The 271927-nt window shown below is 46.7% G+C and overlaps 1 protein-coding gene across 9 annotated transcripts; it reads right to left on the bottom strand.

The window, feature by feature from the left end:
• Nucleotides 1-45930: 45930 nt before the first annotated feature.
• Nucleotides 45931-201732, bottom strand: SCEL (sciellin). Of its 9 annotated transcripts, none has more exons than XM_029048213.2 (34): nucleotides 201555-201732; nucleotides 183270-183339; nucleotides 180673-180790; nucleotides 174919-174978; nucleotides 172799-172867; nucleotides 172154-172222; nucleotides 168057-168095; nucleotides 166772-166987; nucleotides 164637-164702; nucleotides 139356-139436; nucleotides 133998-134063; nucleotides 128688-128747; nucleotides 127317-127376; nucleotides 124298-124357; nucleotides 120615-120674; nucleotides 120262-120321; nucleotides 118860-118919; nucleotides 115459-115518; nucleotides 106298-106357; nucleotides 104638-104694; nucleotides 102765-102821; nucleotides 100097-100156; nucleotides 97980-98036; nucleotides 95340-95396; nucleotides 92768-92827; nucleotides 86237-86296; nucleotides 70810-70869; nucleotides 66691-66750; nucleotides 63163-63243; nucleotides 61510-61581; nucleotides 60412-60486; nucleotides 55481-55589; nucleotides 52683-52785; nucleotides 45931-46789 (listed from the first exon to the last, which is right to left on the bottom strand). In XM_029048213.2, the coding sequence occupies exons 2-34, from the start codon at nucleotides 183310-183312 to the stop codon at nucleotides 46773-46775; spliced, it is 2292 nt and encodes a 763-aa protein (XP_028904046.1). In that variant the 5' UTR covers nucleotides 183313-183339; nucleotides 201555-201732; the 3' UTR covers nucleotides 45931-46772. The 9 variants fall into 9 exon arrangements, with proteins under 9 accessions (XP_028904046.1, XP_028904060.1, XP_028904068.1 ...); XM_029048227.2 differs by having other exon boundaries at nucleotides 127317-127373; XM_029048235.2 differs by lacking the exon at nucleotides 102765-102821.
• Between the last annotated feature and the right edge of the window lie 70195 nt (nucleotides 201733-271927).

The following is a 271927-nucleotide window of genomic DNA, read 5'->3' as shown; positions in this document are numbered from 1 at the left end:
TCACTCACCCACTCAGTCACTCATTCATTCATTCACAGCCATTCACTCATTCATTCACTCAGTCACTCATTCATTCATTCACTCAGTTACTCACTCAGCCACTCAATCATTCATTCACTCAGTTACTCATTCATTCATTCATTCATTCATCTGCTTGGAAAGTACAATTCGGGAACAGATAGAGACAGTACCCTCCCAACAACGGGCTCACAGTCTTAAGAATAATAATAATGATGGTTTGGGTTAAGTGCTTACTATGTGCCAAACACTGCTCATTCAGTCATTTTTATTGAACGCTAACTGTATACAGAGGACTGTACTAAGCGCTTGGAAAGTACAATTCAGCCATAAAGAGAGAAAATCCCTCTGTTCTAAGCACTGGTGTAGATAGGAGGTAATCATGTTGTCCCACGTGGGGCTCACAGTCTTCATCCCCATTTTACAGATGAGGGAGCTGAGGCACAGAGAAGTGAAGTGACTTGTCCAAAGTCACACAGCTGACAAGTGGTGGAGTCGGGATTAAAATTTACGACCTCTGATTCCCAAACTCTTGCTCTTTCCACTAAGCCACGCTGCTTCTCCAAAACAAATCATGGTATTTGTGCATTCATTCAATCATATTTATTGAGCACTTACTGCGTGCAGAGCACCGTACTAAGCGCTTAGAAAGTACAATTCAGCAATAAAGACAGACAATCCCGGCCCACAAAGGGTTTACAGTCCAGCACTTACTACTTGCCAAGCACTGTTCATTCATTCATTCAATCGCATTTATTGAGCGCTTACTGTGTGCAGATCACTGTATAAGCACTTGAAAAGTACAATTCAGCAATAAAGAGAGACAATCCCACTGTTCTAAGTGCTGGGGTAGATACAAGATAATCAGGTTGTCCCACCTGGGCCTCACGGTCTTAATCCCCATTTCACCGAAGAGTTAATAATAATAATAATAATGTTAGTATTTGTTAAGCGCTTACTATGTGCAGAGCACTGTTCTAAGCGCTGGGGTGGATACGGGGTGATGAGGTTGTCCCACGTGGGGCTCACAGTTTTAATCCCCATTTTCCAGATGCGGTAACTGAGGCACAGAGAAGTGAAGTGACTTGCCCACAGTCACACAGCAGCCAAGTGGCAGATCCGGGATTCAAACCCACGACCTCTGACTCCCCAGCCCGGGCTCTTGCCACTGAGCCACGTTGCTTCTCTAGTAACGAGCGGTATTTGTTAACCGCTTACTATGCACAAAGCCCTATTCTAAGCGCTGGGGGAGATACAGGGTCATCAGCTTGTCCCACGTGGGGCTCACAGTCTTCATCCCCATTTTACAGATGAGGTAACTGAGACAAGTTAAGTGACTTGCCCAAGGTCACACGGACAAGTGAGGGAGCCAGGATTAGAATGCGCCTCTTCTGACTCCCAAGCCCGTGGTCTGGCCACGAGGTCATGCTGCTTCTATGCGCTGTATTGGTCACCGCTGACTGCTACTAGACTCTCCCGGGCAGTCCTGCCGCTTTCCACCGTGGGCATCCCGCCCCCACACTCCCCCATAAACGGGGTAGGAGGGAATTGGACTAATTTCATTCATTCATTCAATCGTGTTTATTGAGCGCTGACAGTTGGCACTGTGCTAAACGCTTGGGAGAGTGCGAAACAAAAAGACGCATTCCCTGCCTGCAACCATTAATGATTAAAAAGAAAAAAAACGGTTTGCGTGTTTTGCAGTTTGGGTTTATCTTTCATGTTCTTGTTTTGATGGAAGAAGAAAGGGAAAAGAGATGGAAGAGGGAGAAAAGTGGGTTCGGGAAAGGATGGAGATGGCGGGGAAGAGAGGAAGAGTTGGACAGATGGTCAGATGAAGCAGGTCGCTGGAAAGGACTAAAATCGCGAGGGATGCCAGTTTTTTGGGTATTTTTTTTTCATTGTGTATATTCTGGCCAAACTTTAGGGGCATTATTTACAATGTAGACGTAAGGGGGAGATAATAATAAAGATGTTGGTATCTGTTAGGCGCTTACTCTGTGCAGAGCACTGTTCTAAGCGCTGGGGGTAGATACAGGGTCATCAGGTTGTCCCACGTGTGGCTCACAGTCTTCATCCCCATTTTACAGATGAGGTCACTGAGGCACCGAGACGTTAAGTGTCTTGCTCAGAGGTGACAGAGCCGGGATTAGAACCCATGACTTCTGACTCCTAAGCCCGGGCTCTTTCCACTGAGCCACGCTGCTTCTCTAAACTCTATTTTAGCAAAATTAATGGAACACTGACCTACGCCTAACTACGCTGGCATTGCATTATTTCTTTTTTTCTCTGTATGATTGGCGTACTAAAGTCCCGGTGCCCAGCTCCCTATCTCCTGTGTTCCTCCTCCCAATGGATGGGCTATCTTTACAAGCAGCTCACCACACACCGATGGATCCTTATCTAAAATAGACTTAAAAGACACCCCAGAAAGTCGCAAATAGTTTTCATTTGTGCAACTACCTCAGGGAATTATTTTGCCAACAGGTTTCCAGACACCAAGGGGAGGAGGAATGATACCGTACTTTGGGGGAAAATAACTCATTAGTGCGATAATTATTGATCGCTTGTATTCATTGACTACTTTGTCCAGTCGGTCAATCATATCGGAGACCTTACTGTGTGCAGAACACTGGACTAAGCACTTGGGAGAGTATGATATAACAATATAACAGGCTCATTCCCTGCCCACCAGGAAGTTACAATCTAAAGGAAGAAAATACATGAATCTAAATAGTACAGAGCACTGTTGATACCCAAATCTACATCTCCCCTGTTCTCTCTCCCTCCCTCCAGGCTCTTATCTTCTCCTGCTTTGGGACGTCTCCTCCTGGATGTCCGCCCGCCATCTAAAACGCAACATGTCCCAGACCGAGCTCCTCATCTTCCCTCCCAAACCCCGTCCTCTCCCTGACTTCCTCATCACCGTGGACGGCACGACCGTCCTTCCCGTCTCCCGGGCCCGCAACCTCGGTGTCATCCTTGACTCTGCTCTCTCATTCACCCCACACATCCAGTCCATCACCAAAGCCTGCCGGTCTCACCTTCACAACATCGCCAAGATCCGTCCTTTCCTCTCCATCCAAATGGCTACCTGTTGGTGCAATCACTCGTCCTATCCCAACTGGATTATTGTGTCAGCCTCCTCTCTGATCTCCCTTCCTCCTGTCTCTCCCCACTTCAGTCTATACTTCACTCCGCTGCCCGGATCATCTTTCTACAGAAACTCTCCGGGCACGTCACCCTCCTTCTCAAAGACCTCCAGTGGTTGCCCATCAACCTTCGCATGAAGCAAAGAGTCCTCACTCTCGGCTTCAAAGTTCTCCACCATCTTGCCCCCTCTTACCTCACCTCCCTTCTCTCCTGCTGCAGCCCAGCCCCCACACTCCGCTCCTCTGCCTCCACTAACCTCCTCACCGTGCCTCGTTCTCACCTGTCCCGCCATCACTGATTCATTCAATAGTATTCATGGAGCGCTTGCTATGTGCAGAGCACCGTACTAAGCGCTTGGGATGGACAATTTGGCAACAGATAGAGACAATCCCTGCCCAGTGACGGGATCACAGTCTAAACCGGGGAGACAGAGAGCAGAGCGAAACAGAACAAAACAACATCATCAAGATAAATAGAATCATGGAGATCTACACCTCATTAACAAAATAAATAGGGTAATAAATAATATATACAAATGAGCACAGTGTTGAGGGGAGGGGAAGGGGGAAGAGCAGAGGGTGGGAGGGGGGAAGGAGAGGGGAGGAGGAGCAAAGGGAAAAGGGGCGCTCAGTCTGGGAAGGCTTCTCGGAGGAGGTGAGCTCTCAGTAGGGCTTTGAAAAGGGGAAGAGAATGAGTTTGGCGGAGGTGAGGAGGGAGGGCGTTCCGGGACCGCGGGAGGACGTGGCCCGGGGGTCGACGGCGGGACGGGCGCAAACAGGCAACCGTGAGGAGGTGGGCGGCAGAGGAGCAGAGTGTACGGGGTGGCGGTGGAAAGAGAGGAGGGAGGTGAGGTAGGAGGGGGCAAAGTGATGGAGAGCTCGACCCCTGGCCCACGTCCTACCTCTGGCTTGGAATGCCCTCCCTCCTCACATCCACCAAACTAGCTCTCTTCTCCCCCGCCAAGCCCCACTGAAAGCTCACCTCCTCCAGGAGGCCTTCCCAGACTGAGCCCCCCTTTTCCTCCCCTCTTCCTCCCCTCCCCATCACCCCTACTCCCTCCCTCCGCTCTACCCCCTTCCCCTCCCCATAGCATTTGTGTATTTATGTACACATATTTATTCTTCCATTTATTTTATTAATGATGTACATATATCTTTAATCCTATTTATTTATTTTGATGGTATTGATGCCTGACTACTGCTTTGTTTTGTTGTCTGTCTCCCCCTTCTAGACTGGGAGCCCACTGTCGGGTAGGGATTGTCTCCATCTGTTGCCGAACTCTACTTTTCAAGTGCTTAACTTAGTACAGTGCCCTGCACACAGTAAGGGCTCAATAAATACGATCGAATGAATGAATGATTGAACTGTACAAATAGCTCGGGGGTGTATAATAGAGTAAAACATGAACCCCGCCTACAAGGAGTTAACATTGATAAATTACGGTTGGGGGAAAGCAACAGAGTTGTACCATTCCCATTCTAGACATTGCAGATTTTTTTATGCTTACCGAGAGAAAAGAGCTCCCTGCGTCAGGTAATGCAAATTTTATTAACTGCCTTCATGCACAGAGAGCTGTGTTGGACATAATAATAATAATAATAATAATAATGGCATGTGTTAAGCGCTTACTATGTGCCAGACACTTTTTACTATGCGCAGAGGTTGGATACAAGCAGATCAGGATGGACACCGTCCCTGTCCCACATGGAGCTCCCACTCTCAATCCCCATTTTACAGATGAGGCGACTGAGGCCCGGAGAAATGAAGTGACTTACCCAAAATGACCACTGCGCACAGATGGCCAAGTCAGCATTAGAACTCATGATCTTCTGATTCCCGGGCCCGTACTCTAGCCGCTGCGCCGTGCTGCTTCTCCAATTATGACTAAATTAATTAATCAGACACAATCAATCACCATCAATATAGTAAGCACTTATGGTGTGCGGTGCACTGTACTAAGCGGTTGGGAGAGTACAATGCAACGGAATTGGTCGACACAGCTCCTGCCCACGACGAACTTACAGTCTAGAGGGGGTGAAGGACATTAATCTAAATGATTTACAATTATAGAATTTATAAATATGCGCCTTAGTGCTGTAAACTCATCGTGGGAAGGAAGATGCCTACCGCCCCAGTTGTGTGGTATAATAATAATGATGATGATATTTGTTAAGCACTTACCGTGTGTCAGGCACTGTTCTAAGCGCGGGGTAGATACAAGGGAATCAGATTGTCCCACGTGGGCCTCACAGTCTTAATCCCCGTTTTACAGATGAAGGAACTGAGGCACAGAGAAGTTAAGTGGCTTGCCCAAGATTACACAGCAGGCAAGTGGAGGAGCGCGATTAGAACCCACATCCTCCGATTCTCAATCCCGTGCTCTTTCCACTAAGCCACGCTGCTTCTCCCCTGAATTTAGTATAGTGCTCTGCACACAGCTAGTCCTCAATAAATATAATTGATTGATCGACTGGTACTTATTGAAGGCTTGTGCAGAGGACTGTTCTGAGCAGTACCTGCCTTCAAGGATTTTATCATTAAAAACCCCCCATATTTCTCTTTTCTAGAGACACGATCCCTAGATTACAGAAGGGCAGTATACTGAGGGGCACAGAGTACTCCCCTAAGCACTTAGTACAGTGCTTTGCACACAGTAAGTGCTCAAAAACTACGACTGAATGGCAAAGATGTCTTTATTGGGACTCACACTGTTGAGGGAGTAAGAATAATAATAATTGTGGTATTTGTTAAGTATGTGCTTTGAGTCAGACACTGTACTAAGCGCTGAGGTGGATTAGACTGTAAACCCATCAATGGGCAGGGATTGTCTCTATCTGTTGCCAAATTGTCCATTCCAAGCGCTTAGGACAGTGCTCTGCGCATAGTAAGCACTCTACCGCAGTGGAAAGAGCCCGGGCTTTGGAGTCAGAGGTCATGGGTTCGAATCCCGGCTCTGCCACTTGTCAGCTGTGTGACCGTGGGCAAGTCACTTCACTTCTCTGGGCCTCAGTGACCTCATCTGGAAAATGGGGATTAAGACTGGGAGCCCCACGTGGGACAGCCTGATTCCCCTGTGTCTACCCCGGCGTTTAGAACAGTGCTCTGCACATAGTAAGCGCTTAACAAATACCAACATTATTATTATTATAAATGCTATTGAATGAATGAATGAATAGAAGCAAATCGGGTTGGACACAGTCCCTGTCCAATTTAGGGCTACCAGTCTTAGGCCCCATTTTACAGATGAGGCAACCGAGGCCCAGAGAAGTGAAGTGACTTCACATGTCAGGCAGGTGGCCCAGCCGGGATTAGAACCCATGACCTTCTGACTCCCAGGCCCGTGCTCTGTCCGCTAGACCACGCTGCTTCCTGGACTCCACTTCTCTTGCATTTCAGCTGTCTGACTGAACCCTGCCAAGCCGGTCTAAGGCCGTTTCTGCCTTCCCTACTTCGTTAGCCCAATATTCCCGTTGCGAGTCAGGGTCTGTGTGGATATATATTGAAGCAGCGTGGCTCAGTGGAAAGAGCCCGGGCTTGGGAGTCAGAGGTCATGGGTTCGACTCCCGGCTCTGCCACTTGTCAGCTGTGTGACTGTGGGCAAGGCATTTCACTTCTCTGCGCCTCAGTTACTTCATCTGGAAAATGGGGATTAACTTTGAGCCTCACGTGGGACAACCTGATGACCTGTATCTACCCCAGCGCTTAGAACAGTGCTCCGCACATAGTAAGCGCTTAACAAATACCAACATTATTATTATATATATGTGTGTCTGGGCATGTGGGTCCGCATGGACTCCCGCAACCAAAATTTGCCCCAAGATTTTGATACAATCTGTTAAGTGTTTGGGGGGAATATCTGGTCTCCTGGCTCTGGATGCTGCTGAAACCTGAAGTGGATTCTGTCAACTGAAACGCCTATGTAGAAGCTAAGAATTCTTCGCATGCTCAGTAGCAGTTGCGGTGACTGTTATTTTTTTGCCACACAAAGGAACGGAGAGGACGGGCACGAGAGGAACAAAGAAGCCGCCGGGTTCCCGTCATTAGCAGGAGAAACAGCAGGACGGATCTATAACGGCGCAGGTCGTTAAAAGAGAATGGAGAATAAAACCAATGTCGCCAGAACTGCAGACGTGAGTGATGAAAAAATATAAAATAAGTAAAGAGCAGAGCTCCTCTTCTATTTTTCCCCCTCTATAATAAAATTCGTCCCAGCCACCAATAGTCGAATGGACGTGAGTCTGATGTCTTGCTTGTTGCTGACACACCTGCCTATTCATTCAATAGCATTTATTGAGCGCTTACTGTGTGCAGAGCACTGTTCTAAGCGCTTGGGAGAGTACACTATGACAACAAACAGACACGTTCCCTACCCACAACGAGTTTACCGTCTAGAGGATGAGCGTGCGGTTCAGAGGGTCTTATTTTTCTTTTGTTTTTTGTCTCCCGCTTTTTTTAAGAGGAAACGAATCATCGGTAATTTAGTCAGAGAAGACATTCATTCATTCAATTGCATTTATTGAGCACTTGCTGTGTGCAGAGCACCGTACTAAGCAGTTGGGAGAATACAGCAGTTAAAAAAGGCACATTCCTTTCCCACCAAGTTTTGAGTTATTCCAAGATTTCCTAGTCTCCATTTATTCCAATCTGTAGCTGGCCAATCCTGCCCCATCCTAGAGATCTTTAAAGCGAAGAGCGATTAAGCCCAGGATGATGCTCAGAACCTTCGCTCCGCTTTGGATGGAAGCTTCGTGACTGACCCACCTGTGCAATTCAACCCCCCACGGTAGCACAGACCCACATTCGCACATCCCACTGGCTGAGCCTAAATTTCGAGTGGGGCATTCCCCAGGTTGTCAGTCTCGTTAATGCATATAATTAAAGAGGTTGATGTGTCAAAGCTATAATTAAACAGATGTAACTTGCTTTCCATGCAAATTGGGAAGCTTGGCGTTTTGAAAGAAATGAGCCGAGCAGGTGCCAATTAAAGAAAGGATTTACAAATCAACCAAGAAGGTGATTGGATTTTTTTTTTTACTTATCGAATCATTTTTTACTCATTTTCACTCGTGCGTATCCATGAACAGTCGATTGAAATGTCCATTATTCCTTCAGTTATTTCGCCCTGTCCTATCAGTGCTACGCAAATGGTTGTCCGTGCTGGAAGAAGATGCCTTTGATGCTGAAGTTCGTTTATGAGTGGGTGTGTGAAGGGAAAATCCCTCAGCCCAGCCATACTCTGTGCACACAAAGACCGTCTTTTGTCGTGCAGTCACGCTTGTTGTTTGCAGAGCCTGGTGCTGTTTTCAGGGGCCTTCTGGTGTCACGGTCCTTACAGAGCTCCTGTTTGAAAGGAGCCACACTCCTTTCTTCATTGCAATGCACAGCACCGTGCTGGCCTCTCCGAATCAAATGAAGCTTCATGACCCAAGGGGAAAGAGCACACCTCTGGGGGTCAGAAGACCTGGGTTCTAATCCTGGCCCCGCCACTTGACTGCCGTGTGACTCAGTCACTTCTTCGCAGTTCTCTCGTCTACAATATTCATTTGATAGTATTTATTGAGCGCTTACTATGTGCAGAGACTGTGCATGGGGATTAAGAGTGTGAACCCCGTGTGGGACCGGGACTATGTCCAATCCGATTAATTTGTATCTATGCCTCTGCTTAAGTGCTCAACAAGTACCATTATTATTGTTGTCTTATGCTGTCGAGTCATTCATTCATTCAATAGTATTGATTGAGCGCTTACTATGTGCAGAGCACTGTACTAAGCGCTTGGAATGTACAATTGGGCCATAGATAGAGACAATCCCTGCCCAATGCCGGGCTTTGAGTTGTGTCTGACCCGTAGCCACTTCCATCTGCAATCGCTCTGGTGGTGGATCCGGAGAGTTTTCTTGGTAAAAATACGGAAGCGGTTTACCACCGTAAACGAGTCTCTGCCCTCGACTCTCTCCCATATTGCTGCTGCCCAGCACGGGTGAGTTTTCTCTTATAGCAGATGGCCTTCCACTCGCTAGCCACCGCCCAAGCTAGGAATGGCATGGGTATGCCCATGCTTGTCTTTCCATCCCGTAGTCGGGACTGGTAGAGTGCTGGAAACTCTCCGGTTACAACCCCAAGAGGACCATTCTTCTTCTTCTTCTTCTTCTTCTTCTTCTTCTTCTTCTTCTTCTTCTTCTTCTTCTCTGTAAAATGGGGATTCAACATCTGTAAACTAATTCTCTTCCCCTCTTCAAAACCCTACTTAAAGCTCACCTCCTCCAAGAGGCCTTCCCCGACTGAGCTCCCTTTTTCCCTCTGCTCCCTCTACCCCCCCTTCATCTCTCCGCAGCTAAACCCTCTTCTCTCCCCTCTCCCTCTGCTCCTCCCCCTCTCCCGTCCCACCCCCTCAGCACTGTACTCGTCCGCTCATTTATTTTGTTAATGAGATGTACATCGCCCTGTTTCTATTTATTTGCTATTGTTTTAATGAGATGTTCTTCCCCTCGATTCTATTTATTGTCATTGTTCTCCTCTGTCCGTCTCCCCCGATTAGACCGTGAGCCCGTCAAAGGGCAGGGACTGTCTCTATCTGTTACCGATCTGTACATTTCAAGCGCTTAGTACAGTGCTCTGCACATAGTAAGCGCTCAGTAAATACTACTGAATGAATGAATGAATCTGTTCTTCCTCCTACTTAGACTGTGAGACCTATGTGGGACAGGAACTGTGTCTGGATCTATCCTAGTGCTTAGAACAGTGCTTGACACTTAGTAAATGCTTAACAAATACATAAAAAAGAGACCTATTTTCCAGCTGTGATGCAGCATCTGAGATCTTGTTTTACTCTATCCTTAAAAATGTTTCTTCTTTCCCAATTTCAGCTCACCAGGTAGCATCTCCCCCGATGAGACTGTAAGCCCGTCAATAGGCAGGGACTGTCTCTATCTGCTACCGAATTGTACATTCCAAGCGCTTAGTACAGTGCTTTGCCCATAGTAAGTGCTCAATAAATACTATTGAATGAATCTGCTTGGGTTTCCTGTTGACCTGTTGCCTCAAATCTAGCTGGGTTGTTATGATCAAGCAATTAAAGGTAATTATTGAGCGCTTACTGGGTGCAGAGCACTGTTCTTAGCACTTGGAAGAGTACAATTCAGCAGAGTTAGTAGAAACATTCCCCTCCCACAAGGAGCTTACAGTACAGAGAGGAGCGTATAGACTAGAGTGTAACTACAAAGCAATATGGCATAATGGATAGAGCATGGGCCTGGCAGTGAGAAGGTCATGGGTTCTAATTCTTGCTCCACCACTTATCTGCTGAGTGACCTTGAGCAAGTCACTTTTCTTCTCTGTGCCTCAGTTTCCTCATCAGTAAAATGGAGGTCAAGACTCTGAGCCACTTGATTGGGACTGCGACCAATCTGATCTGCTTGTATCCGTCCCAGAGCTTAGTACAGTCCTTGGCACATAGTAAGCGCTTAAGAAATACCATTATTATTATTATTATTAAAACTAGGAGACTGACTTCATCTTTGTACTTTGTGATCGTGTCTCCATTTAATGCTGAGTCCTGTATACGAAACCTATTCTAGAAGTTGGATGTGGCTTCTGGTTTTGTTTCTCCGCCTCAAATAAAAATTCCTCACCAATGGCTTTAAAGCACTTAATCACCTTGCCCCCTGCTACGTCACCTCATTCCTCTCCTACTCCAACCCAGTCCGCACGCTCCTCCGATGCTCACCTTCTCACTGTGCCTCATTCTCGTCTACCTCACCGCCGACCTCTCACCCACGTCCTATCTCTGTCCTGGAACGCCCTTCTTTCCTCACATCAGACAGATAATTGCTCTGCCCTACTTTAAAGCCTTATTATAGGCACATCTCTTCCAAGAAGCCTTCCCTGACTAAGCCCTCCTCTCCTCTTCTCCCATTCCCTTCTGCGTCACCCTAATTTGCTCCCTTCATTCATCCTCCCTTCCATCCCGCAGCACATATGTGTAGATCTGTTATTTATTTATTTATTGATGTCTTTCTCCCTCTCTGGACTGTGACTTTGTTGTGGGTAGGGAATGCGTCCCTTGTTCTCTTTCACTTCCCCAAGAGCTTAGTACAGTGCTTTGCTCACAGTAAATGCTCAATAAATACGAGTGACTGAATTTTGGAGGTTCAATATTATTGGCACGTGATAGTTACACTATCAGTCAAGGAGTTGTAATTACATTAGGAGTCACAAGCTCTGGATTCCATCCGAAAGATCGCCTGGGATCATCTAGGAAATCCCAGAGCTGAGCGCCTCTGGGTCGCACCTGCAGAGTTTCCAGTCCTCTACCAGTCCCGGCTACGGGAGGGAGAGTCAAGCAGAGGCCTACCCGTTCCATTCCTAGCTTGGCCAGTGGCTAGCGAGGGGAAGGCCGCCTGCTAAAAGTCAAAACTCATCCAAGCTGGGCAGCAGCGGCCCGGGAGAGAGTCGAGGGCGGAGACTCGAGTTTGCTGCGCGGAAGGAGGCAACGGTAAACCACTTCCGGATTTTGACGGAGAAAACTCTCTGGATCCACTATCAGAACGATTACAGAGGGAGAGCGGGACGCTCTGGGAGAGATATGTCCGTGGTGTCGCTATGGGTCGGAAACGACTCGACGGCCTAAGACAAGAAGCCTGCAAGTGCCTAACCTCAGACGTTACTGTGATGAGGGGCACGATACCAGGACATGGGTACATTTGTACTGTGTGCTCTTTTGCTGAAACTTCATTCATTCACTGAATCGTATTTATTGAGTGCTTACTGTATGCAGAACACTGCACTAAACAGTACACTGTACTAAACAGGGAAGCAGCGTGGCTCAGTGGAAAGAGCCCGGGCTTGGGAGTCGGAGGTCATGGTTTCGAATCCCGGCTCTGCCACTTGTCAGCTGTGGGCAAGTCACTTCACTTCTCTGAGCCGCCTCAGTTACCTCATCTGGAAAATGGAGGCTAAGACTGTAAGTCTCATGTGAGACAGCCTGATTACCCTGTATCTACCCCAGTGCTTAGAACAGTGCTCTGCACATAGTAAGCGCTTAACAAATATCAACATTATTATTGAACGCTTGGGAGAGTGCAATACAACAATAAACAGACACATCCCCTGCCCACAGCGAGTTTACAGTCAAACAGAGGGAAGACAGACATCAATACAAATAAATTAAATTACAGCTATGAAACTTTAGGTGAGCAGAGACGGCTGTCCCCATCCCATATCCGAGTTCAGCTCTGGCACTGCTCATATTGACAGTTCCAAAATATATTCACCGGGGGGGGTGGGTGGAGATACGTTGCAACAGTCTTAGGTTGAACAAAGGCCACTTCTAGAAATTGTTCAGAGACTGATTAATAATAATGTTGGTATTTGTTAAGCGCTTACTATGTGCAGAGCACTGTTCTAAGCGCTGGGGTAGATACAGGGGAATCAGGTTATCCCACGTGAGGCACACAGTTAATCCCCATTTTCCAGATGAGGTAACTGAGGCACAGAGAAGTTGTGACTTGCCCACAGTCACCCAGCTGACAAGCGGCAGAGCCGGAATTCGAACCCATGACCTCCGACTCCCTGGCCCGGGCTCTTTCCACTGAGCCACACTGCTTCTCTAACCAGGCATAATCCGGAGACTACCTAATCTAGTTGATTACAAGCAAATGTTCCAATCCTAGGAACTAAAAAAGCTCACCTAGCAATGTCTACTTGTCTTTTGGACCACCCCCGTCCAAGGATGACATGCAAATTTGTGAAGCGTTCCATATTTTTGTATATATATCTATAATTCTATTTATTTACATTGACGCTATTGATGGCTGTGTACTTGTTTTGTTTTGTTGTCTGTCTCCCCTTTTCTAGACTGTAAGCCTGTTGTTGGGTAGGGATTGTTTCTATCTGTTGCCAAATTGTACTTTCCAAGCGCTTAGTACAGTGCTCTGCACACAGTAAGCTCTCAATAAATACGATCGAATGAATGAATAAATGAACCTCCATCCTACAGGCATCATTTATACTGTAGACTGTAGAGAAGCAGAGTGGCTTAGGGGATAGAGCACGGAGTCAGAAGGCCATGGGTTCTAATCCTGGTTCCGCCACATGTCTTCTGTGCGGCCTTGAGCAAGTCACTTTACTTCTCTGGGCCTCAGTTCCCTCATCTGTAAAGTGGGGGTTGAGTGTGAGCCTCATGTGGCACAGGGAATGGGTCCAACCTGATTAACCTGTATCTACTCCACCACTTAGAACAGTGCTTGGCATTTAGTAAGTGCTTAACAAGTACCATAATTATTATTATTATGATTATTTATTGAGCACTTACTATTTGCACAGCACTGTTCATTCATTCAGTCATTCTCTGAGCACTGTTCCAAATGCTTGGATGAGCACAATATATCAGAATTGTTAGACACGTTCCCTGCCTAAAATAATTGATTGATTATGCCTGGTTTCAAATGGCTTTGCCTATTGGCATTGGTTGACTCAGGGAAAAAGCATTTTTTTTTGAGGTACTTTTTAAGTGCTAATTTTGCACCAAGCAGTGTGTTAAGCACTGGGGTTGGTAAGACATTCGGATCAGACACAGTCCCTGAATCACATGGGAAGGAGGGAGGACAGATATTTAATTCCTATTTTACAGGTGAGGAAACTGAGGCACAGAGAAGTTAGGTGACTGGCTCAAGGTCACACTGCAGGCAAGTGATGGACTGTTAGGCTCAATACTATTAATCTAGCGGGGACACAGCAATTCACCAGCAGAGCATAGAAGACAATGGATTTCTAAAATCAACAATATGACTAGGCCTGGTGCTGCCTTACTAAGAGTACAGTCGGCCTTTCATTTCGTTTGCAGTTTTGGCTGAACAACAAGATTAGCATGAATAAGCCCTGTGCACTGCTTTGTATTGCGATTTGTTTTTATTTTTAAATAGTCAACTGATTGTTCCCTGTACCAGCTTCCTCTCAGAAGCAAAATCCTCTTCTGGCGTCCGATCCAAAGAGACACTGGACGCCCCTTTCGGAGAGGCAGCGTGGCCTAGTGCAGAGAGCAAGGTCCTGGAGTCAGAAGGACCTGGGTTCTGATCCTGGCTCTGCCTCTTGTCTGCTGTGTGACCTTGGGCAAGTCACCTCACTTCTCTAGGCCTCATTAGCCTCGTCTGAAAAATGGGGATTAAGATTGTGAGCCCCATGTGGGGCAGGGACTGTGTCCAATCTGATTAACTTGTATCTACCCCAGAGCTTAGAACATTGCTTGGCACATAGTAAATGCTTAATAAACACCGTGATCATCATCACATGACAGAGATGGACTCCCCTTTCAGGACAGAAGTCGTGGCGAAAGTAGAAGAGTAAAACTCTGACTTATTGCCTCTACCGAGATTATTTGATCCACTGAGGCTCTTTCTCCTTCTAGGCACTGTACAGTTACCGTACTCACCAGCGAACGATGCCAGATAGCTTCTCAATTCAGCTCTGGTACAGGATTATGTGGGCGTCTGAAAGAGGCTGAGAAACATTAGTGAAAGCTAAAAGGAAAAAATTCTTTGATATCTCTTCAAGAAAGAAGAGAAAAATAGGTCTGGGTGCCTCGTTCCCTTTCCCAGGTTTCTACTGCGTGCTCATCACCAAATATTTTACTGCTTCCCATTCGATAGCTCTCTTTCACATATACTTTAGCTAACCAGGTAATTATCCTTAAAGGTTCAACTGTATATTTCATATGCCTCAATATCAAAGCGACTCTGAAAATAAAGAAGCAACAAATGCAAAATGTTAGGTAGAAAACGGGTCTTTGTCAGATTTTTAACTGCCATTATATCGCCTACTTAAGGGCTTGGCTGATGATAGCCCTTCCTGAATAAATAATTTTAATTAGTGTGTTGAAAATAGCCTTTGAAAGGATCCAGAAGCCACTAAAAGTTTGGGGGCAGAGACAATAATCAGTAACAAAGAAATATGATTTAAGAGAATTGGGCTGGTTAAGAGATGAGTCTTACAGATGGTAAATGCAGTTCAGAATAGGAAAACGTTCAATAATTCAGATGGCGGCAAGTAATTAATCAAGATGATCTGATAAATGGCAATATCATCCAGGAAAACCACAGCTGGAACTGAGGTGGAATGGGAAGCCGTTGTAGAGAGGAGACTGATTCCTCTTAGCAGATGTCTCTTCTCCCAGCAAAGGGCCTCACCTTTTGGTTAAAAGGGCATGGAAAGAGGAAAAGAGGAGTGCCAGAAAGATGGCCTAGTGGATAGAGCTCGGGCCTGGGAGTCAATAGGACCTGGGTTCTAATCCCGACTCCACCAGTTATCTGCTGAGTGGTCTTGGGCAAGTCACTTAACTCCTGTGCCTCAGTTACTTCAGCTGTAAAATGGAGATTAAGACCAAGAGCCTCACGTGAGGCATGAACTGTATCCAATCTTGCTCTGTTGTCTATCTCCCCCCTTTAGACTGCGAGCTCGTTGCTGGGTAGGGATTGTCTCTATCTGTTGCCGAACTGTACATTCCAAGCGCTTAGTACAGGGCGCTCAATAAATATGAATGAATGAAGGAATGAAAGTCTATTGGATTAGAGGAGGGAGGGCATTCCAGGCCAGAGGCAGGACATGGGCCAGGGGTCGGCGGAGAGACAGGTGAGATGGAGGCACAGTGAGAAGGTTGGCACTTAGAGGAGCGGAGTGTGCAGGCCGGGTTGTAGAAGGAGAGAAGCGATGTGAGGTAGGAGAGGACAAGGTGATGGACAACTTTAAAGCCGATGGTGAGGAGCTTTTGTTGGATGCAGAGGTGGATGGGGGACCACTGGAGGATTTTGAGGAGCGGGGTGACACGTCATGAACGTTTTTGTAGAAAAATGATCCGGGCAGCAGAATGATGTACAGACTGGAGTGGGGAGAGACAGGAGGCTGGGAGGTCAGCAAGGAGTAATCCCTTAATGCAGTAATCCAGGCGGGATAGGGTGAGCGATTGTACTAACGTGGATGCACTTTGGATGAAGAGGAAAGGGCAGATTTTAGTGACGTTGTGAAGGTGGGACCGACAGGATTTAGTGATGGATTGAATATATGGGTTGAGTGAAAGAGAGGAGTCAAGATAACCCCAAGGTTAGGGGCTTGTGAGACACAGGAAGGATGGAGGTGCCACCTACAGTGATGGGAAAGTCAGGGGGAGGGTGGGAAGAGAAGCTGCTCCGTTCTGGACATGTTGAGCTTGAGGTGAGGGGAGGACATCCATGTAGAGATGTCTTGAAGGCAGGAGGAGATGGGAGACGGGAGACAGAGAAGGAGATCAGGGCTGGAGATGTAGATTTGGGTATCGTCGGCAGAGAGGTGGCGGTTGAAACTATGCGAGCGAATGAGTTCTCCAAGGGAGTGGGTGTAGATAATAATTGTGCTTTTTGTTAAGCGCTTACTATGTGCAGGGTAATCAGGTTGTCACACGTGAGCCTCACAATCTTTTCATTCATTCATTCATTCATTCAATAGTATTTATTGAGCATTTACTATGTGCAGAGCACTGTACTAAGCGCTTGGAATGTACAAATCGGTGACAGATAGAGACAGTCCCTGCCCTGGGACGGGCTCACAGTCTAACCGGGGGAGACGGAAAGACAAGAACAATAGCAATAAATAGAATTAATTATTGGCATTCGTTAAGCGCTTACTATGTGCAGAGCACTGTTCTAAGTGCCGGGGTAGATACAGGGTCATCAGGTTGTCCCACGTGCGGCTCACAGTCTTCATCCCCATTTTACAGATGAGGGAAGTGAGGCACAGAGAAGCTAAGTGACTTGCCCACAGTCACCCAGCTGACAAGTGGCAGAGTCGGGATTCGAACCGGTGACCTTCGACTCCCAAGCCCGGGCTCATTCCACTGAGCCGTGAGGTAGAGACACGGGCTGGATAAGTGTTCTTTGGAAAGGACTTCATTCTTGAAAACGGAAGCCGTTGGGGCTGGTTTGGCAATCGGACGATCATCCGATCAGATCTTTCAGATCTCCACACACTGAATGGCAATATTTTTATATTTGTCTTTCGCATTAGACTGTGAGCTCCTTGTGGGCAGGGAACTTGTCACTTTATTATTTTGTACTTAGCAAGTGCCTCCACACAACACCACAATAAGTGTGTTCTCAAATGAATGCTCCCGCTTCTGCAACTAAGACATCAGACTAAAAGATGACACGCGCTCCAATTACTGTGACGGCTACAACTGTGATTACCTCCTACTTCTACCACTGGCCAGACGATCGGATTCGTTCGTTCCATCGTATTTATTGAGCGCTTACTCTGTGCAGAGCACGTACTAAGAGACTGGAATGTACAATTCGGCAACAGATAGGGACAATCCCTGCTCGACAACGGGCTCGCAAATGGGGGAGACAGACAGCAAAACGAAACAAGCAGTCAGGCATCAGTACCATCAAAATAGATAAAGAGAATCATAGATTTATACACATCATTAATAAAATAAATAGGTCTGATGATGCTCTGCTGGTCACTGAAATAAAATCACTTTACCACCACCATCTTCAGTGTATATAGAGAAAGACCCTGGCTTAGAGGAAAGAGCACTGACCTGGATTCTCATCCTGACTCTGCCACTTGTCTGCTGTGTGACCTTGGGGAAGTCACTTAACTTCTTTGCGCCTCTGTTCCCTTATCTGCAAAATGGGGGCTCAATGATAATAATAATGTTGGTATTTGTTAAGCGCTTACTATGTGCAGAGCACTGTTCTAAGCGCTGGGGTAGACACAGGGGAATGAGGTTGTCCCACGTGGGGCTCACAGTCTTAATCCCCATTTTACAGATGAGGGAACTGAGGCCCAGAGAAGTGAAGTGACTTGCCCACGGTCACACAGCTGACAAGTGGCCGAGCCGGGATTCGAACCCATGACCTCTGACTCCAAAGCCCGGGCTCTTTCCACTGAGCCACGCTGCTTCCCAATGACTGTTCTCCCTCCTACTACGACTGTGAGCCTCAAGTGGGACCCGATTATCTTGTATCTAGTGCTTAGCAGAGGACTTGGTCCATACCATTTGGTGCTTAACAAATACCGTAATTATTATTATTATTATGGGGATTCATTCATTCAATCGTATTTACTGAGCACTTACTGTGTGCCGAGCACTGAACTAAGCTCTTGGGAAGTACAGTTCAGCAACAGATAGAGACAATCCCTACCCAAAAACGGGCTCACAGTCTAGAAAGGGGGAGACAGACATCGAAACAAGTCAACAGGCATCAGTAGCATCATTATAAATAAATAGAATTATAGATCTATACACATCATTAATAAAAATAAATAGAATTATAATTGTAAATATATACATTTATATTCAAGTGCCGTAGGGCGGGGAGAGGGGTAGAACAAAGGGAACGAGTCCAGGGCGATGAGGAGGGGAGAGGAGGGAGAGCAGGGGCTTTCAGTAGGGCTTTGAAGGGGCGAAGTGTGCCAGTTTGGTGGATTAGAGAAGGGATGTTTCGGGCCAGAGGTAGGATGTGGGCCAGGGGTCAACGGCGGGACAGGCGAGAACGAGGCACAGTGAGGTTAGTACCAGAGGAGCGGAATATGCAGCCTGGGATGTAGAAGGAGAGAAGGGAGGTGCGGGAAGAAGGGGTAAGGTAATGGAGAGCTTTGAAGCCAACAGTGAGGAGTTTTTGCTTGATAAAGACTTACTATATGCCCAGATATTGTGCCACGTGGGGCTCTCAGCCTCAATCTCCCTTTTACAGAAGAGGTAACCGAGGCATAGAGAAGTGAAGTGACTCGCCCGAGGTCACACAGCGGACAGCTGGCTGAGCCGGGATTAGAACCCACGCCCTCTGACTCCCAAGTCCATGCTCTTTCCACTAAGCCACGCCGCTCCTCTATACTGCCAGTGACAAACTGCGATGAAAGGAGCTGCGGATAATCTCATCACAGGAGAACCAGCAACCAACAGGCTGATTCGGATGGAAGATTTCGATGCTTGAGTCGACACCGATGCTCTCAAGTGGAAAAAAGTAACTGGACCACGAGAGATGGCAAACTAACTAGAAATGGTCTACTTTGGCTCAGTGAACGCAGCAAGCCCTATATCTCCTCGTCGCTAACATCATCTTTCATTTCCAGATAAAAGGAAAATATCCCGGATGCACCCAAAATCAAAGTAGTAACATCTTGTTACTCATCATACAACACATGAGAGGTTTGAGACAGAAGCAGCATGGCCTAGTGGAAAGAGCCTGGGAGTCAGAGGACCTGGGTTCTTAGTCCAGTTTTGCTACTTGTCTGCTGAGTGACTTTGGGCAAGTCATTTTACCTCCCTGTGCCTCAGTTACCTCATCTGTAGCACGGGGATTACGACTGTGATCCCATGTGGGACGTGGACTGTGTCCCACCTGATTAACCTTCATCTACTTCAGAGCTTAGAACAGTGCTCGGAACATAATAAGTGCTCAACAAATACCATAAAAAGGGTGCACAGCGCATGCAAAGCGCACCTGATGCCTTAGCCAGGGCTAGTTCGCTCCAGGAAGAGCTGGGACTAGAACTCAGGGCTCCTGATTCCCAGACCAGTGCTCTTTCCCCTGAACCAGAGAGGATTTATGCAGTGGTATCTATCATCAGGAAAGGCCCAGAAGTTGAACCAGGGAGGTGCCCATTTGGGTGGACCGGAAGGAGCCGATGAAGGAAATGTTCCGAGGGACAAACTGGCAGGATTTGGTGGCAGTCGAATGTGTGAATTGAAAGGCAGCAAGGGGTAGAAGATGACGCCAAGGTCGTTGCCATCTGGGTGAGTGGTAGGATGGTGGTGCTATCATTAGTGAAAGGGAGGAGAAGATTTGGGAGGGACGATGAGGAGTTCTGCTTTAGCCATTAGCCCCTACGTTTCACAGATCAGTCGGTAAAAACAACCTAAAATTGGCCATGTCTATGCCAGGCTTGTGGCAGGAGGAGCCGCGTTCTCTCTGAACCGTGGGCCAGCAGCCTCCCTGCCTGCAATCTTCAGAGGGAGGTTTCTGGGCCCATGGTGGAAACGAATAGTGTCATTTTCCAGAAGGCCGTGGAAGGAAACTTTGTCTTTCCTGCCCAATCAACGGTGGTGGCACCTCTGGCCCTGGAATTTGTGCCACCTTATCGCCTGTCCTCCCTGCTGGGAGCAGGAGTCCTCCTTCTCCTCCTCCTTATCCACCTTCTCTTCTTCCTCTCCTCCTCCTTCTGTTCCTCCGCCCCCTCTTCTTCTCCCCCGTTCTCTTCCTCCTTGTCCTCCTTCTCTGCTTCCTCCTCCTCCTCTTCTCTTCCTCCTATTCCTCTTCCTTCTCTCCTTCCTCCTCTTCCTCTCTCTCTTCCTCTTTCTCCTCCTCCTCCACCTTCTCCTCCTCCTCTTGCTACTTCTCTTCCTCCTCCTCTTCTTTTCTTCTGTTTTTCCCACTTGGGCGGGACTTCCCATTCTCTTCTCCATCTTCTGAGGCCTTGAGTCTACCATTCCACCCCTTTTTCAAAGAACACACCTGGGGCTGTGAACCTGTCTGGCCTCAAGGCAAGGGGAGGGAGGAGAGAGAAAGAGGAGAAGGACAGAGGAGAAAGAGAAAAGGGCAGAGGGGAAAGGAAGAGTCTTCTCTTCCTTCATTTTCTCATCTCTCCCATTGTCCACGCTCCTTTTGTCCATCTCCTTTCCCACCTTCCCCTTTCTCTTTTTTCCTCTTCCTTCTCCTCTGTCATCTTTCCCCCTCCCATCTCTCTCTTCCCACTCCTCTCTCCTTTCTCCTTCCACGTTCCCTACCCAACACTCCTCTTTAGCATCTTTTCCTCTACCCCCAGGTCAGCCAGCTTGGTGGAGAGGGGTCATTCATTCATTTATTCATTCAATAGTATTTATTGAGCGCTTACTATGTGCGGAGCACTGTACTAAGCGCTTGGAATGTACAATTCGGCAACAGATAGAGATAATCCCTGCCCACTGTTGGGCTTAGAGTCTAATCGGGTCGAGGGCTAGCCCCTGAGAACTCCGTAGCAAGAGAAGGCAGACTTGGAAGAAGGTGGTTGGGAGCAGTGGATTCTAGACAAATTCTAGTTGCCTTTTGTCTGACCTTGGGCAAGCCACTTAACTTCTCTGTGCCTCAGTTTCCTTACCCATAAAATAGGGATTCATTCATTCAGTAGTATTTATTGAGCGCTTACTATGTCAGAGCACTGTACTAAGTGCTTGGAATGTATAATTCGGCAACAGATAGAGACAATCCCTGCCCACTGACGGGCTTACAGTCTAATCGGAGGAGACAGACGTACAAAAACAAGACAACTTAATCGCAATAAATAGAAGCAAGGGGATGGACACCTCAAAGCAAAATAAATAGGGTAATAAAATATATACAAATGAGCACAGTGCTGAGGGGAGGGGAAGGGAGGGGGGAGGAGCAGAGGAAAAGGGGGGAAAGGGGGCTTAGCTGAGGGAAGGTGTAGGGGGGGCAGAGAGGGAGCAGAGGGAGCAGAGGGAAAAGGGAGAGCTCAGTCTGGGAAGGCCTCCCGGAGGAGGTGAGCTCTCAGTAGGGCTTTGAAGAGGGGAAGAGAGTCTGGCAGAGGTGAGGAGGGAGGGCGTTGCAGGACAGTGGGAGGACGTGGCCCAGGGGTCGACGGCGGGATAGGCGTGAACGGGGGACGGTGAGGAGGTGAGTGGCAGAGGAGCAGAGCGGGGTGGGCAGTAGAAAGAGAGAAGGGAGGAGAAAAGACAGAGGGGAGGATTCGATATCCATTCTTTCTTCTACTGCATCTGACTTGATTATTCAACTTCTCTGTGCCTCAGTTTCCTTACCCGTAAAAATAGGGATTCGATACCATTCTTTCTCCTACTGCATCTGACTTGATTATTTTGTATCTACCATAGACTTAGTACAGTGTTTGCCACATACTTAAGCATTCAACCGATGCCACGATTATCATTATTAGTATCGTTATTTTTATTATTATTATTCTTTGAAGAGGCCAGCAAATTTTAGCTTTGAACTTAAGGTCTGATGGGAAAATGACACCTGATCCAAGCACTTATCTTATCCCACCATGATTAGTACATTAGCCTACTTGCTGACCACCCTGTCTCCTGTCTCTCCCACTCCAGGTCATACTTCACTCTGCTGCCTGAATTATTTTCCTAAGAAAAATTCAGTTCATGTTTCCCCGCTCCTCGAGAACCTCCAGTGGCTGTCCATCAACCTCCCAAACAGAAACTCCTTTCATTCATTCAGTCACATTTATTAAGCATTTACTGCGTGCAGAGCAGTGTGCCAACTGCTTGAGAAAAGCAGAGAAGCAGCGAGGCTCAGCGGGAAGAGCCTGGGCTTGGGAGTCAGAGGTCATGGGTTCTAATCCCGACTCCGCCGCTAGTCAGCTATGTGACTGTGGGCAAGTCGCTTCACTTCTCTGTGCCTCAGTTACCTCATCTGTAAAATGGGGATGAAGACTGTGAGCCCTACATGGGACAACCTGATTACCTTGTGTCTACCCCAGTGCTTAGAACAGTGCTTGGCACATAGTAAGTGCCTAACAAATACCAACATCAGCATTATTATTATTAGAGTACGATACAGCAGCGTGAGAAGCAGCGTGACTCAGTGGAAAGAGCCCGGGCTTGGGAGTCAGAGGTCATGGGATTTAATCGTGGCTCTGCCACCTGTCAGCTGTGTGACTTTGGGCAAATCACTTCGCTTCTCTGGGCCTCAGTTCCCTAATCTGTAAAATGGGGATGAAGACTGTGAGCCCCATGTGGGACAATCTGATTACCTTGTATCCCCCCCAGTGCGTAGAACGGTGCTTGGCACATAGTAAGCGCTTAACAAATATCATCATCATCATCAATGAACAGACACATTCACAACGAGTTTACAGTCAGGTCACCCCCTCCTGTCTTTCCTCTCTGATTTCCAACTACAACCCAGCCTGCATTCTTCACTCCTCTAATACCAACTTACTCACGGTTTACCTCTCCACTGACTCCTTGCCCATATCCTCCCTCTGGCCTGGAACTCCCTCTCCCTTCAAATATGCCAGACCACTACTCTCTAAACCTTCAGAGCCTTATTAAAATCATATGAATTCCCCAATTAAGTTCCAACTCCCTCTCCTTTCTGAATCACCTATGCACTTGGTTCTGTGTGTGTTTATATATACATATATATATATATGTGTATGTTTTAAATGGTATTTGTTAAGCACTTACTATTACTATGTGCTGGCACTGTACTAAGTGCTACTATAGACATAAGATAGATCAGACACAGTCTTTGTCCCTCAGGGGGCTCACAGTCTTAATCCCCATTTTACAGATGAGGTAACTGAGGCAGAGAGAAGTTAAGTGGCTTGCTGAAGGTCACACGGCAGGCAACTGTTAAAACCAAAATTAAAACCCAAGTCCTTCTGATTTTCAGGCTGGTATTCTTTTTCACTAGTCCTCGCTGCCTCGCTCGCCTGAGGGGAATAGTCTCTATTTCCTTTAAGCACTTTGATATTCAGCCCCAATCTCAGCCCCTCAGTACTTTTGCATCTGTAATTTATGCATTTTTATGAATGTCTGTCTCCCCTTCTAGTCTGTAAGATTCTTGTCAGGAGGGATTTTGTCTACCAACTTTGTTGTATTGTACCCGCTCAAGCGTTGAGTACAGTGCTCTGTAAACAAATACCACTGATTGATTGATTGATTGATTGACGCTGAGGGTTTTGATGGAGAATAAAGAGATGGATGAGAAGCAGGAAAGAGTCCCTTGGCTCGATACAATTTCTTCACACCTTAATGTGAACTCTCCAGTGCATTCCGAACATAAAATCTGGTGCTTCTTTTAGGTTAGATTCGTTTATGGATGTAGCACGACCTCTTGTTGAAAGCTAAAGACATTGTAGGGAAGATAACTCCGCCTTATCTGGTCTACTTTGACAGTGCAAGAACATGAGAAGCAGCATGCCCTAGTGGATAGAGCATGGGCCTGGGAGTCAGAAGGACCTGGGTTCTAATCCCACATGTCTGCTGTGTGACCTTGAGCAAATGACTTCACTTTTCTGTACCTCAGTTACCTCATCTTTAAAATGGGGATTAAAGGTGTGACCCCATGTGGGACGGGGACTGCATAAAACCTGATTAGCTTGGATTTACCCCAGTATTTAAAACAGTGCTTGGCACATAATAAGCGCTTAACTAGTACCATAATAATAATAATTATTATTATTAAGCAGCTCCTCCAGGAAGCTCAGCAGACATGCTTAAGGAATTATTACAGGCCTCTTTGCTCTCCTGTTTTACAGACCATCTTTTCATTCATGATTAGTAGTTCTCAGGTGATTTCATTTTGGGCTTTCACTCTGAGGTCCTCAACCCTCAATCCACCATCCCCTGGAGGTAAAAAAAAAAGTAAATATAGAGGGACTCCTTGAGACATAGTAATAATAATAATTACGGTACTTTGTTAAATGCTTACTATGTGCCACGCACTGTTCTAAGTGCTGGGGTAGATACAAGTTAATCAGGTTGGATGCAGCATGGGCTCACACTGTGGAATGGATAGTACACAGGCCTGGGAGTCAGAAAGTCACGGATTCTAGTCCTGGCTTGGCCACTTGTCTGCTGTGTGACCTTCAGGAAGTCACTTCACTTCTCTGGGCTTTGGTTATTGCATCTGTAAAATGGAGATTGTGACTGTGAGTCCCACATGGGACAAGACTGTAACCAGCTCAATTTGCTTATATCCACCCCACCACTTCTTACAGTGCCAAGCACATAGTAAGCACTTAACAAATACCATCATTATTATTATTATTATTTCCTTATTTAACAGATGAGGTAACTGAGGTCAGACAAAGTGAAGTCATTTTGCTCAGGTCACACAGCAGACATGTGGGATTAGAACCCAGGTCCTTAGGGTTAGGGTTAGGGTTAGTGGCAGAGTCGGGACTAGAGCCCAGGTCCTTCTGACAACCAGTCTTGTTGTGTTTAAGCCAATGATCACCCTAGGAAGTCTTGTAAAAACAAGCCATTAGTTTGCCAGTATCCCTCCTTTTATAGTAAGTTATTCATTCAGTTGTATTTATTGAGCACTTACCGTATGCAGAGCACTGTAATAAGCACTTGGGAGAATACAATACCGCAATAAACAGTCACATTCCTGCCCACAATGGGCTTACAGTCTAGAGTGGGAAAGACAAGCATCAATCTTGTCAGCTGTGTGACTGTGGGCAAGTCACTTGACTTCTCTGGGCCTCAGTTCCCTCATCTGTAAAATGGGGATGAAGACTTTGAGCCTCACGTGGGACAACCTGATTACCCTGTACCTACCCTAGCGCTTAGAACAGTGCTCTGCACATAGTAAGCGCTTAACAAATACCAACATTATATCATCAATACGAATAAGTAAATTACAGATATGTCACCTTGAAATCCCCGATGATACATTTTTGAGAAACACAGTTTCAAATTCATACTTAAATTTTGCTCTTTCTTTAGTGAGTGAGGCGTAGGAGAGTTACATTTGAGCATGTCATTTTTCAAGTTTTAAAAATCTGTTCCTTTAAAAGGACCATCTGTTATGGTATTATTTGTAAACAGCTCCGCTAGCTTCAGAGTGATACCAGCCTCAATCTGTGGAGTGTGCTGAGCTGGTTTTGAATCTCCAGCGTGATTTTCAATGAAACCAGACCAAGTCATTGTGAATCTTGTCACATTACAGATAACTGTGAGCTCCCTTTTTAGTGCACAACGAAGATAATAGTTACTTAGAGGCATCTTCATATGCAATTTGAATTTCAGGGTGGTAATTTTGAGAAGGAAAGTCTACCATTTTTCCTCATCCATACACACTGTATTTCATTACCGAAGTGCTTGAGTATTTCAATATTTTTAATTCCAATTTCAGATTTTAAAAGTAAATATTTGAAGCTGCACGGTTAGACTTTAAGAAAGATGATCGGCGCCGTCGTATTCCGTATTTCAGCCTCCGTGAGTCCCGATTTTACACTTGCTACCAAAATGCCTTGAAGTGCTGATTATAAATGGATTAAAAACATCAATAATTACAGTATGCAGATGAGTGCCCCCTAAAACCTCCTGCCCAGGAAGTTAGTCAATCGACTGTAAAGACATTAAAAAAAAAAAATGAAAGCCAGCAGTTTACCCAAACAGCTGCTGTATGGAGAGATGAAATTGAGAAACTGAAGGCAGGGAGGACAGAGGAAACGTTTTAAGGACACAGTAAAACAAAGATTCGGATAAACGGGGAGTCGACTGCTGAGAACAGACCTTCAAGAAGGGAAGTGACTGTCTTGGAGCGAAGACTCTGTGTGGAAAAGAGACGGGGAGGTAAAAGAGAACACGATTCCAAGTGCCACAAGCATTAAAACCAACAAGACAAAAAGGAACTGCCTTTTTGTGTTGCCCCACTATGGGTCACACATTGGTCTTTTCAGTAACTCATAGGTGGTCTTTACCTTCGGTCTTCTAGACTTTGTTTTACGGTACTTGTGAGGCGCTAACACTGTTCTAAGCGCCGGGTTAGGTACAAGTTAATTAGATCAGACACAGTCCCTGTCCCTCATGGGAGCTCACATTCTTAAGCAGGAGGGAGAACTGGGTTTGAATTTCCCATTTACAGTCGAGGAAACTAAGAGACAGAGAAAGTTAAGCGGACTTACCCAAGGTCACCCAGCAAGTAATTGGTAGAGCAATCGGCAGACTGGGGGTTTAGAACCCAGGTCCTCTGACTCCCAGCTCCGTGCTCTTTCCACTAGGCCACACCGCTCCTCTTTTGTGGGCAGGAAACACGTCTGCTGACTCCGCCGTCTTGTACTTGCGCCCTGCACCTATCGAGCACTCAATTAATACCATTCATTGATTGGATATCGTCTTCGAAAAAGGACAACTATATAGAAGAGCATTTTAAGGATAATCACAGTTGCTGCTTACAGCAAGCCTGTAGAGATTTGCCCGCTTCGCTGCTACCCTTTCCCAGTCTGCTTTTCAACTGGAGGAATATCAGTACAAAGGAATTTCTAGTTTCTGTTTTGAAATTTTTAGATTCATAAATGTAATCTTAGAAAATAAAATTTAGCCACAGCGAGCTTTTATTTCTGAACGTGTAAAATCAGGAACTAGACCCCTGAATTGTCAGAGAAGCTGTTGTGCACCCTGGGAAATGGCATCCTAATTATATAAGGAAAAATAGCTGGATGAACACTATCTTTTCCATGTTTGTCATGCCTGCCTAATGTCTCTGATCTACCTGCTCTCTTCTCCCACCACACATGGCTTATGTTCTTTACTTGTGGTTAATTATATATCTAGTGCTTACTTCGTTTTAAACACTGTGCTAAGCACTGGGGAGACACAGATGATCAGAAACAGTCCCTTCCCAACATGGGGCTCCCAATCTAAGCGCGAGAGAGAACTCCTTCTAAGAAAACCTCTTACCTGCCCCTTGCTCTCAAATTTTCTGTGTTTAAGCCACTGCTTCTGCCTTTCACTCATAAATCATTTATTCATTCAATAGTTTTTATTGAGCGCTTACTATGTGCAGAGCACTGTACTAAGCGCTTGGAATGTACAATTCAGCAACAGATAGAGACAATCCCTGCCCATTGACGGGCTTACAGTCTAATTGGGGGAGAACTTACTATGTGCCGAGCACTGTTCTAAACCCTTGGGAGAGCACACTACAAGAGAAATTAGCGGATATGTTCCCTGCCCAAAGTGAGCTTTCCTCTTTTGTGGACATCCTCCCTCCTTACCTTCCAAATTCTCCCCCCTCCAAGGCCATCTTAAAAATATTCTCCCCTCTAGACTGTAAGCTTGTTGCGTGCAGGGAATGAGTCTGTCATACCGCTGTGTTGTAATAATAATAACTGTGGTATTTGTTAAGCACTTACTATGAGCCAGGCACCGTGCTAAGTGCTGGGGTGGTCACAAGCAAATCGGTTGGACACGGTCCCTGTCCAGTGTGGGGCTCCCAGTCTCAATCCCCATTTTACAGATGAGGTAACTGGGGTCCAGAGAAGTGAAATGACTTGCCCAAGATCACACAGCGCTCAAGTGGTGGAGCTGGGATCGATTAGAATTCGCGATCTTCTGATCGCCAGGTCTGTGCTCTATCCACTGTGCCATGCTACTTCTCTTACTCGCCCGGCAGCGTGGCTCAGTGGAAAGAGCCCGGGCTTCGGAGTCGGAGGTCATGGGTTCGACTCCCGGCTCTGCCGCTTGTCAGCTGTGTGACTGTGGCGAGTCACTTCACTTCTCTGTACCTCAGTTACCTCATCTGGAGAATGGGGATTAACTGTGAGCCTCACGTGGGACAACCTGATTCCCCTGTGCCTACCCCAGCACTTAGAACAGTGCTCTGCACATAGTAAGCACTTAACAAATACCAACATTATTATTATTAAAGCGCTCTAACACAACAGTATGCGCTCAATAATATGATTGATTGATCATGTTTCCCTAGATCTCCTTGTCTTCCAGGTAATGCCATTCTATCAGTTGATTCAGCACATAGTATTTATCTGTATTTTCTTTTTCTTCATTTAACCAGCTTATTTTTTTGTCCTCTTTTAGACTATAGTATTCATCTATTTACGTCAAACTGTCTCCTCAAGGCGCTAAGCACATTCTTTTACTTCCTTTGGATATTTTGTCTCATACGATACTCTGTGTGCAGTAGGCGACTAATACTTGACTGGTTCATCCACCCTAGCTCTTAGTACAGTGTCTGGCACAAAATAAGCACTGAACAAATACCATAAAAAAAGATACTAATAGGTAGCACAATTATGTCCTCATGGAAGATAAAAATGAGATAATTTTTCCTACTTCAGGCTGCTTTTACTCTTAGGAGAAATGTTCTGACTTGGATATCTAAAATCTGGTATAATTCACATGTGCGTGTTTAATGAGGATTATTTGATGATGATAATAATTACAATGATAGTATCTGTTAAGCTCTTACTATGTGCCTGACACTGTTCTAAACACTGGGGTGGATACTAGCAAATAGGGTTGGACACAGTCCCTATCCTTCAGGGGCTCACAGTCTTAATCCCCATTTTACAGATGAGGTAACTGAGACATAGAGAAGTGAAGTAACTTGCCCAAGGCCACACAGCAGACAAGTGGAGGAGCTGGGATTAGAAGAATGTAATAATAATGTTGGTGTCTGTTAAGCGCTTACTATGTGCAGAGCACCGTTCTAATCGCTGGGGGAGATACAGGGTCATCGGGTTGTCCCACGTGAGGCTCACAGTTAATCCCCATTTTACAGATGAGGGAACTGAGGCACAGAGAAGTTATGACCTTCTGACTCCCAGGCCCGCGCCCTATCCATGGCGCCATGCTGCTTCCCTTAATGATGATGATGAAGACGATGACGTCGACGATGATGAATAGCGGTGTCATCGTTGCCATGAGTCCATCTGCTCAGCATGAAGCCGGATGTCGTTAAAAGAGTGGGAGAGAGAATCGCATTTAACATCTAATGGCAAGCCAAATAACCAACCGCAGAGCCCTACGGGACAGTTAGTCCTCAAGGGTGGATGGAGGTCATAGAAAGCAAAATTGCTGACAAGAGAATGCTCAAGGAAGGTCATCTTTTATTAACAAGGATTCAGTTTTGCTTTTCTCTGACAACTGAGAATCATTGGCAGCGGACAGAAGAAATTAGCACGTGGCACCTAGGGACGAGCTCAGCTCTGAGTGAATAAAATCAATGTACTATCCTGGAAGCCAAAGGAAGGGTTGAAAGCAATAACACTTCAATCAATTTTTCAGTCAGTTATATTTATTTAGTGCCCTCTGAATGCAGAGCGCCGCATATGGGAGTGTTAAAGGGAGGTAAGAGATGCGATCGCTGACTTCAAGGAACGTGCAATCTAGCAGACGCAGATTGTTTATAAATAATAATAATGTTGGTATTTGTTAAGCGCTTACTATGTGCAGGGCACTGTTCTAAGCGCTGGGGTAGATACAGGGTGATCAGGTTGTCCCACGTGAGGCTCACAGTTAATCCCCACTTTACAGATGAGATAACTGAGGCACAGAGAAGTGAAGTGACTTGCCCACAGTCACACAGCTGACAAGCAGAGCCGGGAGTCGAACCCATGACCTCTGACTCCGAAGCCCAGGCTCTTTCCACTGAGCCACGCTGCGCGTCTCGTTGTAACAAGAGTAGAGACAGACGGATCACTGAATAAATAAACAAATAGGTTATATAGTAATAATAGAAATATTAGCATTTATTTTGTGCTTGCTGTGGTTGGAGCACTGTACTAGATGCTGGGAAAGAGTATACAAGTGGCAATTTTAGTACCGACCCTGACCCCTGAGGGGCTTTATACGTAAGTATACAGAAGAGCCGTGTAGCCTAGTGGGTAGAGCACGGGCCTAGGCGTCGGGAGGACCTGGATTCTAATCCCAGCTCTTCCACTTGTCTGCTGCGTGATCTTGGGCAAGTCACTTCACTCAGTGACCTCATCTGTGAAATGGGGATTCAGACTGTGAGCCCAATGTGGGACAAGGACTGTGACCAACCTGATTAACTTGTCTCTACCCCAGGGCTTAGTACAGTGTCCGGCACATAGTAAGTGCTCAACGAATACCATTATAAAAAGTGACACAGAGGGCTATTATTACACGAGGGCTGAAGGGGCGATTAGGGTCATGACCTAGTAAGAAGGAAATATTAATTCATTCATTCAATAGTATTTATTGAGCGCTTACTATGTGCAGAGCACTGTACTAAGCGCTTGGAATGGACAAATGGGCAACAGATACAGACAGTCCCTGCCCATTGACGGGCTTGCAGTCTAATCGGGGGAGAGAGACGGACAAAAACAATAGCAATAAATAGAATCAAGGAGATGAACATCTCATTAAAACAATAGCAATAAATAGAATCAAGGTGATGTACATCTCATTAACAAAATAAATAGGGTGATAAAAATATATACAATTGAGTGGACGAACACAGTGCTGAGGGGAGGGGAAGGGAGAGGGGGAGCAGCAGAGGGAAAGTGGTGAAAAGGGGGCTTAGCTGAGGGGAGGTGAAGGGGGGGCAGAGAAGCAGCAGAGGGAAAAGGGGAAGCTCAGTCTGGGAAGGCCTCTTGGAGGAGGTGAACTCTAGGGCTTTGAAGAGGGGAAGAGAATTAGTTTGGCGGAGGTGAGGAGGGAGGGCGTTCCGGGACAGCGGGAGGACGTGGCCCGGGGGTCGACGGCGGGATGGGCGAGAACGGGGGACGGTGAGGAGGTGGGCGGCAGAGGAGCGGAGCGTGTGGGGTGGGCGGTAGAAGGAGAGAAGGGAGGAGAGGCAGGAAGGGGCAAAGTGATGGAGAACCTTGAAGCCCAGAGTGAGAAGTTTTTGTTTCATGTGGAGGTTGATAGGCAACCACTGGAGGATTTTAAAGATGGGAGTGACAGGCCCAGAGCGTTTCTGCGGGAAGATGAGCCGGGCAGCGGAGTGAAGAATAGACTGGAGTGGGGAGAGACGGGAGGAAGGGAGATCGGAGAGAAGGCTGACACAATAATCCAGCCGGGATATCATGAGAGCCCGTACCAGTAAGATAGCCGTTTGGGTGGAGAGGAAAGGGAGGATCTTGGCGATTATATTGGCAGAGACCACCTATCTGAGATGGGAAATAGCTGGAGGCTTATGGGTAGGGAAGATGAGTGCAGAACAATGTTTTTAGTCAATCAGTCAATCAATCAAGCATATTTATTGAGCACTTACTGTGTACACCGCACTGTACGAAGCACTTGGATGACTTCCAAATGACAGAGTTGGTGGACACGTTCCTTGCCCCCCAAAGAGTTATAGTCAAGAGGGGGAGACAGATGTTAATACACATAAATAAATTATGGATGTATACATAAGTGCTGTGGAGCTGAAGGAAGGGTGAATAAAAGGGACAAGTCCAAATGCAAGGGTGACGCAGAAGGGAGTGGGAAAAGAGGAAAGGAGGAGGAGGAGACACATCTTCAATAAGGCTTTGAAGCGTGAGAGAGTCATCGCTTGTTGGATATGAAGAGGGAGGGCATTCCAAACCAGAGGCAGGACGTGGGTGAGAGGCCGGCTGCGAGATAGACGAGATCGAGGTACCTGGAGTATGTTGGCATTAGAGGAGCAAAGTGTGTGGACTGGTCGTAGTAGAAGAGCAGCGAGGTAGGTAGGAAGGGCAAGATCATTGAGAAAGCCGATGGTAAGGCGTTTCTGTTCGTTGCAGAGGTGGATGGGCAACCGCCGGAGGGTCTCGAGGACTGGGGAAACGTGGACTGAACATTTTTGTAGAAAGGCGATCTGGGCAGAAATATGGATTGGAGTAGGGAGAGACAGGAGGCAGGGAGGTCAGGAAGAAGGCTGATGCAATAATCAAGGCGAGTTAGATAGGATAAGGAAGATGATCATCTTTTGGGAAGATGATCTTGTCTGCAGAGGATAGTATTAATAATAATAATTATAGTAATGATAGTATTTGTTAAGCACTTAGCATGTGCCAAGCACTGTCCTAAGTGCTGGGGGAGAGACAAGATAATCAAGTTGTCCAAAATGGGGCTCACAGTCTTAAATCCCATTTTACGGATGAAATGACACCCAAATCTACATCTCCTCCCCTGTTCTCTCTCCTTCCCTCCAGTCTCTAATCTCCTCCTGCCTTCAGGACATCTCCACCTGGATGTCTGCCCGCCATCTAAAACTCAACATGTCCAAGACTGAATTCCTTATCTTCCCTCCCAAACCCTGGCCTCTCCCTGACTTCCCCGTCACTGTGGTCGGCACGACCGTCCTTCCCGTCTCACAGGCCCGCAACCTCGGTGTCATCCTTGACTCCACTCTCTCATTCACCCCACACATCCGATCCGTCATCAAAACCTGCCGGTCTCACCGTCACAACATCGCCGAGGTCTGCCCTTTCCTCTCCATCCAAACTGCTACCCTGCTGGAACAATCTCTCAGAATACCCTGACTGGACTACTGCATCAGGCTTCTTTCTGATCTCTCATCCTCCTGTCTCTCCCCGCTTCAGTCTATATTTCACTCCACTGCCTGAATTATCTTTCTGCAGAAATGCTCTGCGCATGTCACTCTCCTCCTCAAAAATCTCCAGTGGTTGCCTATCAACCTTCAACTGAAGCAAAAACTCCTCACTATTGGCTTCAAAACTCTCCAACACCTTGCCCCCTCCTACCTCACCTCCCTTCTCTCCTTCTGCAACTCAGCCCTCAAACTCGGCTCCTCTGCCGCCGCTAATCTCCTCACGGTGCCTCGCTCTGGCCTGTCCCACCGTCGACCACCGGCCCACGTCCTCCCGCTGTCCTGGAACGCCCTCCCTCCTCACATCCGCCAAACTAACTCTCTTCTCCTCTTCAAAGCCCTACTGAGAGCTCACCTCCTCCAGTAGGCCTTCCCACACTGAGCTTCCCCTTTTCCCTCTGCTCCTCCTCCTCTCCCCATCGCCCCACCTCCTCCCTCTGCTCTACCCCCATCCCCTCCCCACAGCACTTGTGTATATTTCTATATATTCATTCAATAGTATTTTCATTCAGTAGTATTTATTGAGCACTTACTATGTGCAGAGCACTGTACTAAGCGCTTGGAATGTACAGATTGGTAACAGATAGAGACGGTCCCTGCCCTCTGACGGGCTTACGGTCTAATCGGGGGAGACGGACAGACAAGAACAGTGGCAATAAACAGAGTCAAGGGGAAGAACATCTCATTAAAACAATAGCTAATAAATATAATCAAATAAATAGAATATATTTATTGCTCTATTTATTTTGTTAATGATGTGCATTTATCTAGGGTTCTATTTATCTATTTTGATGGTAGTGATACCCGTCTACTTGTTTTGTTGTCTGTCTCCCCTTTCTAGGCTGTGAGCCCATTTTTGGGTAGGGATTATCTCTATCTGTTGCCAAATTGTACTTTCCAAGTGCTTAGTACAGTGCTCTGCACACAGTAAGCACTCAATAAATACGATTGAAGGAATAAGGAGCAGTTATTAGAACCCACCACCCCTGACTCCCAAGCCCATGCTCTTTCCGCTGAGCCAAGCTGCTTCTAAGGAGAGAGTTTGGAGGTTGGAAAACCAGTGAAGGATAGTCTCACAGCTTCAGCCAGGATAGTGGCCATTTGGGTGGAAAGAAAGGGGCAGATCTGATAAATATTGCAGTAAAGTGGAGAGGATATTGGCAAGGTTTAATGACAGACTGAATGTGAGGGTTATTTGATAGGTTGCCAGTTTATAGGTCATTTCTCGGGCAGGCTGGATGGTGGTATTGTCAACCCCACACATCCAATCCGTCACCAACACCTGCCAGTCTCACCTTTACAATATCGCCAAGATCTGCCCTTTCCTCTCCATCCAAACGGCTATCGTGTTGGTACAAGTTCTCATAATATTCCCACTGGATTATTGTGTCAACCTTCTCTCTGATCTCCCTTCCTCCTGTCTCTCCCCACTCCAGTCTCTTCTTCATTCCGCTGCCCAGACCATCTTCCCACAGAAATGCTCTGGGACTGTCACTCCCCTCCTCAAAAACCTCCAGTGGCTGCCTATCGACCTCCGCACGAAACAAAAACTTCTCACTCTGGGCTTCGAGGCTCTCCATCACCTTGCCCCTTCCTACCTCTCCTCCCTTCTCTCTTTCTACCGCCCACCCCGCACACTCCGCTCCTCCGCCGCCCACCTCCTCGCCGTCCCCCGTTCTCGCCTATCCCGCCGTCGACCTCCGGGCCACGTCCTCCCGCTGTCCCGGAAAGCCCTCCCTCCTCACCTACACCAGACTAACTCTCTTCCTGTCTTCAAAGTCCTATTGAGAGCTCACCTCCTCCAGGAGACCTTCCCAGACTGACCTTCCCCTTTTCCCTCTGCTCCACCTCCCATCCCTCCCACCCTCTGCTCTCCCCCCCAGCACTGTGCTCATTTGTATATATTATTTATTACCCTATTTATTTTGTTAATGAGGTGTCCATCCCCTTGATTCTATTTATCGTGATAATGTTGTCTTGTTTTTGATTTGTTCTGTTTTGCTCTGCCATCTGTCTCCCCCGATTAGACTGTGAGCCCGTCATTGGGCAGGGATTGTCTCTATCTGTTGCCAAATTGTGCACTCCAAGCGCTTAGTACAGTGCTCTGCACATAGTAAGCGCTCAATGAATACTACTGAATGAACGAACGAATGAATGAACCGTGATGGGAAAGTGTGGTGGAGGAATGAGTTTAAGAAGGAACTTATGGAGTTCAGTTTGAGTCATTTTGGGTTTAAGCCGCCAGTGGGAAATCTGTGTGGAGGTGTGCTGAAGGTCAGAGGAAATGAAATATTGTAGATCGGAGGAATGGCTGGGGCAGGTGAGGCAGATTTAGGCATCATCGAGGTTTACCATGCATGCCAACCCAAACTACAGAATCTAAAGATGAATACACAGTAATAATAATAATAATAATGTTGGTATTTGTTAAGCGATTACTATGTGCAGAGCACTGTTCTAAGCGCTGGGGGAGATACAGGATAATCAGGTTGTCCCATGTGGGGCTCACAGTCTTCATCCCCATTTTACAGATGAGGTAACTGAGGCATAGAGAAGTTAAGTGACTTGCCCACAGACACACAACTGACAAGTGGCAGAGCGGGGATTCGAACCCATGACCTCTGACTCCCAAGCCCGGGCTCTTTCCACTGAGCCACACTACTTCTCCTAAGTAGTGAATCAGCCCTAACAGAGACCCCCAGCTCCTTATACTAACACGTATAGCAAACAGGACTTCCTTTGAGGTACTGAGTAGAGACAGCCTTTGAGACTGTCAATCAATCAATTGCATTTATTGAGCACTTACTGTGTGCAGAGCACTGTACTGAGCACTTGGAAAGTACAATTCATAATATAGTGAGCACTTGGGAGAATACACAATATTATTATTCTTATGGTATTTGTTAAGCCCTTATTTTGTGCAAGGCACTAAATTAAGAGCTGGGGTGGGTACAAGCGAATCGGTTTGGACCCGATCCCTGTCCCGCAAAGGGCTCGCAGTCTTCATCCCCATTTTATAGATGAGGGAACTGAGGCATAGTGAAGTGAGTTGACTTGCCCAAGGCCACAGAGCAGATATGTGGAAGAGCTGGGATTAGAACCCATGACCTTCTGACGCCCAAGCCCTGGCTCTCTCCACTAGGCCAAGCTGCTTCTCTAATCAGAGAAGCAGCGTGGCTCAGTGGAAAGAGCCCGGGCTTGGGAGTCAGAGGTCATGGGTTTGAATCCCGACTCTGCCCCTTGTCAGTTGTGTGACTGTGGGCAAGTCACTTCATTTCTCTGTGCCTCAGTTCCCTCATCTGTAAAATGGGGATGAAGACTGTGAGCCTCACGTGGGATGATCTCATTCCCCTGAATCTCCCCCAGCGCTTAGAACAGTGCTCTGCACGTAGTAAGCGCTTAACAAATACCAACATTATCATTATTATTAATCAGAATTCGTAGACAAGTTCCCTGACTTCAAAAACTTACAGCCGAGAGGATCCCCTTTTTATTAACATCAAGCCACACCTATTAGCCATAAGACTCAATCGTTCAATCAATTGATGGCATTTTTCACCTTCACATTCAATCGTATTTATTGAGTGCTTACTGTGTGCAGAGCACTGTACTAAGCGTTTGGGAGAATCTAATACAATAGAATTCATAGACACGATCCCTCTTGTCAAGGAGCTTACAGGTTAGTGGGGGAAAATAGTCAATAAAATGAGTGCAGATATGGGAAGCAGGAGCATATAGAAGGATGTGGGTAGGGAATATGTCTGTTTATTGTTATTCTACCGTACTCTCCCAAGTGCTTAGTACAGTGCTCCGCACACAGTAAGCGCTCAATAAATACGAATGAATGAGTGAATGGCTGTGGGGCTGTCCCTGGGGATATAGACCCAAATGTAGAGGCAGTGAGGCAAATTTCTCCTAACTCCACCCACAAGTACTAACTAAACAATCAATCAATCAATTAATATTTATTGAAAACCAACTGTGGACAGAGCACCATACTAAACGCTTGGGGAAAATTCAATACTTTACAGAGAGTAGATGCTATCTCTTCCCACCAGGACCGTACAGTCAACGGGGGATCAAATGTAGGGTTCTTGCTCTTTCTCCCACCTGATGCCCCCCCCCAGATTTGGGGGTGTGACTCGGTGCCTGGTGGCCCTAGGTTGCGCAAAGTTCAAACTCTTTTGCCTGATCAGTGGGCATACAACGGGGACCCCAACGACGGTCACATTCTCTCCCGCTGATCAAATCTCACTGCTTCGACAATCATCCTCCAGCGGAAATTTCTTCCTGGCATGAAATTTCATTTGAGTTTTTTCATCGACGGGGCTTGACTCTACCTAAATGAAATCAGAGCCAATTGTTCAGAATCAAAAGCTCCCTTGGAAGGGGTTTTGCCCACATGTTATTTTAGTAAATTCTGGGCACATTGTTAACGCTTCTTTCATGAGAACATTTTTTTGTGAGAAGCAGCTTGGGCTAGTGGATAGAGCATGGGCCTGGGAGTCAGAAGGACCCGGATTCTAATCCACTCGTCTGCTATGTGTCCTCGGGCAAGTCGTTTAACTTCTCTGTGGCTCAGTACCCTCCTCTGTAAAATGGGGATTAAGACTGTGAGCCCTCTGTGGGACCGCTCCATTCCCATCTGTGATTGTTCTGGAAGTGTATCCATAGAGTTTTCTTGGTAAAAAATATATATATCAACTATATATATCTTCATTACCCTATTTATTTTGTTAATGAGATGTACATCACCCTGATTCTATTTATTTGCTATTGTTTTAATGAGATGTTCTTCCCCTCGACTCTATTGCCATTGTTCTCGTCTGTCCGTCTCCCCCGATTAGACCGTGAGCCCATCAAACGGCAGGGACCGTCTCTATCTGTTACCGATTTGTACATTCCAAGCGCTTAGTACAGTGCTCTGCACATAGTAAGCACTCAATAAATACTGTTGATCTTGTGTCTACCCCAGAGCTTAGAACAGAGCCTGGCACATAATAAATATCACAGTTACTATTCAAATTAAGATTTTACTCTGTACCAATCTGTGAGCATAATTCTGGGGGTCTCAAGGAAATATACCGAACTCTGAGATAGCTTGAAGAGGTCTCACGCTTAGGGATGACAATAATAAACGACCAATCTAACGGTGGTATTTATTGAGCCTTATTTTGGAAGGTAAGCTGGTTGGGGGCACTGAACATGTCTATCAATTCTGTTGTACTCTCCCAGACATTTAGTACACTGTTCCGGTAAGTGCTCAATAAATACCGATTGATTACTTTGTGTGGAGCACTGTACTAAGCACCTGGGAGAGGACCATAAAGTTGGTAAAAATAATAATAATGATGTTGGCATTTGTTAAGTGCTTACTATGTGCAGAGCACTGTTCTAAGCACTACAGAGTAATCAGGTTGTCCCACGTGAGGCTCACAGTCTTAATCCCCATTTTACAGATGAGGTAACTGAGGCACAGAGAAGTGAAGTGACTTGCCCACAGTCACACAGCTGTCAAGTGGCAGAGCCGGGATTCCAACCCATGACCTCTGACTCCCAAGCCCGGGATCTCTCCACTAAGCCCTGCTGCTTCTCCAATATGATCCTTCTCCTCAAGGAACTTAGGGTCTTATTAATAAGTGCATTTGAAGTAAGTGTGAACTCTGAATTTCCTGCCCTTTAATAACAATAATAATAATAATGACGATATCTGTTAAGCACTGACTATGTGCCAAGCACTGTTCTAAGCGTTGGGGTAGACACGAGGTAATCAGGTTGTCCCACGTGGGGCTCACAGTCTCAGTCTCCATTTTACAGATGAGGTAACTGAGGCCCAGAGAAGTGAAGTGACTTGCTCAAGGTCACACAGCAGACTAGTGGAAAGAGCACGGGCTTTGGAGTTAGGGCTCATGAGTTCGAATCCCAGCTCTGCCACTTGTCAGCTGTGTGACTGTGGGCAAGTCACTTAACTTCTCTGTGCCTCAGTTCCCTCATCTGTAAAATGGGGATTAAGACTGTGAGCCCCATGTGGGACAACCTGATTCCCCTGTGTCTATCCCAGCGCTTAGAACAGTGCTCGGCACATAGTAAGCGCTTAACAAATACCAACATTATTTATTATTATCAGTGGCAGAGCAGGAATTAGAACTCACGTCCTCTGACTCCCAAGCCAGTGCTCTTGCCACTAAGCCACGCTGCTTCTCTACTTCTCTGCTTTGCTACTTGAAGGTAGATTTTGTTGTATTCGGAAGCTAATAGTACTCAGTCATATTCAACCGTATTTAGTTAGTGCTCACTGTGTGTAAAGCGCTGTACTAAGTGCTTGGGAGAGTATAATATAACAACAAACAGACACAATCCTGCCCATAAGGTGCTCACAGTCTAGAAGGGGAGCTAGACATCAATATAAATGAATAAATAGATGAATTAAATAAAGAAATAAATGATAAGTAGTTATAGTTAAGGGTAATCCAAACAAATAGATACATTTCCAGGCATTTACAGCAAATGGTAGTTGGGATAGTATCTCATTGGCTTAAATGTGAATTCAAGACTTTAAGAATATCATTGGATCATCTACTGAGGCAATTCGTATGTCCTATTCTATTCTACTTTATTTAAGCAAACTCCATTTCTGCAATAGATTATCTGTAATATTAATTTGCTAGTTATTCTATTACCTAAGAGCTAGAAATAGGTTTTTCATCTTTTTCTGCCCGTTTGTTCCTAATTCGGGACTCACATCAGGATCTACTCATAGAATGTAAGTGTTTTGATGAACATTTACTCCTCATCCTCCACTTACCTATTTACTATATTCTGTCTGCAGATTTTTAAACTAAAATAATGCATTACTGGAGTCACAGTCATTAAACAGCTGCCAAAAAAAAAAGTGTTTCTTTGAATTTTTCATGAAACAGTTGAGGGAACTAAAACAAATGATATGCAAGATGGATACAAAAAAGATTTAGTTTTATTCTTATGTATTGAGATGTTAATATGATTTATATAAAAAGTATACTGTGTTGTGACCAATCCTTCCATGCAGTGAGTCCAAGCATCGCAAAAGTATTTCTTCTGAGTCCACTCTGATGCCGATAATAAAAAACAAACAATAAAACACATGGCTCATTTATCATGTCTTCTCAATAAACAAATAAATGAGCCTAGAATAATTATTTGCTTCTTCTCAGGACAGCCATTTGACATCGCTATACTTTGCTACCACCCTATTTTTAACAAATTCTTAACCACTCTTCTGTTCAAAACAATTGCCTTTGAGCCATTGTGTTAACAGCACCGTCTAGTGACCTCCGAATAAGGAGATGTGGGTTCTAATCCTACTCCCTAGTCTCCAGACTGTAACCTTATTTTGGGCAGGAAATGTTTCTGTTATATTGTATTTTCCCAAGCGCTTAGTACAGTACTCTGTATGCAGTAGACTCTCAACAAATACGATCGACTGACTGACTAACCCTCGCTATGACATTTGACTGCTGTATGACCTAGGTCAAGTCACTTAAATTCGCTTTGCCTCACTTTTCTGATCTGTAAAATGTTGGGTTCTTTTTTTCATGGTATTTGTTAAGTTCTTACTATGCTCCAGGCACGGTACTAGGTGGTCGGGTAGATATGATTGAATCAGGTTGGACACAATCCATGTCCCACAGGGCGCTCACAATCTGAATCCCCACTTTACAGATGAGGTAACTGAGGCACAGAGACGCTACGTGAGTTGCCCAAGATCACACAGCAGACAAGGGGAGGAGCCGGGATCCCCTCAGCACTGTACTCGTCCGCTCAACTGTATATATTTTCTTTACCTTATTTATTTTGTTAATGAGATGTACATCATCTTGATTCTATTTATTTGCTATTGTTTTCATGAGATGTCCATCCCCTCGATTCTATTTATCGCCACTGTTCTTGTCTGTCCGTCTCCCCCGAGTAGACCGGAAGCCCGTCAAAGGGCAGGGACTGTCTCTATCTGTTACCGATTTGTCCATCCCAAGCGCTTAGTACGGTGCTCTGCACGTAGTAAGGCTCAATAAATACTATTGAATGAATGAATGAACCCAGTTTCTTCTGATTCCCGGTCCATGTCCTCTCCACTAGGCCACACGGCTTCTCCCTCCCGCTAAGACAGTGAGACCCAAATGGGACAGGGGCTGTGACCGAAGTGATTATCTTGTCACATAGTAAATGCTTAACAAGCGCCACAGTTATTCTTATTAAACCTATTTAATGGAGCTATTCTTTTTATTGCCCAGGGTTCACTGTCTTATACCGTCAAGCCGTAGTCGACCCATAGCGACTCCATGGACACATCTCTCCCAGGACGTCCCCCCCGCCCCCGGCCCCGGCCCTTCCATCTGCAATCGTTCTGGTAGTGAATCCAGAGAGTTTTCTTGGCAAAAACACGCAAGTAGCTTACCCTTGCCTTCTTCCACGCGGTCAACTCGAATCTCCGCCCTCGACTCTCTCCCGTGCCGCTGCTGCCCAGCACGGGTGAGTTTTGACTCGCAGCGGATGGCCTTCCGCTCGCTAGCCACTGCCCGGGCTAGGAATGGAACGGCCAGGCCTCTGCTTGACTCTCCCTCCCGTAGCCGAGACTGGTAGAGGACTGGAAACTCTCCAGTTGCCGTCCTGGGAGGGAACCGAGGTTTCTAATGCTTTGCACATAGTAAGCGCTTAACAAATGCCGTCATTACTATTATTATTAATGACTATAAATGTCGTTCCCTGTCCACCGGATTCCAGAAAACCCGCATTCCTACGGGAAATCCCATGGTGGGCGAGAAGCAGCCCAGAGTCCACATCTGCTCTGTCACTTGGCTTTCAGTCAATCAATCAGTGGTTTTTATTTGTGTGTGCGGAGTCCTGGGAGAGAGTACAATAGAGTAGGTAGACACATTCCCTGCCCGCAGTGAGCTTACAGACTGGAGGGGGAGATAGACATTAATATAAATGTATAGCTTATGGAAATGTACGTGATAATAATAATGACGACGATGGCGTTTGTTAAACACTCACCATGTGCCAAGCGCTGGGGAGATACAAGTCGATCAGGTTGTCCCACGTGGGGCTCACGGTTTTAATCCCCATTTTACAGATGAGATAACTGAGGCACAGAGAAGTGAAGTGACTTGCCCAAAGTCACACAGCTGACAAGTGGCGGAGCCAGGATCAGAACCCATGACCTCTGACTCCCAAACCTGTGCTCTTGCCACTGAGCCACGCTGCTTAAATGCCGACGGACTGAGAGGGGGGAATAAAGGGTGCAAATCAAGTGCAAGGGTGATGCAGAAGGGAGAGGGAGGGGGCTAATGAGGGCCCAGTCGGGGAACTTGGCCACTTGCTGCCTCTGGCCTGGAAGGCCTTCCCTCCTCATTGAGAAGCAGCTTGGCTTAGTGGAAAGAGCATGGGGTCGGGAGTCAGAGGACGTGGGTTCTAATCCCGGCTTTGCCGCTTTTCAGCTGTGTGACTTTGAGCAAGTCACTTCACTTTTCTGTCCCTCACTTACCTCATCTGTAAAATGGGGATGAAGACTGTGAGCCCCATGTGGGACGACCCGATTACCTTGTATCTACCCCAGAGCTTAGAACAGTGCTTGCCACATAGGAAGCGCTTAACAAATTTCATTATTTTAGAAGCAGCGTGGTTTAGTGGAAAGAGCCTGGACTTGGGAATCAGAGGTCATGGGTTCTAATCCCCGCTCTGCCACTTGTCTGCTGCGTCGCTTTGGGCAAGCCACTTCACTTCTCTGTGCCTCAGTTCCCTCATCTGTAGAATGGGGATTAAGACTGTGAGCCCCATTTGGGACAACCTGATTACCTTGTATCTACCCCAGCTCTTAAAACAGCGCTTGCTTGGCACATAGTAAATGCTTAACAAATGCCATCATCATTGTTATTTATATCCACCAATTACTCTCCATCAGAGCCTTATTGAAGGTCCATCTCCTCCAAGAAGCCATCCTTGACTAAGCCCCCCTTTCCTCTTCTCCCACTCCCTTCTGTGTCACCCTGATTTGTTCCCCTTATTGAACTCCCCTTTCAGCCCCACAGCACTTAGGTACCTATCTGTAATTTACTTATTTGTGTTCATTCATTTTAATCTCCCCTTCCCCCTCTAGTCTGTAAGCTCATCATGGGCAGGGAATGTGTCTGTTTATTATTTCGCACTCACCCAAGCACTTAGCACAGTGTTCTTGCACACAGTAAGTGCTCAATAAATATGAATGAACGTATAACCTCTTGCCCACATCCTGCCTCTGGCCCGGAACGCCCTCCCTCCTCATATCCAACAGACAATTACTCTCCCTCCTTTCAAAGCCTTAATGAAGGCCCATCTCCTCCAAGAGACCTTCCCTGACTAAGCCCTCCTTTCCTCTTCTCCCACTCCCTTCTGGGCCACCCTGCCTTACTCCCTTTATTCATTCCCCCTCTCAGCTCCACAGCACTTATGTACATATCTGTAATTTTATTTATATTAACATCTGTCTCCCCCTCTAGGCTGTAAGCTTGTTGTGGGCAGGGAATCTATCACACTGTACTCTTCCAAGCACTTAGTACAGTGCTCGGCACATAATGAGCACTCAATAAATCCCCTTGACTGTCTGGAAGGCCTCTTGGAGGAGATGTGATTTTAATAAGACTTTGAAGGTGGGGAGAATGATCGTTTGTCGGACACCGAACGGGGATAGAGTTTCAGACCAGGGGCAGGATGTGGACAAAGATGAGGCAAGAGAGATGAGACGCAGGTACGACGAGTAGCTTGGTGTTAGAGGAGTGAAGTGAACTTGCCGGTTTGTAGAAAAAATTGGAGTAGGGAGAGACAAGTCAGCAAGGAGGCTGATACGGTAGTCGATGTGGGATAGCTTAAGTGCTTGGATCGACGGTGTAGCAGTTTGGATGGAGGGGAAAGGGCAGATTGCAGCAGTGCTGTTTTGTTTTTATGGTATTTGTTAAGCACTTGCTATGAGTCAAACACTGTTCTGAGCACTGGAGTAGATACAAGCGAATTAAGTTGGACACAGTCCCTCTCCCTCATGGGATTTACAGTCTAAGTAGGAGGGAGAACAGGAGAGGCACAGTGAAGTTGAGCGACTTGCCCAAGGTCACACAGCAAACATTTGGCAGAGCAAGAAGTAGAACCCAGGCCTTCTAGCACCGAGGCCCATGCTCTTGCCACTAGGCCATACTTCTCGTTTAGGTAATAACAATAATAACGTTGGCATTTGTTAAGCGCTTACAATGTGCAGAGCACTGTTCTAAGTGCTGGGGGAGATATAGGGTCATCAGGTTGTCCCACGTGAGGCTCACAGTTAGTCCCATTTTACAGATGAGGTAACTGAGGCACAGAGAAGTGAAGTGACTCGCCCACAGTCACCCAGCCGACAAGTGGCAGAGCCGGGAGCCGAACCCATGACCTCTGACTCCGAAGCCCGGGCTCTTTCCACTGACAGATTCAGTGACAGATCGAAGATGTGGGCTGAGAGAGAGACATAGGTTGAGGATAATGTCAAGGTTATGGGCTTGTCAGACAGGGAGGATGGTGGTAATAATAATAATAATAATGATGGCATTTATTCAGCACTTACTATGAGCAAATCACTGTTCTAAGCGCTGGGGGGATACAAGATGATTAGGTTGTCCTATGTGGAGCTCACAGTCTTAACCCCTTTTCACAGGTGAGGAACTGAGGCACAGAGAAGTTAAGTGACTTGCCCAAAGTCACACAGCTGACAAGTGGCCGAGCCGAGATTAGAATCCATGATCTCTGTCTCCCAAGCCCGGGCTCTTTCCACTGAGCCACGCTGCTGTCTACGATGATGGGAAAGTCAAGAGGAGGACAGAGGTTGGGTGGGGAGATGAGGAGTTCTTTTTTGGACATATTAAGTTTGAGGTGCTGCAGGGATAACTAAGTAAAGGCAGGAAGAATGTGAGACTGCAAAGAAGGAGAGGGTCAAGATTTGGGATAATAATGTTGGTATTTGTTAAGCGCTTACTATGCGCAGAGCACTGTTCTAAGCGCTGGGGGAGATACAGGGTCATCGGGTTGTCCCACGTGAGGCTCACGGTTAATCCCCATTTTCCAGGGGAGGTAACTGAGGCCCAGAGACGTGAAGCGACTCGCCCACAGTCACACAGCTGACAAGCGGCAGAGCCGGGAGTCGAACCCATGACCCCTGACTCCGAAGCCCGGGCTCTTTCCACTGAGCCACGCCGCTTCCCCCCCGCCCGTGCGGGATCACCTGCACAGAGATGGTAGTTGAAGCTTTGGAAGTGAATGGGTTCTGCGAGGGACTGGGTGTAGATGGAGACTAAAAGGGGACCCAGAACTGAGCCTTGAGGGACCCCCCCACAGTAAGGGAGTGGGGGGCAGAGGAGGAGCCCGCGACGGAGACTGGGAATGAGCGGCCAGAGAGACAGGAGGAGAACCAGGAGAGGACAGTGCCGTGAAGACAAGGTTAAGTAATATTTCTAGGAGAAGGGGGTGGACCACAGTGTCGAAGGCAGCTGAGGGGTCAAGAAGGATTAGAACGGAGTAGAAGCCATTGGATTTAGCAAGAAGATCACTGGTGACATTTGGAGGCGATCGAGGAGAGAATTCGAGGAGAGGAACTGGAGACGTAAGGCTACAAACAAGTACTGAACACTGTCGCAGACAAAGATCGCATAAATGCCACTCTACACGAATGATGTTGATAATTAGTTACCTTATGAATGGAAGGACACATACATTTGCATTTATTTATTTATATAAGCCCTTTGCAAATATAAAATGCTCCATAATCAGACTACATTTTCATATGCCAAGAAAAGTGATCGTGTCGTACATTATTATTACTGCTCAGTGAATGGCTTGACCCGGGTTTTGAAATGCACGCCAAGAAAACTATAACAGAGTTCTTATATGCAAAGAATTACATTTGTCTCTTCATCCTTAACTCCTTAATATTTCCCTTTCTGTTTCTGATTTTCTGTGACGGTGTATCCACGATAAAGCTAGAACACAAAAGGTATTTCTTTGCATATTTCAGTTGATTACATTCAACAGTAAAAGCTCTTCTTCAGATGCTCGGTAGAACGATTCCTTCGTTCATATTTTATATTTTGCATCTTTATTGAAAATCATCTATCAAGATCCTTTGCCAACATCTCACCGAAGACATACTTCCACCATCTGAATAAAATTTCTTTTCATTGTAATCCACCATGCGAATGCAGGAATCTCTAAGGCTAGGGTTGAGAGAAACGCAAACGGTAGGAAATCACCGGAGATAAATACAACTGCCAGGCACCGGTCTACAATTGGCTCCGGATCAATGACTCGATTCCCCGAGCATCTTACCGATAACCTTGCAACGGTGTTGGAATCCAAGGGAAAGCCTGCGAAGTTTGCCTTACGTGAAATATTGCTCATCAAGTGATTCGTTTATCATTACATGCAATTAAGACTATTTGATCCAGAGCACAATAATCGCAAATTTTGCCCAAGATAGTTTCCAGCTTCTGTGAAAAAACCCTTTTAAAGTAAATCTTCAAAATGCTCTTCATCCTGGTTTCTCTCAGGTGGACCTACAGAATCCACTTCGCTGCAAGAGGAAGAAATTTTTAAAAATAGCAGTTAGATACCTTGCCGTTATCCATGGTGAATTATCTGTAATTTATTTATTTGTATTAATGCCCATCTGTCCCATCTAGATCGTAAGCCTGCTGTGAGCAGGGAACGTGTGAATGTGCTTCTTTATTGTTACGTTGTACTCTCCCAATAATAATAATATTTCTGGTATTTGTTAAGTGTTCAGCAGGTGCCAGGCACTGTACTAAGCACTGGGGTGGATACAGGCAAATCGGGTTGGACACAGTCCCTGTCCCACGTGAGGCTCACAGTCTTAATCTTGGAGAAGCAGCGTGGCTCAGTGGAAAGCGCATGGGCTTGGGAGTCAGAGGTCAGGGGTTCGAATCCCGGCTCTGCCTCTTGTCAGCTGTGGGACTGTGGGCGAGTCACTTCACTTCTCTGGGCCTCGGTTACCTCATCTGGAAAATGGGGATTAACTGTGAGCCTCACGTGGGACAACCCGATGACCCTGTATCTACCCCAGCGCTTAGAACAGTGCTCTGCACATAGTAAGCGCTTACCGAATACCAACATTATTATTATTATTGTTGTTAATCCCTATTTTGCTGATGAGCGAACTGAGGCACAGACAAGTGACGTGGCCAAGGTCACACAGCAGACAAGTGGCTGAGCTGGGATTAGAACCCAGGTCCTTCTGACTGCCCGGACCATGCTCGATCCAACAGGCCACGCTGCTTCTAACATGAGCTCTGTCTGTCTGTTGGAACTGAGATTCCACTTTTACTTTAGGTAACAGCCTCGTGGGGATGGCTGATATCTTTTTATGGCTGGTATCTTTTTATGGTATTTTTTAAGTACTTATTATATACCAGGCACTGTACTAAGCACTGGGGTAGATACAAGCTAATTAGGTTGGACACACCTCCTGGCCCAAATTGGGCTCACAAGTCTCAGTCTCCATTTTACAGATGAGGTAACTGAGGCGCAGAGAAGTGAAGCGACTTGCCCAAGGTCACGCAGCAGACAAGTGGCAGAGCCCACTGAGTCCCGGTACTTCCTCTTCACACCTGCTGGTCCCCCCACTCCTTGGCGGCAGGCCGATACGGTGGCCTATTTCATGCAAGAAGCAACTTTTGCACTTCTCTTGCCAACCGCGAGGCCGCCAGATTGTTAGCAGTCCTTCCCCAAATGCTATTTTGGAAGAAAATAACGACGCTGAATATTAAGGGTGCTTAAATGTCTCAGAATTGCATTATGGTAATATTTTACAGGTAGTTGAGAGATCCGAAATCAACATCCCCTCCTCCTCCATACCTTATCTCACCTTGGCTTCACGGACTCTGTCCTCTCCCGGTTCTCCTCTCACCTCTCCGGCCGGTCATTCTCGGTCTCCTTCGCCGGCGCCTCCTCCCCCTCCCAACCTTTAACTGTCGGAGTTCCTCGAGGGTCAGTTCTCGGCCCTCTTCCGTTCTCCATCTACACTCACTCCCTCGGTGAACTCATCCGCTCTCACGGCTTCGACTACCATCTCTACGCAGATGACACGCAGATCTACATCTCCGCCCCCGTCCTCTCCCCCTCCCTTCGGGCTCGCATCTCCTCCCGCCTCCGGGACGTCTCCGCCTGGATGTCGGCCCGCCGCCTAAAACTCAACACGAGCGAGACTGAGCTCCTCATCTTCCCTCCCGAACCCGATCCTCTCCCAGACTTCTCTATCACCGTGGATGGCACGACCATCCTTCCCGTCCCGCAGGCCCGCGATCTCGGTGTCGTCCTCGACTCGTCCCTCTCATTCACCCCACGCATCCTATCCGTTACCGAGACCTGCCGGTTTCACCTCTACGATATCGCCGAGATCCGCCCTCTCCTCTCCACCCGGACGGCTACCTTACTGTTACGGGCTCTCGTTATATCCCGGCTAGACTACCGTGGCGGCCTTCTCTCTGACCTCCCTTCCTCCTCTCTCGCCCCGCTCCGGTCTATTCTTCACTCCGCCGCCCGGCTCATCTTCCCGCAGAAACGATCTGGGCATGTCACTCCCCTTCTTAAACAACTCCAGCGGTCGCCTATCGACCTCCGCTCCGAACAAAAACTCCTCACTCTAGGCTTCGAGGCTCTCCGTCACCTTGCCCCTTCCTACCTCTCCTCCCTTCTCTCTTTCTACCGCCCACCCCGCACGCTCCGCTCCTCTGCCGCCCACCTCCTCGCCGTCCCTCGGTCTCGCCTGTCCCGCCGTCGACCCCCGGGTCGCGTCCTCCCGCGGTCCCGGAACGCCCTCCCTCCTCACCTCCGCCAAACCGATTCTCTTTCCCTCTTCAAAACCTTACTTAAAAATCACCTCCTCCAAGAGGCCTTCCCAGACTGAGCTCCTCTTCCCCCTCTACTCCCTCTGCCATCCCCCCTTTACCTCTCCACAGCTAAAGCCTCATTTTCCCCTTTTCCCTCTGCTCCTCCACCTCTCCCTCCCCATCCCCACAGCACCGTACTCGTCCGCTCGACTGTATATATTTTCGTTACCCTATTTATTTTGTTAATGAATTGTACATCGCCTCGATTCTATTTAGTCGCCATCGGTTTTTACGAGACGTTCTTCCCCTCGACGCTGTTTATCGCCATCGTTCTCGTCCGTCCGTCTCCCCCGATCAGACCGTGAGCCCGTCAAACGGCGGGGACCGTCTCTATCTGTTGCCGACTTGTTCATCCCAAGCGCTTAGTACAGTGCTCTGCACATAATAAGCGCTCAATAAATACTATTGAATGAATGAATGAACTTTAGTCTTCAGGGCTAAACACAGTCCAATTTGCAAGGCCTCAGATTTAGACTCACGTCATCTGAGCCTTACCACACAACAGCCGCCCTTTTATAATATTGCAGTTTCTATTCCTGGGAATGAAATTCTAATATCTAAATCAATCCTGTTCTCCCTTTTACTTAAGACTGTGAGTCCCATGTAGGACAGGGACTGCGTCTGACCTGGTCATCTCGTATCGAACCCAGTACTCGGTGCTCGGCCTGGCGATCAATCGATCGATCATCAGTTACCGCGTGCGGACCCTGCACTAAGCTCTTGGGAAAGTACAATATGGTAGAGTCGGTAGAGAAGCAGCATGGCATAGTGGGTAGAACCCGGGCCTGGGAGTCAGAAGGCCGCGGGTTCTAATCCAAGCTCCACCACTTGTCTGCTGTGTGGCCCTGGGTACGACCTTTACTTCTCTGTGCCTCAGTTACCTGATCTGTAAAATGGGGAGTGAGACTGCGAGCCCCACATGGGACAGGGACTCTGTCCAACCCGATTTTCTTGTAGCCACCCCAGCGCTTAGTACAGTGCCTGGCACATATTAAGTGATAAACTAATACCTCAATTATTATTGTTATTATTACATTCCCTGCCCACAGAGAGTGTGCAGTCTACGGGAGCAAATAGTAAGGGCTTAATAAATGCCATTAAAATAAAGAATGAGAAAGCAAACCTATTTTACCTGTAGTGAAAACAATGCTCTCCTAAAATAATGATAATAATGATGATGCTATTGTCTGTAGCGTGACCTCGGGAAAGTCATTTTACTTCTTAGAGAAGCAGCATGGCTCAGCGGAAAGAGCCCGGGCTTGGGAATCAGAGGTCATGGGTTCGAATCCCGGCTCTGCCACTTGTCAGCTGGGTGACTGTGGGCACTTAACTTCTCGGTGCCTCAGTTACCTCATCTGTTAAAATGGGGATTAACTGTGAGCCTCACGTGGGACAACCTGATTACCCTGTACCTACAGTGCTCTGCACGTAGTAAGCACTTAACAAATACCAACATTATTAACGGTGTATCTGACCGCCAGCAGGACATCATGAAGCCATCACCCACAAGAAATGCTGAAACTCACAGCGGGATTGACTGGGTGTGACAAAAGGGAATCTGGGTTGGGGAAAGAGAGGGACGAGACGAGGCATACGGACAATAATAATAATAATAATTATGGCATTTATGGCAATAATGATAATAATTATTATGGCATTTAAGCACTGTTCTAAGCGCTGGGGTTGATACAAGATAATCAGGTTGGACACAGTCCCTGTCCTACATAGGCTCACCGTCTTAATCTCCATTTTACAGACGAGGTAACAAGCACTGAGAAGTGAAGTGACTTGCCCGAGGTCAAACAGCAGAGGCGCTGGGATCAGAACTCAGGTCCTCTTGACTCCCAGGCCCGTGTTGTATCCACTAGGCCCTGCTGCTTCTACAGAGCCAGGCTGCTTCTTAAAGGCAAGCAGCAGGGCCTAGTGGATAAAAACAGACTTGTGAGTCAGGAGACCCGGGTTCTAATTCCAGCTCCGCCGCCTGTCTGCTGTGTGACCTTGGGCAAGTCCCTTCGCTTCTCTGGGCCTCGGTTTCTTCATCTGTAAAACATGGGGATTAAGACCGTGAGCCCCCCGTGGGATACGGACTGTGTCCAACTTGACTGGCTGGCATCTACCCCAGCGCTTAGAACAGTGCCTGGCACACAGTAAGCATTTAACAGATACCTTAAAAAAAAAAAGGCAAAAAACTCACCGAGGCTCGAGTCACAGCCCCGAAATCCACCTACGTATGCGCAGGGGACGGAGGTGACAGGATCGCTACTTCGATGTATGCTCACAAAACCCACATCCCCGAAAATAGCTTCACAAAAGGGGCATTCAAATGGTATATAAAAGAGCCAGATTACGCGATGGGCCATTAATGATTTGCTCACATAATTACACCAGCAGCTGTGTGCGTTCTCCAGGCTGTGTCTCCCTCCCTCCCCCAGTCTTCGTGCATCGAAGCGGGGTAGAAAGGAAGCTACTTTCCTGGTAGTGTAGGCACCTGAAATCTGCTCTTGGAATCTGATTTCAGTCAATCAATCAATGCTATTTATTGAGCGCTCACTATGTGCAGAGCACTGTACCAAACGCTTGGGAGAGTACAAGGCAACAGAATTAGCAGACACGTTCCTTAGGTGTGCATCACAAGGCAGTGTGTCCTCTTGTGTTCACAATTTTTCACACACAGAAGCAGAGGCAGCATGAACTAGGGGAAAGAGCACGGGCCTGGACGTCAAAGGACCTGGTCATAACCCTGACTGTCCCACTAATCTGCTGTGTGACCCTGGGGAAGTCACTTCACTTCTCTGGGCCTCAGTTACATCACCTGTAAAATGAGGATTAAGCTTGTGAGCCCCTCATGGAACCTTGGTTGCGTCCAAGCTGATTATCTCGTGTCCGCTCCAGTGCTTAGTCGAGTGCCTGGCAAATAGTAAATGCTAACGAATCCACTAAAAACATAAAAAGAAAGAGCAGTCTTTCTGGATTCTAACCCAAGCTCCACCACTTGCCTTCTGCGTGACCTTGGGTAAGTCACTTAACTTCCTTAGTTTCCTCATCTGTAAACATGCTTTTCTTCCACCTTAGACTGATGAGCCTATGTGGAATATGGACTGTGTTATTCAACCTGATTGCCTTGTATCTACTTCAGTGCCTAGAACAGTGCTTAGCACATTATAAGCACTAACCAAATACCACAGTTATTATTCCTATTAGATATATACGCTTCCTTACCTATATAGTTATTTTTGCCCAATAAGGCATTCCCTCAATATACCCTCTATCTGCTGAAATGTAATGGTATAATAATAATAATAGTATTTGTTAAGCCCTGCCTATGTGCTAGGCACTGTTCTAAGCGCCGGGGTAGACACAGGGTTGTTCCATGTGGGACTCAAAGTCTTAACCCCCATTCTGCAGATGAGGTGACTGAGGCAGAGAAGTTGAGTGATTTGCCCAAGGTCACACGGCAGTCAAGCGGCGGAGTCGGAATTAGAACCCAGGTCCCCTGACTCCCAAGCTCTTGCCACTCAGCCACGCTGTGTGCGATGGCACCGTATCTTTGATACCCACCTTTCACCTTTGAGTAGCAAGGGTCGCAATGGACAGTCTGCTTATAGATCCAAATGCTGTCTCCGGCTTTCAAATCTTGGAGCGGGTGCTTGCATATTTCACACTTAAGAGGCATAAAAAACAAATTCAACGCCTTATGTCACATAATCAGATGAAACTCATCACTCACAGGTGGATACACATGAAAGTATACATTGATCAACTGGGTTACGCTACTTTTTTTATGAAATCTGAAAATACGTCAGTCAAAATAGAAACCTTTCCACAAAACTTATGAGCTGGGGGATTTTTTTCATTATAAAATATTTCCTATAAACTATTAATAAAATCTTTTTTGACAGCATTAATAAAATCTTTGTTAAGGCACCATATTAAGCACTGGGGTAGATTTAAGCTAATCAGGTTGGACGTAGTCCACGTCCCACACGGGGTTCGCAGTATTAATCCCCATTTTTACAGATAGTAACCGAGGCCCAGAAAAGTGAAGTGACAAGCCCAGGTTCACACAGCAGACAAGTAGTAGCAGAGCCAGGATTAGAACCCAGGTCCTTCTGACTCCCAGGCCTGTGCTCTATCCTATGCAACACTGCTTCTCAGCAGCAGCAACCTTCTCCTTGTCGTCAGGGATTGCGTCTATCAATTCTGTTATATTGGAATGATAATAATAATTTTATTTATTAAGTGCTTACCATGTGCCGGTAATTGTGGTATCTGTTAAGTGCTTCCCATGTGCCAGACACTGTACTAAGCACTGGGGTGGATACAAGCAAATCAAGTTGGACACAGTCCCTGTCCCACGTGGGGCTCGCAATCTCAATCCCCATTTTACAGATGCGGTAACCGAGGCCCAGAGAAGTAAATTGACTTGGCCAAGGTCACACGGCAGACAGGTTTCCCAACCGTTTAGTAGAGTGCGCTGCACATAGTAAGGACTCAATAAATACCATTGATTGATTATCAAAATCTATGCTTGGTTGATTTACCCTTGGAAAAGAGTATTGTGCTTCCTCCTAGTAATGCCTGTCTACTTGTTGTGTTCTGTTGTCTGTCTCCCCCTTCTAGTCTGTGAGCCCGCTGTTGGGTAGGGATTGTCTCTCTCTGTTGCCAAATTGTACTTTCCAAGCGCTTAGTACAGCGCTCCGCACACACTGAGCGCTCAATAAATAGGACTGACTGAATGAATGCAAGCATCAATACTCGGTCAACAAATAGAGAGGGAGTCTACGCATTGTTCTTAGGCACAGAAGATGACCACCCTGCTGACGGTTTGATTGATGTCACTGACTCCCATGTCCATTTATTACATAATAGTAATAATAATATTTTTTAAGCACTTAATATGTGTCAAGTACACAGTAAATACAATGGAGTGTTTGACAAGATACATGTCCACAGGGAGCTTACAGTCTACAGAGGGAAGACAGTGGAGAGAGCCCGGGCATGGGAGTCGGAAGGTCATGGGTTCTAATCCCAGCTCCGCCATTTGTCTGCTGTGTGACCTTGGACAAGTCCCTTTACTTCTCCGGGCCTCAGTTCCCTCATCTGGAAAATGGGGATAAAGACTGGGAGCCTCATGTGGGACAGGGACCGTATCCAATTCGATTTGCCTGTACCCACCCCAGCTCTTAGTTTCGTGCTCGGCACAGAGTAGGCGCTCGACAAATACCGTCGTTATGAGTATAACCACCGACTCTGTATAGGGAACTCGCACAAAGAATAATAATGAGGATGGCATCTGTTAAGCGCTTACTACGTGCCAAGCGCTGTTCTAAGCACTGGAATGCTTAGCACGCAGTAAGTAAATCCGACTGACGGGTTGACAGGGGAGAAAGTAGAATATAAGGATACGAACATAAGCGCTGTGGGATTGGGGCGAATTAATCGACTCGCCTTTTGTCACGTAGCAAGTGGCTGAGCCAGGATTAGAACCCAGGTCTTCTGACTCCCGGCCCTGTGATCTTTCCACTAAGCCACACTGCTTCCCGCGTATAATGGGGGGGATGAAAGTTACCGCTCAACCAATCACATATGAGGCAGCTGAAGGTCTCCCCCATCAAACCCAAGTCTTTCTGGGGTTCCCATGAACTATTCTGAGGAAGTTGGGGAGAGACTGGCAGGGTCGGAGGGGCGGGGGGAGGGCATATCCCAGGAGGCCAGTTTCGAACCCGTTCGGAGTTCGAAAATAAAACGGTTCCACTTCTCCTGGAGTATCTAACCACCTCGAGGAGACCCAAGGAGTCAATAGTATTTTCCAATCAATCAATCAATCAATCAATCCGGTAATGGTATTTATTGAGTGCTTACTGTGCGCGGAGCACTGTACTAAGCACTTGGGAGAGTATTGTGACTGTGGGCAAGTCACTTAACTTCTCTGTGCCTCAGTTCCCTCATCTGTAAAATGGGGATGAAGACTGTGAGCCCCACGGGGGGACGACCTGATTCCCCTGTGTCTACCCCAGAGCTTAGAACAGTGCTCGGCACACAGTAAGCGCTTAACAAATACCAACATTATTTTTATTATTACACTAGAAGAGCCTGTAGACATGCTCCCTGCCCACCCCAAGCTTACAGTCTCGAGGGGGAGACAGACGATAACGTGAATAAATACATAATGGAAACGTACGTCAGTGCTCTGCGGCCGAGAGAGGGCTGAATAAGGGAGTGCGAAACCTAATGCAAGGACACATTTTCCATCCTATTATCTCTTTCGAGTGTATCCTAGACTATAAAGGGCTCAAGTGACCCTACATGTTCCGATTTCATTTCCTTTTCCTGCAAAGATCTGAAGCCACTTTTACCTTGAAACAGGTCGAATGACAACAAATCTGTAAGTCGCCCAAGATCATTTTTGTCTCTATGCCCAGGGGTTTTCGGCAGTAGGTACACATATCTCTTTCCACGATGGACCTGGGGAAACAAAAAGCCACTTTCATCGGCCAAAGCAGCAGTAAACATTTACTGAGCCACTCGTGTGCTGCGTTAGAACATCATGTTAGCACTGGATTCTCTCCTTTATACCTATCTGTCAAATGTACACACTATGAAGTACATAAATAATTCTAACGTTGTGAGGAAATGTTGTGGTAATAATATTGCCGGAATGCAATTTGAGGAATGCTGTAAGGGAAGGGTTATTCAATCAATACATCAATTAATTGGTATTTATTGGATGCTTGCTGTGTGCCGAGTCCTGTACTACGTTCTTGGAAGCGTACAGAGTCGGTAGACACAATCCCTGCCCACAAAGAGCTCAGATTCTAGAGGAGGCAGGATCGGGGGCAAAATTCTGGCAAATTACCCTGCCTGAATAGTCGCCTTTCTGTTTCTGGCTTTGGCACGGTGACCGTGGGAAGCAGCATAGCACAGTGGATAGGGCACGGGCCCGTGAAACAGAAGGTCGTGGGTTCTAATCCCGTCTCTGCCGCTTGTCTGCTGTGTGACCCCCGGCAAGTCGCTTCACTGTGCCTCAGTTTCCTCATCTGTAAAATGAGGATTAAGACTGTGAGCCCTATGGGGGACAGGGATTGTGTCCAACCTTATTACCTTGTGTCTACCCCAGTGCTTAGAACAGAGCCAGCCGCATAGTAAGCGCTTAACAAATACCATAATTATTATTATTATTGTCTGCTGCGTGACCTGGGGCAAAAGTCGCTTAACTCCTCTGGGTCGCAGGTCCCTCATCTGCAAAATGGGGATGAAGACCGTGAGCCCCATGTGGGACAGGGATTGTATCCAACCTATCTGTTGCCAAAATGTACTTTCCAAGCGCTTACTACAGTGTTCTGCACACAGTAAGCGCTCCATAAATATAACGGAATGAATGAATCATTTACTCGAATCTTCCCTGGTGCTTTCTACCGTGTCTGGAACATAGTATGCACACAAATACCATTAAAAAATACCCCCCAAACCTCATGAATTAAGACATAGTGGGTAACTCCAGCTGATCTTTGATTTGGAGGATAATCAGGAAATGAGTGGCATTTATTACTATGTGCAGAACACTGTACTAAGCATCTGGGAGAGAATAAGGCACTAGAGTTGGTAGACATGATCCCTGCCCACAGGAGGCTTAAAGTAATAGCGAGAGAGTGAGCGCGTCAAATAATGCGAATTTAAGTAGCACCGGTGCTTATTCAGGAGATCTCTGAGTTGGCTAAAATAGGGCCAACAAATTAAAAACATTTTAAAATTCTGCACCCACGCAGATCAGTTAAATAGCATAAACATCCCTACGCTCTCTGAATTTCTGCTCGGTGAGGAGAGCGACGAGGAACCGCTGCAGGTTTCTGAGGCATGGGGGCGATAAACGACGGCTCGATATTTGCGGTAGACGACCGGAGCAGCAGAGTGAAGTATGGGCTGTGGGGAAGTTTGGGGAGAGACGGGGGGGCGGGGAGGTCAGTGGGGAGCTTGGGGGCAGATTGGGTGGAAGGGTGGGGTGGACTGTGGAGAAACCGTGAAGGAGCACGGCCTAGGGGACAGAGCACGGGCCCGGGCGTCAGAAGGTGATGGGTTCCGATCCCGACTCCGCCGCTTGGCTGCTGTGTGACCTGGGCAAGTCACTTCACTTCTCCGTGCCTCGGTTACCTCATCCGTAAAATGGCAATCGAGACCGTGAGCCCCACGGGGGACAGGGACCTTGCCTCACCCGATTTGCTCGTACCCACCCCGCGCTTAGTACGATGCCTGGCACACAGTAAGTGCTTAAGAAATGGCATAATTATCATGATTCTTAGGAAGAGCCACAGCCATCGATGATTTCCCTGGTTAGAAAACAGGGAGGGGGTTGGTGCCGATGCGGGGAGGGGACTTTACCATCCCCGCTCTCTTAGTCTACAGCAATGGGCCGGAGACTCAGCCTCCAAACAGGTACCTGCCGGTACCTCTCCGGAGCAGGGGATCTAGCGGGCCGGAGGTGGAGGGGATGGGGGAGAAGGCTAAAAATAATAACAATGATAATAATAATAATGTTGGTATTTGTTAAGCGCTTACTATGTGCCGAGCACTGTTCTAAGCGCTGGGATAGACACAAGGGAATCAGGTTGTCCCACGTGAGGCTCACGGTCTTCATCCCCATTTTACAGATGAGGGAACTGAGGCCCAGAGAAGTGAAGTGACTTGCCCACAGTCACACGGCTGAAAAGTGGCAGAGCCGGGATTCGAACTCATGACCCCTGACTCCAAAGCCCGTGCTCTTTCCACTGAGCCACGCTGCTTCTCTAATATAATATTAATAATGATAATGTTGGTATTTGTTAAGCGCTTACTATGTGCAGAGCACTCTTCTAAGCGCTGGGGTAGATACGGGGTCATCGGGTTGTCCCACGTGAGGCTCACAGGTAATCCCCATTCTCCAGATGAGGGAACCGAGACCCAGAGAAGTGAAGTGACTCGCCCACAGCCACACGGCTGCCAAGTGGCAGAGCCGGGATTCAAACTCATGACCCCGGACTCCCAAGCCCGGGCTCTTTCCACTGAGCCACGCTGCTTCTGTAGAAGGCGAGGCTGGCCGGGGCCTGGGAGGATTCAGATTTCCACCCTCTCGGGGCAGGTTGTGCCACTGATGTGAAGCCACTCACTCCATTCCTCGGGGACGGCCGAAGGGTTTGGTGGTTAGGCTTCAGGGGTGGCCACGGGAACAACTGTCAGGGAGACATAAGAACAGGGGGCCTGTTTTTTGGGCAAAGCTGACTAAATCAGCCGGGAAGATTTGAGCACTGCTTAAAGTGGGCTCCCGCTCCCCTCACCGCCCCCAGAGAGAAGCCGGGGGGGCTAGGGGCGAGCTGGGAAGTCTCCTGGACCGACGTCAGAAGACGCTCTCAACCTAAGCGTGGCCTAGAGGAAAGAGCAGAGGCCTAAGAGCCGGAGGACCTGGGTTCTAATCCGCTGTGTGACCTTGGGCACGTCACTTTGCTTCTCTGGGCCTCAGTTTCCTCATCTGTTAACTGGGGAATAGGACTGTGAGCCCCATGTGGGACAGGGACTGTGTGGGACTGTGTCCTACCTAATTAGCTTGTAATGATAACAATAGTAGTGTTGGTATTGGTTAAGCGTTTACTACGTGCAGAGCACTGTTCTAAGCGCTGGGGTAGATACAGGGTCATCAGGTTGTCCCACGGGAGGCTCACAGTCTTCATCCCCATTTTACGGATGAGGTCACTGAGGCACAGAGAAGTGAAGTGACCTGCCCACAGTCACAGAGCTGGCAGAGCGGGGATTCGAACCCATGACCTCTGACTCCCAATCCCGTGCTCCTTCCACTGAGCCACGCTGCTTCTTGTAACTACTCCGGCACTCAGTACATTGTATGACACACAGCACGCACTTAATACCACAATTATTATTAAGACAACTCCTCTTCCTCAGAAAGATTCATGTCAATGATGGCAGAGGTCTTCTTCAGGTTAATCAATCGCTCGGATTTATCGAGCGCTTGCCGTGTGCAGAGCACTGTACTAAGCGCTTGGGAGGGTAAGCACAGCAATACGGCGGACACATTCCCTGCCCACAGTGAGTTTACGGCCTAGAGGGAGCTTACAACCCAACAATAGGGACACGGTTGGGGAGAGGTTCAGAGGTGTGCAGTTTCCTCGCTGGAATATCACACTTAGGTTAATCACGATGTTGGTATTTGTTAAGCGCCTACTATGTGCCGAGCACCGTTCTAAGCGCTGGGGTAGACCCAGGGGAATCGGGTTGTCCCACTTGGGGCTCACAGTCTTAATCCCCATTTTACAGAGGAGGTAACTGAGGGCACCGAGAAGTGAAGTGACTTGCCCCAAGTCACACAGTTGACAAGCGGCCGAGCCGGGATTCGAACCCATGACCTCTGACTCCAAAGCCCAGGCTCTTTCCACTGAGCCACGCTGCTTAACCCCGAGGGCACCCACTGGTCTCCTCCAGGCAGCACGGCTCTGAGGAAAGACGTCGTGATCTGAAGCGTGCATTCTGCCACCCACATTTAAGCCTCGTCCCCGGTGCCAAGTCTACTTTCATTCATTTAATCCTATTTATTGAGCGCTTACTGTGGGCAGAGCACTGTACTAAGCACTTGGGAGAGTGTAGTATAACAACAACTAGATACATTCCCACCCACAATGAGCTCACAGTCTAGAGGGGGAGACAGACATTAATAATAATAATAATTTGTTAAGCGCTTACTATTATTAATAATAATAATAATTTGTTAAGCGCTTACTATGTGCCAAGCACTCTTCTAAGCGCCGGGGGAGGTACAAGGTTATCAGGTTGTTCCACATGAGGCTCACGGTCTTAATCCCCACTTTACAGATGAGGTACTGAGAAGTTGTGACTTGCCCAAAGTCACACAGCTGACAGGTGGCGGAGCCAGGATTAAAACCCACGACCTCTGACCTCCAAGCCCGGGCTCTTTCTCCTAAGCCATGCTGCTTCCCCAATAATACAAATAATAATAATAATAATAATGTTGGTATTTGTTAAGAGCTTACTATGTGCCGAGCGCCGTTCTAAGCGTTGGGGTAGATACAGGGTCATCAGGTTGTCCCACGGGAGGCTCGCAGTCTTAATCCCCATTTCACGGATGAGGTCACTGAGGCCCAGAGAAGTGAAGTGACTTGCCCACGGTCACACAGCTGGCAGAGCGGAGATTCGAACCCATGACCTCTGACTCCCAATCCCGTGCTCTTTCCACCGCGCCACGCAGCTTCTCACTACGGTAGTTTAATACAAATAAATACATACTTACCAATCCGAAGTTGAATAGACCGTTTGGATAGCTCTTCCCGAGCCGCCTTCCTCCGCCCCGACTTTTGGTGATTTGCTGCAAACCGACACAAAGTAGGAAGAACATGAAAAACGCTCTTTGTTTTCCCTTCTGCAAGTCTCCTCGGGAACAGTGAAAGTTCACAGATCTCTACTATCGACATCAGAAATGAGAAATCCGATCATTTCTGGTATCTGCACATGCATCGACACACATGCGGGGGAGAGAGATTTAAAGAGGGGACCAAGAATCACTCAGAAGTTAGATAGAAGTCAAGCTGCAAAAATTCAAAATGGTTTCATTTTCTGACTTGAGAAAGTAGAGTTCAGAAAGGTGGCGAAATAAAGGGAAGAATGCATCGTGAGTTGCGGTGTTTTTTCTCTCTTTCTAAGGATTGCAGGATGACTTCATTGCTCCGGTAGGGTTCCGAAATGTTACTCGGAGCTGGAAACGAGTAAAATCAGGATGACGCCCCACTGGCGCCCGCTGAAAATGAACTCTCAAATTCCTCATCCAACCTCAAGGCTTGTTCAGGTGTCGGAAACCAAATGCTTCCATTATTCTTGAGAATTATTCTTGCCGGCAATAACCCGACACTTTTAAATATAGCCATTTCTCAAGAACATTATCAGTTGGTACGCAGCTGTCAGAAATGATTTCAACCTGGGTGAAAAACGAGGAAGAAAGAGAGGCAGCATAGCTTAATGAAAATAGCATGGGACTAGAAAACCCAGTTAGGATCTCTTGGACAAATCAATTAATCTCCCTGAGCCTCAGTTTCCTCAAATGTAAAATGGAGATTAGGTTACCTTAAAACTAGGGATAAAGGATCTAATAATTAAAAAAAAAACTATAGCAAATAGCTTCATGAGTTTTATTTTAAATTCAAGCTTAATTTTTCCTCAAATCATCCAGCCATCCTTTACTCTTAGAAATAGCAAACGGTATCCAGTCCTCGAAATGACAATGAACATTTCTTTATTCTAGGAGTTCCTACCTGAAAGTGGGAGACTACTCTTAAATAGAGATATTTTTAAAATGATTAAATAAATGGAAATATTTGAGGTAACTTTCCAATACCTAGTCTCCACAAATGATCTTGTGTACACAACAGTGTCCTTTGGACTTGAGCACCTGGTTGTAGCATTAGAGCTGAAATATAAACATTCGTAACTGCATTTTTTAAAGCTTATTAACAACAATAATAATAACAAAGGCTATTTTCAAACCAGAGTTATCATTGAATAAACCTTAATGCAGATGATTGAAGTCAAATGTACAGAGAGGCTGTTGTTTCTTTCAAAATACAAAGTTACTGGGTGAATATTAATCGTCAAGTGCTCAGCGATCCACCTTCTCTCCAAATTCATAATTTATGCTTAAAATATCAGCCCCTCTGTATTTAACTTTTGATTTTGGGACCTGAATCTCAAGGGAGAGGTGGGTTTTTTTTTTTTAAATAAGGCATGTTTTTCAAGAATCTACTGTTTACTTAGGAATCCAGTATTGAGGAACTCATTTGGAACTACAGGATAATAAAATAATCCCTCTATACCCATATCCATGAATGATTCGCGGCCTAGTGGAAAGAGCACAGGCCTGGGAGTCAGAGGACCTGGGTTCTAATCCCGGCTCCGCCACTTGTCCGCTGTGTGACTTTGGCAAAGTCACTCAACTTCTCTGCACTTCAGTTTTCTCATCTGTAAAATCGGGGTTGAGACTGTGAGCTTCAGGTGGGACAGGGACTGTGCCTAACATGAATATCTTTTATCTACCCCAGAGCCTGGCGCAGAATGTTTAACAAACATCATTGGAAAAAAAAAATGATTAAGCTAATTCATAATGTGGAAAAACTTTCAGCTATAACCGCTGTAGAATATGACTCTAGCGTTGCACATATAAGATGCAGCACGCTGTTACAACTTGTGTCGTACTGTTGAAAAGAGCACTGGTTGCTTGTGGAAAATGCACGGAGACACTTGGCCAATCCTGCATTTCAATGTTTCTTCTCACTTGCTTTCATGTCCTATTGATAATTTCCAAAAGCGAATGGATAACTGTAATCAAATTATAATGTAAATTTCCCAATAAGTGGCCTAATATGATGTTTTAGGAGATGGTCGTAGAGGATTCATAATGTCCTAATTACACCATACGTGAAATGTTAAATGTAGATCCTTAAATTTAAAAGAGTGATTTTGAAGAGAGGACCGAATGTATATTTGTACGATAATAATAATAATGTTGGTATTTGTTAAGCGCTTACTATGTGCAGAACACTGTTCTAAGCGCTGGGGGAGATACAGGGTCATCAGGTTGTCCCACGTGGGGCTCACGGTCTTCATCCCCCTTTAACACATGAGGTAACTGAGGCCCAGAGAAGTGAGGTGACTTGCCCACAGTCACACAGCTGACAAGCGGCGGAGCCGGGATTCGAACCCATGACCTCTGCCTCCCAAGCCCGGGCTCTTTCCACTGAGCCACGCTTCTGCCCCTAGTGAGAATTTTATAGACAAGAACTACCTAGATTCTAAAGGCAAGGATAGTGGGCAGGGAATGCGTCTGTTATATTGTTGTGTCGTACTCTCCCAAGCGCTTAGTACAGTGCTCTGCACACAGTAAGTGCTCAATAAATACAACTGATTGATTTGAAAACCTCTATTACTATTTTTTCATTTATACGGAAAGAAAAAGTTGTGTGTATCCCTCATTTTAGATCACCGAGCGGAGTACCTGGTTTCTCTTCTGGTCTCAGAAGAGCAAGCCGTGTTTCCACGGGACCGACTGTTCAGTTCTTTATTATATTCCTCGGCCCTGAGGGAGCAAACACAGAGAAATAACACATTCACATAACAGTCCACCTTCGTTCTTTTTCCTTTCTTGGAAATCACTGTTCAGGAACCTGAATAATAATAATAATAATGTTGGTATTTGTTAAGCGCCTACTATGTGCCGAGCACTGTTCTAAGCGCTGGGGTAGACACAGGGGAATCGGGTTGTCCCACTTGGGGCTCACAGTCTTAATCCCCATTTTCCAGATGAGGGAACTGAGGCCCAGAGAAGTGAAGTGACTCGCCCACAGTCACACAGCTGACGAGTGGCAGAGCCGGGAGTCGAACTCATGACCTGTGACTCCCAAACCCGGGCTCTTTCCACTGAGCCACCCTGCTTCCCCAAGAATAACAAGTATAAAGACTTTGCGCTCCAGTTAACCAAAAGGTGGTTAGTTTGAAGGCTACGATCATTTCCTCTGGTCTCTTTCTTAGAGTAACCACCTGTTAGTTGGTCTATTTTGTCGCATTAACCACAAACCTTTTCGAAAGCACAATCCGTATCACGAAATCGGTCTGGGGGTTTATTTCCACCCCGATGGAGTATTTCTGAATGTTCCCTTGGCATAATAAATTCGAATTATATCTGATGGGTGAAAATGATTCAGAGCTCATCTCTAAGAATGCTTATATGCAATTGTGTTTCAAATGAGAAAAGGGACTGGCAGAAGAATTCTGACCCGTTTTTGGGTCATCTAAATGCCGCTAAATTAAACTTATTTGATTTAATAATAATAATGTCGGTATTTAAGTGCTTACTATGTGCAGAGCACTGTTCTAAGCGCTGGGGTAGATACAGGGCCATCAGGTTGTCCCACGTGAGGCTCACAGTCTTAATCCCCATTTTAGAGATGAGGGAACTGAAGCACAGAGAAGTGAAGTGACTCGCCCACGGTCACACAGCTGACAAGCGGCAGAGCGGGGATTTGAACCCATGACCTCTGACTCCCAAGCCCGGGCTCTTTCCACTGAGCCACGCTGCTTCTCACGGGCTCACAAGTGACCAGGCAACACATCCCTGTTGAAGTGGCATAGTGGCTGGGCAGGGCTGGGAAGGGCCGGAATTCAGCCCAGGAGCAGAAGAAGTAAGACCGTAAGGCCGTCAGTGGGCAGGGACTGTCTCTCTCTGTTGCCCATTTGTCCATTCCAAGCGCTTAGTACAGTGCTCTGCACATAGTAAGCGCTCCATAAATACTACCGAATGGATATTGAATGAAAAGAAGTAACCAGGGAAGGCCAACTGGAGGAGATGTGATTTCAGAAGGGCTTTGAAGATGGGGAGAGCTGGGTTCCGTTGGATTTGAAGACGGAGAAAGGTCCAGACGAGGAGTACGGTGTGAGCAGGAGATCAGCGGCAGGAGGGATGAGGAGGAAGTACAGTGAATGGTTAGTTTATGAGGCGTGAAGAACGTGAGCTGAAGTGTGGTGAGGGGAGAAGGGTGAGGGGTGAGTGAGGAGGAGAGGGCCGAGTTACCCAGAGCCACCGGTCAGGAGTTCCTGCTTGATGTGGAGAGGAACGCAGAAGCAGCGTGGCTCAGTGGAAAGAGCGCGGGCTTGGGAGTCAGAGGTCACGGGTTCTAATCCCGGCTGCGCCGCTAGTCAGCTGTGTGACCTTGGGCAAGTCACTTCACTTCTCTGTGCCTCAGTTACCTCATCTGTCAACTGGGATTAAAGAACTGTGAGCCCCACGTGGGACGACCTGATCACCCCGTATCCCCCGGCGCTTTGCACATAGTAAGCGCTTAACAAATGCCACAAAAAAAAAAAAGAATGGACCTCTCAGAAGTTTTTGAGGAATAGGGAGTTGTTACAAGTTACAGAGAAGCAGAGGGAAAGGTTTAGTTCCTTATCGATTAATCATCATAATCCAAGGTAGGATTTTCCTCCAACCACTGAATGAATAAGCGAATCATTTCGGAAATCATTCATTCAGCCAGTCATATTTAACGAGCGCTTAATGTGTGCAGAGCACCGTACTGAGCGCTTGGAAAGTACAATTCAGCAGCAAAGGGAGACAATCCCTGCCCACAGTGGAGTTCGAAAACGTTCTCTAGGGCAAATATTATATAAGCACATACAGTTGCAACAGAATAATCTTTGAATGCAGAGAAAACAGAAAGAACGAATGAATGAATAAAAGGTTGTAAGCTCATTATGGGCTGGGAATGTATCTACCAAATCTGGAATACTGTACTCTCCCAAGGGCTTAGTACAGTGCTCTGCACACAGTAAGTGCTAAATATGATTGAATAAATGAATGAATTAATGAATGGCCTTGGTAAAGGTATATTTGTTCTGAACTGCATCTTATTTTGGTTTAAACTTCAGTCTAATTATGGTACTTGTTAAGTGCATACTATAATAATAATAATAATAGTAATAATGTTGGTATTTGTTAAGCGCTTACTATGTGCAGAGCACTGTTCTAAGCGCTGGGGTAGACAAAGGGGAATCAGGTTGTCCCATGTGAGACTCACAGTTAACCCCCATTTTAGAGATGAGGGAACTGAGGCACGGAGAAGTGAAGTGACTTGCCCACGGTCACACAGCTGACAAGTGGCAGTCAGGATTCAAACCCAGGAACTCTGACTCCCAAGCCCGGGCTCTTGCCACTGAGCCACGCTGCTTCTCTGTGCTTAAGCACTCCTCAAAGCGCTAGGGTAGATGCAAATTAATCAGGATGGACACAGTCCCTCTCCCACACGGGGCTCGCATTCTCAATCCCCATTTTACCGACCAGGTAACTGAAGCAGTGAAATGACTCGCCTAAGGTCATACGGCACACACGTGGCGGAGCCGGGATTAGAACCCACGACCTTCAATGCCACTAACGATTCATTCAGTTGTATTTATTGAGTGCTTACTGTGTGCAGAGCACTGTATTAAGCACCTGGGAGAGTACGATATAACGACGAACTGACACATTCCCTGCCCACCACGAGCTCACAGTCTAGAGGTAAAGGACCTCCGCCTCTGCCATCACCAATGAAAACACAGCAAATTACAAAAGGCAAAGCCAAATTTTAGCCTGAGAGCTTATGGCTCAGTGGAAAGAGCCCGGACTTGGGAGTCAGAGATCATGGGTTCGAATCCTGGCTCTGCCACTTGGCAGCTGTGTGACTGTGGGCGAGTCACTTCACTTCTCTGTGCCTCAGTTCCCTCATCTGGAAAATGAGGATTAACTGTGAGCCTCACGTGGGACAACCTGATTCCCCTGTATCTCCCCCAGCTCTTAGAACAGTGCTCTGCACGTAGTAAGCGCTTAACAAACACCAACATTATTATTATTATTATCATTATTATAATACAGGGTGTCCAAATGATTGATGCTATTTCCCTTAAAATTCAGAGCTAAAGATCACCACCAACCTACCAAGTCTACCCCAAATAATATGCCAAGAAGGTGCAGATATATCACTGTCCATCTTACCGTTTGCCAGTCTGATCCGTAATGGGCTTGACTTCAGTAAGATTATCAAGGCTTTGGCTTCTAGGAAAATGAGAAAGCAAAAAACCAGGATGGTGAATATGCTTGTAAATTGTTCAACAAGTCCAAGGCTGTCATTGATTTCTTCCCAGTGCTCCTCCAATTAATTTTTGAGTTGGAAGCTATTAGAATTCTATTCTCTCTCAGCATCCATTAAGTCTTTTATATCGATTTTCCCTACCTCCCTTAACAAAAAAAGTGTCCCCACAGAAATATAATCTCAATTCAGTCAGTCCCAGATCGGGTCTCATGTTCCTTCCGGATGGCACTGGATATCAAGCCGTCGAGCCTCAGGAAATATTATTTGTACAGTCTGAGGTAAATGTTGCAAAGATTCCGAAGGCGAAAGTCTTCACAAGAGGACCTTGCTGCGTACGAGCTCCAGGGTCCCGGCCTTAATAAGTTGATCAAAATAAAGTCCCTCCACCCACCCTCTGCAGATCACTTATTTTCAACCTGCAAAGGGAGAAACAAATTTCTATTGAGCCTGTTTTGCTCTCTATTTTGCATATCAATCAAGCGCGGTGTGCAGGGATTGTCGCTGTTTATTGCTGCATTGTTCTTTCCCAAGCGCTTAGTACATCACTCGGCACACAGTAAGCACTTCATATGAGTGAATGAATTTACTGAGTGCTTACTGTGTGCAGAACACTGTACTAAGTGTTTGGAAGGGTACAGTATAATGGGGTTGGTAGACCTATGCTCTCCCAAGCGCTCAGTACAGTGCTCTGCACACAGTAAGCGCTCAATACATACGACTGACTCTGACTAAATGAATGACCGCCCACCAGGGACTTTCAATCTAGAGGCGGAGATAGAGTTCACATTCATTCATACATTCAATAGTATTTATTGAGCGCTTACCATGGGCAGAGCACTGTACTAAGCACTTGGAATGTACAACTGATTCTATTTATTGCCATCGTTCTCGTCTGCCCCTCTCCCTCGATCAGACCGTGAGCCCGTCAAAGGGCAGGGACCGTCTCTATCTGTTACCGATTTGTCCATTCCAAGCGCTTAGTACAGTGCTCTGCACATAGTAAGCGCTCAATAAATACTATTGAATGAATGGATGAATACAATTGAGCAACAGACAGAGACAATCCCTGCCCAATGAAGGGCTCACAGTCTAAACGGGGGGAGACGGACAGTAAAGCAAAAGAGAACCAAACAAAAACAAGGCAACATCACCAAGATAAGTAGAATCAAGGAGATATCCACCTCATTAACAAAATAAATAGGGTAATAAGTAAAATATACAAATGAGCACAGTGCCGAAGGGAAGGGGAGCAGAGGGAACGGGGGTGAGCTGTTTGTTTTCCCCAGTTTAATCTTGCTAAATATTTCTCTACATCATATCTTATAAGTCACAGAGCCTACAGGTAATTCAAGATACGTTTTGTGACATAAAGGAAGTCCATTTCAAGAGTTTCGTAGAGAATCACATTGGAAAGAGCTGTTTCTGGGATCTCAAAATACTAGGGAGCTAGCCGAGGCGGAGAAGTAGTTCCGGGATTCTCCCCTTTATGCGGTTCATGGGGGCATCGTCAGTCAGAGACAGGGAAAGGAGTCAATGTACTGCTTAATCGGGGAGAAATAATAATGTTGGTATTTGTTAATAATAAGAGCATTTGTTAAGTGCTTATGGTGTGCCAGTCACAGAAAGACCGTGAGCCTCATGTGGGACAGGGACTGCGTCCAACCCAATTAGCTTGTATCTACCCCAGCGCTTAATACGCTGCGTGGGTGATGATTATTATCGTAGCTCAGTGGAAAGAGCCCGGGCCTGGGAATCAGAGATGATGGGTTCGGATCCCCGCTCTGCCACTTAGCAGCAGTGTGACTGTGGGCGAGTCACTTCACTTCTCTGTGCCTCACTTCCCTCATCTGTAAAATGGGGATGAAGACTGTGAGCCTCAGCGCTTAGAACCCCGGCGCTTAGAACCCCGGCGCTTAGAACGGCGCTCTGCACATAGTAAGCACTTAACAAATACCAACATTATTGTCATTATTATTATTACTAATAGTATCCCCATCCCCTCTCGCCCTGGGTCCAAACACACCTTCTCCAGATATGTTTTTAGCCCACCATCCAGCCAGTTAGAGAAGCAGCGTGGCTCAGTGGAAAGAGCACGGGCTTGGGAGTCAGAGGTCATGAGTTGGAATGTCGGCTCTGCCACTTGTCAGCTGTGTGACTGGGGGCAAGTCACTTCACTTCTCCGTGCCTCACTTACCTCATCTGTAAAATGGGGATTAACTGTGAGCCTCACGTGGGACGACCTGATGACCCTGTATCTACCCCAGCGCTTAGAACAGCGCTCTGCACATAGTAAGCGCTTAACAAATACCAACATCATTATTAAAAGTGAGCCTCAAAAAAGGAGCGTGCTATGTTTATTATTATTATCAGTAATGATAATAATAGCATTTGTTGAGTGCTTATGGTGTGCCAACCACTTTAGCAAATGACGGCGGTGGGGGGGATACAAGCAAACTACTTCTCCACCTCGTCTAGCTCCCTAGTATCTTGGGATCCCAGATACAGCTTTTTCCAATGTGTTTCTCTTCCTTTATCGACTTCCTTCATATCACAGAATGTATATTGAATTACCTTTACGCCTGTGACTTACAAGATCTAAAGTACAGAACTATTAAGCAAGATTAAACCGGTGAAAACCAACAGCTCACTCATGTGCTCTCTTACATCTTACGGATGAGGTTACCGAGGCGCAGAGAAGCGAAGTGACTTTCTCAAGGTCGCCCGGCAGAGCAGAAACTCCTCACTGTTGGCTTCAGAGCTCTCCATCCCCTTGCCCCCTCCTACCTCACCTCCCTCCTCTCCTCCTGCAGCCCAGCCCGCGCGCCCCGCTCCTCTGCCGCCGCTCACCTCCTCGCGGTGCCTCGTTCTCGCCCGTCCCTCCGTCGACCCCCGGCCCACGTCCCCCCGCTGGCCCGGAACGCCCTCCCTCCTCACAACCGCCAAACTAGCACACTTCCCCCCTTTAAAGCCCTCCCCAAAAGCTCACCTCCTCCAGGAGGCCTTCCCGGACTAAGCCCCCTCTTCTTCTGCTCCTCCTCCCCTCCCCATCGCCCTGATGCCCTCCCCCTGCTCTAGCCCCCTCCCCGCCCCACAGCACTTGGGCATATATGTATATATTTATTATTCAATTTATTTTATTAATGACTTGTATATATCTACAATTCTATTTATTTATATTGATGTCATTGGTGCCTGTTTACTTGGTTTGGATGTCTTTCTCCCCCCTTCTAGACTGTGAGCCCAATGTTGGGTAGGGATTGACTGTTTGTCGCTTAATTGTCCATTCCAAGCACTGAGTACAGTGCTTTGCACGCAGTAAGCGCTCAGTAAATACGACTGAATAAATGGATGAACCCAAGACCTTCTGACTTCCCAGCCCGTGCTCTATCCACTGCGCCCTGCCGCTTCTCTCTGCATCAGTGATATTTATTGAGCTCTTACTAAGTGGAAGGCACAGTTCTAAGCACTTGGGAGAGTACGGTGTAGCCTAGCGGACAGAGCACGGGCTTGGCTGTCAGAAGGACCTGGGTTCTAATCCTGGCCCCGTCACGGGTCTGCTGTGTGACCCTTGGCAAGTCACTTCACTTCTCTGTGCCTCAGTTACCTCATCTGGATAATGGGGATTAACACTGGGAGCCCCATGTGGCACTGTGTCCAACCCCACTTGCTTGCATCCACCCCAGCGCTTATAACGGTGCTGGCCACATAGTAAGTGCTTAACAAATCCCACAGTTGTTATTATTATTATTATTATTATTATTATTAGACACATCCCTTGCCCACAAGGCACTCCCGATCGGTGGATCTGAGCACGCGTTCCAACGGATAGCTCCGCTCCCGATTAATGACTGAGTTTCAGCAGATTATTCCCAGCCAGTTTAACATGATGGATCTTATTTGTGAATCACCTAATGCTTAATTTCAAGATTTACAGAACAAGAGTGACCTGCAGAGGTGGTGAATCACAAACCGGTAATAAAACTCTTTTTGGCCAAGCCAAAAGAGAGGTCCGAAGGCCTTACCGCTTTGAATTATTGTACAGGCTAGCGTTCACTTCAATGAGATTGTCAAGTTCTTGGTCTCTGGAAAAAAAAATGAGACGAATCAATTCATTATATGTGAATGACAGGTAAACGACAGTACCCATTTGCAAAGTGTGATTATGCCATTCTCATGGAAGTGGTTAACTTTTTGCTTTTATTTCTTGAACTATTTAAGCATTGGACCGCAAAGGTTTAAAAAGATAAAAAGTAAGAGGGAGGGAAAGCAAAGAAACTTCCCCCTTTTTATTTATTTATGGGTTTTTGTTTTTTGGTGCTTACTATGTGCCAGGCACTGTACTAAACCCTGGGGTAGATACAAGATAATCAGGTAGGACACGGTCCTTGTCCCACACAGGGCTCCCAGTAGAAGCAGCGTGGCTCAGTGGAAAGAGCACGGGCTTTGGAGTCAGAGGTCATGGGTTTGAATCCCGGCTCTGCCACTTGTCAGCTGCGTGACTGTGGGCAAGTCACTTCACTTCTCTGTGCCTCAGTTGCCTCATCTGTAAAATGGGGATTAAGACTGGGAGCCCCACGTGGGACAATCTGATGACCCTGTATCTACCCCAGCGCTTAGAACAGTGCTCGGCACATAGTAAGCGCTTAACAAATACCAACATATATCCCCATTTTACAGAAGAGGTAACTGAGGCACAGAGAAGTGAAGTGACTTGCCCAAAGTCACGCTGCAGACGGGTGTTGGAGTCAGGATTAGAACCCAGCTCCTTCTGACTCCCAGGCCTAGGCTTGTGCCTGTGACCATTTCCCCCAGAATGAACACTTGAAGCAATACTCCTAATTGTGTTTTATAGTTCATTCATTCATTCAATAGTATTTATTGAGCGCTTACTATGTGCAGAGCACTGTACTAAGCGCTTGGAATGGACAAATCGGTAACAGATAGAGACAGTAATCGGGGGAGACGGACAGACAGGAACAATAGCAATAAATAGAATCAAGGGGATGAGCATCTCATTAAAACAATAGCAAATAAATAGAATCAAGACGCAATATAGTGAGACGCACGTGTGACCTAGTGGAAAGAGCACGGGCCTGGGAAAGAGAGGATCTGAATTCTAATCCCACCTCTGCAATGTAGCTGCTGGGTGGCCTTGGGCAAGTCATTTAACTTCTCTGTGCCTCAGGTCCCTTATCTGCAAAATGAGGATCCAATACCTGTTCTCCCCCCGCTTAGACTGTGAGCCCCATGTGGAACGTCACGTTGTACCTATCCCAGCACTTAGTACAGTGCTTGGCACGTAGTAAGCACTTAACAAATACCGGAATGTCAATAATTATTGAGCTCCTCAACTGCTTAAGGGACTTAATTAGCTTTCTCCCCACCATCTATCCTTCTCCACTCCTACTCAGAGGATGTGGGTTCTAATCCCGGCTCCGCTACTTGTCTCTTGGGCAAGTCGCTTATCTTCTCGGTGCCCAGGTTTCCTCATCTGAAAAATGGGATTAAGAGCGTGAGCCCCATGTAGCACAGGGACTGTGCCCAACCCCATTACCTTGTATCTACCCCAGTGCTCAGCACAGTACCCGGCACATAGTAAGCGCTTAACAAATATCCTAATAATAATTATTATTAATACCAACCTACTCACTGGGCCTCACTTATCTCTCTCAAAGCAGACCCCTTTTCCCATCCACCCTCCTGCCTGGAATACTCTTCCCCTTCACAGCCAACAGGCAACCACTCTCCCCATCTTCAAAACCCTACTAAAGCCACATCTGCCCTAGGAAGTCTGCCCTGAATAATCTTTCACCTGCCCACCCAATTTTCCCTTCTAATGCACTTCTCCTAATGCACTTCTCCTCCTCCTCAACCGTCTCCCCGACCCCTCCTTCTATGTAATAATAATAATAATGTTGGTATCTGTTAAGCGCTTACTACGTGCCGAGCACTGTTCTAAGCGCTGGGGGAGACACAGGGGAATCGGGTTGTCCCACGTGGGGCTCGCAGTCTTAATCCCCATTTTCCAGATGAGGGAACTGAGGCACCGAGAAGTTAAGTGACTTGCCCAAAGTCACGCAGCTGACAAGTGGCCGAGCCGGGATTCAAACCCATGACTTCTGACTCCAAAGCCCGTGCTCTTTCCACTGAGCCACGCTGCTCCTATGTCACCTAATATCTACCCACCGGCATTTTGATATTCACCTCCATCCCCACAGGACTCATGTACAAAGTCTTATACTTGGATGCTTCTCCTACCTGTAGTTTATTTTAGTGTCTGTCTCCCCCATTAGATTGTAAACTCTTTAAGGGCGGAGATCATGTTCACTTACTCTACTGTATTCATTCATTCATTCAATAGTATTTATTGAGCGCTTACTATGTGCAGAGCACTGTACTAAGCGCTTGGGATGAACAAGTCGGCAACAGATAGAGACGGTCCCCGCCGTTTGACGGGCTCACGGTCTGATCGGGGGAGACGGACGGACAAGAACGATGGCGATAAACAGAGTCGAGGGGAAGAACGTCTCGTAAAAACCGATGGCGACTAAATAGAATCGAGGCGACGTACATCTCATTAACAAAATAAATAGGGCGATGGAAATATATACAGTCGAGCGGACGAGTACGGTGCTGTGGGGAAGGGAAGGGAGAGGTGGAGGAGCAGAGGGAAAAGGGGAAAAAGAGGGTTTAGCTGCGGAGAGGTAAAGTGGGGGTGGCAGAGGGAGTAGAGGGAGAAGAGGAGCTCAGTCTGGGAAGGTCTCTTGGAGGAGGTGAGTTTTAAGTAGGGTTTTGAAGAGGGGAAGAGAATCAGTCTGGCGGAGGTGAGGAGGGAGGGCGTTCCGGGACCGCGGGAGGACGCGGCCCGGGGGTCGACGGCGGGACGGGCGAGACCGGGGGACGGCGAGGAGGTGGGCGGCGGAGGAGCGGAGCGTGCGGGGTGGGCGGTGGAAAGAGAGAAGGGAGGAGAGGTAGGAAGGGGCGAGGTGACGGAGAGCCTCGAAGCCTAGAGTGAGGAGTTTTTGTTTGGAGCGGAGGTCGACGGGCAACCGCTGGAGTTGTTTAAGAAGGGGAGTGATATGCCCGGATCGTTTCTGCGGGAAGATGAGGTGGGCGGCGGAGTGAAGAATAGACCGGAGCGGGGCGAGAGAGGAGGAAGGGAGGTCAGAGAGAAGGCCGACACGGTAGTCTAGCCGGGATATAACGAGAGCCCGTAGCAGTAAGGTAGCCGTTTGGGTGGAGAGGAGAGGGCGGATCTTGGCGATATCGTAGAGGTGAAACTGGCAGGTCTTGGTAACGGATAGGATGTGTGGGGTAGTGTACTGTACCGTACTGTACTGTACTCTCCCGAGAGCTTAGTTTAGTGCTCTGCACACCTATTAAGTGCTCAATAAATGTCACTGATTCATTCATTCATTTCATCTTCCCTAAGGACAACAATCAACTCCTCTTTCTATCTCTTTTTACATGCAAGCAAACTCCTTGTCCTGGGTCACCCACTCCTCTTACACTTAATTCTTCCAACCCAGGAGATCTTCCTCTGATATTCCTTTTCCAGGGCCATTCAATAATATTTATTAAGAGCTTACTGTGTACAGAATACACCGGACAATGGAATGGCATACGCAGTGTCAATGGAATATCACTAAGATATTCTTCGCCAACCTAGTTCTCCTTCCTTGTAATTCGAATTCCCATCCAGCAGTCACCTCTCCCAACCAGGACCCCACTCTTAAAACCCAGGATGCCGTTTTCCCTTTTGCCACTATTTCCTCTTCCTTCTCCTCCTCCTCTCCCGCCTCCCCGACCCCTCCTCCTTCTCCTTTCGCCGATTCATTAGCCATAGAAACTACCCAGTTAAAAGCAGAATGGTGTCAGTGGACTAGGATAGAAATGCCCAGCTCTAGTTCACCGAAGTATAGCTACGCTCTGGGTTTTAATGGGCGAGTGTTTTCGATTTAATGATGATAAAGTTGAGTCACAGTAAGGATGATGATAGTCATTTTCGCAAATCGAGCGTCCTCGACTGACTGAGGTCAGGTACCTGTCCGCAAAATCCTCCTAAAACCACATTTCCTCCAAGAGGCCTTCCCCGATTAAACCTTTATCGCTCCGTACAGCCTTCTCACACCAAAGACTGTGCACTTTGTCTGTGTCCCCTTGGAGCGCTTTGATGCTCACGCCCAGCATCTCAGCACTTTACATACATATGATGATGAGATGGTATTTGTTAAGTGCTTACTATGTGCCAAGCAGTCCTTTAAGTGCTGGGGTAGATACATATCCTTATATTCTCCTATTTCTTCATCTGTAATTTATTTTAATGCCTGTTGTCCCCTATAGACCGTAGGTGCAGAGATCATGTCTATCAACTCTTGTGTACTTTCCCAAGTGCCGAGTACAGAGCTGATCTCTCCTTTCCCCGTCTTTCCCCTCTCCAGTCCATATTTCACTCTGCTGTCTAGATCACTGCCCTAAAAATACCGTTCAACCGCGGCTCCCCCAGTCCTCAAAAACTTCCAATAGCTGTCCATCCATCTCTGCGTCAAACAAAAGCTCCTACCGTCAGTTTTTACTCAATCAGCACTTCTCCATCCTACCAATCCTAGAAGCAGCACGGATTAGTGGAAAGAACACGGGCCTGGGAGTCAGAGGACGTGGGTTCTAATTCCGTCTCTGCCACTTGTCTGCTGTGTGGCCTTGGGCAGCTCACTTAAGTTCTCTGTGCCTCAGTTACCTCATCTGTAAAATGGGGATTAAAAGTGTGAGCCCCCGGTGGGACAACCCGATTACCCTGTATCTACCCCAGCGCTTAGAACAGTGCTCAGCCCATAGTAAGCGCTTAACAAATACCATAATTATTATTATTGATCTTATATAATCCATCAATCATATTTATTGAGAGCTTACTGTCGGCGGAACACCGTACTAAGTGCCTGGAAGAGTTCCAAATAACAGAGTTGGGGGACAAATTCCCCCCCCACAACGAACTTACAGTCAGGAGGGGAAGATAGAAATAGAAATAAAATTCTGGATAAGTACATAAGTGTTGTGGAGCTGAGGGAGGGGTGAATAAAGGATGACACAGAAGGGAGTGGGAGAAGAGGAAATGAGGGCCTAGTTGGGGAAGGTCTGTTCGAGGAGATGAGCTTTTAATAAGGCTCTGAAGGCGGGAAGGGCGATCGTCCGTCGGATGTGAATTTGGGAGGGCGTTCCAGGCCAGAGGCAGGACTTGGACGAGGGGTCAGTGGCAAGGTGGATGAGATCAAGGTACGGTGAGTAGATAGGTTGGCATCAAGTGCTTAGTACAGTGCTCTGCACACAGTAAGCGCTCAATAAATACGATTGAATGGATCGATCGTATTTCGTGAGCGCTTACTGTGTGCAGAGCACTGTACTAAGCACTTGGAATGGACAATTCGGCAACAGATAGAGACGATCCCTGCCCAGTGATGGGCTCACAGTCTAATCAGGGGAGACGGACAAACAACAAGACAACTTAATCACGATAAATAGACTCAAGGGGATGGACACCTCATGAACAAAATAAATAGGGTAATAAAAATATATACAATTGAGCGGTCGAGCACAGTGCTGAGGGGAGGGGAAGGGAGAGGGGGAGGAGCAGAGGGAAAGGGGGGAAAGGAGGCTTAGCTGAGGGGAGGTGAAGGGGGGGGCAGAGAGGGAGCAGAGGGAAAAGGGGAAGCTCAGTCTGGGAAGGCTGGCTTGTAGTAAGAAATCAGGGAAGTAAGGTGGGAGCGAGAAAAGCGACAGAATGCTTTAAAGTATTTCAAGCCAATCTGCACATTCCACTTCTTTAACACTAACCCACTTCCTGTGCCCCACCTCTAGACTTTAAGTTCCTTGTAATAATTATAATAATAGTACTTCTTCAGCAATTACTAAATGTAAGCACTGTTTGAAGAGCTGAGGTACATACAAGTTAATCGGGTTGGACACGGTCCCTGTCCCACATGGGGCTCACACTCTTATCCCCATTTTCCAGATGAGGTAACTGAGGCCCAGAGAAGTTCTGTGACTTGCCCAAGGCCACACAGCAGACACGTGGTCGAGGAGGAATTAGAACCCAAGTCCTCTGACGCCCAAGCCCGTGCTCTTTCCACTCAGCCATGCCGCTTGTGGGAAGGAATCATGTCTACCAACTTTATTTAGCAACAGCTCCTTTCTCTTAGCAGAGGAAATTCTTAGTGCTCCTAATTAAGCCCACCTTTCTCTAGCACCATTTCCAGATTATTTGCAAACTCAGGATGACGGATCGGAAAGGAACAATCTCTATTCTGCATTAGAGAGCAGAAACAGTTGCTATGACTACGACATATAATTCAGCACGGTAAAACACTATTAACTTTGCATTCAGAGGCAAAGAAAGTTGGAAAAAGTGAGATGCGATTCTTTGAACGTAGCATCCGCCAACGGTCTGTTCAGTTACTCGGCTCGGATGGAATCATCCGCCATAGCAGAAATCCACCGCATTTGATGCTTTTTACCACTGTTCAAATTAACCAGGTATGGACCGTCTCCCCCATCCTAAAAAAACCCGCTCTTGACCCCACTTCCCCCTCCAGTTATCGTCCTATCTCCCTACTACCCTTCCTTTCCAAAATCTTAGAACGAGTCGTCTACAATCGATGCCTAGAATTCCTTAACTCCCATTCTCTCCTGGACCCCCTCCGATCTGGCTTCCGTCCCCTCCACTCTACCGAGACCGCTCTCTCTAAGGTCACCCGTGACCTCCTTCTTGCCAGATCCGATGGCTCCTACTCCATTCTGATCCTCCTTGACCTCTCTGCTGCCTTTGACACTGTCGACCATCCCCTCCTCCTCCATACCTTATCTCACCTTGGCTTCACGGACTCTGTCCTCTCCCGGTTCTCCTCTCACCTCTCTGGCCGATCATTCTCGGTCTCCTACGCTGGAGCCTCCTCCCCCTCCCATCCTTTAACTGTCGGAGTTCCTCAAGGGTCAGTTCTTGGCCCTCTTCTGTTCTCCATTTACACTCACTCCCTCGGTAAACTCATCCGCTCTCACGGCCTTGACTACCATCTCTACGCAGATGACACGCAGATCTACATCTCCGCCCCCGTCCTCTCCCCCTCCCTTCGGGCTCGCATCTCCTCCTGCCTCCGGGACATCTCCGCCTGGATGTCGGCCCGCCACCTAAAACTCAACATGAGCGAGACTGAGCTCCTCATCTTCCCTCCCAAGCCCGGTCCGCTCCCAGACTTCTCCATCACCGTGGATGGCACGACCATCCTTCCCGTCCCGCAGGCCCGCAATCTCGGTGTCATCCTTGACTCGTCCCTCTCGTTCACCCCACACATCCTATCCGTTACCGAGACCTGCCGGTTTCACCTCTACGATATCGCCAAGATCCGCCCTTTCCTCTCCACCCGAACGGCTACCTTACTGTTACGGGCTCTCGTTATATCCCGGCTAGACTACCGTGTCGGCCTTCTCTCTGACCTCCCTTCCTCCTCTCTCGCCCCGCTCCGGTCTATTCTTCACTCCGCCGCCCGGCTCATCTTCCCGCAGAAACGATCTGGGCATGTCACTCCCCTTCTTAAACAACTCCAGCGGTCGCCTATCGACCTCCGCTCCGAACAAAAACTCCTCACTCTAGGCTTCGAGGCTCTCCGTCACCTCGCCCCTTCCTACCTCTCCTCCCTTCTCTCTTTCCACCGCCCACCCCGCACGCTCCGCTCCTCTGCCGCCCACCTCCTCACCGTCCCCCGGTCTCGCCTATCCCGCCGTCGACCCCCGGGTCACGTCCTCCCGCGGTCCCGGAACGCCCTCCCTCCTCACCTCCGCCAAACCGATTCTCTTTCCCTCTTCAAAACCTTACTTAAAAATCACCTCCTCCAAGAGGCCTTCCCAGACTGAGCTCCTCTTCCCCCTCTACTCCGTCTGCCATCCCCCCTTTACCTCTCCGCAGCTAAAGCCTCATTTTCCCCTTTTCCCTCTGCTCCTCCACCTCTCCCTTCCCATCCCCACAGCACTGTACCCGTCCGCTCAACTGTATATATTTTCGTTACCCTATTTATCTTGTTAATGAATTGTACATCGCCTCGATTCTATTTAGTCGCCATCGGTTTTTACGAGATGTTCTTCCCCTCGACTCTATTTATCGCCATCGTTCTCGTCTGTCCGTCTCCCCCGATGAGACCGTGAGCCCGTCAGACGGCGGGGACCGTCTCTATCTGTTGCCGACTTGTTCATCCCAAGCGCTTAGTACAGTGCTCTGCACATAGTAAGCGCTCAATAAATACTATTGAATGAATGAATGAAAGTCAATCCCCGTAGATTAAGTTAACAGCTTCATTTATTCATTCAGTCAGTCGTATTTTTTGAGCACTTATTGGGTGCAGAGCTCTGTACTAAGCGCTTGGAAAGTACAATTCGGTACCAGAGACAATCCCTATCCAACAACGGGCTCACAGTCTGTTCTCCTGATTGTACCTAATCTGTACAGAGTCCTTGACACTCTTCCCTTTCAAAAGAAAAATTAAATTTATTCCATTTTAAAATAATTTTAATTTTTTAAAAATTTAGGCTTTTCCTTTGACTCATCAGCAATTCTTCATGAAAATCATCTTAATTTATGTCTTTAATGAAATTTATTTTTGCTTTTTAATAGTCTTCCTGTCCCCTGAAATTCTATATCTTAAGGCTTGTAGGTACCTTTAAAACTTGGAAATGCACTCAGATTTCCTTAATCCTCATTTTACGGACAATGGAACTGAGGTTCAGAGAAGTGCAGTGATTTGCCCGAGGACATACAGCCGGAAGAAGTGGAGCTGGGATTAGAACCCATGACCGCTGACTCCCAAGCCCGGGCTCTTTCCACTGAGCCATGCTGCTTCTCTACCTAATTTCCCTTGGCCTGCACATCCATCGTAGCCGAGATCAGATAAAGGGCAGCAGATGGGATGAGGGAAAGCAGGCGTAGCAAAGAAAGGTGCAATAAGTAGCCAGAGGAGGTCAGTCAACTGTACTTATTGAGCACTTAATGAGACTAAAGGCTGGAAAGACGCCCTCCAAGCCCCCACCTCCCGCTCTGTTCAGAGCAGCTATTTGTTGAGCTGAATAATAGTTATGGTATTTATTAAGCACCTACTATGTGCCCAGCCCTGTACTAAGCAGCGTGGCTAGAGAAGCAGCGTGGCTCAGTGGAAAGAGCCTGGGCTTGGGAGTCAGAGGTCATGGGTTCGAATCCCGGCTCGGCCACTTGTCAGCTGTGTGACTGTGGGCGAGTCGCTTCACTTCTCTGGGCCTCAGTGACCTCATCTGGAAAAAATGGGGATTAAGAAATGTGAGCCCCACGTGGGACAATCTAATTACCCTGTATCTACCCCAGTGCTCAGAACAGTGCTCTGCACATAGTAAGCGCTTAACAAATACCAACATTATTATTATTATTGTGACTAAGCGCTGGGCCGGACACAAGCAAATCGCTGGGGACACAGTCCCTGTTCCGCTAGTCTCTGCGTGGCTCAATGGAAAGAGCCCGGGCTTGGGAGTCAGGGGTCGTGGGTTCTAATCCCGGCTCCGCCGCTTGTCAGCTGGGTGACTTTGGGCAAGTCACTTAACTTCTCTGTGCCTCAGTTACCTCATCTGGAAAATGGGGATTAAGACGGGGAGCCCCACGTGGGACAACCCGATCACCTTGGATCCCCCTCCAGTGCTTCGAACAGCGCTTTGCACGTAGTAAGCGCTTAACAAATACCATCATTATTCATCTCCCTTTGACAGACGAGGTAGCTGAGGCATAGAGAAGTTAAAGACTGATATTAAACTAAAGATTGATAGAAACCGAATTTATATCTTAGGTCCCTTTTCTATATTTAACTCCATGCGAGAACAGTTTTGTTAACTACCAGTTACGTGGATTTTTTTTAAGGTTAAGCACTTTCTATGTACCAGGTACTGTACTAAGCGCTGGGGTAGATACAAGTTATTCAAATTGCACCTCGTCCCTGTCCCACATAGGACTCACAGTCTTAATCCCCATTTTACAGATGAAGATGACGCGGCGTGGCTCGGTGGAAAGAGCCCGGGCTTGGGAGTCAGAGGTCGTGGGTTCTAATCCCGGCTCTGCCACTTGTCAGCTGTGTGACTGTGGGCGAGTCACTTAACTTCTCTATGCCTCAGTTACCTCATCTGTAAAATGGGGATTAAGACTGTGAGCCCCACGTGGGACAACCTGATTACCTTGTACCCCACTGCTCAGAACAGTGCTTGACACATAGTAAACGCTTAACAATAACAACAAAAGGGTATAAAGCAGAAGAGATCTGACTCATAGTCTGCCAAAAATGATTTTTTACAGAAATACCACGAGGACTACTGGGAGAGCGCAGTGGCTAATTAATTCTGTGGCATTAACAGCAGAAAATAAAAATCCTTCAGGTCTTCCAGGGTTTTATTTTTGGAAAACAAGAATGAATTTAAAGGACATTATCAGCGCCTTGTTTCCTGTAAATGAAAAAAAAAAGTGCAAAGTGTTCTAAACTGTCCAGGCTTTAAAATGGCCAAGAGTGAGATGTTTTAAAAACATAAGAGGGAAACCACTCTGTACTTTCTGGAAACAGTTTCCTGCTAAAAGAATTCCAAATATTAGTCTTAAAATAAGCCTTTTAAATTGCATTTCATCTGCTAGATCTTCGTAGGGATACATTACTCCCTAAGAGTAAGTGGGGAAGCAGCATGGCTTAGTTGAAAGTGCAAGGACTTTCAAGAGGACCTGGGTTCTAACCCCAGCTCTGCCACTTGTCTGCTGGGAGACCTTGAACAAGTCACTTAACTCCTCTGTGCCTCAGTTGCCTCATCTGTAAAATGGGCATTGAGACTACGAGCCCCACGTGCCAGAATGTAGAGCTTGTTGAAGGCAGGCAACTCGTGGCTCAGTGGAGAGAGCCCGGGTTTGGGAGTCAGAGGTCATGGGGTTAAATCCCGGCTCAGCCGCTAGTCAGCTGTGTGACTTTGGGCAAGTCATTTCATTTCTCTGTGCCTCAGTTACCTCATCTGGAAAATGGGGATTAAGACGGTGAGCCCCACGTGGGACAACCTGATCACCTTGTATCCTCTCCAGCGCTTAGAACGGTGCTTTGCATACAGTAAGCGCTTAACAAATGTCATAATTATTATCGGTGTATTGTTATATTGAATTCTCCCAAGCGCTCAGCACAGTGCTCTGTACACAGTAAGAACTCAATAAATACGATTGACTGCCTGACTGAGACCAACAGTGTCCAACCTGATTATCATTACCCTATTTATTTTGTTAGAGATGTACATCACCTTGATTCTATTTATTTGCTATTGTTTTAATGAGATGTTCATCCCCTTGATTCCATTTATTGCTATTGTTTTTGTCCGTCTCCCTCCCCCGATTAGACCGGAAGCCCGCCAAAGGGCAGGGACTGTCTCTATCTGTTATCGATTTGTACATTTCAAGCGCTTAGTACAGTGCTCTGCACAGAGTAAGCGCTCAATAAATACTATTGAATGAATGAATCATGTATCTGTCTCGGCGTTTAGTTCAGTCTGACTGAGACCAACTGCATCCAACCTGATTATTATGTATCTGTCTCAGGGTTTAGTTCGGTGCCTGGCACATAACAAACTCTTACCAAATATTATTTCTTTTTAAAATTCAGGCACCTGGAGAAGGCCAAATTCATTCCTTCAGAACGGTGAGTTATTCCTCACTTTGTACTCGGCACTACTCTGACCACAGCTCCATCATGCCCACTCTTGGATTCCAAACCTAAAGGGGATTGACTCAGTTTCCTGCTAAAAGAATTCCAAATATTAGTCTTATTATATTCCGCCAATGACGCAAGTGTGGAATAATACGACCCAGGAGGGAAGGCTTAGAGGACTGGAGTTTTCAGCCCCAAGTAAACCCTGAAGCGTGAAATAATAATAGTCTTTGAAGGTGTGACGGGCTGTTATATGGAGGTGACAGCGGGCTCTTCTCTTCCACTGTTTTCTCCAGACTATTCATTCATTTATTCCTTCATTCAATAGTATTTATTGAGCACTTACTCTGTGCAGAGCACTGTACTAAGCGCTTGGAATGTACAAATCGGTAACAGGTAGAGACAGTCCCCGCCCTTTGACGGGTTCACGGTCTAATCGGGGGAGACGGACGGACAAGAACAGTGGCAATAAACAGAATCAATTGTACATTCCAAGCGCTTAGTACAGTGTTTACAGTCTAATCGGGGGAGACGGACGGACAAGAACAATAGCAATAAATAGAATCAAGGGGATGAACATCTCTTTGAAACTATAGCAAAGACTAAAAAGAAATGGGATATTCCAACAAATCTCCAATGTTGCAGTTGGAATACAAACTCCTCGGAGAGCCTAGGTTATTTCTACCAACTCTACTGTGTATTCCCAAATGCTTAGTATTGTTAGGTCGTTGTGAGCAGGGAATGTGCCCGTTTATAGAAGCAGCATGGCCTAGTGTCAAGAACACAGAGGGTGTTGAGAGTCAGAGGGTGTGGGTTCCAATCCCAGCTCCGCCGCTTGTCTGCCGTGTGACCTCGGGCAAATCGCTTCATTTCTCTGTTCCTCATCTGTAAAATGGGGATTAAGACTGTGAGCCCCATGTGGGACAGGGGCTGTGTCCAACCTGATTACCTCATAACTACCCCAGCACTTAGAACAGTGCTTGGCACACAATAAGCACTTAACAAATATCACAATTATTATTATTATTGTGCTCTCCCAAGCACTTAGTACAGTGATCCGCACACAGCGAACGCTCGATAAATACAACTGACTGACTAGTTCAGTAAAGGCTCAATAAATACCACTAATTGATTAACTGATGGATCGACTGCAATTTAAGCTTGGCAGAAAGGGTTGATGGATGATGAATATTTTAAAATGAAACTTGTTCAACGCTTACTATGAAGTAGGCACTGCATTAACAGCCGGGGTGGGTACAGAATCATCTGACCTGTGTCGGGTCAGACACAGTCTATGTCCACATGGGATTCACAGTGTTAATCCCCATTTTATAGATGAGGTAACTGAGGCACAGAGAGGTGAAGTGACTGGCCCGAGGTCACCTAGCAGACAAGTGGGGGAGCTGGGATTAGAACCCAGTTCTTCCAAAATCCAAGTCCATGCTCTTTCCACGAGGTCCCGCTATCCATTCCCAGGCTGAGGAAGGCTGATGTTTGACAAATTCTCTGAGACGTTTTAAAGTGGAGAAGCAGCACGACCTAGTGGCAAGAGCCCGGGCTGGGGAGTCAGAGGTCGTGGGTTCTAATCCCGGTTCCGTCACTCTGCTGTGTGGCCTTGGGCAAGTCACTTAACTTCCCGGTGCCTCAGTAACTTCATCTGTAAAATGGGGATCGAGACTGGGAGCCCCACGTGGGACAACCTGATTACCTTGTGTCTACCCGAGCGCTTAGAACAGTGCTTGGCACATAGTAAGTGCTTAACAAATGCCATTATTATTATTAGAAGAAACGTGGCCCGGTGGAAAGATCGCAGGCCTTTCCCTTTGATTCCTCTTGCTCCACAGTTATTTTCCAAACAAGAAATTCAGTGCCGCCAGCATATTAGAGTTTGGTGCCCCTCTCCTCCCAGTATATGTCTTCAGAAGAAATGGCTAAGGGTTTCTTCAGTGATTCTAAAACAATTCACGGGTTACCAAGAATTGATTTTTGTCTTTAAGTGCTTCACCGATAAATCGATCGCTGGAATTTATTGACCTGTTTGTGCAGAACCCTCTATTATGCACGTGGGAGAGTATAATTGAGTCGGTAGCCATGACTCCTGCCCACAAGATAAACCCCTTGCTGTGTAACAGACTTCACAATTTGTCTTAGTTTTATGTTAGTTCCTATAAATTTAGAAGTGCGGCTGCTGAAAGGGAATTCATTTTTCCCCCGTATAAAAGAGGATTCGCCATAAATATGCATTTCCTCAATATTTTCCTAGGAGAGCAGAGATGTTTGCTTAGTCGAATTGATCACTGAAGATTCATTCCACCCCCTTCTGCTGAGGTCAAAATAAGGCCACTGAATAGATGGCCCAAATCAGTTCGAAAGAGGAGCAGTGTGACCTTAGTGGAAAGAGTTTGGGCTCGGGAGCCGACTAATCGGTTCTAATCCCAGCTCTCCCACTTGTCTGCCGGGTGACCTTGGACAAGTCACATAACTTCTCTGGTCCTCAGTCTCCTCATCTCCAAAATAGGGGTCTGCCCTCCCTCCTACTTAGCGTGTGAGCCCCTAATGGGACAGGGTCTGGGTCCACCCTGCTTAAGTTGTATCTGCCCCAGTGCTTAGTACAGAATTTGACCCCGCGCTTAACAAATACCACAATAATAATAGCAATAAAGAAAATCAAATTCACTGCTGTGAACTATTAGCTTCTGTGCCCAAATTAAATAGATGGCCTTCATTCTGGGCACTTTTAACTAGATAGATAAGAATGGTAAACCAATTGTCTAGTTTACCATTTACTGCTCTTTATTACATTAGATTCAGAAATATTGATGCAGAATGAATGCAGAAGAATAACTATTCATATCAGGAACAGGTCTGTATTTAAAAAATCGACCTAGGTAGTGGTGAAATCTCACAACCCTTCATCCCTTTCTAAAGACATGTCTTGGTCATTTCCAAGAAATCAAAGAAAACCTTTTGGAGATAGAAATTGGGACAGACATCTGGTTTTTCAACAAAAGAGGAGCTTATTTTTTCAGGAGAGAGGTGAGCCAAAAACAAGTGGCTGAGGGAAGACTGGATTTTCTTTCTGGACCTGGGAATAATTTGTGAACTAGTGACAGCTAAGGCCTCCACTTGTACCACGTGGCCAAGAGAAGCAGCGTGGCTCAGTGGAAAGAGCATGGGCTTTGGAGGCAGAGGTCATGAGTTCGAATCCCAGCTCCGCCACTTGTCAGCCGTGTGACTGTGGGCGAGTCACTTCACTTCTCTGTGCCTCAGTTACCTCATCTGGAAAATGGGGATGAAGACTGTGAGCCCCACGTGGGACATCCTGATTCCCCTGTGTCTACCCCAGCGCTTAGAACAGTGTTTGGCACATAGTAAGCGCTTAACAAATACCAACAGTATTATTATTATTATTGTTTTTCCCAAATTGCTATAATAAAAAACAAAAACAAAAAAACTTTAGAGTCTTCAAAAGAAAGATCCCCCCATAAAGCCAAGCTGACAGTGAAGAAAGTTGTTGAGATCAAATGGAATAGAGAGCAAGAGACGTGGTATAGTGTGGGAGAAGCATTCTCTGTTATATTCGCACACCATCCTCTAACGTTAGGATTATAGTCCGATTTGAAACTCCAGAAAAATATCACTTCCATTTTATAAAATTTCATTTTTAAATATCTTTACTTGATGACACCGGGGGGGAAAAACTGTATTAGAATTCTGGAAATCTTACCTGCTAAGACTTTGGAGGGCTGCAGGGCTCACTTTAATGAGATTATCCAGGTCTTGGCTTCTATGAAAACGAAAGATAAAGATAGTTCAGGTCAGGAGTAAGACTTTCTGTTGTTAGGTAACTATAGTTGGCCATCTGAGTTAGATAGGAAAAACATACAGCATCTGTCAAGGGCTATGAAAGTCATGAGAATACGGCATAGCTGTGTTCGGTATCTTATACCTCTCATGGCTTTGGTCGGCGGTAAAGGCAACTTCGAGGCAGCCAACAATATTATGGCTTCTTTAAGTAGGAAAAGACTATCAGTCCGGATCACTGCCGGGGAAGACGCTGGTCTCAGAGACGCGTGAAAGATGAGAACGAGTTTGAGCTTTGCTCAACTAAGGGCAGTTACTTAACATAATTAATCGATTCATGCTATTCAATGAGCACTTCATAATAGTAATAATGTTGGTATTTGTTAAGCGCTTAGTATGTGCAGAGCGCTGTTCTAAGCGCTGGGGGAGATACAGGGTCATCGGGTTGTCCCTCGTGAGGCTCACAGTTAATCCCCATTGTACAGATGAGGTAACTGAGGCCCAGAGCAGTGAAGTGACTTGCCCGCAGTCACACAGCTGACAAGCGGCAGAGCCGGGATTTGAACCCATGACTTCTGACTCCCAAGCCCAAGCTCTTTCCACTGAGCCACGCTGCTTCTCTTACTCACTTACTGTGTGCAGAGCACGTAAAAGTATCTTAGAACCGACATGCTTTTATTAATCCTCATTTTACAGATGAGGTAACTGAGGCCCAGAGGACTTAAGTGACTTGGCCAAAGTCACACAGCAGACAAATGGCAGCCTGGCATTAGAAACCAGGTCCCCTGACTATCAGAGAGAAGAAGCATCACGTAATGGATAGAAGTCCGAAAGTCATGGGTTCTAATCCCGGCTCCATCTCTTGTCTGCCGTGTGATCTTTGACAAGTCACTTCACTGCTCCGGGCCTCAGTTACCTCATCTGTGAAATGGGGAATGAGACAGTGAGCCCCATGTGGGACAGGGACCGTGTCCAACTCGATTTGCTTGCATCCACCCCGGCACATGGTAAGCGCTTAACAAATACCATCATCGTTCAATCATTCAATAGTATCTACTGAGCGCTTACTATGTGCAGAGCACTGTACTAAGCGCTTGGAATGTACAATTCTGCAACAGATAGAGACGATCCCTGCCCACCTGACGGGCTCAGAGTCTAATCGGGGGAGACAGATGGCAGGGTAGAACAGAACGAAAGAAAAGCTACCATAATTATTATCACCAGGACCACGCTCTATCCTCCCATCGGTAAGCATTCAGTGTGGCTTAGTGGAAAGAACCTGGGTCTGGGAGTCAGAGGTTGTGGGTTCTAATCCTGCTCCACCACTTAACAGCTGTGTGACCTTGGGTAAACCACTTAACTCCTCTGTGCCCCTGTTACCTCATCTGTAAAACGGGAGTTAAGACTGTGAGCCCCACGTGGGACAAACTGATTACCTTGTGGCTAACCCCAGTGCTTAGAACAGTGCTTGGCACATGGTAAGCACTTAAATACCATCATCGTCATTCAAAACGGGACTTCCGATAGCCAACTAAAACGATGACTCTATATTATGCTCCTCTATAGGGTAGGTATGTAAGTGATTCAACAATAAATTAAAGCACACAGAGTTAAAGAAACGGATACTATTCTAAGCTGAGGGAAAAATCGAAGTAAAAAAGCCCTTCCAATTAAGATGATCTAAGCTCAGGTAGGATTCAAAAAGCACGTAAAAGAAAAGTGACCAGAGCACAGCTCACAAACCAAAGTCGATCCTGGGCCACATTCTCCAGTGCAACTAACTACGTTACTCATGTCCAGGAGCACAAGGCAGGCATTCTCTTATTCAGGGTTAGCCAGATGGAAAAAATTGAAGAACACAAGGAATCCTCCTTTGCACCGTTTTGTTGAGCGCAGGGAGTTTAATTTCATCCATCAGCCCAGAGAAGTCATGAACTGTGTACTGCCTTCCACACGGCCTCCGCAGTTGCCGTTAAAAAGGCAACACGACGCGTCAGTCTGATCGAAAGCCTCCTGAAGAGGTTTAAATATGTGCTAATCAGAAGCATTATACGACTGAGCATCCTGGAACCTGCAAACATTGCAGTTTTAGAATTACCTTCCATCCGGAGAGTGTTCGCCACGCTTGCGGCAGGCTCGGGCAATTGGTGGCTTCCTTATCACTAACTTTGTCGATGAGCGAATCCTCTCTCTGAGTTTTTTCCGCCTTTAGATCTCTAAAGAGCTGGCAGATATTTACAGAGGACTCTGTGACCACTTACCAATTAACGCTTAACACTCCACCAACAGCTGGCAGATGGCGATTTACCGTAAGGACACGGACACATCAGGGACGCAAACCTCTGGGAAGACCGGGGGACTGTTAGCAATCGCGGTGGCTACGGGGGTGTCGTGGACTCTGAACGCCGAGGAGCTCGAAATTCTGCTCCTCTAGCCACGACGCACGGCTGTCTTTATTTTTGTTTTGTGTTTCTCTCCGTGTGTGTTCCAATATTTCATCATTCCCGGTGTGTCTTTCTCCAGTCCCTTCTGCCCACTTATACTCTTAGATTGTGAATCCCGCCGAGGGACAGGGACCATTTGTGTATTTTCTCCCAGTGCTCAGAACAGTGCTGGCACGCGTCAAGTGCTTGTTAAATACTAAATAGATAAATGATGGCATTTGTTAAGGGCTTACTGTGTGCAAAGCACTGTTCGAAGCGCTGGAGAGGATACAAGGCGATCAGGTTGTCCCACGTGGGCCTCACGGTCTTAATCCTCATTTTCCAGATGAGGTCACTGAGGCACAGAGAAGTGAAGTGACTCGCCTAAAGTCACACAGCTGACAAGCGGCTGAGCCGGGATTTGAACCCGTGACCTCCACTGGGCCACGTTGCTTCTCAGAAGTTGTTAGTGGGTCAAATCAGTGATCATCTAGTCCGGTGACGGTGGTGACAAAGAATGCTTGGGAGAAAAGTGTGGAGGTTGTCCCGCTTAATAATAATAATAATAATAATGATGTTGGTATTTGTTAAGCGCTTACTATGTGCCGAACACTGTTCTAAGCGCTGGGGTAGACACAGGGGAATCAGGTTGTCCCACTTGGGGCTCACAGTCTTCATCCCCATTTTCCAGATGAGGTCACTGAGGCACCGAGAAGTGACTCGCCCAAAGTCACCCAGCTGCCAAGTGGCCGAGCCGGGATTCGAACCCATGGCCTCTGACTCCCAAGCCCGGCCTCTTTCCACTGAGCCACGCTGCTTCTCATCTCCCTGGCTAATGGTGTCCCTTCTAACAACCCCAATTCCTCCCCCTAGGAATCCATCTTGACTTCCTCATTCACCGGTGTGCTCGACCCCGGTACGATCTCATAGCACCGGTAGAGAAACAGATCGTAGGCTCCGCTTCCCGCTAGACTGTAAGCTTGTTGTAGACGGGGAATGTTGTCTATTGGTATATTGTATTCTCCCAAGTGCTTCGTACAGTGCTCTGCACACAGTAAGTGCTCAATAAATATGACTGACTGACTGACATGCTTAGTACAGAGTTCGGCAGGCAGTGAGCACTCAACTATATCGGATTGATCGACTGTCATTCGGTAGTATTTATCGAGCGCTTACTCCGTGCAGAGCACTGGACTAAGCGCTTGGAACGGACAAGTCGGCAACGGATAGAGACGGTCCCTGCGCACTGACGGGCTCACGGTCTGATCGGGGGAGACGGACGGACAAAAACGATAGCGGTAAATAGAATCGGGGGATGGACATCTCATTCAAACAATAGCAATAAACAGAATCGAGGCGATGGACATCTCACTAACAAAATAAATAGGGTAATAAAAATATAGACAGTTGAGGGGACTGTCATATCCCCGTTCTCTCTCCCCTAGACTAAGAGCCCCACGTGGGTCAGGGACTGTGTCTGACCTGATTTACTTGTAGAGACCCGAGTGCTTTCTACAGTGTTTGGCGTGTAGTAAACACTTCAATACGGCTAAGTGGGAAGACCCCGGGCTTGGGAGTCAGAGGTCGTAGGTTCTAATCCCGGCTCCGCCGCTCGTCAGCTGTGCGACGGTGGGCAAGTCACTTCACTTCTCCGGGCCTCAGTCACCTCATCTGTAAAATGGGGATGAAGACTGTGGACCCCAAGTGGGACAACCTGATCCCCTTGTTCATTCAATAGTATTTACTGAGCGCTTACTATGTGCAGAGCACTGTACTAAGCGCTTGGAACGAACAAGTCGGCAACAGATAGAGACGGTCCCTGCCGTTTGACTAATCTAGCCTTGTATCTACCCCAGCGCTTAGAACAGTCCTCGGCACATAGTAAGTGCTTAAAAAGTACCGTTATTATTATTCCGGAAGAAGCATGGCCCAGTGGCAAGAGCCCGGGCTTGGGAGTCGGAGGACATGGGTTCTAATCCCGCCTCCGCCACTCATCCGCTGTGTGGCCCATCTGTAAAATGGGGATTAAGACTGTGAGCCCCGCCTGGAACAACCTGATTACTCTGTACCTTCCCCAGTGCTTAGAACAGTGCTTGGCACGTAGTAAGAACTTAAATACTATAATGATAATTATCCATCCTTGATGACCGCATCAGCCTCCTCGCTGACCTCTCCGCCTCCAGCCGTCCCCCTCTCCAGTTCACGCTTCACTCTACCAACCAATCCGTTTTCTAAGAGAATCGTTCCGTTGACGTCGCCCCGCTTCCCACAGGCCGCCAACGGCGGCCCACCTCTCCTCACATCAGATAGAAACGAGAAGCAGCGTGGCTCAGTGGAAAGAGCCCGGGCTGGGGAGTCAGAGGTCATGGCCGCTTGGCAGCTGGGTGACTGGGGGCAAGTCACTTCACTTCTCGGTGCCTCAGTTACCTCATCTGGAAAATGGGGATGAAGACCGTGAGCCCCACGTGGGACAACCTGATGACCCTGAATCTACCCCAGCGCTTAGAACGGTGCTCTGCACATAGTAAGGGCTTAACAAATACCAAACTCCTCACCCTCAGCTTCGATGCACTCAATCGACTCTCTCTCGCCTCCCTACCCTCCCTCATCTCCCTCTACACCCCAGCCTGCACACTTCGGTCCCTACTCACTGCGCCTCCATCCCGTCTCTGTCGAACTCGACCCCCTGCTCTCACCCTCCTCCCTGCCTCCTCCAACTCCCTCCCGCTTCCTATCTGACAGACCACCGCTCTCCCCATCTTCAAAGCCCTATTAAAATTCTATCTCCTCTAGGAAGTCTTCCCTGACTAACCTCCCTGTCTTATCTCATATTTCCCCACCACGTCCTCCCTACTTTCGCATTCATACCCACTAACGCTTTAGCGTGGCTCAGTGGAAAGAGCCCGGGCTTGGGAGACAGAGGTCACAGGTGCTAATCCCGGCTCTGCCACTTGTCAGCTGGGTGACTTGGGCAAGTCACTTAACTTCTCTGTACCTCAGTTACCACATCTATAAAATGGGGATGAAGACAGTGAGCCTTACCCTGTATCTACCCCAGTGCTTAGAACGGTGCTTGGCACATAGTAAGCGCTTAACAAATACCAACGTTATTATTATTATTACTCCATGGCATGTATGCCCATATCCACTGCCCGTATGCCCATTATTACTATTAATTATTATTATCCTTGTCCTGGGTTGGATCCCCTTTGGGTAATTTATTTTATTGCCTCTCCGTCTCCCCCATTAGATTGCAAACTCCTTGTGGATAGGGATCACTGTACATATCTGTTATTCTACTTATCTTATTAAAGATATGTATATATCTATAATTCTGTTGATCTATTTTGATGCTATTGATGTCTATCTACTTATTTTGTTTTGTTGTTGGTCTCCCCCTTCTAGACTATGAGCCCGTTGTTGGGTAGGGATTGTCTCTGTTGCCGAATTGTACTTTCCAAGCGCTCAGTACAGTGCTCTGCACACAGCAGGTGCTCAATAAATACGACTGAATGAATCATGTTTACCAACCATAGCATCTTCTCCCAAGTGGTTAGTACAGTAAACACTCAATCAATGGCACTGATAGATTGAATGATACTCATTATAGGCAAAACATGTAGAGATGAGACCAGACAATTATTAATAATTGTGCCAAGCACAGTGCTAAGCACTGGGGTAGATACAAGATGAGCAGGTTAGACACAATCCCCGTCCCCTATGGGGCTCACATTCTTAATCCCCTTTTACAGATGAGGTAACTGAGGCCCAGAGAAGTGAAGCGACTTGCCAAAGGTCACACGGCAGACATGTGGCCGAACCGGGGTTAGAACCCAGGTCCTTCTGAATCCCAAGCCCGTGCTCCATCCACTAAGTCACACCGCTTTTACGATTAAGTGGCAGTGCCAGGCAAGGCTGGAAATTCACGGTCGAGGTCTTAGGCTCCACTGTCTCAAATTGATCTCAGGTTGCTGTCCCATGGAGTAGTCCTTTGGTAAAAAAGAAAGTCTGGAAAAGCATTGATAGCTTACCGCTTCTCATTTTTAGTTATTGTGTTGGACACTTGAATGAGACTGCCAGGATCCTGGTACCTTAATCATGAAGAAAAATGAAGAAAAATGTCAGCAATAAAACATTCTGTAGCCAATTTGCTAAAACTTTGCTTTAAAAAGTGGCCATTAAACACATTTTCCAGAATTTAATCTAAGCCATCATGAAGTGCGTATTATTTTATCATTGTGGTATCTATGTGTACTATAATCCTCAAGTACTTCAAACCTTGGATTATTGCCAACAATCGATGAGCAATAATATGCCTGCAGGATTCTCTAGTTGTTGTTTTCACCTAGAATCGCCCATAAAAATCATAATACACAACAAATGGTGCCTAGTTGAGCATCATTCCTCCGTAACTTGAGATTGAAAGTAAGAATTCTGAACTCTGCAGTACTACCTATCGCAATTCCACATAAGCTTGAGATAAAATAACTGACAGACATTTTCTAGTCTCCCTAAAAATTTCACTTGCTAATGCAATTATCAATCCATCGATAGTAATTATTCAATAGCATCTGTTGTGTATTCCGGGCTGTCAAGAGGAGGAAGTAGAAAGCGGTGATGAAGGTGAAGGAGCGCTAAAAGTGAATGAAGACAAGATAGAGCCAGTTGGACTATGAGGATATCGCTGATGAGAACCAGTTGAACGATAGGGACCGTCTCGATTTGTTGCCCACTTGTACTTTCCAAGCACTTAGTACAGTGCTCTGCACACATTAAGTGCTCAATAAATACAACTGAATGAATGACTGCCTTGGATGAGTACAGGCTTAGTGGAGCGCTCTCATAGTACCCCGCCTGGATTATTGTGTCAGCCTCGTCTCTGATCTCCCTTCCTCCCGTCTCTCCCCGCTCCAGTCTATTCTTCACTCCGCTTCCCGGCTCATCTTCCTGCAGAAACGCTCTGGGCACGTCACTCCCCTCCTCACAAACCTCCAGTGGTTGCCTATCAACCTCCGCACGAAACAGAAACTCCTCACTCCGGGCTTCATGGCTCTCCATCCCCTCGCCCCCTCCTATCTCTCCTGCCTTCTCTCTTTCTACCGCCCACCCCGCACGCTCCGCTCCTCTGCCGCTCACCACCTCACCATCTCCCGTTCGCTCCCGTTCCGCCGTCGACCCCCGGTCCACATCCTCCCGTTGACCCGGAACGCCCTCCCTCCTCACCTCCGCCAAACTAGCTCTCTTCCCCTCTTCAAAGCCCTACTGAGAGCCCACCTCCTCCTGGAGGCCTTCCCGGACTGAGCACTTCTTTCCCTCTGCTCCCCCTCCACCCTCTGCTCTTCCCCCTTCCCCTCCCCTCAGTACTGTGCTCATTTGAATATATTCTTTATTACCCTATTCATTTTATTAATGAGGGGTACATCTCCTAGATTCTATGTATCTTGACGATATTGTCTTCTTTAGTTCTGTTTTGCTTTCCCGCCTGTCTCCTCGGTTTAGGCTGCGTGCCCGTCACTGGACAGGGATCGTCTCTATCTGTTGCCGAATTGTCCATTCCAAGCGCTTAGTAAGCGCTCAATAGATACTACTGAACGAAGGAGTGAAAGGCAAAAACCAGCTTGACGCGAGTCAATGAGCGGAGAACAAGCAAAGCAGCAGGTGTATACCCCTTTGGTGATTTTAGCAGGAAAGCAAATAGGGAGATAGGACAGGAGCTGGAGGACGCCGTGGCTTCCACCATAATTGCGCGAGTCCATGAGACGAACACTGACTCCTTTCCCATTTTTGTTTTTTTTAATTAAAATGCAGAGCAGGTACGCAATACGCATCTTCTTGCGTGGGGACTATTTTTTTACCTCATGGTCTGTGTCATTTGTGTCTGTGTCATTAGAGAAAGCAGCATGACTTAGTGGAAAGAGCCCCGACTTGGGAGTCAGAGGATGTGGGTTCTAATCCCGGCCCCACCACTCGGCTGCTGGGTGACCTTGGGCAAGCCACTTCACTTCTCTGTGGCCCCGTTCCCTCATCTGTAAAATGGGGGTTAAGACTGTGAGCCCCACGTGGGACCACCCGATTACCTTGTGACTACCCCAGCGCTCAGAACAGTGCCCGGCACACAGTAAGTGCTTAACGATTATCATAATTTTTATTATTATTATTGTCCCCATCTCTAGACTCTAAGATCATTATGGGCAGGGAATGTGTCTGCTGATTCCGCCGTACTGTACTCCCCCAAGGGCTTAGTACATTGCTCTGCACACGGAAAGCGTTCGAAGAACACCACCGAATGATCTGTCAGCATCCCTTAGAGATCAGAGAAGCAGCGTGGCTCAGTGGAAAGAGCCTGGGCTTCGGAGTCATAGGTCATGGGTTCGACTCCCAGCTCTGCCACTGGTCAGCTGTGGGACTGTGGGCAAGTCACTTCACTTCGCTGGCCTCAGTTCCCTCATCTGTAAAATGGGGATTAAGACTGTGAGCCTCACGTGGGACAACCTGATGACCCTGTATGTACCCCAGCGCTTAGAACAGTGCTCTGCACGTAGTAAGCGCTTAACAAATACCAACATTATTACTATCAGAGAAGTGGGTCGGTATAAATCTTACCCGGTTGTCCTCTTCATAGCTTGGGGGTTGACTTTGATGAGTTCCTCAAGACCTGGGCTATTAGAAAATTAAAGGAAATGCAAGGTCAGTGCTCTTCACCACGCTCTGGGGGCCAGCCTTACAAGGGAAATCAAAGAAGAGAGGTGGAAGGGGTACAGTCTAGTGGAGAGAACACAGGCCTGGGAGTCAGAAGGACGTAGATTCTAATCCCAGCTCTGCCATCTGTCTGCTGTGACACCTGGAAAAGTCACTTCCCTCCTCTGAGCCTCAGTTACCTCACCTGTAAAATGGGGATTAGGACTGTGAGCCCCACGGGGGACAACCTGATCACCTTCTATCTACCCCAGTGCTTAGGACAGCGCTCGGCACGTAAGAGCACTTATCAAAGACCACCATTCTTATTATCATTATTATTCTCCGGGCCTCAGTTACCTCATCTGTAAAATGGGGATTGAGACTATGAGAGCCACACGGGTCAGGGACCGTGTCCAACCCGACTGGCTCGTATCCACCCCGGTGCTTAGTACAGTGCCTGGCACATACTAAGCGATAAACAAAAACCACAATTATCATTATCGCGTTTCCCCCTGCCCCCAAGTCACACGATCAAGAACTCATCACTGCTGCGTGGTTTCCAGCCCTCCTTCCTTCCCTCGCAACTTTAGGAGAAGATCAATCAAACATTTATTGAGCATTTACTATGTGCAGAGCATTGTACTGAGCACTTGGCAGAGTACAGTAGAGCAGAATCAGCGGTCACGTTCCCTGCCCACAACGAGCTTCCGCACTAGAGGAAGAACTGCCTTCCTGAAACCCTTCCCTTCCCTCACCGTGCCTGTGAGTCTTTGCTTTCAGGACTGATCTGGCCCTGTATCCGCCGGGGTTCCGGAACTGAGTCCCAAAGTGCCCGAGGGTGTGGGGGTGGGTTCCTCTGGAGCAGGGGGCGAGGGCCACTCACCCCAAACCTCCCTCTCCCCTGACCCGAGGCCTTGAAGGGGGCCGGGTCGCCTTCCTGGCCTTCCCTCGACCAGGAATCCTGACCCTCACTCATAAAGAGAGGAGAAGGAATAGCACGCCCCCACAACTCGACTCAAAAAGTCAAGAAAATATCCAGTTGGGGATACGAGTCTCATAAATCTTAAGTCTAAGGAATTTTTGAATATGTCATCGGTCGGGTTCTTTGGAACTACGGGTTCTTTTCATTTATCAGATTTATAGGGCCGAGGTCATTCGCCAAGGGAGTGGACGATCAGACCGTAAGCCCGTCAATGGGCAGGGATTGTCTCTATCGGTTGCCGAACCGTCCATTCCAAGCGCTTAGTACGGTGATCTTCACATAGTAAGCGCTCAATAAATAGTACGGAGTGAAAGGCACAAACCAGCTTGAAGCGAGTCAATAAACGGAGAACAAGCTAAGCAGCAGGTATATACCCCTTTGGGAAAGCAAACAGGGAGATAGGACAGTAGCTGGAGGACGCTGTGGTTTCCACCATAATTGCACAAGTCCATGAGACGAACACTGACTCCTTCCCCATTTCTGTTTTTCAATTAAAATGCAGAGCAGATATGCAATATGCACCTTCTTGCGTGGGGACTCTTTTTTACCTCAGATGTCCTGTGTCATTTGTGTCTGTGTCATTAGAGAAAGCAGCATGACTTAGTGGAAAGAGCCCAGGCTTGGGGGTCAGAGGATGTGGGTTCTAATCCCGGCCCCACCACTCGGCTGCTGGGTGACCTTGGGCAAGCCACTTCACTTCTCTGTGCCCCGTTACCTCATCTGTAAAATGGGGGTTAAGACTGTGAGTCCCACGTGGGACAACCTGATTATCTTGTGACTACCCCAGCGCTCAGAACAGTGCCTGGCACATAGTAAGTGCTTAACAAATATAATGATTTTAATTATTATTATTGTCCCGATCTCTAGACTCTAAGATCATTATGGGCAGGGAATGTGTCTGCTGATTCCGCCGTATTGTACTCCCCCAAGGGCTTAGTGCAGTGCTCTGCACACGGAAAGCGCTCGAAGAACACCACTGAATGATCTGTCAGCATCCCTATCCCGCCGTCGACCCCCGGGTCACGTCCTCCCGCGGTCCCGGAACGCCCTCCCTCCTCACCTACACCAAACTGATTCTCTTTCCCTCTTCAAAACCTTACTTAAAAATCACCTCCTCCGAGAGGCGTTCCCAGACTGAGCTCCTCTTCCCCCTCTACTCCCTCTGCCATCCCCCCTTTACCTCTCCGCAGCTAAAGCCTCATTTTCCCCTTTTCCCTCTGCTCCTCCACCTCTCCCTCCCCATCCCCACAGCACCGTACTCGTCCGCTCGACTGTATATATTTTCGTTACCCTATTTATTTTGTTAATGAATTGTACATCGCCTCGATTCTATTTAGACGCCATCGGTTTTTACGAGATGTTCTTCCCCTTGACGCTGTTTAGTGCCATCGTTCTTGTCTGTCCGTCTCCCCCGATTAGATTGTAAGCCCGTCAAACGGCAGGGACCGTCTCTATCTGTTGCCGACTTGTTCATCCCAAGCGCTTAGTACAGTGCTCTGCACATAGTAAGCGCTCAATAAATACTATTGAATGAATGAATGAATCCCTTAGAGATCGGAGAAGTGGGTCGGTATAAATCTTACCCGGTTGTCCTCTTCATAGCTTGGGGGTTGACTTTGATGAGTTCCTCAAGACCTGGGCTATTAGAAAATTAAAGGAAATGCAAGGTCAGTGCTCTTCACCACGCTCTGGGGGCCAGCCTTACAAGGGAAATCAAAGAAGAGAGGTGGAAGGGGTACAGTCTAGTGGACAGAACACAGGCCTGGGAGTCAGAAGGACGTAGATTCTAATCCCAGCTCTGCCATCTGTCTGCTGTGACACCTGGAAAAGTCACTTCCCTCCTCTGAGCCTCAGTTACCTCACCTGTAAAATGGGGATTAGGACTGTGAGCCCCACGGGGGACAACCTGATCACCTTCTATCTACCTCAGTGCTTAGGACAGCGCTCGGCATGTAAGAGCACTTATCAAAGACCACCATTCTTATTATCATTATTATTCTCCGGGCCTCAGTTACCTCATCTGTAAAATGGGGATTGAGACTATGAGAGCCACACGGGTCAGGGACCGTGTCCAACCCGACTGGCTCGTATCCACCCCGGTGCCTAGTACAGTGCCTGGCACATATTAAGCGATAAAAAAAAAGTCATTACTATTATCGCGTCCCCCCCGCCCCCCAAGTCACACGATCTTATTGCCATTGTTCTTATCCGCCCGCCTCCCCCGATTAGACCGTAAACCCGTCAAAGGGCAGGGACTGTCTCTATCTGTTACCGATTTGTACATTCCAAGCGCTTAGTACAGTGCTCTGCACATAGTAAGCGCACAATAAATACTAGTGAATGAATGAATGATCAAGAACTCATCACTGCGGCGTGGTTTCCAGCCCTCCTTCCTTCTCTGACAACTTTAGGAGAAGATCAGTCAATCAATCGTATTTATTGAGCCCTTACTATGTGCGGAGCATTGTACTGAGCACTTGGGAGAGACCAGTACAGCAGAATCAGCGGTCACGTTCCCTGCCCACAACGAGTTTCCGGACTAGAGGAAGAACTGCCATCCTGAAACCCTTCCCTTCCCTCACCGTGCCTGTGAGTCTTTGCTTTCAGGACTGATCTGGCCCTGTATCCGCCGGGGTTCCGGAACTGAGTCCCAAACAGCTCGAGTGTGTGGGGGTGGGTTCCTCTGGAGCCGAGGGCGAGGGCCACTCACCCCAAACCTCCCTCTCCCCCGACCCGAGGCCTTGAAGGGGGCCGGGTCGCCTTCCTGGCCTTCCCCCGACCAGGAATCCTGACCCTCACTCATAAAGAGAGGAGAAGGAATAGCACGCCCCCACAACTCGACTCAAAAAGTCAAGAAAATATCCAGTTGGGGATACGAGTCTCATAAATCTTAAGTCTAAGGAATTTTTGAATATGTCATCGGTCGGGTTCTTTGGAACTACGGGTTCTTTTCATTTATCAGATTTATAGGGCCGAGGTCATTCGCCAAGGGAGTGGACGATCAGACCGTAAGCCCTCAGTGGGCAGGGATTGTCTCTATCTGTTGCCGAATTGTCCATTCCAAGCGCTTAGTACGGTGCTCTGCACATAGTAAGCGCTCGATAAATACTATTGAATGAGTGAACGAATGGACGACGATATCTCATCATCGTCAATGATATTTATTGAGCGCTTATTCATTCATTCATTCATTCATTCAATTCATTTGATCGTATTTGAGCGCTTGCTGTGTGCAGAGCACTGTACTAAGCGCTTGGAGAGTACAATTCGGCAACAAATAGAGACAATCCTTGCCCAATAACGGGCTCACAGTCTATAAGGGGGGGATACAGACATCCAAACAAGTAAACAGGCATCGATAGCATCAGTATGAATAAATAGAATTATAGATCTATAATCATTAATAAAATAAATAGTATAATAAATATGTACATAGATACACCAGTGCTGTGGGGTGGGGAAGTGGGTAGAACAGAGGGAGCAAGTCGGGGCGAGGTGGGGAGGAGCAGAAGAAAAGGGGGGGCTTAGTCTGGGATTTACTGTACTAAGCGCCTGGGTGAGTACAATACAACAGAGTTGGTAGACCCATTCCCCGCCCACAAGGAGCTTACAGTTTCGTGCGGTCATTCCACGTTATAATTTCCTTCACTTTGGGGTCTGTCTTAGAAATTGACAAAGCCGGAGTCCATGGTGATCTTACCCTGTAGCATTTTGGTTTGTTGTGCGGTTCACTTTGATAAGATTGTCCAGGTCTTGAGCTCTTCAAATGAAAAACAATAAAAAAGGTCAAGTCAGGGCACGATTCAAAAATCAAGAAATACAACTAAAGAGGGCTAGTGTCTCATATTCTGCAAGGTCCGTTAGAACTGAAAATATTGAACTTGCGTTTTGCCCCACTCCAAGTTTAGTTTTCAATATAATGAGTTCACTCATTCATTCGTTCGTATTTATTGAGTGCTTACTGTGTGCAGAGCACCGTGCTAAGCGCTTGGAAAGTACAATTCAGCAAGAAAGGGCTAAACCCTGCCCACAACGGGCTCACAGTCTAGAAGGAGGTAGACAGACATCGAAACAAGTAAACAGGCATCAAAAGCATCCATATAAATAAATAGAATAATAGATAGATACACATCAAAACAAGTAAACAGGCGTGAATACAGATAAGTAGAAATATAGGTATGTACATATAATAAAAATAATATCATCATCACCAGTGGTATTTATTGAGTGCTTACTGTGTACAGAGCACTGTCTTAAATGGTCGGGAGAGTACAATACTACGGAGTTGGTAGACATATTCCCTTTCTCATAACGATCTTATGGTCTAGAAGGTGAAAAAGATAATCTAAAAAGAACTTATAAGTATATTTTAATACTCCCTTTATCTTGGGAAGTCACTTCTTCTGACCGTGCCTCAGTTCCCTCATCTGTAAAATGGGGGTGAAGAATGGGAGCCCCCTGTGGGCATGGACTATGTTCAACTAATTAGCTTGTACCTATCCCTGTGCTTAGTACAGTGGCAGTCAATGGTGTTTACTGAGGACCCACTGTGTGCGGAGCACTGTATTAAGCGCTTGGGAGAGTACAATATAGCAGAGTCGATAGACACGTTCCCTGCCCACACACAACCAGCTTACAGTTTAGAGGGGGAAATATAGATATTGACGGGGAGCCCCATGTGGGACATGGACCGTGTCCAACCTGCTTAACTTTGTCGGACACAGGGCTTAGTACAGGGCCTGACACACAGTAAATGCTAAACTAATAGCACAAGAATAAAACTATGGATCTCAGGTTTGATTCTAACTCTCCAAGCATCTTTTCTTCCGCTCGCTTTTGCCAAGTTTGCTTTCATAGTGAGAAAGCAGGCATCTGGAATACATCGGGGTCGTGTGGTGACCAAAGGACAGGATTAAAATGAAGATCCATGGGTTACGTGTTGGCTTGAAGATGAGTAATTTTTAATTCCAAATTAAATATCATGCATTTAAATTTAGAAATGCAGAATTCTGGGTTGGATTACTCTTTCTTCCTAGCTCTACTTCAGTGTCTGTCTCCTCTTCCGGTCTGTTAACTCTTTGAAGGCCGGGATTATATCTTTTAATACTGTTCTGCTCTTCCAAAAGAGTCCTATTGCACCTCTAGTCTGTACGTTTGCTTGTGGGCAGGGAACATACGCACCATCTCTGTCATAGTGTAGCCCTCCAACTGCTTAGTACAGTGCTCTGTGCAGAGTAAGTGTTCAATAAATATGCTTGTTCGATTGATTGTCAGGAATTATTGGCTGTGAATAGCTACTCACCCACAGAAAAGGAAACCGAGCCCAGAAATTGCCAGGTCAAATGTTTGAATTCCTTCCAGCAATCTAATCCCCAAATTCATTTATTCATTCAATCGTATTCATTGCGTGCGTACTGTGTGCAAAGCACTGTACTGAGCACTTGGGAGAGGACAATACAACAATACATTCCTTTCCCACAAGGAGTTCTCAGTCTAGAACAATCACCATATTCAAAATAATGGATTTAAAATCCTGCATTCAGCTCCCTTACCACACCATGTCTGATTTAAATATTTTTAGACCTAAAATCTCCACGTATTTCTTTAATAAAACGGAGATGATTCCTACCAGTATTACAAAATGAGGATGTTATGTTCCAGCAAACTAAAAAAATGTCTCTTCGAGACTACTCGAAGAAAAAGGGATTCTCCAAATGTCAAATAGTAACGTAGTTATCCGGTGACTGCAAATCTAGGTCCTTTCATCTTGATCTGATCTGACAACTCAACATCAGGGAGGGTTATATAAAAATCAAACCCTTTATGTCAGGGGAGAAAAAATTTCCTTTTCTGAAAAAAAGAAAAGACTAAAAGAAACAACCCCTGAAGGAAAATTTTGATCAGCTGAAAGCACTCGCCAACCTCTCAGTGAGGCTTTTTTCAAAATACTATTTAAGTGCTTACTTTGTGGCAAGCACTGCACTAAACGTTGGGGTAGATACAACCTTTGCAGATTGGACATAGTCCACGTCCAATAGGCTCCTAATCCTAATTCCCATTTTACAGTTGGAGTAACTGAGACCCAGAGAAGTGAAGTGACTTGCTCAAGGTCACACAGCAGACAAGAGGCAAGACTTAAGAGCAAGGCCCGTGCTCTTTCCACTGCTTCCATAGGCTTTCCACAAACGGTTCCTGACCGTTCCCAAAAGACTAATCCCCATCTTCTTTTTCCAATTCCATATTGTTGCCCAGTCTGTTTTTATTCTATAGAACTCCTGCGAGGATAACAATCAGGATTTGAACAATTCTGTTCCTTCAACAAGCAGACATTAGGGAGAGATTAAATGGGAAATCCTTTTTAATCTTACCCGTTATCATTTTTCTTAGGTGGCACAGTCACCCTGATGACATCTTCAGGACTGTGGCTTCATGAAAAATGTACAAGAAAGAATCAGTCAGTGAAGAATACTTCATGGTCCACGGCATCTAAGTAAAACACTCGGTTCCGCCAGAGTGCACGGGTTCATCACAGGTTTTTATTATGGTATTTGTTAAGAGCTTATTATGTCCCAGGGGCTGGGGTAGATACAAGCTAATTAAGTTGGACACAGTCCACGTCCCACACGGGGCTCACGGTCTTCATTCCCATTTTACAGATGAGGGAACTGGGGCACAGTGAGTTAAACGGCTTGTCCGAGTCACGCTGCGGACAAGCGGTACAGGTTGTGGCCAGAAATTACTAAGGAGTTAAAAAAAAATAAAATTGTCCAATAGTACAAGCCTGTTTGGGTGTACAAGACTGGATGTTGGAGGAAAGTTTGTGTGCTTGTATGCAACGAATACTAAAATGTATGTTTTCCTTCAAGTGGGGATTCTCTACACTATAGGAGAACTCCCATTAGAGGAGCAGCGTGGTTTAGTGGATAGAGCACGGGCCTGGGAGACAAAATGGACCTGGGTTCTAGTCCTGGCTCTGCCACATGTCAGCTGTGTGACCGTTAGTATTATTCATTATTATTATTAACTGGGAATTCTTAAAAATAGTAAACCCATAATAGAAAAAAAAACCCAAGAAAGTGCTAAAAGTAATCGTATACGTATTCAGATCGGTCTGACTTACTTATATGGTGCCTATCACAGTACTGGGCACTGACTAAACACCATAATTATTAAATAAAATTGGTGACCTTCGAGAGAGAGCGGTTTCAATGGAGCGAAGGGGACGGAAGCCAGATTGGAGGGGGGGTCAAGGAGGGAATTGGAGGAGAGGAATTGGAGGCAGCACATAGTAAGTGCTCATTAAATATCAGACTGAATGACTGATTGATCCAGCATGTGTCCAAGTTGGTGAGTGGATGAAGGAGGGTGGAGTAGGTGGTTTGCAGAACGGAGGAGTTGAAAGTGAAAGTGGGAAGTGAGAAACAGGGATATTGAAGTCCCTGAAGATTAGTGAAAGAGACAGGGAGGAGGAGAAGAGGAATGGAGAAAGGTTGCTTGCTGTGACACCCTAGACAAGTCATTTAACCCTAGACAAGTCATTTAACTCGTGTGCCTCAGTCTCCTCACCCATTCTCTTCCCTGTTTTGACTGTGAGCCCCATGAAGGACAGGGACTGTGTCTGAACTATTATCTTGTATCTTCCCCAGTGTTTATTCATTCAATTCATTCAATAGTATTTATTGAGCGCTTACCATGAGCAGAGCACTGTACTACGCGCTCGGAATGTAAAAATCGGTAACAGACAGAGACAGTCCCTGCCCTCTGACGGGCTTACGGTCTAATCGGGGGAGACGGACAGACGAGAACGATAGCAATAAATAGAATCAACAAAGCACTTGACAAAAATCACAATTTTCATTATCGTTATTAGGCGGAGGAAGTTAAAAAAGGCATCAAAACCTCTCGGAAGAACAGAGATGAGGTAAGAGGTTATAGTGGTGATCGATGACGACAATAAGTAATCGAAGTGGTTGGTGGAGATCAGTGACATGGGCTTTAGAGGACGAGACAGCGAGGGATGGAGGGAATGTGATAATACGAAAGAGGCATTTGCTGGGGGGCGGGTAGGGAAAGGGGGACGAGCAGGGGGACTTCTCCTTCTCCCAGGAGTCAGGGGGAAAAATGGGGAAAGTGAGGCTCCGTTCAGGAGAGCCTGGTAAGAGACATAATATCATCCCTCATTTAAACTCAAATTTCACCAATTTTAAAAGAGAGATTCAACAAGAAACCATTAGATCTTACCCGCTGTCATTTTTTCCTATCCGGGGATTCACTTGGATGACGCCGTCAAGGTCTTGCCTTCTCGAAACATAGGAAAGATCAAATCCATTATAAATGGGACCGCCATAAGTAAATCTATGATGCTTTTTAATCTAAGGAATTCATAGACTGTAAACTCGTTGTAGGCAGGGAAGGTGTCCATTTATTGTTTTATTGTACTCTCCTGTGCTACACTGTTTAAATAGGAGGGTGAACGGGTATTGAATCCTCATTTTCCAGATGAGGTAACTGAGGCACAGAGAAAGTAAGTGACTCGCCCAAGGTTACATAGCAGACACTTGGAGGAGCTGGAATTAGAACCCAGCTCCTTTTACACCCAGGCCTGTGGTCTGTCCGCTAGACCACACTGCTCATCTAAGACAGAACTAAGGGACTGAGGGGAAGTAAGAAAACTTTGCTGAAAGGAACTAATAATGATAATGTTGGTATTTGTTAAGCGCTTACTATGTGCAGAGCACTGTTCTAAGCGCTGGGGTAGACACAGGGGAATCAGGCTGTCCCATATGGGGCTCACAGTCTTAATCTCCATTTTACAGATGAGGTAACTGAGGCACAGAGAAGTTAAGTGACTCGCCCACAGTCACACAGCTGACAAGTGGCAGAGCTGGGAGTCGAACCCATGACCTCTGACTCTCAAGCCCAGGCTCTTTCCACTGAGCCACGCTGCTTAACTACATTTTCCCAGGGGACCAAAGGCCAACAAATCCCCCAAATTCTTGGGCCTGGGACTTTTGGAAGGTCAGGAGGCTAAGTTCACGTCCTCCTTACTTCTGGACGTTTGGCCGGGAATTTCCTGTGGGTTATAGCTTTGGGGAAGATCAACCAATCGATCAGTGGCGTTTATTGAATGCTTACTATGTGCAGAACACTGTACTAAGTACTTGGGAAAGTATCCCAGGTCTGCCACTTGTCAGGTGTGTCACTGTGGGCAAGTCACTCCACTTCTCTGGGCCTCAGTTCCCTCATCTGTAAAATGGGGATTAACTGCGAGCCTCACGTGGGACAACCCGATGACCCTGTATCTACCCCAGCACAGTGCTCGGCACATAGTAAGCGCTTAACAAATACCAACATCATTATTATTATTATTATAAGACAACACAACTGTAGACGTGATCCCTGTCACCATCTTGGCTTCTTTAATTACAAAGTAGGAGTCGAGCAGCTATAGTTTAGTTCTAATCCCAGCTCTGCCACTTGTCTGCTGTGTGACCTTGGGCAAGTCATTTCACTTAGACTGTAAGCCCGTCAAAGGGCAGGGACCGTCTCTATCTGTTGCCGACTTGTTCATTCCGAGCGCTTAGTACAGTGCTCTGCACATACTAAGCGCTCAATAAATACTATTGAATGAATGAATGAATTTCACTTCTCTGTGCCTCAGTTACCTCATCTCTAAAATGGGGATTAAGACTGTGAGCCCCATTTGGGACATGCACGGACTGGGTCCAACTTGATTATCTCATTTTCTCGTATCTACACCAGCTCTTAGTCCAGTGCTTGGCACATAGTAAGCGCTTAACAAATACCATTTTAAAAAAAGCAAACATACAAAAAAAACAAAGAATCTCTCTTTGGAAAACACGTCGGGAAAGCTATGAAGGAAAGTTCCAGTAAATCTTACCCAGTGCTGATTTTATTGTCTTTGGGATTCACTTTGATGAGCTCATCCAAATCATGGCCACTTCCAAAAAATCAAACAAAAAACCTTCTGATCAGTTAAAATCTATTCCAATATTGAGATGAAAACCAATGGCATTTTATGTTGTCGAGAATTCCTCCCCCACACACCTTCCGTACGCAAAAGGAAATTTCGCGTATGACATTTGTATAATCATTCCCGAAGTAGCGTTGAAATTTGTTTTTACGTCAAAGATCTGTGATCTCACACTGTCACCATCTTGGCTTCTTTAATTACAAAGTAGGAGTCGGGCAGCTATAGTTTAGTCAACTATGAAATATAAAATAATACCCTATCTGCTTTCGGGTAATTCTGAAATTCTACCAACAGATCACATTAATTGTCCCTATCGGAAATCTTACTCTCTGATTTAATACATTTAAAATAAATTACTCATTAACCACAAGGTGGAAGATAATCTGTACTCTTCACCTGGATTTCATAGCATTGACCTACGTGAAGTCGTGAACGCACAGTTTTGTCCAAAAATCTATAGTCCTTCTCACGAGGATGGCAGCACGGTGTAGGGGAAAAGGCTTGGGGCTGGGAGTCGGGGGACTTGGGTTCTAATCCCGGGTCTGCCAATTGCCTGCTGGGAGACCTTGGGCAATTTCCTTAACTTCTCTGTGCCTCAGTTTCCTCAATTGTAAAATGGGGAATATCTGTTCTCCCTCCTACTTAGACCGTGAGCCCCTTGCAGCACAGGGACTGTTTCCAGCCTCATTAACTTGTTTCTATCCCAGTGTTTAGAATACTGTTGGTCACATAGCAAGTGCTTTACCAATACCCTAAAAAATGATGGCAGCATAATAGTTTGAAATGAAATCAAACATCCCAGAATCAACTATCGGGGCTACTGAGATAATGTAACTTTTTCTGAGTGATAAAATGATCTAAGTAGGAGCTATACAAAATAGAAGCACCGTCCTTATCACTAGAAAATGAATCCATAACTCTGCGATCCACAAAAAGCAGTGCGACCTAGTGGAAAGAGCATGGGCCCGGGAGGCAGAGGACCTGGGTTCTAATCCCGGCTCCTCCATTGGCTAACTTTGGGCGAGTTACTCGCCTTCCCTGTGCCTTCGTTCCCTCATCTACAAAATGGGGATTCAATACCTGTCCTACCTACTTGGGAGAGGCAGTGTGGCCTAGTGGGATAGAGCCTGGGCCTGAGAGTCAGAAGGTCACGGGTTCAAATCCCAGCTCTGCCGCTTGTCTGCTGCGTGACCTTGGACTTTACCTCTCTGTGCCTCAGTTCCCTCATCTGTAAAACGGGGATGGAAACTGTGAGCCCCAGGAGGGACAGGGACCTGTCCAACCCGATCTGCCCCAGTGCTTAGTACAGTGCCTGGCATATAGTAAGCACTTAAATATGATTAGTACTATTATTATGACTTAGACTGTGAGCCCCAAGTGGGTCCTCATTAACTTATATCTACCCCAGCGCCTAGTACAGTGCTTGGTACACAGTTAACAAATACCGCGGTTATCGTCATACCTTCTGTGCAAAATATTCCTCTAAGAGAAGGATCCAAATCCCCCGTATTTAAAAATGGGTTGAATAGTCAACAAATGGTTGAACATCTGCGAAAACTCTAAACTAGGTCAACTTCCCAAATGGGATCGGCAACCCATAAAACCCTAAACTGAGCTTGTCCCTTTCATTTAGCTATTTCCACTGTTGTTATGATGAACCCGACCATCATCGTCATGGACGGGGTTTATGAAGCTCTTCTTTAAAGTGCACTTTGGTTGTTTCAGCCCCGCCATTTAGTCAGCTTATAAAACGAGCATCCCTGACGAGCATAACTCCAAATTCCAACCACCTGGGCAGAACACACACCCACACACCCATCATCTTCCTTCCTCACAGCATCACTGAGGTGCCAGTGGCCAAGCCCTGGGAGCCACCTCTAGTCACAGACATTTCCTGCCCCAGGATGCTGGCTCTGCCCAGGTGAGAAAGCAACAGCAAGAGATGGTTCCTGTTTTTTTTTTTAATAGCATCTGTTAAGCACCTATTCATTCATTCATTCATTCATTCAACAGTATTTAGTGAGCGCTTACTCTGTGCAGAGCACTGTACTAAGCGCTTGGAATGAACAAGTCGGCAACAGATAGAGACGGTCCCTGCCCTTTGACGGGCTCACGGTCTGATCGGGGGAGACGGACGGACGAGAACGACGGCGATAAATAGAGTCGAGGGGAAGAACGTCTCGTAAAAACCGATGGCGACTAAATAGAATCGAGGCGATGTACATTTCATTAACAAAATAAATAGGATAATGTGACAGGCACTCTAAGCACTGGGAGAGATAACAGTAATAATAATGTTGGTATTTGTTAAGTGCTTATTATGGGCAGAGCACTGTTCTAAGTGATGGGGGAGATACAGGGTCATCAGGTTGTCCCACCTGAGGGTCACAGTCTTAATCCCCCTTTGACAGATGAGGTCACTGAGGCACCGAGAAGTGAAGCGACTCGCCCACAGTCACACAGCTGACAAGTGGCAGAGCCGGGACACGAACCCATGACCTCTGACTCCCAAGCCCGGGCTCTTTCCACCGAGCCACGCTGCTTCTCAACATTGCCCGTGTCCAACCCGATTATCTCTTAGCCACTCCAGGGCTCACAGTCTTAATCTTCATTTGACAGATGAGGTAACCGAGGCGCAGTGAAGTGACTTGTCCAAGGTCACACAGCGGACAAGTGGCGGAGTCAGGATTAGAACCCAGGTCCTTCTGGCTCCTAGGCCCGTGCTCTATCCACTAGGCCACGCTGCTTCATGTGGTTTCCTCACATGCACTTCCTCCCCTTTCTCTTCTCTCCCTTCTCATCTGCCTCTTCATCCTTTCTCCTCTTCCTCTCTCTCCATCCCTCGCTTCACTTCCTACCTGCCTTTTTCTAAGCACAACTTCTGAGATCCTGACCTTCTCACCTAATGTGATCAGAAAACTGGACGCTTTCTTCACTCGCTGTTTATGTTTTTGGACATAACTATCAGGGCTAAGACGTCTTACACCAGAAAATAGAACAAGACGAGAATGGATATCACTGTAGGTTTGCTATCTCTAACTATTATTTCTAAAAAATTGCTAATTCTGAAATAAACATTAAGGATCGTGTCCGACTCGACTGGCTTGTATCCACACCAGCGCTTAGTACAGTGCCTGGCGCATCGCTAGGGCTTAACAAATTCCATTATTACTGTTATTATTATTATACACAGCTCTGGCTCACTGCACATGTGACGCGAAGGTCCCGCTGGGAGTGAGCCTGGGTAATAGTGGTGAAACTCGAGTCAGTGAATTCTGTTCCAAGATTGATGGCCAGGTTAAAGGAGGGGAGGAGTTGGCTGAAGAGAGTCAGAAACTGAAAATTTAGTCCAGATGAATCTGTTACATTAACTGAAGATTTACATTCCATCTCTGAGGAGCAGCGTGGCTCAGTGGAAAGAGCCCGGGCTCGGGAGTCGGAGGTCATGGGTTCGACTCCCGGCTCTGCCGCTTGTCAGCTGTGGGACTGTGGGCGAGTCACTTCACTTCCCTGGGCCTCAGTTGCCTCATCTGTAAAATGGGGATGAAGACTGTGAGCCCCACGTGGGGCAAGCTGATGACCCTGTATCTCCCCCAGCGCTTAGAACAGTGCTCTGCACATAGTAAGCGCTTAACAAATACCAACATTATTATTATTATTATCTCTTGGCCTTCATGGTGATGGATTTTTAAGGCCCAACTATATTGTAATCTTTCTATAGAAATTAAAAGTAAAATATTGTTTAGCTTTGTATTATCACCCTAATTTCTAACAACTTAATAATAATTATTGCATTTACTAAGCACTACTTACCATATGCTAAATACTGCAGTATGTGTAAGGTTATCAGAATGGACACAGACCTAGTTCCACATGGGGCTCACGACCTTCCATTTTACAGATGAGGAAACTGAGGCCAAGAGGGGTTAAGTATTATTTTAAAATGGTATTTGTTAAGCACTTACTAAGTGCTGGAGTTAGATACAGGCTCCTCAGGGTGGACACAGTCCATGTCCCACATGGGGCTCACCGTTTTAATCCTCATTTTACAGATGAGGGTACTGAGGCCCAGGTTCTTCCCCTTGATTCTATTTATTGCCACTGTTCTCGTCTGTCTCCCCCGATTAGACCGTGAGCTCGTCAGAGGGCGGGGACTGTCTCTATCTGTTACCGATTTGTACATTCCAAGCGCTTAGTACGGTGCTCTGCACATAGTAAGCGCTCAATAAATACTATTGAATGAATAAACGAATGAAAAATTAAGTGATTTGCTCAAGGGCACACAGCAGACAAGTAATAATGTTGGTATCTGTTAAGCGCTTACTAGGTGCAGAGCACCGTTCTAAGCGCTGGGGTAGACACAGGGTCATCAGGTTGTCCCACGTGAGGCTCACAGTTAATCCCCATTTTACAGATGAGGGAACTGAGGCACGGAGAGGTTAAGTGACTTGCCCACGGTCACCCAGCCGACAAGTGGCAGAGCCGGGAGTCGAACTCATGACCTCTGCCTCCGAAGCCCAGGCTCTTTCCACTGAACCACGAGTAAGAATTAGATGGCAGGTCCTCTGACCTTTAGGTCCCTGCTCTATCTACTAGGCCATTCTGCCTCCTGTAACTAATTTACCCGAGGTCATACATTTAGATGCCGGAGTATTAACGATCACCCCGAGGCCGAACGTACAAAAGAAAAAATGACACCCCCTTGCAACCTCTGCTATTTTCATCTGCCCAGAGGTCTATTTTGGTGAAACTGCCCAGATCTTGGTTTCTTCAAAGAAATGATTTTATCAAACAAAGATGGCAAATGACAAATATCAGCTCAGAAAACATGTCAGCTTCAAGTGGAATCTGATGCTTCCGGAACCAAACTGTCCAATGGCCCGTGACTTATATTGGTCAGGAGACCACACATTTCAATCAGGCCATCAGGGTATCGACTGGAGCACTTACTATACGCAGAGCACTGTATTAAGTGCTTGGGAGAGTAAAATACAACAGAATTAGGAGATACGTTTCCCGCTCATAACAAGCTTACTGTCCAGAGGGATTTTGGAAGAGAATAAGCTGGCTGGGCTGGCTTGCGGGCTAGCCCGTGTGGTCGGGGAACGTGTCCGTTGGTTGTTCTATTTTACTTTCCCAAGCACTTCGTTCAGTGTTTTGCACACAGGAAGTGCTCAGTAAATATGACTGAATGACTGAATGGAAGGTTAGAGTGACTTGAATTCCCGAAGCACCAGGAGCCAGATTTTCTTAACATAAACTGATGTTTGTTTCTATTTACTGATCACTTATCATGTGCGGAGCACTCTACTAAGCGCTTGGGAGAACACAGTGGAACAGAGTTGGCAGACGCGTTCTCTGCCCACGAGGAGCTTAGAGTCTAGAAGGTAAGTCGTTCAGATCAGCTGTTCTCTCCTGTTGCTCTCAAACTGAAGGCCAAAGTGGGAGAAAGTAACAGCCAGGAGGGAGAAAGGAACGAGCCACTCTACGGGCCCGAAAAGCCAACTGATATTTTACTTTTAAGATCTAATCGCTATAGAACGATTATAATACAGTTAGGCCTTAAAAATCCATCACAGTCTCTTTGGCTCCTCTCAGAAGGGCTCTGGCGTGGCTCAGTGGAAAGAGCACGGGCTTTGGAGTCAGACGTCATGGGTTCGAATCCCGGCTCTGCCGCTTGTCAGCCGTGTGACTGTGGGCGAGTCACTTCACCTCTCTGTGCTTCAGTGACCTCATCTGTAAAACGGGGATGAAGACGGTGAGCCCCACGTGGGACAACCCGGTTCCCCTGGGTCTACCCCAGCGCTTAGAACAGTGCTCTGCACCTAGTAAGCACTTAACAAATACCAACATTATTATTATTATTGCTGTGGTGATGGTGGGTGTCTAAGCAGGGTGTGCCAAAGCACACAGAAGCACAGGCTACAAAGAGGCCTAGGAGCAGGGTGGTCTAACGGGCCTGGGAGTCGGAAGACCAGGCTTCCAGTTCTGCTCCGTGCTTGCTTTGTGACCCTGGGCAAGTCACTTCACTTCTCAGTTACCTCATCTATAAAATGGGGATTCAATATCCGTTCTCCCTCGTACTTAGAGGGTGAGCCATGGGGCATAGGGGGAGGCACCTGTCTGACTTCCCCGGCAGTTAGATCAGGGTTTGATGCATAGTAAGCGCTTAACAAATACCCCGTCATTATTATTATTGCTCTTTCTGATAATAAGTTACCTCATTACCTCAGTTACCTCATCTGTCAAATGGTGTTGAAGACTGTGAGCCCCACGTGGGACAACCTGATTCCCGTGTCTACCCCAGCGCTTAGAACAGTGCTCTGCACATAGTAAGCGCTTAACAAATTCCAACATTATTATTATTATTATTATTAGTAAAGTGTTGAGTTGCATTCTAGGTTATTATGGATTTTGACAGCACATCACTGGCCTATTAAGGGACTGGTTTTTAAGGCTCTCCATCACCTCGCCCCTTCCTACCTCTCCTCCCTTCTCTGTTTCCACCGCCCACGCCGCACGCTCCGCTCCTCCGCCGCCCACCTCCTCGGCGTCCCCCGGTCTCGCCCGTCCCGCCGTCGACCCCCGGCCCACGTCCTCCCGCCGTCCCGGAACGCCCTCCCTCCTCACCTCCGCCAAGCTAACTCTCTTCCCCTCTTCAAAACCCTACTTACAGCTCACCTCCTCCAAGAGGCCTTCCCAGACTGAGCTCCCCCCTTTTTCCCTCTGCTCCCTCTACCTCTACCCGCCCCCTTCACCTCTCCGCAGCTAAACCCTCTTCTCCCCCCTTTCCCTCTGCTCCTCCCCCTCTCCCGTCCCACCCCCTCAGAACCGTACTCGTCCACTCGACTGTATATATCTTCATCACCCTATTTATTTTGTTTAATGAGGTGTACATCACCCTGATTCTATTTATTTGCCATTGTTTTTATGAGATGTCCTTCCCCTTGACTCTACTTATGGCCATTGTTCTCGTCTGCCCGTCTCCCCTGATTAGACCGTAAGCCCATCAGAGGGTAGGGACACGTCTCCCCCATCCTAAAAAAAACCCGCTCTCGACCCCACTTCCCCCTCCAGTTATCGCCCCATCTCCCTACTACCCTTCCTTTCCAAAATCCTAGAACGAGTCGTCTACGATCGATGCTTAGAATTCCTTAACTCCCATTCTCTCCCGGACCCCCTCCGATCTGGCTTCCGTCCCCTCCGCTCTACCGAGACCGCTCTCTCTAAGGTCACCCGTGACCTCCTTCTTGCCAGATCCGATGGCTCCTACTCCATTCTGATCCTCCTTGACCTCTCTGCTGCCTCTGACACCGTCGACCATCCCCTCCTCCTCCATACCTTATCTCACCTTGGCTTCACGGACTCCATCCTCTCCCGGTTCTCCTCTCACCTCTCCGGCCGGTCATTCTCGGTCTCCTTCGCCGGAGCCTCCTCCCCCTCCCATCCTCTAACTGTCGGAGTTCCTCAAGGGTCGGTTCTCGGCCCTCTTCCGTTCTCCATCTACACTCACTCCCTCGGTGAACTCATCCGCTCTCACGGCTTCGACTACCATCTCTACGCAGATGACACGCAGATCTACATCTCCGCCCCCGTCCTCTCCCCCTCCCTTCGGGCTCGCATCTCCTCCCGCCTCCGGGATGTCTCCGCCTGGATGTCGGCCCGCCGCCTAAGACTCAACATGAGCGAGACTGAGCTCCTCATCTTCCCTCCCGAACCCGGTCCTCTCCCAGACTTCTCTATCACCGTGGATGGCGTGACCATCCTTCCCGTCTCTCGGGCCCGCGATCTCAGTGTCATCCTCGACTCGTCTCTCTCGTTCACCCCACGCATCCTATCCGTTGCCGAGACCTGCCGGTTTCACCTCTACGATATCGCCGAGATCCGCCCTCTCCTCTCCACCCAGACGGCTACCTTACTGTTACGGGCTCTCGTTATATCCCGGCTAGACTACCGTGTCGGCTTTCTCTCCGCTCTCCCTTCCTCCTCTCTCGCCCCGCTCCGGTCTATTCTTCACTCCGCCGCCCGGCTCATCTTCCCGCAGAAACGATCTGGGCCTGTCACTCCCCTTCTTAAACAACTCCAGCGGTCGCCTATCGACCTCCGCTCCAAACAAAAACTCCTCACTCTAGGCTTCGAGGCTCTCCGTCACCTCGCCCCTTCCTACCTCTCCTCCCTTCTCTCTTTCCACCGCCCACCCCGCACGCTCCGCTCCTCCGCCGCCCACCTCCTCGCCGTCCCCCGGTCTCGCCCGTCCCGCCGTCGACCCCCGGGCCGCGTCCTCCCGCGGTCCCGGAACGCCCTCCCTCCTCACCTCCGCCAGACTGATTCTCTTTCCCTCTTCAAAACCCTACTTAAAACTCACCTCCTCCGAGAGGCCTTCCCAGACTGAGCTCCTCTTCTCCCTCTACTCCCTCTGCCATCCCCCCTTTACCTCTCCGCAGCTAAACCCTCATTTTCCCCTTTTCCCTCTGCTCCTCCACCTCTCCCTTCCCATCCCCGCAGCACCGTACTCGTCCGCTCGACTGTATATATTTCCATTACCCTATTTATTTTGTTAATGAATTGTACATCGCCTCGATTCTATTTAGTCGCCGTCGGTTTTTACGAGACGTTCTTCCCCTCGACTCTGTTTATCGCCGTCGTTCTCGTCCGTCCGTCTCCCCCGATTAGACCGTGAGCCCGTCAGACGGCGGGGACCGTCTCTATCTGTTGCCGACTTGTTCATCCCAAGCGCTTAGTACAGTGCTCTGCACATAGTAAGCGCTCAATAAATACTATTGAATGAATGAATGACTGTCTCTATCTGTTGCCGATTTGTACATTCCAAGCGCTTAGTACAGTGCTCTGCACCTAGTAAGCGCTCAATAGATACTATTGAATGAATGAAAAGAAAGTCTGCACGAAGATGAGAACTTCTCTCTACTACTAGATTTCAATGTTCATTGCGTTCGTATGTTTTCACTGTTCAGCCGCAGAGCACTGAGTCCTATCGTGCTGACAGACTCAACCGGAAACTCACGTCTAATTCAGTCATAAAGAAGAGACGCGCCTCTCACACTTCTTACCCTTTGCCATCTTTGTTCTTTTGAAGATCAACTTTGATGAGAGGGTCGAGTTCTTGTTTCCTTTAAATAAAAGAATAATGATGAGTGAGGTAAAAAAAAAAAAAAGTCAAAGCTCGATAACAGGCTTCATGGACTTTCTCCAAAAAGGACTCCGATATTTTTCACCAGTTGGCAGAACAGAACCTTTCTGTTCTCCATCTCTATTTATCTCTAGCCCGTCTGGGCAAACACATCACGCCAGAAGAAAACACACACACTTATCTGGTTAAAGAATGAAGAAACTAACAATCTGGGAGATAAATCCACCCAATTAAAAATTCCCCCGTGAGCTTCTGCTATTTTTGTCTCTCTTGTTATCCCCACCGATGAGGCTGTCAAAATTGGCTCCTATTTAACACACATTAAAAAAGCAAACCCAAAGTGATAGTAAACTCCATAATTTGTCAGATCAGAAGCAGTTACTTGACCCCTCCCAGGTTTAAGCCAACCACGGCTCCTCGGATATATTTAGTTTGTTGAATTGGACCATTAGGACTCATTCATTCAATGGTATTTATTGAGCGCTTACTCTGTGCAGAGCACTGTACTAAGCGCTTGGAATGTACAAATCGGCAACAGAGAGAGACAGTCCCTGCCCTTTGACGGGCGCACGGTCTAATCGCTAATGCTCAGCCTTTCTCTACCAAATGGAAGGGTCGATTAGCTCCTCTCAGCGATCCAGAGGAGTGCACCGAGCGCTCAGTACAGTGCTCTGCGCATAGTAAGGGCTCAACAAATACTATTGAATGAATTTAGAAGCAACAATTCCATCTTTTCACCTGTTACCCTCTTTTCGGGGACTTGCTCGAATGAGACTGCTTACATCTCTGTTTCTTTAAATAGAAGAAAATTCAAATGAGGGTGGTACACTCTTTCAATAGTATTTATTGAGCGCTTACTACGTGCAGAGCACTGTACCAAGCGCTTGGAATGGACAAATCGGTAACAGATAGAGACGGTCCCTGCCCTTCGACGGGCTCACGGTCTAATCGATCATTCGTTTAATCATAATTATTGAGCACTTACTGCGTGCAAAGCACAGTACGCTTGGGAAAATACAACAACAGACACATTCCTGCCCAGAACGAGCTCACAATCTAAGAGAGACAGACCTTAATATGAATAAATGAATACATTACATGCCAGAATCGATTCAAGTTAATAAATTTAACTCATTGGTAGAGAAAAGTGTCTTTCTACTATCAGACAATAGATGCAGAATATATTTTGGAATGTGGGATCCGGAAAGTTTAGCCATTTTTCATGTAGCATAGGTATATCTTTTCCGGGTCAGAGGGGTGTCTGAGGTGAGCCTGGGGTTTTCTTGAATAACAGACAAACATGGTCAGTTTTTCCTTCCCGTGTGTATGTGTGTGTGAACTGTCTCTCTCCAAAGTATCTTTGGACCACGTTTTGGATATTGTTACATTTCATTCATTCATTCATTCAATAGTATTTATTGAGCGCTTACTATGTGCAGAGCACTGTACTAAGCGCTTGGGATGAACAAGTGGGCAACAGATAGAGACGGTCCCCGCCGTCTGACGGGCTCACGGTCTAATCGGGGGAGACGGACAGACGAGAACGATGGCGATAGATAGAGTCGAGGGGAAGAACGTCTCGTAAAAACCGATGGCGACTCCAATAACTTAAATTAAGCAAGGTTGCCTTAATAGATGTGAAATCACATTCATTTATACATTAAGTATTATCTACCATCTCCAAAAAGGAAAAGTATTACCCAAGAAATACCAAAATATTATCGGGCATCTATTTTCAAGTGTGATGTATAAAAATAAATGTCAAATTAAAACTTTTTTGGAAATGGAAGGCAACTTTTAAATTAAATTAAATAATTACCATCCGATTATAGTTTAGATTCTGAACATCCTAACAGAATATAATAATAAGGATGATGGCATTTGTTAAGCACTTGCTATGTGCCAGCGTGGCTCAGTGGAAAGAGCCCGGGCTTCGGAGTCAGAGGTCATGGGTTCGACTCCCGGCTCTGCCACTTGTCAGCCGTGTGACTGTGGGCAAGTCACTTCACTTCTCTGTGCCTCAGTTACCTCATCTGTAAAATGGGGATTAACCGTGAGCCTCACGTGGGACAACCTGATTACCCTGTATCTACCCCGGCGCTTAGAACAGTGCTCTGCACATAGTAAGCGCTTAACAAATACCGACATTATCATTATGTGCCAAGCACTGTTTTAAGCACTGGGTTAGATACAAGGTAATCTGGTTGGCCCATGTGAGGCTCACAGTCTTAGTCCCTATTTGACAGATGAGATCACGGAGGCACAGAGACGTCAAATGACTTGCCCAAGGTCACACACCTGACAAGCGGCGGGGGCGGGATTTGAACCCACGACCTCTGACTCCCAAGCCCCGTGTTCTTTCCACTAAGCCACGCTGCACAACATGGGGAACACTGAAGAGCCTAAAACAGTGACTGTGCTTCAAGAAATGTTCACAAGCGGCCCTGAAGAATCAAAAACTCTCATTTCCATCGTTACTGAACAGAAAAAACCCTTCTGATATCATCGGTATTTCTGCATAAGGCTCTCTTTCAGATTGTCGATGAATTCCGAGTCTAACAATTGAAGAACAAGAACCACCCGGGATCCTTTCTCTGCTTAGACTGTAAGCTTGTTGTGGACATAATAATAATAATAATAATGTTGGTATTTGTTAAGCGCTTACTATGTGCAGAGCACTGTTCTAAGCGCTGGGGGAGATACAGGGTCATCAGGTTGCCCCATGTGAGGCTCACAGTTAATCCCCATTTTACAGATGAGGGAACTGAGGCCCAGAGAAGTTAGGTGACTTGCCCACAGTCCCACAGCTGACAAGTGGCAGAGCCGGGATTCGAACCCATGACTCTGACTCCCAAGCCCGGGCTCTGATAATGATATAATTGTGGTATTTGTTAAGCGCCCGGGCTCTGATAATGATATAATTGTGGTATTTGTTAAGCGCTTACTATGTGCTAGGCGCTGTACTAAGCACTGGAGTAGATACAGGCAAATCGGGTTGGACACGGTCCCCGTCCCACATGGGGCTAACGGTCTTAATCTCCATTTTACAGATGAGGTCACTGAGGCACAGGAGTTGAGTGACTTGCCCAAGGCCACTCAGCAGACAAGTGGCGGAGCGAGGATTGGAACCCATGACCTTCTGATTCCCTAGCCCATGTTCTCTCCACTATGCCATGCTGCTTCTCGTGGAACATGTCTATCACTTCTGTCATACTGTACTCTCTTAAACACTTAGTACAGTGCCCGGAACATCTTAAGCATTCGATAAGTACCATTGATTGATTGAATCAAGTCCAATCAAAGGTCCCCCATCCATCTTACCCTTTGCCATCTCCATCACTCTTGAGATTCACTTTAATGAGAGGATCAAGATCTTTATGTCTTTAAATGTAAAAAAAAAGAAAGAAAGAAAAATCCAGTAAATTGTATTGTATCCACCTGCCTATTGGAGTTTTCTGGGGGGCTTTACCTCAATTCTCTTAAGTGCCTACTCATCTTTCCGGGGACCGGAGAGGACCAAATCTGTTTCAGACGCTTAAATCCGGGATCCGGGAGCTGACGTGACTTTGGCCAATAAAAACTACAGGATGTAAGGAGGAAGGCTAGGTTTGTAGAGCAGGATGAAAGATTGAAAAGCAGACAAGGCAGGAGAGAGGTATTAGCGGAAGGTCAGACGCAGAGCCAAGACATGATGATTGTGTGTAAAAGGAAAGGCTGGGTTTACAATATAATAATAATAATAATGATGTTGATATTTGTTAAGCGCTTACTACGTGCACAGCACTGTTCTAAGCGCTGGGGGAGATACGGGGGAATCGGGTTGTTCCACGTGAGGCTCACGGTCTTCATCCCCATTTTACAGATGAGGGAACTGAGGCATAGAGAAGTAAAGTGACTTGCCCACAGTCCGCATTCGAACCCATGACCTCTGGCTCCCAAGCCCGGGCTCCTTCCACTGAGCCACGCTGCTTCTCTTTTAGGTGACAGGCCGATGTCGTGAAACGATACGAAACGCCAGAAGACGAGGCTGACTGCCTCTCCACCCCCTGCTTCTTGGGGAAGATTGGAAAACTGCTCTGAAAAACCCATGACCCTCCGCTGGGTCATGGAAGAGGAGGGCTAATGGTTACGAGGGTATAAATAAGCTCCATGTGGGCTGGGAACGAGTCTGCCAACTCTGTTGTGTTGTACTCTCCCAAGTATTTAGTAGCGTCTTTTTGTAAGCGGCTCAGAAATAATAATGGTGGCATCTGTTAAGTGCTTACTATGTGCCAGACACCGTACTAGGCGCTGGCTCCCAGCACATCGGGTTGACACAGTCCCTGTCCCACATGGGGCTCACAGTCTCAGTTCCTATTTTGCAGATGAGGTAACTGAGGCCCCGAGAGGTGAAGGGACTTGCTCAAGGTCACCCAGCGGACAAGTGGCGGAGGCGGGATTAGAACCCATGATCTTCTGACTCCCGGGCCCGTACTCTATCCACTACGCCAAGTTGCCTCTTAGTATCGAAAGTCTGAAGGCTGCCCAGAAGCGCTCATCTGATCTGTCGGACAAGGCCAGAACGGAAACAGTCAAGTTTCCCTTCCATTTCAAGTTTCATTCCAGCAATTCAGTTCATTTAAATGAGCCGTTAGTGATCAGAGGGAAGAGCTGGGATCAAGATCGAGGCCTCCCAGACGATGCGGTTGAATATTTTTAGAAATAAACATCTCTCAAGTCCTACCTTTTGCCATCTTGGTCTTCTTGGGGCTTCACTTTGATGAGATTATCGAGATCTTGACTCCTTTGAACATAAAAAAATTCAAAGGAGTAGAACATTATCGAGAATTGAAGGAACAAACTCAGTCAAAAATCATCTACAGAAAATATTCCGGGACTGTTCAAATGTTGCTTACTAGGTTCTGAAAAATCAGAAATTCTTCTTGTCAAGCATACCTGACAATCATCTTTCTATCCTTAATACCAAGAATACCGAAAACGCGAAACCCATCCACGCCGAACATACGAAGGGATAAAATTATCGATTTGGGAGATGATTCCCCCAAATCTGAGAAAAACGTTTCGAGTTTTACTTACCCACGGTCGTTTCTCTTTGCCTTTGGGTCCACTTTGATGAGACTGTCAAGACCTTGGTTTCTTGAAATAGTATAAATCAAAATCAGTTGTTGAATTCGATCCAAGTATGTACCTATCGTAAATATAAGGAACTAGAAATCCACGACTGCATATGCTGGGGTGGTCGTTTGCCGTCTCGTACCTGGCAGATTCTAGACTCTAAGCTCGACTCTAAACTAGAATCTTATTACGGACGGGGAAGCGTCTGCTAATTCTGTTGTATTGTACTCTCCCAACCGTTAAATATAGGGTTATGCACGTAGTAAGAGCTCATTAAATGAAACCGATCGGCAGCAGAGGCGTCATGAGATTGCGGCTGCTTAATGGTTTTATACTGTGCTAAACCCCCCTCTCGGGGTCGCACCTGGAGAGTTTCCAATACTCTACCAGTCTCGAATACGGGAGGGAGAGTCAAGCCATTCCATTCCTAGCTTGGCCAGGGGCTAGCGAGTGGCAGGCCATCTGCTCCAAGTCAAAACTCCCCTGAGCCGGGCAACAGCGGCACAGGAGAGAGTCAAGGAAGGAGGCAACGGTAAACCCTTTACATATTTTGACCCAGAAAACTCTCTGGATCCGCTACCAGAACGATCGCGGACAGAGGTGGGGCGTTCCGGGAGGGACGTGTCCACGGAGCCGCTATGGGTCGGAGACGACTTGACAGCTTAAGACGAGATCATTAAAAATAATAAAAATTGGGACCGGTCCCACAGTCAGAAGAATCGGGGACGAAAGACGGAGCCCGCCCGGATCCAGCGGCTGTTTCGGCAAAGGCCCTGGTCACCGGGACTGAACCGGACTCCCAAATGATAATAATAATACTAATAATGTTGGTATCTGTTAAGCGCTTACTATGGGCAGAGCACCGTTCTAAGCGCTGGGGCAGACACAGGGGAATCAGGTTGTCCCACGTGGGGCTCCCGGTCTTAATCCCCATTTTACAGATGAGGTCACTGAGGCCCAGAGAAGCGAAGTGACTCGCCCACAGTCACACAGCTGACAAGTGGCAGAGCTGGGATTCGAACTCATGACCTCGGACTCCAAAGCCCGGGCTCTTTCCACTGAGCCACGCCGCTTCTGTATAATGGCATAATAGCCAAAAATTACTGCTTCATAATGAAATTGGGAAGAATATTAACAGACTGATACTCAAGCTGAGGGTTAGCCACTATAGACCCAGGTATTATTTCAGAAATACAGAGAGTTTTCTTTCAGGGGTTTGGAGTTCCATCGCCACAGCATTTGCTCAGTCATATCAATGGTATCGATTGAGCATTTTCTATGGGAAGGACACTGTGCTAAATGTTTGGGAGAATACAGTAGATTTGCTAGGCGGCTTTAGGAGTCGGACGACACGTGTTCTAATCCCGGCTCCGTCACCTGTCAGCTGTGTGACTCTGGGCAAGTCACTTAACTTCTCAGTGCCTCAGTTACCTCATCTGTAAAATGGGGATGAAGACTGTGAGCCTCACATGGGACAACCTGATTCCCCTGTATCGACCCCAGCGCTTAGAACAGTGCTCAGCACAAAGTAAGTGCTTAACAAATGCCAACATTATTATTATTATTATTTAGGCGTACGCCCTCACAAAGAGTGTTTAGTCTAGAGTGGATAAGGCTTTTGCTGGAGGAAGAAGGTGGAAGTCTCAGGCGGAAATAATCCCAGATTGGCTTAGTGGAAAGAGCCCGGGCTTGGGAGTCAGAGGTCATGGGTCCTAATCCCGGCTCCGCTACTTATCAGCTGTGTGACTCTGGGCAAGTCACTTCGCTTCTCTGTGCCTCAGTTGCCTCATCTGTAAAATGGGGATTAAGACTGTGAGCCCCATATATCACTTTATATGCCCAGAAACGATCCGGGCCTGTCACTCCCCTTCTTAAACAACTCCAGCGGTCGCCTGTCGACCTCCGCTCCAAACAAAAACTCCTCACTCTGGGCTTCGAGGCTCTCCGTCACCTCGCCCCTTCCTACCTCTCCTCCCTTCTCTCTTTCCACCGCCCACCCCGCACGCTCCGCTCCTCCGCCGCCCACCTCCTCGCCGTCCCCCGGTCTCGCCCGTCCCGCCGTCGACCCCCGGGCCGCGTCCTCCCGCGGTCCCGGAACGCCCTCCCTCCTCACCTCCGCCAGACTGATTCTCTTCCCCTCTTCAAAACCCTACTTAAAACTCACCTCCTCCGAGAGACCTTCCCAGACTGAGCTCCTCTTCTCCCTCTACTCCCTCTGCCACCCCCGCTTTACCTCTCCGCAGCTAAAGCCTCATTTTCCCCTTTTCCCTCTGCTCCTCCACCTCTCCCTTCCCTTCCCCACAGCACCGTACTCGTCCGCTCGACTGTATATATTTTCATCGCCCTATTTATTTTGTTAATGAGATGTACGTCGCCTCGATTCTATTTAGTCGCCATCGGTTTTTACGAGACGTTCTTCCCCTCGACTCTGTTTATCGCCATCGTTGTCGTCCGTCCGTCTCCCCCGATCAGACCGTGAGCCCGTCGAACGGCGGGGACCGTCTCTATCTGTTGCCGACTTGTTCATTCCAAACGCTTAGTACAGTGCTCTGCACATAGTAAGCGCTCAATAAATACTATCGAATGAATGAAAAGTGCTTAGTAAAGTGCTCTGCACACAGTAAGTGTTCAATAAATACGATTGAATGAATGAACCCCAGCCCTTAGAACAGTGCTTTACATATATTAAGCACTTAACAAATACCATCATTATCATGATTATCACTTCACCATGGGTAGGTACTCCTTCAACAAAAAGAAATACCTCATCACATGGAAAACAACTAGCAGAGTTCCAAGCTGAAACAGATCATAGTGCAGCCTGAAAGGAGAGCAGCTATAATAATAATAATAATAATAATAATAATATGGTATTTGTTAGGTGCTTACCACATGCCAAGCACGGTTCTAAGCGCTGGGGTAGATACAAGGTAATCGGGTCGCCCCACATGGAGCTCCCAGTCTTCATCCCCATTTTACAGATGAGGTAACTGAGGCACAGAGAAGTCAAGTGACTTGCCTAAAGTCACACAGCCGATAAATGGTGGAGCCAGGATTAGAACCCATGACCTCTGACTCCCAAGCCCATACTCCTTCCACTAAGCCATGCTGCTTCTCTTAGATGCTGCTTAGCTATCAGAGGCTGGGAAAACTAAGCTTCTCTCTGGGTTTATTTCACACGATAAACTAAGCTCTACCCAGAGACGGGTGGAACTCTCTACTTAGGGCAGGAGAGGCAAAACCCTTCTAGAATGTTCCACCGGCTTCTGGGAGGTGCAGCCGAAGCAGCTCCTTGGTTGTGCCAAATCGCTAGCCATCTCTTGGAAGAGATTATTCCCGGTCTGTAAATGCAGCACCGTGACCCGGTCTACCCTCTCTTATATTCCTTGGTTTGGGAATAGTGAAAATGGTTTACAATCGCCGGCTGTGACTCTATGACTTCCGTGTCGGTATCGCCATCGACTTTGCCAGTCTCCCCGTTTGGTGCGGTAGCCAACACGGGGACACGTGTCAGGGGGTTAAAAATAAGCATTTTGGATGAAGATGCTAGCGGACGTAACGAGGATAATGATGAAGAGCAAGCCCCCCTTGTTAATTAACGGTCGATCGGGGAAAGGATTCCAAACCACTTCAACAGCTCTTACCCTTTCTCACTTTTGTCTGGGCTGGCATTCACTTTAATGAGCCTGTCAATTCCCTTATCTCTGTAAACATAAAAAAAGGTCACGTCGGTGATAGTACAAGCAATCACGGTCCGTTAGATTGGTACATGGGCAACGGACTTATAATCGGCCGAGGTACGATAAATGTCACTTCTGATGTCTCAAAATTTACATCGTTCGCTACTAATGATAATGATAATGATGGCATTTGTCAAGCGCTTCCTATGTGCAGAGCACTGTTCTAAGCGCTGGGGCAGATACAGGGTAATCGGGTTGTCCCACGTGAGGCTCACGGTTACTCCCCATTTTACAGATGAGGGAACTGAGGCACAGAGAAGTGAAGTGACTTGCCCACGGCCACACGGCTGACAAGCGGCAGAGCCGGGATCCGAACCCATGACCTCTGACTCCCAAACCCGGGCTCTTTCCACCGAGCCACGCATTGTTCTAAGCGATGGGGTAGATACGAGCTGATCAGGTTGGACACGGTCCCTATCCCACATGGGGCTCACAGGCTTAATCCCCATTTTACAAGTGAGGTCACTGAGGCCCAGAGAAGTGAAGTGACTCGCCCGAGGTCACAGAGCAGACAAGTGGCAGAGTCGGGATTAGAACCCAAGCCCTTCTGAATACCAGACCCGAGCTCTATCCACTAGGCCTGCCGGGTGACCTCGGACGAGTCGCTTCGCTTCTCTGGGATTCAGTTACCTCGTCTGAAAAATGGAGATTAAGACCGTGAGCTCCAGATGGGACTGGGACTGTGTCCAACCTGATTAACTTGTATCTACCCCACGGCTTAGAACAGTGCTATGCACGTAGTAAATGCTTAACAAGTACCATAATTATTATTATTAGAACGTAAAAGGACGATGGGATCGGGGCCGTTACAAGGGACCATAAGGGCTACGACCAAGAATAGATCATCCCATCACCACCAAGGAAATCACTGAAATTGGCCGTACTGAAGGGAAAGGGAAACGTTCCCCAGATAATCGGCCCGAGAAAGATGTAATAATAATCATAATAACGTTGGTATTTGTTAAGCGCTTACTATGTGCCGAGCACCGTTCTAAGCGCTGGGGGAGACACGGGGGAATCAGGTTGTCCCACGTGGGGCCCGCGGTCTTCATCCCCATTTTACAGATGAGGTAACGGAGGCACCGAGAAGTGAAGCGACTCGCCCAAAGTCACACAGCTGACAAGTGGCCGAGCCGGCATTCGAACCCATGACCTCTGACCCCAAAGCCCGTGCTCTTTCCACTGAGCCACGCTGCTTCTCTTACCAGCAGACCCGACCGTGACCATTCTGGGAGGCAGCGTGGCCTACTGGAAAGAGGACAGACCTAGGAATCAGAGGACCTGAGTTCTAATTCCGATTGCCACTAGGCTGTGTGACCCTGGGCAAGTCACTTCACTTCTCTGGGCCTCAGTTTCCTCAACTGTAAAATGGGATTTAACATCTGTTCTCCCTCCTCCTTAGACGGCGCGCCCCAACTGGGACAAGGACTGTGTCTAACCTGATTGATCTGTACCTACCTCAGCGCTTAGAACAGTGCTTGACACCAAATAAGTGAATAAGAGATACTATTTAAAACAAAAAAGAACAACAGCAACAAAACTGTACAGATTCCCAACCAGGGGACACCCCCAAATATGCAGACACACCTTAGGAATGTCCAGGATCACCAAGACTAGTCTCAGAGGCTAAGATGGCCAACTAAAGGGTGGACCTGGGGATGGGCAAGGAGGATTAGAGGGTATTAAAATAATAATAATAATAATAATAATGGTATTTACTAAGCACTTACTATGCTCTAGGCATTTTACTAAGAGCTGGGGTAGGTATAGGCAAATCGGATTGGACACAGTCCCTGTCCCACATGGGGCTCACGGTCTCCATCCCCTTTTGACAGACGGGGTACTGAGGCACAGAGGAAATGAAGTGACTTGCCCAAGGTCACACAGCAGACAAGCAGCGCAACCCGGATTAGAACCCATGACCTCCTGCCTCCCAGGCCCGTGCTTTATCCATTACACGACGCTGCTTGGTTCAAGGGACAGCGGTCTTGACTCTGCAGGCCAGAGTCCACTGTCCCTGCCCCAGTGCGAAGACAAGTCAGATAATCATGATGAGATAATTTTGATCAAAATACTGGGATTGCATGAGACAAGACGACTCTTGGTTCAGAAACCGATCTCCTATTTACGACGTTATTTCTACAGGGAAATTTGTTCTGATGGATACCGTTTGCACAGTTTCAGGAACCAGTTGTGTTGAAAGTCTGAGGCCTACCGTGAATCTAATAATAATAATGCTGGTATTTGTTAATAATAATGTTGGTATTTGTTAAGCGCTTACTGTGTTCAGAGCACTGTTCTAAGCGTTAGGGGATACAAGGTGATCAGGCTGTCCCGTGTGGGGCTCACAGTTTTAATCCCCATTTTACAGATGAGGTAACTGAGGCAGCGAGAAGTGAAGTGACTTGCCCGAAGTCACACAGCTGGCAAGCGGCGGAGCCGGCACTAGAACCCATGACCTCTGACTCCCAAGCCCGGGCTCTTTCCACTGAGCCACGCTGCTTACTGTGTGCCAAGTACTGTTCTAAGCACCGCGGTGGATACAAGGTAATTCGGTTGTCCACACGGGGCTCGCAGTCTTCATCCCCGTTTTCCAGATGAGGTCACTGAGGCCCAGAGAAGTGAAGTGACTTGCCCGAAGTCACGCAGCTGACAAACGGCAGAGGCGGGATTAGAACCCATGACCTCTGACTCCCAACCCGTGCTCTTCCCGCTAGGAGCACCTAGCTGACCTGTCCGACGAAGCCAGACTGGAAACAGTCAGCGGTCAATTCAGTTCAATTCACTGAAATTCAATTAATCAGTTCGATTCACTGAAATGAGCCATCCGTAAGCAACTGGGAGAGCTGCCGCTCATCTTACACCTCCCAAACTGGGCAATCCAGTTGAATGTTTTCAGAAATAAAACTCCCTCAGATCTTACCCTTTGCCATCTTTGTCCTTCTGGGGATTCACTTTGTTGAGATCACTGAGGTCTTGACTTCTTTAAACACAAAGAAATACACGTGAGGAATAATAGATTACCAAGATCTTAACTTACAAACTCATTCGAAAGTGAGCCACGGTAAATGGTCATTTGGAATTGTTAACATATTGAGTAAGAGGCTCCGAGGAGTCAGAAACCTCCTTGCCAATCATTCCTAACAATCCCGCACAGTTGGGGAGGGACTGTCTCTATCAGTTGCTGAAATGTACTCTCCAAGGGTTTAGTACAGTGCTCTGCACACAGTAAGTGCTCAATAAATACAACTGAATGAATGAATGAAAGAGACCTTCCCTGACTAAGCCCTCATTTCCTCTTCTCCCACTCCCTTCTGCGTCGCCTTTGCGCTTGAATTTGCACCCTCTACTTAAGTTGGTATTTGTTAAGCGCTTACTATGTGCCGAGCACTGTTCTAAGCGCTGGGGTAGACACAAGGGAATCAGGTTGTCCCACGTGGGGCTCACAGTTTTCATCCCAATTTTACAGATGAGGGAACTGAGGCACAGAGAAGTGAAGTAATAATGTTGGTATTTGTTGAGCACTTACTACGTGCGAAGCACTGTTCTAAGCGCTGGGGGGGGGGATACAAGGTGATCAGGTTGTCCCTCGTGGGGCTCACAGTTTTAATCCCCATTTTACAGATGAGGTAACGGGCCCAGAGAAGTAAAGTGACTTGCCCAAAGTCACACAGCTGGCAAGCGGCGGAGCCGGGATTAGAACCCATGACCTCTGACTCCCAAGCCCGGGCTCTTTCCACTGAGCCACGCTGCTTTACTTACACCTCCCTCAGCCCCACAGCACTTAAACATATCCCATCATTTATCTATAATAATAATGTTGGTATCTGTTAAGCGCTTACTACGTGCAAGCGCTGGGGTAGACACAAGGGAATCAAGTTGTCCCACGTGGGGCTCACAGTCTTCATCCCCATTTTACAGATGAGGGAACTGGGGCCCAGAGAAGCGAAGTGACTTGCCCACAGTCACACAGCTGACAAGTGGCAGAGCTGGGATTCGAACCCATGACCTCTGACTCCAAAGCCCGTGCCCTTTCCACTGAGCCACGCTGATGCTGACTGAAGGGATCAAATAATCCGTCCGGAAACAATTTCACCCAAATTCATTCTTTCAGTCGATTCATTCGATCGCCTTTATTGCGAGCTTACTGTGCGCTGAGCACTGTGCTAAGCGCTTAGAGAGTGCAATTCAGCAACAAACAGAGACAATCCCCACCCCAAATGGGCTCGCAGTCTAGCAGCGGGGAGACGGACAACAAGCCAAAACAAACACAAGACAGATCTTCGGGTCTTACACATTGTCACTCCTCTTTGCCTTTGGATCCACTTGGATGAGACTGTCAAGATCTTGGTTGCTTCAAATAATTAAAACAAAAATTAATCAGTTGAAATTAATTAGCTGTAAGTAGCGGGAAATAGATATCCATCAACGTATCTGTAGAAAGCTAATGAGAACCTTGAGCGGGCAGAGGAAGAAGTCCTTGGATTTAGCAAAAGAGGCTTCATGAGATCGGGGCCCCTTATCTGATATATCCCAAACTAGGATTATATATAATAAAAATAGGGACTGACACATAAGTAATAAAAATATCACTGAATTCTATGGAATCACTGTTCATCAGATCCGAAAGTCAGCTGAAGGGCGAAGGTTCGTACTGAACAAAAGGAAGTACCTCCTATACACTGAAATTGACCAGCAAGTGAAATTTACCGCAGGAAATCCTGCCTGCTGAAAATGTTAGTAGTTCTAAAATGTTTGGATAATATCAATCATGTTGGTATTTGTTAAGCGTTTACTATGTGCCGAGCGCTGTTCTAAGCGCTGGGGGTGATTTAGGGTAATATCAGGTGGTCCCACGTGAGGCTCAAGGTCTTAATTCCCATTTTACAGACGAGGTGCCTGAGGCACTGAGAATAATAGTAATAATAATGTTGGTATTTGTTAAGCGCTTACTACGTGCAGAGCACTGTTCTAAGCGCTGGGGCAGATACAGGGTAATCGGGCTGTCCCACGTCAGGCTCACGGTTAATCCCCACTTTACAGATGAGGGAACTGAGGCACAGAGAAGTGAAGCGACTTGCCTACAGTCACACAGCTGACAAGTGGCAGAGCAGGAATTCGAACCCATGACCTCTGACTCCCAAGCCCAAGCTCCTTCCACTGAGCCACGCTGAAATCAAGTGACTTACCCAAAGTCACACAGCTGACAAGTGGTGGAGCCGGGATTAGGTAAATTTATGGATAAACAATCCCCTCTTAACTGCACGCTCCACTCTAGATTGCAAACTCCTTATGGGAAGGGAATTTAAGAAGCAGCATGACTTAGTGGAAAGAACCCGGGCTTAGGAATCAGAGGCCGTGGGTTCTAATCCCGGCTCTGCTACTTATCAGCTTTATGACTTTGGGCACATCACTTTTCTTCTCTGTGCCTCAGTTACCTCATCTGTAAAATGGGGATTAAGATTGCGAGCCCCACGTGGGACAACCTGATCACGTGGTATCCACCCCAGCACTTAGTGCGTGGCACATAGTAAGCGCTTAACAAACGTCTTCATCGTTATTATTATATGTTTGCTAATTCCGTTATATTGTATTCTCCCAAGAGAATAGTAGGAATGCCCTGCACATAGTAAGCGCTCAGTAAATACCACTGATCGATCGACTGAATCCACCATGGGTTAGTAGAGGGAACGTTAAGGACGTAAGGGGTAAGAGAGGGTTGTTAGATGTCACATCGCTTAACACTATTTATTCCATCATATTTATTGAGCACTTACTGTGTGCAGAACACTGTACTAAGCACTTGGGAGAGTACAACAATAAGCAGACATTCCCTGCTCACAATGAGCTTGTAGTCTAGAGGGGGAGGCAGACAACATCAATAAACTATAGATACGTACATAAGTGCTGTGGGGCTGGGCGGGAGGATGAATAAAGGGAGCAAGTAAAGGAGATAAAATTTAAAAAAATGGTGGCATTTGTTAAGCGCTTACCATGTGCAAAGCACTGTTCTAAGCGCTGGTGGATACGAGGAGATCAGGTTGTCCCACGTGGAGCTCACAGTTTTTAACCCCCACTTTACAGACGAGGTAACTGAGGCACAAAGTCACACAGCTGGCAAGCGGCAGAGCCGGCATTCGAACCCATGAACTCTGACTCCCAAGCCCGGGCTCTTTCCACTGTGCCAAGAGGAAAGGAGGGCTTAGCCGGGGAAGGCCTCGTGGAGGAGAGGGGCCTTCCGAAAGGCTTTAAAGGGGCCGGGGGACAGTCAGTGTCAGCTATGAGGACGTTCCAGGCCAGAGGCAGGACGTGGGTGAGAGGATGGCGGTAAAATAGATGAGATCCAGGTACAGTGAGAAGGTTAGGAATAGGGGAGTGAAGTGGGCGGGCTGCGTTGTAGTAGGAGAGTTGTGAGGTGAGGTAGAAAAATGATCTGGGCAGCGGAGTGAAGTGTGGACTGGAAGGGGGGAAGAGACTGGAGGCTGGGAGGTCGATAAAGAGGCTGATGCAGTGATCAAGGTGGGACAGGATGAGTAATTGGATTTAGATGGAAAGGAAAGAGTGGATTTTAGCGATGTCGTGAAGGTGGAACCGACAGGACTTAGTGATGGACTGAATACAATAATGTTGGTATTTGTTAAGCGCTTACTATGTGCAGAGCACTGTTACTAAGCGCTGGGGTAGACCCAGGGGAATCAGGTCGTCCCACGTGGGGCTCCCGGTCTTAATCCCCATTTTACAGATGAGGGAACTGAAGCCCAGAGAAGTGAAGTGACTTGCCCACAGTCACACAGCTGACAAGGGACAGAGCCGGGTTGCAGGCTCGTTAGACAGGAAGGACGGTAGTGCCATCTACAGTGACGGGGAAGTCAAGGGGGAGAACGGGGGTTCGGGTGGGAAGATGAGTTCTGTTTCAGACGCATTAACGTTCGCGGTGATGGGAGGACATCCGAGTAGAGATCGGCTGAAGGGAGGAGGAAATGTGAGACTGCAGAGGGGGAGAGAGATCTGTCCTGGAGGTGTAGATTTGAATATCATCCACGTAGAGGTGGTACTTGAAGCTATGGGAGGGAATGAGTTCTCCGAGGGAGTGGGGGTAGATGGAGAATAGCAGGGGGCTCAGAACTGAACCTCGAGGGACCCTCACGGTTAGGGGGTGGGAGGCGGAGGAGGAATCTGTGAAGGAGATTGAGAACGAGAGGCCAGAGAGCTGGGAGGAGAACCGGGAGAGGAAAGGGTCAGCGAAGCCGAGTTTGGATAATGTTTCCGGGAGGAGGGGATGGTCCACCGTGCCGAAGGCACCTGAGAGGTCGAGGAGGAGTAGAGGCCATTGGATTTGGCAAGAAGGAGAAGATTAGTGTCCTTTGAGAGGGCAGTTCTGTGGAGGGAAGGGGACGGAAGCCAGATTGGAGGAGGTCAAGGGGAGAACTGGAGGAGAGGAACTCGAGAAGAGAGGTGTAGAACAACTCACTCAAGGAGTTTCGAGAGGAATGGTAGGTGGGAGACGGGGCGATAGCCGGAGGGAGCCGGGGGATCAAGGGAAGCTTTTTTTTTAGGTGAGGTGTCAGGGAGGGTGACACTTTGGGAGGTAGAATAGGTGGGCTGGATGGAAAAGAAATGATCTGAGCAACAGAGTGAGGGACTGGTGAGGGGAGAGACGGGAAAGAGGGAGGTCAGTGAGGAGGCTGATTCAGTAGTTAAGTAATCGGATCAGCAGGGCATTACTACCATCCGTCAATCGGTGGAATTTATGGAGCATTTACTGTGGGCAGAACACTATTCTAAGCACTTGGGAGAGTACAACAGACATGGTAGACACATTCCCAGCCCAAAGGAACTTACAGTCTGGTGGAGGAGACAGACGTTAATATAAATGAATGCATGTTGGATAGGTACATAAATGCTGTGGGGCTGATGGCGGGGGGTGAACATCAACTGGGAATTCATATTGTGAGCCCCGTGCGGGACAGGGACTGTGTCCAACCTAATTAGCTTGCATCTACCCCAGCGCTTAGTACAGTGCCTGGAACACGATAATGAGCAGCTTGGCTCAGTGGAAAGAGCCCGGGCTTGGGAGTCGGAGGTCATGGGTTCGAATCCCGAGTCTGCCACTTGTCAGCTGTGTGACTGTGGGCAAGTCACTTCACTTCTCTGGGCCTCAGTGACCTCATCTGTAAATTGGGGGTGAAGACTGTGAGCCTCACGTGGGACAACCTGATCACCTTGTATCTACTCCAGCGCTTAGAACAGTGCTCGGCACATAGTAAGCGCTTAACAAATACCAACATCGTTATTATTAATAATAGTATTTGTTAAGTACTGACTGTGTGCCAGGTACCGTACTAAGCACTGGGGGGGAATCCAAGCAAATCGGTTGGACACAGTCCCTGTCCCACTTGGGGCTCACAGTCTCAATCCCCATTTTCCAGATGAGGTAACTGAGGCACAGAGAAGTGAAGTGATTTGGCCAGGGTCACACAGCAGACAAATGGCAGAATCAGCATTAGAACCCATGACCCTCTGACTCCCAGGCCCACGCTCTATCCAGTATGCCAGGCGCTTAACAAATACCATAAAAAAAAGTACCCAGAGGGTATAATACAGTACAGTAATAACACCTTCACCGTGATTTCGGAAGACTGTCGGACATAATGCGGTGGCCACGTAGCACAAAGCTTCAAACCGAACCGGAAGGTTAACACAGCTGTAAACCCGTCTGACCTTTTCTATAATTGCATGGCCTCACACCTCCTTCAGATGCAACATAAAACCATTTGAGCCATTCCAACACTGTTGCTTAGGGGCTATAGTGGACCTCAAATCATTAGGCAGGATCGTAATCCAAAAAGTATTAGGTCAAAGTCAGTTTCTTAGCATTAAAGCTATTAAAGAATGAATGACAGCAAGAAACCCAAGCACCTGCTCTACAGTGAACTGGAACAAGGAGGACAGAGGACACAGTTTCCAAGTGATTAATGACACCCTGGGCTATGAGTCTGACCAGTATGACACACAGCAATCAAAAAAGGAATCTTGAAATTTGGGGAGGAACAAGAATAAAATGAAATTATTTTTGGTATTTCCCACTTACGTACCATCTGCGATTTGGGAGCTGAATTTTTTAGATTGTTTGGGTGACAGTGTGACCTGGTGGAAAGAACTCAGGCCTGGGAGTCAAAGAACCTGGGTTCTAATCCCAAGTCCAGCACTTGCCTGCTGTGTAACCTTGAACGAGACTCTTCACTTCTCTGTGCTTCAGCTGTAAAACGGGGATCCAATAGCTGCTTTCCTTTCCTCTTAGATAGCAAGCATTTCTAAATCCATCTCTTCCACTTGCCTGTTGTGTGACCTTGAGCATTTCTCTTTGTTTCTCTGGGCCTCAGTTTCCTCCTCTGTAAAATGGGGGTCCAGTACCCGCTTAGACTTCTCCTTCCATCTTAGACTGCGAGCCCCACGTGTAAACGGAGATTTGGTCTGACCTAATTATCTTGTTTAGTAGCGTATATTAGCGCTTGGCATATAGTTACCATTTCAATTATAATTATCAATATTAACATAATTGTATTGTTTCTGTTAGTGTTGATTATTTACATTTAGGACCTACCTTATGTTTCTCTCAGAGCTTCTGCTTCTTTCACTGTATACGGCTGGTTTAGGAGGGCAGATCTGCCTTTGAAAAACGTTAAAAACGATACTTTAAAATAAATCTTCATTAATAATACCATAATACTTTCTAAAATCAATTCACAAAACAACTTTATCTTCAAAAATAGCCAAAGGAAAATATAATAGTCAAAACTGTCATTGAGTTGGAATGAATTCTTTTCATTTTTTCCATTATCGATCTGTAATCTACATCAACACAAAAGTTCAGTATACTGTCATGAAAGCTGTTAGATCACGCCTAAACCTTTCTTATAATTATGAATATATCTTCTACAAGTCTCTATCGTTTTCCACTGACCAGCCATTAATCTTATCCACTCTCCTTCCTTTTAAAGGGTTAACTCATGCTGCTTTCAGCTAATAGAAATCTGCTTCAGCTATTAAGCTGGCGATGTAATTGTTGCTGGTTTTCTTGGTTTGAATAAATGCCACTAAAGCACTGACAATAAAGATGTCTTTGTGCTAATAAAATGGAAAAACGTTATTGTTTCGAATGCACCCACTCCAACAATTCTATTAAATTAAAATGAACTGACAACATATGAAAAATTCTTCGGAATTCAAGTTTATTATCAATTTATGGCCTCAGACAATTCCCTGTGTCTGACTGACCTACTTACACATGTTTGGTGGTTCACAAGAAATCCTTAACTACAATTTATCCTCCTGAGGACTTCTATTAATTACATAAAAGGAACATTTCCTTTATTTTTTCATTAAAAATCTCTCTGGATAAAGGAGAGCTAAAAATGTGCACTTCTTTTTTTACCTGCAGTGATGGAGGATTTGAAATTTCAAATTCACTGAGATACAACAAGTTCATCGAAAACTAGTTAAATCGACATCTTGAAAATTTCAGATATCAACGGGAATCCCTTGTGAATTTCTCTTGTCAGATCGAGATCAGAATTATCTACCTTTTTCCCCACCATTCTCTTGCCACTCTGCCTTTCAGACTGGGAATTCAGTGAGACGCGGCGTGACCTAGTAGAGCATGGGTCATGGAGGCAGAAGGACCTGGGTTCCGATCCAGTCTCCACCGCTTGTCTGCCGCGTGACCTTGAGCAAATCACTTCACTTCTCTGGGACTCTATTATCTCATCTGTACAGTGGGGATTAAGACTGTGAGCCCCATGTGGGACCTAGACTGTGTCCCACCTGGTTGGCTTGTATCTATCCCAGCACTTAGAACAGTGCCTGGCACATAATAAGGGCTTAATGTCAGAAATCTGTACAATCCAAGCGCTTAGTGCAGTGCTCTGCACATAGTAAGCGCTCAATAAATACTACCGAATGAATGAATGAATAAATGGCACGAAATAGCCCACTGAGGCCTGGGTCACATCCCCTAAATCCATCTACTTAATTAATTTTTCAACTAAGATCATTTTGGCTGCAGGTCTACTCAAGCAAGAGCTATTGCTCTTTCAGAATTCTCAAACTTCCCTCATTTCATTGGAGGATAGCTATAGAATTGTATTTCACATGGCGTGCGTCGATGTAATTCACCATTCGAAACCAAAATGCAAAGGAATCACAACCACACATCCAAATGTGTCTAACATTTTCAATCTTGCAAACACATGTCCCAGAAATGCCCTAAACAGATGCCATGCTTTGAGGTTGGTTGTCATTTTTTTAAAAACGTTCATGAAATGATTTTCGGGTGTGGCTTTAGAGAAGCGGCGAGGCTCAATGGAAAGAGTCTGGGCTTAGGAGTCAGAGGTTATGGGTTCTAATCCCGGCTCCACCACCTGTCAGCTGTGTGACTTTGGGCAAGTCAGTAACCTTCTCAGGGCCTCAGTTACCTCATCTGTAAAATGGGGATTAAGACTGTGAGCCTCCCGGGGGACAACCTGATGATCCTGTATCTACCCCAGCACTTAGAACACTGTTCAGCACATAGTAAGTGCTTAACGAATACCAACATTATTGTTATTATTATTCCCTGTGCCTCAGTGACCTCATCTGTAAAAATGGGGCCTAAAAAATGTGAGCCCCACGTGGGACAATCTTGGGCAATCTTGCACTTAGAACAGTTTTCAGCACATAGCAAGTGCTTAACAAATACCAACATTATTATTATTCGAAGCAGCGTGGCTCAGTAGAAAGAGCCTGGGCTTGGGAGTCAGAGGTCTTGGGTTCGAATCCTGCCCCCGCCACTTGGCAGCTGTGTGACTCCGGGCAAGTCACTTCACTTCTCGGTGCCTCAGTTACCTCACCTGTAAAATGGGGATTAAAAACTGTGAGCCCCACGTGGGACAACCTGATCACCTTGTGTCCCTCCAGCGCTTAGAACAGTGCTTTGCACATAGCATGCGCTTAACAAATGCCATTATTATTATTGATTTTAATCTTAATTTCTCCTTTCACAGATGAGGTAAAGATGCTTCTCTAATCCCAACTCTGCTACCTGTCTGCTTTCTGATCTTAGACAAGTGACTTAACTTCTCTGTGCCTCAGTTACCTCCCTGGAAAAATGGAAATTAAGACCGTGAGCCCCAAGTGGGACACGATCCGTGTTCAACCTGATTATCTTGTAACTACCCTGGCGCTTAGGACAGTGCCCGGCGCACAGGACTCACGGTCTTGATCCCCATTTTTACGGATGAGGCCACGGAGGCACAGAGAAGAGAAGCAGCTTAGCTCAGTAGAAAGAGCACAGGCCTGGGGGTTAGAGGATGTGGGTTCTAATCCCGGCTCTGCCAACTGTCTGCTGTACGGCTTTGGGCAAGTCACTTAACTTTTCTGTGCCTCAGTTATTTCACCTGTAAAATGGGAATGGGATGGTGAGCCCCATGTGGGACATGGACTGTTTCTAACGTGATGATCTTGCATCTACCTCAGAATACTCCTTGGCAGATAGTAAGGGCTTAACAAATACCGCAAATATCGTTATTATCATTACTACAGTGCCTGGCCTAGTGGATAGAGTTTGGGCCTGGGAGTCAGAAGGAGCTGGATTCTAATGCCAGCTCCACCACTTATCTGCTGCGACACCTTGGACAAGTCACTTCCCTTCCTCTGTGCTTCATTTACCTGGTATGTAAAATGGTGATTAGACCACGAGGCCAATGTGAGAAAGGAACTGTGTCCAACCTGACAAAACCTGTATCTACCTGAGCCCTTAGTACAGTGCCTAGCACATAGTAAGCGCTAAGCCAGTGCCATAAAAAAGGGGACTAAGTTCTCTCTAGACTAGAAGATTATAATCATTCTGGTATTTGTTCCTACATGCCAGACACAGTACTAAATGCTGGATGGGGAACGTGCCTGTTCATTCTATTGTACTGTATTCTCCCAAGCACTTGGTACATTGCTCTGCACATGGGAAGTGCTTAATAAACACCACTGATTACTTGATTGGTAGGCACACAGGAACCACTTATCAAATATCATAAAAGAAATCTGGTTTTCAACCGCTTCCAGAAGTGTGTGTGTGTGTTTTGGGAAGGATGAAGTTGGCAAAGGGAGGTACAATTTTGTTGATTTCCACCACCTCCCCATCCACACAGGTAACCATTGCTGCTCCCCGGGTCCTTAGAGGGGTAGAACACTTAGCACAGTGTCTGGCACAAAGCAAGCGCTTAAAAAGTTTCATCATTCATTCATTCAAGAGTACTTATTGAGCGCTTACTATGGGCAGAGCACTGTACTAAGCGCTCGGAATGGACAAATAGGCGACAGATAGCGACAATCCCTACCCGCTGACGGGCTCACGGTCTAACCGGGGGAGACGGACGGACGAGAACGACGGCAATAAAGAGAATCAAGGGGATGAACGTCATCATTATTAGATTGGACACGGCCCCTGTCCCATGTGACGGGCTCACGGTCCTGCCCCCCAACCCCCCGAGGCTGCTTTCTGGGGTGAGAAAGAGCTGACCGTGATTCACTCGTTCCCTCCCTCCCTCCCTCCCTCCTAGCCTCCTTTTACCCTCTCACCACCCCCAAAGTGTTCCAGGGAGGAAGGGGAAGCTCTCCCTTCTATCCTCCTTCCTCTTCCCCTCTCACCACCACCATCGCCCCTGAAGTGTTCCAGGGAGAAAGGGGGAATCCCTCGGGTCCACCCAAACCTGCGGGCCCGCCTCCCATCAGGCAGCTGGGAAAGCTCCTTCAGGTGCAGGAGCGGGAGAGAGGTGGGAACGACAAGCCCATCTGGCAGAGAAGCAGTGAGGCTCAGTGGAAAGAGCCCGGGCTTGGGAGTCAGAGGTCACGGGTTCTAATCCCACCTCCGCCACTTGTCAGCTGGGTGACCTTGGGCAAGTCACTTCACTTCTCTGGGCCTCAGTTCCCTCATCTGTAAAACGGGGACTAAGACTGGGCGCCCCTTCGGGACAACCTGATCACCTCGTATCCTCCCCAGCGCACAGAACAGTGCTTTGCACCTAGTAAGTGCTTTAACAAAGCACTTGAGAAGCAGCATGGCTCAGTGGAAAGAGCTCGGGCTTGGGAGTCGGAGGGCATGGGTTCGAATCCCGGCTCTGCCACTTGTCACCTGTGTGACTGTGGGCAAAGTCACTTAACTTCTCCGGGCCTCAGTTCCCTCATCTGTAAAATGGGGATGAAGACTGTGAGCCTCACGTGGGACAACCTGATGACCCTGTATCTACCCCAGCGCTTAGAACAGTGCTCTGCACATAGTAAGCGCTTAACAAAAAAATACCAACACTAACAAATGCCATCATCATCATCATCATCATTATTATTATTAAAAGGATTTCCCACAGGAAGAGGCCGGAGGACTGAAGAGGAGGGCAGCAGGAATGCCTGGCCTCTAGCCCAGTAATAGTCATTCATTCATTCAATCATATTTATTGAGCGCTTACTGTGTGCAGAGCACTGTACTAAGCACTTGGGAGAATACACTAGAACAGATATATTTCCTGCTCGCGATGGGCTTCCAGCCGAGAGGACCAGCCCGGCCTGCGACATCGTCTCGTTACCGTGGATGCCCGGCACAACACGTACGACGGGGCGGGCGGGCGGATTAGAAATCTCTCGTTTCGCCACTGTGTTCAAGTAGCCGCGGACTCAGTCCTCGGATAATCTGAAGGGAACTGCCTGAGGAAAGGGACTGTCATCACGTACCACTCATTACTGAATCCACGTCCGAGTGAGCCGTAACCACTACGGTGTTTTGGCTTACTTCCGTGTCTCTCGAAATACAGGCGAGCTGAGCGGATACGCTAGGGAGATGTCCCCGGATTGAGCAAGTTAATGTGACTGTATCGGTTCCGGTTCATCTCTAACCTTTTTCCCCAAACTTGCAATTGTGAAACGTCCGGCGTCTTACCGATTATCGCGCCGTGGTAGTGTAGGAGATGAAAATGAAGGGTCGGGCTTTGGCGGCACTTGTGGTACGGCAGCCGGCTCCCTTTGGGAGAGAGAAAAGGGATGTGAATGTTATAGCGTTATCCTGTAACGGTACTTATAATTGTGGTGTTTGTTAAGCGCTTGCTACGTGCCAGGCCCTGTTCTCAGCGCTGGGGTAGAGCACTGAGTACAGTGTCTAGCCCACAGTAAGCGCTTAGCAAATACCACCCTCATTATTAGATTGGACACGGTCCGTGGCCCACGTGACAGGCTCACAGTCTTTATCTCCACATTCCAGATGAGGGAACTGAGGCACCGAGAGGTGAAGTGACTTGCCCGGGGTCACACAGCAGACAAATGGGGGAGCTGGATTTAGAACCCGGGTCCCACGGGTTCCCAGGCCCATGTTCTTGTCGGCTGTGTGACTGTGGGCAAGTCACTTCACTTCTCTGGGCCTCAGTTCCCTCATCTGTAAAATGGGGATTAAGACCGTGAGCCCCACGTGGGACAACCTGATTCCCCTATGTCTATCCCAGCGCTTAGAACAGTGCTCGGCACATAGTAAGCGCTTAACAAATACCAACATTATTATTATTCTTTCCGCTAGGCCATGTTACTTCTCTCCCAAGAGCTTAGTACCGTGCTCTGCACACAGTAAGCGCTCAGTGAATATCACTGACCGAAAACCGTGAACTCAAGAGAAGCAGCGTGTGGCTCAGTGGAAAGGGCACGGGCTTTGGAGTCAGAGGTCATGGGTTCGAATCCCGGCTCGGCCACTTGTCAGCTGGGTGACTATGGGCAAGCCACTTAACTTCTCGGTGCCTCAGTTCCCTCATCTGTAAAATGGGGATGAAGACTGGGAGCCCCACGTGGGACAACCCGATTCCCCTGTGTCTACCCCAGCGCTTAGAACAGTGCTCTGCACGTAGTAAGCGCTTAGCAAATACCAACATTATTATTATTATTAAAACCAGATCTAATTTCATCATGATCATAGAGAAGTCATTTTCAGACACTGCTTGGAGTAAACTGTTTTCATGATTCTCATCGTCTATTATGAGAAGCAGCATGGCTCAGTGGAGAGAGCCCGGGTTTGGGAGTCAGAAGTCACGGGTTCGACTCCCGGCTCTGCCACTCGTCAGCCGTGTGACTGTGGGCGAGTCACTTCACTTCTCGGTGTCTCAGTTACCTCGTCTGTAAAATGGGGATTAACTGTGAGCCTCACGTGGGCCAACCTGATGACCCTGTATCTACCCCGGCGCTTAGAACGGTGCTCTGCACATAGTAAACACTTAAATACCAACATTATTATTATGAGAGAAGCAGCAGGGCCAAGTGGAAAGCGTACTGGCTCCCATACTTGCCTGCTGTGTTGCCTTAGGCAAGTCACTTAACTTCTCTGTGTCTCGATTCCCTCATCTGTATAATGGGGATTCGAGACCCGTTTGTTTCTTCTTTAAAATGGCATTTGTTAAGCATTACTTTGTGTGAGGCACTGTACTAAACACTGGGGTACAAATTAACTAGGTTGGACTTAGTCCATGTCCCACATTGGGCTGACAGTCTTACTCCCCATTTTACAGATGAAGTCACTGAGGCCCAGAGAAGTGAAGTGACTTGACCAAGGTCACGCAGCAGACAACTGGTGGAAACGGGATTAGAACCCAGGTCCTTCTGACTCCCAGGCCTTCACTCTATCCACTAGGTCCTACTATTATCCCTCTTACTTAGGCCGTGACCCCCATGTGGGACCTGATTATCCGGCATCTATACCGGTGCTTATTCTAGTCCTTGGCACATAATAAGAAGTGCTTGACAAATACCACCATCATTATGATGGATCATTATTATCTATTACTAATAAATAATAATTCATCATTTTAACAACATGTTGTAATAATGCTCTTTCACTAGGTTTTCAAGAGGGGGAATCATGAAAATGTGGAGGAATTCAAAATATTTTGGGTGAGAAATTTCTCAAGAAACCAGATGATAAATATTAGGGCTTGGAAATGAATTAGGGTATCCAACGACAAATTTTACTAGTTAATAATGGGTACAATGGACTGTTCTGAGCTCTTGAGAAAAATGAAAACGAGAAAGTTGGCCATAAGGAGCTCACACGTAGTCGGTGTTCTGATTCCCTTCAAAACAGTTAATAGAACCTTCTGATAAATCAATCAGTGCTTCTAAGCACTTGGTACAAATCACCAAAAGAAAAAACACATGTTCTCTACACTTAAACAGCTCCGATCTAACGGCAAAGAGGAGGCAGCATAAGAGCATGACAGGAAGTAGGTGAAACGTACCCCAATGAATAGATAACTGAATAGCTGAACAAATGCTGGACTGTACAAATAGTTATAAATACCTCAAAAAACAGATTGCTAAATCACATCTTTCCTAAACACTTTTGCACTCAACATCTCGTTGCATTTTTGATTATATCAATTTGATAGTCTTCTTCCCATTTATAAATTATTCATTCATTCAGTGGTATTCATTGAGCGCTTACTATGTGCAGAGCACTGTACTAAGCGCTTGGAATGGACAAATCGGCAACAGATAGAGACAGTCCCTCCCCTCTGACGGGCTTACGGTCTAATCAATTACTTATCTTCGGTCTTCCCTATCATCCTGTGAGCTCCCTGTGGGATGGGATCAAGTCTTCATGGCCTAGTGGCTAGAGCACGGGCCTGGGAGTCAAAGGTCTTGGGTTCTAATCCTAGCTCCATCACTTGGGTGACCTCGGGCAAGTCACTTCACTTCTCTGGGCCTCGGTTCCACTATCTGTAAAATGCAGATTGAGACTGTGAGCCCCATGTGGGGCAGGGACTGTGTCCAACTCGATTTCCTTGTATCCACCCCAGCACTTAGTACAGTGACTGGCATATAGTGAGCGCTCAAATACCATCATCATTATTATTATTACTCTACTCTACTGTACTCTTTCAATCACTGGTTATTGTGCTCTGCATTCCAAAGGGCTTAATACTATCGATTGATTAAACAAAGATATTTTACTAGAATTGTGACTTCCAGGCCCAACGGGTCTTGAGGCAAAGTTATAATAATAATAGTATTTGAAAATACTATTGATTTTTAGTACTTGAAAATTATAATTTTATTAATAATAATTCAAATAATAGTATTTGAAAAGCACTTACAATGAGACAAACACTGCCCTGGGGTAGACAATCAGATTGACCACAGTCCCTATCCCACATGGGGCTCACAGTTTAATTAGGAGGGTTTAGGTTTAAATCTCATTTTGCAGATAAGGAAACTGAGGCACAGAGAAGTGAAGTGACTTGCACAAAGTCACACAGCAGTCCAGTGGCAGAGCCCAGATTGAATCTAGGTCTTCTGATTCTCAAGCCCGTGCTCTTCACACAGGGCCACGCTGCTGCTTCCGTAAGCATCGACAAGACAGTTTGAAATTACCGAAGTTCAAAACAGGTATGACTTGCCGGTTAAAGCATTTGAAACAGAAGATTGGAGGAGTTATGGAGATGACACAGTGCAATCCAAGAGGTTTTTCATGAAAATTAGGGATCTTTGGCCCATTTCAATAGAGAGGTCCCATCCAGCTTTAAATAAAGATGACAATAATAATAATAATGGTACTTGTTAAGCACTTACTAAGCACCAAGCACTATTAGACTGTAAGCCTGTCAATAGGCAGGGATCGTCTCTGTTGCCGAATTGTACATTCCAAGCGCTTAGTTCAGTGCTCTGCACATAGTAAGCACTCAGTAAATACTGTTGAATATTCTAAGTGCCGGGGAAGATACAAGTTAATCACGTTGGACACAGTCTCTGTCCCACATGGGGCTCATCCCCATTTTCCAGATGAGGTAACTGAAGCCCAAAGAAGTGAAGCGACTTGCCCAAGGTCACACAGCAGACACGTGGTGGAGCCGGGATGAGAGCCCAGGTCCTTCTGGCTCCCAGGCCTGTGCTCTATCCATTAGGCCAGGCCGCGCTTCTACTATGGGCCAGTCAACGGCTGGTTGATCTTAATCCATCTCGGAGGACTTTTTATTACATTTTACCTGTCCCTTGGGAGGCTTTGATCACGAAACCACAGACTTCCCCTGCCAAATCCGAGAATTCCTCGACGCTAAAGCCAAGAGCACAACATGCCGCTGAGACCAGTGAATTGAAATGCAAAAAAAAGTAAAGGACAAAAACCCTGCTAATCAGAATCCTCTGGAGAGACAAGAAATGGGCGGGGGGGGTGTGAGTAGAAGTGTGTGTTTATGTGGACAGCATGAGCCTAACTTTACAACTACTGTCGTGACATTATTTTGACATCACCCCCAGAAGTTCCACTGAGGACCAACTCTCTCAGATCATTTAGGAAACACTGATTTTCATAAGTTCAAGATTAAAAAATGTAAGTTCTAGAAGCGGTGTCCCATACCGTTCATTCCCTCCAACAGCAAAAAACTCAAAAACCTAACTCTAAATTTGATTTTTTAAGACGAAAGCCACTCATGAGCTCTGGTCTCATGATATGTGTGCTGCAGATAAGTTTTTTTTAAACAAATAGTATTTGTTAAGCACTTACTATGTGTCAGGCACTGTTCTAAGTGTTGGGTGAGACCCCTGCTAACCAGGTTGGACATAGTCCATGTCCCACGTGGGGTCACAGTCTCAATCCCCATTTTACAGAGAAACTGAGGCACAAAGAAGTTAAGTGACTTGGCCAAGGTCAAGCAGCAGACAAGTGGAAGAGTCAGGATTCGAAGTCTGGCCCTTCTGTCTCCTCAGGCCCAAGCTCTAGCCACTAGGTTATGCTGCTTCCCTCAAGCTTCTCTCCTCCTTGAGAGCCAGAGTAGTGACGACATATCAGCCTCTTGTCTCTTCCCCACTCTAGTCCACACTTCACTCTGCTGCCCAGATTATTCTTCTATGAAAACATTCAGGACTTGATTTCCCTCGCCTCCAGCGGTTGCCCATCCACCTCCGCATCGAACAAGAACTCCTCACCATTGGTTTTAAAGCAATCAGTCAATCACCTTGCCCCCCGCTACCTCAACTCACTACTCTCCTACTATCACCCAGCCCACACACTTCGCTCCTCTAATGCTAACCTCACTGTCCCTCCATCTCATCCATCTTGATGCCAACCTCTTGCCCTCACCCTGCCTCTGGCCTGGAACACCCTCCCTCCTCATATCCGACAATTACTCTCTTCCGCTTTCAAAGCCTTATTGAAGGTGCATCTTCTCCAAGAGATCTCCCTTCAGTCCTCCTTCTGACCCCTCAGCAACTTTCCCATCCTTTCCAGCAATATCTCAAGAGATCTCCCACCTTCTCTTAAAATCCACCCTTCCCACCATCCTCTACCTCCAGCCCATCCCTTTGCACCTTCTTACAACACTTACCACCTTCCTTCTTACCTCTTCTACAGCTTACTCCCTCAGTGATAATTATTCAATAGTATTTATTTATTGAGCACTTACTATGTGCAGAGCACTGTACTAAGCACTCGGAATGTACAAATCGGTAACAGATAGAGACAATCCCTGCCCTTTGATGGGTTTACAGTCTAATCGGGGGAGACAGACGGACAGAAACAATAGCAATAAATAGAATCAAGGGGATGAACATCTCATTAACAAAATAAATAGGGTAATGAAAATATATACAGTTGAGCGGACGAGCACGGTGCTGAGGGGAGGGGAAGGGAGAGGGGGAGGAGCGGAGGGAAAGGGGGGAGAAGAGGGCTTATCTGAGGAGAGGTGAAGGGGGGTAGAGGGGGAGCAGAGGGAGCAGAGGGAAAAGGGGAAGCTCAGTCTGGGAAGGCCTCTTGGAGGAGGTGAGCTCTAAGTAGGGTTTTGAAGAGGGGAAGAGAATGAGTTTGGCGGAGGTGAGGAGGGAGGGCGTTCCGGGACCGCGGGAGGACGTGGCCCGGGGGTCGAGGGCGGGATAGGAGAGAACGGGGGACGGCGAGGAGGTGGGCGGCAGAGGAGCGGAGCGTGCGATGTGGGCAGTAGAAAGAGAGGAGGGAGGAGAGGTAGGAGGGGGCAAGATGATGGAGAGCCTTGAAGCCTAGCACTTACTGTGTGCACAACATTCTCCAGTGGCTGTTTTAAAACACGCCTACCTATCCGCTATCCCAATAAAACCCTCCCTTCCACCACTGTCCTCTCCAGTTTTTGCCCCATCTCCCTCTCAGCATCTGTTTCCAAAATCCTGGAGTGTGTTGTTTAAACCCAACACATCTACTTCTTCTCTTCCCAGTCTCTTCTTGCCCCTTGCCTTCTGGCTTCTGCCCTTTCCACACCACAGAAGCTGCCCTAAATAATAATAATAATAATGTTGGTATTTGTTAAGCGCTTACTATGTGCCGAGCACTGTTCTGAGCGCTGGGGTAGACATAGGGGAATCAGGTTGTCCCACGTGGGGCTCACAGTCTTAATCCCCATTTTACAGATGAGGGAACTGAGGCACAGAGAAGTTAAGTGACTTGCCCACAGTCACACAGCCGACAAGTGGCAGAGCTGGGATTCGAACTCATGAGCCCTGACTCCAAAGTCCGTGCTCTTTCCACTGAGCCACGCCTAAAGTCACCAATGACCTCTTTCTTGCTAAATCCAGTGGCTTCTGCTCCATCCTAATGGTCTTCTATCTTCCAGCTGCCTTTGACACCGTGGATCACCCTCCTTTCCCGGAAACACTATCTCAAGTTGGCTTCACTGACACTGTCTTTTCCCGATTCTCTTCCTCAATCATACTCATTTATTGAGCTCTTACTGTGTGCAAGGCACTGTACTAAGAGCTCGGGAGAGTATAATATAGTGACAGACACATTCTTGCCCACAACAAGCTCACAGTCCTATCTTGCTGGCCTCTTTTCCTTTGCTTCCCATTCCCTAACTGTGGGAGTCCCACAAGGATCATTTCTGGATCTCCTAGTCTCCTGTACACCCACTGTCTTGGAGAACTTATTTGCTTCCACAGCTTCGATGACAGTGTCTTCACGAATAACTCTGCAATCTACCTCTCCAGCTCTAACCTCTCTCCTTCTCTATGGACTCATGTTTCCTCCTGCCTTCAGGTCATCTCAACATGGATATTCCACGAACACCTCTACCTAAACAAGTCCAGAACTGCACCCCGTACCTGCCCACGCAAATCTTCTCCTCGCCGTGACTTTCTCATCAGTACCGACAGCATCACCATCCTCCCTGTCTCACAAACGTGTAATTTGGCATTATCCTCCACTCACCTCTCTTTCATTCAGCCTACATATTTAGTCTGTCACCAAATCCTGTCACACAATCTCTAGAATCCAACTCTTCCTCTCCATCCAAACTACTACTTCTCTGATCCGAGTACTTATCGTGATTAAGTTGTCTTGTTTTTGTCCATCTGTGTCCTCCGATTATTCATTCATTCATTCATTTATTCAATAATATTTATTGAGCGCTTACTATGTGCAGAGCACTGTACTAAGCGCTTGGAATGTACAAATCGGTAGCAGATAGAGACAGTCCCTGCCTTTTGATGGGCTTACAGTCTAATCGGGGGAGAAAGACAGACAAGAACAATAACAATAAATAGAATCGAGGGGATGAACATCTCATTAAAACAATAGCAAATCAATAGAATCAAGGTGATGTGCATCTCATTAACAAAATAATGAAGATATATACAGTTGAGCGGACGAATACAGTGCTGAGGGGAGGGGAAGGGAGAGGGGGAGCAGCAGAGGGAAAGAGGGGAAAAGAGGGCTTAGCTGAGGGGAGGTGAAGGGGGGGTAGAGGAGGAGCAGAGGGAGCAGAGGGAAAAGGGGGAACTCAATCTGGGAAGGCCTCTTGGAGGAGGTGAGCTCTAAGTAGGATTTTGAAGAAGGGAAGAGAATTAGTTTGGCGGAGGTGAGGAGGGAGGGCGTTCCGGGACCACGGGAAGACGTGGCCCGGGGGTCGACGGCGGGACGGGCGAGAACGGGGGACGGCGAGGAGGTGGGCGGCGGAGGAGCGGAGCGTGCGGGGTGTGCGGTGGAAAGAGAGAAGGGAGGAGAGGTAGGAGGGGACAAGGTGATGTAGAGCCTTGAAGCCCAGAGTGAGAAGTTTTTGTTTCATGTGGAGGCTGATAGGCAACCACTGCAGGTTTTTAAGAAGGGGAGTGACATGACCAGAGCGTTTCTGCAGAAAGATGATGCGGGCAGACGAGTGAAGAATAGACCGGAGCGGGGAGAGAGAGGAGGAAGGGAGATCAGAGAGAAGGCTGACACAATAATCCAGCCGGGATATTATGAGAGCCCATAATAGTAAAATAGCCGTTTGGGTGGAGAGGAAAGGGCGGATCTTGGCGATATTATAAAGGTGAGACCGGCAGGTTTTGGTGACGGATAGGATGCGTGGGGTGAACGAGAGAGCCTAGTCAAAGATGACACCGAGGTCGCGGGCCCGAGAGACGGGAAGGATGGTCGTGCCATCCACGGTGATAGGGAAGTCAGGGAGAGGACAGGGCTTGGGAGGGAAGACGAGGAGCTAAGTTTTGGACATGTTGAGTTTTAGGTGGTGGGCAGACATCCGGGTAGAGACGTCCCGGTGGCAGGAGGAGATACGAGCCCGGAGGGAGGGGGAGAGGACGGGGCGGAGATGTAGATCTGCGTGTCATCTGCATAGAGATGATAGTTGAAGCCGTGAGAGCGGATGAGTTCACCGAGGGAGTGAATGTAGATGGAGAATGGAAGAGGGCCAAGAATTGACCCTTGAGGAACCCCAACAGTTAGAGGATGGGAGGGGGAGGAGGAGCCCGCGAAGGAGACCGAGATTGAACGGATTAGACTGTAAGCCTGTCAGTGGGCAGGGATTGTCTCTGCTACAGAACTGTACATTCCAAGCGCTTAGTACAGTGCTCTGCACATAGTAAGCGCTCAATAAATACTATTGAATGAATGGATATCCCAACTTGACTATGACATCAGCCTCTTCGATGTCCTCCCTGTCTCTCTCTACTTCAGTCTTCACTTCATTCTGATGTTCTTGATCGTTTTTCTAAATGAAGCATTCAGTTCTTGCCTCCTTACTCCTTAAGAACCTCCAGCGGTTGCCCATCCGTTTGTGTATTGAACAGAAATCATCATAATCGGCTTTAAGGAACCCAATCGGTTTTCCACTCCCAACTTACCTAGCTGATCTCCTACTAGTACACAATCGACACACTTTGCTTCTCTATTGTTAACCTAGTCACCATATCTCACAACTCTATCACCAACCTAGTCATCATAGCCTGACTCTAGACTATAAGTTCCTTGCGTCAGGAATTTTATCTACCAACTCTATTGTACCGTACTCTCCCAAGCAATTAGTATGTTGCTCTGCAAACAGTAAGAGTTCATTCAATAAGTACCATGGATTGTTTGACTGTACCTCGTTCTGGTCTACACCTTGATTGACTGATTGGCTGTTTGCTAAGCCTGACAACCCCCTGGACATTCTGGGAAGTTGGGAAGAGACGCGAGCCACTGGAACCTGCCGGGTGAGAAGGAGACTCTTGCACCTCGACGTCTCCAACCCAAAGCCAAGAAGCAGAAGAGAGGATGGAAGGGTGGGGGAGGAGAATGTGGGATTGGGGGGGCAGGAGACCCCCAAGATCCCCAGAGGTGCAGATCCACCGAGCCGAATCAGGGAAATGTTCTTCTAATCATGTGACTTGGTGTCAAAAAAATCAGTCGTGTACAGGAAGACTCACCCTGGAGTCAGGGTGAGTATCACAATCAAAGTTTTCTTTGACGTGGGATTCCTTGAAGAATTCAGCTACTCTGCTACATGAGAACTGACTGTGTTCTCACCTGGAAATCCTGGAAGAAAGACTTTTGGAGCCAGTCCAAAACTTGAGGCATATCCTGGCTCAGATTTTCTAAGCCTTAACCGGAAGGTTTCTTTCCTTCTTACCTGGTTTCCTAATTTTACTCTCCCTTATGTTAGTCAGCAGAACAGTCCTGTTATTGCTCCCTAATGTAGGAGGCCGGGTTCGAACTGAATACACAGTTGTGATTCGATTTCGGTTTTTGTCTTTCATTAGTAATAAAAGAACTATATTTTCCCACCATCTGCTCCATCTGCTTCAAAAATATTTTCATCAAATGAAAGGTTGTTCCACCATATTCCTTCCGCTCTATAGGTCTGTTCAAATTGGGTCGAAGTATTAAATGTACTAATGCTTTCATTAGCCACAGCCAAAGTTTAATAAAAACCTCAATTTCCAGCCTCTGATGGCAACTGTGACACGATGGAAGAAAGAATCTTCCATCGACAGCGAGGGGGGTTCTTGTGCCCTAAGGCTTCAGGACTGAGACTCTGTGTGGAGAAACTGATTTTGGTGATGGGGGTTTGCCCAGAATCCCTCTCACTCTGTCCTCTTCGCCAGTTGTGTTCCCACTGGGGCTTGGAACACGAGAAAGAACGCAGAGGTGTAGCACACTGCCATGTGCATGTTAAAAATGATAATAGGGGTAGACGTAAAAACTTGCTATGTTCTAAGCACTGTACTAGGCTCTTGGGTAGATAGAAGATAATCAGGTCAGACGCAGTCCTTGTCCCTCATTGATCTAGTCAACCAATGCATCGGAAATGGCTGCCAAACTACCAAGACGGCTAAACATTAGGGTTCTGGAGAAGGAAGAACACTCACAAGGTAAGACACTCTGGAGAAAAATAACCGCCCGACGATGATTAATAATGTCGGTATTTGTTAAGTGCTTACTGTGTGCAGAGCCCGCTGGGGTAGATACAGGGTAATCAGGTTGTCCCATGTGAGGCTCCCAGTTAATCCCCATTTTACAGATGAGGTCACTGAGGCCCAGAGAAGTGAAGTGACTCGCCTGCAGTCACACAGCTGACGAGTGGCAGAGCCGGGATTCGAACTCATGACATCTGCCGGCCGAGCCCGTGCTCTTTCCACTGAGCCACAGTGAAACTGCAAGTGGGCTTTTCTCCGTGATATTCTCCACCAGGCGGTGACGAAAAATGGTGGGAATGGCTAGGCCAAGTCCCCCAAAGGGAATGAAACGAATAACTCAGAGATGAAAAGTCAACTTGAAGCCAATCAGTAATTTCATCACAGCAACTTCCAGCATGTCATGACTTTAGCAAATCAGGCTAAGTAGGGGAAGCAAATCAGGGAAAGATCAAAGGACTAGGAATCAGAGGCCTTTTTTCTTAAATAGTATTTGTTAAGAGCTTACTGTGTGCCAGGCACGGCACTCAGCAATGGGCTAAGTACAAGCTGATCAAGCTGGAGCCCCATTATTCTAGAGAGATATTCTCCACTGGGGATGACAGAGAGCATGGCAATGTTTGACCTTTCCTCTATCTTCAATCAATTATTTGTAATAATAATTGTGGAATTTGTGGAGTGCTTACTAATAATAATAATGTTGGTATTTGTTAAGCGCTAACTATGAGCCGAGCACCGTTCTAAGCGCTGGGGGAGATACAGGGGAATCAGGTTGTCCCACGTGAGGCTCACAGTTAATCCCCATTTTACAGATGAGGGAACTGAGGCACAGAGAAGTGAAGTGACTTGTCCAGTCACACAGCTGACAAGGTGCAGGGCCGGGAGTCAAACTCGTGACCTCTGACTCCGAAGCCCAGGCTCTTTTCCACTGAGCCACGCTGCTTACTATGTGCCAGACACTGTTCTAAGGTAATAATAATTATAATTATAATGTTGGTATTTGTTAAGCGCTTACTACGTGCAGAGCACTGTTCTAAGCGCTGGGGGAGATACAGGGGAATGAGGTTGTCCCATGTGAGGCTCACGGTCTTCATCCCCATTTTACAGATGAGGGAACTGAGGCACAGAGAAGTGAAGTGACTTGCCCACAGTCCCACAGCTGACGAGGGGCAGAGTCGGCATTCGAACCCATGACCTCTGACTCCCAAGCCCGGGCTCTTTCCACCGAGCCACGCCGCTGAGGTCTTTTCTCTCTGCACTTCATAATAATTACGGAACTTGTCAAGCGCTTCCTATGAGAAGCAGCGTGGCTCAGTGGAAAGAGCCCGGGCTTTGGAGTCAGAGGTCTTGAGTTCAAATCCCGGCTCTGCCACTGGTCAGCTGTGTGACTGTGGGCAAGTCGTCACTTCACTTCTCTGGGCCTCAGTTCCCTCATCTGTAAAATGGGGATGAAGACTGTGAGCCCCACGTGGGACAACCTGATTCCCCTGTGTCTACCCAGCGCTTAGAACAGTGCTCTGCACATAGTAAGCGCTTAACAAATACCAGCATTATGTGCCAAGGACTGTTGTACGCGCTGGGGTAGATCCAAGTCGATCAAGTTGGACACAGTCCCTGTCCCACACGGGGGGTCAGGCTCTCAATCCCCATTTTACAGATGAGGCAACTGAGGCTCAGAGAAGTGAAGTGACTTACCCAAGGTCCCACAGCAGACACGTGGCAGAGGCGGGATTAGAACCTAGGTCCTTCTGACTCCCAGGCCCCGCGTTCTACCCACTAAGGCACAGCTGCTCCTCGCACTTCCGCTCTCTCACAAGCCAAGAAGAGAATAAATGCTGGAAGATTCGACGAGAGACCAGATGCAGGTGTAAAACTACACTTTCACACCTCGGGGAAAATCTTCCATCTCGACAGACCTGGAGGATCGGGCAAAGTCCTGAGAAAAGCCACGCAGGCACTACTGTATCCTAAGGGCTGTGTCTCAGGAAGATCCGAATTGTACCTTCCAAGCGCTTAGTACAGTGCTCTGCACATAGAGAAGCAGCGTGGCTCAGTGGAAAGAGCCCGGGCTTGCGAGTCAGAGGTTATGGGTTTGAATCCGGCCTCTGCCACTTGGCAGCTGTGTGACTGTGGGCAAGTCACTTCTCCGTGCTTCAGTTCCCTCATCTGTAAAATGGGGATTGACTGTGAGCCTCGCGTGGGACTACCTGATTCCCCTGTATCTACCCCAGCGCTTAGAACAGTGCTCTGCCCATAGTAAGCGCTTGACAAATACCAACATTATTATCAGTAGTTGTAGTAAGAGCTCAATAAATACTACTGAATGAACGAATATGGACTGTAAGCTCGCTGTGGGCAGGGAACGTGTCTACCAACTCCGTAGTATTGCACTCTCCCGACCGTTTAGTACAGTGCTCTGCACGCAGTAAGCGCTCAGTAAATGCCATCGATCGATATGCTATTGATTCTAAGCCTCTGCGCCGATTTAGGCAGTCGCTACGGGTCGACAGAAAGTCTGAAGAAAATTGAAGTGATCTATCCGCTTGTACCATAGACGTCATACGCGCAACCAGAAATTTGTATTGGCAACGGAGGGCTGAAAGAGAAGCAGTGTGGCCCAGGGGGTGGAGCAGGGGGCCTGGGAGTTGGAAGGACCTGGGTTCTAATCCCGGTCCCTCCACTTGTCTGCTGTGGTACTTGAGGCAAGTCACTTCACTTCTCTGTGCCTCAGTTACCTCATCTGTAAAGTGGGGATTAAGACTCGGAGCACCAAGTGGGACAACCTGATTACCTTGTATATACCCTAGCTTAGAACAGTGCTTGGCACATAGTCAGTGCTTAACAAATACTTAATTTCTTTGGTCCTCAGTTGCTTCGTTTATAAAATGAGGGTTACGACCGGGAGCCCCACGTGGGACATAGATTGCTTCCGCCTCATTAGCTTGCATCTACTCCAGGGCTTAAGTAAGAGCCTCACACAGAGTCAGTGACTAACAAATACCATAAAAAAAGAGCTGTGAAAGAATTATCAATCAGTGGTATTTATTGAGCACTTACTGAGCACCAAGCACTGTATTAAGCTCTTTGGAGAATACAAAAGCATAGGGGTAGGTGATCCCTGCCCACAAGGAACTTACAGAATAGTAGAGGAAGCAGTCAGGTGACAAATCGATCAATGGTATTTGAGCGCTTACTGTGCGCAGAGCACTGTACTAAGCGCTTGGGAGAGTACAACATAGAGTTGGTAGATACGTTCCCTGTCCACGATGATCTTATAGACTAAAGGAGGCCGGGAAGCAGCGTGGCCTAGAGGCAAGAGCACCGGCTTGGGAATCGGAGGACGTCGGTTCTATTCCCAGCTCCACCACTTGTCTGTTGTGTGACCTTGGGCGAGTCATTTAACTTCTCGGTACCTCAGTTACCTCATCTGTAAAATGGGATTTAAGACCGTGAGCCCCATGTAGGACAGGGACTGTATCCAACCTGACTGCCTCGTATGTACTCCAGTGCTTAGCACGTCGTAAGTGTTTAACAAATCCTCTTATTATTATCAGAGGTACACTGACCGGTGATGCAGTGACAGACAGGGAAACAGAAACTCATCGGTCGTTCAGTGGTATTTATTGAGCGCTTACAATGTGCAGAGCACTATATTAAACCTTGGGAGAGTACAAAACAACAGAATTAACGGACACTTTCCCTGTTCATTACGAGTTTACAGTTTAGAGAATCAAGAAGGATGGACAACACATCCTTTGGGAGACCGTGAAGCAGAGTATGGCAGCACCATAACATCAAGTTCCGGATGGCCTAGTGGAGAGAATCAGAAGGTCACGGGTTCTAATCCCGGCTCTGCCACGTCTGCTCTATGCCCTTGGGCAAGTCACTTCACTTCTCTGGGCCTCGGTCGCCTCATCTGGAAAATGAGGATTGAGACCGTGAGCCCCTTGAGGGACGGGGACTGGGTCCAACTCGATTTGCTCGTATCCACCCCGGCACTCGTTACGGTGCCTGGCCCACAGTAATTGCTTAACAAATGTCATCATCAGCGTGGCTCAGTGGAAAGAGCCCGGGCTTGGGAGTCAGAGATCACGGGTTCGAATCCCGACTCTGCCATTTGTCAGCTGTGTGACTGTGGGCAAGTCACTGAACTTCTCTGTGCCTCAGTTACCTCAACTGTAAAATGGGGATTAACTGCGAGCCTCACGTGGGACAACCTCATGACCCCGTATCTACCCCCGCGCTTAGCACAGCGCTCGGCACATAGTAAGCGCTTAACAAATACCAACATTATTATTATTAACATTATAATTAATAAAAGTCTATGGCCCACACTCATATCAAATGGCAAGACAAGATGAAGAGCAGTGAAGTTCTGGAACCTAGTCAGTCTCCCAGCATCGAAGCCACGCTCACCTAAAGACAGCTGTGCTGGTTGGGACACGTGAGGAGAATGAATGACAGCAAGATACCCGAACAGCTGCTTTACGGGTGGCTGATCTGGGAAACCACGAGCAAGGAGGGCAGAAGAGGCATCTGAAGAACACGGCAAAACAAAGCTTCCTCCCAGCTGAAACCTGGGAGTCAATTTCTGAGGAGAAACCCGCCTCATGGAACAAATCCTTCATATGGTAAGCGACACAAAGACACAATAAAGAAATAGCACCAGGTGCTAGAAACATTAAATACAACTTTAGGGGACAACTATCTTGTATACGTCCTGTGGCCCGGACTGGGGAAGCTACAGGTACAAGCTCACTCACCAGCTGATCATCATCAATCATTATGGTATTTGCTAAGCGCTTACTATGCGCCAAGTACTGTTCTAAGCGCTGGGGTAGATCGAGGATAATCAGGTTGTCCCACGTGGGGCTCACAGGCTTAATCTCCATTTTACAGATGAAGTAACTGAGGCACCGAGAAGTTAAGCGGCTTGCACAAGGTCACCCAGCAGACGAGTGGCAGAGTTGGGATTAGAACTCCCAAACCCGTGCTCTTTCTACTAAGCCACGCCGCTCCTCTAGCCGATAGGTAAAGCTCACCATCAGTGGGGTCTTCTTCAAATATAGAGGACAACAGTTCCATCCACAAGACCCTGAATCTGTTTTGCAAAGGCAAAGGTTCTGGCAAAATTATATTTTACTGAAGGCTGAGTTTTAACAAATAGGCCCCACAGGGTAACAGTAAAAGGGATTTAGAATCAGCCAGTGGATGGAAGGGTGTTTTGCGATATCCTTCTCCAAGACACAAAATCTCCCTTAATCCCCACAAGGCTCGTGTGAAACGCATTCTGTCCCAAAATACCAGGCGGTAATATATTCCTCTGATGATTCTGCATCACTTTCACTTACCTCCCCCTTTCCACTGCATTCCAAAAGCTCCTACCCTTGAATATCTTTTTAAGAGTCCTAAAAATACATTTATATAATCAGCCTCATTATTACCCTCTAGTCCTCACTGTAGTTTGGGATTTTACTAAATGTGCTTTTCTCAGAATTTAACCGTGCACAAAAGAGATCTCTAAATGTAAAGGATACTTATTTTGAGCCCCAGCGAAACAGAATCTCGGATCAAAAAAAAAAAATTGTAGATGCCTCTGAAGCTGGAGAGAGTTGATGTTGGAGTGATACGAGAATAGTTGTACCGTTATGGCTTACGTGCAGGCATAAATTACTAAAGAAAGGTTGCCATGGCACCTCACGGATCTGTCAAACACTAGTCCTTCAGCTATTGCCAGAGGGGGGACAGGAAAGTAAGGCCACTGGAGGAGAATGAGTGTAAAATGAATCAGAGTAAGGAATTAGGAAAATATTTAGCAAACATTTTAAATAGGGGATTTTTCTAGTTTACTATGTTACTTGTTTGATTCTGTAAGATCTCAGGTGTGAAGAGGATTCTCTGAAGAAGTTTCTTTCTGTGCCGAGATTTTCCACTAGAGGCTCCGAATTTTTTTTGCAGAAATGGACTAGAACAGGTTTAAAATTAAACAAGCTTAGTTTTGAATCGTGTCCTATATTATATTATATATAGATATAAGTATTGTAATTATTAATATTGCTGAATTATACTTTCCAAGTGCTTAGTGCAGCGCTCTGCACACGGTAGGTGCTCAATATGATTGATTGAATGAATAATCAAATGCGCTAAAACTGATTCTTTGAAATGTATACTTTTAAAATTTTCCAGGTACGTACTCGAGTTCAGTTCTCCGTGAATTTTTCAAACTAATCCTGTCTATCATTTAACCATATCATCCCACCAAGTAACTAAACCAACCAAGTCAGTGACTGCAATAATAGCTATCTCCCCACAGGATTCTCAACACTAGGCAAAGCCGTCTTTCTTCCTTAGGAAAAGAAGGTTTTTGGTTCCTATATTGAGTCCTTATATAAAAACAGCTCCATTTTTCAGTAGCATTAATGGAATAATAGTAATCGCGGTGCTCGTTCCGCGTTTACGCCGGGGCAAGCACTGTGATAAGTGCCTGCTGGGGAAGTTACAGGATAATTAGGTTGGACAGTATCCCTGTCCCACATGGAGTTTCCAGTCTAATAACACAACAGCAGGCGATTTACCCACGGCTCACACCCCTGGCTGTTCTCTATATGGAGGGCAGACTCAATCACAGCGGTTGTCCTCCGGCCAGGTAGCACAAAAAGAACCTTGGCCTGGGCTGTTATTTATTTCTGACTTTTATGACACGCTGACTCTGATGCATGATTTCCGAAGACTCATTTTCAATTTTCCTCCGAGAAAAAAAAAAAATCAAGCGGCAACTCATCGATTTTATTCGTTTCCAGAGATTTCCTTCACTGAAGATTCATTATTCCTTCATGGAGGATTTTCTACTGTCTTTTCAGAACCTGGAGCTTTTAATGATTTAGATTTTATCAGCTTTTTAAATTTTTTTAAAGAATTCAGCATTCTTCTGCCTCGTGGATCTTAGAATTCAATCTCTCATGTTTGGAGTAACTATAGGGAAACTCCCACGAGCCACTGATTAAAACTGAAGTATTTTAAATATCCTGAATTATCCCAGTAGACAGAGAAAGGTGGGAAGAGAAAGAGAGGGAGAAAGAAGGGGTGGGAGGAAATGACTCAACCTTGGGAAAAAAAGGGTGTTTAGTCAATCTTTGCTCTCACCTTGAATGTGATACAGGGGCCTTAAGGAAGTGTTTTATACAGTTTATAGAGAGGAAGGGTAATGAAGTGGGTTAATAGGTCCTAGAGGACCTAAATAAAAATCCACCGATCCAGAGTCCTTTTTCTCCCCACATGGTGCTGGGAGATATTTGGAAGAGAAACCTTGAAGTGCCCTGTTAAAGAGACTAGCCCAGTGCCAAACTTTTGGCAAGTCACTTCACTTCTCCGTGCCTCAGTTACCTCATCTATAAAATGGGGAAGAAGACTGTAAGCCCCATGTGGGACAACCTGATTAACTTGTATCTACCCCAGTGTTTAGAACAGTGCTTGGCACATAGTAAGTGCTTAACAAATGCCATCATCATCATCCTTTTGCCATAACTACCAAAATTGCTCAGATCTTAACTTACTCAAGATGAGTCACGGGCAATGCAAGTCACCTCGTACATGACGAGCAGCAATCTAAACCTGTAGTATGTGCCAGGCACTGTACTAAGCACTGGGGTGGATACAGGCAAATCAGGTTGGACAGAGTCCCTGTCCCACATGGGGTTCACAGGCTCAATCCCCATTTTACAGGTGAGGTAACTGAGGCACAGAGAAGTGACTTGCTCAAGGTCACACAACAGACAAGTGATGGAGCTGGGATTAGAACCCATGACCTTCCGACTCCCAGGCCCATGCTCTGTCCACTATGCCGTGCTGCTTCTCCATACCACAGTACGAGGAACTGGAAAGAGTACTGGTCTAGGAGTAGGTGGGCCCAGGGTTTAATCGCCCCAATTTAGGACCCGTCTGCTGTGTGATGTTGAGAAAATCCAGATACCAGACCAACCTGTCCATCTAGAATTCATCCTCGTCTGCCCAGCAAATTTTTTCTCCGTCCTTATTGACTCCTATGCCTATAGTCCAAGCCAGCTGTTTCAGGCATTCAACTTCCTCCTCAAACCTCCTGTCCCACCATACCTTGATCCTAATGATGACCTGGCCACCTACTTTATTGATAAATGCATAGGGACTGTCCATATCTGTTGCCGAATTGTACTTTCCAATCGCTTAGTACAGAGCTCTGCACACAGTAAGCGCGCAATAAATACGATTAAATGAATGAATAAAATTGAACCATCAGGTGTGATCTCCCTAAAATATCCCCTGCTCTTCTCCAATCCTTCCTATCTTTCTTCTACTCTCTAAACTGTAAACTCCTCGTGGGCGGGGAATCTGTTTATTGTTGTATTGTACTCTCCCAAGTGTTTAGTCCAGTGCTCTGCACACAGTAAGCGCTCAAAGGATTAAATGAATTTTTCCTAATGGTACCTCCAGGTGACCTCTGCCTTCTCTCAAAATCTCATGCTATGTTTAATGAGCTCTACATGCATTTCTGATCAGTCAGTGGTATTTTTTGAGCACTTACTTTGTGTAGAACACTGTAGTTAGTGCTTGCAAAAATACAATGCAGTAGAGTCGGTGGGCGTGACCTCTGCCCACAGGGGTAGATTGAGGTTTGAGGAAATAAGAGAATATATTTCAGCACTATCTTGTTTTCTTACGAGATGTTTGAGACATGCTGAAGAAGCATAGTTTAAGTCCTACTGTTATGAGATATACATCACCTTGATTCTATTTATTGCAATTGTTTTAATGAGATGTTCATCCCCTTGATGCTATTTACCGCTCTTGTTTTTGTCTGTCTCCCCCGATTAGACCGTAAGCCCGTCAGTGGGCAGGGACTGTCTCTATCTGTTGCCGCTTTGTACATTCCAAGCGCTTAGTACAGTGCTCTGCACATAGTAACCGCTCAATAAATACTATAGAATGAATGAATAATAGTTTAGCAATTTGCAGGTCAGGGATAGAGGGCTTAATGCTGGAACTCATTCTGGAGTATTTATTTCTTGAGCACTGTAGTGCAGAGTACTGTGCTAAGCATTTGGGGGAGTACAATACGATAGAGGTGGTAGACGTGATCCCTGCCTTCCAGGAGCTTACAGTCTACTGGAAACGTGGGAATTCTAGTTCGCTTCCAGCCTATAAAGGAAAAGTCGATCGGGATAATAACCGTTGACCACTGTCTTCTGTTTGATAAACACCGACCTTGCTTTCTACAACAAGTTACGTCATTGATCCCTTGTCTGCCACCTCCCATTTCCTAGCTGAAGATGTCCCACAGAGTTCTGTTTTGGATCCCTTTCTCTTTTCTTGGAGTATTTGTTAAGCACTTACTATGTGTCAATCACTGGTTTAAGTGTTCTGGTAGATATAAGTTAATCAGGCCAGATACAGGCCTGTCCCACATGGGGCTCAGAGTCAAGTAAGAGGGAGAACAGGTGTTGAATCCCCATTTTACAGTTGAGGAAAGTGAGGCGCAGAGAAGTTAAGCGACTTTCTCAAGGTCACACAGCAGAGCCAGAACTAGAACCCAAGACCTCTGGTTCCCAGACCCGTGTTTTATCCATTAGGCCATGCTGCTTCTCAAACTCTCACTTCCTGCCGTACCCTCACTCCCTCAAGGACTTTCTCTGCTCACATGATGATGTTGGTATTTGTTAAGCGCTTACTAGGTGCGGGACACTGTTCTAAGCGCTGGGGTAGACACAGGGTCATCAGGTCGTCCCACGTGAGGCTCACAGTTAATCCCCATTTTACAGATGAGGTAACTGAGGCACAGAGAAGTTAAGTGACTCGCCCACAGTCACACAGCTGACAAGCGGCAGAGCCGGGAGTCGAACCCGTGACCTCTGACTCCGAAGCCCAGACTCTTTCCACTCAGCATCTCAGATTTCCTCTTCGTTCCGGGACATCTCCATATGGATGTCCCACCGGCACCTAAAACTCAGCATAAATAAAACTCAACTCCTAAACCCATTCCTCTTTCTAACTTTTCCATTATGGTTGACAATATCACCACCCTCCCTATTCCAGAAGCCTACAGCCTTCATTCCATCTTCTACTCCTAGCTGTCTTTTAATTACCTAGCGTTCAGTCTACTGCTAAATCCACTGTTTTTTCCTCCATGACTCATAAGGTCACCACCCTACTTCAAGCCCACAACATCTCTCAGATCACCTTCCAAAAACGTCACTTGACATTTGTCTCTCCACCCCTCAAAATCCCCTAATGACTATGCCTTTTCTCTCTGTAGCATGCAGTCACTCCTAACCGTTATTATTATAATGATGATGATTAACACTCACTAATAATAATGGTAATGGAGCCAAGCATTCTTCTGTGTACTGCAGCACATACAGGATAATCAGGTCAGACCCGGTTCCTGTTCTATAAGGGGACTCACAGTCTAAACAGGAGGGAGAATAGGCATTGAATCCCCATTTTTCATTTGAGGAAACAGAGGCACGGAGAAGATAAGTGACTTGCTCAGTGCCAAAAAAGCAGGTAAGCAGCAGAGTCAGGATCAGAACCCAGGTCCTCTGACTCCCAGGTCCTTTCCACTAGGCCATGCTGCTTCCCTCTGTGTCCATTCTCTTCACAGCTTTCGAGCTCTCTTTCCCTTCGAGTCTACCACCTCTCAGCTCTCTCCAATCTTCAAATCTCTCCCGAAGACGATTTCTGCAGGAGATTCCTCAAATAATCTCCAACATCTCAGACCATATCAATCCAACAGCTACCTCTAACACATAGATATTTCAATCCCTACATGCTACGTACGTATTCACTGCTTCCTCTATTTGTAATTCATTTTAACGGCCGTGAACCCCACTAGATTGTAAGCTCCTTAAATGGCATCCATCATGGCCATCGAATTTACTCTAGTGATTTTTCCCAAGCACTCAGCACCGAGCTCTGTACAAAGTAAGGGCTCAATTAATTACCATTAATCATTTCATCTAAGTCACTCTGAGTCATTTGTACACTACGTCTATTAGCATCCTTTCTCCCCTTTAGGGGTCCGGAGCCTCGCTCCTTTGGAACCTCAAGTCTCCAGGGTATCCTCAACCTTAAAACACAGAACAGGCTCTCCCTATATCCTCCTCTCCCACCCATGTGGCTTGCAACCTCTCACCTCCAAGAAGGCTGAGGGTCTTCTCTTCCACTTACCTGGCCCCTCTAGATCCTACCCACCCATAGTCCTTCCGTATTCCACTTGTCTCTCTGCTCCTCTTCCTTCTCCTCCCATTATTTGTAAATAATAATAATACTGGTATTTGTTAAAGGCCTACTCTGCGCCAGGCACTGTACTAAGCACTGGGATGGATACAAGCTGGGGTTGGACACAGTCCCTGTCCCACGTGGGGCTCACCGTCTCAATCCCCCTGTTTCAGATGAGGTAACTGAGGCACAGAGAAGAAGTGACTTGGCCAAGGTCACACAGCAGACAAGGGGTGGGGCCGGGATTAGAACCCCCGACCTTCTGACTCCCAGGCACGTGTTCTATCCACTACATCGTGCCACTCCTAATTTAGATCTGCTTGTCGTCCCTATTACATTGTAAACTCCTTGAAGGCAGCAGGAGTATCATTTCACTTCTTTCTCAAGCTCGTAGTTCAGTGCTCCTCCCTCAGTAGGCTTGCACGGTTAACGATTAAGACGTGGATTGATTAATCAGGAAGATTAGCAGGGAATGAAAAGAGGACACTAGCAACAACAAAAATCAGATGAACAACAATGATGATCATGATTGCTGATTCTGCTGCTGCTGTTGTCCTGAAGAGGCTCCCAGACTAAGCCCCCCTTTTCCTCTGCTCTTCCTCCCCTCTCCATCACCCCAACTCCCTCCCTCTGCTCTACCCCCTCCCTGCCCCACAGCACTTGGGTATATATGAACATATTTATTCTTCTATTTATTTTATTAATGAAGTGTATAACTATATTTCTATCCTTTTATACGCCTGTCTACTGGTTTTGTTTTGTCGTCTGTCTCCCCGTCTACACTGTGAGCCCGTTGTTGCATAGGGATTGTCTCTATCTGTTGCCAAACTGTACTTTCCAAGCGCTTAGTACAGTGCTCTACACACAGTAAGTGCTCAATAACTACAAATGAGTGAAGGAAAATCCTCACAATGACTTTTTCTACGTTTTTAAATGCTCCATTATGGGGTTTTTTTTAATGGTCTTTGTTAAGCACTTGCTATGTGGTAGGCATTTTACTAAGCACTGGGGTTGGACACAGACCCCATCCCACCTAGGGGGTCTCACAATCTTAATTCTCATTTTACAGATTAGGTAATTGAGGCAGAGAGGTTAAGTAACTTGCCCAAGGTCACACAGCAGACAAGTGGTGGAGCCAAGATTAGAACCCAGGTCCTCTGAGTCTGAGGTCCATGCTCTTTACAGTGTTCTTCCTGCTTGATGTATTTTAAAAATCCCCTGTCCACCACCAACATATGCTTTAGATGTCATTTCCCTCTTTTGGTAGAGCTCCTATTCCAGTCTTTTTCTCATTTCACTTCCCCTGATAGCCAACTGACCTTTTTCAGATTTATTCTAAGGCAATATTTCTCCCTCTGGTAAAAACTGGTCTTCAAAGATAGGAATAGAGAAGCTTCCACATTGAAGTTTTCAAAGGAAAGGAACACTCTAAGTCTAAAAAAAAAAGTCATCATATCATCACTTGCTCCTGCTCCAAGGCTAGAGAGTACTTCCCATTTCCTAAAGATCTGTCTCCCACTGTGACCACTCAATTATCTATTTCTGTCCCTAGAAGAGACTGGAAATCCCAGCCAAGCATTACTTTAAAGTCTTGTTAAGCACTTGCTATGTAGCATGCACTGTACTAGATGCTGGAGTAGATATGAGATAATCAGGTTAGACACAGTCCCTGTCCCACCTGGGCCTCATAGTTTAAATAGAAGGGAGTAGGATTTAATTCCCATTTTGCAGGTGAGATAACTGAGCTACAGAGAAGTTAATAATAATTACGATGGTATTTGTTAAGCATGCATTGTTCTAAAGTGACTTGTCCAAAGTCACACAGAAGGTCAATGGTGGAGCTGGGATTAGAACCCAGATCTCCTGACTCCTCAGATCTCCTGACTCCTCAATCAGTTGTATTTATTGAGCACTTTACTTGCAGAACACGGTACTAAGCGCTTGGGAGAGTACAGTACTGCCCAGAACGAGCTTCCAGTCTAGAGGGGGAGACGGACATTAATATAAATAAATAAATTACAGGTTTTTGCTCTTAGGCCTGTGCTCTTTCCCACTAGGCCACACTGCTTGCTTCCCAATGATTCATGCTAGGGAATGAACCAATTGTCCTTTTTCAGAAGTTGGGAACAAACTCCAAACCTGTCCCACCTTTCTCATAAAAGGCAGTTGTTAAGAATGACAAAAGCAAAAAAACAGCAACAGGCATAGCGAACATCAACCAAGACAACACAACCAAGAACTGCCCTTTTTTGTGTACCACGTGGTCAGGACTTTGCATTCCACATTGGCCTTTTCATTCATACACGCTCCCCAAGGTGAACCTCACCATTCATTCATTCAGTCTTATTTACTGAGCGCTTACTGTGTGCAGAGCACCATACTAAGCGCTTTACAATACAGCAATAGAGACAATTGGGCTCACAGTCTAGAACAGTGGCATCTTCTTTATAGGCATTTAATGGAAACAGAATAAAATTTCACAAGGGAGACTTGGTCACTGAATCAATAAGGCTTTCGGGCCTGCCAATAATCCCACATCTGGGTTAAGAGACCAATAGGAATAACTAGGAGAACCTAATCTTGGTGGAAAGGGTTAAAGGAGTTAGCTGACGAGTTAGATCTTGGGAGAGATGAGAGCCGTCACCCATGGAGTTGGGATTTTCGGGGGAGACAACCCCAAACTCCCCAGTTTTGAAGTGAGCTGGCTAATTAGTCTCCTCTCAGATTCAGAGAAAATATTATTAAAAAAAACCAGAGTGGCTAGAAGGTAAGTGAAAAGGTGGGAAAAAAAACAATCAGATTTCCTCCTGGAGGGGAAGATGGACATTAAAATGAATTATGAATATGTACATAAGTGCTTTGGGGCTGAGGGAGGGGCAAATATCAAATGCATGCTTTAAAGGTGCAGAGTCAAAGGCACAGGTGATGAAGAAGAGAGGGCAAGTAGGGAAAACGAGTGCTATTTATTGAGCACTTACTGGGTGCAGAGCTCTGCACTTAGCACTTGGGAGGTACAATACAGATTGGTAGACAAGATCTTTACTCTCAGTGATTTTACAGTTTAGAGAGGGGTTTATCAAAGCATCATTTTGCAGCTAGCTCTTCAGCAACTCTAGAAATCTACTGTTGAAGGAGAAAAGTGAAGAAATAAAATCCTACCTCAAGTCCTAGAATAAGGAAGGGATCCAATAATCGGGACTGATTCCAATCATTCCCAAGATTCCAGTTATTCCCAAGACTGCAGATGATAGTCAAGCCCCTATAGCCCTTTCCATACGGACTTGTGGAAAATGGGAAGCTTATTCCTTACCTTTTGCTCTCCACAGTGCTCGAGGGGGCAGTGGAACCCGGGGGTGGTGGTGGAAACCAAGACTGCCTGTTAAAGAATAACAGATTGTAAGCGTAATCATATATTATAAATTACTTATTCATTTATTTTAAGGTCCATCTCCCCCTCTAGACTGTAAATCGTTAGGGGCAGGGAACGGGTCCGCTAGTTCTGCTGCTTTGGACTCTCCCAAGTGCTTAGCGCAATGCCCCGCACGTAGTAAGTGCTCAATAAATACCGTTGATAGATCGATCGATAATTCAGGGAGCGTCAATTCAAGAGCCCCATTTCTGCTCAAGAAGGGTGTGATGGGCAAAAGGCAGATGAATGATTTCGATTTTCAGTTTACAATCTGAAAAATGCCATTCACACTATCCGGGTTACCCAGGTGCTTTTAAACTGCCTCATCCTTTTTCAGTCATTAAATGGTATTTATTGAGGGCTTACTGTGCACAGAGTATGGTAATAAGGGCCTGGGAGAGTGCAGTATTGCAGAGTCTGTAGACACATTCCCTGCCCACAGGGAACTTTCCGCCTGGAGGGGAAGATGGACGTTAAAATGAATTATGAATATGTACATAAGTGCTTCGGGGCTGAGGGACGTGTGCTTTAAATGCACAGAGTCAAAGGCATAGGTGATGAAGAAGGGAAGGGAAGTAAGGAAATTGAGGGTTTAGTTGGGGAAGGCCTCTTGGAGGAGAGGTGATTGTAATAAGGTTTTGAAGGTGAAGAGACTGGTGGTCAGTTAGATAGATGGGGTAAGATATTCCAAGTTGATGAGATGATCTAGATGAGAAGAGAACGGAGACAAATCTGTCAAGCTAAGTGGTGGCCCACTCCATTTTTTTCCTCTTCCTCAGACGTCACGATTCCTGATTTGTGGGATTTGTGGGTGACTGTAAACTCGTTGTGGGCAGGGAAAATGTCTACCGATGCTATTGTGTCGTACTATCCTAAACGTTTAATAATAATAATAATAATAATAATGTTGGTATTTGTTAAGCGCTTACTGTGTGCAGAGCACTGTTCTAAGCGCTGGGGTAGACGCAGGGGAATCAGGTTGTCCCACGTGGGGCTCACAATATTAATCCCCATTTTACAGATGAGGTAACTGAGGCCCAGAGAAGTGAAGTGACCTGCCCACAGTCGCACAGCTGACAAGTGGCAGAGCGGGGATTCGAACCCATGACCTCTGACTCCAAAGCCCGTGCTCTTTCCACTGAGCCATGCTGCTTCAGTAAAGTGCTCTGCACACAGTAAGTGATGGTGGTGAGCATGGTGCTTGCAAAGACAGTAAAGAGTTCACTTCCTCCAGAAAGAGGCACAATCTCTCCATCTAGATTGTAAGCCAGTGTGGGCCGGGAATGTGTCTGTTCATTGTTATGCTCTACTCTCCCAAGCGCTTAGAACAGTGCTCTGCACACAGTAAGCACTCATGTATGATTGACTGACAAGGTGATCACTTTAGAAATATATTCTGCTTATCAATAAGAACAGTATTTGTTAAGCACTTACTATGTGCCAAGCACTGTTCTAAACACTGGGCTAATAATAATAACAATAATGTTGGGATCTGTTAAGCGCTTACTACGTGCAGAGCACCGTTCTAAGCGCTAGGGTAGATACAGGGTAATCAGGTTGTCCCACGTGAGGCTCACGGTCTTAATCCCCATTTTCCAGATGAGGTAACTGAGGCCCAGAGAAGTTAAGTGACTTGCCCACAGTCTCACAGCTGACAGGCGGCAGAGCGGGGATTCGAACCCATGACCTCTGACTCCCAAGCACCTGCTCTTTCCACTGAGCCACAAGGTAATCAGGTTGGACACAGTTCCTGTCCCACATGGGGCTCACCGTCATAATCCCCGTTTCCCGGATGAGGTAACGGGACAGAGAAGCGAAGTGACAGCAGACGAGTGGCGGAGCCGGGATTGGAACCCACGTCCTCTGACTCCCAGGTCCGTGCTATTGCCTCTGCTTCTTCCTCTCATCTATTCATCTTTCCCATCACGGTAGACCCCATAACCTTGGGAAAACCATTCAATTTCCTCCCGTACCTAGGAAAGGCAATTACTTACAACTCATTCATCCCCAAGCAAAGCCTAACTGGGCCTGATTACCTCTTTTTCTTCACTGGGGTTGTAACGGCGGCCGCACTGGGGGCGGTAAGAACGCGGGTGGTGGGAGCACTGGTGGTGCGGGCACTAGCTGTGGGACCAGTGGCGGGGGGCGCGCCGGTCGTGCGAGCACTGGCGGGGGGAGCACCGGTCGTGCGAGCGTTGGCGGCGGGAGCACTTGTGGAGATGGTAGGACTGTTGAACGTCTTCTCAGGCTGCCTGTGAAGGAAAATCATTAGCATGATATGAAAGGTTGGTTTATACCATGGCAACTGGGATTAGAATTTACAGGGGAGCCCCCCGGTACTCTCCCCCGCCCCCCTTCAGAAGCAGCGTGGCTCAGTGGAAAGAGCCCGGGCTTGGGAGTCAGAGGTCATGGGTTCAACTCCCGGCTCTGCCGCTTGTCAGCTGTGTGACTGTGGGCAAGTCACTTCACTTCTCTGGGCCTCAGTGACCTCATCTGGAAAACGGGGATGAAGACTGTGAGCCTCACGTGGGACAACCTGATTACCGAGTATCTACCCCAGTGCTTAGAACGGTGCTTGGCACATAGTAAGCGCTTAAATAGCATTATTATTATTATTCGAAGCCTTATTCAAGGCACATCTCCTCCCAGACTAAGCCCCGCTTTTCTGCATCTCCCACTCCCTTCTGCATCACCCTGACTTGCTCCCTTAGCTCTTTCCCCTTCTCCCCATCCCAAAGCCCTTATGTGTATATCTGTCATTTCATTTATTGATATTGCTGTCCATTTTTACTGATGCCTGTCTCCCTCCCTCTAGACTTTGAGCTCCTTGTGGGCAGGGAGCCTCTCTCTTTATTGCTGTATTGTCCTTTCCCAACCACTTAGTAATAACAATAATAATGTTGGTATTTGTTAAGCGCTTACTATGTGCCAAGCACTGCTCTAAGCGTTGGGGGGATACAAAGTGATCAGGTTGTCCCTCATGGGGCTCACAGTCTTCATCCCCATTTGACAGATGAGGGAACTGAGCCCCAGAGGAAGTGAAGTGACTTACCCAGAGTCACACAGCTGACAAGTGACCGAGCCGGGATTAGAACCTATGACCTCTGACTCCCAAGCCCGGGCTCTTTCCACTGAGCCACACTGCTTCTCCCGTACAACGTTCCCGTACAATGTCCCGTCCATCTCTAGAACAATGTTCTGCACACAGTAAGCACTCAATAAATACAACTGAATGAATGAATGAATACTGTGTTTCCACAAGAAGCATGTGAGTGAGAAAGATTCAGGGAAGAAATTGCAAGGAATCATGAATATACATACGGCTTCCCTCCTTCCAGTGCTTTAAAAGTGGACATGCTCCTGGATGGGAATTAAAAGGAGAGTTTGTTAGCATCAATATATAAACACTAGCACCCACATACCAAATAATCATCCATGCTTTTACTTTAAAGTGAAAAAGCCTGGCCTAGTGGAAAGAACAGTGGCCTGGGAGTCAGAGGAGCTGGGTCCTAATCCCAGCTCTGCCAAGTGTTTGCTGTGTGACCTTGGGCAAGTCATTTAACTTCTCTGGGCCTCAGTTTCCTCAACTGTAAAATGGGGATTCAATCCTGGTCTCCCTCCTACGTAGACTGTGAACCCCCTGAGGGACAGGGACTGTGTCCCACCTAAATAACTTGTATCTACTCCAGTGACGAAAACAGTATTTGACACATAGTAAGTGCTTAAGAAATACCATAAAAAAGTGAAGCAATTGAAGATTGGGACAAAAGAGAATACATCTATTTAATTAAACGCATGGCTACCCAGTGACCACCGCGAGTACTTGGAAAGTGATCTCCAACATTTTACATTCTTCTGTGGAAGACTCCAAAAGCCTGCTTCATTATATTTTCTAAAGTTATTTCTATAAGATTCCATCCTACTGAAAGACCCGCCGCTGGACCTCCTTGCTGTAAAAGTCCTAGAAGCAGCATGGCTTAGTGGCTACGACATGGACCTAGGAGTCAGAAGGACCGGGGTTCTGATCCCGGCTCCACCACGTATCTGCTATGTGATCTGGGATAAGTCACTTCTCTTCTCTGGGCCTCATTTACCTTGTCTGTAAAATGGGAATTTAGACTGTGAGCCCCACGTACAACACTGCTTGTGTCCAACCCGATTATCTCATATCCACCCAAGTGCTCAGTACAATGCCTGGCTCATAGTAAGCGCTTAACAAATTCCACTTTTTCCTTTTTTAAAAAAAAGAGCTTAGAGTCTACAGGGATATTTTGCCATTGTCTCGGCAACACCCTTAAAGAGTAAAGCTTTTTCATCTGGACAAGGCAGGGCAGGGGGAATTTAAAACAAATCTATCAGATGGTTATGCTAATGGATTCATTGGACTCCCCCTAGGTGTTATGTTCTCCATTAAGCACTTAGGAAAGTAGAAGAGAAACATGAGACCGGTTCTTTGCCCTAAAGGAATTAACAATCTGATGGAGGTGGTAGACATGCAAATACTTAGAGTCATCAGAATATAGAATTGGCTGTACAGTTAAATATCCATATGTACACAATTGCTGAGGAAGTGTATAAATTAATACTAAAATGCTTCTCTATTCAGCGCTGCTTTAGTCCATCGAGTCCACAGCTTTCTCCAGAGTCGATTCCACAGGATTAAATCTACTCACCCTCTTGTTTTCTCCCAGGCCCTTTCATGCAGTGATTCCCCAAACCCCGACACTGACCGGGGGGAGGAGGAAGCCAGAGTCACTCCACTGGGCCCCTCTCTGAGGAAAATGCCAAGCCAGAGAGCAGGATTGAGGAGGATGCAGAGGGGTCGAGTAGGTGAAGAGTACATGTCTAACACTGAGCTCCTTATCTTCCCTCCCAAACCCTGTCCTCTCCTTGACCTCCCTGTCACTGTGGACGGCGTGACTATCTTTCCCGTTTCACAGGCCCGCAACCTTGGTTTCGTCCTTGACTCGGCTCTCTCCTTCACCCCCCGCATCCAATCCATCACCAACGCCTGCCGGTCTCACCTTCACGGTATGGACAAGATCCGCCCTTTCCTCTCCATCCAAACAGCTATCGTGCTGGTACAAGCTCTCATAATATCCCGACTGGATTATTGTGTCGGCCTTCTCTCTGACCTCCCTTCCTCCTGTCTCTCCCCACTCCAGTCTATTCTTCATTCCGCTGCCCGGATCATCTTCCTACAGACACGCTCTGGGCACGTCACTCCCCTCCTCAAAAACCTCCAGGGGTTGCCTATCAACCTTCGCACGAAACAAAAACTCCTCACTCTTGGCTTCAGAGGTCTCCATCCCCTTGCCCCCTCCTACCTCACCTCCCTTCTCTCTTTCTACTGCCCACCCCGTACACTCCACTCTGCCGCTCACCTCCTCACTATCCCCCATTCATACCTATCCCGCCGGCAACCCCTGGCCCACGTCCTACCACTGCCCTGGAATACCCTCCCTCCTCACATCTGCCAAACTCTCTTCCCCTCTTCAAAGCCCTACTGAGAGCTCACCTCCTCCAAGTGGCCTTCCCAGACTGAGCCCCCCTTTCCCTCTCCTCCCCCGTCCCTCCCCCCACCCTCTGCTCTTCCTCTTTCCCCTCCCCCCAACACTATGCTCATTTGTACATATTATTTATTACCTTACTTTGTTAATGAGGTATATATCTCCTTGATTTTATTTATCTTGATGATGCTGTCTTGTTTTTGTTTTGTTCTGTTTTGGTTTGCTGTCTCCCCGGTTTAGACTGTGAGCCTGTCATTGGGCAGGGATTGTCTCTATCAGTTGCCGAATTGCACATACCAAGCGCTTAGTACAGTGCTCTGCACATAGTAAGCACTCAATAAATCCTATTGAATCAATGAAGACCCTCCACCATCTTGGAGGTGAGAGGTTGCAAGTCACGCGCCTGGGAGAGCAGGACACAGGGAAAGCCCATGCTGTGACTGGATGGACCCAGAGCCAGTCGGTCAATCGTAATTACTGAGTGCTTACTGTGTGCAGAGCACTGTACTAAGCAGTTGGGAGAGTCCACTACAGCAAAAAACAGACACGTTCTTGGCTTACAGCGACCTGCCAGGCTATAGGGGACTGGAGATGGTTCTAGGTGAGGTTGAGGAGACACGGGGTCCAGGGGGGTGAGACTCCGGCCCGTGTGTGCGTGTGTATGTGAGGACGCTAGAGACTCAGTGTCCGAAGGACTCGGAGTGGGTGAAACTGGAACTGGGGATTGGGGACACGGGGACAGAAGAGGAGGGAGTGGGAGGAAATGATGCCGAGAGCTTGGGAAAGGTGGTTTAAACTGGATTCTTTTTCACTGTTACCACATAAAGAAGCTATTGAACATTGTTGACAGAACAGATGGTGGTGTCTGCCTGCGGTAGGGGTTGGGAGAGAGGTTCTGGGGGTCGGGAGACACAAGGACTGGGGGGGCCGTGGGTGAAGAAGGGAGCCCTTTGTCCATGAACTTTCTGGGAGCAGCACAGAGGACTAAGTATCCCGAGGATCCCCTCGACTTCGAGGGGACACATAGCTGGGCTCCAAAGGCTGGTGGCATTCATTCAGTCATTTTTACGGAGCGCTTACTTTGTGCAGAACACTGTACTAAGTGCTTGGGAGAGTAAAGTCCTAAACTGGCACATTCCCTGCCCACGACGAGCTTATGGTCCAGAGGAAGAAATAGGGGTGCAAGGATTTGAGGAGGACTAAGCAGAATGTTCCCCAATCTGTGTTAGAAGAATGGGAGAGATGGAGGACTTGAGGAGGCTGTCTAGCTGACTAAGGTCTAGGCTCTTAAGTGACTTCGGGAACTATTTTATATGAGCTTACACTTTAATAAGAATGATACTTGTTAAGCACTTTCTGTGTGCCAGGTACTGTACTAAGCTCTGGGTTGGGTACAAACAATTCGGGTTGGACACAGTCCCTGTCATTCATTCATTCATTCAATAGTATTTATTGAGCACTTACTATGTGCAGAGCACTGTACTAAGCGCTTGGAATGTACAAATCGGCAACAGAGAGAGACAGTCCCTGCCCATTGCCGGGCTTACGTTCTAATCGGGGGAGACGGACGGACAAAAACAATTGCAATAAATAGAATCGAGGGCATGAACATCTCCTTAAAACAAGAGCAATAAACTGTCCCATGTAGGGCTCACAGTCTCAATCTCCACTTTACAGATGGGGTAACTGAAGCATAGAAAAGTGAAATGACTTGTCCAGGGTCACACAGCAGACAAGTGGCAGGGCCGGGATTAAAACCCATGACCTTCTGACTCCCAGGCCTGTTCTCTATCCACTGTGCCACGCTGCTTCTAGTCCCTGGTCGGAGAGAACGTAGCTTGCTCTATATTTGAATCAAGATCGCTGAAACCAATAACTGAATGTCCCAAGGTAGAAAAATCCACCTACCTGTTGTTTAGTCGGCTATCCATGGCCTCCACCTTATTGGCTTTACCGGAATCATTTCTGTCTGAAATCCTTTATAAAGAAATACAAAAACACTGATCCACATTTAGGCTATAAGGTTATTTTCAGAGGCTCATTGAAACCCATAACCGGCCTCCAGTGAAAAGGATGAAACATTTTAATCAGTTCCTTTAAAAACTCAGCACGTTAATCACTGCCTGAGAACAATCCCTCTACCTCCCCAAGCCTTTGTCAGGTCAGTTCTCAAGATGTTAACATGTCCCTCCTGAAAACTGCATTTTTTTTAGACTAATCACAACCCTTGGTCTTCATTCCACAAAGATATCTAGGAAGGGAGGGGGTCATGGAAGAGATAGAAGGGCTTGTCTCGATGGATTCAGTGATTGCCTGCACACAGCAAGTGTTCTCTAAATACCACTGATCGATTGATTTAAATTCTCTGTGCCTCAGTTTCCTCCCCTGTGAACTGGGGAGGAAATACACGGGCTCTTTCCCTCCCTCAAACTGTGAGGCCCCTGTTGGACAGGGGCTGTGCCTGATGTGACTACCTCATATCTACCGCAGCCCTTAGCACACAGTAAGCAGTTAATAGACGTCACCATCATTCTTTCTGCAGGAAAACCTTACCTATCTAAGGTGTCATCAGATCTGTACCGACTTATCGCCACTCTCTGTTCATCTCTTTCATTTCCGGTCCTAAATCGAAGAAGCCAGAAGATAAATTAACAAAGAAAACTGGCTGTTGAAGCAGACCAAAATTTGACATTTTAAGCAAGCGAGACAGAAGCTAGACACACCTGTTGGGTTGAATGAGTGGAAGGAAAAAACCCGTAGAAGATGCCCAAACTAACCTAACAGTTGATTGGAATTAAACAGATTATAACCCACTCAGTCATCCTTCCTAATTGAGGAGATCTGGCATGGATCACGTCGAACCATGGTGACATGCAAATTAGGCTATGCAAATAAGGTAACAGAACATGAAAATCTGGCAATATTCATATTTCCTTGAGCTAATTTTGTTAATTATCATGTAAATAGAAGCTTCTCTTCCTCTTATAATCGGATCTCTCCAGCTGGTAGAAATTTTAGCAGTGCACAATTCAATGTCAGGAACATAACAGCTGCTTCAGTTGCTAGATTGTGACAGTTTAAAGCCTAGGTAAGAGAAGCCGCCGGTTTAGGGGGAAAAAAAAAAGCTCCCTTTTCAAAAATGAAATGTGCTTGGGGAAGCCACTTGTGGCCACCGAAACAAGTGGTTTTGGAGAAAGAGTTGCCTTCAAACATCAAAAATGCCTAGAGAGGTTGGAGTTTATAGAACAGACACTTCTAACAAAAGTAAAATGTAAGCTCACTGTGGGCAGGGAATGTGTCTACCAACTCTATTGTATTGTACTCTCCCAAGCGCTTAGTACGGTGCTCTGCACACAGTAAGCACTCAATAAATACCACCGATTGATTGATTTACATACAATAGAAAACAAGGGAATGAATGGTTTACAGAGTTTGGGTTCATTTTTGACATCAAATGGATAATGTGAAAAAGATCGGGTTCCCTTCCACTGCTTCTCTCCCCACTCTTAACCTGAGGCTGAGGGAAGGAGGTGTTATCACTGTTTCAAGTTACACAGCTCGGCGGTTAAGTCTTCCAGGTAGATGGAGAGGGGTAAATAGTCATTTATTTATTTATTTATATTTATATCTGTCTCCCCCTCTGGACTGTGAGTTCCCTGTGGGCGGGGAATGCGCCCACCAACTCTGTTGGTGAAGCAGCGAGAAGCAGCGTGGCTCAGTGGAAAGAGCCCGGGCTTTGGAGTCAGAGGTCATGGGTTCGAATCCCGGCTCGGCCACTTGTCGGCTGTGTGACTGTGGGCAAATCACTTAACTTCTCTGTTGCCTCAGTTCCCTCATCTGTAAAATGGGGATTAAGACTGTGAGCCCCACGTGGGACAACCTGATTCCCCTGTGCCTACCCCAGCGCTTAGAACAGTGTTCTGCGCACAGTAAGCGCTTAACAAATACCAACATTATTATTATTAACTCTGTTCTGTTGTTGTATCGTACTTTCACGAGTGCTTAGAACAGTGCTCTGCACAGGGTAAGAGCTCAGTAAATACAACTGATTGATTAAATAGTCCATTCCTTCTCTTCTTTTGAAGCTCCACAAGCTCCAAATCAATCAGTGGTCTCTACTGAACACTTACTGAGTGCAGAGCACTGTACTAAGTGCTTGGGAGAGTGCAATAGAACAGAGTTGGTAGACACATTCCCCGCCTCTTCACTTGTTCTGATGTCTGTCTCTCCCATTCTAGACTGTGAGCCTGGTGTGGGCAGGGATTGTCTCTCTTTATTCCTGAATTCTCAATCATTTAGTACAGTGCTCTGCACACAGTAAGCACTCAATAAATAAGATTGAATTTATTGCTATTGTTCTTGTCTGTCCGTCTCCCCCGATTAGACTGTAAGCCCATCAAAGGGCAGGGACTGTATCCGTTACCGATTTGTACATTCCAAGCGCTTAGTACAGTGCTCTGCACTTAGTAAGCGCTCAATAAATACTACTGAATGAATGAATGAATAAATGACCTTGCAATCTAGGACTCTCCTACAGTGAAAAGGACACCGTCCTGAACTTCGTCTGTTTTATTTCACACCGACAGTTCTGCTGCCCACCCCGGAATCTTTTGTTTCCAAGAAGGCCAGTACATAGTCCCACAGTCCAGAAGCAATCCCTCAGAGGAACACACCTGTCTAAGGCATCATATGAGCCATGATGGTGAAGCACAACTCTACCGGCGTTTTCATCTCTGCAAGTGAAAAGAAAGTCATATATTAGAGATACTACCTGATAAATGCAGAACCAAGAGAGAAGTCATTCATTCATTCATTCAATAGTATTTATTGAGCGCTTACTGTGTGCAGAGCAGTGTACTAAGCGCTTGGAATGAACAAGTCGGCAACAGATAGAGACGGTCCCTGCCGTTTGACGGGCTTACGGTCTAGCGCATGATCTCGTGGAAAGAACATGGGCCTGGAATTCAGAGGGCCTGGGTTCTAATCCTGACTCTCCCACTTGCCTGTTTTATGACTTTGGGAAGGACACTTAATTTCTTTGTGCCTCAGTGTTCTCATCTATGAAATGGGGATTCAATACCTGTTCTCCCTCTGCCTTAGACTGTGAACCCCATGTGGGATGGGGACTGTGTCTAACCTGATGATCTTGTATCTACCCTGACACTTAGTACGATGCTTAGCATATGCTAAGTGATTAACAAATATTATTATTATTATTATTATCATCATTTGGTAGGAGCAAAGAGCGCATAATTCTACGTCACAGGTTTATAGGCTTCACTCTGAGCAAAAGAAGACAAGCAGTACTTGTTTTAGCCAGTCACAAGTTGAAAGATAAAGATGGTAGGAAAATAACTTCTCGGAACTATTCTGACATACTGTGCTAGTTCTGTTTGTTACAATAACAGAATGAGCCAAATGTTCACCATTGGGTGGGAATATCCATTTGCGATGTCCCTCAAACAGCTACCCTTATCAGAAAGGTGATGCGACAATATCTTCTTCCACTCACTTCTGCTGAATTTTGAATACGGATCAAATCATGATTATTTTTGTCCATTCACCTCTTCCTCCAACAGAAACTCCTTAGCAGCGGCTTTAAAGCACTCAATCAGCTCGTTCCCCCTAAGCACACCTTAGCTTGCTGCTCTCCTACTACAAGGCCAATTCCACACCCTTCTCTCCTCCAACGCCAACCTACGCACTGTATCTCCATCTCAACTATCTTGCCACAGAACTCTTGCCATGTCCTCCCTCTGATCTGGAACTTCTTTCCCTTTCTTTGCTCGACAGAGCACCACTCTCCCTATCGTCAAGGCCTTATTAAAATCGCACTTCCTTCGAGAGACCTTGCCAGACTGAACCCTCATTTCTCCATCTCCCTCTCCCTGCGTGACTGAGTGGAAAGAGCCCGGGCTTGGGAGTCAGAGGTTAGGGATTCTAATCCCGGCTCTGTCACTTATCAGCTGCGTGACTTTGGGGAAGTCACTAAACTTCTCTGTGCTCTGTTACCTCATCTGTAAAATGGAGATTAAGACTGTGAGCCCCACCTTGGACAACCTGATTACCTAGTATCTCCTCCAGACCTTAGAACAGTGCTTGGAACATAGTAAGCGCTTAACAAATACCATCATCATCATTATTATTATTACTATTATCTATGCACTTGGATCTGTACCCTTTAAGCACTTGATACTCACCCCACTCTCAGCCCTTCAGCACATAAGTGCATATCCATCATTTATTATAAAGTCTGTCTCCTCCTTTAGGTAATAAACTCTTGAAAGGCAGAGAACATGTCCACCAAACCTGTTGTATTGTCTTCTCCCAAACACTTAGTACTGAACTCTGCACACAGTAACCATTCAATAAATACCACTGATAGATTGATCGATTGAATATATAGAGAAGGCAGAATGATATAGTGGAAAGAGCATCAGTTTGGGAGTTAGGAGACCTGGTTCTCATCTCAGCTCTGCCAGGGATCTGTTGAGTGAGCTTGGGAAAGTCACTTAATATCTCTGTGCCTTCATTTCCTCATCTGGAAGGAAGACATTATGGAGCAGTTGTGAAGATAAAGTGAGAGCACTGATGTGAAAGTGCTTCAGAATCATAAAAGTGCTATTACAAATAGTGATAACATTCATTTCTAGACTGTGAACCCACTGTTGGATAGGAATTGTCTCTAGGTGTTGCCCAAATTGTACTTTCCAAGCGCTTAGTACAGTGCTCTGCACACAGAAAGCGCTCAAAAAATACGATTGAATGAATGATTGAATGAATTCACTTGATAAAATCCTGGCAGTCTAAACTTGAATTGCTCTTCCCAGAAAAGTGGATTTAGGAAAACAAGCACTACTTGATTATTATTATTCTGATTATTCTCATCATCAGTTATATTTATCGAGCATTTACTCTGTGCCGATCAGTGTACGAAGCGCTCGAGAGAGTACAATACAACAGAATTGGTAGTCGCGTTCCCTGCCCATAATGAGATTTACAGTCTGGAGGAGACTATTTCTGAGGAGAAATACTTGACTTGGGGCATTGGACAATTCATCGTTCATACACACTAAATCTATTTGGTTAGGCATTAGGAAATTTTGTCATCTTCATGTTTCTTATTATTATGATATTAGTTAAGCACTTATTATGTGTCAAGCACTGTTCTAAGCACTGGAGCAGATACAAGTTAGTCAAGTTGGGCTCAATCCCTGTCCCACGTGGGGTTCACAGTCTAAGAAAGAGGGAGAGCAAGTGTTGAGTCCCTGTTTCACAGTTGAGGACACTGAAGCTCAGAGAACAATAATAATAATAATAATGGTATTTGTTAAGCACTTCTTATGTGCCAAGAACTAAGTGCACTAAGGGTAATCAGGTTGTCCCTCTTGAGGCTCACAGACTAAATCCCCATTTTACGGATCAGGTTACTGAGGCACAGAGAAGATAAGCTACTTGCCCAAGGTCACACAGCATGCGAGTGGAGGAGCTAGGACTAGAACCCAGGTCCTCTGACGCCCAGGCCTGAATTCTTTCCACTAGGCCATGCTATTTCCTTGGCCTAATTATCTAACCACAGGTAATTAACCAGAGATCGTGAGGTATTGTACTAAGCAAAGTAGTGATGTTTCAAAAATACAGGTAAGTTGTGTGACCCCCTAGCCTCCCGTTACCAGTGGAGTGTCCCATCCTTCTCCTACCATTAGAGAGAGGAATCTTTGCAGGTACATAGTTGTGTCAACACACGCCCCAAGCCAAACAAGCACAAGCACTATCCTGCTGGAGCAACTATCCCGGACATTCCCTCCTCCAAACCTTAGCTTGGAGGAGGCCGGTCGGACACCATTCTCCTAGGGAGCCACTGGGGACACCGGGACGGAGGTCGTGCTGGGCTATCGTTGGAAGATTCTGTGGCGAGTCCAGCTTTCCAGGGCCTCTCTCTGCTCAGTGCCCCAGATGGAGAGTACTCTCCCAAGCACTTAGTACAGTGCTCTGCTCACAGTAAGCACTCAGTAAATACAAGCGACTGACTGACTCCGTGGCCAGCAGTGACGTCGGCAGCCAAAGGACTTCTGGCATGGAGCAAGTCAAGCAATAGGCTGTTCTAGGTGAACGTCCTCTGTGTGTGTGAGAGAGAGCGAAAAAGAGAGAAAGAAACTATCTCTCTCCGCTGACTGAGTCTCTCCTTTGGGTTGTGGTCTCTGCCTCTCCCACCTTATCGTAGTTGACTGCCCTGCCCCCGCAGAAGCCCTGCCACTATTAATAATAATGTTGGTATTTGTTAAGCGCTTACTATGTGCAGAGCACTGTTCTAAGCGCCGGGGTAGACACAGGGGAATGAGGTTGTCCCACGTGAGCCTCACAATCTTCATCCCCATTTTACAGATGAGGGAACGGAGGCACAGAGAAGTGAAGTGACTTGCCCACAGTCACACAGCTGACATGGGGCAGAGTCGGGATACGAACCCATGACCTCTGACTCCCAAGCCCGGGCTCTTTCCACTGAGCCACGCTGCTTCTCTACTGCCCCTGCAAAACGTGGTGACTAGAAAAGTCCTTCTCATTTCCCTTTGTTGGTAGCAGGAACACAAGCAACGGGAAGCAGCAACGAGCAACGGGAAGTTCTCCCCACCCCACCTCCCTGCAACCCAAAGCTGGCTAAGTGGAGGACTTGGCATCCCCATCCCCAGAGGCTTCGTGGAGCTCTAATAATGTTGGTATTTGTTAAGCGCTTACTATGTGCCGAGCACTGTTCTAAGCGCTGGGGTAGACGCAGGGGAATCAGGTTGTCCCACGTGGGGCTCACAGTCTCAATCCCCATTTTACAGATGAGGTAACTGAGGCACAGAGAAGTGAAGTGACTTGCCCACAGTCACACAGCTGACCAGTGGCCGAGCCGGGATTCGAACCCATGACCGATGACTCCAAAGCCCGGGCTCTTTCCACTGAGCCACGCTGCTTCTCTAATAGGGGCATAGGGGGGTGAGGGAATTCTGTCCTCCCCCGGCACGTCCAAAGGGGGTTACAGAGAGGCTCCGTGGCTCCTGTCCTTGCCCGGGCACTGCCCTCTTGCATTGCTGGGGTGAGGGAAAGTGGGGAGGAGAGGTGGAAGAGTGAGAAAGGACAGAAAGTGGAATGGTAAATGGGTAAACTAACCTTTGCCACAATCTCTTCATTGTTTGCTTTCTTTCCCTTTTCCCCTCTACATCTGTCTCCTTCTATCTTCCACTCTTTTCTCCCACCTCCTTCTCACTTTCCCTTGCCTTTTCCTTTCCCTCTCTTTCTCTTCCTTTCCCTCTTCCTCCTCCTCTCCCTCTTCCTTTCCCTCTTCCACTTCCTTTCTTCTCTCTGTTCACTTTTCCCTCCCCTGCGACTGACAACAGCTCTCGCTCTGAAGAGTTGTTGCTGTAAAGGAGTTGTGCAGTGCAGTAACATCGTATTGCAGTGACATTCACACTGCAGCGGGGCGGGGGGGGGGGAACGCGTAAACCGTGTTGGTTGGTTTTTGCACTCCAGCTGCTCAAGGGTCTCATTTTCTTTGACTCCTCCGCACAAAACCATTGCCCCACTATGAACTAGGCAAACCGGCCCGTGCGTCTAGAGAAGCAGCTTGGCCTAGTGGATAGAGCACGATCCTGGGAGTCAGAGGGGCCTGGGTGACCTGGACAAGTGACTTCACTTCCCGGTGCCTCATTTCTCTCATCTGTAAAATGCAGATTAAAGACTGTGAGTCTCATGTGGAACGGGGACCTTGTCCAACCTGAATACCTTGTATCTTCCTCAGTGCTTGACATACGGTAAGTGCTTAACAAGTATCTTTATTATTATTGTGTTACTTAGGTTACTTAGATCATCACAAAGTTCAAAGTGGAACAGTGCAGTGCTGTCAAATGTTGAAAAGTGAATCTGTTATAAAGTGTATTTTTCATCACACTTTTTTTTTTCCAAAATTCCCTGAATTCAGTCTTCTAAAATAGGTGTTGCTGTCACTAATGCAAAGTAGTCAAGTCTTGCGGTAGTCACCTTTCTAATGAAAAAAACTTGGAAACACAGACAATTTTTCGGCAGGGATAGAGATGGAGTGAGCGGGATGGATTCAGGATAATACCCAAAAGCTATCTGACCTGGGAGACCACATTTTCGCCTACTTTGGCTCCAATGGTGTGACATTATTTTTAAAGGAGATATAGTTGGATGGAAGGAGATATAGTTGGATGGTGGTGAGAAAGAAAGGAGGAGAACATGAAATAACAGTGAATAATAATAGCATGGCAAGGCCCCCTCACACTGTCAACTTTTAAAGTTTACAGAATCAGGAAAAACAACCCAGCAGCTAATTCCCAACAGAATCACTGGCCTGACAAAAGTTCATCAATCCGGACAAAATCAACATCTATTTTAGAAATCAACATCTTCGGTCATCTTACTTTTCCTCCCCTGATCTTTTCTTTATCCAGCTGTTATCCTGCAAGAAAGTTCTTCTCTTGTTAATGTCGTGGAAACCCTGCGGCTTTAGTGTGACTCCATGAGTGGGATTCTTCGTATCTATTGAGAGAAATGAAAATGAGATGAAACAATCCTTAAAAGATGAAATTGTTTTTCCTTAAAAAACCGACCGTTACGTTGGGTTTCAAAATTCCAAAATAAGACACCCTTGCAAGGAAGAACAAATCCCTCTATCCTTGGCCATGGATAGAGAATGACCTGGGAGTAAGAAAACTGGATTCTAATCCCACTTCTAGCACTAGTCTACACGTGACCTTGGGCAAGTCACTTCATTTCTCTGTGCGTCAGATACTTCATCTGTAACATGGGGGCCAATCCATCAATTAATTGTATTTACTGAGCATTTATTATGTGTGTGGAACTCAGACTGTGAGCCCGTTGTTGGGCAGGGATTGTCTCTATCTCTTGCCGAATTGTACATTCCAAGCGCTTAGTACAGTGCTCTGCACACAGTAAGGGCTCGATAAATACGATTGAATGAATGAATAGAAAGTGCTTGGGAGAGTACAGTATAACGGAGATATTTCCTGCCCACAACCAGCTTACAGTCAAGAGGGGGAGACCGACCTTAATTAAAATAAATCAATTATGGGTATGTAAATTAGTGCTGTGGGCTGGAAGTGGGGATGAATAAAGGGAGCAAGTCAGGAGGATACAGAAGGAAGTGGGAGAAGAGGAAAGGAGAGCTTAGTTAGGAAGGCCTCTGGGAGGAGGTGTACCTTTAGTAAGGCTTGAAGGGGGAAGTGTAACTGTCTGTCGGATATGAAGAGGGAGGGCATATTTCATGCCAGAGGCAGGACGTGGGGAAGAGGTCAGCGGCGAGACAGGTGAGATCGAGGCACAGTGACCGAAGCACTGAGCCCCATGTGGGACGGGGACTGTGTCCAACCTGATTAGCTTGTATCTACCTCATTACTCAGTACAGTGCCTGGGGTATAGTTAGTGCTTAATAAATACCATTTAAAAAAAAAAAACCCCCTGTGCCACAAAGATAGCCAGACAAAGATCAAAGGCAAGTCCTGGACGGACCCAAATCCAAGTGGCGGAGAGGCCAACTGAAACTAAATCTTCAGCCCGTTCATTCAATTCACTCAACTGTATTTACTGAGCACTTAGTGTGTGCAGAGCACTGTTCTAGGTGCTTGGGAGAGTACAATATAACAATAAACAGTCACAATTCCCTGCCCATAATGAGCTTAAGGTCTAGAGGGGGAGACAGACATTCATATAAATGAATAAATTATAGATATAGTAGTAGTAATCCACAGGGCTTGGCTTTACCACCGGGCATATCATATCTTGGGCTTGAGGGGGGAGGAAACTCGCAAGGATATTTAATGCGCCCACCTGCTTACATTCACAGAAAAAATTGCTTAATTGCTAAATTTACAGCTAAATTGCTCCTGGGCAATCTCCTAAAATTCACCACAACTTTTTCCGATGCCAAATGGTGAAGAAATACCTTTTGGGGGTCAGTTGATGTTTCCTGTTCACCACAATTCGTGAGGGTGTTCTTTCAGAATTACAGACAGGATTCAATTAATTTAAAGGAAAGAGGCAAAAGTTGCCCTACCTCTCACTGTCCAGGAGTTCAGTGACACAAAGCAATTTCAGTAGTGCACCGTTGTTATCCGTTAAGGAAAGGGAATATGACAAAAATCTCTCAAGGTAGCAGCATTGTTAATCTTTTTTCAGATCTGTTTTTGCAATACTCAGCGTGGCCTACTGGAAAGAGCTCGGGATTGGGAGTCAGAGGACGTGGGTTCTAATCCCGGCTCCGCCACTTGTCTGCCGGGTGACCTTGGGCAAGTCACTTCACTTCTCTGTACCCCAGTTACCTTATCTGTAAAATGGGGATTAAGACTGCGAGCCCCACGGGGGACAACCCGATTACCTCGTATCTACCCCAGTGCTTAGAACAGTGCTTGGCATGTAGTAAGCACTTAACAAATACCATCATTATTCTTATTATTATTAGTACTCATATTGTTTGGATCTAGTGAACATCCACAAAGAAAATGTAGACAACAGAGATGGAATCGTCTGCATCGAAAACACGCATGCTTGACGGCACGGGTGAGCTACATGACCGGTTCTGTGCCTGGCACGGGTGAGCTACATGACCGGTTCTGTGCCTGGCACAGGTGAGCTACATTATCATCTCTGGGCCTGGCCCAGGTGAGCTACATTATTATTTCTGGCCCTCAACTGTATATATTTTCTCTGCCCTATTTATTTTGCTAATGAGATGTACAGCACCTTGATTCTATTTATTTGCTATTGTTTTAATGAGATGTTCATCCCCTCAATTCTATTTATTGCTATTGTTCTTGTCTGTCCGTCTCCCCCGATTAGACCGTAAGCCCGTCAGTGGGCAGGGACTGTCTCTATCTGTTGCCGATTTGTCCATTCCAAGCGCTTAGTACAGTGCTCTGCACATAGTAAGCGCTCGATAAATACTATTGAATGAATGAATTACATTGCTAGTTCTGTGCCTGGCACAAGTAAGCTACATTACCATTTCCAGAAGGGGATGTTCTTCTCAGGGCAAAAGCTGACATGTTGTCGGTTGCTTCCCAGTTTTAGATCTGAAAGTAAATGAAAAACATGAGTTGAAGAGTTTTAACATAAGGATAGTTTAAAGACCCCACCCCCCCAAAATTCCACATCGACCACAGTTTGATCAAATTGGAACTATGTAGTAATATGGAAGAAAATAAATGAGCATTTCCTTTCTTCTGACTTCTTGGCCAAGGCTCCTAAAATGCAGAGAAAATTTATAACGATCTGGAATCTGCAGTCTCGTTCAACAGCCTTCTTAAGAAAACTCTGACTCTACCATTTTATTCGCATTGTGCTTGTCCTTTTCTTCAATTTAATTGCAGAAATCATTTTTCAGCTTGTCACCCAGTGCTTATTTGAGCATTTTATTTGCCATTAGAGAAGCAACATGGTGTAGTGGAGAGAGATCGGGCCTTGGGTGTCAGAAGGTCATGGGTTAGAATGCCGGCTCCGCCACTTGTCTGCTGTGTGACCTTGGGAAAGTCAATTCATTTCCCTGTGCCTCATTTACCTAATCTGTAAAATGAGGATTGAGACTGTGAGCCCCACATGGATCAGGGACTGTGTCCAACACAATTTGCTTAATACAGTGTTTAATATAGTGCCTGCCACATGATAAGTGCTTAACAAGTACCATTTTCCATATTCTGAATATGCTTACACCTTTTGCTAAGCTTCAAAAACCTTTACTAAGGAGGTCAGTATTCTAAATTTCAGCCTTTTTCTTAATTATAGACAGCAAGTAGACTTATAGAAAAGAAAAGCAGGGTGGCTTAGTGGATAGAGTACGGGCCTGAGACTCAGAAGGTCATGGGTTCTAATCCCGGCTCCTCTGCATGTCTACTGTGTCAGTTTGGACAAGTCACTTCTCTGGGCCTCAGTTACCTCATCTATAAAATGGGGATTATGACTGTGTGCCCTATGTAGGACAGGGACTGTGTCCAACCTGACTAATTTACATCTACCTTAGCGCTTAAAACAGTGCTTGGCACATAGTAAGCACTTAACAAGTACCATAATTATTATTATTAAATAACAGACTGCCACAACAGAAAAAAGTAACTCTAAAAATAAGAGCTTCACAAGACTCTAAATCAAAATAGAATGATGGAGTAAAATCTTTTAGGTTTGATGATGATGCTAATGATAATGATGATGGAATTTATTAAGGACTTATGTGCCAAGCACTGTATTAAGCATCAAGATAGACACAAAATAATCAGGTAGGACACAGACTACAGTCTTTAGAATGTAAACCTGTCTCCAGACTGTAAGTTTGGTGTGGGCAGGGAACGTATCTACCAACTCCGTTATATAGTATTCCCCCAAGTACTTTGTACAGTGCTCTGAACATAGTAAGTGCTCAAGAAATGTAACTGATCGATTGGTCAGTCCCACATGGGGCTCAGGCAAGAAGGTCCTTCATCTCCGCCAAACTAACTCTCTTCCCCATTTCAAAGCCCTACTGAGAGCTCACCTCCTCCAAGAGGCCTTCCCACACTGAGCTTCCCCTTTTCCCTCTGCTCCCTCCCCCTTCCCCCTTTCACCTCCCCTCTGCTAAGCCCCCTTTCCCTCTGCTCCTCCCCTTCTCCCTTCCCCTCCCCTCAGCACTGTGCTCATTTGTATATACGTATATACAAATGATATATTTTTATTACCCAATTTATTTTGTTAATCAGGTGTCCATCCCCTTGATTCTATTTATCGCGATTATGCTGTCTTGTTTTTGTCCATCTGTCTCCCCCGATTAGACTGTAAACCTGTCACTGGGCAGGGATTGTCTCTGTCTATTGCCGAATTGTATATTCCAGGTGCTTAGTACAGTGTTGTGCACATAATAAGCGCTCAATAAATACAAATGAATGAATGAATGAATGAATGAATGAAGGTCATTAGTGATGATGGAGACAGTGGTCATATTGAAGCAAAGAGGGCGGAAACTGGATTCTAGAGGTCCAAAAAGGAGTCAGAGGAAAGGAAGTAGAGGCCGCAGATGAATGTAATCCATCTGAGCAGTCTGGACAAGAATGGGAGCAGGGAGATTGGCAATAGTGGTGTGGATGGCATTAGTAATGGTGGTGGAGGTAGTGAAGGGGATGTCCTTAGTAGGTTTTTGGGCGGCTATTTTCATTTTAGGATGGGTGAAACCTGGACACAACTGAAGGCAGAGGGAAAGGAGCCATCAGAGAATGAGCAGTTGAAGATGGTGGTTCAGGAGGGAAGAAGAATGGGCTCCTGTGTTTTTTATGATGAAAAGAGATGGAGTCAGAGACTCGGGTGAAGAGGCCTAGTTTAGAAACCAGTCTCTTTAGAGATGGCAAGAAGCTCTTAGAACTGCACCTGGCATATAGTAAGCACTTAAAAATACCATTTTAAGAACAGATAAAAGAGTAAGGAAGCAACGTGGCTTAGTGGAAAGAGCACGGGCTTGGGAGTCAGAGATCATGGGTTCAAATCCCAGCTCTGCCACTTGTCAGCTGTGTGACTTTGGGCAAGTCACTTTACTTCTCTGGGCCTCAGTTACCTCATCTGTAAAAGGGGGACTACGATTGTAAGCCCCACGTGGGACAACCTGATAACCTTGTATCTACCCCTGCATTTAGAAGAGTGCTTGGCACATAGTAAGTCCTTAACAAATGCCATCATCATCATCATCGTTATTATTATTATGTGGAGGTGAGGATGGAGTCAGGAGGTGAGGGAAAAACTTTTGGGAACTCATGCCTGATGGTTTCAATTTTTTTAATGAAATGATTGGCAAGGTCATGAAAGAAGATGCGGGGAGGGGGCTAGTGGTGGATTCAGGATTGGGGACTTAAAGTTGTGAAATAATTAATAATAATAATAATAATAATGATGATGATGGTATTTGTTAAGCGCTTACTAGTTGCAAAGTACTGTTCTAAATGCTGGGGGGATACAAGGTGATCAGGTTGTCCCCCGTGGGGCTCGCAATCTTCATCCCCATTTTACAGATGAGGGAACTGAGGCACAGAGAAGTCAAGTGACTCGCCCAAAGTCACACAGCTGGCAAGTGGAGGACACGGGATTAGAACCCATGATCTCCGACTCCCAGGTCCGTGTTCTTTCCACTGAGCCACGCTGCCTGGGGCATGTAGCCTGCAAGGATTTGAAGCAGCCCAAGTGGGCCGAGTGCCTGAATTTCGACCATCGGCACTCCCTGAAACCAGCGCGGAGGTGGAGCAAGTGGACACTGTGGAGGAGGAGATCCAAGGCTGAGGACTGTTGGAACTGATAATAACAATAATAATAGTATTTATTAAGCACTTACTATGTGTCAAGCACTGTCTTAAGTACTGGGGTAGATACAAGCTATTCAGTTTGCACACAGTCCCTGTCCCATTTGGGGCTCAGTCTTAATCCCCATTTTACAAGTAAGGCAACTGAAGCATAGAGAAATGAAGTGACTTGCCCAAGGTCACATAGCAGACATGTGATAGAGCCAGGATCAGAACTCAAGTCCTTCTCAGTCCCAGGCCCGTGCTCTAGGCCATGGGTTGAGGAGGGAGTTGAATTTGATGGAGCAGGTGGTTTTGGTGGTGTGGAATTGGATATATGAATAATCATAATAGTGTTGGTATTCGTTAAGCGCTTATTATGTGCCCAGCACTGTTCTAAGCACTGGGGTAGATACAGAGTAATCAGGTTGTCCCACGTGGGGCTCACAGTCTTCATCCCCATTTTACAGATGAGGTAACTGAGGCACAGAGAAGTGAAGTGACTTGCCCAAAGTCACACAGCTGATAAGCGGCGGAGCCGGAATTAGAACCCACGACCCCTGACTCCCAAGCCCGGGCTCTTTCCATCAAGCCACGGACATCAAGAGAGGGGCGGTTGGGTGGAGATTCCAAATGGATCATGCTAATAATTTTATCGTTAATTATGTCACCCTGGAGCCTGAAGAGCTGCTACATGATATATACATAACTAGCCAATTTGATCATCCTGGAGAGGCTATCATTTAATGCAAATTTATGTAGACTGTAAGCTCGGTTACCTCCCGTCTGACCTCACGCACGTATCCTGCCTCTGGCCTGGAACTCCCTCCCTCCTCAAATCTGACAGATAATTTTGAAAAAAAGATAAATGTTGGTATTTGTCAAGTGCTTACTATGTGCAGAGCACTGTTCTAAGCGCTGGGGTAGATACAGGGGAATGAGGTTGTCCCACGTGAGGCTCACAGTCTTCATCTCCATTTTACAGATGAGGGAACTGAGGGACAGAGAAGTGAAGTGACTCGCCCACAGTCACACAGCTGACAAGGGGCAGAGCCGGGATTCGAACCCATGACCTCTGACTCCCAAGCCCGGGCTCTTTCCACTGAGCCACGCTGCTTCTCTAATTGCTCTCCCCACCTTCAAAACCTTATGGAAGGCACATGTCCTCCAAGAAACCATCCTTGACTAAGCGACCCCCACCTTCTCCCACTCCCCTTTGCATCGCCTGACTTGCTCTCTTCGTTCATCCCCCCTCCGAGCCCCGCAGAACTTACGTACTTATTTTTCATTTATTTCTTTATATTAATGTCTATCTCCCCTGCCTAAACTGTAAAGTCATTTTAGGTAGGGAACGTGTCTGTTTATTGTTGTACTGTACTCTCCCAAGCGCTTAGTACAGTGCTCTGCACACAGTAAGTGCTCAATAAATACAATTGATTGAATGAGTGAATAATCAGGTCAGACACGGAGCCTGTCCCACAGGGGGCTCACAGAGTAGGTGGGAGGACAGAATGTAATCCCCATTTTACCGATGAGGAAACTGAGGCACAGAGGAGCTAAATGACTCGCCTAAGGTCACACAGCAGGCAAGTGGTGGAGCCGGGATTAGAACTCGGGACTTTTAACTCCCAGACCAGTGTGCTTTCCAGTAGGCCATGCTGTTTTTAGTTTAGCGTGAGTTCCTACCAATCCTAATTCAAAGAAAATTAGATTTGCTTTCATTTTATAAGTGACTGTGGGCAAGTCACTTCACTTCTCTGGGCCTCAGTTCCCTCATCTTTCAAATGGGGATTAAGACTGTGAGCCTCACGCGGGACAACCTGATGACCCTGTATCTACCCCAGCGCTTAGAACAGTGCTCTGCACGTAGTAAGCGCTTAACAAATACCAACATTATTTTATAACAATAATAATGGCATTTGTTAAATTCTTACTAAATGCCAAGCGCTCTACCGAACCCTGGGGTAGGTAAAATCTAAGCACATCATCATGGGAATGGTAAAGGTCAAACTGGTGCTTAAAAAGGGAAAATAGTGTAGGAAGATATCAACACTCCTTCCACAATCAATCCCTGAAAATGTGTCAGCCTTCACAAAGGCAATAAAACAGCCAAAATAGATCATTTCAAAAGGGTGGATGCTTGTTTGACTTTCTCGGTGCGAAAGAGTAAGAGAAAATAGCTTATACTGAATGAAAATGATTCCTATTCCAAATCCAAATGAAAACGAGATAGGGCCAAAGAATATTCGGGCACCGTGCTATTTAACTTTTTGAAATAAAGGAATTGGTTGGAAATAAGGAAATGGACATTCTGTAGAGAAAGGAGAAAGCCCTTTCCTTGGCTTATGTAGCGACTGGAGAAGTAGAGGTATTTTCTCGTATTTTATTCAGCAAATACTTAGGCGTCAGAGTAACTCTAACTCCATCCAGATTTCTGGGTCGGGGATTCGAAGGTCAAGGGGTGTTAGCCACCCTCCATCCCCTCCCATCTAAATCCTTAGTTTCGTTGGTGAGCAGGGGCCTCTGAGGAGATCATGAACTTCTAAGGCACAATCCACGTCGGAGTATGGCACTGCTATTGATAACACAGAGAATAGTACGGCTAGTACGCTGGTCGGATGGAAAGAGTAAAGGCTTGGGAGTCAAAAGACCTGGCTCTGCCATTTGCCTGCTGTGTGACCTTGGGCCAATCACTTAACTTCTCTGTGCCTCGGTTTCCTCATCTGCCATTTTTTTGTGTGTGGTATTCGTTCATTCATTCGATCGTATTCATTGAGCTCTTACTGTGTGCCGAGCACCGTACTCAGCTTTCGGGACAGTAGGATACGACAATAGACGGACACATTCCCTGCCCGCAGCGATATTACAGTCTAGAGAGAGACGTCAAAACAAATAAATAAATGACAGATACGCACATAAGTGGTGTGGGGCTGGGAGGGGAGAAGGACAAAGGGAGCAAGTCAGGGTAACGCAGAGGGGAGTGGGAGAAGAGGAAAGATGGGGGCTTTGTCTGGGAAGGCCTCTTGGAGGAGGTGGGCCTTCAGGAAGGCTTTGAAGGAGGGGAGAGTCGGATTTGAGGAGGGAGGGCGCTCCGGGTCAGAGGCAGGATGTGGGCCAGGGGTCGGCGGCGAGACAGGTGAGACCGAGGCACAGTGAGAAAGTTAGCACTGGAGGAACGAAGAGTGCGGGCTGCGTTGTAGAAGGAGAGTAGCAGGTGAGGTGGGGGGGGCAAGATGGTGGACTGCTTTGAAGCCAATGATGAGGTGTTTTTGTTTGATACAGAGGTGGATGGGCAACTGCGGGAGTTTTTTGAGGACTGGGAAGACATGTTTTGTAGAGAAATGATCCGGGCAGCGGAGGGAAGTATGGACTGAAGTGGGTAGAGACAGGAGGCCGGGAGGTCAGCGAGGAGGCTGATGCAGAAATCCAGGCAGGATAGGAGGAGCGATTGGATTAACGTGATAGCGGTTTGGATGGAGAGGAAAGGGCGGATTCTACTTATGTTGTGAAGGTGGGACTGACAGGATTTAGTGACGGATTGAATATGTGGGTCGAATGAGAGAGGAGTGAAAGATAATGCCAAGGTTTGTGAGACAGGAAGTATGGGGGTGCCATCTACAGTGATGGGAAATTTGACTACGTGCCAGGCGCTATACTAAGCGCTGGGTTTGATATGAGATGATTGGATTGGACACAGCCCCGTCCCACATGGGGTTCACACTCTCTTAATCCCCATTTGACAGATGAGGTAACTGAGACATCAAGAAGCGGAGAACTCGAAGGTGAACCCGCTGAGGGACAAGGACTGCATCCAAACTGGTTGCCTCGTGTCTACTCCAGCGCCGGGTACGGTGCTAGACTCATAGTAAGAACTTAGCAGATACAATTATTATTTTTGTTAGCTGCGGCCAGAGACCACAGGACAGTCTTTTGCAAAAGCCAGAAGAAAGAACTGTTGTTTTCCCGTTTTTCAGCCACACCCACTGAGCTGAGAGTTTAGTGCCCGTGGTTTGTGGAACAGAGAGGAAAGAGCTACATCTACTGTCAGTTCTTTAACACACACCGCCGATGTATCGAGCCTCGTCAGAATAATAATAATAAATGAGCACTTCGGGTAGATGCGGGATATTCAGGACGGAGGGAATCTATATCCCACATGGGGCTCGCAGTCTGAATAGGAGGGAGAACAGATATTTCATTAGATCCTAAGCCCCTTTTAGGGCAGGGATCATGTCAGCTAACTCAGCTGTAGTCGCCGAAGTTCTCAGTACAGTGCTCTCTGCCCGTGGCGGGCACTCAGTAAATACCACTGAATGATTAATCCCCATTTTGCAGATGAAGAAACGGAGGCATGGAGAAAAGAAGCGACTTGCCCGTGGCCGTTCAGCAGGCAAGTGATGAAGTCGGATTGAGCACCCAGGTCCTCTGATTCCCAGGCCTGGGCTCTTGAGAGCCGAGCTCCACGTTCATGGGTTCGAATCCCGGCTCTGCTACTCGTCAGCTGCGTGACTGTGGGCAAGTCGCTTCACTTCTCTGAGCCTCAGTTCCCTCATCTGTAAAACGGGGATTAACTGTGAGCCTCACGTGGGACAACCTGATGACCCTGTATCTACCCCAGCGCTTAGAACAGTGCTCTGCACATAGGAAGCGCTTAACAAATCCCAACATTATCATCATTATTATTAACCGTGATTGTGAGCCCCTTGTGGAATGGGGCCCACGACTGAATAACGTACCTTATATTGACCCCAAAAAGAAAGCATTCAAAAATGTAATAAGAATAATAATAATCATTCATTCATTCAGTGGTATTTACTGATCACTTACTGTGTGCAGAGCACTGTACTAGGTGCTTGGAAAGTACACTTTGGTAACAGATAGGGACAATCCTTACCCAACATGGGCTCACAGTCTAGAAGGGAGAGACAGACAACAAAACGGAACGAGTAGACAGGCATAATAACATCAATATAAATAAATAGAATTTGAATAAAATAAGTAGAATAATAAATATGCGCACATATACACGTGTTGTGGGGCGGGGAGGGGGGTAGAGCAGAGGGAGGGAGTCGGGGTGATGGGGAGGGGAGGAGGAACAGAGGAAAATGGGGCTCAGTCTGGGAACTAAGCCCTTGCTTCCCCTGGCTCAAAACCCCGTGCCCTGAGAAAAATAATAATAATAATGTTGGTATTTGTTAAGCGCTTACTATGTGCCGAGCACTGTTCTAAGCGTTGGGGTAGACACAGGGGAATCGGGTTGTCCCACGTGGGGCTCACAGTCTTAATCCCCATTTTACAGATGAGGGAACTGAGGCACCGAGAAGTTAAGTGACTTGCCCAAAGTCACACAGCTGACAAGTGATAAGCTGAGAACTGGAGAGGAACTCAAGAATATTGGTGATGAGGTGACCAGATATGAGATAAACAGAGAAGGGAAATCACACTATTCTCCATTGAGCCATTTTGCAATGTCAAACTTTTTTTATGGTATTTGTTAAGCGTTTCTAGGCACTGTCCTAAGTGCTGGGGTAGATCCAAGCTATGACGCTGTCCATGATGCACATGGGGCTCACACTCTTAATTCTCATTTTACAGATGAGGTCACTGAGGCACAGAGAAGTGAAGTGATTTGCCCAAGGTCACGCAGCAGACGAGTGGAGGAGGTAGGATTAGAAATCAGGTCTTCTGACTCCCCGGCCCATGCTCTTTCCACTGGGCCGTACTGCTGATCTACTCTGAATGATCTCCCCTATTCTCAACTGCTCTTTTTACGCCTGGGCGGCCTTTCCTCTTTCTATATTGTCGGTGTTGTTTTTGGTCCCCAAATGTTATTCACCTGTCCCTATTGAATTTAAACCAGTTTTTCCAGAGAAATTTCCCAACTCACCTAGATCCCTCTGGACTCTATTTTTGTCTTCCCAAGTGATTGCAACCAGCCCAGTTTAGTTCTTTTGAAAACTGGATAAGCCGGCTCTTGATTTCTTTGTCCGGGTCATTGGTGCAGTTTTTCGACCGAATCCATTCTCTATTTGCTATGTATCTCCCCTTCTGACCCACAGTCAGCATTCTGAGTTCATAATGATAGTGCTATTTGCTAAACACGTATTATGCGCCCAGCACCGTACTAAGTGCTTGGAGGAACGCAGAGGAACTGGATTTGCAGCAGCCGGCTGCAGGTCGCCTCTGTCCGCAGCGTGAGAAGGCCGCTCGGCCTGTATCGAGTGAGGAACCGTGGGAGGGGTGAGTGTCCCGTCCTGCTGAACGCCCGTGGGGTTGGAAGCCAGTCGCTTCGCCATGGCTCCCTTCTCTCCTTCTACAGCCCAGCCTGCACACTCCGTTCTTCTGGCGCTAAACTTCTCACCGTGCCTCGATCCCGCCTGTCCCGCCGTCGACCCTGGCCCACGTCCTACCTCTGGCCCAGAACGCCCTCCCTCTTCAAATCCACCAAGAGATCACTCTTCCCGCCTTCCAGGCTCACCTCCTCCAAGAGGCCTTCCCAGTCTAAGCCTCCCTTTGCCTCTTCCTCAGCTCCCCTTAATAATAATGTTGGTATTTGTTAAGCGCTTACTACGTCTAAGCACTGGGGTAGATACAGGGTAAGCAGGTTGTCCCACGTGAGGGTCAGTCTTCATCCCCACTTTACGGATGAGGTCACTGAGGCACAGAGAAGCTAAGCGACTTGCCCACAGTCGCACAGCTGCCAAGTGGCAGAGCCGGGATTCGAACCGATGACCTCTGATTCCCAAGCCCGGGTTCTTTCCGCTGAGTTACACTGCCTCACCTCAACTCACTCCCCTTGCTCTTCGCCCCCCTCCCTACAGCACTTACGTATTTATGTATATATGTATAATTCTATTTATTTCTATTGAAGTCTGTATATTTGCTTTGATGGGTACGTATCTATAATTTTATTTATTTATACTGATGCTTCTTTACTTGTTTTGCTGTCTGTCTTCCCCATTCTAGACTGTAAGCCCTGTCTGGGCAGGGATCGTCTCTCTTTATTGCTGAACTGTTCTTTCCAAGCGCTTAGTACAGTGCTCTGCACACAGTAAGTGCTCAGTAAATATGATCGAATGAATGAAAGTGCCTGGGCAGATACACGATAATCAGGGCTCGCAGTCTAAGTAGGGGAAGCAGTAAGGTCTAGTGGGTAGAGCAAGGGCCTGGGACTCAGAGGACCTGGGTTCTGGATCCTCCCCTTGTCTGCTGTGTGACCCCAGGTAAATCACTTCACTTCTCTGTTCTCTGTTACCTCATCAGTAAAATGGGAATGAAGACCTGGAGCCCCATGTCGGACCTGGACTGTGTCCAACCTGATTAGCGTGTACCTACCCCAGTGCTTAGTACAGTGCCTGGCACATAGTAAGCGCTCAGTAGTTATTATTTTTAAAAAGTGATGGAGAACAGATATTGAACCCCCATTTTTCAGAAGAGGGAACTGAGGCGCAGAGACTTTAAGTGACTTGCCAAAGGTCACACAGCAGGGAAATAGTGAAGCAGAAGTAGAACCCAGGTCCTTTGACTCCCAGGCCTCTGTCGTTTCCACTAAAATGCACTGCTTCCCTAGATTGTGTTATTCATATGCTTTGATTATGATAATAGCAGATATATATATTATTCTAAAGAAGCATTGTCAGAAAGCAGTGAAGGGGGAGGTAAATTGGGAAGCAAGGGTAAATAATAGTAGTAATAATGATTCAACCAGAAAAAAACTGAGTTTTATAGATACATCTAGGTATATATCATTATTACTACTATTATTATTATTTTAATAATGACGATGGTATCTGTTAAGCACTTACTATGCGCCAAGCACTGTTCTAAGCACTGGGGTAGATACAAGTTTATCAGGTTGTCCCGCGTGGGGCTCGCAGTCTTAATCCCTATTTTACAGATGAGGTAACTGAGGCACAGAGAAGTCAAGTGACCTGCCCGAAGTCGCGCCGCGGACAAGTGGCGGAGCCGGGATTAGAACCCACGACCTCTGCCTCCCAAGAAGTTGATCTGCTGATGAGAAGGCCACCGGTGGGCGACTGAAAAGACTACTATGGGATCCACAATCCCGACCTCACCGTGTTCAGAAAAAATGCTTGCTCTGTGCCCCGTGCGGGGGTAGATACAAGATAAGAAGATGAGACAGAATCTCTGACCCCACATGGGGCGGACCGTTTATCGCATCTTACCCCATTGGGCAGATAAGGAACTTGGGGGAACAGAGAAGTTGAATGACTTCCCCAAAGACACCGAGCAGGCCCGTGGCAGATATGGGATTGGAATCTGGGTCTCTTGACCCTGATTCCACTAAACCGTGCTGCCTTTGTCTATAAATCGGATGAGGAAAGGGGTGAATCGGGAGGAGAGTCAGTTAAACCCACCTAGAAAACACTACCTTATAGTAGGTTTGAATCGTTTGGCATAGTGGAGAAAGCACGGGCCTGGGAGTCAGAAGGTCGGGGGTTCTAATCCCGGCTCCGCCACTTTGCTGTGTGACCTTGGGCAAATCATTTCACTTCTCTGCGCCTCAGTTACCTCATCTGTCAAGTGGGGATTGAGACTCTGAGCCCCATATGGGACAAGAGACTGTGTCCGACCTGATTTGCTTGTATCCACCCCGGCACTTAGTACAGTGCCTGGCACATAGTAAATGCTTAACAAATACCACGATGATTATTATCATTACCCCCAAACCCAGTGCATGTGCATGACCCATCAATAGATTACTCAACGTAGCCCCAGAGAATTGATATAAATAACCCTATTCTCTGCACACAGCAATCAATGAATACCACTGATGGATTGATTGAGACTTTAAGCTCGTTGTGAGCAGGACGTGTACCGGATTTTCATTCTTCGCATTTAATAATAATGATAATAAAGTTGGTATCTGTTAAGCGCTTACTATGTGCCGAGCACTGTTCTAAGCGCTGGGGGAGATACAGGGTCATCAGGTCGTCCCACGTGAGGCTCACAGTTAATCCCCATTTTACAGATGAGGCACAGGGAAGTTAAGTGACTCGTCCACAGTCACACAGCTGACAGGTGGCAGAGCCGGGAGTCGAACCCAGGACCTCTGACTCCGAAGCCCAGGCTCTTTCCACTGAGCCACGCCGCGTGCAGAGCTTGGGAAAGTACAACCCAACAATACTAAGTGCTTGGGAAACTACAACACAGCAATAAATGGTGACGTTCCCTGCCCACAACAAGCAGAGTGGCTCAGTGGAAAGAGCAGGGGCTTGGGAGTCAGAGGTCATGGGTTCGAATCCCGCCTCTGCCCCTTGTCAGCTGTGTGACAGTGGGCGAGTCACTTCACTTCTCTGGGCCTCAGTTCCCTCATCTGTAAAATGGGGATGAAGACTGTGAACCTCACGAGGGACAACCTGATGACCCTGTATCTGCCCCAGCGCTCAGAACGGTGCTCTGCATAGAGTGAGCGCTTAACAAATACCAACATTAATTCATTCTAATCCCGGCTCCGCCACCTGTCTGCCGTGTGACCTTGGGCAGTTACTTCACTTCTCTGGGCCTCAGTTACATCATCTCTAAAATGGAGATTAAGACCGTGAGCCCTAAATAGGACGGGAACTGAGTCCAACCTGATTATCCTGTATCTACCCCATCGCTGGGCAGCAGCAGCACGGGAGACGGTCGAGGGCGGAGGCTCGCGTCGACTACACGGAAGGAGGCAGTGGTATTTTTACAAAAAAACGACACCCAACCCTGTGGATCCACTACCAGAATGACTGCAGCGTGCCTCAGTGGGAAGAGGCCGGGCCTGGGAGTCACAGGTCATGGGTTCTAATCCCGGCTCCGCCACTTGTCAGCTGTGGGACTGAGGGCAAGTCACTTCTCTGGGCCTCAGCTCCCTCATCTGTAAAACGGGGATTAAGACCGTGAGCGCCACGTGGGACAACGGGATCACCTTGAATCCTCCCGGCGCTTAGAACAGTGCTTTGCACATCGTAAGCGCTTAACAAATGCCATTATTCTTATTATGACTGCAGATGAAGGTGGGGCGTTCTGGGAGAGATGTGGCCATGGAGTCGCTCTGGGTTGGAGATGACTCGACGGCATAAGACAAGACCCCAGAGCTTAGAATAGTGTCTGGCAAATAGTAAGCACTTGACAAATATCATCATTATTATATTTCAAGGCCAGGCATGTCCCCCAACCCCTCGTCTCTTTCTCTTCTGGCTTATTCCCTCTGCCCACCTCACCCCCTCCCCAACTCAAGAAAGCGGCTGTCCCTGCCTCCTGCAGATGGCAATGATGGTATTTGCTAAGCGCCTACTACGCGTCAAGCACCGTACTATGCGCTGGGGTAATGATAATAATAATTTTGGTATTTGTTAAGCGCTATGTGCCAAGCACTGTGCTGGGTATATACAAGGTGATCAGGTTGCCCCACATGGGGCTCACAGTCTCAATCCCCATTTTCCAGATGAGGTAACTGAGGCCCAGAGAAGTCAAGTGACTTGCCCAAGGTGGGTAGATACAAGCTATTCACGTCGAACAGAGTCCCTGTTCCACACGGAGAAGCAGCGTGGCTCAGTGGAAAGAGCCCGGGCTTTGGAGTCCGAGGTCATGGGTTCGAATCTCCGCTCCGCCACTTGTCAGCTGTGTGACTGTGGGCAAGTCACTTCGCTTCTCTGGGCCTCAGTTCCCTCATCTGTAAAATGGGGATTAAGACTGGGAGCCCCACGTGGGACAACCTGATTCCCCTGGGTCTACCCCAGCGCTTAGAACAGTGCTCGGCACATAGTAAGCGCTTAACAAATACCAACATTATTATTATTATTATTGTGAGGCTCACAGTCTTCGTGCCCATTTTACAGATGAGGGAACTGAAGCACAGAGAAGTTAAATGACTTGCCCAAGGTGGGTGGATACAAGCTAGTCACGTTGGACAGACTCCCTGTTCCACATGAGGCTCATAGTCTTCATACCCATTTTACAGATGAGGGAACTGAAGCACAGAGAAGTTAAATGACTTGCAGAGCTTCTCACTCCACTTTCCTGCCATTACGACCCGCAGTTTGCCAAGTCCGGTGGAGGCCGCCAGGTCTAGGGTGGATCTCTGGGGAGCTGGTGTTTGCCTCGCCCGCTGCCAGTGAGGCAAGGCATAATTATCCACTGAAGCACAGAAAGTCTGGGATGTGAAACAGAGTGGATGAGTGGGAGAGAGTTGAGAGGCGGCGAGTGTGAGGAAACAGCAAGAGATCTGAAGAGAGTCTCTGTCTCAGATGGAGGCGGTTTGATGGGTGTGTTCAGAGGACTGAATTCACTACATCGGGGCAGGATTTGAAGAGGTGTGGAGAGTTAGAGGTGTAGATGATAATAATAATAATAATGTTGGTATTTGCTAAGCGCTTACTTTGTGCGGAGCACGTTCTAAGGGCTGGGAGAGATACAGGGTAATCAGGTTGGCCCTCGTGAGGCTCCCAGTCTTCATCCCCATTTTACAGATGAGGCAACTGGGGCACAGAGAAGTGAAGCGACCTGCCCACGGTCCCACAGTTGCCAAGTGGCAGAGCCGGGATTCGAACCCATTACCTCTGACGCCCAAGCCCGGGCTCTTGCCACCGAGCTAAGCTGATAGTACAACATCCAAATCTACAAACATTAAACACAACAGTGCAACAGAGGACATCTTTTTGTGAGCCCAGTGTCATTTGTTTATTTATTTTAATGTCTGTCTCCCCCTCTAGATTGTGAACTTGTGGGCAGAGAACGTCTGTTATAGTGCTGTACTGTACTCTCCCAAGTGCTTAGTACAGTGCTCTGCACACAGTAAGCGCTCAATAAATAGGATCGAATGAATGACTGACTTGCTAGGATTGTGGGACTCTGCATTGGTTTTTCAGCCACACATGCACTCATAGGTGAGCTTCACTGTCAGTGGTGGGACAAAAAAAATATATTTCTGTATGTATATATATATAATAATAATAATAATGTTGGCATTTTTAAGCACTTACTATGTGCAGAGCACTGTTCTAAGTGCTGGGGTAGATACAGGGTCATCAGGTTGTCCCACGTGAGGCTCACAGTCTTCATCCCCATTTTACAGGTGAGGAAACTGAGGCACTGAAAAGTGAAGTGACTTGCCCACGGTCACACAGCTGACAGGTGGTGGAGCTGGGATTCGAACCCATGACCTCTGACTCCCCAGCCCGTGCTCTTTCCACTGAGCCACGCTGCTTCCCTAAACATGTAAACATGTATATATCGTGGCTCGGTGGAAAAAGCCCGGCCTTGGGAGTCAGAGGTCATGGGTTCAAATTCCGGCTCTGCCACTTGTCAGCTCTGTGACCGTGGGCAAGTCACTTCACTTCTTGGTGCCTCGGTTCCCTCATCTGTAAAATGGGGCTTAAGACTGTGCGCCCCACGTGGGACAACCTGATTACCCCGTGTCTCCCCCAGCGCTTAGAACAGTGCTCGGCACATAGTAAGCGCTTAACAAATACCAACATTATTATTATTATATAGATATATACATTTGAAACTATTGGAAAAGAAAGAAGGCTTTTAAGAAATGAGACACGATATACATAATGTGGTCCAGTGGAAAGAACCCGGGCCTGGTAATCAGAGAATTTGGGGTCTAATCCTGGCTCTGCCACTTGTCTACTGTGCCACCTTGAGCAAGTCACTTCACTTTTCTGTGCCTCAGTTTCCTCATCTGTCCACTGGGGATCGGTCTTCCTCCCACTTAAACTGTTAACCCTCGGTGGGCCTGTGTCCTATCGAGTTTCACTTTACCTACCATAGAGCTAAGTCAGTCATCCGGATGTATAGAGCGTTTACTGTGTGGGGAGCACTGTACTAACCTTTGGGAGAGTACAATATAACAATAACCGGGTACATTTCCTGCCCACAATGAGCTTACAGTCTAGGGTTTAGTAATAGTACAGCTTGGTACAAAATAACAACAATGTTGGTATTTGTTAAGCGCTTACTATGTGCAGAGCACCGTTGTAAGCGCTGGGGTAGATACAGGGTCATCAGGTTGTCCCACGTGAGGCTCACAGTCTTAATCCCCATTTGACAGATGAGGGAACTGAGGCACAGAGAAGTGAAGTGACTTGCCCATAATCATACAGCTGACAAGGGGCAGAGCCGGGATTCGAACCCATGACCTCTGACTCCCAAGCCCGGGCTCTTTCCACTGAGCCTCGCTGCTTCTCAAAATAGTTAACAAATACCAGAATTATTAGTATTGTTGTTGTTAGTAATAATTATAATCAGACTAGTAAAATCAGGGTGATTTAGCAGCCTGGAAATACATATTTTGCAAGATTGAGCATTACTGAAAAAGAAAATTGTGTACAATCACACTCCCTAACTTGCTGTCCAGAAACAAAGACCCTCTGGCTTGGGGCTGTGGTTGTCATTTCAAACCTTGGAGCAATGTTTAGTCCTTAAGAAGGTAAATTGCTAATACATACTCTCTATCACCCATCTAATCTACATCCTAATTAGCATTAATGATAATGTTGGTATTTGTTAAGCGCTTACTATGTGCCGAGCACTGTTCTAAGCGCTGGGGTGGACACGGGGGGAATCGGGTTGTCCCACGTGGGGCGCACAATCTTAAGCCCCATTTTACAGATGAGGTAACTGAGGCACAGAGAAGTGAAGTGACTTGCCCACAGTCACACAGTGGACAAGTGGAGGAGCCGGGATTCGAGCCCACGACCTCTGACTCCAAAGCCCGTGCTCTTTCCACTGAGCCGCGCTAACATCCTAAGTCCCGATCATTGGACTTTCCTCTATCTATTTTCATTTTTGAGTTTTATAAATTTAGAGGTGATAAAATAACCACACTCAAAAGTAAGCCTGAGCATGTCTCATGCCAAAAAAAATTGGCTCTATCTTCAAATTCTTTATTTTAAATTATTAGACTACAGCAAATATAATCCAGGGTACCGTCCCCTTAAAATAAAACGGACAGCTCTCGATGCTGGAGTGTCTTTCACGTAACAGTTGATGGGGGTCGGTATGATAGGATAAGAAAAAACGTCATTCTTTAGGCCAGTTAAACTGGATTGAACAAAATACAGACTAGTTGTAAAATTGCTTGTGGGAGAATCAGCAGGATGTATACTTATCATCTTACATCATAGCTCGGTCCTCTGTCCTTACAACTGTCAGAAACTTTAGTCATGGATAAAGCACGCACGAAGGAAGAGCTAAGCTGCCAAATTAAAAAAAAACAAACAGTTTTTTAAATCACTTGCCCATTCATATCAAAGAACAACCAAAACTGGTTTTTCAGGACCTGGGTGGGGATGTTTCTGTCTTGAAAGAGAAACAGAGCCTGGAAATTGTCCCCGATATGAATTAATCACCTGCGATGTTAGAATTCCAGCTTTTTACACAGCTGCTGGCATACTGCACATAAATCACAGACAAATCTTAAAAGTCAACATGCCCAATATGATCATTCCCATCAACAAGCCTCCAGGTATAGCAGGGAAGCTTGTTAGGGAGTCTCGTTCTATTGTTTCGTTTTTGACAACTGTTGCATCTCCGAGACCCTGAAATATTTAAACGTCCATAGAAAATTCCTCATTTTTACTTCATATACTCAAATGCTAATTTCACTTTTTAATGTACACTCGAACAACGACAAGTTTTTTGGTCGTCGCTGTTCACTTTTTCTGGACTGCGTATATTCGGTTTTCATCCTGGTAAAATTCCCCCACGTCGGACAAGGAGACTTGAAAAATGCCAGAAGAGTTCTACTTCCGGTGATACTTAAAACACGTTAAAAAAAATCATAAAGCTACAAACCGAGTATTCTGAAACCACAACAAGGAACGACGCGATCGTTAAGGGAAAGAACCCATTAAAATTTGGCTGTCTCCGGTTGAGTGGCCAGTGAGAGCTCAGTCGAAAAACAGAGAATAGTCACCAAATAAATTCCAATGAGGTGAGACAGAAAGCGCAAAAGAAGTGAAATATGGACATTCAAAGGCATTTATAGAAGCTCGACTTACCTCTCTCCGGGAGGAAACGCGTTCGCGTCGGTTGAAAGTCGGCAGTGCCTGAAACGGAGGTGTAGCTAAAGTTTCCAGAATCACCTTCCATCTGACTGGCTGGAAGAAGAGATCCGAGACTTCTCCCTCAGTGGCTGAGTCATTCAGGGAGGAGGTGGGTGTTGTTAAAAAGTACAGATGCCAACTCAATTAAATACAGGGCAGAGTGTGTGGTGTTTTACATTCTTAGCATAGTACCATGCTGAAAAATGACACACGTACGCAAACTCTCACACCGCACTCGCCGGAGCCGGTAAGGCTCGCAGGTTTTCACGGGGTGGACCGGAAGGAAATTCGGTTCTCGGCTTCGTTTGGACCTTTATTAAAACATCACCTAGGAAAGGATCAAGACTTCTGGAAGGATGGACTCCGCCGTCAAGAACAACGGATACCCCTGGGTCCTGAGATTATGGATGGGAGAGACTGTGCGGAGGGATTGAATAGAATAGTGCTTGGCACATAGTAAGCGCCTAACAAATACCATAATATGATTATGACTCTGCCCCTTGTCAGCTGTGTGACCGTGGGCAAGTCACTTCACTTCTCTGGGCCTCAGTTCCCTCATCTGGAAAATGGGGATGAAGACCGAGCCTCACGTGGGACAACCTCATTCCCAGCGCTTAGAACTCTGCACGTAGTAAGCGCTTAACAAATACCGGCATTATTATTATAACTACGCAGGGTCCCTCATCCTCATTCATTCATTCGAACATATGTGTTGAGCACTAACCATGTGCAGAACACTGTACTAAGTGCTCGGGAGAGTACAACGTAACAATAAACACATTCCCTGCCCACAGTGAGCTTACAGCCTAGCCTCCCTATCTCCTCCTCTCGCCTCCCTGACATTTATGTTGCCTTCAAGGGCACGGAGGGCTACAGGTAAGGAAGTGGGGGAAGCAGCGTGGCTCAGTGGAAAACAGCCTGGGCTTCGGAGTCGGAGGTCATGAGTTCGACTCCCGGCTCTGCCACTTGTCAGCTGTGTGACTGTGGGCGAGTCACTTCACTTCTCTGGGCCTCGGTGACCTCATCTGTAAAGTGGGGATTAACCGTGAGCCTCACGTGGGACAACCTGATTACCCTGTATCTCCCCCAGCACTTAGAACGGTGCTCTGCACATAGTAAGTGCTTAACAAATACCAACATTATTATTATTATTATTATTATTATTATTATTATTAAGTGAGCAGGGACATAGCTTGTTGCAAAAAGAATGTGTGGTCTTTGTCCACAATAGCCAACTCTAGGAAGAACTAGGACTAGAAATAATAATAATAATAATTATTATGGTGTTTGTTAAGCACTTACTATGTGCCCAGCACTGTTCTAAGCACTGGGGTAGATACGAGGTAGTCGGTCGTCAGGGGGCTCACAGTTTTAATCCCCATTTTTCAGATGAGGAAACTGAGGCACAAAGAAGTTAAGCGGCTTGCCCAAGGCCACAGGGCAGACAGGTTCATTCATTCATTCATTCAATAGTATTTATTGAGCGCTTACTATGTGCAGAGCACCGTACTAAGCGCTTGGGATGAACAGGTCGGCAACAGATAGAGACGGTCCCCGCCGTTCGACGGGCTCGCGGTCTAATCGGGGGAGACGGGCGGACGAGAACGATGACGATAAATAGAGTCAAGGGGAAGAACATCTCGTAAAAACAATGGCAAGTGGCGAAGCCGCGATTAGAACCCATGTCCTCTGACTCCCAAGCCCGTGCTCTTTCCCCTAATCCACGCTGCCTCTCAGCTCTCCTCACTCCCACAGCCGTTACCTTTCTGCCGGACCAAGAGCAGGGCTAAAGACTTCTGTCCTGATGCATAGAGATACACGGGAAGCACATCAGCCCTCAAGGAAACATTGCATGGCACCCAGTAAGTGCTTAACAAATACCATTTTTAAAAAAATGAAACCCTATCTTTGGGAGAGAAGTGTCCTAATGAGGGCACCTAGTAGAGGAATACTTTCCGCAAATATTTAACGATTTAGAATTTCAATTTAGAATTAGAGAGAAATCAATTCATCACATTTATTGAGTCCTTACCATTTGCCAGACACTGTACTGAGCACCTGGGAGAGTACAGTACAACAGAACTACCCGACGTGTTCCCTGCCCATAACGAGCTGACAGTCTAGAGAGGGAGACAGATATTAATAGTTATTAAAAAGTGACCTGAGAAAGAAAGATGGCTCTTTCTCCTGAGAATTCTGATCTTCTCTGTGCGTCCGCTATGAAGACACCGAAGCTTCGTCCGGTTTACTTAAGTCATCCACCGTGACCAACCCGAAACCTTTCCAAAGTGGGAGAAGCAAAAGAAAAAGGGGTATCTGCTGTCCCATATGCTTAGCACAGTGCTCTGCACACCATAATCACTCCATAAATACCATTCGTTGCTTGACTGATCGATTTGACCGGTCCTTGTCATCACCGCTCTGCCTCAACCTAACTCGCGGCTTCCCGGCTGCTGTTTTTCACAGATGTAGTAGTTATAGCATTTAATAAAGAAGCAGCGTGGCTCAGTGGAAAGAGCCCGGGCTTGGGAGTCAGAGATCATGGGTTCGAATCCCGGCTCTACCGCTTGTCGGCTGTGTGACCGTGGGCGAGTCACCTCACTTCTCTGTGCCTCAGTTACCTCATCTGGAAAATAGGGAGGAAGACTGTGAGCCTCACGTGGGACAACCTGATTATCCTGCGTCTATCCCAGGCTTAGAACAGTGCTCTGCGCAGAGTAAGCGCTTAACAAATACCAACGTTATTATTAAGTGCTTACTGTGTGCCAGACACCGCGTTAAGCCACTTGGGTTGGACACAGTACCTGTCCCACGTGCGGGTCACGGCCTCAATCCCCATTTTACAGATGAAGTAACTGAGGCCCAGAGAAGTGAAGTGACTTGCCTAGGGTCTCACAGCAGACAAGTGGCAGAGCCGGATTTCGAACCCATGCCCTTCTGACTAACCGGCGGGTAGCCGGTTCCTCTGTCCCAGACTCCCAGGCCCATGGTCTATCCACTCCACCATGTTGCTTCTTTGGTAGAGTCTAAAGTCTCCAAAGAGAGGAGTGGAAGGGAGGCGCAGTGCCATAAAGAATTGATAGAACGTTTATTTTTCCTTTTTAACAAAATCAGCTGTAAAACTGAGGTGTCTGCTTCGACTTCTTTCATGCTCTTTATCCAGACATTTCCATACCCCACTAGTGGAGCCTACTTCCTTGGAGGGGAAGAAGATTCTTCAGGTGACTCTCCAGGGGGAAGCTGTCGATGTTAAGGCGAGTCTAACCGTAGGTTTTACAGGTTCCACAATGGGAACCTGACACATTTTGAAATCCTTCAAGATGATACGATAAGAGAGTGGTTTTTAATAGCTGCGGTTGATCGGCTTACCGGGTCGCCCTATCTTGGGAGCGGCGTTGGGGAAGAGGGAGGCGGGACTTACCGTGAAGCTGGGGAGGAAGGAACCCAGGCCGACAGCGGGCTCGCGGGCTGCCCGTTGGGAGTAATAATAATAATTATGGTACTTGTTAAGCCCTTATTATGTTCCAAACACTAAGAGCTGGGATAGATACAGGTTAATCAGGTTGGACACCGTCTCTGTCCCCCATGGAGCTCACGCTCTTAATCCCCATTTTACAGATGGGGTAACTAAGGCCCAGAGAAGTTAAATGACTTGCCCAGCTTCACCCAGAAGACATGTGGCGGAGCTTCTGACTTCCAGCCCCGTGTCCCGTCGGCTAGGCCAAGCCGCTTCTCTACACGTGCACGCCAAAAAATAAATCTGGGTTTCACTTCTTGTTTCCCTTATCCAAATGGACCCCCAGCGGGTAGCTGGTTCCTCTGTCCCAGCCTGCCTCAGTTGCCCCTGTGTCCAGCCAAAGCCGTCCTCCTAACTGAGGGCCAGCCCACAACTTGTCACCCATCTCGATGACCACACCAGGCCAATGTCAGATTGCATCATGTGACCGTCAAAGGGAGGCGGTGCCATGTCGGATCGTAGTTCGTTCATTCATTTAGTCGTATTAATTGAGCACTTAGTGTGTGCGGAGCTTAGCGTGCCTTGTACTTACTGTACTAAGAGCTTGGGAGAGTCCAATACAACAATAAGCAGTGACATTCCCCGCCCACAACGATCTCACAGTCTAGATTTGGGGAGACAGGCATCAGTACAAATAAATAAAATTACAGATCTGTCCATTAGTGCTTTGGGGCTGGGAGAGGTTCACTCCCTTTGCCTGAGGATTGGTCGAATTTATAAGATGCCCAGATAAATCTGTAAGCCAATCAACTGCCCCTCTTGCAAACCGCACCTTCACTGTGGGCCACTTTTGCAATCACCAACAGGCAACGTGTCTTTAAACAGCCAAGCTGACTTGGGGGTCTGCTGAGGAGCAACGCGGCCTAGTGATAAGAGCACGGGCCTGGGAGTCAGAGGACACGGGTTCCAATCCCGCAATGCCACTTGTCTGCTCTGCGGCCTCTGGAAATTCACTTCACTTCTCTGTGCCTCAGTTACCTCCTCTGTAAAATGGGGAATAAAACTGTAAGTCCTGTGTGGGACAGGGACTATGTCCAATCCAATTATCTTGTATCTATCCCAGGGGTTAGTACAGTGCCTGGCAAATGGTAAACGCTTAACAGATACCACTGAAAAAAAAGCCACGTTCCGTCTTCGTCTTTATTCATCTGTCACACGGACTCTTAGGCAAATCCACCGGTCTAGCAGCTCTTAGTAGAGAACAATTAAATGACAAGCTCTTTATGAGCCATCTTAATTAATGGACCCAAAGAGTTATAAGGGTCAGGGCGGAAAGATTCACAGGTCTGGGAGTCAGAAGGTCATGGGTTCTAAGGCCGGCTCCTCTACTTGCCCGCTGCATAATTTTGGGCAAGTCACTTCACTTCTCTGGGCCTCAGTTACCTCTTCTGGAAAATGGGGATTGAGACTGTGAGCCCCATGTGGGACAGGGACTGGGTCCAACCTGATTTTCTTGTAACCACCCCAGAGCTTAATAAAGTGCCTGGCACATAGTAAACGCTTAGCAAATACCATAATCGTTATAATTAGTAATAGTATTCAAGATCTGATCGGGAAACACTGTGCAGAGACTGCCTACAAAAATGTGAGGACAGGGGATTTCAAATCCTGAAATCATCTATAAAAAAGTCTTATCATTTAGCATTTGGAGAGCAGTTTGTGGGGGGAGAGTACCTTATAATTAGTTCCACCTGAAATTCCTCACACCTGGGGAAAGCAGATTGGTAATGTTATGGCCATAAAGTAATAATGTTGGTATTTGTTAAGCGCTTACTATGTGCAGAGCACTGTTCTAAGCGCTGGGGTAGACACAGGGGAATCAGGTTGTCCCGCGTGGGGCTCACAGTCTTCATCCCCATTTTACAGATGAGGTAACTGAGGCACCGAGAAGTTGAGTGACTTGCCCACAGTCACACAGCTGACAAGTGGCCGAGCTGGGATTCGAACCCATGACCTCTGACTCCAAAGCCAGAGTGTGTTGACAGAAGTTGAAGATCAGAGAAATCAAGTTACTTCAAATCCCCAAATTAACAAGTATTCATTCATTGATTTAATAGTATTCATTGAGCACTTACCATGTGCAGAGCATTGTACTAAGCGCTTGGAATGTACAATTTGGCAGCAGATAGAGACAATCCCTGCCCAATGAAGGGTTGACGGTCTAATCGGGGGAGAGAGACGGCAGAGCAAAACAGAACGAAACTAAAACAAGACAACAGTATCACGATAAATATAATCAAGGGGATGTACAGTCCTTCATAACAAAATAAATAGGGTAATAAAAAATATATACAAATGAGCACAGTGCTGAGGAGAGGGGGAGGAGCGGAGGGAAAGGGGGGCTTAGCTGAGGGGAGGTGAAGGGGGAAGGGGGAATACAAATTACACTCATCCCAAACAGGGGGATAATAATGTTGGTATTTGTTAAGCGCTTACTATGTGCCGAGCACCGTTCTAAGCGCTGGGGTAGACACGGGGGAATCAGGTTGTCCCACGTGGGGCTCCCAGTCTTAATCCCCATTTTACAGATGAGGTCACTGAGGCACAGAGAAGTGAAATGACTTGCCCAAAGTCACACAGCTGACAAGTGGCCGAGCCGGGATTCGAACCCATGACGTCTGACTCCAAAGCCCGGGCTCTTTCCACTGAGCCACGCTGCTTCTCTGTATGATACGTAATGTCAGTTTGCAGGAATCGGTGGAAAGTTTTAAAAACACAGGGATGGTGGCTGCCACAGAAACTGTAACAAGTTTCTTAACGATTTATTCCAGTACAGTAGGTCCGTTCCTCAGTTGGAAGATGAGGCTACCAACAGTGAGATTGTATCCATAAATGAGTGTCTTTGAGAGGGGTCTCTTAGACACCTGCCCCCTTTGACCCGCAGGACACCATTTTTCTTCCCTCGTCTTTCGGTTGCGCATTGCTTGGATGCTAAAGTAGGGAAAGACATGCTTTATACCCAACAGGACGTCAATCGGCCATTCAATAGTACTTGGTGCTTACCTTGTGCAGAGCACTGTACTAAATGCTTGGGATGGTTGCCTAGAGCTAAGAAGGAGAAGCACCAAAGCGTAGTAGATAGAGCAGGGGCCTCGGAGCTTGAAAGTCATGGGTTCTAATCCCGGCTCCCACACTTGTCTGCTGGGTGACCTTGGGCGAATCACTTCACTTCTCTGTGCCTCAGTTACCTCATCTGTAAAATGGGGATTGAGACTATGAGCCTCACACGGGACAGTGACGGTGTCCAACTCTGTTTGTATCCACCCCAGCACTTCGTACAGTGCCTGGATCACAGTAAGCGTTGAACGAGTACCATCAGTGCTGTTGTTACGTGCTTACTACGTACCAAACGCTGTGGTAGAGTCAAGATAATCAGATAGGACATAGTCCCTGTCCCACTGGGGGCTCGCAGTCTAATTAATTAGAAGCAGCGTGGCTCAGTGGAAAGAGCCCGGGCTTGGGAGTCAGAGGTCATGGGTTTGAATCCCGGCTCTGCCACTTGTCAGCTGTGTGACTGCGGGCAAGTCACTCAACTTCTCGGTGCCTCAGTTCCCTCATCTGTAAAATGGGGATTAAGACTGTGAGCCTCACTTGGGACAACCTAATTACCCTGTATCTACCCCAGCGCTTAGAACAGTGCTCTGCACACAGTGAGCGCTTAACAAATACCAACATTATTATTATTATTATTATTAATCCCCATTTTACATATGAGAAAACTGATGGGACCCACCATCTCAAGGTCAAGTGCTATCTTGTGGTCGCCCAACTCACCAAAGCAGAACTCGGAAGCAAGAGGAGGACACGGCCCGTGACAGATGCCTGCCGCCTCCAGCATTCTGGGCAGTGGCTCGAGACTTGCAGCAGGTGTCTGTGTGTCACCTCTGCCCGGGGCGTGGGCCAAGAGTGGAGCCGTGGGACGGGTGATGTCCCGCTGAACTCTAGGAAGCTTCATCATGTAACGCATAAATGGATTCCTCTTGAGTGGGACGCGTTGGTGGGAGCTAAATGCAAGCAACACATAAGTGAATTACTCCCAAGTGGGAAGCATCTGGGGGTGGAGCAAGGTGGTTCTCCACGTATGAGTAACATAAGTGAATTCCTCCCGAGTGGGAAGCATTCCCGGTCAGCGGCTAAATCCATATGCGAGTGACACAAAAGTGATTCCTCCTGAGAGGGACGTTCAATCCTCCGCGTGTGAATAACTAAAATAAGTGCGTTCGTCCTGAAAGGGAAGTTCAATTTGTCACATAGAATAAATCTCGCTTAGCTAACAGCCTTTTGGACACCAGTCTCTCCCTCGAACCTGTCCTTGTGTGACAGGTAACACTGGCCCATGGAGCTGGGATTAGCCTGCAACTCTGGTGTCAACCTTGACCCCGCTCTCTCATTCACCCCACACATCCAATCCGTCACCGAAGCCCGTCGGCCTCGCCTTCAGGACATCGCCAAGATCCGCCCTTTCCTCTCCATCCAGAGCGCTGCCACGTTAGTACAATCATTCATCCTATTCCAACTGGATTACTCCATCATCCTCCTTGCTGACCTCACAGCCTCCTGCCTCTCCCACTTCAGCGCATACTTCATTCTGCTGGCCGGATTATCTTTCTACAGAAACGTTCGGGGCAAGTCAACCCCCTCCTCAAAAATCTCCAGCGGTTGCCTATCAACCTCTGTATTGAGGAGAAATTCCTCACTGCTGGCTTCAAAGCTCTCCATCACCTTGCCCCCTCCCTTCTCTCCTTCTACATCCCAGCCTGCACACTCTGCTCCGCTGGTGCAAACTTTACTGTGCCTCCATCTCGCCTGTCCCACGTCAACCCCTGGCCCACATCCTGCCTCTGGCCTGGAATGCCGTCCCTCCTCAAATCTGCCAAACAATCATTCTTCCCCCTCCTTCAAAGTCCCACTGAAGGCTCACCTCCTCCAAGAGGCCTTCCCAGACTAAGCCCCCTTCTCCTCAGCTCCCACTCCACTCCGGGTCACCCCAACTCTTTCCCTTTGCTCTAACCCCCCCTCCCCTCCCCACAGCACTCGGATATATATAATTTATTTATATTGATTCCTGTTTACTGTTTTGATGTGTATATATCTATAATTCTATTTATTTATATTGATGCCTGTTTACTTGTTTCGATGTCTGTCTCCCCGCTTCTAGACTGTAACCCCAGTGTAGGCAGGGATTGTCTCTATTTCTGAACTGTACTTTCTAAGCTCCGCACGCAGTAAGCCCTCGATAAATACGACTGAATGAATGAATCCAGGTCCTCTGACTCCCAGGCCCATGCCCTGTCCACTAGGCCACTCTGCTTTAGCTAAAATGATCCCTGCTGTCAAGGAGTTTACATTCTCTAGAGGGAGAAACAGGTATTAAAATAAATTACAGATTGGAGGCGGCCTTAGAGTATAAAGATATGCTCATAAATTCCTAGGAGATGCCGAAATGCTAAGGCAGCCGTTGGGGGCGGCGGTGAAGGATGGACCGACAAAGTGGAGGCCTTGTTTTTGATCAAGAGGAAGAGAGAAAGGGTTTGCAATACTGGTCTACTCCACAATGCAACCGACATCTGTTCCCAGAAATTACGGTTATATTGGGAACGGTTGCATCCATTTTCCCAAAGACTTCTATGTACTAGACTTCTCCATAGACTTACAGTGCTTCAAGTCACTTGATGAGTGAGCACTACAGGTATTATATACTTGCTCCCTTTGTTCTTCCCCAGTCCCAGTCCCACAGCACTTATGGAAATACCTTTATTTATTTGTGTTGATGTCTGTCTGCCCCCATCTAGGCTGTAAGCTTGTTGTGGGCAGGGAACGTGTCTGTACCCTCCCAAGTGTTTCGTACAGTGCTCTGCACACAGTAAATGCTCAATAAATATAATTGAATGAATGTAGTTCTGTAAATCCCTCACTGCTGTGGCTTCTCACTCCATCCTCCCCTGTTTTTGGTGGCTTTTCTCCCCGCCTCCACCCCCAACCTCGTACCCTGAACTTGCCCCCACCCTTCCTCTGTTCCTCCAGTTGCCCCTTGCTCTGACCCTTTCTTCTGTGACATTCAGTACAGTGTTTTTTTTCTCTTCCTTTAAACTTTAATTTTAACTTCAGCCAACAACTCCCGTCGACACCCCTGTCGATCCCACCCACTCCTCCGCAGCTCAGATCCATCTCCCCAGAGCTTACAGGGAGAGGGACATTCAGGATCAATTAAAATTATTCAATCGATCGATCAATCAATCAATTGTATGTATTGAGAACTTACCTTGTGCCGAGCACCGTACTAAGCGCTTGGGAGAGTACAATAACAGAGTTGGTAGTCACGTTCCCCGCCCACAATGAGTTTACAGCCCAGAGGGGGAGGCAGACATTAATAAAAATAAATGAATTACGGATATGGACATAAGTGGTGAGTGGCTGAGGGAGAGGTGAATAAAGGGTATAAAATCAATTGCAAGGGAGTGGAAGAAGAGGAATTGAGGGCCTCCCTGGGGAAGGGTTCTTGGAAGAGAAGTGCCTTCAATTCTTCATCTGTCAAATATGAAGAGGGAGGATGTTCCAGGCCGGAGGCAGGATGTGGGCGAGAGATCGGCAGCGAGATAGACGAGATGGAGGCAGAGTGAGAAGACTGATTTTGGAGAAGTGATGTGTGAGAGCTGGGTTGTAGTTGGATCGCAGCAAGTAAGGAACGAGGTGACCGAGTGCTTTAAAGCCGACGATAAGGAGTTTCTGTTTGATGCGGAGGGGGATTGGCAACTGTTGAAGAGGGGGGAAAGGTGGACTGAACATTTTTCTAGAAAAATGATCCAGGCAGCATATTGAACTGTAGTGGGGAGAGACAGGAGGCAGGGAAGTCAGGAAGGAGACTGATGATGCAATAATCAAGGCAGGGTAGGCTAAATGCTTAGATTAACATGGTAGCAGTCTGGATGGAGAGGAAAGGGTGGATTTTAGCAAATTTGTGAAGGTTTAACTGACAGGATTTGGTGACAGATTGATTACGTGGGTTGAATGAGAGATAATAATAATAATAATAATAATGAAATGAGTAAAGGATAATGCTAAGGTTACAGTGGTGCTGTCTAGAATCCCCGCTCCGCCACCTATCAGCTGTGTGACTTTGGGCAAGTCACTTAACTTCTTGGTGCCTCAGTTACCTCATCTGTAAAATGGGGCTTGAAAGTGTGGGCCTCATGTGGGACAACCTGATTACCCTGTATCTACTTAGAACAGTGCTCGGTACCTAGTAAGCGCTTAACAAATTCCAACATTATTATTATTATCGTTAGCGTGATAGGAAAGTCACGGGGAGGACAAGGTTTGGGTGGGAAGATGAGGAGTTCTGTTTTGGACTCGTTAAGTTTAAGGGGCTGGTGGGACATTCCAGCAGAGATGTTCTGAAGGCAGGAGGAAACATGAGAGTGCAGTGGAGGAGAGTGCTCAGGACTGATTAGAGTCGGAGTCGTAGATTTGGGTATCATTTGGGTAGAGATGATGGCGATTAAAGCCACGGGAGTGAATGAGTCCAAGGCAGGGGAGGTAGCTGGAGAATAGAAAGGGAACCAGAACTGAGTCTTGAAGTACTCCCATAACTAGAGATGAGAGGTAATAATAATAATAATAATGTTGGTATTTGTTAAGCGCTTACTATGTGCAGAGCACTGTTCTAAGCGCTGGGGTAGACACAGGGGAATCAGGTTGTCCCACGTGGGGCTCACAGTCTTAATCCCCATTTTACAGATGAGGGAACTGAGGCACAGAGAAGTGAAGTGACCTGCCCACAGTCACACAGCCGGCAAGTGGCAGAGCTGGGATTCGAACTCATGAGCCCTGACTCCGAAGCCCGTGCTCTTTCCACTGCGCCACGCTGCTTCTAGGAGTGTGTGAAAGAGACTGAGAATGAGCAGCCAGAGAGCTAGGAGGAAAAGGACAGGAAAAGGAGGAAGGCAAGGTTGGACAACCTTTCTAGAAGGGGGTGGTCCACACTGTCAAAGGCAGCTGAGAGGTCAAGGAGAAGCAGCATGGGATAGTGGATAGAACACAGGCCTGGAAGTCAAAAGGTGATGGGGTCTGATCCCAGCTCTGCCACCTGCCTGCTCTGTGACTTTGGGCAAGTCACTTAACATCTCTGTGCTTCAGTTACCTCGTCTGTAAAATGGGGATAAAGACTGTGAGCCCCTTGTGTGTCCAACCCAATTGCTTGTATCCGCCTCAGAGCTTAGTACAGTGCCTTGTACATAGTAAGTGCTTAACAAATATCACAATTATTATTACTATGGGGGATTAAGATGGAGTAGAGGCCACCGGATTTGGCAAGAGGGAAAGATGACCGTTTGAGAGGGCAGTTTCCGTGGAGCGAAGGGGGCGGAAGCCAGATTGGAGGGGGTTGAGGAGAGATTTGGGGGAGAATAAAGGTAAGGTTAAAGTTGAGTGATGAAAAATGCCACACTGTAGAGTCTAAAGTCGAAGAAGAGTGGGCGAGGCACGGGGAGGAAGGGGAGATGGGGTATGGAGAGGCAAGTTTGCGATCTGGAGAAGAGAGGCGGGAAGGGCATTGGTTCCAGGGAGGGACAGGCTTGATGTAAGATGAAATGAGAAAGGGTTGGGAGGGCATTTACTTACCTGCAGTGCTCATCCATAGCCTCAGGTTGAGTCCTGCTGGGTAAGTTTCCAAACAGTAGAGTCGCATAGCTGTGGAATGCCTGGTTCGGGAAACCTCATACACTGAGGCTTCCATCTAGTCTAGTGCTGGGAAGTCCTTCATTCAGGTTTTCTCCCTCCTCCACCATGACCCAGAGAGGGATTTAATAATAATAATAATAATAATAATAATGGTATTTGTTAAGCGCTTACCATGGGCCAAGGACTCTTTTAACACTGGGGGAGATACAAGGTAATCAGGTTGAACACAGTCCACGTGGAGCTCACAGTCTCAGTCCCCACTTTACAGATGAGGTAACTGAGGCACAGAAGTGACTTGCCCAAGGTAACCCAGCAGACAAGTGGCGGAGCCGGGATTAGAACCCATGACTTTCCGACTCCCGGGCCTGTGTTCTAACCTCTACGCCACACTGCTTCTCAAGCAAGACTTCTTCTAAGAGAGGCCCAGCTACGATGCCCACAGACCAATTCCGGTCGTGTGATGAGATCATTTTATCATTTTCAAGGCACGGAGCCTGACCCTGCTCGTTCTAGAGTTCAGTGGCACTCTCAACCCTTGGGGCTAAGTGCGAATTCATTTGCTGAGGGAAACTCAACCGGAGATCGAGCTGGTTCTGATGGGGAAAGACCTAAGGACCAAAGCTTGCGGAAGTCTTGACATAAGGTGAAGTTCTGAGCATGCCCAAGTCGGTCTGGGCTTCTCCGTAATTCGGGGCCCGAATATCCAGTCTGGTTGTTCAAGTTCTGGCTTAAGGAGACAAAACTCCAAGGCATTCCAGTCAGGTAAGGAATGCCAGAAACGTATTAAAAATTGTAAATGATTAACAATGATCAGTAGAGTTCACTGCGAGGTCTTTAATTCTACCATCTTCTGGCACTTCCAGGGTTGTTATCTTTAGAGGGCATCCATTTCCGTGCTTTCTAGAGGGAAGAATATATGGCACGCGAAACTGACTGCAAAAGAGATACTGCAGAGAAGCACTGTGGTTTAATGGGTAGAGCATGGTCCTGGGAGTCAGAAGGTCCTGGATTCTAATCCAGCCTCCTCCATTTATCTGCCGGGTGACCTTCGGCAAGTCACCACTTTTCTGGGCCTCAGTTGACTCATCTGCAAAATAGGGATTTAAGACTGTGAGCCGCGTGAGGGACAGGGACTGCGTCCAACCTAATAAACTTGTTTCTACTCCAGTACGTAGAACAGTGTTTGGCACATAGAAAGCACTGAACAAGTACCATCATTATTACAAATACCATCATTAACCTGGTCATTACAAAGTGGATTTTTCTGTAGCCCGGGGTACAGTAGAGCTGTCAAATTTAATCAACTCAATCAATCAATGGTATTTATTGAGCACTTACTATGTACAGAGCTAACTGTGTAGAAAGAATACACTACGACAGAGTTGGTAGACACATTCCCTGCCCATAAGGAGCTTACGGTCTAGAGGAGGAGTTGGACATTATATAAATAAATAATAATCATTATTATTATTACTGATAATAATAATAGTGGTATTTGTTAAGCATTTTCTATGTGCCACGCACTGACCTAAGCACTGAATTAAGTGGATACAAGCAAATCAGGTTTGATACAGTCCCTGTCCCACATGGGGTTCACGGTTTTAATCTCTATTATACAGATGAGGTCACTGACGTACAGAGAAGTGAAGTGACTTGCTCAAGGTCACAGAGCTGACAAGTGGCAGAGCCAGGATTAGAACCCAGGTCCTTCTGACTCCCAGGTCCGGGCTCTATCCATCCCAGCTCTGCCACTTTTCAGCTGTGTGACTGTGGGCAAGTCACTTCACTTCTCTGTGCCTCAGTTACCTCATCTGTAAAATGAGGATTAACTGTGAGCCTCACATGGGACAACCTGATGACCCTGTATCTACCCCAGCACTTAGAACAGTGCTCTGCACATAGTAAGTGCTTAACAAATACCAACATTATTAGATAGAAGCAGCGTGGCTCAGTGGAAAAAGCCTGGGCTTCAGAGTCAGAGGTCATGGGTTCGACTCCCGGCTCTGCCACTTTTCAGCTGTGTGACTGTGGGCAAGTCACTTCACTTCTCTGTGCCTCAGTTCCCTCATCTGTAAAATGGGGATTAAGACTGTGAGCCCCACGTGGGACAACCTGATTCCCCTGTGTCTACCCCAGCGCTTAGAACAGTGCTCTGCACATAGTAAGCGCTTAACAAATACCAACATTATTCTCTGTGCCTCAGTTACCTCATCTGTAAAATGGGGATTCACTGTGAGCCTCACGTGGGACAACCTGATTACCCTGTATCTACCCCAGCGCTTAGAACAGTGCTCTGCACATAGTAAGCACTTAACAGATACCAACATTATCATTATTATTATTAGGGCATCCTGCTTCTCATCTAGATATGTAGATAAGTGTTACGTCTTATTAAATGACAGACAATGTCAGTGCTCTATATACCCAGTTCTGCTATAACGTGTTCTCATTACCTGACTTGCATATAAAATGGTGGCAAATAAGGGAAGTTCTTATCACAAAACAGGTCTTTCTGGGCATAATTCAATCCACAAATTGGTGTGGGTAGATTAGGTATATGAAGAAATAGTGGTGCACCTCTCATGGCATTGGTTAGGGCACGATGCTGCTACTCTATGCTTTCTGTCTTAGCCTTACTGGACCATGTAGCATTTGGTATTTGAGTTTTGACATCTTTGCGGTATTTTAATACGGTAAAATAACAGTGGGAGTCAAGGGTGTCAAGCATTCTACTAAGGTTGGACAATAATACAGAAATATAGGAATAATACAGTCCAACATAACAAAAATACAGGAATTTGAATAGAAAGTGATAGTCATGGTAGAATCTTCAACTACCTACTCCCTCACTTATTCTATTCCATTAAATCAGTGGTTACTGTAGGATTTTCAAGAATGCCAACTATTGTGTTCTAGCAGAAATGACTAAATTGTTTAATTACATGGAGGCCGTGAAGCGGAATAGGGAGAACACTGAAAAAGAGTCGAGAAATCTGGATTCTATTTCTAACTCCAATACTAGCTCATCTTGGGCAAGTCTAACCTCACTGCGCCTGTTGCACCTGTTTTTTTGTAAGTGATATGAGCATAACAATGTCTGTCTCTTTCCAACTCTAATGGCCTTTGGGAGTATTGGCAAACACTTCCTGCAAAATGCTCTCAAGCAGGGAGTCATTTTTATTTTTTATTTGTTTATTTGGTGTTTCTTAAGCCCCTACTATTTGTCAATCGTTTTCTAAGCCTTGGGGTAGAGACAAGTTAATCGGGCCAAACACAGTCCCTGTCCCACATTGGGCTCACAGTTTAAGTAAGAGGGATGTTGAATCCCCATTTTGCAGATAAGGGAACTGAGGCAGAGAGAAATAAAGTTCCTTCAATCCTATTTATTGGGTGCTTACTGTGTGCAGAGCACTGTACTAAGCACTTGGGAAAGGACAATACAGCAGTAAATAGAGACAATCCCTGCCCACAAGGAGAAATTAAGTGACTTGCCCAGGGTCACGCAGCAGGCAAGTGGCAGAGCCGGAATCAGAGCTCAGGTCCTCTGGTTCCGAGGACCATGTTTTTTCCAGTAGACTGGGTTGTTAAAATAGATTTCAAGTTTATAAAAATACTCTGCAATGTGGTGGATTTCAGTTTTCTCTTTTGTGAAATAAGAATAGTATATATTAAGGGCTTACTGTGTGCAGAGCACTCTACTAAGCTCTGGGAAAGAATACACAGTGGGAAATTAGACATTGTCTCTGTCCCTTCGTGGGAGAGAGTTGGGGGTGGGGGGAATTCATGCTAACGTGGGAAGGGGGAAGCTCATTGATCTTACCTGGAGAGCTCCCTCGTCCTAGACGCTTTGGTATTTACTCCAGAGGCAGGATAGTCATGAACCTACTCTTAAAACAAAAAATGTTTAGATCTTCCATGTGTCAGTTTTGCCTAACATAAACTAAGGTTTCCGTCACCTGTTGGTTTGAGGTTTAGGATGTATAAGATGGATAAGATGTGTAAGCTTTTGTGAGAATGTACCTGTTATATTGTTCTATTTTGTAATAATAATGATGATGATGGTATTTGTTAAGCGCTTACTGTGTGCCAAGCACTGTTCTAAGTGCTGGGGTACATACAAGGTAATCAGGTTGTCCTATATGGGGTTCACAGTCTTAATCCCCATTTTACAGATGAGGGAACTGAGGCACAGAGAAGTTAAGTGACTTGCCCAAGGTCACACAGCAATGTGGAGGAGGCGGGATTAGAACCTATGACCTCTGACTCCCAAGCCTGGACTCTTTTGACTAAGCCACGCTGCTTCTACTTGCACTCTCCCAAATGCTTAGTAAAGTGCTCTGCACATAGTAAGCGCTCAGTAAATACAATTGACTGGCTGACTAAGATGTTGTGGACAAGGAACGTGTCTACCAACTCGATTATAATGTACTCTTCAAAGCACTTAGTACAGTGTTCTGCACACAATAAGCGCTCAATAACTACAATTGTTGATTTACAATTTGTTTTCTGGTGTCTTTTAACTTTGCACATTAAATAAATAAGCTTTGGACAAAATCCTATTAATTATTAATATGTTCCAAGAGAGGGGCCTTGTCATAAAATATAGAATTTGATTTCAAAAGTTTCTTCTTTGTTCCAGAGTTAGAATTCCCATCAATTTCCCATGAATACCAAAAGTTACTCACAAATTTTATATTTTGTGCCTTTGGTCTTTCTATCTTATTTCATACATGTGTGCTTTCAGCGATGAATGATCTGTGTTCTCAGATCAATAAAGCAATATTTCATCTCAGCCATCAGAAATTTCTGGTCTTTCAAGGCCTTTGGCTTTTCAGCCTGACTTTTGCCAAGTCTGCTGTCCCGGACTGTGCCAAGTAAGGGTTGGGCCAACAGAATAGTTTCCACAAATCATAGATAATTCCTGCAGGATCACTGTTATTGTCTTCCTCTGAATGGAAATCAGATGTGAGGTTCCTCGACTTCAGCTGGAGTAGAAAAAGTCAGGAAGAGGAAAAACTGAATGCTGGATCTTATGTAAAAGAGCTGCTTTACTTTAAAAAATAAACCAACACTAAGTACTCTCCTTATTGGACCATATGTCCTTTTTTTTGTACCTATATTCAGTGGTGATGGTGGGGGAGAAAGAGGGAGAAAAAAAGAGGAAAGAAGGAAAGAGAGAGAAAAAAAGAGTAATAATAAGAATAATAATATTCAATAGTATTTATTTAGTATTTATTGAGCGCTTACTATGTGGAGAGCACTGTACTAAGCGCTTGGAATGAACAAGTCGGCAACAGAGACGGTCCCTGCCGTTGTTGGTATTTGTTAAGCACTTACTACGTGCAGAGCACTGTTCTAAGTGCTGGGGGATACAAGGTGATCAGGGTGTCCCATGTGGGGCTCACGGTCTTCATCCCCATTTTACAGATGAGGTAACTGAGGCACAGAGAAGTGAAGTGACTTGCCCACAGTCACGCAGCCGACAAGTGGCAGAGCCGGCATTCGAACCCATGACCTCTGACTCCCAAGCCCGGGCTCTTTCCACTGAGCCATGCTGAATTTCTAACACACCATTTCTGCTCTAGCTATGTTTTCCATTCTAGACTATGGTCCTCCACATGGGTAACTCCTGCTTTTCTTCTAGATGTGCTGAGGAGAACCCTCTTCCTTACTGTAGAAGATTTTTTTCGCCATTATATTGTCTGTTGTGGCAAGTCTTCCTCCTTAGAAATGTGTGTGCAGAAATACACACCTACACACACTCTCTCTCTCAGGCTTGTCTATCTGGTCTGACCATACTTGTGCAACTCAGTGGCAGGGAGTGGATCTTGGTTTTCTGGGTATCCATACCTACTTATATATAAGAAAGTTTCAGAGGGGTAAGAATGCCAGCCAACAGCCCAAGTTTCCAATCCAGCAGGCTTATCCACAAGACTAGGGCATATTATTGACTTGTTTTGCTTTCCATCATACTTTCTCAGGTTGCTCCATGGAAACCACAAAGGTGTTTTTTATAGCTTATCCCAATTAATCAAAGGGACACACAGTTCACCTACACCCAGAAAAGATGGAGAAAATCGGGTCATTTCAGCATGGGCCATAATAATAATAATAATTCTGGGATCTGTTAAGCGCTTACTATGTGCCAGATACTGTACTGAGCAGAGTGGTAGATGGAAGCAAATCAGGTTGGACCCAATACCTGTCCCACGTGAGGCTCACAGTCTTAATCCCCATATTACAGGTGAGGTAACTGAGGCCCAGAGAAGTGAAGTGACTGGCCCAAAGTCACACAGCAGACAAGTGGCAGAGCCGGGATTAGAACCCAGATCTTTTTGACTCCCAGGCCCATGCTCTACTCTCAGAGTCCCAGTTTCCAGAGTTGCTGGAGTTGAACTGGGGGCTTTTCCCATCACGTCTCCTCTCCTCTCCCCCTCTAGGGGAGCCTGGGCAGAGTGGATCCTCTTGCCGCCACCCTCGTCTCCCATATCAGGGTTGGAAGGCTGGGTGAGTCGATTCGTTCATTCCCTCATATTCATTGAGCGCTTACTGTGTGCAGAGCACTGTACTAAGTGCTTGGAAAGTACAATTTGGCAACAGAGACAATCCCTACCCAACAACGGGCTTACAGTCTAGAAGGGGGAGAGACAGACAGCAAAACAAGGAGACAGGCAGCAGTTGCGTCAAAATTAATAAATAGAATTATAGATATGTACACATCATTAATCAAATAAATAGAATAATAAATATGTACATATATGCACAAGTGCTGTGGGGCGGGGAAGGGGGTAGAGCAGAGGGAGGGACTCCGGGCGATGGGGAGGGGGAGCAGAGGGAAAGGGGGGCTCAGTCTGGGAAGGCCTCTTGGAGGAGGTGAGCTTTCAGTAGAGTCAATCCAGGGGCACGAGCAACACCTTGGCTAAGAGATCATAGATTCGGGTCCATGAGGGCCAGAAATGGAAGGTTGACCCAATCCTTCCTATGTACACTTGGCAAAACTCACTCTTGCTCACACCAGATAGTGACTCTCCTCTCCTCAGAAAGAATTGGACATTAAAAAGGAAGTGAGAAGAGAATTATCATGATATCTGTTAAGCGCTTACTATATCCCAGGTGTTGTACTAAGCGCTAGGAGAGATCCAAGGTAATCAGAGCAGACGCTCCTTGTCCTACCTGCTAGGTAGGGAGGGGAAGAGGGATTGAATCCCTATTTTGCCGATATGGATAGTGAGGCACAGAGGCACACAGCTGGCAAGTGACAAAAGCGGCATTAGAACCCAGTTCCCATGACTCCCAGGCTCATGCTCCTTCCATTAAGCCACCCGCCTTATCGATACCAACCGGGCAAATGGGTGGATTGGCCGTGACGACGGAGCAAAAATTGTGTCGTCCTTTCGTAGTAGCTGTCGGAAGCCCTGCCTGCGGATTAAAAGCCTTTGGAATATACTCCCTTTTCAATCGATAAATCGATGTGCATAGCACTGGGCTATGTAGATGGAGTGAGTCACTGGAAGTCCAGGCTCCCAAGCAAATTCTTTACCTCAGTAAATATCAAATCCTGCTGCCTCCTCTGCGGTCGCTACTATTATCGTTATTGCTGGGAAGGGCATTCTGGGCCTCAGAGTTCAGGTATGCAGTTTGCCAGGGACAGCCCTACCCAGAACTGCCCAAACCGTCGGAGATGTGTAAATATGCTCTTCAAAGGCCAAGGAATTCTTCAGCGATTGTGTGAAAGTATTCGGCAGAAACTTCTCCGCTGGGTGTGTGTGGCCCAGAGAGTACGTTTCTTGGACGGGTGCCTGGTTTTATCTACCACCGTCACTAAAAAAGCATGATTTAGCTCCCACGAACATACGCTGCGGGGAAAGGCTTTCGACCCATCCCTGCTGTGGCATCACAGGGCCTTTGTCCATTCCGTTCGATTTAGTAGTATTTTCGAGCGACTCCTGGGTGCAGAACTTCTGAGGTGAAAGCGGACTGGAATGGTAAGGACGTGGTTCCTGTGATAAAAAATAATAATAATAAAAATAATAATAAAAGGACTCTGGCCTTTGTTAAGCATTTACTATGTGCCGAGCAGCCTGCTAAAAGCCGGAGTAGAGATAGTCAGATCGAACACACTCCCTTTTTCCAAGTGAGGCTTACAGTTTGGGGAATGGAAGAAGAGGGATTTTATCCCCATTTTGCAGATGAGGAAACTGAGGGACAGAGAAGCTAAGTGTCTTTCCCAGGCTATCCCAGTGACAAGTGGCAGAGCGGGGATTAGAACCTATTATCTTTAAGGCATGTAAATCAGCTCTCGATCATTAAGTCAACATCTCCAACTACAACACAACACAACTCTTCCCTCCTCTAACGCCTCGATCTCATCTGTCTCACCATCTATCGTTCATTCATTCAATCATATTAATTCATTCAACAGTATTTATTGAGCGCTTATTATGTGCAGAGCACCGTACTAAGCGCTTGGAATGAACAAGTCGGCAACAGATAGAGACGGTCCCTGCCGTTTGACGGGCTTACGGTCTAATCGGGGGAGACGGGCGGACGAGAACAGTGGCGATAAATAGAGTCGAGGGGAAGAACATCTCGTAAAAACCGATGGCGACTAAATAGAATCGAGGTGATGTACATTTCATTAACAAAATAAATAGGGTGATGGAAATATATACAGTTGAGCGGACTAGTACGGTGCCGAGGGGAGGGGAAGGGAGAGGGGGAGGAGCAGAGGGAGATGGGGGGAAAAGAGGGTTAAGCTGCGGAGAGGTGAAGGGGGGGCGGTAGAGGGAGTAGAGGGAGAAGGGGAGCTCAGTCTGGGAAGGCCTCTCGGAGGAGGTGAGTTTTAAGTAGGGTTTTGAAGAGGGGAAGAGAATTAGCCTGGCGGAGGTGAGGAGGGAGGGCGTTCCGGGACTGCGGGAGGACGCGGCCCGGGGGTCGACGGCGGGACGGGCGAGACCGAGGGACGGCGAGGAGGTGGGCGGCGGAGGAGCGGAGCGTGCGGGGTGGGTGGTGGAAAGAGAGAAGGGAGGAGAGGTAGGAAGGGGCGAGGTGACGGAGAGCCTCGAAGCCTAGAGTGAGGAGTTTTTGTTTGGAGCGGAGGTTGACGGGCAACCACTGGAGGCGTTTAAGAAGGGGAGTGACATGCCCAGAGCGTTTCTGCGGGAAGATGAGCCGGGCAGCAGAGTGAAGGATAGACCGGAGCGGGGCGAGAGAGGAGGAAGGGAGGTCAGAGAGAAGGCCGACACGGTAGTCTAGCCGGGATATAACGAGAGCCCGTAGAAGTAAGGTAGCCGTCTGGGTGGAGAGGAAAGAGCGGATCTTGGCGATATCGTAAAGGTGAAACCGGCAGGTCTCGGTAACGGATAGGATGTGTGAGGTGAACGAGAGAGACGAGTCAAAGATGACACCGAAATTGTGGGCCTGAGGATCCGTCCCCGAAACCTGCCGGACTCACCTTTATAATATCGCCAAGATCCGCCCTTTCCTCTCCACCCAAACGGCTATCTTACTGGTACAAGCTCTCGTAATATCCCAGCTGGATTATTGTGTCAGCCTTCTCTCCGATCTCCCTTCCTCCTCTCTCTCCCCGCTCCGGTCTATTCTTCATTCGGCTGCCCGCATCATCTTTCTGCAGAAACGCTCTGGTCATGTCACTCCCCTTCTTAAAAACCTGCAGTGGTTGCCTATCAGCCTCCGCATGAAACAAAAACTTCTCACTCTGGGCTTCAAGGCTCTACATCACCTTGTCCCCTCCTACCTCTCCTCCCTTCTCTCTTTCCACTGCACACCCCGCACGCTCCGCTCCTCCGCCGCCCACCTCCTCGCCGTCCCCCGTTCTCACCCGTCCCGCCGTCGACCCCTGGGCCACGTCCTCCCACGGTCCTGGAACGCCCTCCCTCCTCACCTCCGCCAAACTAATTCTCTTCCCTTCTTCAAAATCCTACTTAGAGCTCACCTCCTCCAAGAGGCCTTCCCAGATTGAGTTCCCCCTTTTCCCTCTGCTCCCTCTGCTCCTCCTCTACCCCCCCTTCACCTCCCCTCAGCTAAGCCCTCTTTTCCCCTCCTTCCCTCTGCTGCTCCCCCTCTCCCTTCCCCTCCCCTCAGCACTGTATTCGTCCGCTCAACTGTATATATTTTCATTACCCATCATCGATTAGACTGTAAGCCCGTCAAACGGCAGGGACTGTCTCTATCTGTTGCCGACTTGTTCATCCCAAGCGCTTAGTACAGTGCTCTGCACATAGTAAGGACTCAATAAATACTATTGAATGAATGAATACCCTATATTTATTTTGTTAATGAGATGTACATCACCTTGATTCTATTTATTTGCTATTGTTTTAATGAGCTGTTCATCCCCTCGATCCTATTTACTGGTATTGTTCTTGTCTGTCCGTCTCCCCCGATTAGACCGTAAGCCCGTCAAAGGGCAGGGACTGTCTCTATCTGTTACCGATCTGTACATTCCAAGTGCTTAGTACAGTGCTCTGCACATAGTAAGCGCTCAATAAATACTATTGAATGAATACTATTGAATGGAATCCCATTTTACAGATGAGATCATTGAGGCATGGAGCAGTTATGTGACCTGTCCTATCCCACTTGGTTGTAAGCTCTTTGAGGACAAACTTAAGCTCCCCTCTAGACTGTTAGCTCGTCCTCCAGACTGTAAACTTGTTGTGGGCGGGAAATGTGTCTATTGTTCTATTGTACTCGCCCAAGCGCATAGTACAGTGCTACACACACAGTAAGTGCTCAATAAATACGATTGACTGATTGAATGAATGACAGGGATTGTGACTATCGACTCTACTGTATTGTACTCTCCCAAAAGCTTAGTACAGTGCTTTACATACAGTAAGCCCTCCATAAATGATGATGTTGCTATTTGTTAAGCGCTTACTATGTGTAGAGCACTGTTCTAAGTGCTGGGGTAGATACAGGGTAATCAGGTTAATCCCCATTTTACAGATGAGGTCACTGAGGCAAAGAGAAGCGAAGTGACTCGCCCACAGTCACACAGCTGACAAGTGGCAGAGCCGGGATTCGAGCCTATGACCTCTGACTCCCAAGCCCGGGCTCTTTCCACTGAGCCACAGAGCATCGACGGACAGACAGATGGGTCTCCTGACTCACAGGGGAGTCATTCAGGACCTTCCCCTAGCTAGGGGACAGTGAGGGGTCCCATCATCCTCTCTGGACTGCAGGGGTCCAGGGAAGTCATCCAGGACATTCCCACGGGAACAGGGTGTCCCCTACCCGCCCCTCAGATCATCCACGCAACGGCCACTACCCCAGTTTCCCACAGCTCCCTCTCACTGCTTCTATCTCCTGTTGCCCTGGCGGCACCCGAACCAGCACATTGCTGAATGAAATTGATTTTCCTCTAACCCCCGAGAGCACTGCTCTGGCCGCCCGCCAAGTCCAGCACAAGTAAAAGACATGGCCCTGCCCTCAAAGCGCCAATTCTACTGAATCCCCTTTCTTTCCCCAGATTTCACCTCTGGCTAAGATGAGGATGTGTGAATTACTCCGAGCTTCGCCCATGAACCCCTTGCCTGCGGGAGGAACAAGTCAGGAGCTGGGTTTACATCTTTTGTGTTATCTGCTAGGCAAAAAAAATACCTATGTCACACAATCTTTAGAGTTAAATTTCAGGTGTATTGCAAACTTCATAAGAATTTACATTATTGATTGTTAAGAATTGAGGTATTGGAGGTGGACTTCAGGAGGCACAAAAGAGGAAAAGCAGCGTGGCCTAATGGAAATAGCAGTGGCTTGGGGGGAAGGAGCCTCGGAGAGTTCCAATCCCAGGGCTGCTCCTTGCCTGCTGTGTGACTTTAGACAAGTTACTTAACTTCTCGGTGCTTCAGCTTCGTCATCCTGTAATATGGGGATTAAACAGTTGTTCTCCCTCCCCCTTAGGCTGTGAGACCCAAATTGATCAAAAGACTGCATCTGATCTCATTACCTTGTGTCTAGCCCACCGCTTGGTATAGTGCTTGGCACATAGTAAATCTTTAACAGATGCCTCATTATTAATATTACTATTATTATTATTGAGAGTTAGAGCATATAATTTACAACCGAGATGACTTTTGGACACTGGAGAGAAGAGTCGAATGCCGTCTCTTGGTTTTCACCTATTTACCAGTCTTATTTTCTTCTTTAAAAAGAGTACCGGATTGGAGAAATTAGATGAATCTGACGCGATTGGACACTAACAAACGAGAAGTTGGTGTCCTTATGGTCATGAGGCACTGTGACTTAGGCTGGCTTAAAGCTGGCACAAGGGAGGGTTGACTGAAAAATGAACACACTGGCTTCCGTCAGGACATGACATAGGTAAGACCACTGAGTGAAAGAAAATGGCCTTCCCGGTGTTCTGTCCTCGATAGTACCAATAAGAGGTAATAAGAGCTTTGGAAGAACGGTGTGATATTTTGCCTTTTAATAGGCGCCATCTCGATGTCTATCCATCCATGTACCATCTCTTATCCCTCACTTTTCCTTCTAGAAACCCATTATTACTGACCTCTCACCCACTAATTTATCCAAACCCTTATTTAAATCTATGGATATTTTTGGCCTGCACAACTCTCTGTGATAATAAATTCCAAATTCGGGCTCTGGGAGGAAGAATTTTCTTTCCTTTGCTTTGAATTTACAAGCCTCAGTAGGCGGTGTCTCAGCTTGAGTGGTGATGGCTGGTGAATTTCAGTCTGATGTTTGTCCTGTCTTGTTCCTCTGTGATTCTCGTAGACAGGAATCGGATTCCCTCGTCCTCTCCTCCAACCTCCATCTCAGCTTTCATTCTTGCCCACCGAAGCTCTGATTCTTCCAGTTCTAGCTTTCCTAAAATGTGGCCAACTGAGCCACTTGCAATTTTTCAGGTGCAGTTGCAACATCGTTGTACATAGTGGGGAAACCGTATTTTGTTTTGCTTTCTATGCCTTTCCTGATTTTACTCAATATTTGGTTGGCACACCTCAAATTAAACCCATGTTTTGAAAGAATTCATCATTTAAGGAGCAGGGTGACCTAAGTGGAAAGATCACAGGCCTGGGAGTCAGCGGACCTGGGTTCCACTTGGGCAAGTCACAATGCTTGGCACATAGTCATCGCTTAACAAATTCCGTCATCATCATCATTATTATTATTATTATTAACTTATCTGTGCCCCAACCTCCTCATCTATAAAGTCGGTATTCAATTCTTCCTCTTTTCATCATTTAAGTGAGTCCTAGTGGGTAGAGCACGGGCCCAGAAGTCAGAAGGACATGGGTTCTAATTCCAGCTCTGCCACTCATCTGCTGTCACTTGGGTAAGTCACTTCATTTATCTGTACCTCAGTTGCCTCATCTGTAAAATGGGGATTAAGACTGTGATCCCATGCAGGGACTGCGACCAACCCCATTTGCTTGTATTTACCTCAGAGCTTAGTACAGTGCCTGGCACATAATAAGCACTTAACGGATACCGTCACTTTTGGACTGTGAGTCCCATGCGTGACCTGATTATCTTGTACCTACCCCAGCGCTTAGTTCATTCATTCAACCATATTTCATTCATTCAATCGTATTTATTGAGCGCTTACCGTTTGCAGGGCACTGTACTAAACGTTTGCAAGAGTACGATAAAACGATAACAAACAGATTCCCCGATCACAATGAGCTTACAGTCTAGTTCAGTTCTTGGCACATAGTAAGAACTTAACAAATACCACAGTTAGAGAAGCAGCATGGCTCAGTGGAAAGAACATGGGCTTGGGAGTCAGAGGTCATGGGTTCGAATCCCGGCTCGGCCACTTGTCAGCTGTGTGACTGTGGGCAAGTCACAACTTCTCTGTGCCTCAGTTCCCTCATCTGTAAAATGGGGATTAAGACTGTGAGCCTCATGTGGGACAATCCGATGACCCTGTATCTACCCCAGCGCTTAGAACAGTGCTCTGCACATAGTAAGCACTTAACAAATACCAACATCATCATCATCACAGTTATTAATGGCGATATCACAAATGAAAATATCCAGCTTGTCTGGTATATCTGTATCTATGGTTTAGGTCCTAACTCATGTGACAGTCAGAAGTGAAGCCATAGAGTGGTCATTTGGTTCGATGATGTTCTGCTGCCAGTGATATTCATTCATTCAATAGTATTTATTGAGCAATTACTGTGGAATGAGCACTGTATTAAGTGCTTGGGAGAATGTACTGTAACAATAAACAGACACATTCCCTGCCCACAAGGAGCTTACAGTCTAGAGATGGGATTTATAAGTGTGACTACCTTTAAGAGCTACCCTCCTGCACATTTTCACACTTTTTCCAAGGACCTGCACTAGTAAACCTCTTCTAGGGAGTAATAAACCCTGACATTCTGGAGCGCATTTGCTAAGAAAAAAGATGCCCGTGTCACACAATTTTTAGAGCTAAATTTCAGGTGTATTGCTAACTTCATAAAAACTTACATTATTGATTGTTAAGAATTGACGTATTTGAGGTGGACTTCAGGAGGCACAAAAGAGGAAAAGCAGCACGGCCTAATGGAAAGAGCAGTGGCTTGGAGGGGTCAAGGATCCTGGGAGAGGTCTAACCCCAGGGCTGCCCCTGGGATTCAAGCGCTTAGTACAGTGCTCTGCACATAGTAAACGCTCAATAAATACAATTGAAAGAATGAATGTTTATGAGGGGAAAGGTATATCCGATGACCAGCCAAGACAGGCACTTGAGTTGCTTTTTACAGTGGTAGAGATGGTTTGCACTGAACCATCCTCTCTCTCTCTCTCTCTCTTTCTCTGTCTCTCTTTTAAATGGCATTTGTTAATAATAATTAATGATAATTATTATTATTATTATGGTATTTGTTATGCACCTACTATATGCCAGGCACTGTACTAAACGCTGGGGTGGATAAAAGGAAATCGGGTTGGACACAATCCCTGTCCCACATGGGGCTCACAGTCTCAATCCCCATTATACAGAGGAGGTAACCAAGGCAGAAAAGTGAAGTGACTCACCCAAGGTCACGGAGCAGACAAGTGGCAGAGCCGGGATTAGACCCCAGGTCCTCTGACTCCCAGGCCCGGGCTCTTTCCACTAGGCCTCACTGCTTCTCTACCATGTCTCTTTATGCCTAGTGTCAGACGTTACAGAATAACCAGTAGGGAGGTTGTGTATCGTCTGCCTTCACAGATCTCTGAAACCTGAAAAGCTGCAAACACCACGCTTCCCTCACCTGTTTGGTAAACCACCGACTGAGGGTGATTCTCAGATTATCTGAGCAATTGCTGAAACAGGTCTTTTCCACTTTACTGCTGAGGCTTCAAGGCTCTCCATCACCTTGCCCCCTCCTACCTCTCTTCCCTTATCTCTTTCCACTGCCCACCCCACACTCTCCGCTCCTCTGCCGCCCACCTCCTCACCGTCCCCCGTTCACACCTATCCTGGCGTCGACCCCTGGGCCACATCCTCCCGCGGTTCCAAAATGCCCTCCCTCCTTACCTCCGCCAAACTCATTCTCTTCCTCTCTTCAAAACCTTACTTAAAACTCACCTCCTCCAAGAGGCCTTCCCGGACTGAGCTCCCCTTTTCCCTCTGCTCCCTCCAACCCCGCCTTCACCTCTCCGCAGTTAAACCCTCTTCTCCCCCCATTTCCCTCTGCTCCTCCCCCCCTCCCTTCCCATCCCCTCAGCACTGTACTCATCTGCTCAACTGCATATATCTTCATTACCCTATTCATTTTGTTAATGAAATGTACATCGCCTTATTCTATTTATTTGCTATTGTTTTAATGAGATGTTCATCCCCTCGATTCTATTTATTGCTATTAATAATGTTGGTATTTGTTGGTATTTGTTAAGCGCTTACTATGTGCAGAGCACTGTTCTAAGCGCTGGGGTAGACACAAGGGAATCAGGTTGTCCCACGTGGGGCTCACAGTCTTAATCCCCATTTTACAGATGAGGTAACTGAGGCACAGAGAAGTGAAGTGACTCGCCCACAGTCACACAGCTGACAAGTGGCAGAGCTGGGATGTGAACTCATGACCTCTGAGTCCAAAGCCCATGCTCTTTCCACTGAGCCACGCTGCTTCTCTATTGTTCTTGTCTGTCCGTCTCTCCCGATTAGACCGTGAGCCCGTCAAAGGGCAGGGACTGTCTCTATCTGTTACCGATTTGTACATTCCAAGCGCTTAGTACAGTGCTCTGCACATAGTAAGTGCTCAATAAATACTATTGAATGAAAAAGTGAAGAACAAGAAACCACTATGTATCTTCCCCCCAGTTGCAGGTGACTCCCAGGTGACTTGTCTTCTGTGTGACCTTGGGCAAGTCACTTAACTCCTCTGTGCCTCAGTTCCCTCACCTGTAAACTGGGGATTCATTCTGTGAGCTCCACATGCGAAATGGACTGTGTCCTACCTGATTTGCTCGTATCTACCCCAGAGCTAAGTACAGTGCCTGACACATAGTAAGTGCTTAACAAATGCCATAATAAAAAAGAAATTCTTCTAGGATGTGTATGAAGAGGAATAAATACCTTTTTTCTAAATGGAGGAGGAAAGGTTGTCCCAAATTGTGAGTCAGAAGAGTCAGTAGAAGGAATGTGGCCTAGCGGATAGAGCACGGGCCTGGGAGTCCGACGGACCTGGGTTCTAATTCCAGCTCTGCCACTTGTCTGCTGTGTGACTTTGTGCCTCCAGTTACCTCATCTGTAAAATGGGGATTAAGACGTTGTGCTCCAAGTGGGACAGGGACTGTAATCAACTCAATTTGCTTCTGTCCACCCCAGCGCTTAGTACAGTGCCTGGCACATAGTAATCGCTTAACAAACACCACAGTTAAGCACTTAGTGTGCTTTGCACACAGTAAGCACTCAGTAAATATGACTGATGACTGTAAACCCCGTTTGGGACAGGGACTGTGTCCAACCTGATTACCTTGTATCTACTTCAGCGCTTAGTAGAGTGCCGGGCACATAAGCACTTAACAAATGTCACAATTATTATTATTATTAATCAGTCAGTGGTATTTATTGAGGACTTTTTGTGTACAGAGCACTGCATTAAGCACATGGGAGACTACAATACTGGTTGGAGAGTTGGTAGACATGTTCCCTACCCGTCACGAGCTGACAGTCTAGAGTCCTCTTGGAAATGTTGAAGTCCTGACAGTCGTCTCTAAAAGCAGAGAGGGAAGCTGAGGCAGAGTGTCCTTGTTCCTGCCGCCTGACGATTGGACAATGGGAGAACAATTGGCTGCTTTTCTCTCAGAAATCCTCCTCTTCTAACGGCAACATTTCTTCTATCTGCGACCATTTGGGCCAAAGACCACCCGGAAACACGGAAACTCAAGACCCACGGCCTGCCCTGGTCAATCCAAACTCCGGATCTACAGCCTGCCCTGATCAATCCAAACGGGTGACGACTTTAATCAGAATGGGACATTTCCACTCCTTCCTTCCTCCACTTTTATATCAAGATACAATGGAAATCCACGGCGACTGCATTCAAAAATTAAATTCTGCCGAGCCATTTGATATATGATAGTACCTTATAGTATTCACAGTCAGTAAAATCCGCTGTTAATTATTCATGGGCTGGGGAATGCAAAAGACATTAAGAAACCCCATCTGACTTACATATCGTTCTAATTTTTAATTTTTAATGAAGACTTAAAAGACCTAGAAATCACATCCATCAATTGAATTCAAACATTTTCTCTGCCTGGGACTTCGACTTAATGTTGTTTTCTTTTTGAGCACAAGAGGGAAACAAAGTTACTAAAATGAAAGGGTTGATAGGGTTGAGCTCCAATAATCTGTTTATGTTTCTGTGCTCAAGTGAGCAGTTTTAATGTAAAAATGCTATAGTTCTGATTCCTGTCATGGCTTCATATATTGCTCTTACCCTTCCTAGGCACCACTGATTCAGGATTGGGTGGGATTTGAGTTCAGAAAGGCTATTATTGTTCTAAACCTATTTAAATTCATTTGAGAATATTACCTCCTCACTTATACACACTGAACTCCTGTTTATTTCCTCCGAGCTGTAATTATGGTGAGAGGCAGCAGCTCAATTATAATTCTAACCTCCTCTTAAAGCCTTTTGTTAGGGAGATTATACACGACATTCCTCCTTCCCTACCTCCCCTCCCCTTCACCCACCCCGATTCTTAGACAGACAGCCTGAGACACAGAAAGGCACCATGAGGAACAAGGCCCGCCTGGCTCCAGAGTTCTTACCGGAAAGTCCGGTCCTGTCACTGGAGATGGAAGAGGAGCAGGGCTTGGGGAAGAGGAGAGAGAAGGACAGGCAGAGGAGCCGAAGGTGCTCAATTGCACATTTCTGTAATTCATTTATCTGTATTAATGTCTGTCTCCCCCTCTAGACTGTAAGCTCGTTGTGGGCAGGGAATGTGACTGTTTATTGTTGTAGTGTACTCTCCCACGCGCTTAGCTGCTCACAGTAAATGCCCAATAAATACGATTAACTGACTGACCGTCTATCTTCCACTACGCTGCTCTCTCTGGGCCCAGGCTGCTCCTTGCTTGGTAGGAGCAACGTGAGAAATGGCCTGACCTAGTGGAAAGAGCACAGGCCTGGAGGACCTGAGTTTGAATCTTGACTCTGCCAATTGCCTGCTGTGTGACCTTGGGGAAGTCACTTAATTTCTCTACGCCTCAGCTTCCTTATTTGTAAAATGGGGATCCAATACCTATTTTCCCCTCTCAATTTGTATTCAATATTATTTATTGAGTGCTTACTGTGTGCAGAGCACTATACTAAGCACTTGGTAGAGTACAATATAACAATAAACAAGACACATTCCCTGCCCACAGTGAGCTAGAGGGGGAAACAGACAGTTAATATAAATGACAGATATGTACTTAAGTGCTGTGGGGCTGCGATGTGGGGATTGAATAAAGGGAGCAAGTCAGGGGGACTCGGAAGGGGGTGGGAGAAGAGGAAAGGAGGGCTTAGTCAGGGAAGATCTCTTGGAGGAGAAGTGTCTTTCAAAAAGGCTTTGAAGTGAGAGAGTATTTGTCTGGGGGACAAGGATAGTGTCCAGCTGGATGATCTTCTATCTACCCCAGTGTTCAGAAATAATAATAATGGTATTTGTTTAGCGCTTACTATGTACCCTTTTAAGTGCTGGGGTAGATACAAGGTAGTCAGGTTGTCCCACGTGGGGCTCACAGTCTTAATCCCTATTATACAGATGAGGTAACTGAGGCACAGACTTGCCACAGAGAGTTAAGCGACTTGCCCAAAGTCACACAGCTGCTAAGTGGCGGAGCTGGGATTAGAACCCACAACCTCTGACTCCCAAGCCCATGCTCTTTCCACTGAGCCACACTGCTTCTTACAGTACAGTGCATAACTGTCTTGGTACCACTACTATAATAATAATAATAATAATAATGATAATTCGGTAAGCTTGTTATGGGCAGAAAACATGTCCACTAATTCTATTTTACTGTACTCTCCCATGTGCTTAGTATTTATTAAGTGCTAAGTGCAAAGCACTGTACTAAGCACTTGGGAGAGTACAATAAAACAGAATGAGTGGACATGCTCCCTGCCCATAAGAAGCAGTATGGCCAGGTGGAGAGAGGTTGGGGCTCAGAGGTCCTGGGTTCTAACTCCAGCTCTACCTCCGGTGACCTGGAGAGCCTGGGGCAGGTCGGTTAACCTTTCTGTGTCTAAGTTTCCTGACCCATACAACGATGAGAAGATGCTTGCCACCACACCCCAATTAATCCCCAGGAAATCACTTCCTGCAGAGTCATCACTCCGAAGAGGCGAACCCTGCCTGAAACCCGTCCACCATGCTCGATCTGGATGTACAGCCTTGCCCTGCACTGGGGTATCGACTTAACGCCTGCCACAGTTTCTAGGCAATGACTGTCTCGTCACCCGGTGCCTATTCGGAAGAGCTACGGCACGGAACCGGCGCTTGGAGAGAGTGAAGGAGATGGGAAGAAAAGGTTGGAAGGTCTGAAAAAAGATAAAAGCCAAGAAAGATATAAGAGCTAACCCACGAGTCTGGAGCAAGGGAACTCTAATTTCCCAGAAACTCCCTTTCTTGGGCCAGGCCACTGAAAGAAAATATAAAAAAGAGGAATGATTTATCCCGCTTCCTGTTTCATTGGCGGACTATAGCCGAGGAAGACTTTTCCTTTCCCTGTTTAGCATCAAAACTGAACTAGTCATCTCCATCATCTCCTTCTCCTCCTCCTCCTCTTCCTCCCTTTCCTTTTTCAGTCAATTAAATCACCATCCTCTGTCCCCCCCCCAAAGCCTGCAACCTCCGTGTTACCCTGGGCTCTTAGCTGTTTTTCAACTCTCTCATTCTCTCTCATACTGCCCAATTCTAGGTCTTCTTCCAGGAAGCTCCCGGGTGGCAGAGAATGTGTCTATCAACTCTGTTACACTTTACTCTCCCCCAAGCCCTTAGTACAGTGCTCCACACAGTAAGTACTCAATAAATATAATTAGTTGATTGAGAGTAGTAGTGGAACAGTAAAAGTATTTATTCAGCACTTACTCTATGCAGATCATCATATTAAGTGCTGGGAGAGATGACATGAATGGAAATCAGACATGGTACTTGGCCCTTGAGTGGCGCACGATATAATAATAATAATATTGGTATTTGTTAAGCGCTTACTATGTGCCAAGCACCCTTCTAAGTGCTGGGGTAGATACAAGGTAATCACGTTGTCCCACGTGGGGCTCGCAGTCTTAATCCCCATTTCACAGATGAGGGAACTGAGGCACAGAGAAGCGAAGCGACTGGCCCAAAGTCACACAGCTGACAAGTGGAGGAGTCGGGACAAGAACCCACGACCTCTGACTCCCAATCCCGTGCCCTTGCCGCTAAGCCACGCTGCTTCTCAAGCCCTGGTCCTCTAGACTTTAAGCTCATTTGGGCAGGGAACATGCCTACCGACGCTGTTGCATTGTACTCTCCCAAGCGCTTACCTAGTACAGTCACTGCACACAGTGAGCACTCAGTGAATACACCTGACATTGTTTGGCCGCATCACTGCTAGAATATTGCATCCTCTCCCCTCTCCAGTCTCTACCACACCCGTTGTATTGATCATCTTCCCAAAGTATCACTTGGAGCACATAGTTCCACTCCTCCAACCCTCCAATGGTTCCTCGTACCTTTCTACATCAAGCAAAAGCCCCTCACGAAGGGCTTCAAGGACTGTTCTCTTCACCTGCTACTCTCCCGTCCACTCTCTTCATTCCTCCCAAACTAAGCTTCTAACTGTACCTCGCTCCTGACTCTCCCCCCTCCAGCCCCTCCCTCACGCTGTTCCCCTAACTTGGAACTTGTTCCCTCCCTTCCCAAATCCAAGACGCCACATCCCTCTCCACATTCAGAGGCCTCCTAAAAGTCAAGTTCCTGCAACATACCTTCCCCGATTCAATACCCCAAATCCCCTGCCAGATCAATCAATCAATCAGTGGTTGATCATTTATGTGTGCAGCTCACCGTACTAAGGGTTTGAGAAAGTACCGTACAACAGAGTCGGTAGACACGTTCCCTGCCTACAGCTGAGGGCACCTCTCATATATCTGGAAAAGCGTGCGTTAGAAGTAGACGGCACTTCTGTGGTCTTTTTGAGTTTGCCCCAGCGAATAAACCAAAAGTTCCAAGGTGAGAAGTAGCCTGTTTTCATTTAAGAGGAAAAGGTTAAATAGAATAAGGTGCATATATAAAACCATTTCTGTCTCTAGAACTTTTACATTTACTTAGACCCGGCCTCAGCACTTATATATGCACCTTTATTGGCTTGTACATTCAATTACTCTATTTTTAAGTACTTTTATATCTTATTTCCCCACTAGAATATGGGCAGGGGTTGTGGCACTTGCTTGTTTTGTACTTCCCTAATGGCTTAGCACAATGTATCGGATCCAGTGGGAGTCTATAAATGTTATTATTACTATTAACCACTAATAGTACTTACTAAAATTATTAGTTATTAGAAGGGTTCAGTAATCGTAAATGAGGATGATAATAATGGTACTTATTATGCACTTACTATGTGCCAACCATTGTTCTGAGCACTGAGGTAGAAGCAAGTTAATCAGGTTGGACACAGTCCCTGACCCACATAGGACTCACACTCTTAATCCCCATTTTAGAGTTGAGGTAACTGAGGCCCAGAGAAGTTAAATGACTTGCCCAAGGTCACAAAGCAGGTACGTGGCATAGCCGGGATTAGAACCCAGGTCTTCTTACTCCCAGGCCCCTGCTCTATCCACTAAGCCTCACCGCTGTGGTAGGCTCATTCCCTGCCCACAACGAGCTCACAGTTTAGAGGGAGAGACGGATAGTAAATAAATTATGACTATGTACATAAGGTCTGTGAGGCTGAGGGAAGGGTGAATAAAGGGCACAAATCCAAATGTAAGGGCGATGCAAAAGGGAGTGGGAGAAGAGGAAATGAGAGCTTAGTCAGGGAAGGCTTCTTGAAGAGAGGCGATTTTAATAAGACTTGGAAGGTGGGGAGAGAGATTGTTTGTCGGATAGGAAGGGGAACTGTGTTCCAGGCCTGAGGCAGGATGAGGCTGAGAGGCCGTTGGTGAGATGGATGAGATCGAAGTACATTGAGCACGTTCGCATTAGAGGAGCAAATTGTGCAGCCTGGGTTGTAATAGGAAATCTCAGAGGGTCAAGGTAGTCGAATGTTTTAAAGCCTATGGTAAGTAATTTCTGTTTGATGCGGAGGAGGATGGGGCAACCACTGGAGGTTCTTGAGGAGTGGGGAAACATGAGCTAAACAGTTTTTTTAGGGAAGTGATCTGAGCAGCAAAGTATGGACTGGACTTGGGAGAGGCAGGAGTCAGGGAGATCAGCAAGGAGGCCGATGCAGTGATCAAGGTGAGATAGGATAAGTGCTTGGATCAGCTCGGTAGCAGTTTGGATGGAGAGGAAAGGGAGGATTTTAGCGATGTTGTGAAGGTTGAACACACAAGATTTCACGACAGATTGAACAGGTGAGTCGAATGGGAGAGATGAGTCGAGGATAATGCCAAGACTATGGGCTTGTGCGACAGGGAGGATGGTGGTGCTGTCTACGATGATGGGAAAGTCAGAGGGAGGACAGGGTCTGGTTGGGAAGATGAGGAGTTCTGTTTTGAACATGTTGAGTTTGAGGTGTTGGTGGGACATCCAAGTAGAGATGTTCTGAAGGCAGGAGGATATGTGAGACTATTGAGAAAATGAGAGAACAGGGCTGGAGATGCAGATTTGGAAATCATCTCCACAGAGATGGTAGTTGAAGCCAAGAGAGCCAATGAGTTCTCCGAGGGAGTGGGTGTAGATGGAGAATAGAAGGGGACCTAGAACTGAGCTATGAAGGACCCACACTGCCAGAGGGTGGGAGGTAGAGGAGGAGCCTGCAAAAGACTGAGAAAGAACAGTCAGAGATATAGGAGGAGAACCAGGAGAGGACGGTGTGAATGAAGCCATGGTTGGATAAAGTTTCCAGGAGAAGGGGGTGGTCGACAGTGTCGAAGGAAGCTGCGAGGTTGAGGAGAATTACGATGGATGCAGTAGAGGTCGTTGGATTCGTCAGTAGAGATTAGAGGGGGTCAAGGAGAGAATCGGAGAAGATGAAGCAGAGGGAGCTGGTGTAAACAACTTGCTCAAGGAATTTGGAGATAACTAATAGGGGGGAGACGGGGAGATAAATGGAAGGAGTCATGGGATTGAGAGAGGATTTTTTTTTTTAGGAAGTGAGAGAGATGAGCATGTTTGAAATCACTGAAAAAGAAGTCACTAGGGAGTGAACAGTTGAATACAGCAGCCAGAGAGGGAAGACGGGAGGGAGCAAGTGCTTTGATAAGATTCAAAGAGATGGGGTCAGAGGTACAGGGAGAGGGGCTGGATTTTGAGAGAAGGCAGGAGATCTCCTCTTGAGATACTCCTGGGAAAAACTGGGAAGAATAAAGAAGGGGCAAGAAGAGAGGATGGGGAGATAAGTGGAAGGAGTCGTGGGGTGAAGGGAGGATTTTTTTTAGGAAAGGGGAGAGATGAGCTTGTTTGAAAGCAGTGAGGAAGAAGTCATTGGAGAGTGAACGTTGACTATGGCAGCCAGAGAGGGAAGAAGGGAGGGAGCAAGTGCTTTGATAAGGCGCAAAGGGATGGCGTCAGAGGTACAGGAAGAGGGGCTGGATTTTGATCCGAAGGCAGGAGATTGGAGAGTGAACGTTGACTATGGCAGCCAGAGAGGGAAGAAGGGAGGGAGCAAGTGCTTTGATAAGGCGCAAAAGGATGGCGTCAGAGGTACAGGAAGAGGGGCTGGATTTTGATCCGAAGGCAGGAGATCTCCTCTTGACATACTGCTGGGAAAATTGGGAAGAATTAAGGAAGGGACAAGAGGAGAGAAGGACTAGAGAGGAGTAGGGGAGATTTTAGGGAGATCATGCCTGATGATTTCAATTTTCTCAATAAAGTATGATGTGACCAGGTCATTTGGTGCAAGAAATTGGAGGGGGATAGCAGGGGGACACGGGGCTTAAGGAGAGAGATAAAGGTCTGAAACACCAATGAGATTATAGAACAAGATTGGCAGGCTAATACAATTTGGGCATTAATGTACAAGACCACTCTGGCCTTCAGTGTCATAACAATACACAAAAGATGAGAAACAGGTACTGTGAGAGAGGCCCTCATTGCTAAACTAATAGTTATTAGGCCTGAGTAACCGAATGAATAGCTATGAATAATAACACTAAAAGAACTAAATTGAAAGGAAATAGAAGTTCTCATGCAAAGAACACGTGGTTTTTGAGCAGTCATGTCTGGCCTTCATAAGCTCTTCCACAGTTGTCTTTGGTGGCTTTTCATTCTTATTGGGCTCATCATCTTCAAATTGAATTATTGTTTTGAGGCACCGCTTTCTGAAAGTAGAAGCTGTACATGGGAGAAGATTTTCAAAAAGATGAAATACTTTCCTTTTGCTATATTTAATCGGAATGGCAGTGAGGATATGTAGATAGGACGACAAAGTAGATCACATGCTTGAGAAGTTTTGAGGTGAAGATGAGGGATAGAGGAAGGTTTGGCCCAGAGGGACAGATTCTAAGAGACAGAGAATGTAAAATGGCTACCATGCTGAGGGGAAGAGGTCAGATGTCAGGGAGTGACTTCAGAAGAGAAGGCAGGGGAGGAAAGAAGGAAAGTTGAAGAAGAATGTGGGAGAGAAAGACAGCGAGTGAGAGAGAAAGAACATGAGGAAGTGGGGAGTCAGTGTTTCTACAGTGTTTCTAATAGGTGAAAGAGAATGGGAGGAGGCAAAGCACTGTCCAGGGAATTTGGTTCAAGGTCACTTGCCATATTTGATGCTGTTAATTTGTCTGACTATGCATGGATGACAAGGCCTAAGAGTTTTGTCTCCCTGCATGACAAAGGAAGCAGCATTCTTTCACGTTTTGCTGGCTTGGAACAGGTGCGGCCCCATTGCCTGTTTTGCCAGAATTGAAATCAACTCCAACAAGTTCTGGGGGAAAATTTTGAGAAGGTAATTTGTGGTTTGGGTGTAGTGATAATTACTCAATTACTTCATTGTCATGTCCCTTCTGTTTGACCTCTTTAGGCCTCTAGCTCCTATGATTCAAGGTACCTATCAATCAATAAACGTGTATTTCCCGAGCTACTGTAGGATACTTAGCATTGTACAGGGTGCTTGGGGTATAGATAGATATACAGGAAAGGGGAGAGATGAGCATGTTTGAAAGCAGTGGGAAAGAAGTCATTGGGGAGTGTACAACCAGAGAGGGAAGGAGGGAGCAAAGTGCTTTGATAAGGTGCAAAGGGATGGGGTCGGAGGTACAGGGAGAGGAGCTGGATTTTGAGAGAAGGCAGGAGATCTCCTCTTGACATACTGCTGAGAAAATTGGCAAGAATTAAGGAAGGGACAAAAGGAGAGAAGGACTAGAGAGGAGTAGGGGAGATTTCGACTCGTTCCTTTTGCTCTAACCCCATCCCCACCCCACAGCACTTGTGTATATATGTACATATTTATCGTTTCATTTCTTTATATTAATGATGCATATATAGCTATAATTCTATTTATTTATATTGATGCTATTGATGCCTGTTTACTTGTTTTGATGTCTGTCTCCCCCCTTCTAGACTGTGAGCCCGTTGTGCACAGGGATTGTCTCTATTTGTTGCAGAATTGAACTTTCCAAGCACTTGGTACAGTGCTCTGCATACCGTAAACACTCAATAAATATGACTGACTGACTGAATGAATGATTTTAGGGAGATCACGACATGATTTCAATTTAGATATTAAGTATGGTTTCTGCTCTCATTCATTCATTCAATCGTATTTATTGAGCACTTACTGTATGCAGAGCATTGTACTAAGTGCTTGGGAGAGTACAATATAACAATAAACAGACATATTTCCTGCCCTCAACAAGCTTACAACCTTAAGGGACCTGGAGATACAGTGGAGGAGGAGAAGACAACAAAGGTAAGTATTTAATTAACAGGGATAATAATAATAATAACAATAATAATAATGGCTTACTATGTACAAAGCACTGTTCTAAGAGCTGGGGGGATGCAAGGTGATCAGTTTGTCCCAAGTGGGACCCTCAGTCTTCATCCCCATTTTACAGATGAGGGAACTGAGGTTCAGAGAAGTTAAGTGACTTGCCCAAAGTCACACAACTGACAAGTGGTGGAGCCGGGATTAGAACCCATGACCTCTGACTCCCAGGCCCTTGCTCTTCCCACTGAGCCATGCTGTGATGGGTTTTAGAGTCTCCAGCTGAAAATGACAATGAGCCTTTGTCTCTTGTCTTCTGTGTGACCTTGGGCAAATCACAGTGCTCAGCGCTTAGAACAGGGCTTGGCACATAGTGAGCACTTAAAAATACCATCATTATTTTTATCATTATCATTTAACTTCTCTGTAGCTCAGTCTCCTTGACTGTAAAATAGGGATTCAAAACCTGTTCTCCCTCATACTTTGAATGTGAGTCCAGTGTAAGGACAGGGACTGTGTCCAACCTGCTTAACTTGTACCTACCCCATTGCTTGGAACAGTGCTTATCGCGTAGTAAGTGCTTTTTCAAATATCGAAATAAATACATACATACACAAATAAGAACTTGTGCAAAGTACCGAATAAATATAACAGCAATCATAGGAGTGTACGTTTGATTTAGACGTAATGTGGAATTTTGCTCTTTGGACGGAATTGTAATTATACTTTTAGCTGCTCCGATGTATATTTATGAAATGTTTCCACCGAGTGGTGCTAGAGATCCAAAATTGGACAACGTCTAATTTATAAGAATTTGGCGAATTCACTTTCCCAGTTTCATTAGCCTTTTCCTACTCAGTTTCTTCATCAATTATGAATGTTCCGTCTGGTGGCAATTCTGAGTTAGTACTTTCCCTCATGATCAGCAATGGATAGAGGCCCAATAGAATGGCTTTTGCAAGAACCTTAATTATGCTATTTGTTAAAGTGCTTTCTATGTGTCAGGCACTGTCTCGACTCTGGGGTTGATACAAGGTAATCGGGTTGGACGCACTCTCTGTCCCACATGGGGCTCACAGTCTTAATCCATATTTTACAGATGACGTAACTGGGGCACAGAGAATAAATGAAATAAATAAATTGTGGTATCTGTTAAGCGCTTACTAGATGCAAACACTGTTCTAAGCACTGGGGGATACAAGGTGATCAGTTTGTCCCAAGGGGGGCTCACAATTTTATTCCCCATTTGACAGATGAGGTAACTGAGGCACAGAGAAGTTAAGTGACTTGCCCAAGGTCACACAGCTGACTAGCAGCAGAGCTGGGATTAGAACCCGTGACCCCTGACTCCCAAGCCCGTGCTCTTTCCACCGAGCCACGCTGCTTCTCTAATAATACTAATAATTATGGTTATTAAACACTATGTTCTAAGCGCTGGGGTAGATACAGGATAATCAGATTGTCCCACGTGGGGCTCACATTTTTTAATCCCCATTTTTGCAGATGAGGTAATTGAGGCACAGAGAAGTTAAGTGACTTGCTCAAGGTCGCACAGCAGACAGGTGGCGGAGCCAGGATTAGAACCCACGACCTCTGACTCCCAAGCCCAGGCTCTTTCCACTAAGCCACGCTGCTTCTCTAAGTGAAGTGACTTGCCCAAACCTACATAAAAGACAAGTGGCAGAATCAGCATTTGAACTCGGGCCCTCTGACCCCCATGCTCTTTCCGCTGGGTGGCTTTCTTATATGGTAACCTACTCGAGGCCAGAGGTTGGGAGAGTTACGCTCCTTGGGTGCTAAAGATGTTAGTAATATTCAAAAGATTTATTCTTTGGAGATATATTGGCTCAACAGAAATGACAAAGCATGGGTAGTCACAAAAGCATTATGATAACCAGGCAAACTAGTGAAGAAGTCTTCATCTGCCTCTTGTTTTCTTGCTTTCAGATCCATATTCTCTTCCCCATTTTTCCCATAAGAGGAGGACTCTTGGGAGAACCAACGTGGCCTAGTGGATGGAGGATAGACTGTAAGCCCATCAAAGGGCAGGGACCGTCTCTATCTGTCACCGATTTGTACATTCCAAGCGCTTAGTACAGTGCTCTGCACATAGTAAGCGCTCAATAAATACTATTGAATGAAAGGATGGGCCTGGGACTCGGAAGGACAAGTGTATTAACTCTGAATCTCCCATTTGTCTGCTGTGTGACCTTGGGCAAGGCACTTAACTTTTCTGTGCCTCAGTTACCTCATCTGTAAAATGGGGATTAATTCTGTGAGTCCCATGTGGAACAAGGACTGTGTCCAACCCGATTAGCTTGTATCTACCCTAGTGTTCAGCACAGTGCCTGGCACATAGTAAGCTCTCAGCAAATACCATAAAAAAGGGACTCCCCCGCTCTTAAAAATCTTATCCTTCTACCTGTGTTCATTCCCTCTCACATCTTAAAACACTTGTTCCTATTCTTTCCTGCCTTTATTTCTATTTTCAATCTTTCATCCTCGGCTTTTGCCTCCAAACAAGCTCAAGAGTCCGTGACTCTATAAAAGGCCTCCTCTGCCACTTGTCTGCCGCGTCACCTTGGGCAAATCACTTCAATTCTCTGGGCCTCAGTTACCTCATCTGTAAAAAGGGGATTAAGACTGTGAGCCCCTTGTGGAACGTGGACTGTGTCCAACCCGATTAGCTCGTATCTACCGCGGCACTTAGTACAGTGCCTGGCATATGGTAAGCGCTTAACAAATACCATTTTTAAAAAGGTACACGCTAGCTATCTCCCCATTTTTTGGTCCCCATTCCCCACTTCCTCAAATAGGCTGTTAATTCACTACATGCACTAACTCACCACCAAATCTCATCTTAACCCCTACAATCTGGATTTCACCCCTTTCGGTCTACTGAGACGACGTTCTCCAGAGACTCCAATGTAATGGCCTACCATATAACGTAAGAGACTCTAGTCTGCCCTCATCCTCCTCGATCTCTTGGTTGCTTCTGACATCACCGACCACCTAATATTCAATCATTCAATGAATCCACTGATCAATCTCATTTAATGAGCGTTTACTGTGTGCAGAGCACCGTACTAAACACTGGGGAGACTACAATATAACAGTGTTGTTAGACACTTTCCCTGCCCACAAGGAGATTACAGTCTGGGGGTGGGGGGAATAGACATTAATATAAATAAATTATGGATTTGTGCTTGAGTGCTGTGGGGCTGAGGGAGGAGTGAATAAAGGGTGGAAATCCAAGTGCAATACAGAAGGGAGTGGGAGAAGCGGAAACGAGGGCCTAGTCAATAATAATAATAATGGTGATATTTGTTAAGCACTTACTATGTGCAAAGCACTCTTCTAAGCGCTGGGGGGATACAAGGTGATCTGATTGTCCCACGTGGGGCTCCCAGTTTTAATTCCCATTTTACAGATGAGGTATCTGAGGCACAGAGAAGTGACTTGCCCAAAGTCACACAGCTAGCGAGCGGCAGAGCAGGGATTCGAACCCATGATCTCTGAGTCCCAAGCCCAGGGTCTTTCCACTGAGCCATGCTGCCTCTTGGAGGAGATGTGATTTTAATAAGGTTTTGAAGGTGGGGAGGGTGATGGTCAGGCATATGAAGAGGGAGAGCAGTCCAGGCCGGAAGCAGGACTTGGGCAAGAGGTCGGCGGCAACACAGACAAGATCAAGTTCCGGTGAGTAGCTTGGCAATGGAGGAGTGAATTGTGCAGATTGGGTTACAGTAGGAAATCAGAGAGGTAAGGTAGGAGGGGCAGGGAGACCGAGTGCTTTAAAGTTTGAGTTTCTGTTTGACGCAGAGGTGGATGGTTCTTGGGGAGGTTCCTGAGGAGTGGGGAAACATGGATTGAACATTTTTGTAGAAAAATGATCTGAGCAGCAGAGAGAATTATGGACTGGAGCGGGAAAAGACATGGAGGCAGGGAGGTCAACGAGGTGGTAAGCTGCAGTAATAGTCAAGAAGGGTTAGGGTATGTGCTTGGAATAGCATAGTAGCACTTTGGATAGAGAGAAGAGGATAGGTTTTAGTGATGGTGTCGGGGTCGAACCGACGGGATCTGGTGGGGGATTGAGGATGTGGGTTGAATGAGAGAGATGAGTCGAGGGTAATCAAGTTGGACAAGGTCCACGTGCTACATGGGCTCACAGCCTTAATCCCCATTTTATAGATGATGAAACTGTGGCACAGTTAAGCGGCTTGACCAAGGTCACAGAGCAGGCAAGTGGCAGAACCGGAATTGAAATATAGGACCACAGACTTCCAAGCCTGTGCTCTTTTCAATAGGTCATGTTGTTTCTCAGGTATATTTAAGCTAAACCTGAGGTGAAAAAAAAAAAGAAAGCAAGTTTATACTATTACTATCTTTATTAAGGGATTATCTTGGCCTAAATCCTTTTCACCAGCCTCGTCCTTGCCTGGCCTGTGGGATTTAAATTCTGTTTAGTGAATCCTCAGCTTGGTTCTGAAAGTCTTAAACCTCTGTGGCTACAGATATTGCCTTTTTCCACCTTTACTATTTTTGGTGTGATTTTATCCAATTTGCTTTACTAATTGTATCCTAGAGGCCATCCCCAACGAAGCTCCCATTTCCCCTACCCGCCTTTCCCTCTGTGTGGCCTACGCACTTGGCTTTGTACCCCTTAAGCTGTCTGATACTCACCATACATCCCCTCACTACTCTCCTTAGCGCTTGGGAAAGTACAATACAGCAGATCACCGTCGACTTTAAAGCAGTCAATATTAATAATAACAATAATGTTGGTATTTGTTTAGCGCTTACTATGTGCAAAGCACTGTTCTAAGCGCTGGGGGGATACAAGATGATCAGGTTGTCCCTCATGGGGCTCACAGTCTTCATCCCCATTTTACAGATGAGGTAACTGAGGCCCAGAGAAGTGAAGTGACTGGCCCAAAGTCACACAGCTGACAAGTGGCGGAGCCGGGATTAGAACCCATGACCTCTGACTCCCAAGCCCCTGCTCTTTCCACTGAGCCATGCTGCTTCTCTCCCCCTCGCCCCCCATCTCACCTCCCTATTCTTCTACTACTGAGAAGCAGCAGGGTTTAGTGGATAGAGCACTGGCCTAGAAATCGAAAGGCCATGGATTCTGATCCCACCTCCACCGCTTGTCTCCTGGGTGACCTTGGACAAGTCACTAAACTCCTCTTGGCCTCAGTTCCCTCATCTATAAAATGGGATTAAGACTGTGAGCCCTATGTGGGACAGCGATTATCTGATCATCTCGTATCTACCCCGGCGCTTAGAACAGTGCCTGGCACAGTAAGCTTTTAATAAATACCATAATTAATTAATTAAAAACCCACACACTTCGCTCCTCTAATGCTAACCTTCTCAGGTACTTCTATCTCGTCTACCTCGCCACCAACCTCTCACCCACATTCTGCCTCTGGCCTGGAAAACCCTCCCTCCTCATATCCGGCAGACAATTACTCTCCCCTGTTTCAAAGACTTATTAAAGGCACATCTCCCTGACTAAACTCTCTAATCCTCTTCTCCAACTCCCTTCTGCGTCGCCCTGACTTGCTTCATTTATTCATCCCCCCTCCCAGTCCCACGGCACTTATATCCATAACTGTAATATATTTATTTATATTAATGTCTGTCTCCTCCTCTAGACTCTAATCTCATTGTGGGCAGGGAGTGTGTCTGTTGTAGTGTCCCAAGCGCTTAGTACAGTGCTCAGTAAATACAACTGACTGACTGACTGCCCAGAAGGAGCTAACAATCTACATCAGGACAGTGTCTATCAACTCTTTTGTATTGGACTCTACCAAGAGTTTAGTACAGTTCTCTGAACACTGTAAACTCTCAATAAATAAATTCATCGACAGTTTCCGCAAGACACTCGGTCACTGATTACACTGATAGAGACAGATAGGTTTTCTTCTAAGCCGCTGACTTTGATGTTGTCATCTCATTCCTTGTATGTTACTTCACTCTCCACAAGTTTAACATTCATCCGGCCTTTAATTTGGGGTCACTCTTTAAGCTAAGAAGGAAATCTTGTATTGTTTTGTGCTGTATTACAATTCCAGTCTACATACACATTTTAGCATGTAAATACCTACCCTGGACAAACACACATTTAGAGATGTTCAGAAGAGAAGCAGTGTGGCCTAGATCACGGGCCTGGAAGTCAGAAGGACCTGGGTTCTAATCCCAGCTTTGCCATACGTCTTCTGTGTGACCTAGGGCAAGCTCTGTGCCTCAGTCACCTCATCTGAGAAATGGGAATTAAGACTGTGAGCCCTTTGTAGGACAGGGACTGTGTCCAACCTGATCAGCTTGTATCTACCCCAACATTTAATCCAGTGCCTGGCACTTAACAGAAACCAAACAAACAAATAAAACTGCCCAAAACGTAGACAAATTAGATCCACACTTATGACACAGACACATAAAATACACTGGATTGTGTCTACCAACTCTGTTATATTGTACTCTCTCAAGCACTTAGTACCGTGCTCCGCACACAGTAAATATTCAATAAATACAATTGATTGATGGATCGATTGACTGACAAAAGAATTAGAGAAAAGCAAAGAGCCCCACTGGAGAACCGGGCTGAAGGAGGACAGTGGCAGAAAGAAAACATTAGGATACGCCAGACGGGAAAACAGGAATGAATAACCAGGAAAAGATGTAGCATTTTTTTGCCTACAGTCAACAATTTCTCTCATGTCTTTCCTTTGATGGGTTTCCAGAAACTGGTCCGTTAAAGATTGTCTTAAGGGGATTTTGCTCTGAAACAACAATATATACATCAAAGAAGAGAGAATCTACTTTGAAGTTCCAAACACTAACTAAAGCTCCAGCTACTTGAGTTAATTGCATAGAGGACAATGGCTAATTGGGCCCATAAATATTTTATCCTACTATGATACATCAAGCAGATGTGAATGCAAGTTGTGATCACTGGACAGTGCCCCTGGAGATTATCGGGGAATGGAATCTGGATGAGGCTCTCCAAGGGATGGCTTCCAAAAGGAAGTCAAGAAGAAAACCTTTTTCTCAGTGAGGAGCAGAAAATCCTAGAGCAATGCTGCTTATCACCAAAGAAACAGTGTTCCAACGACCTATTTGGGGAAATAAAATAATGAGATTGAAAGGCTCTTGCTAAATATAAAAGGGGAATATCTGAAAGGAACGTAGATAGCGACTCTATTATATGTTCTCTCTCAAACACTGTAGTACAGTGCTCTGCAAGCTATAAGAGCACAAAAAAATAACACTGATTGTTTCTGTTGATCATGAAGTCTACATTACAGGCCAGAAAAGTTCAGGCTGCTTGAAAAAGGGAAATCTTCAATTTCAGGAGCGATGGAAACTAAATTCTAGGTAAATGAAAACAGTTTTCCTCTCTTCTCTTTCATTGCCACAGTGCTTGGGGATGAACAATTTATATCACTGATTCTGATTCCCTCCTAGCCAGAAACGCATTCAAATATTTCTGACCTTTCCTGATTGGGCTTAGTTCCTTTTTCTTTTCTTAAAAGTGGTTCAGATTTTCCATCTGCCCTAAATGGACGAGATTGATCGATCAGCCAGAGGCAAAAGGACAAATGATAACTTTGCCAATTGCTCATTGTACACAGGGCACATGCCTACCAACTCTGTTATATTGTATTGTCCCAAGTGCTTAGCGTAGTGCTCTGCCCACAGTAAGCACTCAGTAAATACAATTGATTGATTGAATTAGGAGTCATGCAGGCCAAAGCAAATCTGATTTCTCAGCAATTACGGAATACTTAATCATTTCAGAGCAACTTGTAGTCATTGACCAATTCCCACGTGTCTTGAAGTTTACAAACAAGGGAAAGAAGGCAGCAGGGTGACATAATTTGTTCAAATTTTTTAATGGATCAAAACAGAGTCAGATATATGGTGGCATTTGTTAAGCATTTGCTATATGTCCAGTACTTTTCTAAGTGCGGGGGTAGGTACAAGACAATTAGGTCGGATCCAGGCCCTGTTCCTCACTGAGTTCACAGTCAAAGTCTCTGTGCTTGGCTGTCCATGTTGTAGCGTCAGTCAGTCAGCCAATTGTATTTAAGGAGCACTTACTGTGTGCAGAGCACTGTACTAAGCACTGTTATTATTTACAACAATAAAAAACATTCCCTGCCCATAATGAACTTACAGCCCAGAGGGGGAGACAGACATAGATAAATAGATAAATTACAGATACGGACATCAGTGCTGTCATGCCGGGAGCAGGGCTGAATAAAGGGGGCAAACAGGGCAACGCAGAAGGCAGTGGGAGGAAAGGAAAGGAGGGTTAGTCTGGAAAGGCCTTTTGGAGGAGATGTGCCTTCAGTAAGGCTATGAAAGCGGGGAGAATCATTGTCTGTCAGATATGAGGAGGGAGGCCTTCCAGGCCAGAGACAGGATGTGGGCGAGAGGTCGATGGCGACCTGGACGTATAGTGAGAGGGTTGGAATTAGAGGAGCAGAATGTAGAGTGTGTAGAGCCTCTCTCCCATAGTTTTCATGATCTCTTCCATCCAGTCTTCCCATTTTCCCCAAATTCAACACTTTAAAGCATTGGTAACTTGCCAAAATCCCCTCTAAAGCAAGAAAATTAGAAATTGCTTTCAAAAATAGCCAGGAGTGAAGATAGCGTTCGGAATACTGAACTGCTTTTTGCCCATTCCAACTTGCCCGTGCCTGTTTTTGGGCTACGCCATCAATGGAAGGACATGAGAGAGACACCCTCAGCAGGACTCCTGAAAAATAGCGGCAAGGACTACAGCTTTTACAATGACAACCACCTGGAGGGTCACGGAGTCACTCCGCAGCATCGGCACTTCTGCTCTAACCGGGTCCAACACATAAAAAACCTTTTGGTCCATTTTGCCGTGCCCCTGGCTACCTACTTGCTCATCGCACTCCATGCTCCAGTGGGAACGAGATTGGCAGGAAAGATAGTTTGAGTGGCCGGGGGCAAAATACGATTACTAGAATGAACAATGTCTTCAGGAAGGATCAGGAAAGGGGTTCACTTATCAGTCTTGCAGGAATGATAGTGTCAATGCATGCACAATTATTCTGTCATCAAATAAATGCTCCTCGGCTTCTCTCCTTACCTTGTCATTCATTCATTCAATCGTACTTATTGAGCACTTACTGTGTGCGGAGCACCGTACTAAAAGCTTGGGAGAGTACGAAACAACAATAAACAGACACATTCCCTACCCACAGGAATTTACTGTCTAGAGGCAGGGAGACAGACATTAATATAAAAAAATATTAAATTATGATATATACATAAGTACCGTGGGGCCCGGCGGGGGCACGAACAAAGGGAGCGAGTCAGGGCGATGCAGAAGGAAGTGGAAAAAGAGGAAAGGGTGGCTTAGTTAGAGAAGGCCTCTTAGAGGAGATGGGACTTGTATAGACAACCCATTCAAAATAGAAAAAGCATCTAAAAGATTTAACAGCATTTGCTTCATATGAGAATGTCCTTTTGTATCGAGATTAGAATCAATCAATCGTAATTCTTGAGCACTTACTGTGTGCAGAGCACTGTACTAAGTGCTTGGGATAGTACAATATAACAGAGTTGGTAGACACATCTGTTACCGATTTGTACATTCCAAGCGCTTAGTACAGTGCTCTGTACATAGTAAGTGCTCAATAAATACTATTGAATGAATGAACATTCCCTACCCACGACAACCTTACAGTCTCGTTAGAATTCAGCTTGAAGCCAGCTGATCACACACATGTTGGAATCAACCATTTTCCTCTGTCAAATGCATCGTGGCTCAGTGGAAAGAGCAAAGTCTTAGGAGTCAGGGGTCATGGGTTATAATCCTGACTCCACCACCTGTCAGCCGTGTGACTTTGGGCAAATCACTTAACTTCTCGGTGCCTCAGTTACTTCATCTGTAAAATAGGGATTAAGACTGTGAGCCTCACGTGGGACAACCTGATTACCCTGTATCTACCCCAGCGCTTAGAACAGTGCTCTGCACATAGTAAGCACTTAACAAATACCAACATTATTATTATTATTATTGTTATCATCAAATGTATGGTCTCCAAATGGAAGAATCCACCATTTTCACAGTCAAAAGAATCAAATGGATGGTCCCCAATGGGCAGAGTCAACCATTTTCCACAATCAGTCATATCAAATGAAGGATCTCCAAGTGGCAGAATCAAACATTTTCCGCAATCAGTAATATTCATTCATTCAATCGTATTTATTGAGCACTTACCATATGCAGAGCACTGTACTGAGTGCTTGGGAGAGTATACTGTAATGATAAGCGGTCATAGTCTCTGCCCTCAACAAGCTTTAAGGCTTGGTCCCCAAATGCTGAAAGCCATATTGAGCAGACTGGGAAATCACAAAAACAAAATGAAGCTGAATATTCTGCAAGAAACTAATGACCCCTGGCTTTAAGGCACTCCTTCAGCTTCCCCTCTCTTAATTAACCAGTCTCTTCTCCCCACACATCCGTGGCTTAGTGGAAAGAGCACGGGCTTGGGAGTCAGAGGACGTAGGTTAATAATAATGTTGGTATTTGTTAAGCGCTTACTATGTGCAGAGCACTGTTCTAAGCGCTGGGGTAGACACAGGGGAATCAGGTTGTCCCACGTAGGGCTCACAGTCTTCATCCTCATTTTACAGATGAGGTCACTGAGGCACAGAGAAGTGAAGTGACTTGCCCAAGGTCACACAGCAGACAAGTGGCAGAGCTGGGATTCGAACTCATGACCTCTGACTCCAAAGCCCGTGCTCTTTCCACTGAGCCACGGGTTCTAATCCCAGTGCCTCCTCTGTGACCTTGTGTGACCTAGGGCAAGTCACTTCACTCCTTTTTCCCTCTGCTCCCTCTACCCTCCCCCCATCTCTCCGCAGCTAAACCCTCTTCTCCCCCCTTTCCCTCTCCTCCTCCCCCTCTCCCGTCCCACCCCCTCAGGACCGTACTCATCCGCTCGACTGTATATATCTTTATCACCCTATTTATTTTGTTCATTTTGTTTAATGAGATGTACATCACTCTGATTCTATTTAGTTGCCATTGTTTTTATGAGATGTTCTTCCCCTTGACTCTATTGACTGCCATTGTTCTTGTCTGCCCGTCTCTCCCGATTAGACCGTGAGCCCGTCAAAGGGCAGGGACCGTCTCTATCTGTTGCCGACTTGTACATTCCAAGCGCTTAGTACAGTGCTCTGCACGTAGTAAGCGCTCAATAAATACTATTGAATGAATTCTCTGTGCCTCATCTTTAAAATGGGGATTAAAAGTGTGAGCCCCACGTGGGACAACCTGATAACCTTGTATCTACCCCAGCGCTTAGAACAGTGTTTGGCACATAGTAAGTGCTTAATAAATACCATGATTATTATTATAATTTCTCTTCATTCCTCGGGCACTAACCTTCTCACTGGGCCTCACTGTGGACTACCACCCTCAGTCCTTTGCTCACACCCTTCTTTCTGCCTAGAACTCCCCCCACCTCCAAATCCTCCCGAACGCTGCTTTCCATCCTCAAAGCCCTTCTGAAATATCAGCTCCTCCAAGAGGCTCTCTCTGATTAATTTTATTCTCTTCACATCTCATCTTTCTAAATATCAGTCCAGGACTCTTGCACTCTACCAAATCTGCCCTCTTAAATTATAAATTCCCTGATAATGTCTTATCTTTATTGCATTTAGTCAATCAATCATAATCATTGAGCACTTACCATATGTAGAGCACTGTACTATAGTGGTTGGGTGAATACAACGTAACAGAGTAGGCACTGAGCACAGTTGACCCAGACCTCGTTCCTTTAATTCTTGCAGTTTGACCAGGTGAAGGCTTCTTGAACCAAATCTTGTCGGTTTTGAGGAGGGGGGGATGTTACTCTGCGTTGAACACTGTCCTGAGCACTTAGGAGTGTACAATACATGAGAGTTGGTCAACATATCCCTGCCCATAACAAGGAGCTTACAATCTAGAAGGAGACTCATGCAAATTCTTTTCAGATTGACTAAGAATGAAAAACTCCATCAAAAGAATATCTTTTCTTTTTTTTTTTTTAAAGTCTAACTTCCCCAGATAGTCTTAGCATCAGGTAACGAGTGGAAATCCTGTCCACTTATTTTCATTCATTCATTCTTGTTTCCCAGTGTCAGCAAGGGAGAGTGGTATTAAAGTGTGGGCCTGGTCACTCAATCAATCAAGTAATCAGTGGTAGAGAAGCAGCGTGGCTCAGTGGAAAGAGCCCGGGCTTGGGAGTCAGAGGTCATGGGTTCGAATCCCAGCTCTGCCCCTTGTCAGCTGTGTGACTGTGGGCGAGTCACTTCACTTCTCGGTGCCTCAGTTCCCTCATCTGTAAAATGGGGATGAAGACTGTGAGCCTCACGTGGGACAACCTCATTCCCCTGTATCTACCCCAGCGCTTAGAACAGTGCTCTGCACTTAGTAAGCGCTTAACAAATACCAACATTATTATTATTATTATTGAGAGCTTACTGTATGTACGGCATTGTACTAAGCGTTTGAAAGAGTACGATGCAACAATAAACAGACACATTGCCTACCGACAACGAGCTTAAACTCTAGAGGTGGAGACAGGCATTAAACGCTGTACTAAGCACCTGGGACAGTACTACAGATTTTGTAGATACGTTCCCTGTCCACAACAACTTTACTGTCTAGTAAGATCATTACAAGTTCCATTATTTTTCTAGTGGTGTTAGTAGTAGACGCCTCTCAGGGTCACATCTGGAGTTTCCAGTACTCTACCAGTCTCGACTAAGGGAAGGAGAATCAAGCAGACACGTATCCATTCCAATCCTAGGTCGGGCAGTGGCTAGCGAGTGGCAGACAATCTGCTACAAGTCAAAACTCCCCTGCGCAGGACAGCAACGGCATGGGAGAGAGTTGAGGGCGGAGACTCAAGTCCACTGCAGTGGTAAACCACTTCTGTATTTTTACCAAGAAAACTCCACGGATCCACTACCAGAACGATTGCAGATGGAGGTGGGGTGTTCTGGGAGAGATGTGTGTGGTGAGCGAGAGTGACTCCATCTTGTATTATTTGACCTCAGGAACAACAAGGCCCATAGTGATTCCATCTTGTATTATTTGACCCCGGGTGCAACGAGGCCTTGGGACTGAATTGCTTTGCAGAAGGCTTAAGGAGGGGCTGAATTGCTCTGTTGGGTAGGAAAAGGACTGTCGGGGGGCGAGGTCGCCTTCCTCTCTGGCTTTCCGGGTAAGAAGACAGCAAGCAATCCTGAGCAGCCCCTCCACTGCAACATCCTCCCCTCAGAACAACAGATAAAAGGGGGAAAGATCTGGCCCTCTTTGCCCGGCCTGGACCCACCTAAGCCATGCACTGAGACGCCCATGGCTGCCGCAGCCAAGCAGCTAAGACTCGAACCAGGACGACGAGGAGCCGCAGGCTTTCTGACTCCTTGAGACGCCTCCAACGTGGGATCGCCTTCGCCGAGACTTGGGGAAAACCAGTTGGATTGGTAGAGGTGCTGAGCTGCGTGCGTGTGCCCGTGTGTGTACGCGCCTAACGCCTGTTTTAACAATAATCATAGTAAGTATGGTATTTCTTAAGCTCTTACTATATGCCAGGCACTGTTCATTCCTTCAGTCGCATTTACTGAGCGCCTACTGTGTGTGGAGCACTGTATTGAGCGCTTGGAAAGTAGAATTCGGCCACAGATAGAGACAATCCCTACCCAACAACAGGCTCACAGTCTAGAAGGGGGGACACGGACAACAGAACAAAACAAGTAGACAGGCAGCGGTAGCGTCAATATAAACAGAATTATAGATATATACACATCATTAATAAAATAAATAGAATAATAAATACGTACACATACGCACGAGTGCTGCGGGGCGGTGAGTGGGGTGGAGCAGAGGGAGGGAGTCGGTGCGATGGGGAGGGAGAGCCGAGGAAAAGGGGGCTCAGTCCGGGAAGGCCTCCTGGAGGAGGTGAGCTTTCAGTAGAGTCGATTCAGTGGCAGGAGCAACACCTTGGCTAAGAGATCATAGATTCGGGTCCAGGAGGGCCAGAAATGGAAGCTTGACCCAATCCCAATACACAAGTGTTGTGGGGCGGGGAGGGGGTTAGAGCAGAGAGAGGGAGTCGGGGTGATGGGGAGGGGAGGAGGAACAGAGGAAAAGGGGGGCTTAGCCTGGGAAGGCCTCCTGGAGGAGGTGAGCTTTTAGTAGGGCTTTGAAGGGGGCAAGTGTGCTAGTTTGGCAGATTTGAGGAGGGAGGGCGGTCCAGGCCAGAGGTAGCACGGGGGCCAGGGGTCAGTGGTGGGACAGGTGAGAACGAGGCCCGGTGAGGAGGTTAGCAGCGGCAGAGGAGCGGAGTTTGAGGGCTGGGCTGTAGAAGGAGAGAAGAGAGGTGAGGTAGAATGTTACAATTATTATTATTATTATTAATGATAATACAACTAACAATAATTTTGGTATTTGTTGAGTGCTTTCTATGTGCCAGGCACTGTACTAAGCTCTGGGGTGGATACAAGGAAATGGGGTTAGACACAGTCCCTGTCCCACAGGAGGCTCGCGGTCTCAATCCCTCTTTTACAGATGAGGTAAATGAGGCAGAGAGAAATAAAATGACTTGCCCAAGGTCACACAGCAGACAAGGGGCAGAGCCACGATTAGAACCCACGACCTCCTGACTCCCAGGCCCGTGCTCTATCCACTATGCCATGCTGCTTTTCCTAGTGGGATCATTATTACTGTTTGTATTTGCTTTTCCCTTTATTCACATCCGTTTGTCTCCCCTATATGGGATTAAAATCCTAAAATGCCCTGCCTTCAGAAACTGACAGACAAACTGAATTGGGGCATAAATCATAGCCTGGATCTCAATTGCTAGGTACGTTGACAAAGTCAAGATCCAATTGTGAAAATGAACAATGGCCTTGGTTCAGCTGTCATGTACTGAATGAGAAAAGCATCTGGGTAAAATTCAACCTGCAATTTTAGCCTTCTTCAGGTTGGCTACACAATAGTTAGTGAAACAACTACTGATTTAACGCACGGAAAGCCGGCAATTACAAATACATCTCTGAACTGGTAATTAAAGGGGCACTGGAGACTGTCAACATCATCGCGATTAGCTCAGGAGAGGTTCCGTAAGCATTTTCTCGTCAGTGGACTCGTGCAGCCATAAACAGCTTATTAGAAAAGGAGAATACGCAAACTACATGACCTAAAGTGAGCTTCGCACCGCATGCAAATTCCTAGACGTTTTTTTCCCCGAATATAGAGCTGCAGCAGAGATCACTGACTGAATCCTTGCATGTATGATCGATGATTTCTAAAAATGAATAGTGTTCCTTCGCGAAACCAGTTCACCCAGGCTACAGGATTTGAAATAACAGGCTCAGAGATTATTTTTTTAAATGCCACAGCAGGAAGAAGTACGCGGAAGATCGATCCCGATGGAACCTCGTCCTCTTTTGAAAAGCAGCACTAGAGGGCAATCAAAACACTACGAGACTGTAATAAAGTGCTACAGTTGAGGTATTTTTAAACTGCATTCAAAACTAAAAAAGTATTTACTGGCTAGCAATGGTTTGAGCACTATAAACTCTATGAATTTTTCAAGCCACTGGGAGAGGCTGCCAGTAATTTCCCTGGGGACGTGCCCCTCTTTGAATGTGTCCGTTTATTGTTGCGCTGTACTCTCCTAAGTGCCGAGTACAGTGCTCTGCACACAGTGAGCGCCCGATAAGTGCGATTGGATAAATGAATTTCCACGGGGGACAGTCAGGGTATGGCTCTGCCGTCCGTCTCCCGTCTTGGCCAAGGCAGGTTCTTCAGGGCAGTGATTCAGCACGAGTGATGCGGTGATGTCGGATGCCCAACGCATTTAGTGATTTAACACCTTCCACAACACCGCAACCTTTCAAGACGGCCTGAGGGATCAGGATGTACCGAAACACATAAATCGGTTCCACCTCCTATTAGAGCAACGAAAAAACGTGTCTGGAGATACCCAGATGGTTTTTAAAAATTAAAACAAGGCAAGACAAAATTAATACGTTCTTGCTCCATCCAGACCTATTACGGTTTAAAATATTTCTGTAGCGCAATTGAATCCATTCTGATCAGATTTCAGCGGTCAGAACTGCTGAGGAGGGCAAGAGGAGGAGAAGAGGTGGGAAGGAATTGTGCTTAGAATATTAGTTGATCACCACCGTATTCTGCTGGTATCCATGCTATGACTCTGAGTCTTAATTGTTGTTTTGTTCACCTGGACTATTTTTCAAGAAGTAGTCACCAACTTGGCTACTTCTCTCTATTTAGCATTATTTAATTCATTCATTCAATAGTATTTATTGAGCGCTTACTATGTGCAGAGCACTGTACCGAGCGCTTGGAATGGACAAATCGGTAACAGATAGAGACGGTCCCTGCCCTTTGACGGGCTTACAGTTTAATGCTTGTCGCAGGTTCCTTGGTGGAAGATTAAAGCATGACTGATAATTACACATAGCTCCCCTCTAGACTGTAATTCTCTGTGGGCAAGGAATGTGTCTGTTATATTCTACTCTTCCAAGCGCTTAGTACAGTGCTTTGCACACAGTAAGCACCCTAACCATCCTTTCCTCTTCTCCCACTCCCTTCTGTGTCACCCTGACTGGCTCCCTTTATTCATCCCCCCTCCCAGCCCCACAGCACTTCTGTACCTATCGGTCATTTATTTATTTATTAATAATAATGTTGGTATTTGTTAAGTGCTTACTATGTGCGGAGCACTGTTCTAAGCACTGGGGTAGACACAGGGTAATCAGGTTGTCCCACACGAGGCTCACAGTCTTAATCCTCATTTTACAGATGAGGTAACTGAGGCACAGAGAAGTTAAGTGACTTGCCCATAGTCACACAGCTGACAAGTGGCAGAGCCAGGATTCGAACCCATGACCTCTGACTCCCAAGCCCGGGCTCTTTCCACTGAGCCACGCTGCTTCCCCTGTCTCCCCCTGTGAGCTCTCTGTGGGAAAGGAACTCGTCTATCAACTTTGTCGTACTGTACTCTTCCAAGCGCTTAGTACAGTGCTTTGCATACAAAAAGCACTCACATCGGATTGATTGAAAGATTGATTGATAGGGCTACATTACCGGTTCAAATGCTACTGCCGATACGATTCGATCAGTGTGTTCAAGTGAGGCTGACGATAACAATAATAATAATAACCGTGGTGTTTTTAAGCACTTATTATGTGCCAGGCACTGGGGGGGGGCGGAGAATAAAATAAATTGGGTTGGACACAGTCCCTGTCCCACATGGGGCTCACAGTCTCAATCCTCATTTTACAGATGAGGGAACTGAGGCACAGAGAAGTAAAGTGACCTGCCCAAGGTCACACATCAGACAAGTGGCAGAGCAGAATTAGAATCCTGAACCTTCTGACTTCCAGGCCCTATCCACTAGGCCGTGCTACCTCTCTATGGCACAACACGAGACCTAGAATTCCTCCCACATCACGGATAGGTGAGCATTTTTTCCTGCTGTACTGCTGCATTTATTCCCCACCGGACCTGATGGTCGCAAAAACCAAATTAAACAAGCGGTGGCTGCAGTTGAGGCCCGATTGGTTTTGCTTTCCCAAGCAGGACTCTGCCCGAGTTGTAATTTCAGCAGGAAAAGCTGGCACCTTGAAGAGAGAACCCAGTTCCTCTTTCATTCATTCGATCGTATTTATGGAGCACTCACTGTGTGCAGAGCACTATACTAAGCGCTCCTCTTATGTCTCTCAGCTGCAGATGGTCAAGACCTGGATGCATCCACCCAGATTTAAGTTGACAATAATGATAGTAATGGCGGTATATGTTAAGCACTTAATATGTGCCAAGCACTGTTCTAAGCACTGGGGTAGATACAAGGTCATCAGGCTGTCCCACGTAAGGCTCACAGTTTTCATCGCCATTTTACAGATGAGGTAACTGAGGCACGGAGAAGTTAAGTGACTTGCCCAAGGTCACACAGCCGACAAGTGGCGGAGCCGACATTAGAACTCATGACCTCTGACTCCCAAGCCCGTGCTCTTTCCACTGAGCCACACCGTGCTCAACTAAAGGGCATAAATTCCAAGAGGAAAGAACTAAAGGACATTCTCTGTTTTTATGATGTTTGTTAAGCCTTTATTACGTGTCAAGCACTCTTCTAAACCCCGGGATAGATTCAAGTTAATTAGGTTGGACCTGGTCTCCATCCTACATGAGAAGCAACACGGCGTAGTGGATAGAGCACGGGCCTGGGAGTCAGAAGGTCATGGATTCTAATTCTGCCCCTGCTAATTGTCTGCTGTGTGGCCTTGGGACAGTCACTTCACTTCTCTAGGCCTCAGTTACCTCATCCGTAAAATGGGGATTGAGACCGTGAGCCCGACATGGGACAAGGACTTTGTCCAACTTGATTTGTTTGTATCCACCCCAGCACTTAGTACAGTGCCTGGCACATAGTAAGCGCTTAACAAATGCCATTATTATTATTGTTATTAATATGGGGTTCACAGTCTAAGTAGGAACGCAGGCACATGAAGCTCACTGGCTCATTGGAACATTTATACTGACACACAGAGCCTTTGTGTGCAGGCATTTTTTCTTTCATATGCACATATAGGAAGAGGTATTTCCTTGGCCCTCTTCCGTTCTCCATTTACACTCACTCCCTCGGTGAACTCATCCGCTCTCACGGCTTTGACTACCATCTCTACGCAGATGACACGCAGATCTACATCTCCGCCCCCGTCCTCTCCCCCTCCCTTCGGGCTCGCATCTCCTCCCGCCTCCGGGACGTCTCCGCCCGGATGTCGGCCCGCCGCCTAAGACTCAACATGAGCGAGACTGAGCTCCTCATCTTCCCTCCCAAACCCGGTCCTCTCCCAGACTTCCCTATCACCGTGGATGGCGCGACCATCCTTCCCGTCTCTCGGGCCCACGATCTCGGTGTCATCCTCGACTCGTCCCTCTCGTTCACCCCACGCATCCTATCCGTTACCGAGACCTGCCGGTTTCACCTCTACGATATCGCCAAGATCCGCCCTCTCCTCTCCACCCAGACGGCTACCTTACTATTACGGGCTCTCGTTATATCCCGGCTAGACTACTGTGTCAGCCTTCTCTCTGACCTCCCTTCCTCCTCTCTCGCCCCGCTCCGGTCTATTCTTCACTCTGCTGCCCGGCTCATCTTCCCACAGAAACGATCTGGGCATGTCACTCCCCTTCTTAAACAACTCCAGTGGTCGCCTATCGACCTCCGCTCCGAACAAAAACTCCTCACTCTAGGCTTCGAGGCTCTCCGTCCCCTCTCCCCTTCCTATCTGTCCTCCCTTCTCTCTTTCTACCGCCCACCCCGCACGCTCCGCTCCTCTGCCGCCCACCTCCTCGCCGTCCCTCAGTCTCGCCTATCCCGCCGTCGACCCCTGGGTCACGTCCTCCCGCGGTCCTGGAACGCCCTCCCTCCTCACCTCCGCCAAACTGATTCTCTTTCCCTCTTCAAAACCCTACTTAAAAATCACCTCCTCCAAGAGGCGTTCCCAGACTGAGCTCCTCTTCCCCCTCTACTCCCTCTGCCATCCCCCCTTTACCTCTCCGCAGCTAAAGCCTCATTTTCCCCTTTTCCCTCTGCTCCTCCACCTCTCCCTTCCCATCCCCACAGCACTGTACTCGTCCGCTCAACTGTATATATTTTCATCACCCTATTTATTTTGTTAATGAATTGTACATCGCCTCGATTCTATTTAGTCGCCATCGGTTTTTACGAGATGTTCTTCCCCTCGACGCTGTTTATTGCCATCGTTCTCGTCCGTCCGTCTCCCCCGATTAGACCGTAAGCCCGTCAAACGGCAGGGACTGTCTCTATCTGTTGCCGACTTGTTCATCCCAAGCGCTTAGTACAGTGCTCTGCACATAGTAAGCGCTCAATAAATACTATTGAATGAAAGTATTTGGAAGACCAGCTGCACTTTCCCTCTTTAATCTTCCTGCTCTTCACTGTCAGCTCACGGGAATGTGTCAAGCAACTGCTCAATCATGGGCATTTATTGAACTCTTACTGTGTGCACTATACTAATAATAATAATCTTGGTATTTGTTAAGCGCTTACTATGTGCAGAGCACTGTTCTAAGCGCTGGGGGAGATACAGGGTCATCGGGTTGTCCCATGTGAGGCTCACAGTCAATCCCCATTTTACAGATGAGGGAACTGAGGCCCAGAGAAGTGAAGTGACTTGCCCACAGTCACACAGCTCTTGGGAGGGCAGCTGCCGGGCGGGAGAGGTCCTTTACCCCACACTCAGCAGGAGTATAGTCCAATCTGAGACCGGAGGAGCCCTGTAAAGCTCTACACACAGTAGGCATACGATAAATAATAATGTTGGTATTTCTTAAGCGCTTACTATGTGCAGAGCACTGTTCTAAGCGCTGGAGTAGATACAGGGTAATCAGGTTGTCCCACGTGAGGCTCATCTCCATTTTACAGATGAGGTCACTGAGGCACAGAGAAGTGAAGTGACTTGCCCACAGTCACACAGCTGACAAGTGGCCGAGCCGGCATTCGAACTCATGACCTCTGACTCCCAAGCCCACGCTCTTTCCACTGAGCCACGCTGACTGACCGATGACCAACTGACTCCCACTGCCGATATTTATGCCATTTGCCAGGGCAAGGTCGTGGTACGTGGGTCAATCCCTTGGGCATGGGGCAGTGAGGAGGGGTCAATTTGGGGTTCCGCTTATCCAGAGAAGCATCCTACTGGATGGAGCATGGATTTAAGAGTCAGAAGGACCTGGGTTCTAATCCCGGCTCCGCCACCTGTCTGCTGGGTGATCTCGGGCATGTCCATTCACTTCTCTGGGCCTCAGTTGCCTCATCTGCAAAATGGGGATTGAGACTGTGAGCCCCACGTGGGACAGGGACCGTGTCCAATCCAGTTGCTTGTATCCACCCCCGCACTTAGTTCAGTGCCTGGCACATAGTAAACACTTAAATACCATTATTATGACTATCATTATTATTATTAACCTCTCTGGGCCTCAGTCATCTGTAAAACGGGGATTAAGACTGTAAGTGTTACCTTGTATCTGAAAACCTTGTAACTACCCCAGCACTTAGAGCAGTGCCTGGCATATAGGGAGCGCTTAACAAATACCGTGGGAAAAAAAATCTTATTGGCCCTCCTGGGCTGTTTGACCTCAAAGGGTTGGAAGGGATGAGGCTTGGGATCCCAAATTTGGAGTTGTGTTCTAGGAGCTTCCCTCGAGTCGATGAGCTTAACTGCTCTCTCCCTTTATTAAAAACTATTCACAGTAATGTCGGTCTCCCCCTCTAGACTGTAAATTCGTGGTGGGCAGGGAACGAGTCTACCAACTCAATTGCATTGTACCCCCCATCATCAGTGGCATTTACTGAGCGCTTACTGTGTGCAGAGCACTGTACAGAGCGTTTGGGGGAGTACAACAGAGTTGGCAGACGGGATCCTTGTCCACAAGGAGAACATAAGATGCCTACTGGCCAAAAGAAGTATCAACCAGTCAATCAGTGGTATTTACTGAGCTCCTGAGTACCGTGGTATTTACTGAGTACCGTGTGCTGAGCACTGTACTAAGCACTGGGGAGAGTTATAATAATAATGATGATGTTGGTATTGGTTAAGCGCTTACTATGTGCCAAGCAGTGTTCTAAGCGCTGGGGTAGATACAAGGTAATCAGGTTATCGCACATGGGGCTCCCAAGTCTTCATCCCCATTTTACAGATGAGGTGAGACACAGAGAGGCTAAGTGGCTTGCCCAAAGTCACACAGCTGACAAGTGGCGGAGCCGGCATTAGAACCCATGACCTCTGACTCCCGAGCCCTTGCTCTTTCCACTAAACCATACCGCTTAGTTAGTAGGCAGCGTGGCTCAGTGGCAAGAGCCCGGGCTTCGGAGTCAGAGGTCATGGGTTCGACTCCCGGCTCTGCCGCTTGCTAGCTGTGTGACTGTGGGCAAGTCACTTCACTTCTCTGGGCCTCAGTTCCCTCATCTGTAAAAGGGGGATGAAGACTGTGAGCCCCACGTGGAGCAATCTGATCACCCTGTATCCCCCCCAGCGCTTAGAACAGTGCTTTGCACATAGTAAGCGCTTAACAAATACCACCGTTATTATTAGACATGTTCTCTGAATTCTAGGAGTTTGGAAAGAAAGGGTAGGAGGGAGATACGTATGCTGGCTTGATTAACGAATGGCTTCTTAGTACCACTGTCAACTGCGAACAGTTTCATTCATTCCATAGTATTTATTGAGCGCTTACTATGTGCAGAGCACTGTGCTAAGCGCTCGGTTTGTACAAATCGGTAACAGATAGAGACAACAGTTTGAGGCCTGAGCTTCACGACAGCTTCCCTGCAGCTTCACTGCAGCCTTCCAGTGCACCCCATGGGCCGGGGATCCAGTGGTCTGTGAAGGCGGCACCGCGCCCGTGTGCACGTGATGTCACCGCTTTAGCATCTCCTAATGTCCTGACAGTCCCATCCATCAATCAGTCGTATTTATTGCACGGAGAAGCAGCTTGACTTAGGGGATAGAGCACAGGCCTGGGATTCAGAAGGATCTGGCTTCTAATCCCGGCTCCGCCACCTGTCTGCTGCGTGACCTGGGCAAGTCACTTCACGTCTCTGGGCCTCAGTTCCCTCATCTGTAAAATGGGGATTAAGGCTGTGAACCCCCATGAGGGACAGGGATGGGGTCCAACCCAATTGCCCGGATCCACCCCAGAGTTGAGTACAGTTCCTGGCACAAAGTAAGCGCTTAACGAATATTATCGTCTTTGCAGATGAGGGAACTGAGGCACAGAGAAGTTCATTCATTCAATAGTATTTACTGAGCGCTTACTATGTGCAGAGCACTGTACTAAGCACTTGGAATGTACAATTCGGCAACAGATAGAGACAATCCCTGCCCAATGATGGGCTTACAGTCTAAGCGGGGCAGACGGACAAAAACAAGACAACATAATCACGATAAATAGAATCAAGGGGATGGACACCTCATTAACAAAATAAATAGGGTAATAAATATATATACCAATGAGCACCGTGGAAGGGAGGGGAAGGGAGAAGTTCGATGACTTGCCCAGGATCACACAGCAGGTAAATCACAGAGCTGGGATTAGTACCCAGATCCTCCGACACCCAGGCCCGGGCTCTTTCCCCTACGTCATTCTGCTCTTGTCGAGATAAAGCAATACCAAGATGAATGTTAATTAGCGCACTCTAAGAAGAGTCATCATTTCCCTTCAGTGTGGACAACGTTTCCTGTCAAGAAATGAAATCACGAATACCGTATTAAGTAGATTCAGCCTATCGGCTTTTCAGCTCTGTATGAAAACTCTAAAGCCAGAGCTTTACGAAGCGTAGCGCTGTCTACGTGGGGTAGAGCAATCAGTCAGGGGCATTTAAAGGGCACAGAGAACTGATATCGCCATTTTGAGCACCTTAAAGGACTCGCTCACTTATCCAGATGGTCCCTCGTAGTCTGGTACGACTCTGCAGCTGGCTCCCCGTGCCTCTGGAGACATGGGTCGCGGTAGAAATGAATGATAACGAACGACGGCATCTATAATTATGGCATTCGTTAAGCACTTGCTACATACAACACTGTCATGCGGGGGTGGGTTTGAGGAAGGGAGAGACCAGAGTCAAAAAGGCTGAGCCATATGAGATTTATTCTATTCATTCATTCAGTCATATTTATTGAGTGCCTTCTGTGTGCAGAGCACTGTACTAAGCGCTTGGGAGAGGACAGTGCTTCTTCCCCATGGCCTTCAAACATGCCCACGTCTCCCCCATCCTAAAACCACCCTCCCTTGACCCCACAGTCCCCTTCAGTTATTGCCCCATCTCCTTACCTTTCCTCTCCAAACTCCTTGAGCAAGTCATCTACATTCGCTACCTGAATTCCTCTCCTCCAACTATCTCCTGGACAACCTCCAATCTGGCTTCAGCCCCCTTTGCTCCTCTCAAACCGCCCTCTCAGAGGTCACCAAATGACCTCCTTCTTGCCATATCCAATGGCTCCTACTCCATCCTAATCCTCCTTGACCTCTCAGCTGCCTTTGACACTGTCGACCATTCCCTTCTCCTAGACACGTTATCTAACTTCGGCTTCTCTGACTTCGTCCTCTCCCGGTTCTCCTCTTATGTCTCTGGCTATTCATTCTCTGTCTCCTTCACGGGCTCCTCCTCCCCTTCCCATCCCCTAACTGTGGGAATCCCTCAAGGTTCAGTTTTTGGTCCCCTTCTATTCTCCATCTACCCTTGGAGAACACATTCACTCCCATGGCTTCAATTACCATCTCTATGCCGACGATATCCAAATCTACATCTCCTGCCCTGTTCTGTCTCCCTCTCTCCTGGTTTGCATCTCCTCCTGCCTTCAGGACATCTCTACTTGGATGTCCTCTCGCCACCTCAAACGAGACATGTCCGAGACGGAGATCCTTATCTTCCGCCCTAAACCCTGTCCTCTTCCGAACTTTCCCGTCACTGTAGATGGCACAACCACCCTTCCCGTCTCTCAAGCCCGCAACCTCGGTGTCATCCTTGACTCTGCTCTCTCATTCACCCCACCCATCCAATACGTCACCAAAACCTGCCGGTCTCACCTTCACAACGTCGCCACGATCCGCCCTTTCCTCTCCATCCAAACCACTACCATTTTCCTACAATCACTCATCCTATCCCGCCTAGGTTACTGCATCAGCCTCCTTGCTGACCTCCCAACCCCTTGTCTCTCTCCACTCCAGTCCATACTTCACTCCTCTACCCAAATGATCTTTCTTCAGAAACGTTCAGGGCATGTCACCCCCCTCCTCAAAAATCTCCAGTGGTTGCCTATCCACCTCTGTATCAAACAGAAACTCCTCACTATAGGCTTCAAAGCTCTCCATCACCTTGCTCCCTCCTACCTCACTTCCCTTCTCGCTTTCTACGTCCCAGCCCGCACACTCGGCTCCCATGGTTCTAACCTCTTAACTGTGCCTCGATCTCACCTGTCTCGCCGCCGACCTCTGGCCAATGTCCCAACTCTGTCCTGGAGCATCCTCCCTCCTCAAATTCACCAGACAATCACTTTCCCCCACTTTAAAGCCCTCCTCCAAGAGGCCTTCCAGACTAAGCTCCACTTTTCCTCAGCTCCCTCTTCCTTTCACGTCACCCTGACTTGCTACCTGTGCTCCCCTCTGCCCCATAGCACTTATACCAACATTATTATTATATATAGGTATATATCTATGATTCTATTTATTTATATTGATGCCTGTTTACTTGTATTGATGTCTGTCTCCCCCCTCTAGACTGTGAGCCCATTGTGGGCAGGGATTGTCTCTATTGCTGCACTGTACTTTCCAAGAGCTTAGTACAGAGAAGCAGCGTGGCTCAGTGGAAAGATCACGGGCTCGGGAGTCAGAGGTGATGGGTCCGTATCCCAGCTCTGCTACTTGTCAGCTGTTTGACTGTGGCCAAGTCACTTCACTTCTCTGGGCCTCAGTTACCTCATCTGTAAAATGGGGATTAAGACTGTGAGCCTCACGTGGGACAACCTGATGACCTGCATCTACTCCAGCACTTAGAACAGTGCTCTGCACACAGTAAGTGCTTAACAAATACCAACGGTATTATTATTACAGTGCTCTGCACGAAGTAAGTGCTCGATAAATACAGTCGAATGAAAAAAATGAATGAACGTTCCCTGTCTACAAGGACCTTATATCTAGAGTGGGGGAGATAGGCATTAATATATATATAAAAAAATTGCAGATAGGTCCTTATGTGCTATGGGGCTGGGAGAGGGGAAGAGCAAAGGGAGCAGGTCAGGACGACACAGAAAGGAGTGGGAAAAGAGGGGTGGGGGACTTAGTCAGGGAAGACCTCCTAGAAGAGATGTGCCTTCAATAAGGGTTGGAACCGGGGGCGACTAATTGTCTGTCAGATTATCTGTGGTGAATTGAACTTCCCTTTTGTGAGGAATACTCTTGTTTTAGTTATTGACATGCAGAAGATGTATTCTTGGGAGGAATAGGTTTATAAGTTACTTGCCCATGGCGAAGCACCTACCTCCCACCCACTTCACTCTTGGGAGGAATCCACTAACGATTTACACGCATGTGGTGAGGCACCCTAGCTTCCAGCCCCATGAGTGTTCACGGAGACATCACCCCTCCACGACTCCTCATTTGGTGCAGACAGAGCGGGCATCACCCTCAAGAAATACTACTGATTGATTGAAGGATCTTCTGAGCCACCAGGAAATCATTCCAGCGAGACAGATTATGAGCAATGTCCAAAGTCTTTGAGGAACTCCTATCTGCAGATGACTGTGCTCATGTACATAAAGACAAGTGAGTAATAATGAATTATTACTACTACTAATGATAATAATGACATTTGTTAAGCACTCACTATGTGCCAGGTACTGTACCTTTTGCTGGGGTGGATATAAACCAATTGGGTCAGAGACAGTCCCTGTCCCATGTGGAGCTCACAGTTCCAACCCCCATTTTACAGATGAGGTCACATTTAACAAGTACTATAATTATTATTATTATTATTATTATTGGGTTAGATACAAGATAATCGGGTTGGACACACTTTCTGCCCCATTAGAACCCTCCAGGCTAAGTAAGGGGAAGAACAGGTAGTCGATAATCTCCCTTTAACAGAGCAGCAGCGTGGCTCAGTGGAAAGAGCATGGGTTTAGGAGTCAGGGGTCACGGGTTCTAATCTCGACTCTGCCACCTGTCAGCTGTGTGACTTTGGGCAAGTCACTTACCTTTTCGGTGCCTCAGTTCCCTCCTCTGTAAAATGGGGATTAAGACCGTGAGCCTCACGTGGGACAACCTGAAAACTCTGTATCTACCCCAGGGCTTAGAACAGCGCTCGGCACATAGTAAGTGCTTAACAAATACCAATATTATTATTACTATTAACAGGTGAGGAAACTGAGGCACAGAGAAGTTAAATGGCTTGCCACACACAAACACAAAGCAGGCAAGAGGTGGAGTCAGAATTACAATCCAGGTCCTCTGACCCCCAGGCCTGCACTATTTCTGCTAGTCCACACGGTTTCCCCATAAGCCAAATGAACTAGATTTGAGGCAATTCATTTCAAGTCTAAAAAACAAAAAGCAAAAATTATTACTGGTGGGAAACACATTTCAGATGCAAATATTCCGATCTACTGTCTCTTCCGGGCTCACTGTGTGCATTACAAGGGGCACTTGAATGATAAGTGGGGTATTTGCTAAGTACTTGTTATGCACCAAACACTGTACTAAATGCGGGCTAGATACAAGATAATCAGATTGAACACAATCCCTGTCCCATGTAAAGCAGCGTGGTTTAGTGCAAAGAGCCTGGGCCTGGGAGTCAGAGGTCGTGGGTTCCAAACCCGGCTCTGCCCCTTGTCTGCTGGGTGACCTTGGGCAAGTCACTTCACTTCTCTGTGCCTCAGTTACCTCATCTGTAAAATGGCGATGAAGACGGTGATCCCCAAGTGGGACAACCTCATCACCTTGTATCTACCCCAGCGCTTAGAACAGTGTTTGGCACATAATAAGCGATTAACAAATACCAACATTATTATTATTAACCTAAATGTAGGATTTTTAAGAAAATGGGGAGATCCCTTGTTTGTGCTCTACTTTCCAAAAGTCTGTGTCATTTTCATTTCCAGGTTTTGTGGCTTTTCCCAGTATTCTACTATTTTCTATTTTCAGTGAACTGAAAACAGCTATTCAGTTTCCTATAATCTACGCTGTATCAGAATACTGTTTGTTCTGTTTGTTTTATGGTATTTGTTTAGTGCCTGTTGGGTGTAGAAACACTCTTCTAAGTGCTGGGGTAGATACAAGTCAATTAGGTTGGACACGGATCCTGAGCCGCATTTTTTAGTCTGTATATGTAATTTATTTATTACTATTAATGTCTGTCTACCCCTCTAGACTGTAAGCTCATTATGGGCAGGGAATGTGACTGTTATATTGTTGTATTGTACTCTCCCAAGTACTTAGTATAGTAATAGTTATAATAATAATAATGTTGGTATTTGTTCTAAGCGCTGTACTCTCCTGTTAGAGCACTGTTCTAAGCGCTGAGGTAGATACAGGGTAATCAGGTTGTCCCACGTGAGGCTCACAGTCTTCAACCCCATTTTCCAGATGAGGTAACTGAAGTACAGAGAAGTGAAGTGACTTGCCCACAGTCACACAGCTGACAAGTGGCTGAGCCGGGATTCGAACCCACGACCTCTGACTCCCAAGCCCGGGCTATTTCCACTGAGCCACCCTGCTTCTAACTCTGCACACAGTATGTGCTCAATAAATATGACTGAATGAATGAATTCTAGGTAAAACTATATTGGGCTGGAGAAGAAGAGATTAGGGCAAGGATAGGATATGTCACAGTAGACCCTGTTTCAGATTTCAGATTGCAGTCGCACTTCCTTGCACCACCAAAAGAATTAAGCTGGCTACTGATTTCATCCTATGGGAAATTAGCTAAAACTGAACAGTGAATAACTCTATAACTATTTTCTTGTCCTAAGCAAAGTCCCTAAAACTGGCTTCTCTGTTTGCTTGGAAAGAGTTAATGAACCACTCTTCAGCTCTTTCTTTTTCAGCCTGTCATCCTTGTCTCTTTCATTCTTCCTCAGTTATTGATTTCCAATTCCTTCATCATTTTCAATTCTCTTCTTGTTCTGTACAACCCACAAGAATTGTGGATACTAAAATAAGACACCGAACTCTAAACGTTCTCTGTCTTTACAGGAGGGTTTAACATCAGGGAGTGAATGGGGCCCTGGATGCTGCTAAGAAAATTCGACTGGCCTGAGAAATCCAGAAAAAAGCCTCTGAATGGTCTGTAGTGTCAGAATTGAAAACTCCCTGCTTGACCTTTTCCCCATCATTATTGGAATTCATTCACCTGGTGGAATGAAGTGGGATTTGGGGATAGAATCCAGTGATGTTCAACCTGTTCTTCGCTGACGTGTTGAAAGATACAACCAACATCTTGGAGCCGAAATAATAATAGTGATGATGTTATTTGTTAAGCGCTTACTATGTGTCAGGCACTGTTCTAAGCGCTGGGGTAGATACGAGCTAATCGAGTTGGACACAGTCCCCACGGGTTCGAATCCCGGCTCTGCCACCTGTCTGCTGGGTGACCCCGGCAAGTCACTTAACTTCTCCGTGCCTCAGATCCCTCATCTGTAAAATGGGGATTAAGACTGTGAGCTCCACGTGGGACAACCCGATTCCCCTGTGTCTACCCCAGCGCTTAGAACAGTGCTCGGCACATAGTAAGCTCTTAACAAATACCAACATTATTAAGGTCACTGTAAACAAGTGGTGGAGATGGAAATAGAACCCAGGTCCTTTTGACTCCAGGTCTGTGAATTCTCCATCAAGACTGTACTTTCATTCATTCAATTGTACTTATTGAGTGCTTACTATGTTCAGAGCACTGTACTAAGCGCTTGGAATCCACAATTCGGCAACAGAAAGAGACAATCCCTGCCCAACTACTGGGTTTACAGTCTAAACGGGGAAAACAGAAAACAAAACACAATAGAACGAAACAAAACAAGTAATATGGTGACAAAACAGAACAAAACCAAACGTGTACTTGTACTGTACTCCTTGTGGGCAGGGAACATGTGTACCAACTCTATTGTATTGTGCTCTCCTAAGAGCTTAGTCCAGTGTTCTGCACAAAGTAAGCGCTCAAGAAATATTATTGATCGACCGAAAGATCTTCTGAGCCACAAGGAAATCATTCCAGCGAGGCAGATGATGAGCAACGCCCAAAGCCTTTGAGATATTCGTTCAGAAACTCCTATCTGCAGATGACTGTGCTCATGCACATAAAGACAAGTAATACTGCATTATTATTAGTAGTAATAATAATAATAATAGGATTTGTTCAGCACTTACTATGTTCCAGGCACTGTGCTAAGTGCTGAGGTGGCTACAAGCCAGTTGGGTCAGACACAGTCCCTGTCCCACATGGGGCTCACAGTCTCAATCCCCATTTTACAGATGAGGTCACTGAGGCACAGTGAAGTGAACTCCTTTGCAGATTAGGCACAGAGCTATGGAATGACAGTTGGTCTGAAGAAAACCAAACTTTTGTTTCAGCATACACTGGGGAAGCCCTACAGACTGCGATTAGACCGTGAGCCCGTCAGTGGGCAGGGACTGTCTCTATCGGTTGCCGATTTGTCCATTCCAAGCGCTTAGTACAGTGCTCTGCACATAGTAAGCGCTCAATAAATACTATTGAATGAATGCCAAAGATGTCTGTCTGCAACACAGAATCTAATTCTGTCAAGGAATGATGTCACCCCGGCTGTGTGCTGTCCAGTGATGCATAGATGGAGAGAAATAAAAATCAGAATCAAAAGGACCAGCTTAGTATTGGCAGGCTAGGAAGATCACTGACAACAAATTCCATCTCAGTTTGAAAATTGGTGTGGAGGTTGTGGTCTGCCATCTTCCAGGTGTCCGGAAGACTCGTCCCCGTACGGAAGCAGCATAGCCTGAAGAAAAGAGCACGGGCCTGGGTGTCAGAGGACCCGGCTTCTAATCTTGACTTGGTCAACTATCTGTTGTGTGACCTTGGACAAGTCACTTCACTTCTCTGTACTTCAGTTCTCCCGTTCTGCCTCTGATTTAGATTGTGAGCCCCAAGCAGGACAGGGACTGTATTTGGCCTGATTAATTTATATCCAGCCCAGACCTTAGAACTGTGTTTGACACCTAGTAAATGCTTTACCAATACATAAAAAAATAGTCACATCCTGCTTTTTGAGCGGTTTCAACATCATCTATAATCCCAGGCACGGCGTAGAGGATAGAGCGCGGGCCTAGGAGTCAGTAATTCATGACTTCTAATCCCAGCTCTGCCACTTATCAGTTGGGTGACCCTGGGGAAGTCACTTCGCTTCTCTGTGCCTCAGTTACTTCTTCTCTAAAATGGGAAAGTGAGCCCCTTGCGGACAGGGATTATGTCCAACTCGATTTACTTGTACATGCCCCAGAGCTTAGTACAGTGCCTGGCACATAGTAAACACTTAACCAATACCATAATTATTATTAAATCACCATCAAATGGCTGGATGAGGAATGTTCTCAATTGCATCCATCCTGATCAGATTGATTATGGATAGGCTTTGAGAAAATCTTCCATAATTTTTCTAAATGTTGGATCTCCTTAAAGTTGGGCGAGCTTGGGTCCCTGACCCATTAGGGTTCAGAAGTCTCCCCTTCTTCCCACCCCTTCTTGGAAGAGGCCCGGGTACAGACCTGCTGATGACTCAATAGCAAGTCCAAGGTGATAATAATAATAATAATTATAGTATTTGTTAAGTGCTTACTATGTGCCATGCACTGTACTAACCACTGGGGTGGATACAAGTAATTCAGCTGGAACACAATCCCTGTCTCACGTGGGGCTCACGGTCTCAATCCCGACTTTACAGATGAGGTAACTGAGGCCCAGAGAAGTGAAGTGACTTGCACAAGGTCAG

Source organism: Ornithorhynchus anatinus, chromosome 2 (genome assembly GCF_004115215.2).
Source record: "Ornithorhynchus anatinus isolate Pmale09 chromosome 2, mOrnAna1.pri.v4, whole genome shotgun sequence".
Taxonomy (NCBI): domain Eukaryota; kingdom Metazoa; phylum Chordata; class Mammalia; order Monotremata; family Ornithorhynchidae; genus Ornithorhynchus; species Ornithorhynchus anatinus.
Note: the sequence above shows the minus strand (reverse complement) of the source record. Positions and strands in the feature narration are given on the sequence as shown.

Coding starts and splice junctions, on each gene's coding strand:
- SCEL (XM_029048213.2), bottom strand. CDS start 183,312: ATGTCAGCTTTTGCCCTGAGAAGAACATCCCCTTCTGGAAATG. Junction 172,868..174,918: donor TCATATGATGCCTTAGACAG/GTGTGTTCCTCT, acceptor TCTTCGATTTAG/GACCGGAAATGAAAGAGATG. Junction 118,920..120,261: donor GAAGACCAAGATGGCAAAAG/GTAGGACTTGAG, acceptor TTACATTTAAAG/ACATAAAGATCTTGATCCTC.